Source organism: Xenopus laevis, chromosome 4L, assembly GCF_017654675.1.
Source record: "Xenopus laevis strain J_2021 chromosome 4L, Xenopus_laevis_v10.1, whole genome shotgun sequence".
In the NCBI taxonomy this organism is placed as follows: Eukaryota; Metazoa; Chordata; class Amphibia; order Anura; family Pipidae; genus Xenopus; species Xenopus laevis.
Genome location: NC_054377.1, coordinates 137,696,499 through 137,955,727, shown reverse-complemented (window position 1 = coordinate 137,955,727; position 259,229 = coordinate 137,696,499). Strand labels below are relative to the sequence as shown.

The 259,229-nt window shown below is 41.4% G+C and overlaps 1 protein-coding gene across 3 annotated transcripts; it reads left to right on the top strand.

Annotated features, from left to right (window-relative positions):
- The first annotated feature begins 50,276 nt into the window (after window positions 1-50,276).
- gpr22l.L (G protein-coupled receptor 22 like L homeolog) lies at window positions 50,277-250,918 on the top strand. Of its 3 annotated transcripts, XM_018259104.2 has the most exons (6): window positions 50,277-50,807; window positions 82,533-82,700; window positions 146,317-146,402; window positions 200,817-200,873; window positions 201,828-201,978; window positions 245,999-250,918. In XM_018259104.2, exon 6 carries the CDS (start codon window positions 246,052-246,054, stop codon window positions 247,342-247,344), a length of 1,293 nt encoding a protein of 430 aa, XP_018114593.1. In that variant the 5' UTR covers window positions 50,277-50,807; window positions 82,533-82,700; window positions 146,317-146,402; window positions 200,817-200,873; window positions 201,828-201,978; window positions 245,999-246,051; the 3' UTR covers window positions 247,345-250,918. The 3 variants fall into 3 exon arrangements, with proteins under 3 accessions (XP_018114593.1, XP_041446787.1, XP_041446788.1); XM_041590853.1 differs by lacking the exon at window positions 82,533-82,700; XM_041590854.1 differs by lacking the exon at window positions 201,828-201,978.
- Window positions 250,919-259,229: the final 8,311 nt, after the last annotated feature.

Below are 259,229 nucleotides of genomic sequence, written 5' to 3'. Positions count from 1 at the left end.
ACTGCACCACAAGCCTAATCAAACAAATGATTTATGCTTTCAAAGTTGGCTACAGGGGGTCACCATCTTGTAACTTTGTTAAACATCTTTGCAAGACCAAGACTGTGCACATGCTCAGTGTGGTCTGGGCTGCTAAGGGATCGTGATAAATTATTAAAACAGCACAAGTCCAGAAGCCGATACAGCAAGACTGATTAATAATCAGAATATACAGACTGCACTGGGTCCTGTGTTGTCATGTCATCTAATGTGAATTTTATAGTTTTTATATTGTTTAATACAAACTTTCTCCAACTCTGCAGAACCAGTGGCTGCAGCAAAATAATCCTAAAAAATAGAATCCCAGTTTATCTGTTTAAATCTGGCTCCATAATCTTTGTCCCTGCAGCTGGAGTTGGAAACAGTAAAGGGGATGTAAAGGCGAAAATAAAATCCAATACAAATCTCTACACAGTCGCCGACTGCTCTACAGGGAAACAAACAAAGCTGCTTGAATTCTGCATGGCTGGGAAGTAAGGCGGGGGCTCCCCCTGCTGTTCATAAGTATGATTGTTTCCCTGCAGAGCAGTTAGGGACCGTCTGACAATTCCTATCCACAGCAGTAAATGAAGGGAGAATTGCACTGCATACAGTCAGGTTTCTTATAAAAACTGTACATATTTTTTAATTAAAGTATATTGGAGATAGATTTCTTTTTCATTAAAGAAAGTAAAAATTGGATTGAATTTTTTTTTGCCTTTACATGCCCTTTAAAGGAGTGGTTCACCTTTAAGTTAACTTTTAGTATGTTATAGAATGGCTAATTCAAAGCAACATTTCAGTTGGTCTTCATTTTTTCTTTTTTCTATTATTTGCCTTCTTCTTCGGACTGTTTCCAGCTTTCACTGACCCCATCTAAAAACAAATGCATTGTAAGGCTACAAATGTATTGTTATTGCTGCTTTTTAATTACTAATTTTTCTATTCAGTCCCTCTCCCATCCATATTCCAGTCTCTTATTCAAATCAGTGCATGGTTGCTAGGATATTGTGTACCCTGGCAATCAGATTGCTAAAAATGCAAACTAAAAAGCTGCTGACTCAAAAGCTGCAAATAATAAAAAAACATGAAAGCCAATCTCAAATTGTCTCAAAATAGCACTCTCTACATAATACTTAAAGTTAATTTAAAGGTGAACAATCCATTTAAAGGGGACCTTTCACCCTCAGAACTAATTACAAATTCATAGAAGGGGTATTCTATGTACAACATAAGAGATGGATGTGTAGTTGTGTACTGAAACAGACATGGGAAAATTATGCTCACCGCTAATTTTTAAAAACATTAAGCGGGGGTGCAATGAGGTTGTGACCACAAAATAGACAAATACAAGAGTCCTCTACACTCAACCCATTATGAATATATTAAGGACATTAAAACATTTGTGCCTTATGGGTTGAGTGCAAAGGACTCTTGTATTTGTCTATGTGAATTTTGTGGTCACAACCTCATTGCACAACTTTCCCTTGTTTGTTATAACTGAAACAGAAAGTAACCAAGATAAGCTTCACTTATGAGCAGCCTCCATTTCTCCTTTAGATGTATATGCAAACATACTGACATTACATTTACATTTCACAGACCCCTGATGTGCTGGTCTTTCTGTCAATTGCCTATTAATTATGTGAGCTCTGTGATACATTATGTGTATACGTTACACAGCATCAGTCTGGGATACACCAATAAGCTCTCTGGCTGCCCAGTAGACAGATACTGTGAGGCACTGAATAGACAGATGGTGGCAGCAGAGAGCTACAATTTTTTAATAAGGTCCTGTGTGTTAAGCTGGCCATAGATGTTGAGCTTCTTAAAAGATCAGATCCTCATTGTGAGACCATGATTTTCTCGGTATGATCGTGCGATCGTACGAAAAAAAAGACCAATTTGCCAGGAAAACAAAGGGGAGCTGCCTGCTTGGCCCTGCAAACATAGATACATTGCACTGGGACCGACAAAGATTTTTTAACCTGGCCGATCAATTTCCTGACAGATGTCGGCCGAAAAATCGTAAGATGTACGATCGTTTGAATCCCACTAACCGCACGATAATTTCGAAGGATCGGTCGGACTTCCCTAAAATCGGTCGTTCGGCAAGAAGAATCGTCGCGTCTTTGGGGAGCTTTAGAGGGATGTGACTGTCAGGGGCTGGCTAAGTAAATCATCATCTTCACCCCAGTATTGGTCTTTAGCATAGGGATTCTGCCAGTTTTATTACATTCAGGAAAAGCCAGTAGTTATAGAGTAGACTCAGCAATCAGCACAGGGGGTCGAGGTACACATGCCCCAGACCATCAGCTTAACGGAGGTTATGTGCACTTTTCTTTGGAATCAACAGGCTGCACAATCAAAACATAAATTATGCACAGTTTTATTTAAGAAATAAGCAGCAGGACCAAAAGAGCTAGCACTTACTCACAAGTTAGCAGTCGTTCAGCATTCAGCATCCTTGCTCACAGCCTTAGGGCTAGGGTTTCCACCTGGCCGGTATTTTACCAACCTGGCCAGTAAAAATTATGGTTGATCCCAATGTTATTAATAGGGAAAAAAGATAAATATATAGGAAGGCTGGTATTTTTTTCCCGAAAATGTGGCAACCATATATGTCTGCTTTTCTTAAAACTTTCTATACTGGCACTGCAGACACTGAATAGACACAGTTCAGTACTTGTATCAAAATACAAATCACAGCCAAGATACCAGGGTTTGTCTGTCCTTGGTTTGGGCAAAAAGAGTCTCAATTCAGTGATGGCCAAAGTAAATCTACTTTCATATAAGATATTTCTGTCTAACCTGAAACAGTTAAATTACTATTATCCCACTGTTACTATAGACACCATCTCTCCCTACTATACCTGCTATCCCACAGTCACACTCCCTTCCCAGAGACTATTATCCACTGTTACTATAGGCACCATCTCTCCCTACTATACCTGCTATCCCACAGTCACACTCCCTTCCCAGAGACTATTATCCACTGTTACTATAGGCACCATCTCTCCCTACTATACCTGCTATCCCACAGTCACAGTCCCTTCCCAGAGACTATTATCCCACTGTTACTATAGGCACCATCTCTCCCTACTATACCTGCTATCCCACAGTCACACTCCCTTCCCAGAGACTATTATCCACTGTTACTATAGGCACCATCTCTCCCTACTATACCTGCTATCCCACAGTCACACTCCCTTCCCAGAGACTATTATCCCACTGTTACTATAGGCACCATCTCTCCCTAGTATACCTGCTATCCCACAGTCACAGTCCCTTCCCAGAGACTATTATCCCACTGTTACTATAGACACCATCTCTCCCTACTATACCTGCTATCCCACAGTCACACTCCCTTCCCAGAGACTATTATCCACTGTTACTATAGACACCATCTCTCCCTACTATACCTGCTATCCCACAGTCACACTCCCTTCCCAGAGACTATTATCCCACTGCTACTATAGACATTATCTCTCTCTACTATACCTGCTATCCCACAGTCACACTCCCTTCCCAGAGACTATTATCCCACTGTTACAATAGGCACCATCTCTCCCTACTATACCTGCTATCCCACAGTCACACTCCCTTCCCAGAGACTATTATCCCACTGCTACTATAGACATTATCTCTCTCTACTATACCTGCTATCCCACAGTCACACTCCCTTCCCAGAGACTATTATCCCACTGTTACTATAGGCACCATCTCTCCCTACTATACCTGCTATCCCACAGTCACACTCTCTTCCCAGAGACTATTATCCACTGTTACTATAGGCACCATCTCTCCATACTATACCTGCTATCCCACAGTCACACTCCCTTCCCAGAGACTATTATCCCACTGTTACTATAGGCACCATCTCTACCTACTATACCTGCTATCCCACAGTCACACTCCCTTCCCAGAGACTATTATCCCACTGCTACTATAGACATTATCTCTCTCTACTATACCTGCTATCCCACAGTCACAGTCCCTTCCCAGAGACTATTATCCCACTGTTATTATAGACTCCATCTCTCCCTACTATACCTGCTATCCCACAGTCACACTCCCTTCCCAGAGACTATTATCCCACTGTTACTATAGGCACCATCTCTCCCTACTATACCTGCTATCCCACAGTCACACTCCCTTCCCAGAGACTATTATCCCACTGTTACAATAGGCACCATCTCTCCCTACTATACCTGCTATCCCACAGTCACACTCCCTTCCCAGAGACTATTATCCCACTGCTACTATAGACATTATCTCTCTCTACTATACCTGCTATCCCACAGTCACACTCCCTTCCCAGAGACTATTATCCCACTGTTACAATAGGCACCATCTCTCCCTACTATACCTGCTATCCCACAGTCACACTCCCTTCCCAGAGACTATTATCCCACTGCTACTATAGACATTATCTCTCTCTACTATACCTGCTATCCCACAGTCACAGTCCCTTCCCAGAGACTATTATCCCACTGTTATTATAGACTCCATCTCTCCCTACTATACCTGCTATCCCACAGTCACACTCCCTTCCCAGAGACTATTATCCCACTGTTACTATAGGCACCATCTCTCCCTACTATACCTGCTATCCCACAGTCACACTCCCTTCCCAGAGACTATTATCCCACTGTTACAATAGGCACCATCTCTCCCTACTATACCTGCTATCCCACAGTCACACTCCCTTCCCAGAGACTATTATCCCACTGCTACTATAGACATTATCTCTCTCTACTATACCTGCTATCCCACAGTCACACTCCCTTCCCAGAGACTATTATCCCACTGTTACAATAGGCACCATCTCTCCCTACTATACCTGCTATCCCACAGTCACACTCCCTTCCCAGAGACTATTATCCCACTGCTACTATAGACATTATCTCTCTCTACTATACCTGCTATCCCACAGTCACACTCCCTTCCCAGAGACTATTATCCACTGTTACTATAGACTCCATCTCTCCCTACTATACCTGCTATCCCACAGTCACAGTCCCTTCCCAGAGACTATTATCCCACTGTTACTATAGACTCCATCTCTCCCTACTATACCTGCTATCCCACAGTCACACTCCCTTCCCAGAGACTATTATCCCACTGTTACTATAGACACCATCTCTCCCTACTATACCTGCTATCCCATAGAGACTATTATCCCACTGTTACTATAGGCACCATCTCTCCCTACTATACCTGCTATCCCACAGTCACACTCCCTTCCCAGAGACTATTATCCACTGTTACTATAGGCACCATCTCTCCCTACTATTCTCAGTCCAGGCCTGACTCCATCTCTGGGAAATAAAATCCTTATCCTGGTGCCCAGCGATAGAGGAATCGGCCACCTCACATAAAGGGTAAAATGAATTTCACTGGCACACAGGAATTGTGATAGCAGGGCAGGGCCCTTGCAATTTTATTAAAAATAATATATTTATTGTCAAGCATAGTGTGGACATAGTGCAGACATGAGTGTTCAATTAACAAATTTGCATATTCAACAAGCATTGCAGTGAAAAAAAGTTTTTATCAAAAAAACATTTAAAAAGGACCAATAGAAAATAGACAGATTAAAGTCTATAATTGTCTGTCCCTTGTGGTGACTTCACGTGGTGCAGCAATTGGGGAAATTTAGAAGTGGATATCTAAAGGAAAAACAAAACAATTTGGCAACAAACCATCCAAAATAAAAAGGTTAAAATTGTAACGAATAAATGAGACAAAGGTAAAAAAGTATCAGTTACTTAAGATAAGATAACCCTGCATCATAAAGGGATGGGAAAAGGACACCTTACCTGTCCCTGAAGGGATATCAAACAAACTTTTTATCTGAAAGGAAAAGAAATACCATTAGTAATTATTTTAACTGTTACATAATGTAATAAAAAGCACAACATATTGTACTCCTCATTGAGAGCCTTAGGAGCTCTAGTTTGCATCACCCAGTCGCACTCCCTTGTTTACTCATAACTCTTTCTAACACCTGCCAGCGGAGTTGCGCCGCCCTTTGGCCGTGTGTAATTAAATACTTGGCTAAGAGGGGTTCTCGTTTTGTTTTAACCTCTTTTTCTTTTTCTTTATTTGCTTCCTTTGTTGCCAAAGAGGTTTGGGAGGATGCTGGCGGTTGATAATTCCTGGTTGTGGATTTGTGTTCATATAATCTGGTTTTAATGGTTCTGGATGTCTGTCCCATATAGGCCAAACCGCAAGGACATTTCAAACAATAAATAACATTGCTGGTGTCACAGGTAAAAAAACCTTTAATGAGATGTTTGGAGCCCTGCAATGGATGTGTGACATGCCCACCAGGAATAATACTGCTGCAAGGAAAAGTGCCGTGTGATTTTATAGGGTATTGGCTGTCTGAGTGACATTTAGGTTTGGTTTTAACCAAGTTACCAACGCTTTCCCCCCGCCTATATGAGAAAAGGGGCGAAGTCTGAAACAACTGGCCATACTTCGGATCAGTGCCGAGAAGTAGGGATGTAGCGAACGTCGGAAAAAAAGTTCGCGAACATATTCGCGAACTTGCGCAAAAATGCGAGCGGTTCGCGAACGGTTCGCGAACCCCATAGACTTCAATGGGAAGGCGAACTTTAACATCTAGAAAAGACATTTCTGGCCAGAAAAATGATTTTAAAGTTGTTTAAAGGGTGCAACGACCTGGACAGTGGCATGCCAGAGGGGGATCAAGGGCAAAAATGTATCTGAAAAATCTGCCTGTGTGTGCTTGGAAGAGATAGTGTATAGGGATGTAGCGAACTGTTCGCCGGCGAACTAGTTCGCGCGAACTTCGACTGTTCGCATCCGCCGCAAGTTCGCGAACGTCGCGCGGTGTTCGCCAATAGGCGTTCGCGTCAAAATCGTTCGACCATTCGACCATTCGATCGCTAAAATCGAACGATTTTCGTTCGATTCGAACGAAAATCGTTCGATCGAACGATTAAAATCCTTCGATCGTTCGAATCGAACGATTTTCGGATGTTCGAAGTTCGCGAACTGTTCGCATTTTTTGCCGGTGTTCGCGAACGGCGTTCGCGAACACATACTCGGCGGTTCGCTACATCCCTAATAGTGTAGGGGGAGAGCTGTTAGTGATTTCAGGGACAGATGATAGTAAGCTTGCTGGCTAGTAATCTGCTTGATACTGCTCTGTATTGGAGGGACAGAAGTCTGCAGGGATTTGAGGGACATTTTAGCTTAGGTAGCTTTGCTGGCTAGTAATCTACTGTTCTCTTTAAACAACTGCCATACGTTGACCTTGTAGGCATTGTTTGCCCAGTTTTTTTGGACGCAGCCACTGAAGCACAGTTGCCAGAAAAAATATGCCATATAAATGCTGAAAATAGTAATTTTTCGCCATAACGTTGACCTTGTAGACATTGTTTGCCCAGTTTTTTTGGACGCAGCCACTGAAGCACAGTTGCCAGAAAAATTATGCCATATAAATGCTGAAAATATAAATTTTTTTGGTTGCAGCCACTGAAGCACAGAGGCCAGAAAAAATTATGCCATATAAATGCAGAAAATATGCATTTTTTTGGTCGCAGCCACTGAAGCACAGTTGCCAGAAAAATTATGCCATATAAATGCTGAAAATATAAATTTTTTTGGTTGCAGCCACTGAAGCACAGAGGCCAGAAAAATTATGCCATATAAATGCAGAAAATATGCATTTTTTTGGTCGCAGCCACTGAAGCACAGTTGCCAGAAAAAATATGCCATATAAATGCTGAAAATAGTCATTTTTTGCCATATACGTTGAGTCAACGTATGGCAAAAAATTACTATTTTCAGCATTTATATGGCATATTTTTTCTGGCCTCTGTGCTTCAGTGGCTGCGGCCAAAAAAACTGGGCAAACAATGCCTACAAGGTCAACGTATACACTACTACAGCGGTGGATACGGATTACGTAAAATATATGAATGCTGCTTGAAAAAAGTGACTCCGGTGTTTTTTCTGGAGACGGTAATATTATGGATATTTAGACAGAATGGGAACAAGGTCACACAGCTCGATGGCGGGTTGAAGAAAACAGTGTGCAAATAATGCCTACAAGGCCAACGTATACACTACTACAGCGGTGGATACGGATTACGTAAAATATATGAATGCTGCTTGAAAAAAGTGACTCCGGTGTTTTTTCTGGAGACGGTAATATTATGGATATTTAGACAGAATGGGAACAAGGTCACACAGCTCGATGGCGGGTTGAAGAAAACAGTGTGCAAATAATGCCTACAAGGCCAACGTATACACTACTACAGCGGTGGATACGGATTACGTAAAATATATGAATGCTGCTTGAAAAAAGTGACTCCGGTGTTTTTTCTGGAGACGGTAATATTATGGATATTTAGACAGAATGGGAACAAGGTCACACAGCTCGATGGCGGGTTGAAGAAAACAGTGTGCAAATAATGCCTACAAGGCCAACGTATACACTACTACAGCGGTGGATACGGATTACGTAAAATATATTATGGCTGCTTGAAAAAAGTGACTCCGGTGTTTTTTCTGGAGACGGTAATATTATGGATATTTAGACAGAATGTGAACAAGGTCACACAGCTCGATGGCGGGTTGAAGAAAACAGTGTGCAAATAATGCCTACAGGGCAAATAATGCCTAAAAGGTCAACTTATACACTACTACAGCGGTAGTAAAATAAAAAAAGTAAAATAAAAAAAAAATGAATATTAAAAAAAAAAATTAAAGTTGGTGCTGCTGAACTACTAGGAGCAGCAGATTAGCACACCAGTCCCACTCCCCAACACTGCTAGACTAATAGCACTGGGCTCTTATAGTAGTAGTAGTAGTAGTAGTAGTAAAACAACAAAAAAATAAATAAAAGCAGTCCTTACAAGGACTACTGTTATTGCAGCAGTCAGCAGATGAGATCAGAAGCAGGACAGCTGCCCACTGCAGCTACATACAGAGCACTGCAGTAGAAGGTAGATTACTAGCCAGCAAAGCTACCTAAGCTTAAATGTCCCTCAAACCCCTGCAGACTTCTGTCCCTCCAATAACAGAGCAGTATCAAAACGATTACTAGCCAGCAAACTTTCAACTGTCCCTGAAATCACTAACAGGCAGCAGCTCTCTCCCTACACTATCTCTTCAGCACACACAGGCAGAGTGAAAAAACGCTGCAGGGCTTCGGTTTTTATAGGGAAGGGGAGTGGTCCAGGGGAGAGCTTCCTGATTGGCTGCCATGTACCTGCTGGTCTGGGGTGAGAGGGCAAAAAAAAGCGCCAACAATGGCGAACCCAAAATGGCGAACGTCGCGCGACGTTCGCGAACTTCCGGCGAGCGCGAACACCCGATGTTCGCGCGAACAAGTTCGCCGGCGAACAGTTCGCGACATCTCTACCGAGAAGACCCCAATATTTAAGAACAATTTTCCGGCACAACTTGGAATTTGCATCAAAAGTGGAAATGAAAAGTATTCTTGAGGACGTATACGGCTTAACTACCTTTTTCTCTAGCAGATGTTGCCTAGGAATAACCTGCACCTCCTGCCTATGTTTTTGTAGGATCCTTTTTGCCAAAAATGTATCAATCAGGTCCGGACTGAGAATTAAACTAGGCCCTGGCATTTCAGGTACACAGAGGCCCAAACAGTCCCCACCAGGCCACTAAATACTGACTTTCTATGGCATCTTATAGCAGCCCCTCTGGCATTTGCCAGAACCCACAGATTGCCAGTCCGGGCGTACTATCAATCATCTGTGCTAAAGCATTGTCATATGATTCCTCCGTGGAAGCTATGCGCCTAACGCTTAGCAACTGGCTTCGGGGCAAGCCCTTAAATAACTGACTCCATCTCTCCCTACTATGTCAAATGTATCCCAGTTCTCTCCTTAACTGACCTTCTATTGAATGTATCTAGCAGTGCAAATAATCCTCCCCTCTGGCCTCAAAAATGGACACAACATTGCACCCTTTGGGAATGACAAATGCACACAGTTCAGTCTTGCTCTTATCTGTACATACATCTGTACATCAGTTTGCTGGTTTTGGTGCACGTGGTACCAGGCTCACAAGGAGCCCTGTGCTTTACTTCAGCCTTGACCATGACCCCTGTGATGAGAATTTTCCCAAATTGTCCCATATTATATGCAATGATCATCCCGGCTTGGGCAACACAAATAACAGTGAGGGCGGTATTGATGCCAATAGTTAAAAGCACCAATAGCAATGATTAAAAAGGCTAGAAAGCTTAAAAGATTTGATATCTCAAAGTAATATTCACTTATATTCAGTTACATATTTACTTATGTTGATGGTAACTAATGTGGCCTTCTATATGCTTTGACATATAGAAATATTGTTTTCTGGGGCAAAAATGACTGTAAAATAAAGGCATAGCTTATTATTGTTATATAATACACAAAAGCCATGAATATCTTGTAAATGATATCCTTATAAATGGTGAGTTCTGATGTCATCAGTTATAAACGGTGAGTTCTGATGTCATTTCTGTCACATGACTCATTGAAATTTGTGTATTATAATAAATAAAGTACCCCCAGTTGTAAAATATGAGGATATTAGAAGTTACCTCGGAGTTCCATGACCTGTATAAAAATACTCGGCCTTTGGCCTCGTGTTTTTATATGGTCATGAAACTCCTCGGTAACTTATAATATCCTTATATTTTACAATAGGGGGTACTTTATTCACTATATTATTATGGGTAACTAGTGATGATCGAATTTCGTCTCGTTTTTGAATTTTCACGGCGGTTTCGCAAATTTATTTGCCGGCGGGGAATCGCTGGAATTTGCCGCAAATTCACGCCTGGTGAATAAATTCGCCCATCACTATGGGTAACCCCTTTCTGAATATTTATCACTTGTCTTACTATTAAGGGAATGTTGCTACTAGGGTTGCCACCTGTCCGGTTTTGACCCGGACAGCCCAGTTTTTTAACCACAACACAAGATAACATTTAGAATATTGGAAGCAGTATCTGTGTATACTCTAAACCCTTCTATTGTCTGGTTCTGACTCTTAAAACAATACAGCAGAAGCCATTTCTCTTGCAGGTCCTCCAATCGAATGGCTTCTGCTGCACTGAATAGGAACAGCCAGACACATCACTGCTACCAATAGCAATTACATCTACAATTAGGTTTTGCAAAGCCATTGACAAGTTCTAATAAATATACAGTGTGATGGAGAGCTACTTTTTCACCATGCAGCAAAACAGCTTTTGCGTGAAGTTCCCCTTTAAATCTAAATAAATAAATAAAACGACAAGATATGTTCAACAAAATTAGATTAATATTCTTAAAAGAATCTTACTTTCACCCAGAGCTCTGCAGTTAATACATTCAATTTGTTCATTGAGGCCTATTAATATGACTGAGCTGCAGAATGTTTTATCATGGAGAAAAAAACCCTCTTAAGGCTCATGTATATAACATTAGGCTTGTCTTAGCCTCTCTTATTCAATTAAAAATGTACATGATATTAAAAGTTTCCCAGCATAAGAAATGAAAGGGGACTATAGGAGATAATGAGAACCCGTATTGATAGCCCCCTTCTGCGTTTCACCCAACGTGGGCAAGTGAGAACCTCCCCGCATACTCTTGACCTGATATAGAAAGATGTGAGAAGAAGGGAACGCAGTAGGGTGAATGCTAATCTCACTGAGTGGGGAACACAGGCCCTTAAAGGATTGTTGGAGAATACTAATGTCATCATCAAACAAGCTGGCAGGGGAGAGGGGGAATGTATTATGGACATGGAAGATTAGATCAAGAGAACCAGAAGAAAATTACAAGCCAAATTTATATATATATATATATATATATATATATATATATATATATATATATATATATATATATATATATATATATATATACATATATATATATATATACATATATATATATATATATACTGTATATCAGGTACTATTACAATGATACAACAATACAATAATATTAAAGGGGTTGTTCACCTTTAAATTAACTTTTAGTATGATGTAGAAAGGGATATTCTGAGACAATTTGCAATTGGTGTTCATTTTTTATTATTTGTGATTTTTGAGTTATTTAGCTTTTTATTCAGCAGCTCTAAAGTTTGCAGTTTCAGCAATCGGGTTGCTAGGGTCCAAATTACCCTAGCAACCATGCACTGATTTGAATAAGAGACTGAAATATGAATAGGAGAGACCTGAATAGAAAGATGAGTAATAAATAGCAATAACAATATATGTGTAGCCTTACTGAGCATTTGTTTTTAGATGGGGTCAGTGACTCCCATTTGAAAGCTGGAAAGAGTCAGAAGAAGAAGAATAAATAATAAAAAAGAAAAAATGAAGACCAACTGAAAAGTTGCTTTGAAAAAAAAACTATTAAAAAAAACAAACGCTTACGAGTAATCGAAATGTTGGTTAGAATTGGCCATTCTATAACGTACTAAAAGTTAACGTAAAAGTTAACCACCCCTTAAAAGAATTGTCCTTAGACAAACATAGTATCACAGCACAATAGTATTCATTCCTGGTGCTTCCAATCTACAGTTATGCATTTTTGTGGGTCAATTTGCCAGAGTCTCTATCCAGGCCTCTGTGCTGAACAAACAGCATATATTAATTATATTTATTATATCTACAAGTGTTTTATGTCTGGGGAATATGGAGATGAACTGAAGTCAGAGAGGAATTACTGGGGTTTAAATAGAAGGAGGCAAATAAGGAGTAATATTTGAAAATGAAATGAAGACAGAGAGAAAGCAGGTTAAAACAAACTTTTAAGTAGGAAAATTTGGGGTTAAAGTACTTTTAAGGGCAGAGACACGTGGTCAGATTCGGACGACTTCGGAAAACTAAGTTCTCCGAGTGCCATCACACCAGCGATTTACATTCTAGCCGGAGGGAAGGCAGTTCAATCGTCCTGAAGAAGAGGAGATTTGTCGCAGGGCAACTAATCTCCCGGAACTGCTAGAATGTATATCGCCGGCGTGATGGCACTCAGAGCGATTCGTTTTCCGAACTCGTCTGGTTGCCTCACGAGGAAACTTCGCACAACTTCAGAGAAGAATCGATCTTAGTGCCATCCCGCCAGCGATTAACATTCTAGCCGGCGGGAAGGCAGTTCGGAAGATTAGTCGCCCCGACGAAGAGGTGATTTGTCGCCAGCGGCTAATCTCTCTGAATCTGACCTTGTGTCTCTGCCCTAAGTAGGAAATTTGGGGATAAAGTGAAAAGAAGCCTGTGAGGAATTGCTGGGGTTAAAGGATAAGTAAACCTTTAAAATAAGTGAGGGTGCTATTCTAAGCACTTTTGCAATGTACATTCATTATTGATTTTATTTAAATTCCAAGATATTAAAGGTCACATGTACTAGTGATGTGCGGGGCGGCCCAATACCTGCGGGACCCACAGGTCGGGTGGGTTCGGGCTGACCTCACACTCTTCTTCGCGGGTGGCAGGCAGGTGCGGGTTGAGATCTTTTCCTGATCTCCCCACCGCCACCTTCCAATGCCGGATTCCGGCTTTATAGCCGCGCGCCTGCTCGCCCTGCCCCTTTTGTGATGTCATCAATAGGGCGGGTCAGTGTGGGTCTATTAAACGAACCCGGAAGTCGGATGCGTGCGGGCTGAGGGAGGATGGGTTAGGTTCTGGTGAGGAAAAACCAGACTCAAACATCACTAACCTGTACTGTTAAAATGAATGAATTTAGTTACAACAGCGCCACCTGCTGATCAGTTTCTGACAAGTCTGACCACCAAGTAGTCAAGGAAGTTGTCAGGAAAAAGATCTGATGTTCTTCTGGCTAGAAAAGATTTGAGAAAGTTTTCCAATACCCCTCTCTACTGACTGACAATGGTATAGCACCAGCCTTTTTCTGCTTATTTTCTTCTTCTGGGGGTGTTTCAGCTGTGTGTGGCGCACTACCCTCCTTCTCTAAGAATACAATAGCAGGAGACCCCGATGGGAATGGATTGGAGAGGCACTGATAAGATTCTCTGCAGTATCAATTCATTAGGAAATGCTGGGGCCCATGTAGAATAATTGGCAGCCACATCCCTAATTATACAAAGTGTAATAAGATGACATTTGCAGGTGCCTTTGAATTAAACATTCCCTCGCTGCAGGTAGTTAGAGACGTGAGCGCTTTGAAAAGTCGCCCTCATCGGCACCGCCGCTCCCCGGGAACAGAGCGAAAGCCTCTCCCATCGGCTCCTCGGTGCCTTTCATGCTTGTGTTTTGCAATCAGACGGCCGCACGGCACAGACTTTAAAGGCTGTCATAATAGCAGATGCCTCTTTTGTTGTTGTTGTATAGATATTTCTCACTTCTTGTCTGCGGAGAGCGGAATAATTGCATATTTCTCTATTTATTTCATCCTTACAGGCACCGCCGACCTTGTGACTAGAGGAAGAAGGTAGTAACAGTGGCAACGTGGATTTAAAGGGGCAAGTACTATTGACGGGCGAATAAATTTGCCTGGCGAAAATTCACAATGAATTTCCGTATTTGGCAGCCATCAATTAAATTCACGAAACCCCAGCGAAATTAGGTCGCTGTCACAAAATTTTGGACTCCCATTGACTTTAACACTGGCGTCAAAATTTTACATTTTTTCGCAGAATCAAAACCGGAGAAATTCGCCCATCACTAGCAAGTAGGGGTGCACCGAATCCAGGATTCGGTTCAGGATTGGGCCAGGATTCGGCATTTTTCAGCAGGATTCGGCCGAATCCTTCTGCCCGGCCATGCAAATTAGTGGCGGAGAGGAAAATCGCATGACTTTTTGTCATAAAACAAGGAAGTAAAAATGTTTTCCCCTTCCCACCCCTAATTCGCATATGCAAATTAGGATTCGGTATTCGGCCAAATCTTTCACGAAGGATTCGGGGGTATCCAAAATAGTGGATTCGGTGCATCCCTACTAGCAAGTACCAATTTAGGGCCACTTTACTCAGTTCGCCTTTAAGTTACCTTTTAGTATGTTATAGAATGGCCAATTCTAAACAACTTTTCAATTGGTCTTCATTATTTATTTATTCCTAATTATTTGGCTTTTTCTTCTAAATCTTTCCAGCTTTCAAATGGGGGTCACTAACCCCATCTAAAAACAAGTGCTCTATAAAGCTACAGATTTTTTTTTTTTATTGCTACTTGTTATTACTCATCTTTCTATTCATGTTCTCCCCTATTCATATTCCAGTCTCTTATTCAAATCAATGCATGGTTGCTAGGGTCATTTGGACCCTAGCAACCAGTTTGCTGAAACTGCAAGTTAGAGCGCTGCTGAATAAAAAGCTGAATTACACAAAAATCACAAATATTAAGAATTAAAAGCCAATTGCAAATTGTCTCGGAATATCACTTACTACATCACACTTAAAAGTTATCTCAAAGGTGAACAACCCCTTTAAGTCAACTTTCAGTATGTTATAGAATAGCTAATGCTATGCAACTTTTCAACTGGTCTTCATTTTTTCTTTTTTATTGCTACTGAATTTGCCTTCTTTTTCTGACTCTTTCCAGCTTTCAAATGGAGACCATTTGTGTGCTCTGTAAGGCTACAAATTTATTGTAATTGCTACTTTTTATTACTCCTCGTTCAATTCAGGCCTCTCCTATTCATATTCCAGTCTCATATTCAAATCAGTGCATGGTTGCTAGGATCATTTGGACCCTAGCAACCAGATGGCTGAAATTGCAAACACAAATAAAAAAAAGCCCAACCTTGGATTAGCCTTTACTTGCCCTTTAATATTTAAGGTTTTGAGGGTGCCAAAACTTTTAATGATCTGAGAATGCATGTTCTTAAATGTAGCTAATCCTTCCCTAATGAATTCAGCTCATTCTTCCCTAAAATGCACATTTTTTCCACTTGGAAGAATTTATAAAACCTTGTTAATAAATGGTTGACATGGCCGAGACCAAATTGGCTCCAATAAATAGAACCAAAGGTTTTCTCTTACTTATTAGCTGGTCAGAGTTGGAAACGCTGAGGGCATATTAGTCTCGGATTAGTGGGAAGAAAAGCGTCAATTTAATTTTTATTCTGTGTTTTTCATGGAGGAGAAACGTTACATCATTGACATGAAATAAACATGCAGTGTGTTTGGTAATTTCTTCTATCCAGGCATATTGGAGAGGTGCCGACCTCTTATCCAAACACCGGGCTTAATTCTAGGAGAGGCTGGGGAAAATAGGAATCGTCTCTACCTAATTCAGAAATGTGCCCAGCGCCCCTTCACTGCATCGCCCCAGGCACATGCCTCTTCTGCCTCTCCAGTTTGCAATTTCAGCAGTTATCTAGTTGCTAGGGTTCAAATCACTTTAGCAACCAGGGAGGGGTTTGAATGAGAGACTGATATATGAATAGGAGAGGGTCTGTAATAGATATAGTGAATAAAGTCACTGTTTATAATTGATGACATCATTACTCACAGTTTATAAGGATATAATACACAAAATCCATGAATATCTTGTAAAATATATCCTTATAAACGGTGAGTTCTGATGTCATCAGTTATAAACGGTGAGTTCTGATGTCATTTCTGTCACATGTCTCACTGAAACTTGTGTATTATAATAAATAAAGTACCCCCAGTTGCAAAATATGCGGATATTAGAAGTAACCTCGGAGTTCCATGACCTTCGGTCTCGTGTTTTTATATGGTCATGAAACTCCTTGGTAACTTATAATATCCTTATATTTTACAAGAGGGGGTATTTTATTCACAATATAAACGGTGAGTTCTGATGTCATCAGTTATAAACGGTGAGTTCTGATGTCATTTCTGTCACATGACTCACTGAAACTTGTGTATTATAATAAATAAAGTACCCCCAGTTGCAAAATATGAGGATATTAGAAGTTACCTCGGAGTTCCATGACCTGTATAAAAACGCTCGGCCTTTGGCCTTATGTTTTTATATGGTAATGAAACTCCTCGGTAACTTATAATAAACAAGAGGCGGTACTTTATTCACTATATAATTTACAAGATATTCATGGCTTTTGTATATTATAAATATTTTAAAGTAACAATAACAATAAAACTGTAGTCTTACAGAGCAATCTTTTTTTTGGCTGCTGGGGTCAGTGACCCGCATTTAAAAAGGTGGATTACCTTTAAAGAGATACTGGGGGTCATTTATCAATACTGGCAAATTTACCCATGGCAACCAATCAAATTGCTGCATCCATTGTTCTGCTTGCAGCTGGCTTTAAAAAGCTATTCACTGATTGGTTGCTATGGGTAACTGCCCATGGGCAAATTTGCCCAGTTTTGATAAATGAGCCCCACTGACACCAACAATTAAACCTCTAGTAACATCTATCATAACATTGTCTTTGCATATGATGTATAAATTTGCCTCAAAAGCATTTACCCAATGATTTTACATGACCTATCTGATCCCCATGTTCCTGTATGAGTCGGCTGCCATATTTGTGCAGTCAGGTTGGCAAAACAGTCAGGTTTAGGAACTTTATGAAACAATTACTTCCAAAAGCAGCCATCAACGAAAAACTTTTACTGTACATTAATATTTTGAAAAGTAGTTTTTAGTCAGTATCAATCAGTATCACTTTATGGAATGGCTAATTCTAAGCAACTTTTCATTTGGTCTTGATTTTTTAATTCTTACTGTTTTTTCATTATTTGCCTTCTTCTTCTGACTCTTTCCAGCTTTCAAAAGGGGGTCACTGACCCCATCTAAAAAAACAAAGGCTACAAATGTATTGTTATTTTATTCCTCATCTTTCTATTCAGGCCTCTCCTATTCAAATTCCAGTCTCTTGTTCACATCAGTGCATGGTTGCTAGGGGAATCTGGACCCCAACAATCCCTTAAATTACTCAAAAACCACAAATAATAGGAAAAGGAAACCATTTGCAAATTGTCTCAGAATATCACTCTCAACGTCATACTATAAGCTAAATTAAAGGTGAACAACTGCTTTAAAGCCATCCTGGTATTAAGGTATCTCCTCCCGATCACCCATAAAACACCCCAAAAAACTAAATTACAAATGGAAATTCTATCTGTGCTTAGCTGAAGTATACGTGTAATAATATGGGAAATGACAAATGGGAGTATTGCAGAGAAAGGTCTTTTCATTACTATAAGTACTAACCTCTTTATTCAAGGAGTCTATATACATTTCCATAGACATATAGAGAGGTGAGAACCAGCAGAGATTTGTCTTGTTGGCATGTGTAATATTGCCTTTCAGATCCCATTCTCTCTTGTACCTCTTCTGCTGGAATATGTGGCCTTGTCAGGGATGATTAGCAGATCCATCTCTTTCATGTAAAGTAACAAATTTTGTAATGTGATACACGGCAGCCCTCATTGGTTATTCCTGTGGCTCTCAAGAGGACAAGCTAAACCTTGTGATTATCTGTCAGTTTAACATCTTTATTGCTTGGGACCAGTAAGAGATTGGCAGGCAGTTCTGGGATATCCTCTGGAGCAGGTAATGCAAGGGAAAATGAAATAGTTTATTGCAATAATGTATATATGCTGGAGACCAGTCCTTAGATATATATAGAGGTGAATGAAAGAGAGAAAGAGAGATAGAAAGAGAGAGCAAGGAGAGTGTAAGCTCTTTTCCTATCTCTGTGACTTCCTCTGGGCAAGGTTGGACAGACTTGCCAGAGAACCAGTGGATCTTTTAGGCCAACGATCAAATGAGCTTCAGCCTATGGTGAGTCTTTAATTGTTACTGCTACTTTTTATTACTCATCTTTCTATTCAGGCCTCTCCTTGTCATATTCCAGCCCTACTGGGTCCCGTCGGCCCAGACCCGCTCATTCTGACCTCCCCCTGTCCAGTCGCAGATGTATGAAGAAATAATGAGAATGAAGAAAGTACAAGCTGGCGGGATGACGACGACGACGACCGAATAGGCTTTGCGGCTGTGGCAGGGACCCCCCCCCTGGTCTGACACTGCATAGTATTTGGCATTATCTGTATATAGTTGCTATGTGAGTGGGCCCAGGGTGTCAGGGGATTACTAACACCACACTACTTCTTGGTGGAGCTCAGGACTGCTCATGCTGACTAGCACTAACCGCCTCTCACTCCAAATCCACTGGGTCCCTGTCAGGCCCAGATTTGTGGAAAGGCCATCTAGGCCCGGGCCTAGGGTGGCAGGATTTTAGGGGGTGGCATGCTGCCCAACCACACCCATATTGGTTTAAAAACACTGGGGATGTGCTGGAGATACATTATTTTTTTTAATTTCTCGTGCGTCAATTCGCATTGCTCCTGTCCAATAATGAAAATTTGCACAAATAAAGGGGAGGGGACAGGGGCGACAAACGGCAATAGGCCTCGGGGTGCCTGTTATGTAAATCTGGCCCTGGTCCCTGTACACCAACATCACTAAAGTGAGGGCTCTGAACTACTTTCCAATACTGAGGCCACCCTTTAATTTCAGAAATTCCATCTGCTGTCCCAGGTGGCATCCAAAGAGGACAAATTGTGGGCTCTCACTATAGTCTCTAGGGAACCTGGAAATACCCATAATAAACCTGGGCCAATGAGAATACAACATGGAAACCAGGTCACACCTATGGGAATATTTCTCAGACAGTACCAGGGATGTAATCTAGTTCTTTGTGTTCTGCTGGAGGAATATGAAGGCTCACTAAGGGTGTGAGGGCCATGTGAGATTGTTTCAAATTTTTTGGGGTGGGACCCCCTTAAAGAAGAACTAAAGCTTAACTAAAGAAGTAGCTAGAAATGTTGTACATGATGTTTTGGGCTTCTGTACCAGCCCAAGGCAACCACAGCCCTTTAGCAGTAAAGATCTGTGTCTCCAAAGATGCCCCAGTAGCTCCCCATCTTCTTTTCTGCTGATTCACTGCACATGCTCTGTGCTGCTGTCACTTACTGAGCTTAGGGACCCACTCACAATATACAGTACACATAGAATAGAAATGTTACAATATAAGGCTAATTAGTAATTAATACAGATAATTACTACATGGCAGCACATAAACCAGTGCAATTAGCATCAGAATTTAATAATCAGCCCTGTAGCATCATCTTATATTACAGACCAACCTCATTTTCTGCTGGATAATTAGTGACGAGCCCTAAGCTTAGCTTCTCAACAGCTGCTCAGAGCCCACTGAGCATGTGAGTGTCACAGACACTTTCCAAGATGGTGACCCCCTGTGACAAGTTTGAAGTCCTGGATCATTGCTGCTATTGACAAGCTGAAACTTTAGCCTCGTGCAATAAGGTCATTATATAAAATATGGCATTTTTAGCCATAATAATTTTAAGGGTTTAGTTCTCCTTTAAGAAAACATTTGGTGGTGAGGTTCAGTATATTGTGCGTCAGCCCTTGTTTTTCTCAGCATTAAGGTTTTAGATGCTGAGAGTTTCAATTTAACATTGGCTGGAAAATTGTTACAGTATAACTCATTCCACCTTCAGCCCCCTCCCTTCAGTTCCTGTGTCCCCAAGATATTTGTGTCTCTTTTTGTCGGGTAGCAGTGAAAGTGAAGATTACATTAAAAGCAGAAGCTGCATCTAGAAAGCAATTTCAGAAGTCTGTTCACCTTTTCCTCTGCCTGTGTCTGTGCCGACGCTACGAGAGGGACACACATAGTTAGCGGGGGGCTCAGCAGTGCTTTGTGATGTTGCCTGGGGTTCCATGCTGAGAGCAGCGCTCCATCCTCGGACTTTGCTGAAGCTTCTGTTTTTTTCATTTTTATTCAGTAATTTATAATCCAAGAGACTAGACATGGTGTATTAACTGCAGAGCTGGCTGTGTGCTGTGTGAATGAAATTGGCAGAGGATTGTGGTGTGAATGTCAAGATGTTGGTAATGGGACAGAGATGTGCCAACTGTTCCTGCCCTACTGTAAATGATAAGGATATTAGAAGTCACTGAGGGGTGCTGTGACCATATAAAGGGACAAGGCTGCAGGCTGAGTTATACAGGGAACTCTGAGTATCACTCATGTATTATAAGGGATAATGTACCCCCTACTGTAAATGATAAGGATATTAGAAGTCACTGAGGGGTTGTTCTGTGACCATATAAAGGCACAAGGCTGCAGGCTGAATTATACAGGGAACTCTGAGTGTAACTCATGTATTATAAGGGATAATGTACCCCCTACTGTAAATGATAAGGATATTAGAAGTCACTGAGGGGTTCTGTGATCATATAAAGGTACAAGGCTACAGGCTGAGTTATCAATAAAAGTCTTTGATCCACGGAGCACCAAACCAGGTCGAAGGTTAAAAGATTTCCATTTATTGAAGATTAGATAATATACATGGTAGTAAACCACCAACAGTGCATCAAACGCAGTCCATGCTTAACGCGTTTCGTAGCTTCAACGCCACTTCATCAGAAGCATAAATGAACAACTTCCCATAACACCCTTAAATAGTGCAGGAAACCCTTAGCAAATTAGAATCATCAATTGAATTAACCCTTGATAAAAAACACACAAGTTAAAAACATTCTAGAAAAATGCACTAAATGAAAAATTGAAAAATTTGTTACAACATTCCACAAAAGGGGTTAAACATGACAAATCGTATTACTACCTCCTACGATTAGAAAAAAGGAGGGAGAGGAAGTATAAATATAAGTATTATAATAAAGCTAAATAAATAGCAATATATGGATGAATAAAATACTAATTTATATAATACCATGTATCCTAAAGATATATAAATATGTCATTAATAACATTAATTACAAAAGTACGAGAGCTCACACTCCCTATTCAGGCCCCCATAATCCTCAGTGGTTTTCAAATGATATATCCAGAAGGTCTCCAAACTACTTAATTTGGTCTCATAATTACCCCCTCTGACGTCTCGCACTGGCTTATCTATTATTTGGAAGTTAACCCTAGCATAGCCATCATGTTCCTCAACTATATGTTTGGCCACTGCGGATCTAAAGTCCTTTCTATCCACCGCCGACAGATGTTCCAAGAAACGGGTGCTTGCCATACGGGTAGTCTTACCCACATATTGGGATTTGCACTCACATGTAATTAAATATATGACTCCCTTAGACACACAGTTGAAATATCTGTTTATCATATAAATAGCCCCTGTCACAGAGCTTGAAAATATTTTAGATGGTGTCACACTCAAACAAGTGCTCTTTATTGCACACAACATGTTTCGGGCCCAGAGCCCTTTATCAGGAGGAACAAATACGTCTCAAACGCATAAATTGTCCCACTGGGATCCCTCTCAGGCAAGACGCTGGATGCCCACTATCGGCATGTAAAAGGGTATTACGTGTGATTGGTTTTTGTCTTTGGTGAACACAATCCATTTAAAAGGCATATTGTCCAATTCTATAGATATATTGATGATTGCATAGGGAGATGAGTCATCCCTAGCTTTGTTTGTTGATTATTGCAACCACACCTTGAGGGGTATTCAATTTACCCATGAGACCAATTCTGTTGAATTACCTTTCCTTGATGTAATGTTTTACATACAGGATGGTAAAGTGGAGACTAACCTTTACCGCAAACCAATCACACGTAATACCCTTTTACATGCCGATAGTGGGCATCCAGCATCTTGCCTGAGAGGGATCCCAGTGGGACAATTTATGCGTTTGAGACGTATTTGTTCCTCCTGATAAAGGGCTCTGGGCCCGAAACATGTTGTGTGCAATAAAGAGCACTTGTTTGAGTGTGACACCATCTAAAATATTTTCAAGCTCTGCGACAGGGGCTATTTATACGATAAACAGATATTTCAACTGTGTGTCTAAGGGAGTCATATATTTAATTACATGTGAGTGCAAATCCCAATATGTGGGTAAGACTACCCGTATGGCAAGCACCCGTTTCTTGGAACATCTGTCGGCGGTGGATAGAAAGGACTTTAGATCCGCAGTGGCCAAACATATAGTTGAGGAACATGATGGCTATGCTAGGGTTAACTTCCAAATAATAGATAAGCCAGTGCGAGACGTCAGAGGGGGTAATTATGAGACCAAATTAAGTAGGTTGGAGACCTTCTGGATATATCATTTGAAAACCACTGAGGATTATGGGGGCCTGAATAGGGAGTGTGAGCTCTCGTGCTTTTGTAATTAATGTTATTAATGACATATTTATATATCTTTAGGATACATGGTATTATATAAATTAGTATTTTATTCATCCATATATTGCTATTTATTTAGCTTTATTATAATACTTATATTTATACTTCCTCTCCCTCCTTTTTTCTAATCGTAGGAGGTAGTAATACGATTTGTCATGTTTAACCCCTTTTGTGGAATGTTGTAACAAATTTTTCAATTTTTCATTTAGTGCATTTTTCTAGAATGTTTTTAACTTGTGTGTTTTTTATCAAGGGTTAATTCAATTGATGATTCTAATTTGCTAAGGGTTTCCTGCACTATTTAAGGGTGTTATGGGAAGTTTTTCGTTTATGCTTCTGATGAAGTGGCGTTGAAGCTACGAAACGCGTTAAGCATGGACTGTGTTTGATGCACTGTTGTATGGGGTGCCGTTTGTCCCAAATACATTCTGTATACAAAACTATCCCTAATACACAGAATGAATGTCTCTCATGTTATATAAGCATTTGTGACCATACACAGAGAAAAAAAATATACAAAAGACTTATTTCTATTAAAGAATGAAAACAAAATCTGGTTAGTGCACAAAAGGATGTCATTATATCACAAACTCCATTCTGTACAGTTTAACAAGCAATCTGTCGCACAAACGTATAACCTCCATGTAACGGACGCACTTACGCAAATTTACTTACAGAATGAATTATGTAAAAACAAAGTTGGACATAATATATAATAGTGTAACTAACTAGTGCTTGTCAAACTAGATTTGACTGACAAAATAGATATCTGTGACAGAAAGCAAGATTTTATAGTACAGGATTCATTCTTTCCACAAAATGACAGTTTTGTTTCACAAAACAGATAAAGTAACCATTCTGTGAAGCAACGCTGACAGTCACATTCCTGAACCAATAAGAACAAAGCTTATTGCCATATACAAACAAGATGAGAAGTGGCCAGCTCTGCTCCACATGGCTAAGGCAAAGTATCTGACCTGCTATAGAGGGCGCCCTCTAATGTCCCCTGTGCTGCATAGTAATAAACATGAACAAACCTTTCCTAAAAGAGCTGCTGTTAAACACTACAGGTTCATACATGGAAGTTTTTACAAATGGCTGAGAAATATAATGCTGCACTTATAATGATTGTAGAGAAAGAAAAGTATGCAAAACTTATATAAATATGATCATTTTAGGTGATATGGCTATTCTTATTGTAGTAACCTCCTTGTGTGGCCATTTTGGTTAAGGGCATTCCTGCTGTTTTGCCATTATCTTATGACTCACTCCTGTTCCTCTTCCTGTCTAAGATGAGAGTAATTATGGGACAGGCCACACCCACCTGTGATGTTGTATTAAATGTACCAGAAGTTACTGTGCTTCTCTGGCTGCTTTGCCTGACTCTCAGAGTCAGTTATAAGTTTTGTATATGATAGTTAGACTCCAATGTCTCCTCCTAGCTGTAATCTTGCACCAATTAGCTTGTAGTAGTCTCTTAATAATGTGCTTAGCTATAGTTCAACTACTACATAATAGCTTTAGCCAGAGACTTGGGACTGATCATGTGCACACATACCTCCCAACTGTCCCTTTTTCAGAGGGACAGTCCCTCTTTTGACAGCTCAACCTGAGGTCCCTCATTTGTACTGGAAAGTCCCTCTTTTCTCTGCACTGAACAGCCAGAAAAAGAAACAAAGTTTCTAACTTAATTGGCTTTTGGCAGAGAGGCCAGTACAGCTAACAGGTGCAACTAAGATGCTTTATAACAATTTTGATATAAGAAAATAAGTAATTTTAACAGTTTAGATAAGGAGAAATATTTTCACATTTTTATAACCTGCCAAACTTTGTAAAATGAACATGGTAATTAGGGGGTGCGGCCACAAAATGGGTGTGGTAAAAAAAAATGCTGCACTACATGCAAAAGAATTTTTGTCTCCCTTTATATTTCCAAAATTATGGGAGGTATGGTTCAACTACTACATAATAGCTTTAGCCAGATACTTGGGACTGATCATGTGCACAGTGCATACCTCCCAACTTTGAAGGGACAGTCCCTCTTTTAACAGCTCAGCCTGCAGTCCCTCATTTGTACTGGAAAGTCCCTCTTTTCTCTGCACTGAACAGCCAGAAAAAGAAACAAAATTTCTAACTTACAAGAAGTCATATGTAGTGTGGGTACTTCAATGTGGTAAAAAAATTACTCACCATGTAAGGGAAGTGGCCCAGGTGCACTGCCCTGAGCCCTCAGCATAGGGGGCGGACGAACCGAAATGTAAAAAGGAGCAGGCACTCAAAGAGCGCAGACTTCCAGCAGGCACCAATTCAAAGTGTAAAGCTCTTTATTGTGTCCAAAATTTCTAACTTAATTCGCTTTTGGCAGAGAGGCCAGTACAGCTAACAGGTGCAACTAAGATACTTTGTAACAATTTTGAGATAAGAAAATAAATAATTTTAACAGTTTAGATAAGGAGAAATATTTTCAAACTTTTATAACCTGCCAAACTTTGTAAAATGAACATGGTAATTACGGGGTGTGGCCACAAAAATGGGTGTGGTCAAAAAAAAAGGCAGTGCTACATGACAAAAAATTTTTTGTCCCTCTTTTTACTTCCAAAATGTTGGGAGGTATGACCACGCATTCTCTATAGTATGATGTGTAGGTTATATGAGCAGCCACTCCTGAGTACTGTGTGTAAACAAAAGGGGTCATTTAGGCAGGGGCAATTTTAGGGGATCATAATCTATTTATATAGAAGCAACAAGCTATACAATGCTTTATATTTATTTATAACAAAAGACTCTAATGATGTCGTCCCCTTACCTGCCCAGTGCTTAACCCTTTCACATCAGAGTGGGTCGAGAGGGGCACAACACTTAGAGCAGAGAGCACAACTGCGCCCATGTCACATGCATGTCCAGGGCTGCCAGCAGGGGGGACAAGTGTTCCGGGCCTAAAGGGGGGCTGCATTTTTCAAAGAGCCGTGTCCCCTTTACGAGCGCCCAAGCCATGCGGCCATTTCGCATATTACAGAATGTGGAAGTGCCAAAAAGACGAAGCTGAAGTCCCGAAGCGGCGAAAAGACCCGAATTCACGAAAGGAGGTGAAGTTGAAGTCCTGAAGCCTTTTGTTTACACACAGTACTCAGGAGTGGCTGCTCATATAACCTACACATCATACTAAACACAGTGGGGGTCATTTATCAACACTGGGCAAATTTGCCCATGGGCAGTAACCCATGGCAACCAATCAGATTGCTGCATTCATTGTTCTACTTGCAGGCTTTTAAAAGCTAATCGCTGATTGGTTGCTATAGGTAACTGTCCATGGGTAAATTTGCCCAGTGTTGATAAATGAGCCCCAATTAGGGTTGCCACCTTTATTAAAAAAATTTACCGGCCAGTGGGGGGCGAGTACCAAAAGGGGGCGGTCTGTGATGCTAAAAGGGAGCGGAGCTACGCAACGTGCCGCAAAAGGGGCGGAGCAACATCGCACAGCGCTGGAAAAAAGGTAAGTTCTTTGCGATCTTTGCGAATTGGGGGCAGGCCAGGGGCTTTTTTTAAAGGGTATTACAAATTACCGGCAATTGCATTGCCGGTAAATTTGTAATGCCGGCCCCGGCCTTGGCAGGTGTTTTACCGGCTAGGCCGGTAAAATACCGGCCGGGTGGCAACTCTATCCCCAATGTGTGTGCACATGATCAGTCCCAAGTCTCTGGCTAAAGCTATTATGTAATAGTTTAACTATAGCTAAGCACATTATTAAGAGACTACTACAAGCTAATTGGTGCAAGATTACAGCTAGGAGGACACATTGGAGTCTAACTATCATATACAAAACTTATAACTGACTCTGAGAGTCAGGCAAAGCAGCCAGACAAGCACAGGAACTTCTGGTACATTTAATACAACATCACAGGTGGGTGTGGCCTGTCCCATAATTACTCTCATCTTAGACAGGAAGAGGAACAGGAGTGAGTCATAAGATAATGGCAAAACAGCAGGAATGCCCTTAACCAAAATGGCCACACAAGGAGGTTACTACAATAAGAATAGCCATATCACCTAAAATGATCATATTTATATAAGTTTTGCATACTTTTCTTTCTCTACAATCATTATAAGTGCAGCATTATATTTCTCAGCCATTTGTAAAAACTTCCATTTATGAACCTGTAGTGTTTAACAGCAGCCCTTTTAGGAAAGGTTTGTTCATGTTTATTACTATGCAGCACAGGGGACATTAGAGGGCGCCCTCTATAGCAGGCCGGACACTATGCCTTAGCCATGTGGAGCAGAGCTGGCCACTTCTCATCTTGTTTGTATATGGCAATAAGCTTTGTTCTTATTGGTTCAGGAATGTGACTGTCAGCGTTGCTTCACAGAATGGTTACTTTATCTGTTTTGTGAAACAAAACTGTCATTTTGTGGAAAGAATGAATCCTGTACTATAAAATCTTGCTTTCTGTCACAGATATCTATTTTGTCAGTCAAATCTAGTTTGACAAGCACTAGTTAGTTACACTATTATATATTATGTCCAACTTTGTTTTTACATAATTCATTCTGTAAGTAACTTTGCACATAAGTGCGTCCGTTACATGGAGGTTATACATTTGTGCGACAGATTGCTTGTTAAACTGTACAGAATGGAGTTTGTGATATAATGACATCCTTTTGTGCACTAACCAGATTTTGTTTTCATTCTTTAATAGAAATAAGTCTTTTGTATATTTTTTTTCTCTGTGCATGGTCACAAATACTTATATAACATAAGAGACATTCATTCTGTGTATTAGGGATAGTTTTGTATACAGAATGTATTTGGGACAAACGGCACCCCATACTGTTGGTGGTTTACTACCATGTATATTATCTAATCTTCAATAAATGGAAATCTTTTAACCTTCGACCTGGTTTGGTGCTCCGTGGATCAAAGACTTTTATTGATACAAATTGTTACGCTCTATCCTGAGGCGTGTCGGCGTTGTTAGCACAGCCTAATCTGTTGGTCGGAGCCTGCTTTCTGGAGTTCGGGTGAGTGCTCTCCTATTGTGCTACTACAGGCTGAGTTATACAGGGAACTATGAGTATCACTCATGTATTATAAGGGACAATGTACCACGGACAGTAAATTATAAGGATATTAGAAGTCACTGAGGGATTCTCGGACCATAGGTGCTTTAACCCGCCTTGGTATAAAATGTGAACACAAAATAGGGACATCTTCACAGTTTCAAAGGTGTAACTATTGCAAAAGCTATGAATAACTACTCAGTGAGCAAATACTAAATATAATACAGGTGCATTTAGATGCTGATCCAACGGTTCTCAGGGGAAATGTAATATTAGTTGGCATTAACTATTGGGCCCTACCCACTGTATCATGGCCTGGTTCCATCTGTCAGCACTGAGACACTAACATGGGAGCCCAGAGATGCCTCAATATGGCACTTACTACTCTCATATAATAATGCAGGAATATACTGGGCACATAAGAGTTAATACCTTAGGAACAAATACAAAATGAAGCCACCAAAGGAGAAATGGGCCATGTCACGGTGCCAGAACAGCTTTCCTATGTATGTCACTTCATACACTGCCTGAGAATTTATAGCTCTATATTTCTCTGTCACTTGCTTGTCCCAGAGCCACATTACACAGTCCCAGAGCTGCTGTACTTGAGCCCCCTAGTGCCTGCCACTGTATGAGGGATATGTGGCCTAACACTCATTTATTATAGATGGCCTGTAATCCCCCGCCTGAAACTGTAACATTGCGCTCTATGTGCAACGCATACTGAGCATTTGGATATTCCCCATTAGATATTTGCCAATTTTTTTCGTTTGACATATTCTCCTCCAGCATTTTCTTCCCTTGCGGCGGTGGCCATTAATCTTGATTCCTGCAATGAGTTATTTAATATTTGCCGCTGTATTAAGGCCAGGTTTTACCCTGCTCCATCTATCAGCAAAGTATAAATATCTTTGTTGTTTTCTGGGAGTGAATATATTTATTTATGTTTTGACTAAATCTGCTTTTCCTTATGACTATTATTCAGAGCTGGTTGGGAGGGGGGAGGGGTGGGAGGAAGAGTAAGGTCTGTAGTAAAGTTACATATATGTGAATATAAATTTGCTGCAAGGTTTCATCTCTCTGGACCAGAGGGACAAGAGGGATTAAGCAAGATATCTGATGTTTTTTAAATATCTTGTATGCTAATTTCCAGCCGGCCACTAGAGTGTACTAGCTTCCCTGTTTTCCCCTGCAGTTTAAAGGAACAGTAACAATAAAAAGAAAAGTGTTTTAAAGGAATGATAAAATAATGCTTGGTTGGCCTGCACTGGTAAAACTGGTGTGTTTGCTTCATAAATACTACTATAATTTATATAAACAAGCTGCTGTGTAGCCATGGGGGCAGCCATTCAAGCACAGGATACACAGTAGATAACAGATAAGTACTACTATAGTTTATATAAACAAGCTGCTGTGTAGCCATAGGGGCAGTCATTCAAGCACAGGGTACACAGTAGATAACAGATAAGTACTACTATAGTTTATATAAACAAGCTGCTGTGTAGCCATGGGGGCAGCCATTCAAACACAGGATACACAGTAGATAACAGATAAGTACTACTATAGTTTATATACGTAAACAAGCTGCTGTGTAGCCATGGGGGCAGTCATTCAAGCACAGGGTACACAGTAGATAACAGATAAGTACTACTATAGTTTATATAAACAAGCTGCTGTGTAGCCATGGGGGCAGCCATTCAAACACAGGATACACAGTAGATAACAGATAAGTACTGCTATAGTTTATATAAACAAGCTGCTGTGTAGCCATGGGGGCAGCCATTCAAGCACCAGATACACAGTAGATAACAGATAAGTACTACTATAGTTTATATAAACAAGCTGCTGTGTAGCCATGGGGGCAGCCATTCAAGCACAGGATACACAGTAGATAACAGATAAGTACTACTATAGTTTATATAAACAAGCTGCTGTGTAGCCATGGGGGCAGCCATTCAAGCACAGGATACACAGTAGATAACAGATAAGTACTACTATAGTTTATATAAACAAGCTGCTGTGTAGCCATGGGGGCAGCCATTCAAGCACAGGATACACAGTAGATAACAGATAAGTACTACTATAGTTTATATAAACAAGCTGCTGTGTAGCCATGGGGGCAGCCATTCAAGCACAGGATACACAGTAGATAACAGATAAGTACTACTATAGTTTATATAAACAAGCTGCTGTGTAGCCATGGGGGCAGCCATTCAAGCACCGGATACACAGTAGATAACAGATAAGTACTACTATAGTTTATATAAACAAGCTGCTGTGTAGCCATGGGGGCAGCCATTCAAGCACAGGATACACAGTAGATAACAGATAAGTACTACTATAGTTTATATAAACAAGCTGCTGTGTAGCCATGGGGGCAGCCATTCAAGCACAGGATACACAGTAGATAACAGATAAGTACTACTATAGTTTATATAAACAAGCTGCTGTGTAGCCATGGGGGCAGCCATTCAAGCACAGGATACACAGTAGATAACAGGTAAGCTCTGAAGAATACTGGTATGCTACAGAGCTTATCTGTTAAATGCTGTGTATCCTGTGCCTGTTCTCCCTTTTCAGCTTTGAACCGCTGCCCCCATGGCTAATCAGCAGCTTGTTTATATAAACTATAGTAGTCTTTCTGAAGCAAACACATCAGTTGTACCAGTACAGAAAAACAGTACATTATATTGCCATTCATTTAAGAGACTTTCATTTTTTTTTTTTACTGTTCCTTTAACAAAGCATATTCATTGTGTAGGTGTCTTTTAAAGGGGGTTCACCTTTAAGTCAATGTTTAGTATGTAATAGAATTATGGCTAATTCTAAGCAATTGGTCTTTTTATAGTTTTTAAATGATATGCCTTTTTTCTGACTCTTTCCAGCTTTTAAATGGGGGTCACTGACCCCATTAAAAAAATGCTCTGTAAAGCTACAAATGTATTGTTATTGCCGATTGTATTACTCATCTTTCTATTCAGGCCTCTCCTATTCACATTCCAATCTCTTATTCACATCAGTGCATGGTTGCTAGGGAAATTTGGACCCCAACAACCAGATTGCTGAAATTACTCAAAAACCACAAATAATAGGAAAAGGAGACTAATTGAAAATTGTCTCAGAATATCTCTCTCAACATCATACTATAAGCTAAATTAAAGGTGAACAACTGCTTTAAAGCCATCCTGGTACTAAGGTATCTCCCCCACTCGCCCATAAAACACCCCAAAAGCTAAATTACAAATGGAAATTCTAACTGGACTTAGCTGAAGTATACGTGTAATAATATGGGAAATGACAAATGGGAGTATTGCAGAGAAAGGTCTTTTCATTACTATAAGTACTAACCTCTTTATTAAAGGAGTCTATATACATTTCCATAGACATATAGAGAGGTGAGAACCAGCAGAGATTTGTCTTGTTGGCATGTGTAATATTGCCTTTCAGATCCCATTCTCTCTTGTACCTCTTCTGCTGGAATATGTGGCCTTGTCAGGGATGATTAGCAGATCCATCTCTTTCATGTAAAGTAACAAATTTTGTAATGTGATACACGGCAGCCCTCATTGGTTATTCCTGTGGCTCTCAAGAGGACAAGCTAAACCTTGTGATTATCTGTCAGTTTAACATCTTTCTTGCTTGGGACCAGTAAGAGATTGGCAGGCAGTTCTGGGATATCCTCTGGAGCAGGTAATGCAAGGGAAAATGAAATAGTTTCTTGCAATAATGTGTATATGCTGGAGACCTGTCCTTAGATATACAGTATATAGAGGTGAATGAGAGAGAGAGAGAGAGACAGAGCAAGGAGAGTGTAAGCTCTTTTCCTATCTCTGTGACTTCCTCTGGGCAAGGTTGGACAGACTTGCCAGAGAACCAGTGGATCTTTTAGGCCAACGATCAAATGAGCTTCAGCCTATGGTGAATCTTTTATTGTTATTGCTACTTTTTATTACTCATCTTTCTATTCAGGCCTCTCCTTGTCATAATGTGTATATGCTGGAGACCAGTCCTTAGATATATATAGAGGTGAACGAGAGAGAGAGAGAGAGAGAGAGAGAGAGAGAGAGAGAGAGAGAGAGAGAGAGAGAGAGAGAGAGCGAGGAGAGTGTAAGCTCTTTCCCAGTTTCTGTGACTTCCTCTGTGGCAGGTTGGACAGACCTGCCAGTGGATCTTTTGGGCCAATGATCAAATGAGCTTCAGCCTATGGAGAATCGCATTCCTTCCTTCCTATTTCCACCATAAACTTTTACAACACCATTTTTATTTACACACAACTAGGTAGGTAAATAAAAACTGCAATATTCCTACTTGCGGCTAAAACCATGGCCAACGCATAAGGGCACCCACAGAAATCCCCTGTTGTCACCCACCCCCCTCAGCTCAGGAATTTTCTTGTTACCCTCTCTCGATGCTCAGCAACTCTCTCCCCACCCTCCCCTCAGGGCCAGAATTAGAGGCAGAAGGGGTGTGGGTCCTAGCGCCCAACCCCAGCCACTACAGTGCACCCTAAGTTGGTGCCTCTGCATATCTCTAGCTTTGGGCTTTGGTGGAGCTGAAGGGGGTACCCATACCTCCCAAAATTTTGTAAACAAAAAGAGGGACAATTTTTTTGACCACGCCATTGCCACACCCCTAATTACCATGTTCATTTTACAAAATTTGGCAGGTAATGAAAGTTTGAACATATTTCTGTGGTTTTTTTTCCAGTTATTACAGTTTTGTTAAACTGTGAGCAGGGCCGGAACTAGGGGTAGGCAGAGTAGGCACGTGCCTAGGGCGCAAAGCTGGGGGGGTGCCAGGCACGTACCTGCTCTGTCGCCTACCCCATGTCCGGTCCCATCACTCCCTATCTTCCTGCACAGTTTGGCCTTTCTGCGCATGTGCGCATGCTGATTTGTGATTGTGCGCATGCGCGCTGGCGTCAACACACGTCATGCGCACGCTCAGCCAGTGCCACAACGGGACAGGTTGCCTAGGGCGCCTGCACGATGTGGACCGGCTCTGACTGTGAGTCTAACTTCTCCCAAGGGACCTGTTATCTTATATTGTTACAATTATTTATTTGCTTATCTCAAAATTGTTACAAAAGTATCTTATCTGAACCTTGTGGCTGCTCTGGGCCAATTAAGTTAGAAACATTGTATCTTTTTTTGCTGTTCGGGACTTTCCAGTACAATCCCATGACTGCGGGTTGAGCTGTCAAAAGAGAGACTGTCCTGCTGAAAACGGGACAGTTGGGAGGTATGGACCCAGTGGTGTTACTAGGGCTGCCACCTTTTAGCTCGTTGGAGACCAGGCAGGGGGCGGGGGCTGTGACATGGAGGGGGCAAGCTGTGATGCATAGGGGCGGGGCCTGGACACGGAGGGGGTGGACCGTGACATTGACGTTATTGAGACATCTGCGAATCTTAGAGAATCCTGTTCGGTTTTCCTAATTTGGAAACCTGGGCAGGCAATTTTGACCCGGGCAGCTGTCCGGGTCAAAACTGGACAGATGGCAACCCTAGGTGTAACTATAGATGAAGCACACCAGGGCCCGGACTGCAAGATCTTCTTCCTCTACAGTTACGTGGAACACAGCTGCAACTCCCATCCTACACCCCCCACATACCTGTTGTCTTGCTACGATCTGGGCCGGGGGCAGCACAGGGTCTCAGGCAGGATCTGGTCTGGGTCGGCAGGGCCCACAAAGGCTGGGGCTAGGGTTGCCACCTGGCCGGTATTTTACCAGCCTGGTGGGTAAAAATGATGTTTGATCCCAATGTTATTAAAGATGTTGTTCACCTTTGAGATAAATTTTAGTATGATGTAGAGAGGGATATTCTGAGACAATTTGCAATTGGTTTTAATTTTTTATTATTTGTGGTTTTTGAGTTATTTAGCTTCTTATTCAGCAGCTCTTCAATTAGCATCTTAAGCAATCTGGTAACTAGGGTCCAAATTGCCCTAGCAACCAGGCGCTGAATTGAATAAGAGACTGAAATATGAATAGGAGAGGCCTGAATAGAAAGATGAGTAATAAAAAGTAACAATAACAATACATTTGTAGCCTTACAGAGCATTTGATTTTTAGAGTCAGCGATGCCCATTTGAAAGCTGCAAAGAGTCTGAAGAAAAAGGCAAATAACTATAAAACTATAAAAATTAAATAATTAAAAGTTGCTTAGAATTGGCTGTTCTATAACATAATAAAAGATACCTTAAAGGTAAAACACCCCTTTAATAGGGTTAAAAGATAAATATATAGGAAGGCCGGTATTTTTCCCCCGAAAAGGTGGCAACCCTAGCTGGGGCCCATCTAGTTTTTACCCGTGTCCAGCCGGCCCAGTCCACCCCTGCATGTGTAGTTCTGCAATACCGTCTGTGCACATGTCAAGTTGAAGACAAGTTGAAGTCTGGTGCCTAGGGAAGCACTGGACCTAAATACAACCCTGTTTTAGAGTCCAGGATCTCTGCTTCTCTGCCTCTGGGTTGTCTGGTTTTCTTCCAAAGTCCAAAATCCCACAGGCTTCTAGTTAAATTGACCCTTATGATAAAGGCAAGTAGTGGAAATACATATAATCTCTGCTGGGGTAAATTATTAAATATTCTCTCTGTAAAGGGGCGTTTAATATGTCAGGCCGATATAAATAATGGATATAATATTAATATTCAGCCTTATATATTTAAAAGCCATTCAAGTCTCATTTTCATATTGCTTCTTTGCAATACAGAAGACAGAGCAAACAGTTTCTCCGTAGTAGGAGCTGCTTTGGGGTTGAAACCAGGGTTATGGGTGAATAAAAGGCTGTTAGTTCAATCCAGATTTGGAAGAAATTAACTACAAACAGTGTAATAAAATCTGTAGCATCAAAAACCCTGCCATTGACAGCAACTTTGTATGAATTGGGAAGACAATGCCTGTGGCAGATGGTGTTGGCAGTTGATGGGGATCCCTCGGGAATCTTCATGTCAGGGGTCAGCGTTCCCCAAGTAATACCTGCCTACAGAACCCAGTGATGCCCATAGACAGCACATTTCCAATCCAATAGGAAAGCAGATGCCGGCGAGCATGGGGGGCCCATTTACTTAGCTCGAGTGAAGGAATAGAAGAAAAAAAACGTTGAATTTCGAATGATTTTTTTTGGCTACTTCGACCATCGAATTGGCTACTTCAACCTTCGACTACGACTTCGAATCAAACGATTCGAACTAAAAATCGTTCGAATATTCGACCATTCCATAACCGAAGTACTGTCTCTTTAAAAAAAAACTTCGACCCCCCTTCTTCGCCACCTAAAACCTACCGAGGTGCAATGTTAGCCTATGGGGAAGGTCCCCACAGGCTTCCTAGCAATTTTCTGATCGTAGAAAAATCGTTTGATCGATGGATTAAAAGTTCGATCTAACTAATTGCGGTAAATCCTTCGACTTCAATATTCGAAGTCGAAGGATTTACATTCGGCAGCCGAATGTCAAGGGTTAATTAACCCTTGATATTCGACCCTTTGTAAATCTGCCCCTTAATGAACCCAATAGGCTGGTTCTGCTTCCAATAAGGATTAATTATATTTTAGTTGGGATCAAGTACAAGCTACTGTTTTATTATTACACAGAAAAAGGTAAATCATTGTTAAAAATTTGGATTATTTGAATAAAATGGAGTCTATGGGAGTCCGTACTTCGGAGCTTTCAGGATAACGGGGTTCAGGATAACGGATCCCATACCTGCAGTAGTATTTTATCTCTGTCAGCACCAATAATTTGCATATCTCTTGTCCCTAATTACTAGACTCTAATCCTCAGTAGGGCTGGTGCCTGAAGGTATAAAGAATCTCAGCAGAGCCTTATCGTCGCTGCAGTTTATAAACCATGTAAATGAGTCAAATGATCAAATGAAAAGGGCACAGAAGTAATCGTGAGCCTTTAGTGCAAACACTTAATGCCACACATTGGGAGCAGCTGGTTAATTTTCCCATCCTTTATTCATACGGCCTTTAACCCTCATTATAGGTTTGCTTGTGTGATGAGAGAAGATCCTGTTGGAAAATCCATGGAGTGTTACATCTCTTTCTGGGATAATGGGATAATCAGCCACCATCCCTTTCATTCCTATACAATATTAAAAATGTGCAAAAAATCCCTACATTTCAAGGATATTCCTATCTCTCTATTCAGGCTATGGGCAGATTTAGCAGGCCGTTCCTGCAGAACTGTACTTAGCATAGGGGAATGTCTAAACTGACATAGTTTGATCACTTCTAGATATTTACTTCTGGCGATGTCCCTGTTACATTATAACTGCTAATAAGGGAATATTAAAACTATAAGAGCATAAAAGGGATGTTATATGGCAAATACAAACAGTATCACATTTACTGAAGCAACAAAAAAGCAGGAGATCATTATACAGGTATGGGACCCGTTATGCAGAATGCTCGGGACCTGGGGTTTTCCGGATAACGGCTCATTCTGTAATTTGAATCTTCATACCTTAAGTCTATTAGAAACATTAAAGGGGAACTATCGTGAAAATGAAAATTGAATATGAGCTTCATCATGCTGAAATAAGAAACTTTCTAAATACAATAAATTAAATATTCTGCACCGTTGCTGAAATAACCAAGTTTATGTTCACTACCCCACTCTCAGCATCTGTTTCTCTTCATTCTCTCATCATGCCACAGTTGGGTGTCAGATATTCATTGACAGTTAGATCCAATATATCTTAGGGTAGAACTACATGGGCAACTTAGGAGCGTTTCCGGCGGATTCGACGCGCTGCGACAAAACGCAGGCATCAAATCGGATGTGAAGATGCAAAAATACTCGAGAATAAGTTAAGCAATAGCAATGTCAGATGGTGTCGCAGTGTTCATAGTAAGTAAGGTTGAAAAAAAAAAGACACACGTCCATCAAGATCAACCTTTTAGTGTTTTTTTTTTAATCTGCCTGATAGTTGATCCAGAGGAAGGCAAAAAAAAAAAACCCATCTGAAGCCTCTCCAATTTGTAACAGAGGGGGAAAAATGCCTTCCTGACTCCAAAAAGGCAATCAGACCAGTTCCTGGATCAACTTGTACTATGAGCTATCTCCCATAACCCTGTATTCCCTCACTTGCTAAACACCATCCAACCCCTTCTTAAATCTATCTAATGTATCAGCCTGTACCACTGATTCAGGGAGACAATTCCACATCTTCACAGCTCTCACTGTAACAAACCCCTTCTGAATATTTAGGCGGAACCTCTTTTCTTCTTATTGGAATGGGTGACCTCATGTCAGTTGGAAAGACCTACTGGTAAATAAAGCATTAGAGAGATTATTATATGATCCCCTTATATATTTATACATAGTTATCATATCTCCCCTTAAGCGCCTCTTCTCCAGCGTGAACAACCCCAATTTGGCCAGTCTTTCCTCATAGCTAAGATTTTCCATACCTTTCACCAGCTTAGTTGCCCTTCTCTGTACCCTCTCTAATACAATAGTGTCCTGTTTGAGTGATGGAGACCAAAACTGTATGGCATATTCTAGATGGGGCCTTACCAGTGCTCTATACAGTGGAAGAATGATCCCCTCCTCCCGTGACTCTATGCCCCTTTTAATACAGCTCAAGACTTTATTTGCCCTTGATGCTGCTGACTGGCATTGCTTGCTACAGCCAAGTTTATCATCTACAAAGACTCCAAAGTCCTTTTCCATAATGGATTTGCCTAGTGCAGTCCCATTAAGGGTATAAGTGGATATATTTACATCCCAGGTGCATGACTTTACATTTATCAACATTGAATCTCATTTGCCACTTAGCTGCCCAGATTGCCAGTTTGTCAAGTACCTGCTGCAAGTGCCACATCCTGGATGGAATTAATTGGGCTGGATAGTTTTGTGTCATCTGCAAACACTGATACATTACTTACAACACCCTCCCTTAAGTCATTAATGAACAAGTTAAATAAAAGTGGACCCAATACCGAGCCCTGAGGGACCCCACTAAGAACCTTACTCCAAGTAGAGAATGTCCCATTAACAACCACCCTCTGTACCCGATCCTGTAGCCAGTTTCCTATCCATGTGCAAACGACTTCATTAAGCCCAACAGACCTTAGTTTAGAAATCAGTCGTTTGTGGGGCACAGTATCAAACGCTTTGGCAAAATTCAAATAGTTCACATCTACTGCCCCCCCCCCACTATCCAGCATCTTACTTACCACATCATAAAAAGCAATCAAATTCGTCTGACATGACCTATCCTTCATAAAGCCATGCTGATTGCTGCTCATAATGCCATTCACTAGGACAAAATTTTGAATGTGATCCCTTAACAAGCCTTCAAATAATTTGCCCACCACAGATGTCAAATTTACTGGCCTATAATTGCCAGGCTGAGATCGTAATCCCTTTTTAAATATTGGAATAACATCAGCTTTTCTCCAATCCATAGGCACCATACCAGATGAAAGTGAATCTGACAAAATCAGAAATAGGGGCCGGTCTAAAACTGAACTAAGCTCTCTTAGAACCCAGGGGTGTATGTCATCAGGCCCTGGAGCCTTGTTTACATTAATTTTTATTAAAGCTTTATAAATCATATCCTGAGTCAATCACTGACTAGAGCCATTAGTGCAGCTATACAGTGTATTTCTTAACTTACTTACCGTTGCATCCAATTTGATGCCTGCGTTTCGGAGCAGCATGTCGGATCTGCCGGAAATGCACCAAAGTCGCCCTTGTAGTTCTACCCTTATAGGGGGGTTCCTTTCCTAGCAGATAAATTAGAGCTGGCTCAAAATAACTTATTCCAGTGCAAACAAAATCTAACAAAATAACTGCCTTTTGCACAAAATCTGCACGTAGAGAGACATGATGTCTGGTGATCTCTCTAGAGTGAGCTCTAATCTTCTAGGCAAAAGGAGCCCCCATATAACTAACTGTCAATGACACCCAACTCCTGTATGAAGAGAGAATGAAGAGAAACAGATGCTGAGAGAGGAATAGTGAAGATAATTTAGATTATTTCAGAAATGGTACAGAATCTTTAATTGATTGTATTTAGAAAGTTTCTTATTTCAATATGCTGATGCTTATATTACATTTGCATTTTCGATAGTTCCCCTTTAAGTAAACCCAATAGTCTGGGTTTGCTTCCATCCATTATATCTTAGTTGGATCAAGTACAAGCTACTGTTTTATTATTACAGAGAAGAAGGAAATTTTTAAAAATTTGGATTATTTGTATAAAATGGAGTCTATGGGAGACGGCCTTTCCATAATTCGGAGCTTTTTGGATAATGGGTTTCTGGATAAAGAATCCCATACCTGTATAAATATTTGCATGAGAACAATTTTTCCCCTACATAAAGCCCCTTGCACTGGTCAGGGTTCCTTCTTATAGGGAAAGTAAGTGTTTACCCCAGATGTCACCCAAACTGATTTTCATGTTGAGCATTTAGGATGAATTAGAACAATTAAAAAGCCTATACCCTTACTGTCTTTGAGACTGATTTGCCCCATCGACTGTGGGACACTCTAGTGGAGGACAGGGTGTAGTACTCTACAAGGACAGTCATCTAAGGGGGTATTGGGGTTACAACTGCATCATTCCATGAGCCCCCAAGAAGCAATATAAAGTGCTTTCAGTAGGTCCCTAGCAAAATTACCCCAGCTGTCCAAGTAGCTGCCCTGCTCATACTTCAGGAGGTGAAGCTTGTTTACTTGCTGGAGAGAACGGAAACAATTTAGGGGGTCTGTGGAAAGGCATTAAATGTGGACTAATTTGGAATAACAGAAAATTGGGCAAAGGATAAACCATATAAATGGAGAAGGGCTACGATACAACTGAATAGGTAGGGGGGCGAAACTGGTCAGGGAAATACAGACTATACTATAATATACTTTTATACTACTATGTGGTTTATTATATTGATCAGCTAAATTTGGAAATAGGTTATTGATCATCTGGGCCAGGGAAGGGCAGCGATATTATAGGGACAGAAAATAAGTCCTGCCAATCATTCAGATTACTATGGGCCCATAAAGTTTCTGCCCATATGTACTCCTAATCAGGTTACCCTCTAGCATGGGTTTCCAATCAGACTCAAATATGATCACATATTGAGAGGGGATTGTATTTCTGTATGAGAGTGGGAGCTGCAATACTGATCCTCCTTAATTGGATGATGCTCCATAGACAACTAGAACAACAGCATCATTACTAGAGTTTCACTAGACATGGCAAGGCCATTATAACACAGCAGGATAGCTATGGGTCTTGGACTCTTGGTAGCTAAACTTGCAAGCATATATGCTTCTCCCCTTATATCGGTTTTACAGAAGAAATAAAAAAAATGGAAGTAAAACAAGCTATGGTATAAATGGCAATGCTTCTATTTCCCACCGCTGAACCCCGACAAATCTGGCACTTGACAATGCGCCTCATTAATAGCAGTTAATTAGGATCATGTGAGCCTGGGAGAGTCGCAGCAGGAGAAAGCCGGTGGCATAAATGACACAAACATCTCCCATGTTGCCTGGGCCTCTGATCTATTGCTGAGAAACAAGGTTTCCCCCTGTTGTGAGTCACCGGCGTTCCCTTCGCTCAGGGCTCGAGTGCTCGTCTGAGTCAATGTTTTTTGCACTGCTGAGCTCTGATATTGACAGTCATGGGCCCACAGAGCAGCACTTGCACATAGGGGGATACACACCCTATTCCATACTAACACCCGTCTTATAGTGTCTTAGAGTAACACCCTGATTTGCTGGAGTATGATTATTATTATACTTTATATAGTGCCAGAGGAGCTTGCAATCTATGTCAGCCAGAGAAAGAAGCAAAGAATGTTACCTACATACAAGTATGGGACCTGTCATCCAGGATGCTCGGGACCTGGGGTTTTCCAAATAATGGATCTTTCTGTAAATTGGATCTTCATACCTTACCAGGATTATTTATCAAAGGTCGAGTGTTAAGAGTTTTTTATACCTCGAATGAACTCACAACTCAAATGGTTTCTTATTTAAGAAAAAAATCGAATAGGAAAACCCCAGTTGTACGAGTTTGAGTCCCGAAACCCAAAGACTCAAAATAATCAAGTTTTCAGCTGGATAAAACTGGAATTATTTGAGTTTTCGGGCAAAACCATCCGAAAAAAACTAGAACATCATGCAGGTTGTTAACATCTTCAAATGTTTCTAGGGACCTCTGCCATTGACTTCTACATGACCTGGACAGGTTTTTTATAGTATATTTTCAGATTACTATTTCCAGGGACGGGGTATAATAAATCTCAAAAAAATTTAAGTTTTAAAAAATACAGCTCGAAAACTCATTTTAGTGGAAAACACAACTCTTAATAAATCCGCCCCTTTAAATAAATCCATTAGGTTGGTTTTGGTTTGAATAAGGATTAATTATATCTTAGTTTGGATCAAATACAAGGTACTATTTTATTATTTCAGTGAAAAGGGAAATCATCCTTAAAGGAGAAGAAAAGTCTTCTTCCACTTGGGGGTGCCAAGACTTTCCTTTCCTTTAAAAATCTGAATTATTTAGATATAATGGAGTCTATGGGAGATGACCCTTTTTCAGAATTCTGAGCTTTATGAATAACAGGTTTCTGGCTAATAGATCCCATACCTGTATAATGCAAGTGGATCTTGGAGAGACAGATGGGATCACATTCGCAATAGAATCAATAGTTGGAATCTGTAATTTATGTATAAGGATGTCGAACAACTCTGAACAAGGAGGGAGAAGGTCACCCGTTTCTCTGCATGAACCAGAGCTGCTGCTGGGCTGATTTCTGTTCGTCATTGCTGCTCCTGCTGACTCGGTCTATCACGTTGGGAAGGCTCACTTATTGTCAGTCCATGAGATTGCTGTGTCAGACATTATTCCCTAGGTCACATTCCTTGTAATTTCTTAACCATCTTTGTGATAAACCCCTAAGAGAAAGAAGTCAATAGAGAAACAATTTAACTTCAACCATACTAGACCCATCCTCATGTGCTCACCTCTCTCTTCTTCTTCCAGCACCTGCTAATAGGCCAATGAATGCATCTCCCAGCATGCTCTGGGATTTTGGCAGACAGGAACAATTCAGTTGCATGGATACAGAAAGACTTCCCATTAACCCATTCCTGTTGCATTTAATCCCTTTTCTAATTATTTTCATCTGACACTAAATAACAAGTTTTTATTCCTATGGGTGGCTTAAAGGAACTCTATTAGACGCCCTGCTGATTTAGAGTAAAAGAATACAAGCTTACATCGCATGGGTATTAACACCCCCTTTTCATTATGGGATTTTTCGATTGATTTTAGGCTACATGCCTGTTTAATGCTACTTGCTCATTGGTTGCTCATTCTTATTACACATCATCATTTAGGACCAGCAGAAATTAGGGTCAATTCATTATTGGCAGATAAAGTATGACATAAATGAATATATCAAGTTTAATTAATTATGCTTCTGATCCTTTCAAACAGGGGCGTCAGCAGCCCGCAAGGTTTCAGGGGTGGCAAAAATCAACTTAAAGAGCTGAAATTCTGAATACTGGGGACACTGTGTCATTTAATGCTGGGAACACTGTGCTATTTAATGCTGGGGACACTGTGCCTTTTAGTGCTGGGGACACTGTGCCTTTTAATCCTGGGGAAACTGTGCCATTTAATGCTGGGGACACTGTGCCTTTTAATGCTGGGGACAATGTGCCTTTTAATGCTGGGGACACTGTGCCTTTTAATGCTGGGTTCACTGCTATTTAACAGTGGGGACACTCCACCATTTAATGCTGGTGATGCTGTGCCATTTTATGATGGGTTTACTGTTCCATTTAATGCTGGGGGCACATATTTTGTACTGAATTTACAAATAGATGCTAATTTTATCCGACACTGCCATTCTGGTAAATAAAATGTGTGTGTGTCGTGGGTAAAAATATAGAGATAGTTGCTAGATGTTTACAATACATACAAGAGGTTTGTAGCTTAACAACAGCTGGAGGGCTGCAAGAACCACAATCTTCTGTGGCGTACCTAGTGGGGGTGGACCTCAAGGCCTTAGAGGGACCCCCAGCAAGAAGAAGCCTGTTAAGGACCTGTGACGACCCTTCCCCCTTATTGGGCACAATTCCTATTGCCAACCCCTCCAAACCATTTCAGCATTTAGTGCTGGTGAAGGGTGGGGGACAAAGGGGGACCTGCAGGTACAAAAATACAATACTGACATTTCTCATATATATATATATATATATATATATATATATATATATATATATATATATATATATATATACACACACAAACATTTATACATTCTATAAGACATACTGTATATACGCAATCACTCCCCTTCATATTGCCAGGGGTCCCATGTGCTCTAACTCCAAGCCCTTCCTAATATAAAATTAGAGGGTTTTATATTGATCTCTTCAGTACATACTTTGTCTTGAGCATGTGTTTTGCTGTTATTTTGCTATAAGTTGCTGATAATTCAAATGTCATTGGAACTGTTTTATTCCTGAAATTCCTGGAAAGCTCAAGCTATAACCAGAACGCACCAATAATCAGCCTTAGTTTTGCATAGTGTTTGCCGTTTCTCCTCGGAGCATACTACCAAATGCCGTGCATCCATCTTGATGATTTCAAATAAAAAAATTTGTATGTAAAGTGATGGGAAGAGCAGCACCAAAACGATGCAAGAATATTCAGGCTTTGATTAATATTTGCCTTATTTTTTAGTTTGTTGTATACATTTGCATGGAGAAGGATAGATGATCTTTTGCACATGCTGTTTGATTCAGCCCAAGTCCCTGGTACAGAGATGCCTCTTTTTTCCACCCGTAACTTAGATTTTTATATTTATTTTTCAATTACATGGATATATAATACAAAAAAAAGGAACATTTAAGATAAACAAAGTTAGATAAAAGAAAGAAAACAAGTATCTGTAGACAGTGTCGGTTGGCAAAGAGTTCTGATTGAAGGCAGAAAAAACAAGAAGTTGCAACATTAGGGCAAATTGAAGACTTAAAGGAGAACTAAATCCTAAAAATGAATATGGTTTAAAATGACATATTTTATTTAATGACTTTATTGCATCAGCTTAAAGTTTCAGCTTGTCAATAGCAGCAATGATCCAGGACTTCAAACTTGTCACAGGGGGTCACCATCTTGGAAAGTGTCTGTGACACTCACATGCTCAGTGGGCTCTGAGCAGCTGTTGAGAAGCTAAGCTTAGGGCTCGTCACTAATTATCCAGCAGAAAATGAGGTTGGTCTGTAATATAAGCTGATGCTACAGGGCTGATTGTTAAATTCTGATGCTAATTGCACTGGTTTCTGTGCTGCCATAATAGTAATTATCTATATTAATTACTAATCAGCCTTATATTGTGATATTTCTATTCTATGTGTACTGTATATTGTGAGTGGGTCCCTAAGCTCAGTAAGTGACAGCAGCACAGAGCATGTGCAGTGAATCAGCAGAAAAGAAGATGGGGAGCTACTGGGGCATCTTTGGAGACACAGATCTTTACTGCTAAAGGGCTGTGGTTGCCTTGGGCTGGTACAGTTCTCCAGTTTGCAATTTCAGCAATCTGGTTGCTTGGGTTCAAATTACCTTAGCAACCATATATTAATTTAAATAAGAGACATGAATATGAATAGGAAACCTGAATAGAAATATGAGTAATAAATAGTAGCAATAACAATAAATGTGTAGCCTTACAGAGCATTTGTTTTTAGATGGGGTCAGTGACCCCCATTTGAAAGCTGGAAAGAGTCAGAAGAAGAAGGTAAATAATACAAAATGTTTAAAAAAGAAAAAATGAAGACCAATTGAAAAGTTGCTTATGGTTGGCCATTCTACAACAAACTAAAAGTTAACTTCTAGTTCACCAATATTTGGCTGTATTTGTGTACAACTGGTAGTGGCTTGCCCAACAAAAACGTAGGAATAGTCATCAGGATCTGATCTAATAAATTGTTGGATTATTGGATATTTGGACATTCCCCCAAACAATAGGCAGCAATCTTGCATTCCAAAATGTCTGCTGTATAGAGGGGAATGGTCTGGGAAAAGCCTATGGAGTTGGTTAGGGGTGTAATAATAAATACATACCAGAAAGTCACTATTTTATAAATATGTTTTGCTTCATGCAAGTGACCAATTTCCTAGCATTTTCCCAAATCTCAGTCCAATCAGTAGCAGATAAAGGACATTGGAATAATCTATTCCATTTAGTCATATAAGAATGTTGCCGGGTTGCAGAGCTGCTTTTTGATGGCCCAAGTAAGGGTGGTTGCCCAGGCAATACAAAGGGGCAAATTTACTTACCTTCGAAGTTGCGCCAGTGTTGGCTTCGCCATGCTTCGCCGCACTTTGCCAGGCGAAGTTTCGCTAATTCACTAAAATCCGAAGTTGCATTCAGGGAGGCGAAAGGTAGCGAAGTTGCGCTAGCGTTAATTCCTCAAGCAAAGCGAAATTACACTAGCAATGCCTAATTTGCATACGGCGCCAAGTTATGTACGTATATGTATCAGCGAATACATTACACTACACAAGGCTGGGAAAGCTTCATAAAATAAAATAGAGTTGTTATTTTGCCCTATACATGTGCCCACTGTATAGTTTAGGTGCCATATGTTAGGAAATGTAGGGGGGAAGTAGGGTACCCCAAAAATTTCAACTTTTTTTGAAGCAAGCCCTATCTACTCTATTGTACTGGTCTGAGGTGGCGAAGGCAAGTCTGGCGCAAGATGTAATGTTCCGTAAAATGTGCAAGTTATCGCAGTTACGTCCCTTCACCATAGCGCAACTTCACCTGGCGTAAGAGTGTGAAGTAGCGCTAGAGTAGGTCCACTTCGCTAGTGAATTTTCGCTAGCGTTAGCCACTTCACCCTTTAGTAAATTTGCCCCATAGTGAGTAGGAGGAATGTACAGCCAAGCAAGAGGATGACAGTAACACCTTGACTGATTAATGCTGTCCAGAAGCATTCATCAACATGCCTAATATTTGTTGCCTGGATAGATGTGACCCTAAAGGTGGACCTACGCTCAATTCCCCTGTGCCTAGAGTATGACTTAATGGACTACAAGCAAAAGCATTAAATACTCCCTGGGGAGGAACCTTAACAAGATCAGCCAAAAGAAAAAGCAAACAAGAATGTGGCTATAAAAGTATGAGACCAATCTAATGCTAGGGTGAAATAGAAAGCTTAACAGAGCTGGAAATATAAAAGGAAAAGGGGATCTGCTATTGTATGACAGTATCAGCATACCTACAATCAAATAATAAATACAATCTTCCCTATTGAAAATAATTACAGATCTGTTTGGGCTCCATAACCACATACATACACGATTAGATTGCATGTCCCCTATTCCTAACAAATCAGGGGAGAGACTCCGTCCTCCAGTGACATTCTCTGTAGCAGATCGGGGGGGATCCGGCAGTCAGTAAGTGAAAGAGACTGACAGTTAATGAGGATCACTTGACACAACTTGTTGAGTAATCGAAATTTCAAGCACTGGGCAGATAAGAGAAGCAAAGTATTGATTCCTGTCTATTGTCTAAACACTTTGGTTCCATCTGGGCCTTGTGTCTGGAGCTCAGTGAATGGCATGCTGGTAAATAAGGACATTTTTTGCACTCCCCCCCCCCCCACAAAATGGAACTGAATTGGTCACATGAAAGAGAAGCACCCCTGGTTACTGTACATGAAGGAAATTAATTACTAAAATCCAAATTTATCTCATATTTTGTTAAAAAACCACAACCAAACTCCCAATGCTCGATTTGACCTTATTTAGTAATAAAATAACCCAAATTAATCGGATCGCGCAAAAACTCTAAAATCATGCAAAACCTGAATCGCTCGATTTTTTTTGTTTTTTCCCAAAAATCAGAAAAAAGTCGGATTTTCGGGCTAAACCCCACCATTTACTTATACAGGACCACAACAGTTTTTTTTTCCACCAAAAATTCTAGTTTTTGTCTCAAAAAGCCCAACCAGATAAATTTGCAGTTTAGTACATAACCCCGAAATCTGGAACTGTTCTGGAAGGGGTAGAATATGGTGATGTATCCAGTAAGGTTACACCAAATCAGTGCCAAGAAGGGTAAAAGAGAACACACTTTTTGGCCCTATTTTTTTGGTTTTAAAAAAATCAACATGACAGACTCGGAAAACGTTCTAGAAATGACACAATAGCATGCTATTTTTCAAAAGATCAATAACATTGAAACTACGGTATATAAAAATAACTAAGTAAAAATGAACTAAGCCAGTGGATGTAAAGGGAATCAAAAGAAAGAAAAAAGAAAGAAAAAAATGCCCATTGTTTTCAGGGAGGTCAAAATACCTGCTTGTCATTATTTTACATACAGCGGAACCTCAGTATTTGATCTTTGTTACAGGAGTCGCAAAACTCAAAGTAAGGAGACCGTGTAAATATTCTTTGGGGCCCCCAATTTTTTTTTTTACTTGTAAAGGGGGCCCTGGCGCCAATGTTTTTTTTAACTTATAGGGGGGCCCTGGTCCCCAATAGCTTTTTATAACTTCTGTGGGTGGGGGGGTTACCTTTTTTAGCGCTGATGTCTGTGTGGTCTTTCAACTGTAACATGGAGTGGGCGGAATCTGGGGTGGGGCTTGGGGCAGGGGTGGGCGGGGCCCAGTGTAGTCAACACAGTTGGACCTTTTCTTGGTATGTGGTTCATCTTCTCACCAAGAAAAAGGACACAAGAACTAATACACCTGGCATGTGGATATTTATTATACGTTACTTGGGCCAGGGTCGGACTGGGGGGCTTGGGGCCCACCGAGGCTACTGCCGCTCCGGTACCGGGTATGTGTGTATGCACACCCCGACAAAGAGGGGTCGCTCCACTGAGAAGCGGATCTGCACACAAGAGCCTGGGGCCCACCAGGTTTTTTCCCAATGTCCCGCCGGCCCAGTCCGACACTGACTTGGGCTGAGCCGGAGCGATCTGCTATTGGCGCCACAGAGCATTCCTCATTTACTTAATATGATGCGCTGTGCTCAGTTTTATTGCTTTGTGTATATTCACATCCTCTGAGGCACAGTGTGGGTTTCAGTGCTACATTAACTGGAAAATTGATATGACTGATTTCATATTGTGTTATATGATTGTGGCTTTTATTCTCTGTGAGCTGAATCCTTGGCTACTTCTGTTTTATATAAAGCAAAATACAGGTCACTGGTATGACACTGGGTTTGTATGTATGTATTATTCGTGGCTTTTGAGTTTTTTAGCTTTTTATTTGGCAGCTCTCTGGTTTGCAATTTCAGCATTCTGGTTGCTAGGGTCCAAATTGCCCTAGCAACCATGCATTGATTTGAATAAGGAGAGGGGCCTGAATAGAAAGATGAGTAATATAACGTAGCAATAACTATACATTTGTAGCCGTACAGAGCATTTGCTTTTTAGATGGGGTCCCTGACCCTCGTTTGAAAGCTGGAAAGAGTCAGAAGAAGAAGAAGGCAAATAATTCAAAAACTATAAAAAAGATCAAATGAAAAGTTGCTTAGCAATAGCCATACTATAACATACTAAAATGACTCTTGAAGGTGAACCACCCCACCCCAATTATTTGCATTTTTAGAAATGATTTCCCTTTTCTCTGTAATAATAAAACAGCAGCTTGTACTTGATCCCAACTAAGATATAATTAATTCTTATTGGAAGCAAAACAACCATATTGGGTTTATTTAATATTTAAATAGTTTTTTTCAGCAGACTTAAGGTACGGAGATCCAAATAATGGAAAGACCCTTTATCCTGAATACCCCAGGTTCCAAGCATCTTGGATAACAGGTGCAATACATGTACTGCAATTAAAGTTTATTAAGAGACAAATTTCCCCCTTAAATCACAAACTGAAAAACAGGAAAAGAGCTGTAGAGGCGCATAATAGAAGATAGAGACGAATCAATACGAGGAAAGAGCGAAATTCTATAGAAGTCTTTATACAGACAGTCGCTGCTGCCCTCCTTTACCATTTCAGCCTCCTCCAGCAGCCTACCAGGGATACAGGGAGTTGCAGACAGGCCTGGACTGACTATCTATGGGTTCTGGCAAATGCTAGAGGGGCTGCTGTAAGATGCCAAAGAAAGTCAATATCTAGTGGGCTGGTGGTGGTGGGGGCTGTTTGGGCATCTGTGTTTCTGAAATGCCAGGGCCTATTTTGACTCCCAGTCCAGACCTGATTGCAGCAGGAGGGCTGCGGTTGGAAATCCAATGAGGCGAGTTGATCCACTCGCCTCAGGCGGCAGCGCCCCCCCTGGTTGCCAGGGGCGGCAAAAATGCCGCTCCTGGTAACTAAGAGCAATTGCCCTCTCTGCAACTCCCTTAGGGCTCTTACACACAGCTGTTTTCACCTGCGTTGCGCTTTCTTCTGTTCAACCGCAGGGGAGCGCAGGAGTAGACACAGTCAATTATTTTGAAGGGGGCTGTACTCACACAGACGCATGTATGCGTCAAGGTGAAATGCAACATGTTGCGTCCCAACCTGCGTTTGCCGCTTACATGTGTCTCTGTGAGTATGGCCTCCTTCACAATAATTGACTGCGTCTACTCCTGCTCTCCCCTGCGGCTGAATGGAAGAAAGCGCAACGCAGGGAGCGCAGGTAAAAACAGCTGTGTGTAAGAGCCCTAAGGGAGTGATTTACCAAACTCCGAATGCCAAAGCCCGAAAACTGTGTGTATTTTTAACATAAAATCCAAATTTTTAGTGGAAAATAAAACAACAATTTTTCGGGATTTAGTATACCCCGAGGATGGAAAAAGTCAGAATCTGAAAATCCGGCATCTCAGACCTGCATACCTGCATATAAGTCAATGGGAGAATTCCCAAAGATATATTGATCTGCGCTGGGTTTCATACAATATTCAGAAGATTTCAGGGTTTTTTATAGTTTTCGGGTGGAAAATTAGAAAAATTTTGATAGACGAAGAGGAGCGCAGGTAAAAACGGCCGTGTGTAAGAGCCCTTAGAGTTATAGTTCAGCTTGGAAGCCATAGGTGGAAAACTATTTAGGTCTGGAGTAAGAGGAGCTTTGGGGATGGAAAGTCTGGGTTCAGGGATGGGATGGGGTGGTGCAGGGGGAATGGAGTGCAGCAGGGATAATGAGGAAGAAGGGAATAGAATTGGAAGAGATGTAGTGGGAATGATAGAGAGAGACAGGGAGGGAGGGCTGGAGTAGGGAGAACAGAGGGGAAGGAGACAGAGAGACAGAGGGATTGAGAGTAGTAGCTGCAGCAGCAGAGAACAAACACACGCACACACACCTGCAGCACTGGGGCAGCGACAGCAGCAACAGCAACAAGAGCAACAGCAGCAACAGTAGAAGGAAAAGGAGTAATAAGGGGCCGGCTCCCAGCAGGGGAGGGAAATTGGAAGCACTCAGAGAGCATCACATACACTCACATACATACACAGAGCGATCTGCAGACAGCAAGGACATCCGCAGACCCTGCAGCAGCATCAGCATCATGTTGTCCCCTACCCCCATACAGCTGAGCCTGGGATAGCACTCAACTTCCCTAGCACAGCACCCCCACCGGCACTGGGACAAGTGGGTGCTGCACCCTCAGGGGGTAAGTCTATTAAGGGATTTGTTTTGTTTGTGTTGCTTGTTTTTCCATTGCATCATCATGTGCTCTAGTGGTTTCCTGCCTGGGAATGGGAGGGAAGTGAAGTGGTTACAGTTGTACTGGAAAGCTGCTCTTAACCCCACTGGGAAGGGTCAAGCAGGAACAGCACCACTGCTTTATAAACCTTCAAAGCCCCTTTGGCTGGAATCCTTCTTGGCACTCATGGAGTTAAATGATATTGCTCAGCGGTGATCACTGATACACTTAACCCCTGCCTGACTCATTAGAGAACATCAAGAGTGGGTGCTGTGAGGTTGGCAGTTATTGATGGCTGAATATTACAGGTGGGTCAAATCAGTGATATTGTTGTTTTTTTTTGGGGGGGGGGGTTTTAATAAGATCACCAAAATATTGCCCTGCCTTCACCAATGATTGCTGGTCGATCTGAAGATTTTAACTCTTGCCTTGCTGTCGAGGTGGTGTTGTGTACTGTAAGATGCTGCAGTGTTGACATGGTTGAGGACAGATACTGAGGTCTAGGTGATAATCTCAACCATATTGGGTATTTGATTGAGGACCATCTCGGCTTGTAGGGACAGAGTATTGTCCTACCGCTCCAGTGGGTCACTAATAGATTGTAACCCCTGCCCTGTTGATTGCAAGAATGTAAGTGGGTGCCGTGTCCCCATGAGGGATGGAGAGGTGTTAGTAATTTATGACTGAATGTGACAGGTACCGCTGCTCAAAATATTGGCACTTATATATATAAATATTTTATATCACTTATTGACCCCTAACCCCTGCCCTCCTGAGTGGGCGCTACCTCTGAGTAATATAGTGGTATAATAAGATGATAGCTGAATATGTCTCAATGCTGAATTAACATTTGTTCTGCTGATGAGAAGACAAATGAGTATTGTTGTGCCTTCTTAGGTGATACAGTGGAGTCTTTGATGGTTTAATTTGACTCCGGGCTGGAGGGATCATCCACTAAATTATTATCCTATCAGTGATCCTATATGTATTAACACTACACTAGGTGCTGTGCTGTAGTTCTTTCAGTCATTAATGGCAGGAGACAAAACATGGGGACTAGAGGGGCTCAGCTCCCCAGAAGGGTATTGCGGTGTCCCTCGCTGCAGTTGGTGTATGCAGGGAAATCAGATTGCAGCCTGTCACCAGCAGCTGAGCATTTAAAGGCTTTGCTCCAGTATGTGATTATTCCTGTGAAATAAGTCGGGGAGGCTGTGCGAGCGTGAGGAAATGTTCATTCTTCCAAAGCTGGGAGATTCTCTTTTTTTTATTTTTTTAAATGCATTGAAAATAACCAGGGTTGAGGGGTTACTTCCAGAAGTGATAACATAATGGGAAAGGATGGGGGGCAGCGCAAGCCTTTCCTATAAGGACTGGACTGGCATAACTAAGTGCATGTAATCAGGCTCTATATCTCAGCCAAACCATTACCCAACATGTAGCCTCCCATGAGCAGGCTTTCAGGGGGTGCTGGGAAATGTAACTGTAGTCATCAATTATCAACTGTCATCTTAAATGGGTTCTGACTATTAAAACCAATAACCCTTTATTTTCTCATTTGCTGCAAAGGCAAACACAGACACAAGTTACTTATCATTATTAGAATATGGTGCAAATTAGAGGGGCAGAGAGGCAAGGGAGCCGTGCAATTAACACCCGAGATGTATATACACAGCAGAGGTCTTCTCTCCAGGGGTTCCCTTTGCATATTGCACCTATGCATGCACCTGATTTTCACCTAATATATTGCATGAGACTAGCCCTGCTGACATAGTTTGCCCTCCATTGAGGCCAGCATAGTGAAACCAATTGGTTGTGTGCAATTTACCAACGTGAAAGGTTAAATGATGAATCCTCCTTTATTAAAGGGTTAACCAATTTTAAATGCTTCAAGGAATGAACCTCCCTTAACCCTTATAATTGCATCCTTGCCCAAAGCATGGTCTCCATTAGGGGGCAGAGAGGGCATACGTCTAGAACTCACAGCAATATAGGGGCTCCTTGGGAGAACAATGATGATCAAAACTTAAAGGACAAGTGTATAAATTAGAAATATCCTATGGTTGACCCTTCAGCTCTTACTAAACTGCAGCTCTTAGAATATCGGTATGGAGTTTACCAACAGTTGGAGTGCACCTGTTTCATGATCTGTAACTCTTGCTCTAGGCTAAAGAGCTTACATTTACAATGGGAAATACCTGCTCTCTTTGCATACACTCCACATTCTGATGCAATGCTTTCACTGGAGAAGCTGCATTGTTTGGCCATGCCAGGGCAGCCAATCCATCAGTATGCGTAAGCACTTTATAAAGCTAATGCTTCCCCTATTGTAGAGTTATCTAGTGTACTATATAGAGGTCACCGCCTGGCCATGCACTGCTGCCTCGCATTAACGCTTGTGCTGCCGTTGCAGGGCCAGGGACTGTTTGCTGCCAGAATAGCAAATGCGAGCGGATCAGTTCATTGCGGCTGAAATACAGTTCAGCACATTCTGTGGAGTAATTGCTGCCAATATGTAAAATTGCAATTATTTCCAGCCAGCACTACTTTGTAAAGAAGCCATTCTGAGCCAGGCATAGACATAGGGCAATGGGAAGGGGCAAGGGCACAAAATTGGCGCATTAGCTGAATAATTTAATGAAATAGGCTTTTCTGCTATATAGTAGGATTTTTTTTTATTCTCCCTTATGGCACAAGGCATTTTGCTATTCAAGGGACCTGAGCAAATGGCTTCAGTTCCTGTTCTGCTTCATGCAGGTTCTGCATTAAATGCATTAAAGGCAACATCATATATTATAAAACACTCCAGTGCATATACATTTTCTACACCTATTGTATGTGCAGGCAATGGAGTTATATGCAATGTAATGATTTCCTTGGGATATGGGAGGATTCTGGTTTTATTCAGTCCTGCAAAATATTTATCGCTTTGTCGGTCCATAAATAGACAATATACCCACCGAGCGGGTTGATGACATGTGCTTCCAAGTGCATTTGTGTCTCAATGTAAAGAAATAAACCTCGTGACCTTGAAAGCTTGTCTGCTCATTATTTCATTATAGGAAACCGCCAGTGTAGTTGCTTATTCTTACCTGGCACAGGTATCGGTCAGTCTGGAAGGCAGTATAACTGCCCCTAGATTAATGAGCTGTATGTAAAAAGTCATTTTAAGGCCAATGCCCTGTCTATAAATGATTCCTAAGAGTCATTGACTTGTTAATAAAGCGTCCCAGCCTGTTAGTGCCAAGTCCTGACAGGACATTTGATGTTCATGACCTGCTTTCTCGCTCGCAGTAGCCCAGTTATTTCTTTACGTTACGTAAACACCAAACAATAAACAAGAGAGTATTGTTCCTGTGTGTGTTATTTGGACTGAATACAGGGAGCTGGGAACAGACATGACCTTGGGGTATTCCAGGCAACAGATCAGCCAAATTGATGGTAACTGTACAGATGTCTTCATAGTATTTCTATTAAAGCCACCCTGCAGCCCTCCAGATATTGCTCAACTTCAACTCCCACCATACCACTGACAGCCTTCCAGAGTCTTTATTTTTCAAGAACAATGCTTGCATGCACACAGTCTTTTTTAGGCTGCCATGCAAAAATGTTCAAGGTCACAGAGACATCAACCTTCTTGAAACTTGAATCAGAGTCCATGGCTTGACCCAACCATGTAACATGGAGTGGCAGGGGCATAACAGGCCATGCCCACAGACAAACATACTATCCAAGGCTATTGTGATACTAAACTCTATAATTAGTATAGATATGGGCATATATATATAAATATACTTTATGTTAGGGTATGGAGGGGTGTGTGTATGGATGCTGGGTTTCATTTGGAGGGGTTGAACTTTGTCTTTTTTCAACCCAATTTAACTATGTAACTATGTAACTTTGACTTGTTATGCCCCCTACTTATCTGAAGGGCAATTAGGTCATTTTGAAAAGCTGCTTTTGTGGTCGCGTCGTGTCCTTGGAGGGAGTCAAAATAGGCCCTGGCATTCCATTTACAGAGAAGTCCAAACAGACCCCCCCACCAGCCCAATAAATAATGACTATGGCATCTTACAGCAGCCCCTCTGGCATTTGCCAGAACCCACAGATTGATTGGAGGCACCATAAGTGGCAACTACAAGGCTTTCAGGAAATGTGCAAGTACTGTGTATGCCTTGAGTCTTCTTACTTTTAGGAACAAATGCGTCCTGCAACAAGGGTACAAAATCTTCAAGGAATGGTCCCAGCTTTAGTTTGAAACCCCCTCTCCCCCAGTACCTGACGAATGTATCAAAATATGTGCAGAAAACATACAAGGTTCTGTTGGTGAGGAGCCAAGGCCCCCATTTTATTGCAACTTTATTGCAGTGGTTATTGGTCCAGGTGGTGGGACAATTCAGAGTGATAACATCAGATGACCTTGGAGCCACCTGTGCCAACATGACCGTGAGCTCTTGTCCAATGGGATTTTCCAGCTGATCCTTGAATGATATTGCTCAGGGAGGCTGTTGTTGTATCAATAGCATGACGTCTTGATCAGGAGGCAATATTGACCTGAGTATGACCAGCTTGAGACTAGAGAAGGGGTAAGAGAGAGAGAGAGAAAGAGAGAGAGAGGAGAATGAGTTGTTCAGTATTCATTTGAATGCATGTACAGTCTGCCCCGTGGCTCGGAACACTATCTTGTTTGACCTCTTCAGGGCTGCAATCTGGATCAATATTTCTACTTTGATTATAGCTCACCCAGGTAAGTTAGTGCTTGGGAGCAGAAGGGCATGACTTAAAGCTACTGCAACTCCTGGTGCCTTCTATTGGCCCTGGAAATGCCAGTCCCAGTTACTCTGTATGGCCATGTTAAGAGCTGTATATATGGATAGATAATTTAAAGGGGCAGCTCACCTTCAAGTTATCTTTTAGTATGTTATAGGATGAAATGTTCTTAGCAACCTTTTATTAACTGGCCTTGTTTTTTTTAATTATTTGTCTTGGTCATCTGCAGCTTGTACAATGCTTGTTTTGTTTTAAAGGGGGTCACTGACCCCAGCAGCCATTGCTCTGAGAGGCTATAACTTTATTGTTATTTTTAATTACTTATCTAATCAGGCCCCTCTCCTATTCATCTTCCTGTCTCTCATCCACACCATTACTTGGTTGCTAGGGTAAATTGGACCTCGGTAACCAGATAGCTGCTGAATGCCAGTCTGAACAGCTGCTGAACGAAAAGCTACGGCAGTCAGATTGTGCAAGAGTACATTAATGTGAAATCATTATACATTTATGGATCAATTTACACCAGAAATCCTTTTCCTGGAAAATGCGAGCGCCATGATCCTATGGGGCAATGTCTTTTATTGTGTACAGTGAGGCCTCCGGCAAGGTAATTAACTCATTTTATGGCACAAGTGCAGTATTTTTATTGATGTTTTTACAGGAAGTAACAACAAACCAATCAAAAATGTAATAAAATTCTCCCGTAACATGCCACCCTGTGACAATAAAAATAAAGGCTTAGGTATGGGACCTGTTATCCAGAATGCTGAGGACCTGGGGTTTTAAGGATAACAGATCTTTCCATAATTTGGATCTTCATACCTTAAGTCTACTAGAAAATCATGTAAACATTAAATAAACCCAATAGGCTGGTTTTGCTTCAAATAAGGATTAATTACATCTTAGTTGGGATCAAGTACAAGCTACTGTTTTATTATTACAGAGAAAAAGGAAATCATTTTTTAAAAAATTTGAATTATTTGAAAATGGAGTCTATTACTGGATAAAGGGTTTCCAGATAATGGATCCCATACCTGTAATAGAGACACCATGTTGAGATCTGCTAATCCCCAAAAGCACAGTGGAACCCCTTTTTCCTGCAGGGAAAGTCAGAAAAGCCTTGCTGGGCACTGAATAGTTAATACCCTGGTTCTGAATAACGTCACAGCGTATCTATGAGTTTCCAAACTATAGCCGGTATATGTTCTATTATGCAAAGCCGCTTGCAAAAGCCCAGCACACAAAGACTAGGCACAATAGTGACATTCTCCATTCATACCAATGAATTAATCACAGCCATAATGAGCTAAAAGTATGTGCGGCAATACACCGGGGGTATGCACTAGTACATTATTGTATAAAAATTACACACAAAGAGCCATATTGGAGCAGGACCCCCTTCTGTGCTTTTCTTCCCATCACTATCAATAAGTGTTTTGAGGCCCGAGGTGCTTCAGGTAAAGGGGTTACGCATTCCATTAATGTAACAAATTGCATTACCAATGGGCTTTCCCATAGGGAAGTTGTAATATATCTCTATATTTTTTTTTTAAAGGGACACTCCATTGTAAAATGTCCCTTTAACCATTTGACTGCCAACTCCATTGAGTCTACATCTGTAACACATTTCAGAGTGCCAGAGGATTCTACATTCTTGGTTCCATTATTTTCTTGTATTGGTTATTAAGGAGAACTAAACCCTAAAAATGAATGTGGCTAAAATGATCCAGGAATGATCCAGGACTTCACAGGGGGTCATCATCTTGGAAAGTGTCTGTGACACTCACATGCTCAGTGGGCTCTGATTGGCTGTTGAGAAGCTAAGCTTAGGGCTCGTCACTAATTATCCAGCAGAAAATGAGCTTCCCCTGTAATATAAGCTGATGCTACAGGTTTGCTGATTATTAAATTCTGATGCTAATCGCACTGGTTTCTGTGTTGCCATGTAGTAATTATCTGTATTAATTACGAATCAAATATTAGGTAAAGAGTAAAGAATGACCCAAAAAGTTGCACCACCCCATTCATTACATCATGAATCCCATGAACCAGGGAAGTAAAACTTAACCTTTATTGGTATGTACTAAAAATAGACCAAGGGTGAAAAATCAAAAAGTGATTTAAAATTACAAAAAGGGGGAACTCATATTTTGCTGGGTTAGGTAGTTTGCCCCAAATGCTTGATAATTGATCGTATACCAGCTTAGTAGGATCATATCAGAAGCATAACCATGGGGTTTATCTAGATACAGTTCCTAGAGTTGTAGCGAAATGGCAATAGTGCTGGCACTCAATTCCCCAAAGGGTTAAACTGCTCGTGAGTGCCAAACGATAAAAAATATATATACACAAAGTAGGTCGATTGAGGATAAGCCGTAGGTATCCCCTGCACACCATTTATGTGTTTTTGACCGGTGGAAGGTGCTTCACACTCCTCTTTTTTGATATTATTAATTACTAATCAGCCTTATATTGTGACATTTCTATTCTATGTGTACTGTATATTGTGAGTGGGTCCTTAAGCTCAGTAAGTGACAGCAGCACAGAGCATGTGCAGTGAATCAGCAGAAAAGAAGATGGGGAGCTACTGGGGCATCTTTGGAGACACAGATCTTTACTGCTAAAGGGCTGTGGTTGCCTTGGGCTGGTACAGAAGCACAAAACATAATGTACAACATTTCTAGCTAAGCTACTTCTTTAGTTAAGCTTTAGTTATCCTTTAAAGGGAAACAAAACCGATAAGTTGGGGCAAGAAAAGAAGACATAATGGGGATGGGGGTCAAAATGAGAATAGGAAAAAGTTGTGGGTGAGATAGAAGGGTTCAGTAAAAGGAAAGAGACAAAGGAGGAAAAGAAAAGGAGAGTGGAAAATATTTTGAAGGGAAGGTCACTGGCTTTATGTGGGTTTATCCAGGGTCCGACTGGACCAGCAGAAAACCCAGTGGGCCCCAAACCTCATGGGCCCCACCAACCCAGGCATGCCCCCCACCAGGACTGGCAGCTGCAAATTTTTAGAAGGAGCAGAAGGCTGTACAAGGTACAAGAGGGGCTGGCAGTCCATTTCATTCAGTGCATTGGGTAAGTGGTCAGACATGCACAAGGGAGTTTGCCACTGGTATAGGAGGAATGGGACCCCCCAGTCCAACCCTGAATTTATCTTTAACTCTGCCAAAGTATGTTGCCCCCTGCTCATGTGTCCCCCCACAATCCAAAAACATACAGGCAGGTAGATTGGCTCCTTATAAAAAATAAAACTGACCCTACTGTGTGTGTGAAGGTGATCTTAGATTGTAAGCTCCACTGGAGCACAGACTGGTGGGAATGATGAATCTCTATAATTTGCTGCAGCATATGTCCGTGGTATATAAATATAATAATAAAGGCATTGGATCTCTTATCCAGAGCCCACTGTCCAGAAAAAACTCACCCAACTCGGCTATTTTGAATCTCAATCAACTAAAAATGTTAAATGAAATGTGAACACGGCAAAATCACATTCTACCTTTCCTTTCGATGGGTCTAGCAACTTTGAAAAATTCGGGGGGAAAAAAACGCTTGCATTTTGCCAAGGACTATTCCCATTGAATTCTAGATGAACTGGGCTGAATGTTTACATTCGAGTTTTATTTATTTATTTTTTTTTGCACTTAATGCATTTTGAAAATTCAAGTTCAGGTTAATATAACGTTGACAAATATGCCCCTTAAGGTGTAGTGATCCAAATTATGGAAAGATCCCATATCTGGAAAACCCCATGTCCCGAGCATTCAGAATAATAGAACCCACGGCTGTAATAATGACAATACAGGGGTTTGTCCGCCTAAGGTGCATAAGGGTTGAGCTGAATCTCCCCTGCTGAAATAAGCAACTTTTCAATTTGTTTTCATTATTTGCTGCCATACTTAAATTGATTCTCTTGCTACAAGGTGTAAGGAAAGTTTAAAGGTGTTTTGAGTTAACTGTTAGTATGATGTACAGACTGATATTCTGGGACAATTTGCGGTTGGTTTTCATTTTTTATTATTTGTGTTTTTTGAGTTATTTGGCTTTTTATTCAGCAGCTCTCCAGTTTACAATTTCAGCAATCTGGTTGCTCGGCTCCAAATTACCCTAGCAACCATGCACTGATATGAATACTTATTATTAAGTACTAAAATTAACCAATAACAATACATTTGTTGCCTTACAGAGCATTTGCTTTTTAGATGGGGTCAGTTTGAAAGTGGGTAAGAGTCAGAAGAAGATAAATAATTCAAAACTTTAAAAAAAAATCAACACTGAAGACCAATTGAAACATTTGAAATTTGTAGCCTTACAGAGCATTTTTTTTTTAGATGGGGTCAGTGACCCCGATTTGAAAGCTGGAAAGAGTCTGAAGAAAACTATGAAAGATAAATAATTAAGACTAACTGAAAAGTGGCTTAGAATTAGCCATTCTAAAACATACTTAAAGGGGTTGTTCACCTTCAAACAACTAGTTGTTATCAGATAGATCACCAGAAATAACGACTTTTTCCAATGACTTTCTATTTTCTATGTGTCACGGTTTTTCTAATATTGAAGTATAAAGTGTCATTTCTCTCCTTCTGAAGCAGCTCTGGGAGGGGGGGGTCGCCGATCCTGTAAACTGATCTAAATTGATACATTTAGTTGATACATTTCTTATCTTTGTCCCTGCTGAGCAGAATCTCTGGGTTTCATTACAGGCAGCTGTTAGAATTGATACAATTGTTGCTAATACTCCAGAGATGCTGCTGAGAAATGTATCAACTCAATGTTGCAAAATTGTAACAGGTCAGAGTCTGCACCTGAATTACTGAGCTGCCAGACTCAAACACCAGAGACACGAACATTCAACTTTAAACTTAGATTTTGGAAAAAACGTAAAAAATAAATAATGGAAAGTAATTGGAAAAAGTCATTATTTCTAGGGAACAATCTAAAAACAACTAAATTGAAAAAAGTGTTTGGAAGGTGAACAACCCCTTTAAAAGTCAACGTAAAGATGAACCACCCCTTTAAGAGCCGTTCCTAATGAATTGGGCTGATGCTGGCAAACTTTTTCTCTGTCAGTAGTGATGAGCACAATTGTTCAGCAGGCATGAATTCGCTGTGAAATTCTGCATTTCGCCATCTGTCAGGGGAAACTGCCAGAATAGCAAGTATGACCTTAAGAGGAAATGTTGGGCTACTTATACATTTACTGCTTAATATATACTATATAATATACTAAATAAAAAAGAAAGGACTATTACAATAACATACCATTTTGGAAATAAAATGATAAAGAGGGACAAAAAATTTGCCGCGCGTAGCGGATTCAAATTTGTTTGACCACGCCCATTAGTGTGGCCATACCCCCTAATTACCATGTTCATTTTACAAAATTTGAACATATTTCTGTGTTTTTTTCAGTAAGTGAGTCTAACTTCTCCCAAGGGACCTGTTATCTTATATTGTTACAATTACTTATTTGCTTATCTCAATATTGTTACAAAAGTATCTTATCTTCTGTTGCGGCTGTTCCGGGCTCTCTACCAAAAGCCAATTCAGTTAGAAACTTTGTTTCTTTTTCTGACTGTTTAGTGCAGAGAAAAACTGGACTTTCCAGTAAAAACGAGGCACTGTGGGTTGAGCTGTCAAAAGAGGGACTGTCCCTCTAAAAACGGGACAGTTGGGAGGTATGCAATAAGCTTTTTATGTTACTCTCCTATGCAAACCCCCATTCTTGTATTTCAAGCACTGTGGCAGAGCAGCATGCATCCCCTCCTTTCATTGGTGTATGTGGGAGACCAACACTCCCTATTAGCACCCCCCCCATATACCAGTGGCACAGGGAAGCGTTGGTCAGACCTGTGTCTCCCTCTCCAAAAGGCCGGCTAGTTAATTCTAATTGATGGCTAGCCACTGATCACTGTTTCATCTCCTTGCTTGCTGCTGCATTTTTTATCTGTGAATTTAAAGGGCAAATAAAGACCCAACCTGACACCATAGATTGCTAATGAGTTTGTGCTGATTGACCCTTTGTGTGCCGCGGTGTCAGTTGAGTGTAACTGCCGCTAAATTAGGGGCCAGATAATAGTAACAAATAATAGCAAATGAATCTATATGTGTCCTTGGATTAATCCTGTATACAACAAAATAATCCTTGTCCATTTTACCGTGTATATATTAAAGCAGCAGTTCACTGTAACTATCTATCTGTCTATTTATCTATTTGTGAATTACGTAAAAGCCATCATTATTAGCCATCATATAATAATCCAAATCTTTAAAAATTATTTACTTTTTCTCTGTAATAATAAAACAGTAGTTTTACTTGATCCCAACTAAGATATGATTAATCCTTATTGGAGGCAAAATCAGCCTATTGGGTTTATTTAATGTTTATATGATTTTCTAGTAGACTTAAGGCATGAAGATCTAAATTATGGAAAGATATCTGGAAAACCCAAGGTCCCAAGCATTCTGGATAACAAACCCCACACCTAAGCCCTGGGTTGGTCTAACCTGCCAAAGGATGTCATAATGGGCCCCATTCAACTCTTTCTTATTTCCACCATAAGCTCTATACCAACTGCCACTGCCTCCATATAATTGCTGCGAGAGTGGGTCCTGAATGTCAGCTGGAGGCCCAGCCCCACTGTATAAGCCAATAATACTGAGTAGGACTTTGCTTCTTGTCCCTGCTATATCTGCAACTTTATAATTTTATTTTAGCAAATTGTGATTGGTAAGGGATTTGACATAACCTAAGGCAGTGGTATTTTAAAGGGGTGTTTCACCTTTAAAGGAGAAGGAAAGGCTAAAACTAAGTAAGCTTTATCAGAAACGTCTATATGAATACACCAGTAAACCCTCAAAGTAATGCTGCTCTAAGTCCTCTGTCAAAAGAAACAGCACATTTCTTTCCTTCTATTCTATTGAGTACTCATGGGCTTCTGTATCAGACTTCCTGTTTTCAGCTTAAACCTCCAGGGCTAGAGCTTGAGCATGCTCAGTTTGCACCTCTCTCCCTCTCCCCCTCCTCCCCCCCTGCTGTAATCTGAGCCCAGAGCTATGAGGCAGGCAGGAAGTGATGTCACAGCAAGCTAATATGGCAGCTGCAATCCTAAACAAACAGAGAGATCCTCTAGAGCTGTTTACTCAGGTATGGTAAAGCATTCTTCATAATAAATATAGTGTTATAGCTTGCACTATTGAGGCAAATCTATTGCCAATAAACTGCTTTGGTAGCGTTATTTCTCCTGTAAGTAAACTTTTAATATGTTATAGAATGGCTAATTCGAAGCAATGTTTCAATTGGCCTTCATTTTTTCTTTTTCTTTTTCCTTTTGATTATTTGCATCATTTGCCTTCTTCTTCTTCTGACTCTTACAAGTTTTTAAAAGGGGGTCACTGACCCAATCTAAAAACAAATGCTTGGTAAGGCTACACTTGTTATGGCTACTTTGTATTACTCATTTTTCTATTCAGGCCTCTCCTATTTATATTCCGGTCTCTTTTTCAAATCAGTGCATGGTTGCTAGAGTAATTTGGACCCTAGCAACCAGATTGCTTAAATTGTAAACTGGATAGTTGCCAAATAGAAACCTAAATAACTAAAAAAAACACAAATAATGGAAAATGAAAACCAATTGCAAATGGTCTCAGAATATCACTCTCTTCATCATACTAAAAGCGAATTTAAAGGTCAGCAACCCCTTTAAGCACAACCAAGCAAGCCGAGTCAGTAACATCTTTATAGACGCAAGAGGGAATAAAGCAGTGTAATGGTTGCTAGGCTTTTCTCAGCAACAACAACAGCCGGAGGGTCGCAGCTTGAACCCCCCTTATGGCCAACCAGCCATTAAGAGTAATAGAAGAGCAGCTTCAGTTTTCTATAGGTGACGCCCTTACCTGATCCGGAACCATTGGCAGGTTATCAGGCTTCCGGCACCTTTGTATTTAATTTGCTTTTAATTAGCTCTGAAATAATCATGTATTTGTTTAGCTAAGCAGATGGTGTCTCATCCCTAAGGCTGTAAATCTTACAAATAAGAATATAATTTAAGTGCCTACAAGAGGCATTTGCACACACCTCCCAGTGGTCCCCATTTTCTATTAATCTTGAGGTTTTGGCTATATGGTGTTTACTGGCCTCAATTATGCCAAGTATAATGTTGGGTGTAAGTGTCTGATCAGTATCAACAGTTCTGTGCTATGTACATCAATGCTGTATTTAATGTTTCCTGGTCCTGTTAACTAGCTCCTCCCCCAGCGCATAATGTTCATGGGAGGAGCCTGATTGAATTTTTTTGGGAGGGCATGCTTTTTGGCTGGGTATCTCGGTGCCCAAGTACTTTGTCTGTGGCAGAGGCAGAGGTTAGAGGCATGGGTGGCTATTAAGCGCTATGGAATATTCACTTTAGTCACACTGTGCCCATGTTTCTACGATTATGTTTGGATTTTATTTAGACCAAACTTAGATGTAGTTGCTGCCTCGTCCCTTTAAAACCAGACTCACATGGGCATGCTGACTAAAGTGCTAGCTGCTTGGTGAAAATATGCATTTGGGCTTGGATCTGTGGTCCCCCAGGGCAGTTGCCTCTGCTTCAACTCCCCCCCCACCACACACACACCCTGATAATATTAATAATACAGTAGTAATTTCATATCAACAGTGAAATAAAACCCTACTTACTTATATTCCCCTTATACAATCTCCTTTTAACTTCGCCCAAGCAGCAGCAATGTATTGCAGCCCCGCTCATCAGCAGCACAAAGGGTTAAACAGTGATATTGATCAACCCAAATAGTTCCCACCGGGTCGGCTCATAAGAAGAGAGCGCGGTGCTTTTCCTATCCTTCTCCCAGAAAGGGGATTAGCATTTTGGGTAATGTGTTTAGCATCCGAAGCTTTTGTTTGAGAGCAAACAGATTAACAGTTGGGGAGACGGGAAACGTTGCAGCTAATCAGAGGGAAGGAGATACAGAGCAGTGAGGATTGCAGGGAGCTAATTGGGATTGCGGTACAATTAGGCAGAGACACTATAACATCATTACTTCCTCCGTCTATTCAGTGGATTAACTCTGCCTTTTACTGTTCTATAGAATGTATGTTGTGTCATGCACTATCCTAGTGATATCAGAATCCTATGTAATGAAGATAATTCCCAAAATATGCAGAATCACTTCCACTAACATACAGGCTGGTTAATTGGCCTTAATAAAACTGACCCTAGTCTGCGTGTGATTAGATTGTAAACTCCACTGGGGCAGGGACTGATGTGAATGATGTATAATCTCTGTAAAGTGTTGTGGCATATGTCAGTGCTATAGATATACTGTATGTGTATATATAGATATATATATATATATATATATAATACACAAAAGCTATGAATATCCTGTAAATTATATCCTTATAAACGGTGAGTTCTGATGTCATCAGTTATAAACGGTGAGTTCTGATGTCATTTCTGTCACATGACTAACTGAAATTTGTGTATTATAATAAATAAAGTACCCCCAGTTGTAAAATATGAGGATATTAGAAGTTACCTCGGAGTTCCATGACCTGTATAAAAACACTCGGCCTTCGGCCTCGTGTTTTTATATGGTCATGAAACTCCTCGGTAACTTATAATATCCTTATATTTTACAAGAGGGGGTACTTTATTCACTATATATTCAGTGGTAAGCAGCCGCTCTCAGTTCCGGATCTATTTTTTGTAATTGTGGGTGCAGGGTCAAATAATATAGAAAACTGTTGACATGGACCCGCACTCCAGCTTTGCAGTGCAATTGTTTTTATTTTTCACATGTTATACATCCAGATGTGAAAAAATAAAAACAATTTTATTCACTGGGTCCATGTCAACAATTTTATATATATATATATATATATATATATATATATATATATATATATATATATATATATATATATATAATATATATAGTGTCGGACTGGCCCGGCGGGATACCGGGAAATAACCTGGTGGGCCCCGACCCTTAATGGGCTCCCGCCGGGCCAGTCCCCTGTCCCGATCATATCTGATATTTTTCTATGTGCGCATGCGCGCGGCACCTTTCACTGATTCGCCGAGCTGCACCTAGACACATGCACACCGAGCAGCACGTTTGCGCATGCATGCTCGGCGGGGGGTCGGAGGGGGCCCTGAACAGTAGTCCCGGTGGGCCCCGGGCCCCCCGGTCCGACCCTATATATATATATATATATATATATATATATATATATATATATATATATATATATTATATATATATATATATATATATATATATATATGTCTGCCCATGTATTTTAACATTCTAACATCACTTAGATACAAACAGAGTTGGACTGGGCCGGTGGGCTCAGCTGACCTGCTCCTGTTGAAGCTCTGGGTACTGCTGCCTGACCTCCCCCTGGGCCTGATCATGGCCGCAAAGAGAATCCAATGTACTCACTGGGGGAGAGGGGGTGGAGGGGGGATTGCAGTGTCAAGTGGACCTCACGGCCCCAGTGGGCTCATACCACTGATTACAAGGCTACACCCCTTTTGAGTCTTTTACAAAGGGGATTGTAACACAACAGAAGAGTTATGGGAAGGTATAAGAAGGATGTTACCAGCGGGGAGACAACGGCAGGTTCAGTATAAGGAGTCGGTTAACACTTTCATAACAATTAGGGGCAAACTAGAATATTGTTTCCCTTTCGAAGGTTTTCTGTAAAAAAAAAAAAAAACTTAGCCTCTCTACCCCCCCACAACCTCTGGCAGCTGAATGGTACCAGCTCACTGTGTATCTCCATACTAGAGCCATAACATTCTTAACTAGCAATTACTGTCATTCAGATGCTTGGGGTTTTTTGGGCAAACATAGTCTTGATCCAGGCTCACTCATTTGACCCACTGAGACCTACTCATTGATCTGCATGGGATGTTCCTTAGCAGCTACTGGTGTAACCTGGAAATGACTCTGGGAGCTGGGTCATTGTGTAACCTGGATGTGATGTCACATACCCCCTAAGGAGTTACCTTGCAATATAGAGGCAAGTCCAATGTCTGGTCCTCCAGGTGTTTTCTGACATGGCTGTGAGTTATAGTTTATCCCGGCTCAGATCATGTATTTTAGCACCAGCTTTAGGTTGATCCAAAAATCAGCAGATTGAGGGAGCGAGAAAAGGTATTTTTAAACCTTTCTTCAGGAGTCGTGTGTCTCTATGGTAACCAAATGCTTTGCAAATTATTTTTATTATTCACTTATTTCATTTATTAAACAGACATTACAAATGTGTGTCAGTAAATTGCATTGCCAGTAATACATACCTGGCTAATAAAGGGAAGAGCATCCTTCTGTGTTTTAATTAAATAAAAGTAGATAAGATAATATAAAGGAAAGTATGTGACAAATACATATATATTTTTTTAAAAGAACCTGTATGAAGTTTGGCCCCTGTTATCTAAGCTGTGCTACTGAAGGATCATTCCATTCATCTCTCTGTTTCGTCAGCAGCTGGAATGTCCCACATGGCTTAACCTTTCACACAGCAGCTGTACAGGAATGGGATCTATTATCCAGAATGCTCAGGACCTGGGTTTTTTCCGGATAACATTTCTTTCTGTTATATGGATCTTCATGCCCAAGTCTACTAGACAGTCATGTAAACATTAAATACACTCAATAGGTTGGTTTTGCCTCCAATAAGGATTAAGTATATCTTAGTTTGGGTCTATTCAAGCTTCTGTTTTATTATTACAAAGAAAAAGCAAATCATTTTTACAAAATGTGGATTATTTGGATAAAATGGAGTCTATGGGAGATGGCAGTCCTGTAATTCGGAGCTTTATGGATAGTGGGTTTAGAGATAACGGATCCTATACCTGTAAATCTGAGCACTTCAGGCCACACCCCTGATTCATCAGGCCATCAGTGGCGTAACTCGTATATAGCAAGCACCATATCCAGCGCCGGATTTACATAGTGGGCGCCCCTAGCCCCACTGCTGTTGGTCGCCCCTGTCCCCTCCCCTTGATTCGTGCAAATTTTCATCATCTGGACCGGAGCAATGGGGATTTAAAAAATTATTGTATCTCCAGCGCATCCCCAGTGTTTTTGAACCAATGTTGGTGTGGTTTGACAGCATGTCGTCCCCCTAAAATCCTGCCGCCCTAGGCCCGGGCCTTGGTGGCCTCTTCACAAATCCGGGCCTGTCCATATCCATAGGGGGTGGTTGAGGTTTTGTACATCTGGGGGTGGGAGATACCCCCAACATGTGGTGGGGCCTGGAAAGCTGAAGAAAACAGCCATATGTTTCTGTGTATGGGTAGTTGTATCTATGTAGGATTTGCACTGTGCTGTCAGGGAGCAAATATCCTATAGTAAAGTAGTATTTCCGACAGGTCACTATGTAGAGATTGAGCAGATTGAGATTGAGCAGGAGGCAAACCTAGTCATTAGTGATGGGCGAATTTGTCCAGCAAAACGCAAATTCAGACACCCGCGTCAATTCTGATGCTTTCGTCAATTTTGATGCCGACATTAAAGTCAATGGGCGTGCGAATAATGTTGACGCAAGCCGGCGAATTTCCGTGAATTTATTTGTCAGCACCGGAACGTGGTAATTCACTGCAAATTCGCACCTGCCGAATTTATTTGCCCATCAGTACTAGTAATCTACTCAAACAAGGATAGAGAAGAGGTCAAAGCATTTACACATTGATTATTAGACAAGGTCATGGTGGGTAATATAACAAGAGGTTATGAGTCACGAGTTACTATTTTTAAGTTTCAGTCCTACTTTATCCTCATGAGCAATCCGGAGAACTGAGAGCCAGAGAACGCCTTATTATTCCTTTGGTTATACACTCGGCGGTGCTTTGTCTAAACAGCAACACAAATTTTAATTACTTGCTGTCTGGGAGGTGAAATCATTGCTACTTCTGCATGTATTCACACAAATAAAAAGTATATATTTTAACAGGATAAACTTCCCTATATCCGCTTAACAGCAGCTCAGAATGCACTGAGCATGTGCAGAGTCACTGACACTCAAAAGTTGACCTAATAAGATTAATGACGGAGAAAGCTTGTACATTAAATTTAGTATATAGCTACAACATTCTTTTAATGGTCGGACTAGGGTGTACAAGGCGCCCGCATCCCCATTTGGGGCCCCAGCTGCCCACAAACCACCAGCCCCATACCACCCATCCCCCTTACAACCTTATAATTACTTTGCTGCAGTCAGGGGAGAGAGGACAGCAGAAGGCAGATGGGGATCGGGCCTGGGTTGGTGGGTCCTACAAGGATTTTTCCCGATGTCCCCCCAGCCCAGTCTGACCCTGATTCTTTTTTAAGGCTTTACTTTTCCTTCAATGCCTGATCCTGTCTGAACATATTTGATATTGAACAGTGGGACAGCTGGAGGGCTGCAGGTTGGACACCCCCTGTGTATAAACTGCACCTGTCTATAACAATGATTCTACAATATGTCCTTTGTTCTTTCATTTACATTCACACCCTGAACCCTAGTTCTGACCTTATGTATCTTCTTTTTGGCAATTTCCCAGCCCCTGTAAGTCCCTCTGGCTCTCTTCGTGCATCGCTTATGTAATATATTCCATTAATCCTTATCTCTCTGTCCCAATAGGAATGGAAAATAGAAATATTTCTAGTGCATCATTGCTGCTGCGAAGGCCTCAGAATGGGATAAAAGTGCATTAACCTTTACCATTCCATGTCCAAACTTATTGGAATGAGATTTTCTTTAGAGGGAAGCTAAAGAGCCTGGATCAGTTCATATCTAATATATTTACGGCATATGACTGTTGTGCTATATAAATGCTCTACAGTCTCCCATGATGCCAATACCTTCCTACCAGCCCCTATTCCCTTGTCTCTAGTACTTGATGCCCATGGGCACCGGTGACCTAAAGTCTACATTGGTGCACCAGGAATGTGTTTAGCCCAAATAGAACATGAGATAGAGGGGGCCACACAGGTGGAACCTAGAAGAAGAGATGACCAATTGTGAATTGAACTGTTATACACAATGGCCAAAGCAGTCGCACATTTGCAGAGTTTGCCAACCCCCTATTTTTGCAGGGAGTTACCAGATTTTGGGATCCATCCCCCACTCTTAAGCATTCCACTGATTTCTGGAGTTTTTCCATGACTTTGGACAATTTTTGGGCAAAAATCTGATGTACGCATGTGCAGAGACATCAGCGGAGTGATGTGTGGGTTGTGCGCATGCATGTGACATCACTTCCTCTGATGTCACTTCAAAATTTTTGGCAGGATTCTCCAAAGAAAGATCTTCAAAGAGTGACAGCTCTGCAGAGTTAATGTTGGACTGGAGTACTATAGGGTCCACTGGAGAACCTGAACTCAAGCACCCACCAACCTGGTTGCAGCCAACACCTCCACAGCACCTCACCTCTTGTACAAGAAAACCAAATGAACAGATGACAGAGGAAGAGAGATGGGCCCCCTGGGATTCTAGCCGGTATTGCAGTGGGCCAGAATTGCAAAATTTTACCACTCTGGAAAAATTTCTGAAAATGTTGTTATAATGGCCCTTTTGTTATACAGGGAACAGTGTACCCCAAATGAAAAATGCAAGGGTATTAGAAGTCACCAATGACAAAGAAAGCCTACTGATAGGTACCCCCACCCCAGTAAATAAGATTGCTAACTGGGTGATTTTACAAACATTATTCCTTATAACACACCCGTGTCAGATAGTCATGTGACATAAATGACATCACTAAGCACTGATTATAACTGATGACATCGCTAAACACCATTTTCCAGGATATCCCCAACTCTTGTGTATCATAATACAGTTATGTAACAATGCGAATATTAGGTGTGTGGTTAGTAGCAATTGTGTTGCCCACTATCTTCTCCATCGTCCTTGCTATTTAATAAAGGAAACAATGCACGGCTCCTCATGGCATTGAGAAAACCTGGCAAAATAAAAGCCGCGGCGTTCCAGTGCAATACATACACTGATAGGGAATGACTGCAGATGATATCACATTCCCTCTGACATTGTGTTTGCCTAACAATGTTCTGGATTTTATCAGTCGAAAACCTCTGAGAATCGCTGTTGTCTTCTGCGTGTAGCGATATCATCGTCAAACCTGCAAAACAATGGTTGGAGGAAGGCTGAAGCTCATGCAGAATTATAGGACCTGCATATTTATAGTTTGATGGTGGCGGGGGATAGAGGGAAAGCACCCTGTGCCATAGTGGGAAAAAGTCAATCTTCCATTGCTAATAATATCATTCCCGATGGATGCCTAGGATCAATCCAGCCGCTTTATCCTTTGTACCATCTATATGCTAGGGCAGCAGCAGAGAAAACAGCCTTTTGTCTTCTACTGTAACCCCGTCCTGGTGTGCTTCACTTTTAGTATATAATAAAATGGCTAATTCTAAGCAACTTTTTAATTGGTCTTCATTTTTTCTTATTTTCCTATTGTCCTTTTTTTTTTTCCTCCTCCTACTTTTTATTACTCATCTTTCTATTCAGGCCCCTCTTATTCATATTCCAGTCTCTTAGTCAAATCAATGCATGGTTGCTAGGGTAATTTGGACCCTAACAACCAGATTGCTGAACCTGCATTCTGGAGAGCCGCTGAATAAAAATCTAAATAACTCAAAAACTACAATTAAGAAAAAATGAAAACCAATTGTACATTGTCTCTACATCATACTAAAAGTTAATTTAAAGGTGAACAACTCCTTTAAATATTTTTTTTTTAAATGATGCCGTATGTTTATTAGGCCTGTATTTAATGCTGGTCTGCATCCTATAGACACAATGTTAAATGTTAGTTTGAAGGGGTTGCTAACCTTTAAATGAACTTTTAGTATGATGTAGAGATATTCTGGTTTTGATTTTTTATTATTTGTGGGTTTTGAGTTATTTAGATTTTCATTCAGCAGCTCTCCAATTTCAGCAGATCAGCAGAGACTGGAATATGAATAGGAGAGGCAATGCAAAAAGATGAGTATTAAAAAGTAATAATAACAATACTTTTGTAGCCTTACGGAGCATTTGTTTTTAGATGGGATCAGTGCCCCCCTCCCACCTTTAAAGCTTTGAAATAGTCATAAGGAGAAGGCAAATAATTAAACAATTATAAGAAAGTTCTGAATTATGGAAAGGTTGTCTCCCATAGACTCCATTATAATCAAATAATCCAAATTTTTAAAATGATTTTCTTTTTCTCTCTAATAATAAAACAGTAACTTGTACTTGATCCAAACTAAGCCACAATTAATCCTTAGTGGAAGCTAAAACAGCCTATTGGGTTTATTTAATGTTTACATGATTTTCTAGTAGTCTTAAGGTGTGAGGATCCAAATTACAAAAAGACCCATTATCCGGAAAGTCCCAAGTCCCAAGCATTCTGGATAATAGGTCCCATACCTGGACTTTATAAAACAGGGTAGTGCTTCATTGGAGTAATGGTGCATTATCTTAGCAATGGAAATAGTAAGGGGTTGCATTGGGAAAACCACCACTGGGCAGCATGGAGGCCTCAATCGTGGCTGCTTTGAATTTTGCTCAGCCCTCTCTTAGCTACTGTATATTCCATGTGTGTCCCCTATTATGCTGTTTATTGGTAACCCTACGCCTTTAGCCCCTGGGAAGCAGTTGTAAACCTCAAACGTAGAGTTGAATGGTACCCGGTTTATCCAATTAAAAAGTAGAACTAGTTATAGAGGAGCATGCAGTACAGTGTCGGACTGGCCCACCGGGATATCAGGAAAACTCCCGGTGAGCCAAGGTGTCAGTGGGCCCTCCTGCTTCTAAATATTTGGCTTATTTCATGGCCATTCCCCTTTTCTATGAGAATAAAGAGGCTAAATAGGTGGAATAATATGTTATAGTATGGAAAGAAAAGAGAATAGGAGAATAGAGGTTGACTAAGGAAAGGAAGAAAATAGTCAACTACAAGAGGTCCTCTGCACTCAACCCATTATCAATATATTTAAGACAGAGACATTTTGTGCATACTGCTACTAAAAAATGCCTTGCCCTTTAAACAACACAGGGATTGTTTGTCCATATATTGCAATATATTTAAGCTGGCCAACTACGTCAAAGTCATCCCATATCTGGCCAGTCCTACGCTTAATTTTCATCTGATTCATTAAGAATTCAATAGCTTAATTATACATTTTACAAAGGGACTAAGTTTTACCTGCAACTTACTAGCTGCTTTCAAAGTAAAACGCCCAAACTTGGCTGCCCTTTTATTAGACACCAGTGGGATCACCTGACTATAGTTGGAGGGGTGGGAGCTACAACATGGAGCTGGTCACTGCTCCTGTATAACTATAACAAACAAGGGAAAGTTGTGCTCACCACTATTTTTTATAACCATTAGGCGGGGGTGCAATGAGGGTGTGACCACAAAATACATATAGTCAACTACTATATAGCCAGCTTAAATATATTGCAATATATGGACAAACAATCCCTGTGTTGTTTAAAGGGTAAGGCATTTTTTAGTAGCAGTATGCACAAAATGTCTCTGTCTTAAATATATTGATAATGGTTTGAGTGCAGAGGAATCTTGTAGTTGACTATATGTTTTTTGTGGTCACACCCTCATTGCACCCCCGCCTAATGGTTATAAAAAATAGTGGTGAGCACAACTTTCCCTTGTTTGTTATGGAAGAAAATAATACTTAGAGTGGGCCCCTGGTCTAAAGGTGTTTGGGTGGGCCCCTAGTCTAAGGGTTTTTGGTGGGCCCTTGTTGCTTTTGTTAGTAACAAGGAGAGCTCTCAATAAGACACAAGGGCATCCAGTGATTATAAAATAGAAGGTTCCATCTCAAGGGTTTAATAGAGTGAGAGCTGAGACGTGGTCAGAATTACTTTTTTTTAAAGTGGTTGTACTGGCGGATATGTTCAGTAGCTTCAAGGAAGGGCCGAATGCTTTTTTAGAAAGCAAGAAAACACAAGGTTACTGATATTACTTAGCAGTGCTGATTTAGGTTCTGAGGTTGGAGTGATGAATGTATACAGTGTCAGACCCTGGATGTATGTCTAGTCTTAGCCTCAACTACTAAAAAACCCTTTCTCTTGAGCAGGGGGACAGTACAGTGAGACACATTTGTAGCCCTGAAGTCTGTACTGTACCCAATCCCTGACGTTGGAACTGCTTCTAATAAAGTGCGTGATGTGAGACAGAGGCTGTTATGCTTCTTTTATCACCTTTCTCTGCCTTGGGAACAAAATAATGAACTCATTATGGAGCAGATCAGATGAGACCTGACATAGCTACCTGATTAAGAGCTCACACTTTCTTTTATAATACGTATAGTTATCTCACAAGGCAATTATTGGCTGTCCTTGTTGTTTGTAGCACAAACTGGGGCCCCAAGAGGAAGAATGGTTACACTATATATAAACAGTTTGCTGCTGGTCTTTATTATTCTTTGTATTTTTATATTTTGCTATTTTTGCTTTTTTTCTGCAACCAGCAGTTGCAGAACCTGCTGCCTCTATCGTTATTCCACTGTGCTTCTCAGCCTCTTCTAATAAGTGGGCAACCAGCATAGGGATGGGGGGGGGGGTAGTGGTTGGAGTATAGCTCCACCCACTGGACCCTTATTTTATTATTTTTTTTGCGGGGGGCCTGGCTAATAGCATATGAAAGCAATAAGGAAATTAGAATGCGAGCTCCGCTGGGGCAGTGACTGATACAATGCTAATAAAATAACAGAACAATCATAGTCAATTTGTTTTTTTTTTCTTGCTTGGGGTCAGTGACCCTGACAGCTAGAGAGCCACTTTTTTAGCTGCATCTTTTAAGTAGACCGAATAACATATCTTATTACTTAATGACCTTACAAAATAAATAATGAAGACCAAATGCAAAGTTGCTTAGAACAGGTCCAGCTATAACAAATTCAAAGTGAATTTAAAGCTGAGCTTCCCTTTAAAAACAAAAAAAAACGAAGAGAAAAGAGTGTGCTGTAAATGAATAGTATCGGTGGGAGCGAGAGTTTTATCAATAGGTCACAGTATAGCCAAATCCTCTGATTCCCACTAGGGATTGCAGCTCATTGCCAGGGAATAGCTTGGGCGGCCGGCAATAGATCTGAAATGACATCAGCCCACAGTGACTTGCATGCAAGATAAGCCAATTTGCACAACCTATAATCTATACAGTTAATCATGCCTGTCTGCCTTACCTAATAGGAGAGGTGATGCACACGCTGTGCCTCGTGTTATTTGCACATATTGTTGGGAATGGCAGGATTACTGCTCCATCCATTGTCCTTTCCCTGCTGTGCTGCCACATTGTAGGGTAACACTTGTCCTCACCTGAACTCCACTGTGTGGAATGGCTTCCCATGAAGACAGCAGCTACAGCCGCACTTTGGATATGGGACTTGCCTTGTGATTCTGTCATTAGTGAAGTATGTGTGTAATTAGCACCTGAAAACAGTAATTGTGCTGCCGGAGTATGTGTCTGCTAGGAATATACACTACTATGTACCTGTGCTGTTACATTACATGGCTGGTGATGGATGCTGTGTATTAATCCACTTCTGCTATGTATCCCCAGCATTTCATACTATTGATTTTTATAGTACCCAAGAGCCATAAATAACCCTCTCAATATGTATACAGGATAATACAGCCTACTGCTGTTAAAGAGACTACACATGGCCAATAGAGATATATTGTGGCATAACTAGATGTTACTGGGCCCCACAACAAATTCAATTTAGGGCCCCAACATATTGATAAGTTTGCCTCTTCTACCAAGATATATTAATATTGCTTCCTCTTTAGTTACACCCCTGGACAAGTAGTTCCCAAACTCTGGGGCTGTTCCCTAGAACAGTGACTGGAGGGGTGTAGCTTGACTGCCACTTTGGGTAGGATTTGGGGGCCTAATTGGATTTTTGGAAGCTTGGAATGAAGGTTAAATAGAGGGGATATGGTAGATAGCACTTCTATGTATTGGTGGAACTTAGATTGTAAGCTTCTATGAGCAAAACCCTGTTTACCTCCTGTATTGTTCAGTAGTATTGGTATGTACTTGTATGTTTGTGGTCTGTGGGGACCATTTAGGGCACAAATTATAGGAGTAAATACATTTCTATAATTTACAGCACTACAGAATATGTTGGAGCTTTATAAATAGGTTTTGTTATTATTATTAAGAAGAAGAAGAAGAACAACAACAACAACAATGACTAGAATGTTATCATATACCAGCAACCTTGTAATAAGCTTAGGGGGGGCTTTCATCAAAAGTTTGACTTTTAAGGGGGTCAAGGCAATGATGAGGAAGATGGTCTCAGAGAAAACTTTAGGGAGCACCAGGTCTGGACTTAGATTCAAAATAGACCCTGGCATTACAGGTACACAGAGGGCCAAACAGCCCACATAGAGACCCAAACAACACCCACCAGCCCAAAAATTGTGTTTATTGCAAATTACAGCAGCCTTTTTGGCATTTGCCATAACTCACAAATTGCCAGTCCGGCCTGGGCTACATCAATTACATGCCCTTTCATTCTAGGATTTTTGAACAAGCCAATAGACTTGTATGACAAAACTGGCCAAAAACATAAAGAGCAGCTCATTCTGCAAGGTCAACAAGCAAGTGGATCTTTGCCCAATTTATTAAACTAAACGCAAGGCCAAACTGGGCTAATTTGATCGTTTGGCCCATTCAGGTCCATCAGGAGAGGCACATGGACTGTGGTCCTTGACCAATGGAATTTTCAAACCAAAGAGATATCTGCCTGATTTTCAGCCACTGAGCTCTATAGCTGAGAAACGATCTTACTTTAAAGGACAAGGTAACCGAAATTCCCTAAAATACTGGCACTGCCAGTCTCTGTATTTCAGAGAAGCCGCGTGGCTGTTTATATTGAGCTTAACCCTTTGTGTGCTGAGAAAGAGGTTCACATTTCAGAACAAGATAATTGTCACCAACCCAAACCTATGATAAAATCCCAGCGGCACAAGACACAGCTGCACACAACTTAATTACACATTTTAAAATAGTTACTTTGCTAAATAGGCCTGGGCAGCACCAGTCTTTGAGGTCCATTAAGAGCTTAATGACAGCTGTCGTCAAGGTCGAAGTGCTAAAAAACATGTTTTAAAAAAAAATGCTACATTTTAACAGATGAAGAAAAATGATTGCTTTTCTATGGAAATCAGAAGGAACAGGTTTATTTGATGGAAATGTGACAAGAAAACATTATGACGTTGTTTTGATTACTAATCAACAGTTACAGGCTAACTAGTCGATCTTTTGCCGATAAGCCCTCCTAAAGTGGACACTATTTTGCTTTACTTTAATCTGATTGTTTGGCCCTAGGGCCAATGGTGGCTATGTGCAGGGGGGGAACTAGGGGTAGGCAGAAGAGAAGAAGAGGCACCTGCCTAGGGGGCAATGGTGGAGGGGTGCCAGAACTCTAAGACAGGTGTCCCTTCTGCCTCTAAATTGGGTCCTGTGTATTGATGAGGAAGAAGCGTTAGAAGAAAACAGAAGGTATGCTTGCAGAGGTGTGGCAGGGTAGAGTTGTAGAGCTGGGTGGGGGGATATGGTTGGCAAGTGGGGGGGGTTGGAGGTTTTCCCATGCCCGTTGACCCAGCTCTGGGTATACGAGTGGCTGGATCGCATCAACTAGCCAATGTGGTTGTGAATCCAATTGGAAAATCTAACCTGCCCAATAGACTTCTGGACAACTTTTGGGCAGATATTGGTCAGATGGGTCCATCAGAGGAACCCATGCATAGGCAGATAAACTGCCAAATGGGTCGAAATCTGCAGATTAAATCTGCATACATGGAATATCCTCCACCAGTAACTAGCTGGGTGTTAATGTGGCCTTACATATACAGTATGGCCACCTTAACACCCAGCTAGTTAGCACCCATCTTCCATGTATGTCTTTGGGCAAAATGTGGCTATACACAGGTCAATTTGGGTCCTTTAGACCAATTCAGCAGTTTATCTACCTTTGTAGCCAGAAGTCGATTGTATTTTTGTATTTTCTTGTTAGATCGATGACTGCATTGGCTAGTTGATGTGGTCCTCACTCCAACCACTCGTATACTCACCTCACTGATATCTAGCCAAAAATCTGCCAGAAGGTTGGATTTTCCCATTGGTTCGATGACTGTGTTGGTTAGTTAATGCAGTCTTCTCTCCAATTGTTCCTATGCCCATTGTTGGGATCTGATCTGACCTAGGGCCAACAATCAGATTAAGTTCTATATCTCCCACCTTAGGTGTATGGCCACCTACACACTGACCTTGAACACTCCAGAGTTCAAGATAAAAGCTGAATTCTAAATTCAGCATTAGGAGGCACAGAAGGATTGGAGTCTCACTCCTGGGGGGCTGAAGAAGATAATGGTGGGCAGCACTGCAGGTTTTTGGAGTCTTTATAGCATTTTCCTATAAAAGTCTCCCCAGATTTCAAACATTCTGCTTAACAAAGATCTTTCCCTGGACACAAACCCCTCACACTGCCGCCCAAACGTCAATCTTTTATGTCACAATCAAACCAACTTTTCCAGCTCTTCTGCTGCCTTTGTGTGTTGCGTTAGAAGCGACACAATAGATGTTTTTTAGTTACCGCATGAGTCACAAATGGAGGGTCACTGTAGCGGAAACTGTACGAGGGATACGGGAAATTGCCTGTTGGTGAGGAGCCAGAAAGAATGGCTTTTATTGAATCCAGATCTGAAGGCACTCGCCTGTTGTCTTGTAAAAAATGTTTTTATTGATTCCTGTCACCTCAGATTCAGAGGAACTGAACGCTAAAATCTATTTTTTTTTTTTCAAAATATTTGATGCAGAAAAGTACGTCGTGAAATCCGACTTTTTCTCATGCTCCACATGTTTGCTGGTATTAAATGAATAAGTGGATACCGTTGTATTATAGAAATCCATCCTGGTCCATCAGTAATGGATTGGAGAATATTGTCCCCATGTTATAGGTTTTTCTTGAGTGGTTTCAGTCTGTCCAGGTCTCAACCACTGCTTCTTTTAGCAGTTGCAGATGTCTGGCGACCAACCATTTGTCCCAGCGGCAGCCAAGCTTTCACCACAGCTAAAAGTAGCAGTGGCCGGAACTTAAAACAGCTCTTCTGCTAATGAAACTTTGTTGTCCCCCAAGACATCTGGGTCCTGGAATGACATTGACAGATGCTTTCAAAGTAAAATAGGGAAATAAAATAAACTGGTCAGGCACCTTTAAAACAGGGGCAGCATTTACGTCAGTTTACAGCAATCTGGGACCATGTAGTGTAGACCATGCTCAGTGCCCACGGCCTGGTGGAAGGGGATCTGGACTTTGACGTCAACTCATGTGTAAGAACAATTGTTTTGTACAGATGTATGGGCAATAAGCCACATTAAAACAGGCAGATATGAAATAGCATCAAGGACAAATAAAGTCTTGAGCTGTATTAAAAGGGGCAGAGATTCACAAGAGGAGGGGGTCATTCTTCCACTGTATAGAGCACTGGTAAGGCCCCATCTAGAATATGCCTTACAGTTTTGGTCTCCATCACTCAAACAGGACATTATTGTATTAGAGAGGGTACAGAGAAGGGCAACTAAGCTGGCGAAAGGTATTGAAAATCTTAGCTATGAGGAAAGACTGGCCAAATTGGGGTTGTTCCCGCTAGAGAAAAGGTGATATGATAACTAATCTCTCTAATGCTATGAAGATGTGGAATTCTCTCCCTGAATCATTGGTACAAACTGATACATTAGAAAGGTATAGGTATATAGGTATAGGTATAAGAAGGGGTTGGATGGTGTTTAGCAAGTGAGGGAATACAGGGTTATGGGAGATAGCTCATAGTACAAGTTGATCCAGGGACTGGTCCCATTGCCGTCTTGGAGTCGGGAAGGATTTTTCCCCCCTTTGAGGCAAATTGGAGAGGCTTCAGATGGGATTCTTTGCCTTCCTCTGGATCAACTGGCAGGCAGGATAAAAAAAAGAGTCAAAAGGTTGAAGTTGATGGACGTGTGTCTTTTTTCAACCTAACTTAATATGTATCCTCTTCTTCAGGTGACTAATCTCCCCGAAAAGCCTTCCCATTGGCTACAATGTAAATCCCTGGTGGGATGGCACTCAGAGCTCTTCGTTTTTCCATAGTCGACTGAAGTTTCCTTGTGAGGCAACTTCGGGCGACTTTGGAAAACGAAGAGCTCTGAGTGCCATCCTGCTGTCGATTTACTCTCTAGCCGGCATGAAGGCTTTTCTGGGAGATTGATGTACAAGCTCAGAAAGGTTATCAGTGTATGCTGCAGAGCATGACTAACTTAATTATTGTATCTGATTGGCTCTGGCCATTGAATGTGTTCATTCTGCATAATTTGAACTCAGACAGATTCAGATACAGATTCTATCAGCTAATAATGGTTCAAGCAGGGACATCTGATGGCTTAGAATTGAGCATCTCCTTTTTCCCCGTTTCAGACCATGTCCTGCCTCTATTTATTCAGCCCTCCCCCGAGGATCTTCCATTTCACGTCCCCATGCTTAACTATATCACATTTTAAGAGGTTTAGGAACAGTCTTGCTGATGATCATCATCTTCTATATCTTGTATTGAAATACATATTAGTCTTTTCCTGTACACATTAGTGGATTCTAAAATGGTAAGCATTGATCTCGCTATTGACCACCATTGCTACTTGGGAACTTACTTTGAAACTATAAATGACAACACAGAGCAAAATTAGAATTTGGGGAAGAGCCTGAATTTTGACTTTTGCAAGACACTTTATATATCAATGTCTGTACAGTATCTGTATATCGATGTCTGTACAGTATCTGTATATCGATGTCTGTACAGTATCTGTATATCGATGTCTGTACAGTATCTGTATATCAATGTCTGTACAGTATCTGTATATCGATGTCTGTACAGTATCTGTATATCGATGTCTGTACAGTATCTGTATATCAATGTCTGTACAGTATCTGTATATCGATGTCTGTACAGTATCTGTATATCGATGTCTGTACAGTATCTGTATATCGATGTCTGTACAGTATCTGTATATCAATGTCTGTACAGTATCTGTATATCGATGTCTGTACAGTATCTGTATATCGATGTCTGTACAGTATCTGTATATCGATGTCTGTACAGTATCTGTATATCAATGTCTGTACAGTATCTGTATATCGATGTCTGTACAGTATCTGTATATCAATGTCTGTACAGTATCTGTATATCAATGTCTGTACAGTATCTGTATATCAATGTCTGTACAGTATCTGTATATCAATGTCTGTACAGTATCTGTATATCAATGTCTGTACAGTATCTGTATATCAATGTCTGTACAGTATCTGTATGCTAAGAGGGAGAATGTGGTTTTGAGACATCCTATGAAATGATCCTCCTCTCCTTAGAGACGATGCATAATGCAGAGCTGCACAGATTTTCCAAATTCAGTCATTTTAAGCAGAAAGTGCCACCTGTTTGGGGGGGGGGTGATAACCAATATGTACATACTTATTACATTTAGCTTGCAAATAATTCATACAGCTCTCTTATCTTACTCCACTTCGGTGCTAACAGGGAAAGAAGGTTATAGTTGAAATGAAGGGTGTTCACCTCTCCAAAAGTCTGATACAATATCCCGATCCTCCCACGCTCTCAGCAGATTGTTACTCTGCAAAGGGAAGATTTGTGGCCTGAGACGGCCTAATGTTCTTATCGGCTGATGTCTCCTGGCTCTGTGGCTATTGCTGTAAGCAGGCATAAACTGGCAATCTGTTGGTTCTGGCAAATGCCAGAGGGGCTGTTGTAAGATGCCATACACAGTCACTATATTATAGGGCTGTTGGGGAGCTGATTGAGCCTCTGTGTACCTGAAATGCCAGGGCCAATTTTGAATCCCAGTCCAGACCTGACTGCAAACATAGACTTTAAGTATGGTCAGGGCCAGTTTTAGGGTTGGGCACAGGAAGGTATTTGTTCTGGACCCCCAACATCTGGACACCTTGGATGGAATCCCTGGATTCTGAATTTTACTCATCAGTCCACTGCAATAGGCATATTGGCTGCAGCTCACTGGGCAGCCCATTGGCCAAAATCAATTCTGTCCCTGACCAGCACTGGACCCATGATTACTCGGATACTAATTAGGTTCCAAAAATTCGCAAATCTCCTGAAAATTCACAGGCGTTAATTTCCGATTTTCACTTATTTTTCGTGAAAACTTTCAAATTTCAAGATTTTTGAGTGAAATCCTTCAAATTTCACAATTTTTTTAGTGAAAACCTTCGAATTTCACGATTTTTGAGTGAAAACATTCAAATTTCACGATTTTTTCGAGAACTTCCCTATTTCGCGATTTTTCGCAAATTTTTCGCCGTTTTGCGAATTTTTGGGCAAAGCCGGACAAATTTGCCCATCACTATATATATATATATATATATATATATATATATATATATATATATATATATATATATATATATATATATATATATATATATATATATATAGTATACACATATTATAGTACAGGTATGGGACCTGTTATCCAGAATGCTTGGGACCTAGCGCTTTCCAGATAACGGATCTTCATACCTTAAATCTACTAGAAAATCATGTAAACATTCAATAAACCCAACAGGCTGCTTTTGCCTCCAAAAAGGATTAACTATATCTTAGATGGGATCAAGTACAAGGTACTACTTTATTTTAAAAATTTTATTTTTAAAATTTAGATTATTTCAATATAATGGAGAAGGCCTTTCTGAAATTCAGAGCTTTCTGGATAACGGGTTTCCAGATAACGGATCCCATACCTGTATATAATATTTATATTAGACTCAATAAAAAAAAAGTATTATATTTTTTCTTTTTTTTCCCCTGGTTGTTTGCTTTTTCAGCCTGGTCTGTGGCACATGGTGCGAGAGTAATAGTAAGAGGAACAAGTCTTGCCCACCAGTATCTTCGGAGGTTTCACAGCAGTCTATGCCCATAGAAATCCCTACACCTTTCAGTGGATGTATAAAACCTACTATGACTTGCATGTGATGGTCTTCCTTCCACCCAAGGTAAGGCTTGCCACCTTTCCCTTATGTAGCACCCATAATGGCCAGACGTGATGGTGCAAAGCATAATGGCTGCCATAATAGGGGCGGAGTTTAGCTGCAGCGAGTACAGTTTAAGTGGAAATGGGTTTGGAGTTCTGCAATAAAGAGGTGGGATTTCTGCAAAGAATACTGCAATGAATATGATGCTTGGGTCAGTAAATTCTACATACAAACCGCAGAATCCACGTGAATTTAGGTTTTTATTGCTATATATATATTTCTATTATCTGCAGCTTGCTGTTTAACCCTTTTAGTGCTCATCGTGGCAAGGGCAGCTGGCACCAATGGCTTTTCCAAATGTTAAACTGTAACCTAGAAACGTAGAATTTATGGCGGTGGCACGCTGAAGCTTCCATCTCAAGTTGATTCTAGAATCTTTGTGGCGCTTAATGTTCTAAATGACCAACTGAAAAGCTGCAGTATAGGTTAACTCTTAAAAAAAACACATAGAAAATGATGAATACAGAGTATCAGTATATCCTATTGTCTTGCACTAAAACCTTTATTGCACTTATATATATATATAAAATATATATATATATATATATATATATATATATATATATATATATATATATATATATATATATATATATATATATATATATATAAATGCTCCTCAACTTATTCACTATTAACCACGTCTTCACAGGCTGTTTGATGTTAAACAGAGATGTTTGCAGAGTCCCCAGACTGTTTTGAGGCCACACTAATCCCCTTGGAGAGCCCCTTCTGGCCCTTGGGTATCCAGATGGACGGCCCTGCTGTATACTTTTAATATTGATTGGAAGCAACAATCCATCAGTGTTTCTTCTAGATGTTAGTTTTGGCATGCTCGCTCAATAAAAAATGCATTTAGATAACTGACGTGCTGCCTATCTGACCAAAATAGCTCTGAAGACAGGAGACACATTAAATATTCACCATTGGCAGCCAGTAACTTTGGCTTTTTATATTATATACTGTATAATAGGCACAACCTGCAATTAGCGTAAAAGAGAGAGATTTATTAATCTCTGCAGGGTTGAGGGGTCTAATGAGGGAACAGATGAAAGAATTATTATTCTATATAACAGTTACCGTATATACTCGAGTATAAGCCGTCCCGAGTATAAGCCGAGGTATCTAATTTTACCTCCAAAAACTGGGAAACTTATTGACTCGAGTATAAGCCTAGGGTGAGAAATGCAGCAGATTCTGGTAATTTTCAATCAAAAAATTGAGGGTTTCTGCTCCCATTGGAGGTGCCGGCGTCTCATTTTTGGAAGCCGACGACCATGTTCGCGTTTGACCAGAGTATAAACCGAGGTACAGTTTTTCAGCATATTTTGGGGGCTGAAAAATTAGGCTTATATTCGATTATTTCACTATATACATTACGAACAACTAAAAGGCTCACAAAATAGAGCCAATTTATATTTGATAGAAATAATAGAGGCAAGTGTATGATTATTTGCCTGGTGCATTGCTTTCCTTATCATCTATCATGGCGCTATTGACTTGCAGATTCTGCTTTGTTCTCAGTAGGAATGCACATCAACTTTGTGTTGAATATGTCCAAATCATCTTTAATAAATGAGAGACAAAGTCATCTTTCACTGAATCATGTTAAAGGGGTTGCTCACCTTTGAGTTAACATTTAGTATGATGTAGAGAGTGATATTCTGAGACAATTTGCAATTGGTTTTCATTTTTTATTATTTGTGGTTTTTGAGTTATTTAGCTTTTTATTCAGCAGCTCTCCAGTTTGCAGTTTCAGCAGTCTGGTTGCTAGGGTCCCAATTACATTGATTTGAATAAGGGACTGGAAGATAAATAGGAGAGGGCAGTGACCTAACTAGAAAGCGCCGGGCCCTCCTGCAAAAAAATCTTCACAGGGGCCCTTCCCGTTCAGCCTCTTCCCCGATGCAGGTAAGAGAGCGGCTGGGGATGGTTATTTTCTTGGGTTTTTCCCGCGACTGTGGGGTCTGCTTCCTCTATAGTTACGACACTGGGATAGAGCCCAGATAGAAAGATGAGTAATTAAAAGTAGCAATAACAATACATTTGTAGCCTAAGGACAGAGACAAGCGGTCAGATTCGGGGAGATTAGTCGCCGGCGACAAATCTCCTCTTCTTCAGGGCGACTAATCTCCCCAAACTGCCTTCCCGCCGGCTAGAATGTAAATCGCTGGCGGGATAGCACTCTGAGTGCTTCTTTTCCAAAGGAGATTAGTCGCCCCTAAGAAGAGGAGATTTCTTGACTAATCTCCCTGAATCTGACCGCGTGTCTCTGCCCTTACTACAATGCATTAATTTTTAGAGAGGGTCAGTGACCCCCCATTTGAAAGCTGGAAAGAGTCGGAAGAAAAAGGCAAATCATTCACAAACTATAAAGAAGAAAAAAATGAAGGTCAGTTGAAAAGTTGCTTAGAATTAGCCATTGAATGAAAAGGTGAACCACCCCTTTAACAGAATCAGACTGACCCATTCAGTTACTGGGTAATATCCCAACTTTAATTTGCAGTGTAATCATTTTGATTTTGTTTTTAGGCTCCAGATGTACTGCAAGTTATTTTTCTATTGTAGTATTCTGTAGTGATGGGCGAATAAATTCGGCTGTCACGAATTTGTGGCAAATTTCCACGTTTCGCCGCCGGCAAATAAATTTGTGAATCTCCAGCAAAATTTTTTTGGACACATCTCCGAAAAGTCGCTCACGTCAAAATCGGCGCATGTCAACACTATTCGATTGCCCATTGACTTTAACTCCAGCATCAGCTTGGACGCGGGCGTCAATTTCCGATTTTCACGATTTTTCTTGAAACTTTTAAGTTCACAATTTTTCCTCGAATTTTTGCCATTTCACGAATATTGCGGGAAATTCACAAATTTTTTTGCCAAACGGGAGAAATTCGCCCATCACTAGTATTCTGTATAGAAGGGGGATTTAGAAGGGAGAGAAGAAGGGAGACTTCAGGAGACTAGAAGAGAATGAATGGAAGGGGGAAGAAGAGATGGGTGGGGGAAAGGTAGAGGAGAAGAGAAATACAAGAGGGAGGAAAAGTTCTAAACAAAATAGGGTGCAAAGCAATAAATTGGGATGAAATATATAGAGAATAGAAAAGAGGCTGGTGGGCCTAAGCTACTCTACTCCTGAACATAATAAACCTGATATAGTATGAAACTGATATAGTATACTGATATAGCCCCTTGCTGAAATTCCTAAAGTGCCTGATATTTAAAAAGAAATGACTTAAAACAACCTGGATGGCCGCGTTCTGTCAGGAAATGTATTCAGAGGGAATAAAATGAAAAGTGAGGACTATTTAGTTTTGTTGTAGCTAAGATATCTGTAAATCAAACCCTTGTGCAGAGTGATGCATATTAAATGGCAGCATGCTTGCGAGCTATGTAGCCTTTCAATCTGGCTCTTTCCTTCACTAGATGCTTATACAGGGATAGAATCTGTTATCCGGAAACCTGTTATCCAGAAAGCTCCGAATTACAGGAAGGCCATCTCCCATAGACTTCATTTTAATCAAATAATTCAATTTTTTTTTTAAATTATTTCCTTTTTCTCTGTAATAATAAAACAGTAGCTTGTACTTGATCCCAACTAAGATATAATTAATCCTTATTGGAGGAAAAACAATCCTATTGGATTTTATTAGCATTTAAATGCTATTTTAGTTGGGGATCCAAATTACAGAAATACCCCTTATATAGAAAACCTCAGGTCCTCAGCATTCTGGATAACAGGCCCCATACCTGGACAATGCTATTTTGACTAAAGTATGGAGAATCAGTGGTGCAACAGCGCAGATACAGTCTTATCATTCAGAGTCGAAAATATCCAATCAGTGCAATGTATTCCTTGTGAGTGACAGGGCCAGGAAAGCATTAACAGAATGTATTTAATTCACATTATTTATGTAAACATAGCCTGCCTTACCATAACCTCTGTGATGAGACTGAATAGTGAAACATCCATCAGTAAGTTTGGATCTATGACTTATATCTGTGCTGGTGGGATCTGGTCTTGATCTGGTCGGCTCTCCACGGTTCTATAAATTAGAGCACAACTATCCAACCTGTTGTAGTTTAACATATGACCTTATTATTGCCTTATTAGACACACTTTCATACAATTAATGCCCCTTCTGTTGACACCAACTTGCCTTGCTACTATCATATACAGTCATATGAAAAAGTTTAGAAACTTCTCTTAATTCTTTGTTTATCATTGGCTGAGCTTTCAAAGAAGCAACTTCCTTTTAATATATAACATGCCTTTAACAAGGGCCCCGGGCCCCTGAACTAGCCACACAGCCCCATAGCATGATGGAACCTCCACCAAATTTGACAGTAGGTAGTAGGTGTTTTTCTTGGAATACAGTGTTCTTCTTCCGCCATGCAAAGTGCTTTTTGTTATGACCAAATAACTCATCAGTCCAAAGCACTTTGTTCCAAAATGACTGTGGCTTGTCTAAATGAGCTTTTGCATACAACAAGCGACTGTTTGTGGCGTGAGTGCAGAAAGGGCTTCTTTCTCATCACCCTGCCATACAGATGTTCTTTATGCAAATTGCGCTGAATTGTAGAATGATGTACAGATACACCATCTGCAGCAAGATGCTTTTGCAGGTCTTTGGAGGTGATCTTTGGGTTGTCTGTAACCATTCTCACAATCCTCTGCATATGCCGCTCCTGTATTTTTCTTGGCCTGCCAGACCTGGGTTTTACAGCAACTGTGCCTGTGGCCTTCCATTTCCTGATTACATTCCTTACAGTTAAAACTGACAGTTTAAATCTTTGAGATAGCTTTTTGTAGCCTTCCCCTAAACCATGATACTGAACAATCTTTGTTTTCAGATCTTTTGAGAGTTGCTTTGAGGATCCCATGTTGTCACTCTTCAGAGGAGAGTCAAACAGAAGCACAACTTGCAATTGGCCCCCTTAAATACCTTTTCTCATGATTGGACACACCTGCCTATGAAGTACAAGGCTTAATGAGCCAATCCAACCAATTGGGTGTTGCCAGTCATCAGCATTGAGCAGTTACATGCATTCAAATTAGCAAAGTTACAAGGGTACCCAAATTATTGCACAGGCAGTTTTTCACATTTGATTGAATACTGCTTCACTAAAAATCTTTGTTCAGAAAACACCCCCAGTACTCCCAGTGTTCCTGGGAAATGAAAGACATACCACTGTTATCTTTTTGTTGAAAGTGGAGTAAATTATTATGCAGGCTGAGAGGGGTTCCCAAACTTTTTCATATGACTGTATTTATACTTTTAGAATACAGGAGAAAACAAGAGTCCCCAGATGAAACCCATGCAACTATACTGCTCTGTCTGGGTTTCGCTGGTAAAGGTAGGCACCCCCCTACCAGACCCCTAATTTACAGGTCAATCAGATGCTAGATTAATGGTATGGGCGGGTGCAGGGTGCAAATGTTAATTGATAGTCTTGTCCAATGGTGGGACATGGCTGCCTTGTTAAAGGGGTGGTTCACCTTTAAGTTAACTTTTAGTATGTTATAGAATGGCTAATTCTAAGCAACTTTGTTCATTGTTCATCCTCTTCTTCTGACTCTTTCCAGCTTTCAGATGGTGTTCACTGACCCCATCTAAAAAAACAACAACTTTCCCAACATGCGTCCAAATTTTTTTGACACCCCCGAGTTTCGCGAATTTATTCCCCATCTACGAAACATGGAAATTCGCTGCGCATTTGCACCGGGCAAATTTATTCGCCCATCATAGTGTTAAGTGGTACTAATAGGATTATAAAACCAACATGCTTTTCCTTAATTTTCACTATATCAGAAACCTGATCTTTTCCTCTAAACAGAGAAAGAGAAAATGCATGCTGTTTAACTGCAACTTTAACTGCTGACACCCTCCAAATGTTTTTTTTTTGTCTAATAGTGATGACCTTGTGTTTTCTTGTGTGTGTGTGATGGACATGTCAGTATTACGTGCCCAGCCTATGCTAAGTGCCCTTTACTGTATATAGCGCCATTGCCCAGGCTGCCTATTACACACACACAGTCGTCTTTAATTTCTGCTCCACCAAAATAAAAGAAGAGGAGAGAAAGAAAGCCTTTCCCCTTTGAAGATGAGATGAAGTGTATTTCTTCCTGCCTCGCTCCCTCTGGGCCACGCTGAGCTAAAACAGTGGAATTAATTAGCCTCCAAAGGACAGCGGCGCTTTCGCAGAAAAAACATAATGCTCAGGGAGATATCCGCCTCTGTTTAACACATTGTTACCAACAGTTATATAACCTACATAAGTCATCAACCTCCAAGAGGCAAACAAAGGGTCTGGATAGGATCTCGATGGATCTGGATAGAATGATAGCAAAGGGTCTGGCTAGGATCTGGAAGGATCTGGATAGGATCTGGAAAGATCTGGATAGGATGATTTCCCAGCAGGGTTATGTACAAACATGGGAAAAGTTTGCCCTAGCCTGGTCAGTCATAGCAGCCAATTAGATGTTTGCTTTCACTCGTTTCAGTGCAATAGACTGGTAAAAGCTAACTGATTATTGGTTGTTATGGATAATAAGCTTGAAGCAAACTTTTATAGCATTAAGGGTCCGGGCACACAGGCAGATTCGGGGAGATTAATCGCCCAACGACAAATCTCCTCTTCTTCAGGACTAATTTCCCCGAACTGCCTCCCCGCCGGCTAAAGTGTAAATCGCCGGTAGGATGGCACTCGGAACGATTCGTTTTCCGAAATTGCCTCACGAGGAAACTTAGGACGACTTCGGAAAACAAATTGCTACGAGTGCCATCCCGCAGGCGATTTACATTTTAGCCGGGGAGACAGTTCAGGGAGATTAGTCACCCCAAAGAAGAGGAGATTTGTCTCCGGGCAACTAATCTCCCCGGATCTGCCTGTGTGCCCTTACCCTTAGAGGGATTATCATGCCAGTTCTAATTAGAATAAGACATTCTATGGTATAGTCAGATTCATCACTGGGTTTCTTCTTTACCAAAATCCAAATTTTTTTTTTAAAAAAAAATACAACCAAACTAGAATCCACGATTGGACCTTATTTATTATTAAAAAAAATATAATTTTATCGGACAAACTCAATAAAACCAAGCAAAAATCGTAATCGATTATTTTTGCCTTTTTCCCAAAAAATCAGAATTTTTCAGATTTTTGCCCGAAATAGTCGGATTTTCTGGCTAAATCCAACACAGACCACAGAAACTTCCAAATAGGATAAGGACCTCTCCCATTGTCTTATATACAAACTCGGCAGGTCTGAGATTGTGGATTTCCAGATTTGTACTTTTTCCATCCGTGGGTTATTATAAATCTAGAAAAATTCAATTTTTTTCCACTAAAAATTTGGATTTTATAGAATTTTTGGCGTTTTTTTTTCATTTGGACTTTACTAAATAACCCCCTTGGTGTCTTAAATTTGACCTACCTGGACTGTACCCAGCTTAAACGGGTTGTTCACCTTTGAATTAATTTTTAGTATGATGTAGAGGGAGATATTCTGAGACAATTTGCCATTGGCTTTAATTTTTATTATTTGTGGTTTTTAAGTTATTTAGCTTTTTATTCAGCAGCTCTCCAGTTTGAAATTTCAGCAATCCGGTTGCTAGGGTCCAAATGACCCTAGTAACCATGCACTGATTTGAACAAGAGACTGGAATATGAATAGGCGAGGTGGCAATCCTAATCACTGCACAAGAAATCAGTTCCGGGAACTTAACCACACTAGCCACTAGATATTGGGAATAATTTTGGGAAAACTGCAATAAAAAGAATAAAGATTTGGTATTCTGAATACAGACTTGTTCTCTTCTCTCAAGTGTCTAAAGCCTGATCTCTAAACAGCACTAGAACCAGAACCAGAAGCAGCTGTTTCCTAGAAGTACAAAATTCTTTTTAGGCAGGTGGTGTTGATTGAAGTTTTAATCTTTTCCCCACCTAAGCAATCACCGTCAGACACCGTCGGCAACAAAGAGGCTCAGTAAATTGCTGCAGATGAACATTGGATTGTAGCAGTCTGCGGGGTTTCAATCAGATTCAGCATCAAAGCTGACCGGCCTTGAACTGGTACCTTTTAACATTTAAAGCGCCCAGCACTTGGCTTAGGATAAAAGATTGTCTGAGAGTAGGGGAAATCTTGATGGCAACGTTGTTTTGGGAATCTTGATTATTCCTCCTTCCTTCGGTATTTGGGTGGTGGGATATTATTCAGCATAACACAAACAATAAGGTGGGTGCTGCACACAGTGCTTCCCTATGACAACATTGCTTGCCAGTAATTAGCTCTTTGTTGGAAATAAAGAATGGCAAGAGGCAGAGTGGCAAACATTTGGGCACAATAATCCCACTTTGCACATAGTCCTGCAGGTTTTGGCTGAAGGCACAAGTTCTTTGTGTTCCTGCATGTGAGACCACTTTATTTTTTTAGATAGTGGCAGTGCTGGACTGGGGGCTGCCTTATCAGGGGCCCGCATGGCCCGAAGGTTTTTTCCAGGTGTCTCTCTGGGCCAGTCCACCCCGCGGGTTGGGCAAGTCCGGGCTGACCTCCAGGCCTGGATTTGTGGCGAGGCCACAAAGGCCCAGGCCTAGGGTGGCGCCTATGCCGCCCTGCTGCATCCTAAGGAGCACTGGGTGCTCCGGTGCTGAATCGCGAACTCGCGTGCGCACAGGGGCCGGTGCTAGGACCACACAGCCAGATGGTAGAGCATGCATGAGAAGTGTCCAGCGCTGGCCTCGGGGCGCCACTTGCATAAATCCGGCCCTGCCGACCTCCCACTCTTCTTCGCGGGTGGCAGGCGGGTGCGGGTTGAGCTCTTCTTCTGCTCACTCTGCCCCAAACTGTCAAATGCTGGCTTCCAACTTCTGTGTTATTCTTTGCGATGTCATAGATGGGGTGGCCCGCGTGGGTCTATAAAAGAAACCCGGAAGTCGGATGCGGCGGACATGGGCTAAAGGAGGGCAGGTTAGGGTCAGGGAAGGGCATGTGGGAGGGCCCCTGGAACACCCCCTAGCTTTCTTGTCACTTAGATGTGGGAGTGTAAGGGGCAGAATGGGGTGCCCTGTAATTAACATGTTACATACAGGGCTGCCTTGTGGCCAAATCTGATGCACTCAACACCAAACCCTTGATGCAAGTTTTTGAGCATAAACACTAAGGACCTAGTCAGGGGTGATTGTTCCTACCACAACAATGTGCTTCACCCCGGTGCTTTTGTGCTCCTACAGGGGCAAGAAGGGGCCACATCACTAGTGCAGAGAGTATAATTGTGTGCACTAGAAGAGGCTTTTTGTTGTAACCTGTAGGGCACTGCTGCCTGCTGCAAGTATCTGAATTTGCCTCATGGCAGGAGCCCCCTGGACTAGTGATGTGCGGGCCAGCCCAATACTTGTGGGACCCACGGATCTACCCGATGATTCTGGCCGACCTTCTGGCTGACCTCACACCCTCCTTTCCAGCTCACGGGCAGGTCTGGGTTGAGCTCTTTTGCCTGCTCTCGTCGCCAGCTTCCGACTTCTGGGTTCAACTTTTATAGACACGTGCCTGCTCACCCCTTTTGTGATGTCATCGGCCGATCGACGCGGTTCTATAAAAGGAACCTGGAAGTCAGACGCGGGTGGAGGGAGGCCGGATATCGGGCGGGTGCACATCACTACCCTAGACCTTATTTTTTAACCCTTGCATCAAGGACAATAATAAATTGGCCCCCATGGGTATTTTTTTTTAGAACATAATTTTTCCTGTTATGTGGCCCTATCAGTGCTGAGCATTACTGGCACAGTTTTTTTTTTCTCCCACTACGTAGGAACACAGACAGCATGGCATCTGCGGATTTTGGGGCAAAAATGCATACTTTTCACAATATACACACAACGGAATGCAGAAAAGAGCAAATCAGTATTTTCTCCACTTGTTCTTCTCCGCTGTGCCGTTAACCTAAGCCTAAATTCTTTCTGCTCTTCCCTTCAGACAACCCAAGGGGTTGTATGGATAATAAACCTTGTTTACTAGATCATAATTTGTTCTTTACAATACTCATAGAAGTTCACCTTAGAGAGCATTTTAGGCAAGATTTGTAGCAAATACATATTTGTTCTCTTGCTATTCTTGCCACAATACCTAGCAGGCTTATAGAGGAATATTTTCAAATACAATGGAGCCTCAATTTTACATCCCCTGATTTATTACACAGTTATTTGTGGTCCCAACAATATATATTGTTTAATGCAATTACTGATTTTTCATTTTGTTTCAGATTTTCCACCGTTTTATTTTCTGGTCCCCTGAAAAAACCCATGGGGCGGTTTGTTTGTACCCAGCCCCCAGCAACTGTAGGAGGGATTAAAATATTATAACAGGGACACAAAAAAATGCAATATTGCTGCAGTATGCAGGATTTCAGATTCTAAATTTGGGGCCAATTTCCCCTTTAAATTCCTCCCCCCTACAGAAGAATGTTTTTTTTTCTTTAAATATAAAATAAGAGGGAAACAAATCCATTCCTAGCTCTGTGTATAAAAACATCTCTTTGGAGATGTAGGGATTTCTATCTGTTTCAGCAAGCAATGCACTGACCCTGCTCCCATGGATACAGAATGCCTTTGTGACTCCTGATAATAAGGAGCTGAACCTTGTCCATGCCGTGTCTAAGGGAAAGGGGTGCGTTAGGAGTAAAAACATAGAATCTGTAATTCCCCGGCTCTGAGGGTGATCAACCATAATCTGGGCTGGATGAAGATGCAAAGAGAGCCGGCACTATTCTCACATACACAATGTATAGCAGCTGACAATGTCTGATAATTTCAAGATAATTTGAGAATGGCATGGCCCATTCTTGGTCTCCTTTCTTCTATCTGGAGCTGATTTTAGGGGCCATGGCAGGAAGTGTATTTGTCCTAGACCCCAAGAATTAGAGGGACCCTGGAGGAAGAATGTAGATAGTAGTACAAACGGCTTCTTATATTGTGTAACAGCTGTTAGATATGTTGGTATATAATATATATATAACCTGCAGGCAGGTCCGGACTGAGAATTAAATTAGGCCCTGGCATTTCAGATACACAGAGGCCCACTCAGCCCACATAGAGGCCCAAACAGCCCCACTAAATACTGACTTTCAATGGGACCTTATAGCAGCCCCTCTGGCATTTGCCAGTCCGGGCCTGCCTGCAGGTCTGATTTAGAACAATTCACCCCTCCTTCTCTACATTTAGAAGGGGCCCCTAGCCTTCCTGCTTCCTTCTTTTCTAACTCAGGCCCTGCTTTTATATTGACAAGGAAAGGGTTAAGCACAAGAGGGAAAATGTATTGTGCCGCAAGGCCTGTTAATTCGGATGCTCCTTCTCAGACGTAATTTAATAATGACATTATTTACACCTTGGGTGTCAGATGGGGGAGGATAACAGAGCATTAAGGACAGTAGGACATATGCTGTGCATTAGATATATCTCCCATTCTGCCTGGCTGTCTGTCGTTATTCCAGTGCAGCACTGAGGGGGTTCACATGCAGATGCAGGTTGCTTTTGAGTCATAGACCAAGAGCATTTTGGTGCTCAAGGCAGGGAAGCCTAAATAGGTCTGTAGGAGGCTATGATCCTTGGGGTCCTATCAGTGTCGGACTGGCCCGGCGGGATACCGGGAAAAAACCCGGTGGGCCCCGACCCCTAATGGGCCCCCGCCGGGCCAGTCCCCCGTCCCGATCGTCCTTAAAAGAAAAAAAGGTTTTTTTACGTGCCGCGCAGCGCCATTTGCGCATGCGCGCGGCACCTTTTACTGAGGAACGGCGCCTACACGCAGGCGTGCCGAGCAGCGCCTTCGTGCAATCGTGCTCGGTGCGTCATAGTAGGGAGGCAGGGGGGGTCGGAGGGGGCCCTGGACATTAGTCCCGGTGGGCCCCGGGCCCCCCAGTCCGACCCTGGGTCCTATACTGTGAGCAAGTCACAAAGGGCTCCAGAGGGACAGTGGTCTTCCTATGTGGCTACCAAACTACAATGACTATTCTGCTCTGTTATATATATAAATATATATATATATAATAGTTCAATGAGTATCCGTACTCCAATGCTAAATTAACATTACGGTTATATTCGATATACATCCAAAAGACTGAAAACCGGCACACCCATAAAAATCTTCACACATTTATTTTTGAAATATCACATCTGAGCAGGCCCGGACTGGCAATCTGGGGGTTCTGGCAAATGCCAGAGGGGCTGCTATAAGGTGCCATAGAAAGTCAGTATTTAGTGGGCTGGTGGGGGCTGTTTGGGCCTCTATGTGGGCTGATTGGGCCTCTGTGTACCTGAAATGCCTGGGCCTATTTTAATTCTCAGTCCGGACCTGCATCTGAGTCCAACATTTCGGTCCTTGTTAGGACCTTATTAGGACTCAGATGTGATGTTTCAAAAATAAATGTGTGAAGATGTGTGCCGGTTTTCAATCTTTTGGATATATACACATATATATATTAGGGATGCACCAAATCCACTGTTTTGGTTTCGGCCGAACCCCTGAATCCTTCACGAAAGATTCGGCCGAATACCGAACCGAATCCTAATTTTTATATGCAAATTTTTACTTTCTTGTTTTGTGACAAAAAGTCAAGCAATTTCCCTCCCCATCCCTAATTTGCATATGCAAATTAGGATTCAGATTTGGTTCGGCGGGGACAAGGATTCGGTTGCATCCCCCCATACATGTATATATTACATAACCTCTTTAGCATGTTCAACAATGTCCTATTCCTAGTTCCTTTGCAATTGGTCTTCATTATTTATATTTTAAAACTTTTAAAGTATTTGCTTTTTTTCTAGATTGAGGTCACTGGTCCTGGCATATATTACCTGTCTTGCTATTCAGTCCATCACCTACTCATCTTCCTGTCTGCCATTCAAATCACTGCCTGGTTACTAGGGTAAATAAGACTCAAGTAACCAGACGGCTGGTGAAATACAAACTGTAAAGATGCCTAAAAAACCCCAAATAAATCAAAAACACCCATAAAATAAAAATGAAGACCAATTGCAAATTGTCTCAGAATATCAATATCATACTTAAAGTTAAAAGCAAACCACCCTTTAAACATTTTCAATGCATTTCAGGTATATTGGAAAGCTTGTATTTTCGTTATCCAAGAAAATTTTTAGGGGGAACACCCTCCTATAATGGTGAGATTTAGGGGTGAATGCTATTTGCTAACTTGGTGATTCCTTGAGCAATAGCAGGATGGGTTTTGGGGGCCTAAAATAATCCTCTAGGCCTTGAACCCAAAAAAGCCTATCTAGAAATATAGCAGGGAAGGCTGCCAATGTTTGTCTATAAAGGCCCGAGGGAGCTGCATTCTGTGGATTACAGTTGCTCCAGAATGACGCGGAACGAGATGCATCCAACTGTTATTAAATATTAATTCCCCTCAATCGCTGGAACCTCTAAGGAAAAGGAATTTCCATCCAGTAGCCCAAATCCTCATTATATCTCATCCAAACAGCCTTCATCTCCCATCTCTGCCTCCCCCACAGTTCTGCAGATTTACTGCTCCGCTTCTATTGACTTCCTTATTATCAAATGTTTAATGGAAAATAAGAAACCTCTGTCCTTGACCTTTATGCTCTCCATCATGTTGCTTTTTCACATATTACAGTTGTCATAGCCTAATATTTCCCTGGGGATGACCAAAGTGCGATTAAAGGGCCAGTAGACTCAATACACGGGGATGGCACTGAATATTTCTTCATGTTCCTTTCATATTAAATAGATATTAAACCCTGCCACCGTTCTGACTATGGTAACTCTCTTCTTCCTGGAAAATCAATCAAAACTTCAGTTTAAATTAAAGGGGAAGTAAAGTCTAAAATAGAATAAGGCTAGAAATGCTGTATTTTGTATACTAAACATAAACATGAACTTACTGCACCACAAGCCTAATCAAACAAATGATTTATGCTTTCAAAGTTGGCTATAGGGGGTCACCATCTTGTAACTTTGTTAAATATCTTTGCAAGACCAAGACTGTGCACATGCTCAGTGCATACCTCCCAACATTTTGGAAGTAAAAAGAGGGATGTAGCGCAGCAATTTTTTTGACCACACCACTTTCTGTGGCCACCCCCCCTAATTAACATGTTTGTTTTACAAAATCTGGCAGGTTATGAAAGTTTGAAAATATTTCTCCTTATCTAAACTGTGTTTTTGTGTCTCAAAATTGTTACAAAGTATCTTATTTGCACCTGTTAGCTGTTCTGGGCACTTTGTTTCTTTTTCTGGCTGTTCAGTGCATAGAAAAGAGGGACTTTCCAGTACAAATGAGGGACTGCGGGTTGAGCTGTCAAAAGAGGGACTGTCCCTCCGAAAAAGGGACAGTTGGGAGGTATGTCAGTGTTGTCTAGGCTGCTTAGGGATCGTCATAAATTATCAAAACAGCACAAGTCAAATAATATCTGCCAGAAGCCGATACAGCAAGACTGATTAATAATCAGAATATACAGACTGCACTGGGTCCTGTGTTGTCATGTAATCTAATGTGGATTTTATAGTTTTTGTATTGTTTATTACAAACTTTCTCCAACTCTGCAGAACCAATAATCCTCCAAATAAACTGGGATAAACAGAATCCCAGTTTATCTGTTTAAATCTGGCTCCATGATCTTTGTTGCTGCAGCCGGAGTTGGAAACAAGGGGATGTAAAAGCAAAAATAAAATCCAATACAAATCTCTACACAGTCACCGACTGCTCTACAGGGAAACAAACAAAGCTGCTTGAGTTCTACATGGCTGGGAAGTAAGGCGGGGGCTCCCCCTGCTGTTCATAAGTATGATTGTTTCCCTGCAGAGCAGTTAGGGACCGTCTGACAATTCCTATCCACAGCAGTAAATGAAGGGAGAATTTCACTGCATATAGTCAGGTTTCTTATAAAAATGGTAGATATTTTTTAATTAAAGTATATTGGAGATAGGCTTATTTTTCATTAAAGAAAGTAAAAATGGAATTACATTTTTTTGCCTTTACATGCCCTTTAAATGAGCACATGCATTTGCTGTTGGGCACAGTAACATCTAGTTACGCCACTGCTACCAGAGCAAGGATACGTAATGGGTTCCTCCTTGCTCCTATGCCAGGCATATGGGTACAGGTACAGGTATAACCCCCATTGCCTGGGTTAGAAAAAATGGAGCACTGTCTATGCAGCAAAGCTCAGACCCCCAGCTTGAATGAAGAAATACAGTGTGCGACCTCCGAGCATCCTGAATACTACCTAGTATTTATTATTATTATTATTATTAACATGTATTTATATAGCGCCAACATATTGCGTAGCACTGTAAAGTAAATGTGATTATACAACTACATCACATGAATTACATACATAGAATATATGGAGTAACAAACATCACAATCAATACAGGTACAAAAAGGTGAGGAAGGCCCTATGCATAGGCATACAGTCTAAAGGGAAGGGAGTAATACACAAGGTGTGGGAGTGGGCAAGATTGAATTAAGTGGGTGAGAAATGTGGTATTGTATGTGGTGTTGCGTTTGGTAGCTAAGCAGAGTGAGGGTAGGCTTCTCGAAAGAAGTGCGTTTTCAGAGATTTTTTGAAAGCAGAAAGGTTGGGAGAAAGTCGGACAGACCGTGGGAGAGCGTTCCAGAGGAGGGGTGCAGCCCTTGCAAAGTCTTGAATGCGAGCATGTGAGGAGGTAATGAGAGAAGAGTTGAGTAGCAGGTCAGTAGAGGAGCGTAGTAAGCGAGTGGGTGAGTATATAGAGATGAGTTCAGAGATGTAGAGTGGGCCAGAGTTATGAAGTGCTTTGAAAGTCAGTGTCATTAATTTGAATTTGATTCTGAAAGGTAACGGAAGCCAGTGCAGGGATTGACAGAATGGCGTGGCAGAGGAGGAGCGGTTGCTGAGGTGTATGAGCCTCGCAGCAGTGTTCATTATGGACTGGAGAGGTGACAGTCTCTGGAGGGGGAGGCCAATTAAAAGAGAGTTACAGTAGTCTAGACGTGATATGATGAGAGAGTGAATAAAAAGAAGAATTTTGGCAGCGTCTTGGGTGATAAATGATTGTATTTTGGATATGTTCCTTAGGTGGAAGTGACATGATTTAATAAGTGACTGGATATGAGGAGTGAATGACAGGGCAGAATCTAGGATAACCCCAAGGCACCGGGCCTGGGGAGAGGGGGTGATAGTGGAATTGTTAACTATGATGGATACTTCGGGGATGCTACTGGTGTTAGTTGGAGGAAAGAGAACCATTTCAGTTTTAGAGAGGTTTAATTTAAGGTAGCGTTGCGACATCCAGGTAGAGATAGCGGACAGGCAGGAGGAGACGCGAGTTAGGAGTTCTGGGTTGAGATCAGGAGATGAGAGATAGATCTGAGTATCGTCAGCATAGAGGTGGTAGTGGAAACCATACGAATTTATTAATTTGCCAAGGGAGGAAGTATAGAGGGAGAATAGTAATGGTCCCAGGACAGAGCCTTGGGGAACTCCAACAGAAAGAGGTAGGGGAGAAGATGATACTCCATTATAGGAGACACTGAAGGAACGATTGGTGATGTAAGAAGAGAACCAGGACAGGGCTGTGTCACGAAGGCCAAGTGACTGGAGGGACTGGAGGAGGAGAGGGTGATCTACAGTGTCAAATGCGGCTGAGAGATCAAGCAGTATTAGTAGTAGTAGCGAGAAATGATTGTTGGCTTTAGCGGTTAAAAGGTCATTAGTTAGTCGAGTCAGGGCAGTTTCCGTGGAGTGTTGTGGCTTAAAACCAGATTGTAGGGGGTCCAGCAGGTTTTGTCAGAGAGGAATGAGGTTAGTCGGTTTAGTAGTTCAATAACAGCAGGAGAATTGCAATTTGTACATCCAATGCGGCTGCCACACTGTCTAATAATATGCTGCTTGTATTTTACCCATGAATATTTTCTTCTTATGGGCCTTTGTAATACTAAAGTGGTTATTTACTATCACCCTGGACAGAACTGCAAGAGCACTAAGGGGCAGAGCAAAATCAAGGAGTATTTGCCAATACAATTACCAATGGCAATACTATGTGACCCATTGCCCTTCTGCCCCCCCCCCACACACACACACTTGCTAACCCACGCCAATTCCAGTCCCCAGCTGCACAAACCACCCCCATGCCACTTAATCCATATGGCCCCACCAATCATTGCCTATACCCTCCCACAGTTGTGTGGTGTCATACCGGGCCACCGGGACTGGGAAAAAACCTGGTGGGTGCCACCAACCCAAGTTTAGGTTGAATGCCGGGCATCTGTAAGAGGGACCTTCGGTCGCAGTCCCAGTATGCCCCGGATGGCCCAGTCTGACCGTGCATTTGTGCTTGAGATACTTGCTTCTGCTACCTACCCTTAGTTCCGGTGTCTGGCTGCACTCTGCACTTTGTACCAAATGGAGCATAGGGATGTAGCGAACCGCCGATAATGTGTTCGCGAACGCCGTTCGCGAACACCGGCAAAAAATGCGGACAGTTCGCGAACAGTTCGCGAACTTCGAACATCCGAAAATCGTTCGATTCGAACGATCGAAGGATTTTAATCGATTTCATTCAATCCAATGGCTTCGATCGTTCGATTCGAACGAAAATCCTTCGATTTTAGCGATCGAATGGTCGAATGGTCGAACGATTTTGACGCGAACGCCTATTGGCGAACGTCGCGCGACGTTCGCGAACTTGCGGCGGACGCGAACAGCCGATGTTCGCGTGAACAAGTTCGCCGGCGAACAGTCCGCGACATCCCTAATGGAGCACAGCATTGGCGGAGGCAAAGACATAAGGCAGGCAGTAAGTACATGACCACTGCTACCTGCCCCTGCCAGTCATGACCGAGGACTGGAGTTGGAGCACCTATGTGCATTCCCACTCACCCCTCATGAATACAGCACTGCCAAGCACAGGCAGCCCTGAATTCATATGTAGAACACAGGCCTCTGCTCTCTGGTTGTGGCAAACAATCTCTTATGTGTTTGGTGGAGGTGGGAAATCTGCCCTTCCCAAAACCAATCCTTAATGCGCACAGTTAATTAAAGGAAAACTATACCCCCAAAATGAATGCAGAGTTTATATCATATTAAGTGGCATATTAAAGAATCTTACCAAACTGGAATATATATTTAAGTAAATATTGGCTTTTACATCGCAAGCCTTGAACCACCATTTCATGATGGTCTGTGTGCTGCCTCAGAGATCACCTGACCAGAAATACTGCAACTCTAACTGTAACAAGTGTGGAAGTGTTAATTGGCTCATGTGTAGAAGTAGAGTTTGTTTGGTATGTTTGTTTCCACAGTGAATCGTACGATCCCAATGGCACATACTACTAGAAAAGTATATTATTATGAAAATGGTTTATTTACATGAAGCAGGATTTTACATATGAGCTGTTTTATGCAATATATTTTTATAGAGACCTACATTGTTTGGGAGGTATAGTTTTCCTTTAAGAACGTTATATCAAGTATTAATAGAGAACCTTCTTCAGTACAGGTATGGGATCCGTTATCCGGAAACCCTTTATCCAGAAAGCTCCAAATAGATGAGATAGGCATCTCCTATAGACTCCATTTTATCCAAATAATCCACATTTTTTAAAATAATTTCCTTTCGCTCTGTAATAATAAAACAATGCCTTGTACTTGATCCCAACTAAGATATAATTAATCCTTATTGGAAGCAAAACCAGCCTATTGGGTTTATTTAATGTTTACATGATTTTCTAGTAGACTTAAAGGAAAACTATACCCCCAAAATGAATACTTAAGCAACAGATAGTTTATATCAAATTGAATGACATACTGTATTAAAGAATCTTACCAAACTGGAATATATATTTACATAAATATTGCCCTTTTACATCTCTTGCCTTGAACCACCATTTCGTGACTCTATCTGTGCTGCCTCAGAGATCACCTGACCAGAAATACTACAACTCTAACTGTAACAGGAAGAAGTGAGGAAGCAAAAGACAGAACTCTGTCTGTTAATTGGCTCATGTGACCTTACATGTGGTTTGTATGTGTGCACAGTGAATCGTACGATCTCAGGGGGCGGCCCTTATTTTTTAAAATGGCAATTTTCTATTTATGATTACCCAATGGCACATACTACTAAAAAAGTATATTATTATGATAAAGGTTCATTTACATGAAGCAGGGTTTTACACATGAGCTGTTTTACTCAGTATCTTTTAATAGAGACCTACAGTACATTGTTTGGGGGGTATAGTTTTCCTTTAAGGTATGAAGATCCAAATTACAGAAAGATCTGTTATCCAGAAAACCTCAGGTCCCCAGCATTCTGGATAACAGGTCCCATACCTGTACTACTGATTAACACAACAACAACACACATTTTGTGAAATTTCCACTAAATATGTTCCAGAGAAACCTCAATTTTACATCCCCAGGTTAAAAGTTTTCCCACATTTTAAAAGGTTTTTTGTGGTCTTGCAAATCCATAATTAATTTTCCTGATTTAAAATTTTTCTGAATATTTCTCATCCCTGAAAAACACAAACTGGTGGTCCCACTTAATATTATTATCTAATATATAGGCATAAGGAGTTTTAATAGCCTTATTTATCAAAATGGAGCATATTCACAACTTAATGTTAAATTGCAGGCCTCTCCTATTCATATTCCAGTCCTTTATTCAAATCAATGCATGGTTGCTAGGGTAATTTGGACCCTAGCAATCAGATTGCTGAAACTGCATTCTGGAGAGCTGCTGAATAAAAAGCTAAATAACTCAAAAACCAAAAATAGTAAAAAATAAAAACCAATGGCAAATTATCTTAGAGTATCACTCTCTACATCATACTAAAAATTAATTTAAAAGTGAAAATTGCAAAAGTGCTCAGCTGTATGGGTGGATACCTCTAAACTAATAGCAAGACTACTTTTCCTATTCATAAGAAAGGTTATTGGCGCACAGTGTTTAGGCAGTTTTTGTCCCAAAACATCATGTATCAGTTGTGTCCTCTCTCCACACATTGAAAGGGCTCACTTTATTACCTGGCTAATAGCCAGAAGAAGCTGCAGCCCTGTTTTTACAAGTGTGATATAAAAATAATCCTCTTTTCTCTGCAGAATGATAGTGTATGTGTTCTACCCTGAAAAGCAGAATATCTTTTGATCTCTGAGAAATTAAAGATGACCTACTTTATTGAGCAGTTTGCTGCTTCCCTGCAGTGTCAAGGGAAAGGTTTGGGGTTTGTTATTCCTCTTTTAAGAACATCACTTGTGGCACCCACAGAACTAGTTCCACGAGACACTAAGGTGCTAACTTGTGCCATTGGGGCGGGGAAAATCTCCAGAAACACAGGTAAAGGGTAAAAGGTAATGAATGGCAGCATTTCAGCTCAATGTATGATAGCAGCAGTAATGCATTTACTCATGTAACTATTGCCTCCCAGTGAGATGCAGAAATGAAATGGAGAATGGATGTGGCTGGGAGATGGAAATGCACTGAGATGTCAGTCTATAAATCTGAGATGTCTGGTGCAAATTTGGGGTAGAATTAGAAGCCCTAAGCACTATAAAGGAAATTGGACAGGGGGGTTCATTTTTCATGAAGATAAACCAGGCAGTTAGGTTCTGGTGTAAAATGTGGTGCCGTTAAATATCATCCAGTTGCACAAATGAACAGGGGCAACCCCTGGAATTACTGTCGCCCCAGATATGGTTGTCATTCCAGAGTATCCCCTCTGGTTGTACCCATGAATGCAACTGACTTGCACCCTGTAAATAAGATGCGAGTTGCAATAATAACTGCACACACCAGAAATGACACAATTCCCACTGCTTGAACAGTTGCCTCAACTTGCACCAAATTCAATAAAAGTTGTGTCCAAATTACCGTCAAGTACAACTGCAACCTAGCAATAACCTGCACTATCTATCTATCTATCTATCTATCATCTATCTATCTATCATCTATCTATCTATCTATCTATCTACCGGTATCTATCTATCTATCTATCTATCTATCTATCTATCTATCTATCTATCTATCTATCTATCTACCGGTATCTATCTATCTATCTATCTATCTATCTATCTATCATCTATCTATCTATCTATCTATCTATCTATCTATCTATCTATCTATCTATCTATCTATCTATCTATCTATCTATCTATCTACCGGTCTCTATCTATTATCTATCTATCTAGCTATCATCTATCTATCTATCTATCTATCTATCTATCTATCTATCTATCTATCTACCGGTATCTATCTATCTATCTATCTATCTATCTATCTATCTATCTATCTATCTATCTATCTATCTGTCTATCTATCTATCTATCTATCTATCTATCTATCTATCTATCTATCTATCTATCTATCTATCTATCTATCTATCTCTATCATCTATCTTCTATCTATCTATCATCTCTCTATCTATCTGTCTCTCTCTATCTATCTATCTATCTATCTATCTATCTGTCTATCATCTATCTATCATCTATCTATCTATCTATCTATCTATCTATCTATCTATCCATCTATCTATCTATATCTATCTATCTATCTATCTATCTATCTATCTATCTATCTATCTATCTATCTATCTATCTATCTATCTATCTATCTATCTATCTATCTATCTATTATCTATCTATCTCTATCATCTATCTATCTATCTATCTATCTATCTATCTATCTATCATCTATCTATCTATCTATCTATCTATCTATCTTATCTGTCTATCATCTATCTATCATCTCTCTATCTATCTGTCTGTCTATCTATCTATCTATCTATCTATCTATCTATCTATCATCTATCTATCTATCTATCTATCTATCTATCTATCTGTCTATCATCTATCTATCATCTCTCTATCTATCTGTCTGTCTATCTATCTATCTATCTATCTATCTATCTATCTATCTATCATCTATCTATCTATCTATCTATCTATCTATCTATCTGTCTATCATCTATCTATCATCTCTCTATCTATCTGTCTATCTATCTATCTATCTATCTATCTATCTATCTATCTATCTATCTATCTATCTGTCTATCATCTATCTATCATCTCTCTATCTATCTGTCTGTCTCTCTATCTATCTATCTATCTATCTATCTATCTATCTATCTGTCTATCATCTATCTATCATCTATCTATCTATCTATCTATCTATCTATCCATCCATCTATCTATCTACCGGATCATCTATCTTCTATCTATCTATCTATATCTATCTATCTATCTATCTATCTATCTATCTATCTATCTATCTATCTATCTATCTATCTATCTATCTATCTATCTATCTATCTATCTACCGGTCTCTATCTATTATCTATCTATCTAGCTATCATCTATCTATCTATCTGTCTATCTATCTATCTATCTATCTATCTGTCTGTCTATCATCTATCTATCATCTCTCTATCTATCTGTCTGTCTCTCTATCTATCTATCTATCTATCTATCTATCTATCTATCTGTCTATCATCTATCTATCATCTCTCTATCTATCTGTCTATCTATCTATCTATCTATCTATCTATCTATCTATCTATCTATCTATCTATCTATCTATCTATCTATCTATCTATCTATCTATCTATCTATCTATCATCTATCTATCTCTAACTATTCACTGTATTCTATCATCTATCTATTTATCTATCTATGTCTGTCGCTCCAGAACTAAGCTATATCTATCTGCCTATGCAGAGCCAATTAATGCTGCATCACAAAGTACAAAGATAGATCAGTTGTTTTTAGCAGAACATCTTGTTTCAAAATGCAGAAACTGAAGTCTTAGATTCTGTAGTTTCTCCTCCTCCTGATCCATATTGTGCTTTATAAGGGTTGTGGCACCGCTCCTTAGGGATTGTGACATCTCTACAGGGAATTTGTTTTTATTCCACCAGATGCATTGGGTTTTCTTTATCCTAGTGACTTGCTTTTTAAGTTCAGACCACAAATGTCCAATTAAATAAAGGTCTGGAGATTGCAATGGCCAGTCGGGGGAATTGATTTCTGTAGTCAGCAACCATTTGAGTGTAGATTTAGATGCAGATTTAGGATGCTGGACCTGATCCAGTTTGCTTACTAGAGCTGCCTAGTAGATTTTACTGATACTACAAATTGCCAGTAACAACACCCCCTATATTGTCCTACCAAAGTCCCAACTATATCTTTTTCTTGTAGAGAAAGACACATCATTATTAATAATGATGTCATTTTATATTCCTACTGTATTTTTTAGATATGTTTATATATCTAGCACCTTTGGAATATAGTTTCACTACTGCAGAACATTTGTATCAAAACATGAGATCCAGAACAAATTTCCAGGCCTGTTCTTCATGCCTTTAGTTTAAATGCAGTGGAAATGTTAACAGAGCTTTTCTGTTTAGGTTGTTGTAAAATCCTGTTGGGAATTTCATTTTTTGAGACGTATTCTTTCAGTATCGGCAAAGTGGTATAGAATGATTATCAATCGGCCCAAACTAGGGGCAGGCAGGTGCCTTGGAGAAATTGGCACCATTCCCTACACACTAAGCCTTCTCTATACATCACACTGGGGATGCAAAGACTGGTGGAAAGCAGCAGAAAACTACTAATGGCTAACAGTGGATGTTTGAGAGGGGGGTGTTGGGTGGAGGCTGCATTGACAGTCTTGGGTATCTCTTGGCCTGGCTCTGGGCAAAGATGTATGAGGACTTGTATGTCATTGTGCAAACCTTACACTGCTGTTTTCTAGACTGTAGTAGGGATCATACATTTCATAAGGTCATGTAGACCAAAAAACAGCATGAGAAGAAGAAGATGGAAGAACCCCTTCAAAGGGGAAACGATTGCCATTGGCACTGGGTGTTCTCCTTCTCTCCTCTTGGTTCCTTCTCTTTACCCTCTGGCTTTTGTTCTGCTGGAGGTATGGGGATGCTATGGGAGTGGCCCTAAAAACCATATGAAGTAGAGGTTTTTCAGTTATCCTGGGTTCCATCCCTCTTTGTGCTGCAACATAATACAGAAACATTAACCCATTACATAAGCTAATAGGAGAAAACAAGGTTATCTTGCTATATTTCCATGATGATCCAAATCTCAGCAAGTATGGTCTTTAGGTAGGGAGTACCATCCAATAGGAACTGTGTTCAGGTGTAACATCAAGGGCTTTATTGTGCAACATAACAATACCTGGGCCTCCACCTTACTTTCCCCCTTTACTCCCCTGCTGTAACTCACTGTTTTGCCCTGCTATTAGGTACAGCCCCACCACTTGGGCATCCACATCAGACAAAAACTATATTTATGGAGACTATGGGCCATTTGTAGGTTGCACAGTTCTACGTCCTGTAAGTGAGGGTCCTGTCACAAATTTGCCTAAGGGCCCATAAAAAAGAATAAAGAAAGCCCAGTTGCACAAATAGTTCTTCCTTACCGACCGAAATGTTTTCCCTAAACCCTAACATAATGCATCAAATCTCACTTGATATTTCCTCCTCAAAGTAACCTCGGAATACTAAGCTGATGGCAACACAGATATCTCTCCTATAAAATCCGTCGTTTTGTTTTAGTGTCAGGTTCAAAGGGGATTTTTATATTTGACAAAAAGCAAGAGAGAGAAATTGTGCTGTTCCCTGGTGTGCAGCAATACATTTTGCCGAAGCACTATCATGACAAATAAGCACTCAGCGGCAGAGCTCCTCTACATCCAAATAAATACTCTCCTCTAAATTGAGCAGAATCTCTAAAATAAGTACATCCTATATTCTGAATGAGGCAGCTGTCTAATATTAATATAGAATTCCCTTGTAATTGATGCTTAGTTACCCCACCATTACTAAGCGCCAGAACAGTGGAACATGTGCTTCCTAATCAACCCAGAAATGTCAGCCATTTAAACAGATGTAGACAGAGAGAATGACACATGCAAGACTTAGAGCCAGAGTGTGAGTGACAGGGCTGGTGCAGTAGAGCAAGTAAGCGTGGGCTGGTGGATAGGTGGCAATACACAGCAAACAGAGGGATGTGTCAGCCTGGGAGCTCTCAATCATTCCCCAACTTAACTCCAACTGCAGATCACATTAGCTGCTCAATATCGGCTCTCACTGAGAATCTATATAAGGAGATCCTAGGAGTTGTAACAACATTGACTGTCAAAAACGATCACATATATTGATTTGAACGGGAATTGTACCTTTTTAAGAGATGTAGGGGGCTCTGTAATAAAAGACACTGGTGGTTATTTGTAAACACTGGCCACATTTGCACCTGAGCAGTAATCCATGGCAGATGATTGCTTTCTGTGTTCAACCTGCAGCTGGCTGAAAAATTTGGGAAACTGCGATTTTGATGCCTGCGACAATTCGCTGGCGTCAAAATATTCGCAACAAATTGGCGAATTTATTTGCCGTGGAGAAACGGGTAAATTCGCCCGAATTCACACCTGGCGAATAAATTCGCCCATCCAGTGGCGGAACTACCGGGGGAGCTGGGGGGTGCGAATGGGCCAGGGCCCGCCCGCACCCCCTCAGGGCCCCCCGGCAGCCCGTGCACCACTAAAAATGCGGCCGTATGGAGGGGGGCGGGCCCGGTTTTGCGTCACGCACCAGGGCCCGCCCCCCTCTAGTGACGCTACTGCACCCATCACTAATTGCTATGGGATATTGCCCAGATTCAAATTTGCCCATTGTTTATAAATGAGACCTACTAAGTTTGCCCAGGAGCAGTAAACCACAGCAACCAATCAGCCGGTAGTATTTACTGGATACCTGTTTTAAAAAAAACAACGTATTGGTTGCTATGGTTTACTGCCCCTGGGCAAACTTAGTGCCTTTAATTACATATGGGGTGTAATGTATTTTTATTTTCAGCCTTTGTATCTCTGAGCGCTGCCCATCATATGCCTATCTCTTCCCTTGGGTTTACCGTTGTATTATAAACTTGTTACAAGCCGAAAGTGGGGTGTGAAATAGAGGTCCAGGTATGGTATGATATTGTCATTGGTGTGACCAACTGAAAGTGCCATAAAGAACATTCTGCATAATTGATAATTCCATAGTACATAAGTCAGGGACACCTTAGGTATTAACTGGGAAAGAATGTTGAGAAAATATTATTGGCATGGGTGTATCAACATAGTTTTGACGCACATTGACTTTTTGGCCCAAATTCACCCATCGCTATGTATATGATCAGTACAATGGATAATAAAGATAAGAAAGGATGAATAATGAAGACTTGAGCACTCCGTCTGTCTGTCTTGGATCAGAAGTTCCCAGCTGTGGTGCTGACTCCTATATAGAGGTCTTGAATATGCACTTTTGCCCATAGTTGTATCCTAGTTAATGAAGTTCTCCTCAATCCAACATGCCCTTTGTCACTGCTCCTCTTGGACCATCATCAAGTTCAGCATCTCCATCACTGTAGAGTAGCTTCTGTGCATTCGTCTTCCACCATCACCCCTCTCCCTCATTTTCTAAAGTCTTGTTGTTTAGCCATGCTAATAGCCAAGATATTGGCCAACTGGTCTAGGATTTTCATATATGTCCATAAGTTGTGTTAATTCAGAACCACACCATCATTTTTCCCAAGTATGCCCTTTATTTTCATGATGGGGACGTATTTGTTTTTGGGAAAGATAATTGACTTTGCATGAGAACAATTCTAGAGTTTAATTGTCTTGACATGAAACACAGAAAGTAGCAGAAAAAATGTATGTGTTACAAAAGTTCAAAACTGGTACGTAAAGCTCTAAAGATACATACTGTCTATTCTTGACATTCTCAATGTATTTCACTGTTCAGGTTCCATTGGGAGGAATGAAAGAGATGCTAATGCAAGTATCTCATATCCTAGGGACGTATGGTGTAACTTTATCCTTCTCAGATATGTAAGTGCATGGGTTCATCCAAAGCAGATGTTAAGATACATGCCATAAAATATGCTGTTTTAACAACTTATATGAAGGCATTAGGCATAAGAGATGATGCAAGGACAATATCAGCCTCGATTATACTCCCAACACACTTGAGCACACCGAGTGCATATACAATGTAGCATCAAGAGAAAAAGATGGATAGGTCAAATGGACTGATTTGTGAGTTATCACCATACCATGTGTACTGATTGGCAAAAACAAAGGCACACACTTTAAGAGACATTCCCCTTGCTATTGCCATGCAATGTTAATTGAACATTGTAGGACAAAATAGCTGGATATTGTCTTCAAAGGCTGGTCTCTTCTTAGGGCACATGTCCAAAAATTATATTGCATTGCCTTTATTTACCATTATTCTAGAAAACCTAAATAAACTCTGGTTATTTAAAAAAAAATGTATGTATTCAGATCCTTTGAGAGTGAAGCCAAAGGTAGATAGTGACTTTCCAGTAGATCTTGAACTGGTGACCAACTTAATAACCTTGGGATGTCATTGAAAAATCAAGGTTTTTATTTGATACTGTGAATTTGTACAGGTGCTTCTGGACATGCTGCAGTAGGGTTCCTAATAAATGAGAGGGTGTTGCTGGAAATTGGGATGGATGGGACTGGTATGACAATAAGACAGTAGGGATAGTTTACCCAGCAGATCTCAGATGAAAAGCTTGCCGCATTTCTTGGACAGATTTTTCTGAGATCAGCAGTGCATTAATGTTAATGAATGTGTAATAAATTCGCTGCCTCTTGTCTTGAGATTATTGAACAAACTCAACATTAAATTGAAGCAAGTAGCACAAGCAGAGCATGGAATTACATGGAAGCTGATGTTAACTGTTACGGAGAACTAAAATCACGAGTTAAAATATATGGGACTAATTCACTCTGTGTGTGATGAGTGCCAGAATTTTGCAACAAGAAAAATGTCTGTCATGGAGGGACTGCTCATGAGCGTATACATAGGGGTTCATACAAGAGTATTTCTCTAAATAGCAGAAGCATGAAAAACTCTGTGGGATGCAGGCTTATAGCTATGGGACAGAGCCCCCTAATATAGTAACAGTGGGCATAATAGTTCTGGGTAATGGGAGTGTGACTTGTTAGGGTAGGGAATAGGTGTGATAGGTAGGGAGAGATGGTGTCCCGGTATTTAGTATAACAGGAATAATAGTCCTCTGGGGGAGTGTGATATGGTGAAGACTCGATAAGCAGAATAGTAGGAAGAATGTAGGGTGACCACCCTAGTATTCTAATAGACATATTACCGAGGTAGTGGCACCCAATTAAGTCTTGGGAAAAGGGAGTGGCTGACTGTGGGAGATGGCAAGAAGTCCGTTATAGTAGGGAGGATATCTGGTCGAGCACCTTATTATTGGAATCGAGATTGCAAGTAACTCCATCGTGGGCAAAGGAGATGTGGTATCACGTGAAAGTAGCCACGGAATAATATAAGAAGAAGATGGTTATGGTGACTGGTTGCCCTATAAGAGTAACAGTTGGATAATAGTCCTCTGGGATTAGGGAGCGGAAGTTGACTGGAGTAGTATGTGATGCAGATGTATAAGGCGAAGTTTGGTTATATTGTGCGGTCATTAGGAGGAAGAGCGACTAGCGATTCCCAACTGCCATCAATGGTATCTGCAGAGTGAACTGTGTGCTGGGTATAGTCTTCTCTGGGAAAGGGAGTGTGGACTGTGGGATGCCCATAGTATGAAGGAAAGGTGTAAGAAAGAATATCAGAGGAGTATCGCTATTAAACTAATCTGATCAGATGAGACAGTGGTTTAGGATACTCTCTGGAAAGAGAGAGGTTGACAAGTAGTTGCGATTAGACAAAAGAGTAATAGTTTTTGGAGAGAACTTGTGGCCTAATATGAGTTACATCAAGTGGTAAAATAGACTCTGTGTGTCACAGTAAGGTGTGAGAGTGTATGGCACCGAGCCATGAAGCTGGTAGCAGAGCTATAGTAGGATAATATAGGTGCTCTATAGCTAACAGTGGCATAATATGTCTCTGTGGACAGGGCGAGGTGACTGTTGGGATAGCAACCATTTATAGTAGGGGAGAGATGCGTGTCAGTATAAGTAACAGTGGATCAATAGTCTCTGGGAAGGAGTGTGACTGTGGGATAGCAGTTATAGTAGGGATGAGATGACCTATAGTAACAGTGGGATATTAGTCTCTGGGAAGGGAGTGTTGACTGTGGGATAGCCCAGGTATAGTAGGGAGAGATGGTACCTTAGTAACCAGTGGTGGATATTAGTCCCTCTGGGAAGGAGTGTGACTGTGGATAAGCAGGTTATAGTAGGAGAGATGGTGTCCTATCAGTAACCAGTGGGATAATAGTCCTCCCTGGGAAGGAGTGTGACTGTGGAGATTTAGCCCCAGGTATGAGTAGGGGGGAAAAAAAAGAGATGTGCATAGTAACCAGTGGCGATAAAAATAAGTCTCTGGAAAGGGGAAGTGGTGGCCCTGTGGGATAAATTAAGTTATAGTAGGGAAAGATTGTTTTAATTTTATAATAGGAATTCTGGCTGGCCATCGATAACATAAAGGCACTTGGATAATGATCATTATGATATTTATGGATTTGCTGAGCTAGTTTATGAACAGCGCCATGACAGCTTGCGCACGCGTTAATATACCCCTTGAGTCAGCTAGGAATAATGCGTAAGTATAAGCAGAATTAGGGTGATCAGTTGGTGCGAGCCCTTAATACGTGTAATTGCTCATGCCAATAATGATCTTGCTCATTCAGGCCCCTAGTCTTTGTTAAATCGTGTTTTTTTGTCTGGCTTTGGCCCTCTTAATTACTAGAAGTATATGGCAGCCAAACACTACATTAGGCGTTTTAGGCTAGGCGCTGTTTATCTTCCAATGTTTTTACTAGCAGTCCGGTGGGTGGCCCCAGGCAGCCCTATTTCAGGGCGGGCGACAGCGGGCGGAGTAGTATTTACGGACTAGCCGCTGAGTCGGTAAGGGTGGGCTCGGCGCCATTCGCCACACTTCCCTTGATTAGCCGAGGCCCCCATCTTGCTGAGAGCCTGCTGACTTCGGCGGATATGGATGGATTCGTTTAAGGTGGACCCTGGCCACCAATTTACCTTTGCATAATTTGGTGTGGCGGCGCACCTGGCTACTATTTTGGCCCGACCAATTTTTTTTTTTTCGTCATGTGGGGGCGTCTCTATTCTAACCATATTTTTTTAATAGGGAGTGGTGGCCCTCGGCCACATAATTGTTTTTTTTTATGGGGGCCCTGTATACCACCAATATCGTTTTTGAGCATGGTGCCCTATAGTAACAGTGGGATAATAGTCTCTGGGAAGGGAGTGTGGCTGTGGGATATTAGGTATAGTAGGGAGAGATGGTGCCTATAGTAGCCGTGAGAACATATTCTCTAAGGGACAGTGACCGTGGGATGGCATGTAAAGTAGGGACATACTACTGTTTCTCAAGAAGGGGAAGCCAACCTTCATTTATTTCCTTGGGTCCTTTGTGTCTAATTTCACACCCAAGGAATTCAGGGAAACTTGGTACATATTTCAAAGCCAATACGATCACATGACTACGTCAAGAGACTGACTGCTGGGGCAAAATTGCATGCTAAAGCTGGCACAGACGCAAGGCTTCATTCAATCATACTTGTACTCACTATGCTAAATAGCTTACCCTGCAGAGAGTCTATCATTTGAATAATACAGCCCACTATTTCCTTACAATTACACAGAAGGTAATTTATAACAAGCAAGAAACATTGTCGGATTGTGATCTGAACAGCATACACTTTTCCTTTTGTCCCTAAGCACTTACCACGCAAGGTGGGCTTGTACCCTGTGTTGTTGGGGGAGGGGGGAGGTGGTAAGTAAACGCGTGTTTAAAAATTAAACTTCGTTATGTTGAAATATTAGGGATTTTCAAATTGACATTATTTGCAGCCAGCAATAGCAGTTTATTGAAATGTGATATTTTCAGGTGGGGCAAAGGGTTTTATAGAAAAGGGGAAGTTGCCACTTTTACTGACAATATTTTATTATATGCTGTAACATAGGGAAGGGGAGATTCTTTCTAAATAAACTGCCTTTAATCAGAAAACTAGAAGCTCAACTTCAGATGATGGAAATAAGGATTTAGAAACTTTGGAAACTTTACTTATTTAGATTGTTTGCCACAGATTCATCAATTTGTGATGATAAATTTGAAAGGAACAGTTCAGTGTAAAAATAAAAACTGGGTAAATAGACAGACTGTGCAAAAATAAATGTTTCTAATATAGTTATTTATACAAAAATGTAATGTATAAAGGCTGGAGTGACTGGATGGTTGTAACATTTAATTAGCCAGAACACTTCTTCCTGCTTTTCAGTCTCTCTATCTCAAACTCTGCAAGTGTTGAGACGGCCACTTACTCTACAATAAGGGGGGTCAAACAATAGCATATACGCAAAACTGTACTTCAGTAGAAGTTGCTGCGCGCGAATTTATGACCCATCACGCGGATATCTGTGTTTTTATTTCAAGATATTCTCAAAGCAAACATATATAGTTGTATCAATGTACTCCCAGCACTCGAGTCTCTGATTGTTACTGCTTCGTAACCAGGGTAACCCAATCAGGTGAAAAACCAAGAGAGCTGAACAAAGCCCCAGGCAAGTAGGTGTTACTGCTATTATGTAGACCATCAGTCACTCATGCCCCCTTTCATATTTAGCGTTTCCATACTTTAATGGAGCAAAGAGACATTCAACATATTATGCTAGCACAAACTATATTATATTTTTATTTGCACAGCCCTATCTTAACTACTATCTTCTCCAGTTTTTATTTTTAATATCCTGCGGCAGAACAGACACACAAATTCAGCTATTACTATGCTATCCCCATAAAAATGACATTTGACCTGCACAAGGTTAATTTTGTTGGAAAGGCTATCCCACCAGATTATGCACATCAAAAAATTATTATGTCACTAAACTGTGATTATATATAGCGCCAGTGACCCTCGTGTATAGCCTCGGCTTTTGAATTGAAAAAATACACCTATATAAAAACCTCCTAATATACTGGATTTAGCATAATTCCTGTGGAGTAAATGGGACAGTTTCAGGATTGCTTAGGGATTCTAATGTTTGCAGATTAGAATCCCCTATTGAATATATATCCACCAGTAAATGCTACTATGTTATTCTTCAGAGGCGTCACCTCGTAAACCTCGAAGTAATTACACAGCACTTATATAAGACATAAAAATAATTACTTAATATACAGTATTAATTTGAGTCAAAAAAAACAACATCTGATTTTGAATATTTAAGCGTTTTTAGGAGATATTTTCTAGCCCCAACTTCCTCTTGAATAAATACCTGTATAAATCTGAGCTCTTTTCTTCATTCCGAAGATTTTTCTCCTTTAGCAATAATGCAACACCACTTGTATCCGAGTCTTAAGCAGAGCTAAGTCCTTCCACCCGTTTAAAAACCGACAATACATGCGTACATCTTCATTTAGATAAAATAACCCACCTCTTTGTAATTTTTCACCTGATAAGACATCCTCCGCCTAACCCCTACTGTGCCAACTATTCAAGTCTCCTAGAGATGTAACCTATAGTGATTTGCTTCTGCACCTGCCACATCCAAGAGTCTTGCCTATACGGTAGCATAGTTTAATGAGTGCCAGCCCTAAGGGAGTTACAAGCCTGGAACAGCAGGACCCAGTAGCCTCCCACACCAAAGGAACCATCAGGTATTCAAGCTAGCTACGAGAGGTTGTCCAAACCACCCCCCAACTTCGCACCCAAGAGAACCTTTGCATGAAAGACGCAGGCCGGCAACCTTGAAGGACCATCTTAGTCATAAGATTTATGGAGAATGTTTACTTGCTAAACAAAGAAACCATAAGGGTTGGGTGAAGGCCCAGACTGATGGCAGTTTAAGTTCACCCTGGAGAGAACATTCATGACATAGTAGATATTCCTAGAACTAATGAAGCTTGTCAAGTCAATATAGAACTTCTGATGATGAAGAAGAAGCTGACTGGGTGAGTGGTGAAGTATTTTAAAGATTACTTAGCAAGTTCACAAGCTTAAAACCAGAACGTGAGTTGTAGTGCAGACAACACTAAAAGGGATTTTGCCTTACCTTGTCCCACAGATCTTCATTCCACACCTCTTTAGGTTTGTCATTATTATATTAAGGGAAGGGACTGTCTGACCAATACCTGATAAAATATATATTGAGCAGGTCTGAAAAGTCTGTCTGGTGAGGAATGTATCTGCCTGTTGATATGGTCTTCTCCAGAATAAAGATCCACCTTAAAAACTAATATCAAAGCTTTTGGTATCTGCTAGTATTAAATTCAGATCGTTGACCAAAAGCTTTGATATTAGTTTTTAAGGTGGATCTTTATTTTTTTTTTTTGCAAAACAGAATTTGAGAGACAAAGGTCCTCCAAGCAATGTCCCCTCTAATTCCTTTTCGGTTATGTGTTCCAAAAAAATTATTTTGTGAACACATTTTAAACTTTGGTGTGGAGTTGTTAAAAACTGTGTGCTCAGGTTAGAGTTAATACAAAATGTTGTTTCACACAAAATTCTTTGTACACACCACAATTTGTTGAAAAATTTCCTCCAAGATACCAGAGTCAGAATGCAATGTGTTTTTTATTACTTATGAACATGGCAGATAGATGGGATTACTGTAGTGGGGTTTCCCACTTGTGACAACCCACTCTCTTGTTGCCCCTATGCAGAGGAATAACTGTATTTCAGTGGTACAGGTTTGGATCTCCATACTTTGTCTACTACAAAATAATGTAAAATTTAAATAAACCCAATAGGATTTTTTTGCCTCCAGTGGGGACTAATTATATCTTAGTTTGGATCGAGTACAAGGAACTTTTTTATTATAGAGAAATAGAAAATATTTTTAAAAAAATGTAATTATTTAAATGAAGTGGAGTCTTTGGAAGACGGCCTTCCCGTAATTCAGACCTTTCTGTATAAAAGGTTTTTGGATAATGGATCATTCACAAACATCTTGATGTTCAGAAGACCTATTGGATATTATTATATATTATTATATAAATCCAGCAAAGGTGGTTTATTGGATAATTCACCCACCGTACATAAAGTTGCTGTGTAAGAGGGCAAGGAGTTAAATTGTAAGCTCCATGGGGAAGAGACTTTCTTGCTCTTCTTGTCTCTCAACACTCAGCATTTAATTTTGTTTTGTACACAATAGCGCTATACAACCAAAATATACATACATTTTAGAGGAGAATTATGTTTTTTTTCAGCCCCGTTAGCTTTTCCACAGATTTGGGTTTAAAAAGACTTTTTTCCTTGTGACTTGTGTTTGTGTTTTCCACTTAAGAGCTTCCTGCTGACGTGTGGGCTGTCAGGGAAACTGGGGAGGGATCAGTGATGGGGCATTTTAATGACTGGAGAAGGTTGCCTTGGGCGAGCACAGGCATCAACAATTGGTATTTGACATATTTCCTAAGTTATGAATTCCCTGTACTAAATACAGGGGCCTTTCTGGGTAGAGTTACTGTGTATCCTGGATTCAGAAGCACCTTAAGCACCGCAGAGAGAAAAGTTCTGGAGATATTAACCCTGTGTGCTGTGATGACATTTTAAATCTTTGCATTAAATATTTCAGCAGTAAAGTATATTTAACTTGTGTTTTCCCAGTGGACCCAACTGAGCAGCTAGCCTTTACTGTGCCCTCAGGGCAAGTGTCACTGCTCCAAAAATAATGCTTAAAACTAAATATATCTGCCCCCAACAGAACACAAATATAGAAACTGTACAATGTAGCAACTTAGGATCAGGAGTGTACACTAAGGAAAAGCCATCATCTCCATGAGTAATAGATAATCCGTTTATAATGTCAGATGCCAAGTTTTTCCAGAATCCTGCATTTTTTCCCTATAATTCCAGCATCATTGTCGTCACAAGGGGGTGATGTGCTTCACACAGTTACAATGTGCCTACCGCAAGTGCATCTGATTCACCAAAATGAACACAACTGCTAATGCCTGGTCAGAAGATGACGGTTCCTCCAGGGTTCCCCTATGTCAAGCAGTGCTTGATTCAGAATGGAAGGCAAGAAGGCCTAAGCACTGAGCTCAACCATATGGAAGTACCTTTAATTTAAGTTGTTATATGTGCATCGAACTGTGGAGAAATTGTGGGGTCCGCACATGCAGACATAACTGAGCCCTATCGGCTTTGCCTTGAAGTGAGACTGGCTGTACATGTATAGATTAGTTTTGCCACCCCCATGGTAGTCCATATCAGGCTCATATGATAATTTGGCCCCCGGTCCTCTGCAGAGAAGTCAAGAAAGAACTGGAACAACTGATAGATATCGGCGTCTTGTTTAACATGATGGTTATGCCTACTGGTATCTGGCTGAGCAGAACATCTGTCTAGCCCAGTGATCCCCAACCAGTGGCTCATGAGCAAAATGTTGCTCACCAACCCCTTGGATTTTGCTCCCAGTGGCTTCAAAATCAGGTGGTTTTTTTTTTGGCTTGGAGGCAAGTCTTGGTTGCATAAAAAACACGCAGATTTGTATAATGCAGAACAACTTGGGACACCTTACACCATTGATCCCCAACCAGTGGCTTATGACCAACATGTTGGTCACCAACCGTTTGGATGTTGATCCCAGTGGCCTCAAAGCAGGTGCTTATTTTTGAATTCCTGGCTTGGCAAGTTTTGGCTTCATATAAACCAGGTGTACTGCCAAACACAGCCTCCTTTAGGCTTCCAGTCCACATAGGGGCTACCTAATAGCTAATTACAGCCCTTATCCCCCCACCAGGAACTTTTTTATTGCTTGTGTTGCTCCTCAACTCCTTTTACAATTGAAGATTGATCATGGGTAAAAAAGGTTGTGGGCCCTGGTCTAGCCTCATACATGGACAAGTGATCTACTGAGTTGCTCTGGAGGGACCAGCTTGGCAGCTAATACCCACTTTCCTATTGCCAATTTTAGTTGGCTATAGATGTTAAGAGGGATCATCTAAGAAGACCCTTGACAGAAGTACAAGAGCACTTGTGTTAGATAAAAAAAAATTGATGTAAGGTATAGCGGTTGCAGGTGCAGGCCCCAGACAACCTTCTCCAGTCCCAGTTGTATTTACCATCTGCCATTATGGCAGGTGAAAAGTACATGGCCTCATTGCACCACTGCTTACTAGCTTGTGCAACTGGATAAAGTTAGGAAGGGAGAGGAGGGACAACTTCAAGCCACCTTCTGCCCACCCCTTAGGAATGCAGTGCTGCCAAACATGGAGTATCCAAAACAAAGCACAGAGACCTGCCTTCCGTGCCGTTTATGAACCCTAAACTATTTTAACTTATGTTTTAACAGTTGATTATTTGAAACTCTGAAGTGAGGGAAATGCTCAGTTGAGTAAAAAAATTTTTAGTAAAAAGAAATATTAAATATATGAAAGGCTTGAGGCAGATGATTTATTGCTAAAAAAATGTCCTTATTATGTTTTGCAGCTGTTACTGGCTTCATTACATTATAGGTTGCTTATATTACAAGCTCAGATAAAGACTGCCTTCTCCAATTAGATAACCTGTCCATTCCCTAATGGTCTTTGTTGGCTGTTCCTAGTAGGACAAAGCTCTGCCCATGGGTAACACTATTGTAAATGATAAAGAATAGCATTCTATATCTCCATTACAGGATCCCAGATGACCTCGTGCCTATGGGTAACAAACTGGAACATCAGAACCTGCATTGCTTGATATGTTCATTAATGGCAGCCCTTCTCTAGCTGAAGGTAGAGTTGTATCTGAGAATTTGATGAAGTGCCGGTAGTTATGGCCACGAAACGCCTAGGCTGATTTTCAGAGGAAAAGATAAGGGTTTTGGAGGTTCACTCCACTTGCCGTTTCGTAACTGTTCTCCAACCGGCAAAAATATACAAAAACCTGTGAAACAGCGCTTCTCAAGGAAGCTCAGGGATAGACAAGAGAAAATGAAATGGTGGGGAAAATAACATTTTCCAATATAGTGTAGTAGGTTAATTTGTTTTTCAACACCCTTTTGTGTGAGGTTGCTTTTATCTACACATTCGCGTGAATAGCCAGCTCTTTCATTCAGCAGGACCCAGTGACATTCGTTTTTTATCCTTCTGTGATCCGCCACCAAAAATGGTTGGGTACTTACAGAACTTGTTATATAGATTGGAGCATATCAGCCATTGATATCATCCAGATTCCCTTTCGGATTAACTAGGAGAGATGCGCTTCTAATAGTGTAAAATCGCTTTAATTTACATAAAAAATGTTTAAAAAGTTACACTCACATAAAACCAGTTATAAGGCGCTTATCAGTATTTCCAGACGCTAGTGCGGTTTTCCAGTTTGCTGTGTTCCGGAATGGAGTCGCTTGGGCCGGTATCTCGTGTTTCACACAGCGTATCTCTTCCTGGACGCACTCTGGATGACGTCACTCCGCCCTGCCTGACGCGTTTCGTCACTTCCAACTTCTTTAAGAAGCCTTTGAAGAATACATGTCTTTTTACGTTTATCCGGCTGAGCGCCCATAGCGATGAACTCATCCTTTGTTGAAAAGTATAGAAACAGTCCACTGCCCCAAGCCATCACATAATCAGCCTGGCATAGCAGCAATTACTGGCCAGAGGGCAGTGGCGGAACTACCAGGGGAGCAGGGGGTGCAATTGGGCCAGGGGCCGCACCCGCTCAGGGCCCCCCGGCAGCTTGCGCACTGCCGATTTCCAGCCGCATCGGCCGATTTCGGGGGAGATAATTTGGTACGGAGGGGGGCGGGGCCTGGCGGCACATCCCGCACCAGGACCCGCCCCCTCCAGTTACGTTACTGCCAGAGGGTATAAGAAAGTCTTTGACATTTTTAATATAACCGTACAAGATGGCTTCAAATGTTTTGACTGACCTGTGGTCCTTCAGATGTGGTCCTTCAGATGTGGTCCTTCAGAGCTTTTTGGAGCTAAGGGGTATAAGGAAACATCACTTTGACTATAGAACCTTTTGTTCTTAACAGATCTTGCCTTTAAATAACACAGGAAAGCATTTAGAAGACATGTGGCATTACTGAATGCTATTATATGCTCGTTACTTTCTTACTTTCCCGCTTGTCCCAAAGGACAGACTTGTCATCGACGCCCCACCTATAAAGGACAGAGTGTATGAACCCAAAGATGGCATTTAAGATGGAACAAAACACTCTCATTTAACGTTTCCAGCTTTTCCGTGAATGTAAAGCGGTTGACAGGAACGCAGCTTATAAAGAATCTTTTAACAGTCCTTTAAAGGTCAGGGCGTTGTTTTCATTTGCAGAATCCAAATTACGAGGGAGGCACATAAGCTATTCTGATCTAGATCAAACGTCTAGATGGTCTCCTTGATTAACTCCTTCAGTTATTGGATCGGGACAAAGATAAAGCTCATTACACAATCCACCTTTGTCTCCTGAGGCTTTATATAAGGTCATTGTGGCTGAAAGTGTCATTGTTTGCGAGCAGACCACCTGGATATCAAATATTTAAAGGTGAACTAAATCCTTCTTGGAAGAAATGATGTATTATATATACTAAATGAAACGTATCAGCCCAGAGGTTCAGCAGCATTTTAGCTGTAAATCTTCATGCCTTCAAAGCAGCTTCTCATCTCAATAGGCCATCTTTTGGAGCCAGTGGCACTGCACATGCTCAGTGTGCTCTGGGCTGCTGTATTTTATATTGCATATATACTCTATATTGTGAGTGGGTCCCTAAGCTTAGGTAAGTTACAGCAACCAATTGCATGTGCTGGGAATCAAGAGAAGATGAGGAACATCTAGGAAGGCATATCATATCATATATGCTGTATGAACTTGAACTTTAGTTCTCCTTTAAAGATGATGTCCACTAGGAAACTGTTTTTTTTTTTGTCAAGTTAACAGTGCTAGAGATAGTTCCATAAATAAAGGGTTGCCCAGCTTTCAGCCCTGAAGCCACTAAGGAACAGTCAGAATTCACAGGCCAGACTCCCATGTTCTACCTCGTTATGTGCTTCCAATATACTGCTGACATATATATAGAGATATTATACACAAATGCCATGAATATCTTGTCAATTATATCCTTATAAATGGTGAGTAGTGATGTCATCAGTTATAAACGGGGAATTCTGATGTCATTTCTGTCACATGACTCACTAAAACTTGTGTATTATAATAAATATAGGAGAATATTAGAAGTAACCTCAGAGTTCCATGACCTTTGGCCTCGTGCTTTTATATGGTCATGGAACTCCTCGGTGACTTATAATATTCTTATATTTTACAATAGGGGCTACTTTATTCACTATATAATACACAAGAATATCCTGTAAATTATATCCTTATAAACAGAGCTTAGTGATGTCATTTCCGTCACATGAAACGTGTGTATTATAATGAATAAAGTGCAAAGTATAAGTACTAAATATACTTAATATATAAACTTATAATGTCCTTATATTCTACAAGAGAAATTACTTATTCACTATATTATATCTGCCACAGCCTCTGACAATTAGGATGCAAATTGATTTTACACACTTGTGGCCCGGGGAACCTTTTACCCACATTGTTATATGCCCGTTAACAAATTAATTCTTGTCGCTGCTTTTTCTAACTGTCATAAATCACTGCTGTTTATTTTCATCAGTAAAATAGCATAATAAGTCACTGACGGTGAATTGGAAACATTCTCATTAAAAATTCCCCAATTTTTTCCCCAATTCTTTCTCTATCCCTCCTAGAATGTTTCTATCATTGCATATGTCCTCTTATTAGATATAAATGTCAGTAATAAAGATTTGCCCCATTAGGGTGGTGCCACGTTGGAATCATTCCTGGCAATGCAGAGAATCACTGCAGTGGCAGCTTGAGATGTTGTCCTTGATGTGTCCTTCAGGTAAATGAAAGATGAGAAGAAGCAGCAGGGGAGAACGGAAATATAAGAAGGCCTTTCCCCATGCAAATTGTAAATATTGAATCCTGATATCCTTTGCTGTCATTAGGGAGTCCAAATAAGATTGATAGCTCAGTGGGGCCCTGCTTAACAGTAGTTATAGGTTAGAAGGGTGGAGCAGGCAGAGTATGGAAAGATGGTAATAATACCTTGGCAAACCTGTTGTTAAAATAGAACTCCCAGAACCCACCATTATCTGCAGGCCCCCTGCAACAGCCCTACAAACTTCTATGACTCTGTGCCGTTTTTGGATGGGAGTCTGGATGCTGCAGGTGTATTTGCTGTTGCAGTTATTAGATCCTCCACGCACTCCGGCAGGGGGAGAAATGAATTATCTACATAGAACTGATGACTGAGCATGTGGGAAGGTCACTTTTATGGTTTGCTTCAGATGTAACAAGCTGCCAGGTTATTATTGTTATAGCTATGGGATTAACGCTTTGCTGCTCCATGCTGAATTCAATTGGGATTCAGGTTATAGTGGGTGGGGGGGTGCATCACAAGGGAATTTAGATGCAATGAACATAGAGTCTACACAAATATAGAAGTAGCCAGTTATGTCCATAGATGCTCTAGGCCAGTGGGTTCCCTGATAGCCCAACTTGAAGGTCAGTTAGGGTCAGATTTGGGATGAAAATAATTGCTTTCCTAGATATTCTAGTAACTATGGCTGAAATACTTAAATAATGTATTATCCTATCTGTTAGATTGTTATGAGCTAAAAGGGGGCCCTAATCCAAGGTTGGACCTCCAAGGTCAACCAATCAAAAAGCCACTGTCCTAGACTAGTTCTGTCCAAACCTGTTTATCCACTATGCTGCATGGACTCTAATAACAATTATACAAGTGAAGCCTTCCATTATATTCTCATGAGGAGACACATATGGGTCACACGCCTTTGGTTGGACTTCACTGCTCTGGATTGCAGAGCAAAAAGAGGGGAAGGGTTCCCTACCTACCTCTCCTGGTGGGCCTAGGACCAGGAGAAGTCCAATCCGCCCATCCATATATCCATCATAGGCATATCTGAACAATTCCATTTGGAACTACCTATATCCAATTGTGAAAGTGGGCTCAGAGTATCAGGTTTTCTAGTGGGCGCTAGGAGACCCTGTCCAACACTGGTCTTAGGTCAAAGCAGTGAAACCTTTGAGAAGACCAAGGATTATACAGGTCTTTTGGAGAGACAAATAGGCTTATTGGTCTGTGTTGCTCTGGGGAGTAAATTCCAATGCTGTGGGGCTGGCCCATCCTATTGGTGCCCTAAGCTGGGTCTGGTGGTCCAGCTTGAAGACCAGTTAGTATGACATTTGATGTCCTAGATACTGGAGGCCCATGATTTTGGGGATGAAAGCATATTCTTGGTCATTCTAGGAACTGTATCAGAATGATCAGTATGACGGTTTAATAATATATATGTAAATAAAAGTATTGGGAATCTGAAAGTCACATCTTTATATTTAAGGGATACTGTCATGTAAAAATTCTTTTTTCAAAACACATTAGTTAATAGTGCTGAAATCTGACATTGGGCTAAACATATTGTCAGTTTCCCAGTTGCCCCCAGTCATGTGACTTATGCTCTAATTAGTTGGAGTGATGTCATCCCCCTCCCCAGCAGCCTAACAACAGAACAATAGGAAGGTAACCAGATAACAGCTCCCTAACACAAGATAACAGCAGCCTGGTAGATCTAAGAACAGCACTCAATAGTAAAATCCAGGTCCCACTGAGACACATTCAGTTACATTGAGTTGTAGAAACAAAAGCCTGCCATAAAGCAGTTCCATCCTAAAGTGCTGGCTCTTTCTGAAAGCACATGACCAGGCAAAATGAGATCTGAGACCTGAGATGGCGCCTATAGACCAAGATTACAACTAAAAAAATACACTTGTTGGTTCAGGAATGAAATTTTACATGGAAGAGTGAATTATTTGTAGTGTAAATAGTGTAATTTAGAAATAAAAACGACATCATAAAAATCATGACAGCATCCCTTCAAGATATATTGATGGCAGCCATTGCTTCTTCTGAACTGTGGCCTCCAGATTCCAGGAGCCATAATACCCCACAGTTATGAACTTCAGCATCTTGGACCAGGAGCATAACCATAGGGACAGCAGACCCATCAACTGCTGTGCATGCCAGAAGTATTCAAGTGCCAAGGGGATCCTAAGTAATGCACAATTTTAGTATTTTTATTAAAAAAGGTCATCACCAAAGCTTTGGAAGGTGGCGAGTCCATGCAAGGACTTTGCTGTGGATCCATGGAGCCCACTGTTCAGACTCTTTATTAATGTATCCCCTTTTCAGGTGGCCCTATCTTGGAGTCACTCTTGGTTCCATATTCACTATGATCCCCTACAGTAGAGCTTTTTATAACAATGAGCTTGAAAGACTGAAATTATGATACAAATTTATCCCATTCTCCAGTTAACCCACAGTGTGCCAGGGCAGGCTTCTCCTTATTTCTGTATGATTCATGGCAGACACCTCAGGCTGTAAGCCACCATGATAAGTAGAGCAGAGCTTAATTACCCTAAATAATGTTCAGTGATTAGCAGTGACGTTTTGGATGATATAGAATAATGGCTATGGGATCGCAGATTCTAGTGCACGATAAGGAGCCACACATAGAATTCTGCTAGCTAGGCACAAGTTATTCTAAGGGGGTGAGTTTGTATTTGAATGTTTATTTAAGGCAAAATCAGCAGATGCTTCATGAATCATACAGAGAAGCGCCTGGGATCATTAGCTCTGCTCTGTTGTGGGAAGCCAACTGCATGTAGGGAGCTTTAGAGATGGGGCTGGTTTTAGGGTGGGACACTAAACCCTCAGCCTCATAGGGCCAGAAAACAACCTTGAGAAAAAGACTACATATATATATATATATATATATATATATATATATATATATATATATATATATATATATATATATATATATATATATATATATATATATATATATATATATATATATATATAATATCTAAATTAACAGCTGCCATATACATTAGTATTTAAGTCCATCCTTCTACAGCCCTCCAGCTGTTGTTAAATTACAGCTCCCATGCCACTGCTTGCTTTTGGCTGGTGGGGACCACGAGAGAATTAAAATATTTTTCTCTTTATTAGCTGCTCTTAAATTTTGGACCTGCTCAGAAGACCCAACCATAAGGCCTCTTGCATAGCTGGCATATTGTAATTTCCAAGTGATAGGTGTCACCTTGTTGGCATCAGATAGTAGCAGAGGTGCCAGGTTTTACTTGGAGTATACTCAACACCTGTGACTAATGCCAGCATGGGACCAGGCCAGCTGTGTTTCATTAGTGCCTTGTGAATAAGGTAGAAACTTTTCTTTGGCCCATCCATATCTTCTATGTGGCCTATATAAAAACCTATACTATTTAGCAGTAGTACCTATAACTAATGCTATGACAGTGAGCTTGGTGTATCAAGTTCTCTGTTGGGTTCTATGGGACCCAGTCCAACACTGGTTTTGGATCCAAAGCAGTGAGTCTGGGGACCTATAAGTGGAGAGACAGATTTAAACAATGGGCATTGTGATGGAATGTCCTGCTGTAGGGAATACCTTCCCAAATTATGGAGCTGGACATCCTATATCAGCATTATCATAAATGGTCTAGATTATAATTGTAATGCAATTGTAGTCCTAAAGCAGGGGAAGACCCTTGAGTTACACAGTTGAGTTGAGTTAAACAGAACCTTTATACACCGCATATTATGGAGTATGGAGTATGGATATGAGCTTCCCTATCAGCTTAATGGGGTCGTTCACTTTTAGTTTTACTTTTAGTATGGTATAGAGTGATATTCTGAGACAATTTATATTTGGGTTTTTCTTTTTTTATTATTTTTAGTTTTAGAGTTATTTAGCTTTTTATTCGGCAGCTTTCCAGTTTGCAACTTAAGCAATTTGGTTGCAAAGATCCAACTGACCCTAGCAACCATGCACTGATTTGAAAACTGACTGGAATATGAATAGGAGAGGCCTGAATAGAAAGACGAGTAATACAAAGAAACAATAACAATACATTTGTAGCCTTACGGAGCATTTGCTTTTTAGATGAGGTCAGTGACCTTCATTTGTAAGCTGAAAAGAGTCAGAAGAAGAAGGCAAATAATTCAAAAGCAATAAAAAAAAAAATAATGACTTATTGAAAAGTTGCTTAGATTTGGCCATTCTATAACATACTAACTGTTAACTTAAAGGTGAACCACCCCTTAAATCATTGCCCTTGACTGTAGTAGAGTGTATTTTTTTATGACCTCTAGAGGTGCTACTCTATTAAAGCCAACAAAAGAACACTTACTGTAGATTCCATATATTTATGGGCACAGAAGTAGGCAAACAGTGGGGATTTTATTCTCAAAAGACTGAAAAACCTCAACTTTAAAGGCAGCATTGCTACCAGGGGACACCATGATTCAAAACAGAATATATAATGATGGGGTACAGGAGTGATCATTAAAGTTGCACCCAGATTGCATGTCCAGCTTTCAAATTGACTTCTTACTGTTGTGTTCTAGTAAAGAAACTGCTGTACACCTGCGCTCACAGTAAAATATTCATCAGCCGAACCCAGCAAGTACTGTAGTAAAGCCTCAAGCCAATTTTTCAGCTGCCAAAAGAACATTTTAAAGCATCCCCCCCCCATATCCCTTCCTCCAGCGCCAATTGCTAATGTGACTGCAAAGCCCAGCTGACTGCTCGGATCATCAATGAGCCACAGAAGCAGAAGGCAGTCGACATTTAAAGAAGATGTGGGAGGAGGTATTGGCAGGCGATACGGGAGAGCTGGGCATGGGGAGAGCATGTAGTTATGGAACAAAAAGGAAATATTTATTTCTTGTTATATGAAGCATGTGTGCCTTGTGTTATATGAATGCTCTGTGCCCAATCAACACAAATATACACGTATACAATGTTCATCCTATTACATATTATAATACTGCAGTGGAGTTTCCTGGGCATTGCTCAGATGTCTTGTCTCACTGTGCTCATTAGTTATACTTGGGGCTCTAAACATTGCAGTACTACAAACAGTGGTTTTTGGATCTTCAGATAGATAAAAGTTCAGCCATAAAGACCTTTGTTATAGCTTTAAAGGGTTGTCGTGTTTACACAGCACTTTTGTATCCAGGGCAAACACATTTGGACACTGAACATTCAAACTCATTGTAGATATTGTCCAGGACCTCCGCATGCTAACCACTGAGCCGCCATTTAATTATACTTCCCTACAAGGAGGACCTGGGGCTGATTCTTCTGTAGAGGGGCCTACCGATGGCCTCTGTGCCATTGGTGACCACAGTTGATAAAGTCATTATTCACTTTAGCACAATATACAATATAGTTAGCCAAAAATTTAATGTATAAAGGCTGGAGTGACTGGATGTCTAACATAACTGAACAGAACCCAAATTCATGCTTTTCAGCTCTCTAATTCATAACTGGAGGAGGGTGTGGGTCCCCAGATACCTCCTCATGGTGGATGAGGGTGTGAGACTCCCTGGAGACCTCCTTGTGCTGGAGGAAGGTGTGAGACTCCCTGGAGACCTCCTTGTGCTGGAGGAGGGCGTGAGACTCCCTGGAGACCTCCTTGTGCTGTAGGAAGTTGTGAGACTCCCTGGAGACCTCCTTGTGCTGGAGGAAGGTGTGAGACTCCATGGAGACCTCCTTGTGCTGGAGGAGGGTGTGAGACTCCCTGGAGACCTCCTTGTGCTGTAGGAAGTTGTGAGACTCCCTGGAGACCTCCTTGTGCTGGAGGAAGGTGTGAGACTCCATGGAGACCTCCTTGTGCTGGAGGAGGGTGTGAGACCCCCTGGAGACCTCCTTGTGCTGGAGGAGGGTGTGAGGCCTTGTGGACACCTCCTTGTGTTTGAGGGGGTGATGCCAGGAAGTGAGCCAGGCCAGAAGCTGGTGAATTTGTGTCCCTGAAGGGAAAGTCCAAAGGGCTTAGGGAGAAGCCTGAACGTCCAGAGTGTGGCAGCTGCTTTGAATGGTGAGAACCCCAGCACGTGGGAAACATTTAAATGAGTGATACTGAAATGCTAATGAACTGTATTCCTGTGTAATTATGTTTGGAAAGGCTTGGTGAAACAAACCTGGTTTGTCTGAAGATGTGGTGTAAACTTGCCTACCATTGCTAACTTACCCCAAAAACTACATGTACATCTCACCTTGGTTACATAAATTAATTGCTTCTCTAGATAAACTTGAAAGCCCAGCTGGAAGGGTAGTGTAGGAAAGCCTATTTTCTTTCCTACATATATTGACAGCCCTCTTGAAGTTCAACTAGGGTGAGATATGGGGAAAATACGTGTTTGCTGTCCTAGTTATACATGGAATTATGTCTGAATGGCTGATACTCTAGTTGTTCCTATATCTGTCACCTTGTTATGAGCGAAAGTTGGGTCAAGGCCAAAGTTTGGACCCCAAAGGAGGGCTTGAAATTGTAGCAACCATTGACATACGGAGAACCGCAAGATAAACCTTTTGGTTCCAGTAGATATTTCTAGAGGACACAAAGTTAAAGAACAATGGAGGTGTCATTATAAGTGATCATCATCATTCATTCTCTATGCATAGCAGCCATATACTAAATGAAAGAAGCTATAAATCAGGGGTGCCCAAACTTTTTGCAACAAGGGCCAGATTTGGTGAGGTGAAAATGTGAGGGGGGCCGACCATTCAGCCTGACATTCTTTGAACCATTAACATCATTTAACTCTTTTAAACAAGGAATCACGTAGCCGTAATATTTGGGCACATTAGTGAAATGATCTGCCACTTGGTCTATACTGCTGCCTGTGTGCTGAAGGTGTTAGTAATAGACATGTACTGGAACGTAGTGACGCCATACTTCTTTAGTTTACTGTACTGGCACGTCAGTACGTCTATTGACACCTTCAGCCCAAAAGAAGTATGCGAAAACAGCGCGTCACTACGTGCCTCTACATGTCTATTGCTAACACCTTCAGCAAACAGGCAGCAGTATAGACCAAGTGGCAGATCATTTTACTAACGTGCCTTAATATTACTGCTATGGGATTCCTGTTCCCACTGTGCTGGGGGGCCTCATTATTATTCCTTTTTATGATGGAGGCTGAGGGCCACTGTAAATTTAAAAAAGGGCCGCAATTGGCCCCCGGGCCGCACTTTAGACATGCCTGCTATAAACAATATATTAATTATTACTTGGAAACCTTACATGCCTATTATCAATGGCAAAGGCTCCTCGATTCCCAGTAACTGGCAGCCATTCCTAGTGCCCAAGCTCCATATCAAGAGTTCTTAAAAGAAGTTGATTTTTCTCAGAACCGGGACATTTAACATAATGACATCAGTTATGTCGGAGGAAGGGGGATTACGTATGAGCAAAGGAAGGGGGTTCTGTAGGATAATTACATTACAATCCTGAGAGTGCATTTTGCAGCGGCTGATTCAATAAACACTTGTGAGCTTATTAGACAAGGTTTTAGCGGCTGAAGGTCATTCGAGATTTTCTGGTAACCCAACTGGCAATTGGTCATTGGATAAATCTGGTTGAATTGAGGTGAGAAAAGGATTTTCTTTTCCTCCTTGAGGCGAAATTGACTTCTGTTTACAGTATGTTACCTGCCTTACTGCCTTGGAGCTGTGCAAGGTTGAACTTGATGTATGTTTAGTATCAATAACACTTATATATGTGTGTATAAAAATATATATATATAGAAAGAAATATATATTCATTATGAATCTATTCCTTTACCTTTTTGTTGTTCAGGTTCATTTGTTTCAAATGCATTTTCCCACCCAAAGTCCAAAGTGGAATAAAAAAAAAAGTAATGAATACCAATTGAAATGTTGCTTAGAATTGACCATTTTATAACATACTAAAAGTTAACCTAAAGGTGCCCCCCTAGAGTCAGGCTGAGGAAGTGACATGTGTACTCTTGGGTCATTGTTTTGTGTTCTAGAGCTGCGAGGAAACCAGAAGCTGATATTTAATATACATGGAGTACTATGCTTTGATCAAATCAATACAACTTTGCTGACTACTTGGAAATCAGATATTTCTATATTCTTATAACCTATTGGATGACGAAATTACCGGACTCCAGAGGAGCGCCAATATTGGTGGCCCTAATGATAAATAAATGTATTGTCTACAGAGCATAGTGCACACCTCCCAGGCTACATATGAAATAGAAATAGAGTAAGTGAGTCTGCTAGGGGACCCAGGATTTGTGGGGGGCTCAAGGAACCACTGACTGATATTTATCGTAAACATATAATAATTAGTAATGTGCGGGCCGACCCGATACTCGCAGGTCGTCGGGTTGGGGACTATCTTGTTATGCTGCGGGCTTCTGGTTTTATAGGCTCGCGACTGCTCTGACCCTTTTGTGAAGTCATTGGCCGGCCGGCGGGTCTATAAATGGAGGGTGGAGTCGGGCGGGTGTGGATTCAGGTTGAGTTTTTCTCAACTGGCATATCACTAATACTAATGTATGTTTCCAGCAGGTCGTCTTCAATGTTTTGGGAATAGGGATCCCCATGAAAAATCTTTTTATGTCAATGCAATATTTAAACACCCCTGGGATTGGATATTCCATACTTGAATATATATGAATATCCAGTATGCATATGACCAAGGTTCCCTCTCAGGGAAGATTCATTTTGACTTTTTGCCTCAGACTTTTTTCAATTAACAAATCACAGTCATTCAGCCATATTCTCAAAAATATCTACAGCAGTTCTCTCCTAAACTCACCTTCAAATCATGTTTTCAGTTGGATATCTAGGAGAGCAAATAGGAATTCTCTCCAATCTCACCCTAATTGGTCATTAGGATGAACTCCCTCATGCCATGGCTCCAGGTCCTCTCCAGAGAGTAACATCACAGTTTTAGAACCACAAGCTCTAATTGGCTACTGGCTGAAGTTAAAGTGGAACCTCAAGTATTGTTGGCAGAATGTGGTGGGGCTCTATTTATGGGTAGAACTGTACTTATTATTCTCCAGGTTTTCTTAAACTAAAACTATGGCTACCAAAAGGTGCCAGGCATTGAAGCCTCCATGTTGAACCTCCCTGATGTATATACTATGTATTATTGTATTATATACTAATATGTTTTGTACTTCTACCTCCCCCATCAGTAACCTCTAGTCATTTTGGGTTCCTATGACAAATGACATGTCAGCCGTACCCTAAAACCACCAGACAAAGCAGACACAAAGCCGGCACCATGGGGAGGTGTCGTTATTTAAGGACATGTAGCTCACTGCAAATACATTTACCTAATGAAGGACACGCACACAAGATCACATTACCCGGCGAGCAAATGCATCAGTCATAAAATCAATTTCTCTTCCTGTTCTCTTAGCATTGATCAGCCGGGAGACAGTTGCAGCGCACCCTCTCCAATTTAACAAGTGCTGCTTCCTTAACCCTTCTGCTTTAGCCCAGAGGAAGGGCAGCTTAGTCTCAGTTAGAACATTCATTTCTTGCCTGCCTGCCCCTCTACTTGTTTTCCTGCCTCTACTTGACCCTTCCCTGTTCCCCTTTACTTGCCCCTTCCCTGTCCCCCTTTACTTGCCACTATCCTGTTCCCCTTTACTTGCCACTTTCCTGTCCTCCTATACTTACCGATTTCCTTTCCCTTTACTCACTACTTTCCTGCCCCCCCTTTACTCACTTCTTTCCCCTGCTCCATTTATTTTCCACGTTCCTGTTCCCCTCTACTTGCCACTTCCTGTCCCCTCTACTTACCACTTCCTGTCCCCCTTTGCTTTCCACTTTTCTGCCCCACTTTAAATTTCCTGCCCCTCACTATTTGCCACTTTCCTGCCCTTCTTTATTAGCAACCATCTTTTTCATTAGTTAAAAGAAAGGAATTCATGGGAAACATGTTTTTTTTCAAAATGCATCAGTTAATATCGCTGCTCCAGCAGACCTCTGCTCTTTTCAAAAGAGCAAGCAGATTTAATTTAGAAATCTGGGGCTAAACATGTTAGTTCCCCAAGTTCCCTCAATCATGTGACCTGTGCTCAGATAAACTTTAGTCACTCTTTACTGTTGCACTGCAAGTTGGAATGATATCACCCCTTCTTCTTCCCCCCCTTAACATCCCATCGGAACAATGGGAAGGTAAGCAGATAACAGCTCCTTGACACAAGATAACAGCTCCCTGGTAGATAATAACAGCACTCAATAGTAAAAATCCAAGTCCTACTGCGTATCCAGTTACATTGAGTGGGAGAAACAACAACTTGTCTGAAAACAGTTCCATTGGGAAATGATGGCTCTTTCTGAAAGTACAGGATCAGGCACAATGACCTGAGATGGCTGCCTACACTTATTGGTTCAAGACTAAAATTTTATATGGTAGCGTGAATTATTTGCAGTTTTAACAGTGTCAGTTAGAAATAAAAACAACACCATAAAAATCACATCAGAATCCCTTTAACACTTTCTTTGCCACAGAACCAACATTCTACAGGGCTAATACACAGAAGTTATTGTACCAACGCCAGAGATTCCGCATTTCTGGTTTAGCGTAAATGTGTGAGAAACTGCGAGCCAGCTTGCAAACATCCCAAACTTGGCAACACACACAGGGTTAAAATGTGCTATAAAAAGAACATCTGGGACTTCACTACAATTCTGATGATCCCTATAATTTCTTTAGGAAGGAAACAGTGGGAAAGCAGCTCCTGATAATCAGGAAGAGAGAGATTCACATACTGCCTAACATTTTACAAATGAAAAAAAAAATCTCCATATTCAGCAAAAAAACAGCAGCGCATAGCAAATTCCTTCCCTTCCTGTCAGCGATCACTTGCAATGGGCAAGGCTCCCAACGTTTCTGCTTGGCAATATACTGTACATATGGCATTTACAGACAAGGACAGGTTTTATTTTGCACTGCCTTTAAAGGGAAACGGATGGACACAGCCAACCTTTGCTGTTCTCTGATGCCGAGTATGTGATATATTTAAATAAGAAAGTGTAACCCAGATACTTAAACCAATGCATTTTCTCTCCTCTCCTTGCCACAATGACTATAGACGAGTAGAAGAATCCTCTTTTAATTAAAAGTCATTATTAACTCCCCCCATGGCTGTGCTTTCATGGCTACTCTCCTGTAACATTTTGCCCTATTGTCCCTGTTGCTCGGACCTCTATCCCAGCATTTACAAATTACTATATGCTGCTGTAATTAGGCTTATTGGTTTGCAGACACATTCCGGGGGGGGGGGATTATTCCCTTTAGAATGTATTTTAGCGCTTACATTAGACTTGCATTAGATTCCCTATGTCACCTTGTAAGTGTTTGCTGGGTTTGTTGTACTGCGGTTGGCGTTCCTTTAGGTTTAATGATAAAGTGGGGGACCAACCCAAAAGGGCTAGAAAGCTAAGGAAAGGGGTCAGATTTATGGTTTGTCACTTGGACCATGTGAAAGATGAGAAGCAGAAGGGCTGCACATTTAGTTGATATAAGCAGTTCCCAACTTGTTCTTCTTTTATCATCATGCCCCATCTTGCTTTATACTATCCCCCACTTTTTACACTTGTACCCCTAAAGATAGCTTTTAAATCTAAAAGGAGATCTTATTATCAGTGGTGTAACTAGATGTTACTGGGACCCCAGCAATTTCAATCTAGGCCCCCAAAACATTGCAAAGTTGACCTATTCTAGTGAGATATGTTGCAACCGCTCATTATTTAGGGCCATACTGGGTCATCGACACTCCTGGCACCCCCGGCAATCAGCAGGGTCTTCTTCCTATGTAGTTACACCAATGCTTATGTGATGGCAAAATACTGCAGTCCTGAGCTGTGACCTTCACCATAATGACACAATGACTTACCAGTTCATAATATATCCTCATCTTACTTCTAATGCAGAGAGACTATGAAAGAACAGCATTGAACCAGGAGGTGGCTTTGGTTGCTCTTAGGTTGCTCCAGGCACCTTCATGCTATACATGTTGCTTTACATTGACCACTTATCTCCATCAGTTTTCTGTACATGTGAGAAAAAACATTTTTTTGCAATTGCAATCACATATCTATTTCTATGGGATGTTGTCCCTTTAGACAAAAGCATGACATGCAGAAGATTTGGCCTTAATTGGAACCTTTCTAATAGAATGAGGAGAACTCAGGCCTCTGATACTGACTGATATTTTGAGGAACAAAAATCAGCCAAATCCATTTGGACAATTGATGCTTCCATCCCTTACCCAATGGGTCTCCCTAGACCCAATTATGGATCACCTCTATTTTGCCTGTGTGTTGTCATATTTTGTTTGGCAACCTCTCCAGATGAGCAGATATTTTAGCGTATGCCTAGGTTAACTCTCTATCCACTGCATTATAGTAGTCTTGGATTGATGTGCATTATTAGAGTGTCCCCAACATACCACCTAGAGATCATTGTTGGTCTCATCAGACCATAGCATTTACCACTACCGAGTCTCCTATACTGTAGTTGAGATATCATGTTCATTGTCTTCAGTAATGAATATCTTTTGCTACCCTACTACAGTTTATGAGTTAATTCTCCAGCGTATGTTGTCTTACTGCATCCTACTCCTGATTATTGGTTTTCACTTTGCTTTGAGTTTGCTTTGATCTTCATGATGAAGCATTTGAAACTGGGACAGAGGGTTTTTACTCTATAGTTATATGACCTCTAAGCACAATTAATTGCATCACAGTTATATTTAGTTAGACGTGACTCTTACAATTCTTACATCATTACATTATTAGAACATTGGTAAGACATTATTGAAGCTGCCATGTCAAGGAAACTGAATCAATAGGAGACCCAAGGGCCCACCAGATTTTGAAGGCTCCACCACCAATGACCACCCTTCCTCCCCCTGTTACCGACCATCTTTTGCACCCTGTGCATCACACACATAACTGCCACATAAACCTGGACTGGTGAGGACCACCGGAATTTCCCCCGGTGGCCTGGTAGGCCAGTCTGATGTTGGAACCTTTCCTTTGGCCCAGTGTGTGGTAGGTAACCAGGGGCAGCCAAAAGGCCTTCCTAGTAAGTCAATCATTCCATTCTGGAAATGTATCTTTTATAGCAATGTGGCCCCCCTATCAGAGTGCAGACAAAGTAAGTAAGGGGAGGGTAAATCTTGATCATGTTTTGTCATGGAGAAAACACTTTTGGTTGTCTGTGTAATCTGAACATACCCGTGGTGCCATTATGTTATCATACAGCATGTTGGCCTCCCATAATGAGGATGAAATTCTTGACATTAACCATGTATCTCTTTTCTGATTGTAGCAGTTTGCCTTTCAAGTGAGTTTATTGTATGCCATATGGAGAGAGCAGATAATTGCCCCTTAGCCAGTATACGTGTGCTGTTAAGGGCAGGTGTTAATACCGACAGACAAAGATAATCTAATAAGCATTAAAACCCCCTGTGGAAAGAATAAATAGAAGCAAGGGTTTTCCAGCAAATCACATTTATTTAATGTTATTGTGTAATGCACAAAGCAGTGGCCTGCTGATATCACAATGCGGAAATCTGCTTTTAGTTAACATGGAAAAGCGCACCTCTCTCAGCTGGCCTCGACTTTGGTCCTTTCATTGTGTGCAGCCACGAGCCGGGGGTTGAATATGGCTCGAAGCAGAATATATCTGCCAGTTATCTGTTCTTATTCAAATCAGATGTTTTTCATCTCTTGTCCTCAAGGAAATAGGGAAACAAACGACACTTCAAAAATTCATCAACGTGTAGCCTTTGTACATGGCTGCTATTGGGGACTTGCAGTGACGTTGAATACATGATATGGCATGATCTCCTCTGTATGATAAGTACCAATGATTGTACTCAATAGTCCAACATGAAAAAGCGACATGGGATTTTGTGCTCCACAATCCTGGAATATTAGTATTCTAATCTTTAATCCATTTAGCCATAAGCCATCTATCTAAAGAAGGTTTCGGCTTTTCATCACTTCACCTCCAACATAAAGGATCCCTACAAATCTTTAACAGCTAGAATATTCACCCACTGGTTTTGGGAGACCCCATAGCTTATAATAAAACTGTTATTGCTAATATATACCAGCACAGCATTTCTACCAGCTTTACAAAGCATTGAGATCCCTTCCTTACTTATTTGTAGACAATGTGTCCTCTCATTACAGCCATAGAGATCATCTCATCTAAGCAATGCCTTGTTGTCATTCATGTCAACAATAATCCGGTATCCTGATAAACCCTACAGCAAATGTAAGATGTGGAGTCCAGCTATGCAAGGCAGCAACTGTATCATAGCATGAGGTCTGCTAATGGAACATCTGGTGGCTGTAATGAGGCCTCCTGGTGGGCATCATGGCTTCCTGCCACAGGCTGAACCAATCATATAAGCACAAATAATTAATGGAACTTACATTGGCATGGGATGCAAGCATTACAAATCACTTGCATGGGGTAAAAGTTCATGTATATAACCTAAGGGTTGCCTACTACAGCAACTGAGCCTGCACCTTAAGGTGACCTGATTCTTATCCTAGGAGCTGTTGCATTGGAGGAAAGGCAACAATTGGCCTTCTGTCTTACATAGAGCCTAGTAAGATATTTGCACCAACCTAAATATGGAAGCCCAACATTACCTCGGGTTCAGTGCTTGGTGTTTTTAGAAATATCAAAGAAAAAAAGAAACCCCTCTAATTTAGCACTGGGTGTCATGCTCCTATATATTATTATAGAGAAGATAAGATGAACTGCAGCTAGCTGCTAAAGGGAGAAGATTTTTTTTTATAAAGTTATTATTTTTTTAATATTATTGAACATTTGGCCCGGAGTTGTTCTGAAGCTAAGCCTCTCCCTCTTACTCCATCTTGCCTACAAAGTCCAACTACTGTCGCTGGGCCAGATATTAATATCTACAGGACTGTAACACCGTACAAAGGATGGTGTTTTCAGTAGCTTTGATTGGAAGCAGAAGAGAGGCCTTTCCGTGGCCACTGAAGAGGAGACTGAGCAAACTGCTTGACCAGTGAAGTTAGTTTTTTTTACTGTGTGGCCAAGGCCCTTGTAGAGCTGTGAGCCCAGATGGCAAGAAACCTTATAGCTTTTATTATTATCCCCCACTGCCTTTTAATAACCAAACAAATCTCCTACCCCACCAAAAGAGTCAGGGTTGCTCCCAAATTACACAGATTTTATAGTGGGGCTGTAAGTGGGTACTGGAATTTCCGGTTCAAATGCAGTGGAAGGGTTCCTGGATTTGCATTCCATGATAATGTCTCAAGTATCCCGAAATACTGTCCTCATACCTACCTCATCTTGTCACCCTTGCTCTCTCTAGCCTACAACTGTCCTTTATATTCCATACATGGTTCTACCTCTGTAAACTTCAACCACCATCAGGGGAAAGTGCTAGACACGGTAATTAATATATTTTCTTTACCTTGCATTCAATGAAAAAACACGAACAGAGAGTTGGTTTGTCAGACAGATGCTCTGAGCAAGGTAAATTATACCCAGTGAGCAGGAACATGACAGCAGCCATGTACTGAGCCATGTTAGCGATTCCAAACAATGGTGCACAGCGTTCTGTATTATTGCTTATCGGGTTATAATTTCCCTTTGTTGGTAGAACAGCCAAGCAGAACAATAAAGAATAAGAATGATCTCAGCTAAAGGTAACGGCACACAGGGCGCTTTGATGCAACGCATTTATAACTAACCGAGCCAGACACTGCCCCAATTAGACTTTCATTGCAATTTGTCTGATCGCGGATTGTGGTGGGACTTGTCAGACAAAAGTTGCCCTGAAAATTGTATTGAAACACCAGCACCTGTTATGTGACTTTAATGCATGTCTATGGGATTTATTGGCCAAAGCACCCCAAAAACATCAAAGAGAACAACAGCTATTGTGTCTTTGTCTGGTATTGTGTTTTCACCTACCATAAACCCTTTTCAGGGCCCCTTTATCCTCAAAAATACCAAGATGTTCTGTTGCATCAGAACACCCCACCGTCTGGTCTCCTGTCTGTATTGCTTTGCCCCAATCATAAAGGAGCCAATTGATACCACATTCAGATAATATCAAACTAATAAGCACAAACTCTTTCCCCTAATATAAGACTCACAGTCTAAAGGAGCCGCCTTTCATGTAGAAAATCAAACTTGCTTGACAATATTGAACATTAAAACAACCGGACTCTTGTTATTTGAGTGTTCACTGCTAATTGCCAAGGAGAAACAAGAGGTTTCAAAGGCCATAATGAAAAGAAATTGGGGAGGATACCTTTCCTAAACTGACACGAGGCCACAAACCATTCTGAAGATATGTCACCTGGCTTCAGAAAGAATTTTTAAGACTTGTAGCTGATTTTATTCCCCTGTGGGATTCCAATATCTGATGAGTCACTTGTCCAAAAATGGATCTTCTACCCAAAGGCTAATGTCACATTGCTTGATGAAATTCCACCAATGCTCTGTAGTGTTGATAAATATATCTTTAAAGCTGGCCATACACTGAAAGACCCTCTCATTTGGTGAGGTTGCCAAACAAGTGGATCTTTCATGATATGCCCACCTTGATCTGATTGCTGGGATCACTTTAATGGGATACAGGCTGTTGGGATGAGGACTGCACCAACAAGCCAATTTGCTCCTCATCCCAATGAGATTTTTAAACCTGCCTGATCAACATCTGCCTGATTTTCGGCTAGACAGTCGCGGACAGTGTCAGACTTGGGTGTCCAGGGCCCACCTGGGGTGCACAGCGTACCTCTTCTTGCATGGGGCCCACCAGCCTAGTCCAACCATGGTCAGGGAGGCCCGTCAGAGGGCCTCAGACACTGTTGGCAGCTTTTATCTACCCGTGTATGACACCTTAATATTCTAAGATAAGAGTTTTGAAAGTAACTGTTTAATTTAAAAATCTGTATAATTAAATATAAGCATGTTTATTATCCATGGGTGCCATCAGGATACGTGGAGGCACCTAAACAGCTCCAAATCCATGCAAGACTGTATGAGTCAACTCATAGCAACATGCCTTTAGCAGATCAGCTGATTTAACCTTGTAGGTTCTGATTGCCAGGAGCCAATCCCCTTTCCTATCCCCCTGTAGGCTAACTGCCACTTACTCAGTAAGGACAGTTGTTGTGCAGAAGGGAAGTTGAAATCCGTGAGAGCTGCCGCTTAACCGACGCGGGCGTAACGCTGAGAATTCGTGTGTGGGAATCCTGCCAATATTGTAAAATGCCAGTCATGGAGTCACCCGTATTTAATAATAGGTAACAGCTTGAGAATGTGTTTCTATTAAAATGAATTTGTTGCATTAATTAGAAATAAACATCAATATTTACGCTCACAATCCGTAGGTGATAAATCCCCATTAGCAAACACCTGTCGTAGTGCGGCAAAGGTCCTATTATCAATTGAAAAAAAGCTGTTTCTGTGTTTAGAAACTCACATGGTGTACGAGAAGATTTGTTAGTTATAGAGAATAATATAGTATAGCTAAATCTGAAGAAGTCATTTTACACTTTGAGCCCTGCCTTGCTTGTAGATGAATTGCTACAGGTCTCTGCTGCCCAAAATGGATACTTACTTTTCCCTGAGGAAGACTGTTCTGCCTCCATTTTCCAGCGATATATTCATGTGGGGCAGGTTGGGGGTGCATGCAGGCATTAGTGATGGGCAAATCCATCCAGTTTTGCTTTGCCGAAAAATTTGCGAAATGCATTGAAATCAATGGGCGTCAAAATAATTTTATACGCGCAGCTATTTTGTCCAAATCCATTAAGGTCAATGGGTGTCCGAATTATTTTGACGCGCAAAATTTTTATGTGTGCTCCAGTTTTGACGCACAGCTATTTTTGACGCAGCTAATTTTTTACCGGCAAATTTTCTAAGCTGTTTCGCGAAAACATTAGTGGGCGTCGATATGCAGAAATTCACTGCAAATCCATGCCTGTCAAATTTATTCGCCAATCACCAGCAGCCATCATATAGACCAGTATCGTAACTAAAGAGGAGGCTGACCCTGCAGGCGCGGGGGGTCCCGGGAAACATGGTCCACTTTCGCTTTATTTCTAAAGAGTCACACTCTTCCCAGCCTCTCATCTACCTTTGAGTAGGGACAGTGGCATAACTAGATATTTTGGGGCCCCAAAGCAAACTATTTTTCATGCCCCCAAAATGTCTAGAGGTTGACCTGTGTTATAGGGTTGCCACCTTTTCCGGAAAAAAATACCGGCCTTCCTATATATTTATCTTTTTTCCCTATCAATAACATTGGGATCAACCATAATTTTTACTGGCCAGGCCGGTAAAATACCGGGCAGGTGGCAACCCTAATTACCAATTATTATTGACATTGCTTGTGAATTAGGGCCTCATGGGGCCCCTATACCTCCTGGGCCCCCTGCATCAGCAGGGTCGGCTTCCTCTGTAGTTACACCCCTGAGCAGAGACTCCAAGGAGGGAGGATGGAGGCATCAGAATGGGCTGGCGGGGGATGGGGGAGTAGGCAGACAGGGGGCTGGAAGTAGGTGGGTATGGGCGGGTAGGGACCGTCATGCACTGGGCACCTCCAAAGACTTTTTTTTTGCATGGATAACTGAAGGGAAGGTGAGCGCAGGCCACCTCTGGGCCTTGTACTTGCCATATACTCTTGGGCTTCCATCCATGGTCTAGTAGTTAAATGATTTTAGGAGATTGTGGGCCATGATAGCTTGGTACCAACAGGACTTTGCCCAGTGCTGGGTTTTTTTAATTTAGAAAATTCAAAGTTACTTTCTTCTTTGATAAATTTACTTTCTGCTGTTCCAAACGATCAACTGGAAAGTAGCAAAAACAGGCTAGAAACGGACATTATCAATTTTCTTATTTATTAGGCTATGGAAACACATACGTTTAACCGTGGCGGTTCACATTGCAGTTTTTAAATAAGTCGACCGCTAGCGGAAGTTCCATAGCTTTAACTTGAAACCACTACGGATTGGTCGGCTTTTTAACAAAACTGTGGCGAAAACGCTGCAGTTAAACGTATGTGTGTCCATAGCCTTAGTGTTCATTTAAATATCTTTATTAAAGGGGGTTGTTCACCTTTGAGTTACCTTTTAGTATTATGTAGAGAGTAATATTCTGAGACAATTTTCAACTGGTTTTCATTTTTTATTATTTGTGGTTTATGAGTTATTTAGCTTTCCAGTTTGCACATTCAGCAATCTGGCTGGTCTTATTTCCCCTAGCAACAATGCATTGATTTGAATAAGAGACTGGAATATGAATAGGAGAGGCCTGAATAGAAAGATGAGTAATAAAAAGTAGCAATAACAATACATTTGTAGCCTTACAGAGCATTTGTTTTCAGATGGGGTCAGTGACCCCCATTTGAAAGCTGGAAAGAGTCAGAAAAAGAAGGCAAATAATTAAAAAAAAGACTGGAATATGAATAAGAGAGGTCTGAATGGAAGGTTTGCATTAAAAAGTATCAATAACAATAAATGTGTAGCCTTACAGAGCATTTGTTTTTAGGTGTGGTCAATGACCCCAGTGGCTGGAAAGAATCATGCGAAGAAGGCAAATAATTAAGAAAACTATAAAAAATAAATAATGAAGACCAATTGAAAAGTTGCTTAGAATGGGCCATTCTATTGAAAACAGCCCATTACAGATAATTGTTCATATGTATTGATAATATTGATATTGATTGAAAAACAAAACTTTGGATAATGGCATTGCTATGAATATTCTAGATGCCGCCTGCATATTCTCATCATTACCTAAACTTAATTGTGCAATAAACTGTAACCTGGCCCCCATGTATTCCAGGCGTCCTACATGGAAACAACTGGACAACGGAAGCTTACTGATTGCATCCAAGCTTTATGGCACAGTGAGCAATGCAATTGTCTATAAGGGAATGGGGGTATATTTGCCTTTAAGAATGTCCAATGTAATGAGTTCAATTATTTTTAATTGGCATTAGATGAATGTGCAGAGCAAATTATTAGTAAATATATTATGGCTTCGGCCGTGCATGAGAAGAAAAAAGGCCATTCAGCAGGGAGATGTTGGCAGTCATGTATAGAACAGTTTTAGCGATTCACATTCTCATGAAAAAAAAAACCCAAATAGCGCGGCACAATGTTCTGTGTAATTGGCTGCATTTACAGTGGCCTTACAATGGGAATAGAGAGCCCAGGCTGAGCCATAAACACAAATGCAAGTATAAAAATAGAGGCATACCAGAGGCAGTTATTGTCCCCTTTTTATCATTGCTCTTTCACATACAATTAAATCTGTTTATACCGGTTCTTTTGTGAAATTGTTATCTGTCTGCCCATTAAACTCCCTTTGCTTTTAGTGTTTCCAGGCTACGGATACGGAATCATTTGTTAACATCCTTATGTGCAGAGAAAATGTTGTAGGCATCCCCAAAGCTCTAATCTAATTTTTAAACGCCATACATGTATGTGATCCATTATCCAGAAACCCATTATCCAGAAAGCTTCCGAATTACAGGAAGGCCATCTCCCATAGGCTCCGTTATAATCAAATAATTCTTTTTTTTTTTTTATTTTTTTTTTAAATAATTTTCCTTTTTCTCTGTAATAATAAAACAGTATCTTGTACTTGATCTAATATATAATTAATCCTTATTGGAGTAAAAACCATCCTATTTAAATAAACATAAATACATTTTTCAAGTTAGAGATTCAAATTATGGAAAAATCCCTTATCATAAAACCTCAGGTCCCAAGCATTCTAGATAACATGTCCCATACATGTACTATAAATTGGGTTGACTACTGTACAATTGTATATAATTTGGTATTGGGATATTAGAAGCCACTGAGGGGTTCTATGACCATATAAAGGCACAAGGCTGCAGGCTGAGTAATACATGGAACTCTGAGTATCACTCATGTATTATAAGGGATAATGTACCCCCTACTGTAAATGATAAGGATATTAGAAGTCACTGAGGGGTTGTTCTGTGACCATATAAAGGCACAAGGCTGCAGGCTGAGTTATACAGGGAACTCTGAGTATCACTCACGTATTATAAGGGATAATGTACCCCTACTGTAAATGATAAGGATATTAGAAGTCACTGAGGGGTTCTGTGACCATATAAAGGCACAAGGCTGCAGGCTGAGTTATACAGGGAACTCTGAGTATCACTCATGTATTATAAGGGATAATGTACCCCCTACTGTAAATGATAAGGATATTAGAAGTCACTGAGGGGTTGTTCTGTGACCATATAAAGGCACAAGACTGCAGGCTGAGTTATACAGGGAACTCTGAGTATCAAGAAGCATTGTGATAAAAATCCTCAAAAATGTACTCACATGTACAAAACGTAGCAAAATGCGTTGAAAACCAGTTTGTGTTATTGTTATTTTAACCTCAGTAGTGCTAGTGGGGCAGTAAACGTGCGCTTGTCGAGCTTCTGATCTCTTTGTTTCTCCGCACAGTAAATACAGTCGTGGTGCTTGAGTGCATTGATTAAGGCAGAACAGCCCAATGTTTGCCGCATGGAGTGAAAGCAGCGAATAAAAATGTAAATGAAAGTGGAGCTGAGTGATTCTATAAAATGATATCTGCTTGGGATAATATCTCAGAACAAAGTCATAAATCTGCAATTAATTAAGATCATTATCTCCCAGAAGATCTGTTTACCAAACATTCATTTCAGACTTCCCAATGCTAATTTGATACATTGTTTTAATCAGCAATTTTATTTCCAGGGATCAGTAGGAAAATGGCGGAGTTATTCAACCTCTATTTCACCTTCTAATGACCTTGCCCAATTTAGTTTATCATCATTTTTGCAACAACAACAACCTTTTATGGGACAGGATAACAGTAAAGGTTATTTCCATATCATTTTGAGTTTCTAGAGGTTTGGAGGTAGCCCCTGGCATAAGACTGATATGATTCAGTCTGTTACTGATACTGGTATTGAGAGGAGCAGCAGTGGGTCAGTACCAAGACTTACCCTCTGCTGTAAAGATATACATAGTAACATATAGTGGTAACATAGTAAGTTAGGTTGAAAAAAGACACACGTCTATAAAGTTCAACCTTTTAACTCTTTTTTTAACCTGCTTAACTGCTATTTGATCCAGAGGAAGGCAAAAAAAAAACATTTGCCTCTCCAATTTGCCTCAAAGGGGGCAAAAATCCTTCCCAACTCTAAGACGGCAATCGGACTAGTCCCTGGATCAACTTGTACTATGAGCTATCTCCCATAACCCTGTATTCCCTCACTTGCTAAACACCATCCATCCCCTTCTTAAAGCTATCTAATGTATCAGCCTGTACCACTGATTCAGGGAGACAATTCCACATCTTCACAGCTCTCACTGTAACAAACCCCTTCCCAATATTTAGCTGGAACCTCTTTTCTTCTAATTGGAATGGGTGACCTCATATTCAGCTGGAAAGACCTACTGGTAAATAAAGCTTTAGAGAGATTATTATATGATCCCCTTATATATTTATACATAGTTATCATATCACCCCTTAAGTGCCTCTTCTCCAGCGTGAACAACCCCAATTTGGCCAGTCTTTCCTCATAGCTAAGATTTTCCATACATTTTACCAGCTTAGTTGCCCTTCTCTGTACCCTCTCTAATACAATAATGTCCTGTTTGAGAGATGGAGACCAAAACTGTACGGCATATTCTAGATGGGGCCTTACAAGTGCTCTATACAGTGGAAGAATGACCCCCTCCTCCCGTGACTCTATGCCCCTTTTAATACAGCTCAAGACCTTATTTGCCCTTGATGCTGCTGACTGGCATTGCTTGCTACAGCCAAGTTTATTGTGGGGTGTATGAGTGTTCTATCCCTTTCCAAAATCTACCCAAACCCCCAGAAGAAGGGCCTACTTAGGGCCTTGCCAGTAAATCACCAGCTAAAGTACAGGACTGGTATTACTACATTACCGATAAATTTGTAATCTCTCCCCCCCCCCCTTACCCAAAGTTTTCTGCCATGACACCTTTTTAAAGCTCTTGGATCCCTCTCTTCATAGCTAACAGTTCTTTACCTGGCCCCAGTCAGCCCACTTCTTGACCCCATGCTGCCCATTCCCCAAACCCAGGATGTCCTTGCACCCCCCTGTGACATCACCACAACCCTATTCCTACACTTCTTCTCTTCTCTGTATGACGTTAACATTTTCCATATACAGGTATGGGATCCGTTATCCGGAAACCCATTATCCAGAAAGCTCAGAATAAGGAAAGGATGTCTCTGTTTGATCCAAAAAATTATTTCATTAGACTCCATTTTATCCAGATAATCCACATTTTTTAAAATGATTTCCTTTTTCTTTGTAATATTAAAACAGTACCTTGTACTTGATCCCAACAAAGATATAATTAATCCTTATTGGAAGCAAAACCAGCCTGTTGGGTTTATTTAATGTTTACATGATTTTCTAGTAGACTTAAGGTATGAAGATCCAAAATATGGAAAGTTCTGTTATCCAGAAAACCCCATGCATTCTGGATAACTGATCTCATTTCTGTAATACATGTAAACTGGCGAATATCACTCCATTGTAAGTATAACTGATAAAAGGGTGTTTGTTTTCTAACACAGGTAATATAAATCCTTGCCCTTCCCCAGCTCGTGTCTAAAAAGTTGGTAGGATTTAGCACACAAGAAGAGAAGAGAGCTGGATATTGGTAAGTAATACTTTTTTGATTGAAGCTCCCTACAGACTAGAAACCACCTATATGCCTCTATATATATATATATATATATATATATATATATATATATATATATATATATATATATATATATATATATACTTTTCTTAGAATATCTGTTTAAATAATGCTGTTGACAGCTTCAGATTTCCCAGTGTTGTACTCTAATTGATCTGTCTTACCGCAATTTAATTATTGATGGCCAATAAGTGAATAGGCATTGGGGGCTAGGCTTTGAGATTACCTACATTCATTTAGCAAATAGGCTGTGCTGCCTACATTGTTTTAAATTGCCGTCTGCTGTACATTTATATCATGGTACAACAAAGCCTATTTTGTCTGTTGTGTTTATAACCACATACCCAATTGTGTGTAAATGTATTTGGAAAGACAGTGGTGATCAATAGCAAGCTGTAGCAATGAAGTGTGTTTATTAGAGGAGCTGTCTGCACATGATGGATAAGGTTGGTTGCCTGGGCCCTGGATAAGACAGGAAAGAAACCCTCTGGGAAGAACCAATAAATCGTTCTCCTTTCTCCCAATGTGCAGTGCAGTTTTGCATGACTGGTTGGGCTGTGGCAGGGTCTAGGACAAAACGGCTTTGTTGGGTCTAATTATAATATATCAGACAGGACTATGCAACCAACATCCCCCCATCAGACTGCTCCTGTTCTTACCTAGAGACTATTATCCCACTGTTACTATAGACACCATCTCTCCCTACTATACCTGCTATCCCACAGTCACACTCCCTTCCCAGAGACTATTATCCCACTGTTACTATAGGCACCATCTCTCCCTACTATACCTGCTATCCCACAGTCACACTCCCTTCCCAGAGACTATTATCCACTGTTACTATAGGCACCATCTCTCCCTACTATACCTGCTATCCACAGTCACACTCCCTTCCCAGAGACTATTATCCCACTGTTACTATAGGCACCATCTCTCCCTACTATACCTGCTATCCCACAGTCACACTCCCTTCCCAGAGACTATTATCCCACTGTTACTATAGGCACCATCTCTCCCTACTATACCTGCTATCCCACAGTCACACTCCCTTCCCAGAGACTATTATCCCACTGTTACTATAGGCACCATCTCTCCCTACTATACCTGCTATCCCACAGTCACACTCCCTTCCCAGAGACTATTATCACACTGTTACTATAGGCACCATCTCTCCCTACTATACCTGCTATCCCACAGTCACACTCCCTTCCCAGAGACTATTATCACACTGTTACTATAGACACCATCTCTCCCTACTATACCTGCTATCCCACAGTCACACTCCCTTCCCAGAGACTATTATCACACTGTTACTATAGACACCATCTCTCCCTACTATACCTGCTATCCCACAGTCACACTCCCTTCCCAGAGACTATTATCACACTGTTACTATAGGCACCATCTCTCCCTACTATACCTGCTATCCCACAGCCACACTCCCTTCCCAGAGACTATTATCCACTGTTACTATAGGCACCATCTCTCCCTACTATACCTGCTATCCCACAGTTACACTCCCTTCCCAGAGACTATTATCCCACTGTTACTATAGGCACCATCTCTCCCTACTATACCTGCTATCCCACAGTCACACTCCCTTCCCAGAGACTATTATCCCACTGTTACTATAGGCACCATCTCTCCCTACTATACCTGCTATCCCACAGTCACACTCCCTTCCCAGAGACTATTATCCCACTGTTACTATAGGCACCATCTCTCCCTACTATACCTGCTATCCCACAGTCACACTCCCTTCCCAGAGACTATTATCCACTGTTACTATAGACACCATCTCTCCCTACTATACCTGTTATCCCACAGTCACACTCCCTTCCCAGAGACTATTATCCCACTGTTACTATAGACACCATCTCTCCCTACTATACCTGCTATCCCACAGTCACACTCCCTTCCCAGAGACTATTATCCCACTGTTACTATAGGCACCATCTCTCCCTACTATACCTGCTATCCCACAGTCACACTCACTTCCCAGAGACTATTATCCACTGTTACTATAGGCACCATCTCTCCCTACTATACCTGCTATCCCACAGTCACACTCCCTTCCCAGAGACTATTATCCACTGTTACTATAGGCACCATCTCTCCCTACTATACCTGCTATCCCACAGTCACACTCCCTTCCCAGAGACTATTATCCCACTGTTACTATAGACACCATCTCTCCCTACTATACCTGCTATCCCACAGTCACACTCCCTTCCCAGAGACTATTATACCACTGTTACTATAGGCACCATCTCTCCCTACTATACCTGCTATCCCACAGTCACACTCACTTCCCAGAGACTATTATCCACTGTTACTATAGGCACCATCTCTCCCTACTATACCTGCTATCCCACAGTCACACTCCCTTCCCAGAGACTATAGTCTGCAAAGCTACAATAGCCACTGCTGAAATATTTCCTCTGCTACTTCAGGCTCTGCAGAGCTTATTGCACACACAAGAAGTATATTTGCATTATATTACTTAGCTTTCCCACTTTTTACCTAAAAAAAACACTGTTCTGTAGGTGCCCATATTGTGCAGGGCCCTAGGCAATTGCACCTGCTTGAACTCTCCTGAAGAGACAGCTCCATACAGATAACTAGAAGCAACCTTGGTAAATCCATCACTTTCCAAACCCTGAATCCGGCCATGAAAATAAATCATGATGGAGGACCTTTTGCCAAGATGTTTTATTTCATACAGAGCTGTCAGATAGCACAATCTCATCTCTTACGAGGCGCTTATCTGACCAAAAAGCTGCAGGAATGGAGACGGGAAATGAGATAAATAAAGCATCTCATTCAAGAAGTATCTGTCTCTTTACTGCTATAGGAGTCATTAATATTGGTGTCAGGCTTGCCCTCACATTAGCCTGGTGCTTTGCTACTTTATTTATTAGTTATAGAAGATGCCGGAGTGTGTTGGGGGAGGGGGAGGATACTTGGTGTGGGATTTACTTTAAAGTCATAGCTGCACAATGAAAAATGCCCTTTGTATCTCCAGGTTCTGTTGGATTGGGGAGCTACTACTTTAAAAGTTATTTAGCTTTTTATTTAACAGGTCTCCCGTTTGCATTTTCAGCAATCTGGTTGCTGGGGTCCAAATTATCCTAGCAACCATGCACTAATTTGAAAAAGAGACTGGAATATTAATAAGAGAGGGTCTGAATAGAAGGACGAGTAATAAAAACAATACATTTGTAGCCTTACAGAGCATTTGATTTTTAGACGTGGGTCAGTGACCCCCATTTGAAAGCTGGAAAGAGTAAGAAGAAGAAGGCAAATAATTAAAAAACTTTATTTATTTGCAAAAAAATAAACAATGAAGACCAATTGAAAAGTTGTTTGGGACTGACCACCCTCCAACTAGGGTTGCCAGTTGCCATCTGTCCTGTAATCATTATAAAACCCTGATATCACCCAGACAACCCGGTTTACAGGAAGGCTGTCCGAGTAAAAACTGTCTGTCCAGATTTCCAAATTAGGAAATCCGGACAGGGCTTTAAAGTGAATGGTGCAGTGATCAACCAATTGGCGATCGCCACGTCATCGGACGAGCCCTCAAAGTCATCAGGCCCGCCCCCAACGTTGCTGGGCCTGCCCCTTGAACTACCCCCCTGCCTGGTCTGCCACTCAGCAAAAAAAAGTCCCGAACAACTTTTCAATTGGTCTTCATTGTTTATTTTTTTTTTAATAAATAAAGTTTTTTAATTATTTGCCTTCTTCTTCTTACTCTTTCCAGCTTTCAAATGGGGGTCACTGACACCGTCTAAAAATCAAATGCTACCTCTGACTGTTGACTAAAACCTTTTTTAGGGATGCTGAAAGATGGAGCTGAAGAATTATTTCAATAGGTTTGTTCAGTGCTATTAAATTATTAATATCACCCCCTGTCCTTTAAGTCCTAAGCTTAAAGGACAAGGCAAGGTTAAAGGAACAGTAACATTGAAAAAATTAAAGTGTTTTAAAGTAATGAAAATATCATGTAGTGTTGCCCTGCACTGGTAAAACTGATGTGTTTGTTTCAGAAACACTAATAAAGTTCATATAAACAAGCTGCTGTGTAGCAATGGGGGAAATGGCTATATGGCACAGGATAAATAGTGGATAACAGATAACTCCATTATGTTCTACAGAGTTTATCTGCTGTGTAACCTGAGCCTTTTCTCCTTTGAATGGCTGCCCCCATTGCTACACAGCAGCTTATTTATATAAACTATAGTAGTGTTTCTGAAGCAAACACACCAGTTTTACCAGTGCAGGGCAACCCTGTATTATATTTTTATAACTTTAAAACAATTTCCTTTTTTTATGTTACTGGTCCTTTCAGACACTTTCTTTAAACTTCAGTTCCCATTCTGGTTCTATTCTCATGGAATGTAGCAATTTGTGCTACTCCCCCAGTGAATGTAATTGCTGCCTTGGACTCACATGCACAATAGAGCAAAATCAGAACATTTACTGCTGCAAGGAGTCCCTGGGACACTTATGGAATAGTACCCAGGACTGATTACATCATACTTCCCAAATGTCCAGTTTTCGCAGGACAGTCCCGGCTCAGCTCTGCTCACCGTCCCAGGTTTCTTACTGAAATGTCCCCATTTCTCTTTGATCTCCTGCACTGATGCCATAAAAATAACAAAGTTTCTAAAACTTAATGAAATAAGAGGCTTTTTGGCATAGAACCCAGAATACTCAGCGGCAGCCACACTTACATACAATTGTAACTAATAAGATAAGCAGGTCTCTTGGGAGAACTGAGACTTGAAGCTTAAAGGACAATTTCACATTCATTATCAAAACTGTAATAACACATAAAACATGACCCTAAAACGCCCAGAAATGTGTTAAATGGTTCGTTAACCTGCCAAGTGTGTGGCCAGGGCTGCCATCAAGGGGGTTTAGGGGCTACATCTGAACCGGGCCCAGACCTAAAGGGGGGCCCAGCTGTGATGCACTTTTTGAATAAGCCAGGCCCCACATGACAGCGCCGAACTGCTGAAGTGCCCAAGATCCAAAGCCCCGAAGACCCAAAACTGGGAATGGATGCCAAAACTGGGAAATGACCCAAAACCACAAAAAGCCCCAAAGTTGTAGTCCTGAAGCTGTCAAAAGACCCGAAGCCACAAAAGGAGCCAAAGCTGAAGTCCCAAAGCTGCAAAAAGACCCAAAGCCATGAAAGTAACCTAAGGTAAGTTCCACTGAACACCAATGTGTTCTTTTTAAAAATGTATTGAACTCCCTGGCCACCAATGTATTATTTTCATACTATACAGGCCCTTGACCAACAATATGCAAATTAGGGGTGGGAATGGAAATCATGTGACTTTTTGTCACAAAACAAGGAAGTAAAAAATATTTACCCCTTCCCATCACTAATTTGCATATGCAAATTAGGGTTCGGATTCAGTTCGGTATTCGCCGAATCTTTCACTAAGGATTCCGGGGTTCGCCAAAAATAGTGGATTCGGTGCATCCCTAGCGGGGACCAGGGGGCTCAGAAAAGTTTGTTATTTTGGGCCCTGTGATTTCTGATGATAGCCCTGGGTGTGGCCAAACATGAGCATGGTCAATAACATTTTTCAATGAGTGGCAGATCTTTTTGTACCTCTTTTTCAAATGTTGGCACATTTATTATATTCACTGGGGGCAGGGCCATATTTATATATAGGCACCCAAGGACCTGTACCAAGGGCAGCAGCTTTTGGGGGGCAGCCATCGGGTTCCTATATGATTGAAAAAAAAAATGTAATCAACCCCAATGCTGCAAGAGCCTTCCGGTGAGTTTGGGGAGTGAGGGTTTAAGGGCTCATCTTCCCAAATCTTGAAGTCATGTTTTTGTATTTTTCCATATGTTGGTGAAAGCTGTAATGTTCGGTACTTAGGGTGGCACCTAAATATATTCCTTGTCCATTAACTGCAGACAGCAAGTAATGTTGTGACATAACAGAACCATCAAGCCGGCAGTGACAATTGATGGCACAACAACTGGCACATGAGTCTGACTGAGCCACTCATTATTGCAGCAATAACTCGGCGCATCATCGTTTAAGGAAAAACTCATTAATCACGTCTCACCGGTGGCTTCAATGGATTTCTCCATGGCTGAGCATCACAGGGTCCTGGCTCCAACTTATGATTTTTTGACACACGTAAAAAAAAAAATACAGGAACAGAGAACAATGGTAGCCAGGAAGGTCTTATAATAGGTACAGCAATTACTCTCTAAATGAGTTTCTTAGGAACAATTCATGGGCCAAAAGTTGATTTATTGTGCATCTTGTGATAAGCTTTTTTTTTTTTGTTGAAAGTGGCTCTGGGCTTCGCCCGCCTGGGAGTCATTTAAAAAGAACTATTTAGCGTTAAATTATAGAAATGGGGATGGGGGGAGTTGGCGACTTTTTAAGAAATTTGCAAAGTAACTTCTTATCTGCAGCTTTCATTTCAGAAATACCCAGTGCTCTGAGGCTAACTAAATAAATAAATAACCATCCTCAAGACCCTCCTTATTCAGAATCATTAAAGGAGATGTGTGTGTATAATATATATATGGCATATCTATAGCAAGATAGTATGATGTAGAGTGATATTCTGAAACAATTTGCAATTGGCTTTGATTTTTTATTATTTGCGGCTTTTGAGTTATTTAGCTTTTTATTCAGCAGCTCTCCAGTTTGCAATTTCAGCAATCTGGTTGCTAGGGTCCAAAATAACATAGCAACCATGCATGGATTAGAATAAGAGACTGGAATATGAATAGGAGAGGCCTGAATAGAAAGATGAGTAATAAAAAGTAACAATGTCAATACATTTGTAGCCTTACAGAGCATTTGTTTTTTAGATGAAAAGTTGAAAGTTTTAGAGTCATAAGAAAAAGGCTAAAAGTAACAAACAAAACTGTAAAAAATAAATAATGGTTTGGTCAAACATTGTTGTGGGCTTTGACAACTGAACAGGGCTATAAGGAGAATTTTGCATAGCAGGAGAAACATTGCTCCAGTATTTCAAAACACAATCGTCCCAGCTTTTCAAGACCCAATGGCCCCAGCATTTCAAGAAACAGTGACCCCATCATTTCAAGACACAGTGACCCCAGTATTTTAAGATATAGTAGCCCCAGCATTTCAAAACACAGTGGCCCTAGCTTTTCAAGAACCAAGTGCCCCAGCAGTTCAGGAAACAGTGGCTCCAGTAGTTCAAGAAACAGTGGCCCCAGCAGTTCAAAAAACAGTGCCCCCAGAAGTTCAAGAAACAGTGGCCCCAGCAGTTCAAGAAACAGTGGCTCCACCAGTTCAAGAAACAGTGGTTCGAGCATTTCAAGAAACAGTGGCCCCAGCAGTTCAAGAAACAGTGGCTCCAGCATTTCAAGAAACAGTGGCTCCAGAAGTTCAAGAAACCGTGGCTCCAGCATTTCAAAACCCAGTGGCTCCAGAATTGTAAGAGTCTGGAGGCATTGGTTAGGTTTATACAATACTGTGTTTGGAATAAGTTAAAATCTGTTTCCTAAGCTGTTTGTGTTGCTTTTATATAGGCCAGGCTCAAACATCAACAGCCTCTTCTGTAGAGGCAAGGGCAGGCTTAGTCTAAAAGCAGCAAAAGAAATTTATGATTGCAATACCTCTAAATCAAAGTTTTTTTTCAAAGCTTTTTTCCTGGGGGAAATAAATCCAGGGGGAAACCCCAAATCCCCAAGCAACATTGGGACCCATTTTGGGTCCCAATCGTAAGTTAAGAATTCATGCTCTTAACACTTCTAGCAATGAACACCTATTGTTCTATACACCACAGCTGAAAGCACTTGGATTGTGTGTTTATTGTATACAATACTGTACAAATAAAGCTTTACTTGTTACTGTCCCTCAGTATATTTATTCTATATTTTAGTAGTTTGTATTGGTAATTGCAGCTTCTGGTCTCAAGATCCCACTGGCTTACGATATTCCGCTAAACTGCAGTGGACCATTGTCCTTGAGGGAGTCCTTCAGAACATCTGCAGTAGATTAGTGGACAAAGGTTGTGTCAGCCCCACCTGTGAACCAATTAGCCTTATTAATCACTGGTTAATGGATTTCCTCCCCTGGTGTTTACAGCTGAGCGGTACTGGAACAAATAATATATTGCAATTAGTTTGTTCTATGAGGAGATAGGGCTGCAATGAGTGGGTGGGTGTTGGCAGCCAGACTGCTGTGGATACTTGGTAAATATTAGGCACTAGCTGTCGTGTACCATGAACCATATCTGGACCCCAGCCCAAATTCCCTCAGACTCTGTTGGTTCCAGGAAGGCAAGGCAGTAGTTGGGCTCCACAAAGACTCCAGTGTGTTGGCCGTGGAGGATCCAATAATTTACTTGTCTGGGACACCAAGATTTCTGATCCCTGGGAAGAGAATCCCCATCTTAAAAGAGATAAATGTCGAGTTTAGTGACTTGGGCTACACATTTTTATCATTATTAAACCGCACCCACCGACATACAGTACCCACCAATCAATCTTTAAAAGGCAGGAAAAAAATTCTTATGGAGAGTTGGATTGTTTCAGCAGTGTTTTCCCTTCATTAAAACGTCTAATGCCACAACATTCTTTCTTTCTCTCAAGCTGAAATATCGATAGTTGGAAACCAAGAAGCGGATTACACACTCAGTTTACAAAAATAAAAATGTTTATTAAGTAAAAATAAATAAATAAATAATTGGTGAGCCCAACACGTTTCGACCAAAGTGGCCTTTTTCTTTTTGATTATTTATTATTTGTTCCCCTGAGGAAGACCACTTTGGGCTCACCAATTATTTTTGTAATTTTTGTAACCCCCTTTTTTTGTTTTTATTTTTGTAAACTGAGTGTGCAATCCTCTTCTTGTTTTTTTCATGTTAGTCTTGGAGACCCACATGGGGAGCCTCCCATGGATTAGCACCTTGTAATTTATTTTAAAGGGGACCCGTCACCCAAAAAAAATATTCAAAATCCTATTTTATCACATTAGTCAAGCAAAATGAACTTTAATTACACTATATAAATTATTTGAATCTTGTTTCCTTCAGTCTGGGAATTCATAATTATAACAAGCAGGCAGGAGCCATTTTGTGGACACTGTTATTAAGACAAGCCTTGTATCATCTCAGAATCTTGTTTGTGCACCAGAATGGGGGACTCGATGTCCATCCCCATGCCCTGGCTACACAATTAAATGGAAAAAAGAACGGGGGAATGTGGGGAGAGCAGTGACATCTAGGAAGTGCTGAATGGAAAGTGAAAGTAATTGTCTGACCCGCCTCTATGCCCAGGGCTTAGAGGAGTGGCAGACAATATTTGACAGCTGAGATTTTTAAATGAGCTTACAACAGCTATGAATGCTTTAATAAAAAATAGAAATTGGATTTCATGTTCAATTTGAAAAGGACTTTTATTATACAGATTTTGTGTCTGGGTGACAGGTCCACTTTAAGGGTGTGTGCTTTCTTACTTTACTTTTTAGAAATATCGATAGTTGACTTATGAATAAATCAGCTTTAAAGAGAATAAAAGTCACAAAGTGTCCCTAGAAGACACAATGGCCATGGGGACACCAGCATTTCATGACACAGTGGCCCCAGCAATATGTGACCCTGGGACCTCAACAGTTTATGATATTTTGGTTCAGTGGCCTCAGCAATTTATGACGTAGTGGCCCCAATAGTTTTACACATTTTCAGCATTTCATGACAGTGGTCGCAAACTTTCAGGCTCAGTGTCTCCAAACATATTTTTTAATTCCCTCTCATCATGGGCCTTATTATGATGTCATACACAAAGGTCCCTGAAGGTCAATTTAATGAAGTGGGGCATAAAACCCCCAAAACTACTAAGGCACTTCTTGACTGTGGACATTCCTGTCTCATACAGTATTATGGCTGCTGGTGTGTGGCCTAAGAGCTCAGGGGAATGGTCTGACATGAATAAGAACATCGCACTGTCAAATCTAGGTCACACCTTGTCTCACTCTCATTATTACTGTTACTTGCAGCTGGGGACGTCTCCCCAAACCCTGGTCCAACTCACTCATTTGTACCCTCACTTATTCCTACTCTCAGGCATTCAACAAGGTCTTTTCCAGTCTCTCAGACTTTACGTACTTCTAATATTGCAAACCTAATTCACATAAAGCCAACACCCTCCCTGCCTTTCTCATGTGCCCTCTGGAATGCACGGTCAATCTGCAATAAACTAACAGCAGTCCATGACCTCTTTATAGCTAAATCCCTTCACCTTCTTGCAATCACTGAAACATGGCTCTCACCCTCAGACACTGCTTCACCTGCTGCCCTCTGCTATGGAGGCTTCTCACTTACTCACACTCCTAGACCGGATGGCCGTCATGGCGGTGGGGTGGGATTTCTTCTCTCTCCCAAATGCAGGTTTCAAAATCTAACTACACCGTCTTCTCTCTCCTTCACTTCTTTTGAAGTCCACAGCATACGTTTGTTTTCTCCAATCTCTCTGCGTGTTGCTGTCATATATCGCCCCCCAGGTCCCTACTCCACCTTCTTGGATCACTTTGCTGCCTGGCTTCCATACTTTCTCTCCAGTGAGACACCTGCTCTCATTTTAGGGGACTTCAACATCCCCATCGACAACTCTGCTTCTGCTGCCACCTCTAAACTTCTCTCTCTAACAGCTTCATTTGGTCTCTCTCAGTGGACCGACTCACCTACCCACATCGAGGGTCATGCTCTTGACCTTATATTCTGCCACTCATGCTGCCCATCCAACTTAATAAACTCTCCCTACCCTCTGTCTGACCATCATCTACTCTCCTTTCAGATACTGCTTTCACCCGCACCTTCACAACCATCTCTCTCTACCCATACGTACAGAAACCTTAATGCCTTTGAACCACAACAATTATCAACAGTATCAGCACAATCCATATCTCATATTAATACTCTCTCCTGTCCCAATATGGCAGCTTCTCTCTACAACGATGCCCTTTCAACAGCACTTGACTCCCTTGCACCTTCTACCACCCGTCACAGCCGGCCAGCTAAACCCCAACCCTGGCACACTAGTGTAACACGGTACCTCAGAAGATGTAAAGTCACGAACTGATCCTGATTTCATCCACTTCAAATTCATGCTCTCCTGCTATAACCGAGCTCTATCATTAGCCAAAGAACAATACTTCTCTTATCTAATATCTACTATGTCCTCCAAACCACAGCAGCTGTTTGCCACATTTAACTCACTCCTATGCCCCCCTCCACCTCCTCCACCTATTAATGTTACTGCCCAAGACCTTGCTCATTTCTTTAATGAAAAAATCGATCTCATTAGGCTGAGCATACCGTCCGACAACAATCTCAGACCAACGTGCAGTCCACTCACATCTACTTTGCACTCCTTCACCCCTGCAACTCTAGATGAAGTCAGCAAACTTCTAGCCAGCTCAAAACCCACCACCCAATCTCTGATACACTCTCTCCTGCACTTACCCACCTATTCAATCTTTCACTCTCTACTGGTACCTTTCCATCATTATACAAACAAGCACTAATCACTCCTATCCTCAAAAAACCTTCCCTTGATCCCAGCTCTCCCACTAACTATCGACCGGTCTCCCTTCTTCCATTCGCCTCCAAATTACTAGAAAGGCTTGTTTATAAACGCCTGATCCAGCATCTCACTCACAACTCCCTCCTCGACCCCTTGCAATCTGGCTTCCGCCCATCACACTCGACTGAAACTGCCCTCACCAAAGTAACCAATGATCTTCTATTGGCAAAGTCTAAAGGTCATTATTCCATTCTAATCCTACTAGATCTCTCTGCAGCTTTTGACACAGTTGACCACACACTCCTCCTTGACATTCTACACTCATCTGGCATTCGGGACACTGCTCTTTCATGGTTTACATCTTATCTGTCTGACCGTTCCTTTAAAGTTTCCTTCTCCAACTCTACTTCTACTACTTTCCCACTCTCTGTTGGAGTTCCTCAAGGCTCTGTTCTTGGCCCCCTGCTGTTCTCGCTCTATACAACTTCACTAGGAAAACTCATTCAGTCATTTGGACTTCAGTATCACCTTTATGCTGATGACACCCAACTCTACTTGTCTACTCCTGATCTTTCTAATTCTGTCCTTTCCCAAGTCACAGACTGTCTCTCTGCTGTCTCCTCCTGGATGTCACAGCGCCACCTGAAACTGAACCTTTCTAAAACAGAACTCATGATATTTCCTCCAAGATCTTCCCCTGTCCCTCAGATATCACTCACCGTAAACAACACCACCTTTCATTCCACCACACAGGCACGCTGCCTAGGAGTTATCTTAGACTCTCATCTGTCTTTTTCACCACACATTCAAACACTTGCAAAATCTTGCCGTATTCAACTGCGCAACATTGCTCGAATACGACCCTATCTCAGTTCAGAATCAACTAAAACACTGATTCAGTCTCTCATCATCTCCCGCTTGATTACTGCAACTTACTCCTCACAGGTATTCCAACAAGTCACCTTTCACAACTCCAATCTGTTCTAAATGCGGCCGCTAGACTCATTCATCTAGCTCGCCGCTCAACATTAGCTGCTCCCATATGTATGTCCCTTCACTGGCTCCCAATCTCTTCTAGAATCAAATTCAAATTACTTACACTCACATTCAAGGCCCTTAATAATGAAACCCTTCCCTATATTTCATCTCTAATCTCCAAATACACTCCTTCACGAAACCTACGCTCTGCTTCTGATCTTCGCCTCACTTCTCCTCTGGTCACTTCTGCCCATTCTCGTCTACAAGACTTCTCTCAGGCTTCTGCTTTTCTCTGGAACTCTCTGCCACAAGCTGTCAGACTTTCTCCTTCCTTCCAAACTTTCAAGCGCTCCTTAAAGACCCATCTGTTTAAAGAGGCCTATTCGTTGTACCTTAATTAATCATTGCTGTATCAAAAATGACAAAGTGTTTATATGATCCTTTTGTCTCAATTGTACCCTAACCTCTTAGTTTGTAAACCCTATTGTACTCTGTAATCCTTGTCTGTTATCCACCATTTATTCCCTGTTTGCTATAACTGCAGTAAAGCACTGCGTATCTTGACAGCGCTATATAAATAAATGATGATGATGATGATGATGATGGTTAATCCAAAGAACTGAGCTAACCATAACTACCTAGGGTTTTTCAGTCTGTACATTGAGAGATACAATTAAACTATGGCAATGTAGGTATTCCCCTGTACTAAGCACAATTCATCAGGAACAGCCCCTAGGTTTGCTCATAGTGTAAACATAGATAAACCATAAAAATCTGCCAATTTCAGAATTTGTATTAGGCACAATTCATCAGGAACAGCCCTGTTTTGCTCATAGCGTTAACAGAGAGAGACACTAAAACATAGGTAGTATGGGTAGTGCTCTGTACTTAGCGCCATTCAGCAGGTAAATTTAATGGAACCATCCCTTTAAGTAGCACTCGTAGATACATTTACTTTTAGAAGAGTCCAGAGTCAAAGTGACCAATGTGAGGCATTTCTATTGAGCTAGAAATGTTGTACATGATGTTTTGTTCTTCTGTACCAGTCCAAGGCAACCACAGCCCTTTAGCAGTAAAGATCTGTGTCTCCAAAGATGCCCCAGTAGCTCCCCACCTTCTTTTCTGCTGATTCACTGCACATGCTCTGTCCTGCTGTCACTTACTGAGCTTAGGGAGCCACTCACAATATACAGTACACATAGAATAGAAATGTCACAATATAAGGCTGAATTGTAATTAATACAGATAATTACTACATGGCAGCACAGAAACCAGTGCAATTTAATAATCAGCCCTGTAGCATCAGCTTATATTACAGGGGAAGCTCATTTTCTGCTGGATAATTAGTGACGACCCCTAAGCTTAGCTTCTCAACAGCTGCTCAGAGCCCACTGAGCATGTGAGTGTCACAGACACTTTCCAAGATGGTGACCCCCTGTGACAAGTATGAAGTCCTGGATCATTGCTGCTATTGACAAGCTGAAACTTTAGGCTGGTCCAATAAGTTCAGTATATAAAATATGGTATTTTTAGCTATATTAATTTTTAGGGTTTAGTTCTCCTTTAAAGCCTTGGAAATCGCACCCTTCCATGTGACTGCATGACGTAGCCGGGAGAATGATTTTATAAGGCTGAGCTTTTGAGCATGGAAAAGATCTTGTAATTCCCTCCATCACAAAGTACATCCCTGAGCCCACTTGCCTGTGCTGTTGTCTCTCACTGGGACATCCGCACATCCCCAAAATATACATTTGATTCCTTATGATCCCCATTGATGCCTAAAATTGATTTTGCAAAGCGTGTGCCTTGTGCGGATTGATGGGTGCCGATGAGTGCAGCGGGTAGAAAGGGGAAACCTGCAGATGGGAATTAGATGCTCTGGTGCTGCTGTGTCACTGGGAGACTTTCCATTAACGATTGACTTTCTTTGCCCAGCAGACAAACACAATACAGACCCCAACCCCAGATATAGATTTCAAGATTTGCCCAACCTGCGGCCTTCCGGCTGTTGTTCAACTACAATTTCCAAAATCCCGTGGCAACTAATTTATATATAACAAGAGCCCCTTTAGAATAGATCAGAATGGCCATTGGAGTGAGAAGGATCCCCTTGGGGTATAAGCGGGGCAGGATTTACATAGAGGACACCCCTAGGCCCGCTGCCCTTTGTTGCTACCATCTCCTCCCCTTTATTCGCATACATTTTCATCATTGGGACTGGAGCAATGGGGATTGGTGTAGGGGAAATTTTAAAAACGATTGCATCCCCAATGTGGGTGTGATTGGGCAGCATGTCGCCCCTATAAATCTGCTGCCCTAGGCCCGGACCTTGGTGGCTGTTATGTTTTGGTAGCCGTGGATGAGTAGAGTATAACAGTAGGGATGAGCGGATTTGACCCGTTTCATTTAGCCAAAAATTCGCCGCCGGCATTAAAGTCTATGTTGTGCGTCTTTTTTGTCAATACAAGTCTATGGGCGTCAAAAGAAAGAAGTCGAAAAAAAATAAATAAATTTGCGAAACTGCACCGCAAATTCGCCGGCGTCAAAAAATTTTTGGACGTGTGTCGGAACACGAGTTGCTAGCATTAAAACTGTCATGCATCAACATTATTCGGACACCCATTGACTTTAATGCCGCTGTCAAAATTGACGCAAGTGTCAGAATTGGCACGGGCATCAAAATTTGCGCTTTGCTAATTTTTCGGGACGAATTCGCCCATCACTAGTTAAATAGTAGATTGGGATGAAAAAAAGACACGCTTCCATGAAGTTTACCAGAAATCATACACGGGCATCAAAATTTGCGCTTTGCTAATTTTTCGGGACAAATTCGCCCATCACTAGTTACATAGTAGATTGGGATGAAAAAAAGACACGCTTCCATGAAGTCTACCAGAAATCATACATCATTGATTTCTACAATCAATATTGTAGAAATAATCTAGTTTGGGGGCAGTAACGTAACTAGAGGGGGGCGGGCCCTGGCGCGGGATGTGCAGCCGGGCCCCCCGGACGCCCGGAATTCCGCCAGAGTCAGAGACGCACGAGCTGCCGGGGGGCCCTGAGGGGGTGCGGGCCCTGGCCCAATCGCACCCCCTGCTCCCCCGGTAGTTACGCCACTGGTTGAGGGGATAACAATTTACTGAAAGGGGTGTTTGCCTTTAAATTAGCTTTTAATATAATGCATACCGTGATCTACTGAGACAATTTACAGTTAGTCTTGATTTTTTACTATATGTGGTTTTTTAATTATTATATTTTTGTTCTGCGGCTCTCCAGTTTGGGATGTCAGCAGCTATTTGGTTGCTAGGGTCAGGTCCGGACTGAGAATTAGAATAGGCCCTGGCATTTCAGGTACACAGAGGCCCAATCAGCCCACATATAGGCCCAAACAGCCCCACCAGCCCACTAAATACTGACTTTCTATGGCATCTTATAGCAGCCCCTCTGGCATTTGCCAGAACCCACAGATTGCCAGTCCGGGCCTGGCTAGGGTCCATTTACCTCAGCAACCAGGCGGTGGTTTGAATGAGAGACTGGGATATGGATTGGAGTGGTCAACATAAAAAAACAAGGATTAAAAAAGCAACTATAATGATAACATTTTGTAGCCTCACAGAGCAATCATGTTTGGCCCTTGGGGGGTCAGTGACCCCCATTTAAAAGCTGGAAAGAGGCAGAAGAAGAAGGCAAATAATTAAAAAATAACAAATAAAAAATGGAAGGCCAATTGAAAGGTTGCTTGTCCGTTCTATAGCATACTAAAAATAAACTTAAAGGGGAACGTTCGCTTTACATAAGACACTTGTTTGCCTGGAAGGCTTTTATATTAAGTAATAAAAGTGAGACCTCTGAAAGCAGAACCCCAAAGGGATTTGTCAGTCCATTAATTTTGGCAGATAAAAGGTTTCCGGATAATTCCCCTTGCCCGCTGGGGCCCTAGCACCTTCCTAATGTAATCCTTGCTTGTTTTATGCTCCGTTGCTTTGTAAGCGAGACGCAGCTTCATTCACGCCGGGCTGTGAGTTCCGAATTGACGGCAGCAGAGTTTAATTGCTGCATTTGGCCCCCCACTGTTTCTCATTACAAGTTCATCTCTAGCCCCCTACCGGCTCACTCACAGGCTGCTACACATCCAACGGGGGGGAAATCCTTGCAGGACCATCATTTGTTAATGAGGAAAATATTGGTTTATATTTTGCCTTTAACCCTTTGGATACAGATTTTTTTACATTTAGTTTTTAAATCTCACATCGGGCTAGATATATTGTCAATTTCCCAGATGCCCCCAGTCATGTGACTTGTGCTCTGAAAAACTTTAGTCACTCTTTACTGCTGTACTGCAAGTTGGAGTCATATCATTCCCTCCCTTCCCCTCCAGCAGCCCATCAGCAGAAAAATTTGAAGGTAACCAGATAGCAGCTCTCTAACACAAGATAACAGCTCCCTGATCAATCTAAGAACATTACTCAATGGTAAAATCCAGGTCCCACTGCGACACATTCAGTTACATTGAGTAGGAGAAACAACAGCCTGCCAGAAAGCAGTTCCATCCTAAAGTGTTGGCTCTTTTTCGAAGCACATGACCAGGCAAAATGACCTGAGATGCACCTACACACCAATACTACGACTAAAAAAAACACTTGCTGGTTCAGGAATGAAATTTTATATGGTAAAGTGAATTATTTGCTGAATAAACAGTGTCATTTAGAAATTAAAACTGCACCATAAATATCAAGACCAAATTCCTTTTAATGTTCTTTCCTAGCACTGTGCTGACTGAAGTGACCTCTTTAAACTGTAAATCAAAAGTTTATTTTATATGGCATTATTCATTCTTATTTAATTATTAACAATCCACCGTTTTGGATATTGATGTTACAATGGGCAACTTGCTAGCTGTCTTAAGCCGGCTATTCTCAAATTGTTAAAAGCTGCACCTCCAGACTTGTGCAATCCTGTCCAATCAATACAAGTATGGGACCTGTTATCCAGAATGCTTGGTGTTATATCCCAGTAATGCAGACAGGCTATCAGTTCACCATCTTTATTTCACACACACACAGAGACCAGCTTCCCAGTCTCCTCCCACTATTCCCAAGGCTGCAACATTCTAACATCCTTCAAAAGTAATTAACTTTATCAAACTGAACTAGGGATGCACCGAATACACTATTTTAGATTTGGCCGAACCCCCGAATCCTTTGCGAAAGATTTGGCCAAATACCGAACCAAATCTAAATCCTAATTTGCAAGTGCAAATTAGGGTGGGAAGGGGAAAACATTTTCTACTTCCTTGTTTTGTGACAAAAAGTCACGCAATTTCCTTCCCCGCCAGTAATTTTCATATTTTCATATGCAAATAAGGGTTCGGGTTTGGCCAGGCAGAAGGATTTGCCCAAATCCGATTCCTGCTGAAAAAGGCTGGATACTGGCCGAATCCCGAACCAAATCCTGGACTCAACACAGCTTATGTAAATACACAAAATACACAACACCTGAGATCTGGGGTTTTCTGGATAAAGGATATATTGGTTATATTTGGATCTCCATACTTTAAAGGGGTGAAGTTCACCTTGAAGTTAACTTTTAGTATGTTAAAGAATAGCCAACTTTGAGCAAATTTTCAATTGGTCTTAAATTGCCTTCCTCTTCTGACTCTTTCCAGCGTCTAAATGGGGCGTCACCATCTAAAAAACTAAATGTTCCTGTAAGGCTACACATTCATTGTTATTGCTACTTTCTCTTACTCCTCTTTCTTTTCAGGCCTCTCCTATTCATATTCCAGTCTCTTATTCAAATCAATGCATGGTTGCTAGGGTAATTTGGACCCTAGCAACCAGTCTGCTGAAATTGCAAACAGGAGAGCTGCTGAATAAAAAGCTAAATATCTCAAAACAACACAAATAATAAAAAATGAAAACCAATTGCAAATTGTCTCAGATCATCACTCTCTATGTCACGCTGAAAGTTAATTTAAAGGGGAACCACCGCTTTAAGGCTACTAAAGAATAATTTAAACATGAATTAAATCCAACAGGCTGGTTTTGCCTCCAATAAGGATTAATCATATCTTAGTTGGGATCAAGTACAAGCTACTGTTTTATTATTACAGAGCAAAAGGATTAAACATTAGAAAAATAATTATTTAGTTAAAATGGAGTCTATGGAAGATGGCCTTGGCATCATTTGGAGGTTTCTACATAGCAAGTTTCCCAATAAGGAATCCCATACCTGTATCTGGCTGAAAATCAGCCTAATTTCTATTGGTCGGGGAATTCCCATTAGAGAAGGACTGCATTCCTTCATGGTTTTCAGGTCTCTGTTGGCTTCTCTTATGATATGATCATTGTCCAGTGGCAAGTTAGATTATCCAGATTTTACCCATCATGTTGGGTCCACTCATTCGGTATGTGCCAAGTTGTATTGATGCACAATGCAAGTGCCCACCAGCCCACTGCCTCACTGTACCTCTGCCATGCCAGGCCTTCCAGCCACTGCCACTTGGGTGCAATTTAACAAAAACAGACATTACTTTGGGTAAAAAAATGTGGCAATTTGCATTCAACTTTTGCACATTGCATTGAGTTTATAAAATGATGAGCCTTCTGCTGTGCACCTTATTATAGTACTTTTTGACATACAAAGTGTAATACAAAAGTACAGATTATTGTTCTGATTGATTCATGGCTAGTGGTGGGCGAATCTGTCCCGTTTCGCTTTGCAGAAAAAGTTGCGAAACCCTGAATCCAGAGATATAGTCAGGTCCGGATTTGTGGAAAGGCCACCAAGGCTCGGGCCTAGGGCGGCAGGATTTTAAGGGGGCGGCATGTTGTCCAACCACACCCACATTGGTTCAGAAACAGTAGGCAAAAATTTGCGCAAATAAAGTGGAGGATACGGGGGCAACAAATGACAGCAGGCCTAGGCACGCCCACTATGTAAATCCACCCCTGGATATTGTATCAGTGCATGGACATGCTAATTGCAAGGCTGCTTAATATGATGAAACTGGTTAATTAGATTAATCAGTTCTAGAAAATCAAAGGGTTAATAAGTTAATCTTTTTTTTTTAAAGGTCTCTGGGCTTGTTTTTTTTTACCCCGAGACCCTTCCAACCGACCCCTGATGTCTCTATCTTCACTTTGAAGGCTTCACGCCGAAGGGAATAATTAGCGGGCTGCCATTAAGCCCCTTTAATTAATTCCCTTTGAAATGGCTCAAAAATCGCTGCTGAATTCACTCATCCAACTAAATTGCATATTAGACATTTATTTAAATGTCGTTACTATTGTGTGTGACACCAGCTAATAAGTACCTGCACTTTCATTATGTAGAGATAAGCCTGCGTCACTGCTGCTATAAAAGCCCCCGGATTAAAGTGCGCCCACCCCGCAGAACAGATTCCCCACATACTTCCCCAAATAGACTCCATGTTTGAGTCACAGGTACACAGTGTTGGACTGGCCCACGGGATACCAGGAAAACTCCCAGTGGGCCCAGGTGTAAGTGGCACTCCTGCTGCTAAATATTTGGCCTATTTCATGGCCATTCCCTATTTCTATGAGAACAAAGAGGCTAAATAGATGGAATAATAGTTTACAGTATATAAAGAAAAGAGACTAGAAGAATAGATGTTGAGTGAGGAGAGGAAGAATAATAGTACTGAGAATGGGCCCCTGGTCTAAGGCTTTTGTGTGGGCCCCTGGTGTCCCAGTCCGACGGGTACATGAGCTGTTGTTGCCAGCGTTGGACTGGGGGAGTCCAGTCCCACTAGAGCCACCGCAACAGGGGCCCAAGCACCTCCGTGGGCCCCCTGCAGCAGCCTCAATCCTCCCCTTCTTTAGAATGTACCTGGGCGGTCAGAGAGTGCAAAGGTTCAGGAAGCTGTGGGGGGAAGGTCTGCACCCGTAGGGCCCGTCGGATTTTTTCCTTGTGTCCCACCAGCACAGTCTGATCCTGGCTGCTGCTGTACATTACTATATGTATATAGTAAGGCAAGATGGTATCAGTGAAAAGAGCATTAACTGCAGAATATTGTGTACCAGTAAACCCCCGATTCTCTAAAGAATCGTTAATGAAAGAATGCTAACAACAGTGAGGCAGCAAAATGCGATGGGTGCTGATTCACTCTGCATTCCCAGGCAGCAACTGGCGACGCTAATTTGTGGGGATGTAGAGTGAATCTGTGCCTCTTGCTTGTTATTACCTATCTGCTATTAGAATTTTTAAATTTTGAGTTTATTGGTAGTAAAGTGTTACTGAAAAATTTCTTTATAAACAACATTTTTTGTGAAAATGTTCTCCTGTCCTTGAATGAGTTCTCCCTGGTGAGCTGTACTTAAAATTTTGACTTTAACATCAGATGAACGCTGCACTCATAAAAGATGAAAATGCAACATAAAGTTGACCATGACCAAACACAGGCTCAGATAGGTAAATGCCGACTTTATCCAATGTTTGTCCTTGTGATTTGTTGATTGTCATGGCAAATGCAGCCTTAACAGGGAATTGTCGTCGTTTAAGTTTAAAAGGTAATTCGTGGTCAGAACTGGTGACAGAGGCAGTGGAGTGGCTGCCGGTACTGGTGACAGAGGCAGACAGTTTATTAACTGGTGTGACAGAGGCAGTGGAGTAGCTGCCGGCACTGGTGACAGAGGCAGTGGAGTAGCTGCCGGTACTGGTGACAGAGGCAGACAGTATATTAACTGGTGTGACAGAGGCAGTGGAGTAGCTGCTGGCACTGGTGACAGAGGCAGTGGAGTAGCTGCCGGCACTGGTGACAGAGGCAGTGGAGTAGCTGCCGGTACTGGTGACAGAGGCAGACAGTTTATTAACTGGTGTGACAGAGGCAGTGGAGTAGCTGCTGGCAGTCGGCACTGGTGACAGAGGCAGTGGAGTAGCTGCCGGCACTGGTGACAGAGGCAGTGGAGTAGCTGCTGGCAGTCGGCACTGGTGACAGAGGCAGTGGAGTAGCTGCCGGCACTGGTGACAGAGGCAGTGGAGTAGCTGCCGGTACTGGTGACAGAGGCAGACAGTTTATTAACTGGTGTGACAGAGGCAGTGGAGTAGCTGCTGGCAGTCGGCACTGGTGACAGAGGCAGTGGAGTAGCTGCCGGCACTGGTGACAGAGGCAGTGGAGTAGCTGCCGGTACTGGTGACAGAGGCAGACAGTTTATTAACTGGTGTGACAGAGGCAGTGGAGTAGCTGCTGGCAGTCGGCACTGGTGACAGAGGCAGTGGAGTAGCTGCCGGCACTGGTGACAGAGGCAGTGGAGTAGCTGCTGGCAGTCGGCACTGGTGACAGAGGCAGTGGAGTAGCTGCCGGTACTGGTGACAGAGGCAGACAGTTTATTAACTGGTGTGACAGAGGCAGTGGAGTAGCTGCTGGCAGTGGTTGTGCTAGTTTAGTAGCTGTATCTCCAAATGGTGCCCCTGATGGCTTCAGCAGAGAGATGTAGTGAGGAACAACACACTGTATGAACAGTCTTGAGGAGATTTAACTGAGGAGAAAGGGCGCAATGGAATATACAAACGTTCAGTGGGCGGATTAGTTTGCTTTGACCCTTGTGACCTGAATGGTGCATGTTGATTGGGCAGCGTGGTGCCACCCACGCAGGTACGCAAGATCCTAACCTTTCGGCTGAAGTTGCGCGCGCATCTGCGCATCTGCCTCCCTAGATCCTAACCTTTCGGCTGAAGTTGCACGCGCATCTACTAATCGAAGGCCGCATCTATCTGCCTCCCTAGATCCTAACCTTTCGGCAGAAGTTGCGCGCGCATCTGCTAATCGAAGGCTTCGGCTGAAGTTGCGCGCGCATCTGCTAATCGAAGGCCGCATCTATCTGCCTCCCTAGATCCTAACCTTTCGGCTGAAGTTGCGCGCGCATCTGCTAATCGAAGGCTTCGGCTGAAGTTGCGCGCGCATCTGCTAATCGAAGGCCGCATCTATGTCTTTCGGCTGAAGTTGCGCGCGCATTCCTTAACCGAAGTTGCGTGCGCATCTGCCTCCCCGCCACTCGGGACATAGATAGGCCTTCGATTAATATATAGGATCTCTGCTCTGTCCCCTACACTCAAAGGCAACTTCAGGTATTGTTTCCATGAAAAGCAATAGCAGCATTGATAATCACTGTTACATCACAGAGAGACAGAAAACTACACAGGTGAAAATTCCATTGGCCCTTTAACTGCCTCTCCCTTCAGGGACCGTGACTCCGGAGGGGGCGGGCGCATGTCAGCGTGACGCAAGGTGAGCACTTACCCAATAAGCGAGCAGCGTTCTACAGCTGCAAGTCAGTCAGCGCTGCGATTGGTCAATCTGTCAGGGAAAGTCTTTTCTAGGTGGCGCCTTAGACCACTAATTGCGAAGCTGCGGTTTTGCTGGAGTTGGTGGAAGTTGCAGTTGAGCATCAAAACCAAAGGCAAAAGTCCCGGGTATTAACCCGTCCTGGGTTTTGCGCTTATTATGGAATAGGTGGGCGGATACCATAAGGGGCTATGGTGTCATTGTGGGCGTGTCCGGAGAATGTGAGCTGGGGGGTGACCGGATCTGTATATGAAGCCGCGCTGCTGGGAGCCGGGTGTATCGGGAACAGCTGCCGGGAAACAGCGACAGGAGAGCGGGCGCTCGCTCATTGAACTCTCCCTGTGAAGAGAGCGCCTAGGCCTGACATGACGTCCCGCAGGTAAGCGCAGCAGTGTCCAACTCTTGCGCGTGCATCTGCTAATCGAAGGCTTCGGCTGAAGTTGCGCGTGCATCTGCTAATCGAAGGCCGCATCTATGTCTTTCGTCTGAAGTTGCGCGCGCATTCCTTAACCGAAGTTGCGTGCGCATCTGCCTCCCCTCCACTCGGGACATAGATAGGCCTTTGATTAGTATATAGGATAGTAAGGCAAGATGATGTCAGTAATGATTGATATCAGACTGACCAATGTGTAGGTTGGAGAGTCCTGCTTGATAAAGGGACCCCATATAGGCTATATCAGTGATCCCCAACCAGTGGCTCAGGAGCAACATGTTACTCACCAACCCCTTGGATGTTGCTCCCAGTGGCCTCAAAGCAGGTGCTTATTTTTGAATTCCAGGCTTGGAGGCGAGTTTTGGTTGTATAAAAACCAGATGTACTGCCAAACTGAGCCTCCTGTAGGCTGCCAGTCCACATGGGGGCTACCAATAGCCAATTAAAGCCCAAATCTGACACCCCCGGAAACTTTTTGTATGTTTATGTTGCTCTCCAACTTTTTATACATTTGAATGTGGCTCACAGGTAAAAAAAAGGTTGGGGACCTCTGGGCTGTAGTATCCCACACCCCACTGCCTTTCACTAGGCCATACATTCAATTTTATGCTGCTTATTGCCCCTTACTCATCTATTTACCTATGTAGACTGGCAGAACTGGCATCATCCTTCATGTCCTGATAATTACTCTGTGTTAACATAATCCTATAATTAGAGCTAATTACCCTATAAAAAGATGTGTGAGCACTGCCATGTCTGTGCCAGTCTGACAGATAACATGCCACTGCTTGCCTTGTGTTGGATCAACAATGTCCCTGCTTTTTCCTCCTCTGTTCTTCCTCTCTTGAGTTTGCTGTGCCAACCCGGAGGATTTCCTTGGATCAGTAGTTTGAGTTCAGATAACTAATACTGAAAGTCAAAGGGGTGGGTTCACCTTTACGTTAACTTTTAGAAAGTTATAGAATCTTTTCTATTGGCCTTCATTTTTTAATTTTTTTATAGGTTTTTTTTCATTATTTGCCTTCTTGACTTTTTCCAGGTTTCAAATGGGGGTCACTGACCCCATGTAAAAAACGAATGTTCTGTAAGGATACAAACGTACTGCTATTGCAATTTTTTCTTACTCATCTTTCTATCCAGGCCCTTTCCTATTCATAGTCCTGTCTCATATTCAAATCAGCGCATGGTTGCTAGAGTAGTTTGGACCTTAGCAACCAGATTGCTGAAATTGCAAACTGGAGAACTGCTGATTAAAAAGTTACAGTAAATCCCTCAAAAAACACAAATATAAAAAAATGAAAATCAGCTGGAAATTGTCTCAGACTATCACTCTCTACTTCATACTAAACATTAATTTAAAGGCGCACAATCCCTTTAAGAAGATTAAATCTTTAGAGACGAGCTCTTGGTAAGCTCTAAAGGCCATGAGAATTCCAAGTGAATATGTGGGTGCAGAAGCTTGGAGCATCCATGAGAAATTAAATGAGCCCTGTACAAACAAAATATTAGGGTCCCCCTCTGCCATAGTGGCATTTGTTCAGCCATTCATCCTATACTCACTATGAACATTCAAGGTATAAATTACTATAAATAAGAAGGGGGTTCATTTTAGCCTCCAGGAGAACAATCAGATTAGTGAGCGGAACCATCATACTGTGCATTGAATAACACTGGGCCTTGGGTGTCTTGTTGTGCAGTTGATCCCGTAGCTTTTACATGGAGAACAGAATCCTGCAGAGATGGATAAGAAAGTCCATTATGGCCGTGCATGTTTATTGTGTTTATTCTTTATCTTCCTTCCAGGGATAGCAGCACCTCCACTACTTGACTATATTCCAACCAGTAGGGAATTCCTTTGTAACTACATGTTAGTGGCTGTCACAGTCGCATAATTACCGACAGAAAATAGTCCCGCTGAGACCATGTGCGCTGGCAACTGGAACTCACTGTCACTGTGACATGGAAGCAGCTGGCCCAGTTGGCATGTGACAGTTGCTAGTCTCTATGATGCCATAGGGCAGGTAGTCACCCAAGGGTCTCGCTTGCTGGGATTTCATTTCCAGAAATCCTGTCCCGCCGATGCCATTAATAAGAATGTGAATGGCACTTCTTGGGTTGCTTGATAACACAACTGTTGATGTTGCACGGCTGGGTGCCGGATTGCACCTGGCAGGAAGCAAAGGAGCTGTATATATATATATATATATATATATATATATATATATATACATCTCAGGATGAAGGACATGAAGCACTCATGGGAATTCATTTATGCCCAAAAAAAATTTATGATGTTGACGTTCGGTCCTACACAGAGGACCATTGTCTTGAGAAAGGTCCTCTATGTACATCCTTGCTGTTATTACTTTTTTGCCTTTTTTGCCTTTTCTTATTAGTTATGGTTAAGTTATGGTAAAATGTCACTGCAACTATTGGTTGGTTCACTAGGAGGGTTGAGGGCCATCCTGTTGGAGGTTGGCCAATGGTCACCGGCCAACTAACTAGCTGATAGTTATAGCCAACTCTATCAGAAATACAGATCTCTTTAAAAGATAAGTAAACCTTTAAAAAAATTGAATGTAAAATTGATGAGAGTGCTATTCTAAGAACTTTTGCAATGTACATTCATTATTTGTTTTCTTTTTCATTTTAAAATGTTATGGGATACATGTACAGTTAATATGAATGAAATATTTTTACAACAGCACCATCTGTTGGTCATTTTCCCACCAGTCTGACCACCAAGTAGTCAAGGAAGTTGTCTGGTTATGAAAAAAATTTGAAACCTTTCTCAAATCTTTCCTAACCAGAGGAACATCAGACCAGTAGTGATGGGCGAATTTAATCAGCAGGCGCGAATTTGCGGCAAATTTGCGTGATTCGGTGCCAGCGTAGAAAAAAACGAGACACCGGTGCCGTTTCGCAAATTCGCAAATTCGCCCATCACTACAGACCAGGCCTCTTTCTCCTGACAACTTCCTTGGTGGCGCTGTTATAACAAACGTCATTCATATTAACAGTACATGTATCCTTTATCTTGGAATTAAATATAAATAAATAATGAATGTAAATTACAACAGTGCTTAGAACAGCACTCTCATCAATTTTACACTCACTTATTTTAAAGTTTTACTCATCCTTTAATTGCCTAGCAAGATTTCCTATAATAACCATAATGGATGATACAGTACATGAGCCAACCACATTGTTGGATTCAGCCATTGGCACAGGGCATGCATTCAGCTCATGATATAAACGAGTGGCTCTAAAGAGGATGGGAGCTGTGATGTCTTTCAGTTCTCATACACCTGCTGAGAGTCTTCATATGCAAAATGATTATCAAACTCCCTCCCCTAGGGATCCTAAAAACGTGAATGCCAAAAAGACATATATTGTACCATTTGTTGGATGTTTTCGGTGAATAGATTATGTATATTCAAGCTACTACCCTTTATCTGTTGAATTGTAACTCTTAACTTGGGATGCTGGGACTGGCAAGAGCTGGAGGTTCACAGGTTAGAGCAGGGGTCCCCAACCTCTTTTACCCATGAGCCACATTCACATGTAAAAAGCATTGGGGAACAACACACACATTAAAATAGTTCAATGGGGTGCCAAAAAAGGGCTGTGATTGGCTATTTGTTAGCCTCTATGTGGACTGGCAGCCTACGGGAGACTCTGTTTGGCAGTACATCTGGTCTTTATACAACCAAAACTTGCCTCCAAGCCTGGAATTCCAAAATAAGCACCTGCTTTGAGGCCACTGGGAGCAACATCCAAGGGGTTGGAAAGCAACATGTTACTCGTGAGTCACTGGTTGAGGATCACTGGGTTAGAGATTCTTGCATTATAGGGGGCCCCAGCCATAGACCCTAATTCTGTCATTAGAGAAGAGTTGTATTCGATTTAATGCACAAGATGGCAACATACAGCCTCCTACTCACCTCACACTACCGTCAGACTCGTAAAAGGAAAGTCACCAGTCCCTTTGGGACTAATGGCAAGACAGAAAGGAAAATGAGCTCTCAGGGCCACCCCACAACCACTATTTATTCCTCACCTGCTCAAGGTCCACTTCTTTATCTATAATTGAAGAGCTTAACTATGGAGAAATTTGGGGGCGGGGTTTCTGCTCCCTCCTCCTTGTACTCCCCCAAGTTAAGCCTGAGGCACTCTTCTGCCTACCTTAAGTCTGGACTGGTCCTGATCATTTTATATATGGCACCTTTTCTCATATAGAAGCTAATTGTATAAAGGTAGAGAATAACTAAGCTGGGATGGCTTAACCTTGGGCAGATTTGAAAATCTAAGGGAGACTTAGGAGAACCAGTGCGTTCTGCTGATTTTTTATCTTTCTGCTACACTAAATGGATATATTTAGTGATGGGCGAATTTGCGCCGTTTCGCTTCCCCGAAAAATTCGCGAATTTTGCGCGAAATTCTCAAAACGGCGAAAAATTCGCGAAACACCCGCGAAAATTTGCGGCAAAAATTCGCCGGCGGCAAAAAATTTTTTTCGAAAAAATGGGCGCCGGCGTCAAAAACGGTCACCGGCGTCAAAAACGAGACGCCAGCGACCGTTTTTGACGCCGGCGCCCATTTTTCTGAAAAAATTTTTTTGACGCCGGCGAATTTTTGCCACGAATTCGCGCCTGGCGAATAAATTCGCCCATCACTAGATATATTCATATAGATAGATATAGATAGATAGATAGATAGATGATAGATAGATAGATAGATAGATAGATAGATAGATAGATAGATAGATGGCAAGAACCTCCTTCTTCTCCTAACATGTGGCACTAAGTAATATAATGAAAGGTGGCAAATTTGTCAGTGCCTAGTAATAAAGACATTATGACAGCTCCCACTTTTTTTTAAATAAGTACAAAAGGAATGTTCCAGGCTTGCTATTAGTTATGTGGCTGGATATTTAAAGGAAAATTAATGGAACTATGTTGTGTTTAAGGATCAGATAAATTTCCCTTTGCAGAACAGTTGGGAGAGGTTACTTCATGCTGATTCCAGGGGGAGCTACATTATGAGCTACACTATGAAGGCATTTATTGTATTTTTCTAAATAAGCCTCTCTCTCTAACAGCAGAGACGCCGAATGACATAAGTGCTGCAATTTGGATAGGGGAATAAACACTGCAATGATCATTTCCCCACTTTACGAGTGAAATGCCTTTGCCTGTAGAATGCTGTTGCCTTAAGATTAGCCAGGTTGCACTTACAGGCGCACTCTAGAGCTGGACACCTGCAGTGATTACACATTGGGCTCCTGTAATTCATGTTGTAATTACTTGTATTCATTTCCTCCCAAAATACACAGCAGGTCTCTGCAGCCGAACAGGAGCTAATGGGATTTAACAGCAGCAAACTACGCAAGCGGCAAACTACAGCAACGTCACAAACGTCACACTTATGTGTCCTTGTATCTTAGGCTGATGTATAAAAAGGGAGTGTGATACATTGCCAGTGTCGGCCCACCGGGATACCAGGAAAACTTCCGGTGAGCCCAGGTGTCAGTGGCCCTCGTGCTGCTAAACATTTGGCCTATTTCATGGCCATTCCCTACTTCTATGAGAAGGAAATGACTAAATAAATGGAATAATAGATTATAGTATGTAAATAAAAGAGACTACAAGAATAGCGGTTGAGTGAGGAGAGTAAGAATAATAGTACTAAGAGTGGGCCCCTGGTCAAAGGTTTTACGGTGGGCCCCTGGTGTCCCAGTCCGACACTGTACAATTCTGCTCCTTTCTGCCGGGGGGTGACATTGCTTTGGATACACCTGGACACATGTAATTACCCTGCAGTTCTTGGGTGGTTGTGCCCCTAGGTATGACCCTTGGAACTGCTATAAAGAAATACAGGCATGTAGCTAGTAGGGTAGGACCCTTTCACAATAAGGACTGCAATGACTTCGGTTTATTTTCAATGTTATTAATTTCTCCTCTGTTAAGGCATTAATGTCTCAGCTTGCAGTATGAGCCTTGATATGGTGTCAGGCTGGAGAAGGTAGAAGGGCACGTAGCTAGGCTTGGGCGAATTTGACCCGTTTCGACAAAAATTTGCTGCCGGCGAAATATCGCAGACAGCCATTAAAGTCTATGGGTGTCAAAATGTTTGTCCTGTGGCGCCATACAAGTCTATGTGCGTCATTTCCGTGGCGAAACAAGGCAAAACAATTCACCCATCCCTACCAGTAGTCTAGTCCTCAAGGGGGAGCATGCTATGAGGACATGGGGGATGTATTTAGGCAGCAATGGATTAATATAGACCAAACCAAGTTTATTATATCATTATTATTATTATTATATGTGGAGCCATAACAATAGCCTCTAGATATAATGAGTCAATAATGCAAATGTATGGTAAGTTTTCTCTCTATAAACTTCTGGTCTTCATTTGTCTCATATGGAAATGATTGCCTTGAGCATGTGCAGATTAGCCAAGGCCCCTCTCCAGCACAAGTACTGGTTAGACAAGGGCCCTGTGGGTTCTGGCAAATGCCAGAGGGGCTGCTATAAGGTCCCATAGAAAGTAAATATTTAGTGGGCTGTTTGGGCCTATGTGTGGGCTGATTGGGCCTCCGTGCACCTGAAATTCCAGGGCCTATTTTTTTTTTTTAACTAAATATTTGTATTGAATTACATATATCAATCAACATTTGTTGGTTTGACATTCGTGCAATAAGGTTACAAAGTAAAATGTCGACACATAACGACAGTATCCACTATAAACATTGAATTTGTTATACAATGCAGTAGAAAATACATATATCAATATTTCCAGGGCCTATTTTAATTCTCAGTCCGGACCTGTGCGGAGATATATATATATATATATATATATATATATATATATATATATATATATATATATATATATATATATATATATATATATATATATATATATATATACAGTACAAACCACAGATATACATGCATGAGAGAGAATGGACAGTGCCTAAAGGAGAACTTAACCTCTATACTGCCAATAAATACATTTAGGGGCAGATTTATTAAGGATCAAGATGTGTTTTCCACAAAAATTCGAGTTTTCAAGGTTATTTTTTGGTCAAAAATCTAATTTTCGGGTTAAACAAAAAACTCAAATTTTCCATATTTATTATACCCTGACCCTGAAAATAACTCAAATCCGAAAATACACCATCAAAAACCTGTCATGGTCAAATAGGAGTCAATGGTAGAGATTACTTGAACCATTTGAAGATTTCTGTAGCCTTCATAATTTTGAATTTGTTTTGGTGGGTTTCGCTTGAAAACTCGATAAATTCGAGTGATTCGAGTTTTTTTTTCGCTGAAAACTCGATTAATTCAAGTTTTTGGATCATTAAGCCCGAACTCGCTGATTAGAGTTTTTAACATTCGAGTTTTTTCTTAAATTATGTGTTGTGAGTTTTCTTAAAATGTGTTGTGAGTTCATTTGATGTCTAAAAAAAACTCTAAGGGTTATTTATTAAAGTCCACATTTATCTCAATATTTTCTGCTATAAACTCCGATCAAATCCGTTCAGGTTTTTTACACTTATTATTACATTTTCCCAAAAATTTGCTACTATATTTGCTAATATATCTACTTACTATACTTTATTCTTCCATTATTAAGCCTCTTTTTTACCATAAAGAAATAGAGAATGATCATGAAATAGGCCAAATGGTCAGAAGCAAGAGGGCCCACTAACACCTGGTCTCACCGGGAGTTTTCCTGGTATCCCGGTGGGCCAGTCCAACATTGGGGAGATTAGTCTCCCAGCAACAAATCTCCTCTTCTTTGGAGCGACTAATCTCCCCGAATTGCCTCACGAGAAAGCTTCGGGCGACTTCGGGAAACAGAACGCTCCGAGGCAGTTCTGAGAGATTAGTCGCCCTGAAGAAGAGGAGATTTGTTGCTGGGCGACTAAATCTTTCCAAATCTGAGCGTGTGTCTCTGCCCTAAACAAAGAAATGAACATGTCAAAGCCAGGACTGGACAATTACTTTGTGACCTTGGATCCAATGTTTCCCTTGTCTCTATCTGAGTCAATAGGGCGTCTGTAAGGCAATGCACCACTGTGACTTCTAAATTGTTACTGTCCTTGGTTAACGCATTGGAGAAAGCCTCAAGGTTTTCACAGGTGACCGCATTAATAAGTGAATCAATAAAAATGTTTCCCGGCGCTACGCGGCTGAATGGCAGGTGTGTGCGTGTTGCGGAACCAATCAGGCTTGTAATTAGAACCTATTTCTGAAGTGCAGGTTTAATGATTGAGGAAACCCGGCCATTGTCTCCAGGCACGAGAAAACTCAATATTCTATATCTGTGTGATTAACACATAGACGCACTCTAAGGTTCTCACATATGGTCGATATAAAGGGCATCATTTACTACCCTGGCGCCGGTATTTGGCCAAATATTAGTAGACTCGTGTTGCACTATTCCTAGTAACTGTTGCCATGAGTCATTATTTTTTATTTATACATTGTAAATACATTGTACACTGAGCAAAGACCTGGTCACTGCCCTTCTGAGTTCACATGTGAGTTCTATGTGCCCTCTGACTCAGTTATACACATGGCAACACATTGGTTAGCCTTTCAGAGCCAGGGTCCTTGGTTCAGTTCCCGACAGGACACTATCTGCTTCAGGGGTGTAACTACAGCGGAAGCAGACCCTGCTGCTGCAGTAGGGTCCAGGAGGTATAGGAGGCCCCATAGGGCCCTAATTAATGACCAATTTCAACATATATCAATAAAAAAAGGACAAGCTCTGGATTTGATGGGGGCCCTGAAATGAATTTTGCTGTGGGGCCCAGTAACATCTAGTTACGCCACTGATCTTCTTGGATTTTTCATGTCCACGAGGCTTTAGAAGAACTTGGTCAAGTATTATCAGCATGACAGCGGCGCTCCACTTCTTACACCCATTCTGCTGCTTTCTATTATCTCCCACCCTCATCATTGTGCCTCCGCCCCTCCTGCATGCAAGACTTAGCTTCTACTGATCATGCTCCCTGAGCTGTACTACTCACCTGGCAGTTTCCATAAGAGGAGAGGGAACACCCTCCTAATAAACAATTTATCCCCCAAACCATTCAAGGATTCATATGACCATGCCTGCTTCTCCATAACTAGCCATTGAAAGGGTGGTTCAACTTTTATTATGATATAGATTGCTAATTCTAAGCAACTTTTCAGTTGGCCTTCATTTTATCATTTTTTATAGTAAATTCTTTTTTGTCTTCTTTTTATAACTCTTTCCAGCTTCAAAATGGGGGTCACTGACCCCACGTTAAAAACAAATGCTCTGTAAGGCTACACATTTATTGTTATTGCTACTTTGTATTACTCTTTCTATTCAGGCCTCTCCTATCATAATCCAGTCTTTTTTTCAAATCAGGTGCAAATGAAATTGCAAACTGGAGAGCAGCTGAATAAAAAGCTAAATAACTCAAAAACCACAAATAATAGAAAATGAAAACCAATTGCAAATTGTCTCAGAATATCACTCTCTACATCATACTAACAGCTAATTTAAAGTTGAACCATCATGTGACATTATTATAGGGGAAGCAGATTCCATAGCCAAGAGGGGGGCTGCAGCAAGTACCTACATCCCCTTCCCCCACCCCTATATCTCCCCCAACATATACATGGTGGTGCAGGGGACACAGAGATGTGGGTTCCACGGGTGTGTTTGTTGGGAAGACCAGGGGATTCCAAATTATACAACTGCAACCACCTGAACATTTGCTATTTTTAAAAGAGTAGTTCAGTTAACTTTTAATATGTTATAGAACGGTCAGTTCTAAGCTTATTTTCAATTGGTTGTCATTATTTTTTTTTATAGTTTTTAAATTATTTGCCTTCTACTTATAACTCTTTCCAGCTTTCAAATGGGAGTCAATGCCCCCATCTAAAACAAATTACTCATCTTTCTATTCAGGCCTCTCCTATTCATATTTCATTCTCTTATTCAAATCAATGCATGGTTGCTAGGGTAATTTGGACCCTTGCAACCAGATTGCAGAAAATCCAAACTGGAAAGCTGCTAAATAAAAGCTAAATAATTCAAAACCGCAAATAATACAAAAGTTAAAACCAACTGCAAATTGTCTCAGAACATCACACTCTCTACATCATACTAAAAGTTATCTCAAAGATGAACAACCCCTTTAAATATTCGTGATTTCTGACTTGCACGAGACCAGCTCCTGTTATCTTGTTTCCATTTCAAATCTGCCATAAAGTTATTTCCTTTGCCTTACGACGTTTTCTAATCTCAGTTAAATGAATTAACCATGTAAGGTGCTTAGAACTGAAATTAATGGCATAATCTACAACATAAGACCCCTGACCACTGTGGTCTGAATGCTGTGCAATAAAGATAGCCATCTCAGCCATAAAGCACAACTGGACTGCTGCTGTGTAAGGGAAGGATGCAACCATTTTATTAAATTTCCCTTTACAAGTACAAAACTGACTATAAAACTAAATTTCCTTATAATAATTAACTTTTTTTGATGAAAGGACTTTTAGTCCTACTGTTCTTCCATTCCCTCCAAAATAACCCACCTGGGAGCAGTTCTGAGAACCAAGTCAAAATGGCACCGGTCCCTTCCCAAAAAGCAGGAATTAAAGTTGTCCGTTTAATAAACTAACTGGCAATGAAAGCCAAGAGCACATTTCATGTATCATTTCTCACTCTGCTCCAGATACATTTATCCCCGGCACGATTGCAGGGCTACTCTAGAGAAGCGGCAGCGGCTGAAGGCGAGGGGGAAATAATAGGACAGTTGTGCTAAATAAAGCCATTTAAAACCTGCTGATATTAAGCCCATCATTCACTCACTCCGGTGCTTTGGCCACAAGGAAGAAAATGAGCTGCCTCCATATAGATCTATATATTTTCCCTGAGTTCTAATGGCCAGTAACACAGATGGAGAGGCAAATGAAGAAGCAGCAGCAGCATTAACCCATTAACCTGTTATGGCCTATGGTGGGGAGATGTATAAAAAGCTCTGCCTGGCCTTTCCCTTCCACTTTAAATATGCTGATAAATCTCTTTTTTTTTCTTCTTATATAAAAAAAAACTGTAAATGGGACTGTTGCTCACATGGTGATAGGAGGCCCATGTAATATCTGCCTTTAATTTAGGGAATGGAGGTCATTAAATGTTCCCGGCTTCACTGTGCAAAAATGGGAGAATTTGGCAAGATTTTTGATCAATTCAATTGCCATTTTAAAGGGACACTGAACCTTATTTAGGAAGGGGCACTTCACACCCTACCCCATGGCCCCAGTCATATGCCCATGACCTACCTGCAGCACACCCATTATCCATTCACATTTATTCATAATACAACTGGACACAATTTATCTTCTAGCAAAAAATGCTCTATCCAAATTTTACTGCATAATGCCAGTGGAATTCTGGGGGAAAACCTGCATTTTGAGGGGCTTAAATTGTAAATTAGGTCCCCATCTCTTCTTTTTGTAAAATATTTTTAGATGAATTACAGACAGGGGGTGTAACAAGGGAGAAGCAGACCCTCTGACCTTGGGGGGCCCACAATGATAAGTGTATGGGCTCTAACCACCTGTGCTCCTGCATTATGAGCTTGAATGTTACTCTTAAAGGGAATGTCAACCCCAAAAATAAATGTTTTGCCTAATAAAAGAAAACATAATTCTAAGCAACTTTGCATTATACATTCATTTAGAAATGTTCTATGATTTTTAAGTTATTTGTATTTCACCATGCGCAAATTCGCGGCAAATTTCCGTGTTTTGCAGCTGGCAAATACATTCGAGAAACTGTCGAGAAAATTCACCAGCCAAAAATCGGTAAGATTTTGGCATAATGGTGGTAACTGGGCAGAATAAGGGGCATTACCATGCCTGGGTGGATTATTTTTTTTTTTAAATTTCACTCTACTTTACAGTCCCCACTGCACAGGTGACTGATAAGCTAATAATTGGGGGATCCTGGGAGGAGGACCTTGCTAGAGTCCTGAAACGGGTCGTGTACCCACAAAAAAGCGGGTAACCCGCAAAAACAGCAGGTAACCTGAGGACATGGGTGGGGTTTCGTTGGATTATGGGTGGGATTTTGGCATAATGGGGGTAACTGGGTAGAATAAGAGGCATGACCATCACGAAAATGAAAATTTAGTATAAGCTTTGGCATACTGAAATAAGAAACTTTCTAAATACAAAATTATTTTTTTTTTACCTTTTCTTAAATAATTCCTCACTCAGCATCTGTTTCTCTTCATTCTGTCTTCATGCAGGAGTTGGGTGTCAGATAATCATTGACAGTTAGATCCAATATATCTTATAATGGAGCTCCTTTTACCTAGAAGATGTATTACAGCTCACTCTATTAAAATCACCAGACATGTCTCTCTACATGCAGAATTTGTGCAAAAGGCAGTTATTTTGTTAGATTTTGTTTGTACTTGAATCCGTTGAGTGAGTTCTAATATATCTGCTAGGAAAAGGAGCCCCCCTATAAGATATATTTGATTTAACTGTCACCCAGCTGCTGTATGAAGACAGAATAAAGAGAAACAAATGCTGAGTGAACATAAACTTGATAATTTCAGAAACTATGCAGAATTTTTAATTACCTGTATTTAGAATGTTTCTTATTTCAGCATGATGAAGCTTATATGATTTTTTTTTGTTTTTGCGACAGTTCCCCTTTAAATTTCACTCTATTTTGCAGTCCCCATCACAAAGATGAATTAGTGAATGATAAGCTAATAATTGGGGGATCCAGGGAGGAGGACCCTGCTAGAGTCCTGCAAACAGGTCAGGTACCCACAAAAAAGTGGGTGGAACTTTCAAAAATGGGTATACTGTAGATGCAGGCTGGCCGGTCTGCAGGTTGTGGGTCCAAGTGGGTAAAACTGTGGGTTGCGGGTTGGGTCTGGGTTTCAAAAATTGGTTTTGGTGCAGGACTCTAGACCCTGCTAACCTACCCCATAATTACTGATGGTACCACTGGGATTGGAGGAATAAATCAGTTGTTTGAGGTCTAGACGTATGAGATTTGAGTCCCCCTATTAATTTGAAAGGGGTCTTCTGCCTTTATAGTTCAAAAAGGTCATAAATGTAACCCTTTAACCCAATGTTTCCTGTACATTGTATCCGTGGGAAGAAAATTAGCCCTGTCTTTGTGTAAGAGATTTGCAGATGTTCTGCTGGATTTGACTTTCTGCAATGCAGGATTCCTCTGTTCCGCTTGAACCTCGCATCTCTTTATAGAGCGGCATGATAGCGGTGTATCCATTTGTGTATAATTAATGGGGGTGGGAGACCCGCCAGGTTGGTCTGACAGACCTGATTTATATTTCTGCAGTCAGAAGATAAACATGCTCTGCATCTGATGGCTTCGTTGGATCAAGCGCTGAAGGTTATTGGCTAATTACACCAGCAGCCAGTATAATTCATAAACCTGCATGAAACAAATGTCCATCTGTAAGAAAATCAATAGCATTTGCCTCATACTGACCTCCTATCTGCTGCCTGTGCTCTCGACATTCGGGAACCCCTCCGGTGATACAGCGGTTAAAGGCGCAGTCCCTGGGAATTATTATTTATTATTTGCTTGGATAGGGAACTGAGTTTATAAGGCACAGTTCAATTATGGAGGAACAAGGCTGGACAGGGAAAAGTAATTGAGTTGGACTGAGACATCTCATGAGAACTTTAATGTACCAGTTCTTTAAAGGAGAAGAAAAGGCTAAAATTAAGCTTTATCAGAAAGGTCTCTATAAATACACCAGTAAACCCTCACAATAATGTTGCTCTGAGTCAAAAGAGACGTTGCATTTCTTTCCTTCTATTTTGTACACATGGGCTTCTGTATCAGACTTCCTGTTTTCAGTTTAAACCTCCAGGGCTTGGGCTTGAGCATGCTCAGTTTGCTTCTTTCTCCCCCCCCCCCCCCTCCACTGCCTGCTTTAATCTGAGCCCAGATCTATGAGTGAGCAGGGAGAAACTCAGGCAGGAAGTATTGTCACACCAAGCTAATATGGCAGCTGCTATCCTAAGCAATAAGAGAATGCATCTAGAGCTGTTTACTCAAGAATGGTAAAGCATTCTGCAGATTAAATATAGTGTTCTAGCTTGCACTATTGTGGCTAATTTATTGGAAATAAACTGCTTCTGTAGCTTTCCTTGTCCTTTAAAGGAGAACTAAACCCTAACGTTGAAAAACCCTACCCCCCTACCCCTGCATAAACCTCCCTCCTCCCTCCCAGCCTAGCTGCTACCCCGGGCAAATGCCCTAAGTCTTTACTTACCCCTCTGTGCAGATTCTGTCCAGTGGAATTCACGGCAGTCATTTTCTTCTCTTCGGTAATCTTCAGAATGAGACTGATGTAGCGGTGCATGCGCAGTTGGAGCAATTTTCTGTCTTGCGCCAACTGCCGAAGCGCCGGTCTCATTCCAAAGATTACTGAATCGGCTGAAGATGGTGCCCGTTAACTCTGCTGGACAGAATCTGCTAAGAGTGGTAAGAAATCTGCACAGAGTGGTAAGTAAAGACTTAGGGGTATTTGCCCAGGGTAGCAGCTAGTCGGGGGGGGGAGGGAGGGGGTTTATGTAGGGTAGGGGTTTTTTAACTTTGGGTTTAGTTCTCCTTTAAGGTCCTGCATGTACTGGGTGCCAGAGTGATTGCCTGTCACGTCAATGCAGTATAGGCCCAATCCAGTCGTTAGAGGTCCAGTTGGACCAAATACTTCTCTTGGTTGAACCCTATGATGTAAATCTTCTATGTATGACCACTAGAGGTGCTATTTATTGTGTTTGTGGAGATGACGCCAACCAGGGCAAGGAATGTGCTAAACTGCTAACTGACAGTTGCATGCATAAAACCAAATTATAGGAGGATGAATCTGCTGTGGATACAATAGGCTGTGAGCTCATAATTTACTCTCTACAGCAAAGATAAATGTAATCTGTATCCAGAGTCTCAGTGATTCAGTACAAGGCAACGGCAGTGATATGTTAATGGCTATATTTCTATTCATTTGGATTCTCCTGAGCCGAAATCCTGTTGCAGCTGAAGCCCGGAGAGCAGATGTGTGGGTATTACATTAGGCAAGAGTCACGAGCTAATTCAATTAACCGCACTCTCATTCGGAATTCCCTCCGATATCACAGGACGATCCTTTCTGCTCGGCACCTACCTGCTCTGCTGGCTCTCTGGAGCCTGGCACATATTTCATGGAGGCTGGTTTATAGTCTTATGTGCCTAGTTTTAAGCATTCTGCAGTGTTCTTCTAGCAGCAGGGCTGTCCAATTGGAGGCCTGTAGATGCCATTGATTTTTATGGCCTCTAATTTCATCAGCCGTATGAGAAATAATTGGCCTACTTCATGTATAAAGCAGTCAGTGCTGGGGGCAAGTAGCATTTGTGCCCAAGGCAAAACTACTTGGCCCAGATCATACATATCCTCCCAATACCTGCTGGGTCTGCATCCTCACTCCTGTGAATTGTAAGCAACTTTTCTATTGGTCTTCATTATTTATTTTGTAAAGTTTTTGAATGCTTTGACCTCTTCTTCTAACTCTTTTCCAGCTTTCAAATGGGGGTCACTGACCCCATCTGAAAACAAATGTTGTGTAAGGCTACACATTTATAGTTATTGCTACTTTTTATTACTCATCTTTCTATTCAGGCCTCTCCTATTCATATTCCAGTCTCTTAATCAAATCAATGCATGGCCAGTGGCGGAACTACCAGGGGAGCAGGGGGCCCGCACCCCCTCAGGGCCCCCCGGCAGCTCGCTCACCGATTGAAGCCGCAGAGTAAAGTCGTGTATGGAGGGGGTGGGGGGACCCGGCTGCACATCCCGCACCAGGGCCCGCCCCCTTCAAGTTACATTACTGTACATGGCTGCTAGACGAACCTAGCAAGCAGATTGCTGAAATTGCAAATTGTCTCAGAATATCACTTTCTAAATAATTAAAAGTTACCTAAAAGGGAGGGCATGTAAAGGCAAAAAAATAAAGTCCCATTTATACTTTCTTTAATGAAAAAGAAACCTATCTCCAATATTCTTCAAATAAAAAATATGTACCGTTTTTATAAGAAACCTGACTGTATGCAGTGAAATTCTCCCTTCATTTACTGCTGTGGATAGGAATTGTCAGATGGTCCCTAACTGCTGAGCAGGGAAAACAATCATACTTATGAACAGCAGGGGGAGCCCCCGCCTTACTTCCCAGCCATGCAGAACTCAAGCAGCTTTGTTTATGACGATCCCTAAGCAGCCCAGACCACACTGAGCATGTGTACAGTCTTAGTCTTGCAAAGATGTTTAATATAGTTACAAGATGGTGACCCCCTGTAGCCAACTTTAAAAGCATAAATTATTTGTTTGATCCCTGAAAGGCAAGTGGTTGCATAAAATCACATCTAAATCCAAATTGTATTTGCCAGGATTCCATATAATCAAAACATATAATGGGTTAATGTTACTGTAGGGGGGGCATTGATAAACACTGGGCAAATGTGCACCTGGGCAGTAACCCATGGCAACCAATCAGATTTTTGCTTTCATTGTTTTCCCTGCAGTTGGCTGAAAAAAACAAAAAAAAAATTATCATTGACTGGTTGTTATGGGTTACTGCCCAGGTGCAAATGTGCTCATTGTTTATAAATGAGTCCCACTGTGTCTTCATCCCTCAGCTCATTGGAAGTGTTGCAGGTTAATTGCTTGATAAAGGGGTTGTCCCCGAAACGTTGCATGCCACATTGAATAAATTTAAAGCAAGGGTTTCACCCTGCAAGTATTACTAGAGTGCCAGTGAATTTTTCTTCGTCTTTTTCTTCGGCAGGTTAATAGAATACAAGGGTCAGGCTATTTCATTGCAAGTGCAAGCAACAAGTCTGTTACCGGTGAACACATAACCAGATGTACTTTTGGGAGATCCTTTATTCATTCTGTACATGTGTGTGATGCCCCTGGTGAGTACATTATATTTAAACAAGAAGAAAGAATTCAGCATTAAACAGATCATAGCATAGTGTAGACGTTTTTGGACATTTATGGTCTTATAGTTACATTAATATATGAGAATGTACATGAGTGTTTATCGCCCAGTTTCACCATCTTTGGGCTTCAGAATGACCAGCCCCACAGTCTGGAAAGTCTTGCTCAACATACATGGACACCTCTCTAGTCTATAGATTTGTTTAATGCTGAATTGTTTCTTCTGGTTTATATATAATGTACTTATAATGAAACCTCCAGGTGTTGCTGAATTACAACTCTCGAAAATCTATGGCAGCATTGCTGGACATTGTAGTTTATTGTAGTTCGCCTACAGATTTCTGGAGCCTAGTCATACAGCTGAGATAGAAATCAAGGTGTATATTGTCTCTTCGTTCAGCCAGTACTTCCCAAGCACCAACCCAAACAGGGCTGGGGCTTCTTCTTAATTCAAATTAGCAAAATTGATGTAAGGATGCCAATAGCAGCACCACTGTGAGTCAAATACAAATATCTGGAACAATAATAATGAGAGGAGAAAAAATATACTCACAGTTCACCCCAGTCCACGGGTGCATAACATATGAAAAAGACCAAAATGTTTTTCTCCCAAAGTAAAGACCAAAATATGATAAAAAAAATCAAGTCATTGATTAGGACATACAGGTGAATGCCTGACGCGTTTCGTGCCTACTGGGGCACTTACTCATAGGCTCCTATGAGTAAGTGCCCCATGCTTCATAATTCTGCTGCCACCATAACAGCATATAATCCATTCTGATCTTCAGGACCATGGATAGCAACACTGTAGTCTATAGTACAGAGGAGCCCAAAAGGTAGATCAGGATCTACCAGTAGACCTTTAGCTGGTGATCAGTAGATCTCAAGACACTGTCAACAAACAGCTTGTCTATATCACTCTTGTGTTCCATGCTTTTTATTCCGTTATTTATTATGTTAAGGTACATAAGAAATAGTTGTTTGTTGAATATAGCAATACAATAAACCTCGATTTTAAGCCCCCTGATTTTAAGTTTCCCTGCATTTTACATTTTTTATTTGTGGTCCCAACAATTTATAATGCATTTCAATTGGTGCATTTCCCTGAAATCCCCGGATTTTCCCAAAAACTGCTTTTTTCCTCTATGAATGTTATTATTTGTGAAATAAAGAGGATTAAAATACTAAGCAGATGTATATTTGCCCTGGTTCTGCCTGTAAATGGTCAATTGCAATGAGTCTGCCCCTTATACAGTCCTGCACCAATCACTTATTGCTTTAGGTTGTGTATGTGACAGAGAGTCTTGCCCCCCATAGTCTAACATTAACACTGCAATGTTTAACCCTTGTTATTAACACACTAAATATTGTATCTCAAAGGAAAACAGACTCCTGTGCTTATATCCTTTCTGTACTTGAAGAAAAAGTTATTATAACACATTTCCCTGATTTTACATTCTCCCGGATTTAACATAATTTTTTCCTGGTCCCCTGAAAAAAATAAAAAAGGGGTTCTATTGTATATATTGCTAACAAATATTTTATGGATGTAGATCATAATGGGACAACATCACTAAAAGCAGAAAAAACGAGCACTGCTGCTATAGTGGAATAGAGCTACAGTATATTGACTCTATAGGCCTAGGCTTCAGAATCCTGCAGCTGAACTACAATGATCTCCAATGTCCAGCATGCTGCCATAGACTGTGAGAGTTGTAATTCAGCAAAATCTGGAGGGCTGTAAGTTCTCTGTCACTGACATTGATTATACAGTAAAAGCTACCATTGGAACTGGGAGGAAACCTATATCTGTAGAATGGCATCATACTAGCAAAGCTCCATAGGATTCTAATAAGAACCATGCCTTTTCCTCTGGTCCCAGCAGGTGCCACTTAGAGTGCATTAAGGCCGGGGCTGGGTGCAGCTGTTGCCAAGGAGACCCTATGCCTGTCACTTTAATGGCTTGGATAAACAGCTTGTTAGAAGTTTCCCTCTGGGGAGAATCCATAATGTGGGATGTTTGTTACTGGAGTACCCGAGCCATGAATTAAGCTGATCGCATTATACAGGGAAAGCCAACCTATGGCGCTAGAGCTTTTGTTCAACTGGGTCTGGGACTCCTAAAACCCTTCATTAAAATGTACCAGTGGGTGCGGGGAACTGTCATGTGGGAGCAGCTGTCATTTCAAAGATTGGTATACTGTAGCTTTGCGTACAGATTTAAAGGGGCAGTTTACCTTCATTTGTAAATAGTACTCGGTTGCTTTGTAGTGCTGCATGGGTCGACAAATGGTTAACCTAACTCCCCCTCTGCCAACCCGGACATGCCCCGCGGTACCACCATGACTTGTGGGTGACATTGTTTCTTATGAGTAGGTGGAATTTTGGCAGGTTTTACAACCCTAACACCAGCCAGGAGGCTTTGAACTGGGCATCACCTTCAAAACCAAGCTGTCCTATTCAAAGCTGGACAGGTGGCAACCCTATGCAGACTGGAACCAAACTTGGGTGAAAAATGCTGCCCCCTCCATAGTCTTCTTAAATCAGAGGTGTCCAAACTGTTTGCAACGAGGGCCAGATTTGGTGAATTGAAAATGTGTGGGGGCCGAACATACAGCCTGACATTCAGTCTATTCAGTCTATTCAGACACCGATATCCCTTCCAAGGTTGCTGGCTTGCGACACGTACTGCCACATAGTGAGGTGCCGCTGAAGTAAAAGTGCCAACTTGATGTGAAATGCTCCAAAATATATCAAGTGGTGTATAAGCAGTGCCAACGGAATTGTTAAAAGTATAATACTATTCTGCTTTCCTTCTTGCCTCACTTGACACAGCCCTTTACAATTAGTAGTTTGCAGACTTCCTCTCCTTTAAGAATCGGTGGAATTTGAACTCACCGGCAGTAGCAGATCTAGAGCCGGCCTATTATCCAGTCCTTTGAACAGCAGCTCAGTCAGGGGCTCCATAAAAAAAATAAAACAAAAACTGTGGTACCGTGTTAGCCAGTAGCAAAAATAATGAATAAAAAAACAAACAAAAACAAAAAGCATTGTAGAAATGATACAAAATACATATATAAAAATACATTGCAAGCTTTCGGAGCACCAAGGCCCCTTCATCAGGCAAAAAATATTAATATATTAAATATAAAAGTATTTTGCCTGACGAAGGGGTCTTGGTGTTCTGAAAGCTTGCAATGTATTTTTATATATGTATTTTGTATAATTTCTACAATACTTTTTGTATTTGTTTTTTTTTTTTTTTATTTGTTATTTTTTTAAAAACTAAACAATCCTTTCCGGCAGTTTACAGCCTTGCAGTCCTCCCAGCTCCTCCCAGGGGCTTTTTTGACGAGGACGGAGACTCAGAAATGGGTGGATCCCCATGGGACAGATGGTAACCTTACCGCAACTCCTCTGCGCGTACCTTGTTTTTGCCAGGTCCGGAGTGGGAGGTTGGGGCAAAGGCAGGGAGCAGGTCTGGGCCGGTGTAAATTCGTGGGCCGGACTTTGGACATGTCTATTTTAAATGACGCCTTATGTATTAATTGCATACATTTAGAATTTCCTTCACCCGGCAACACTGTGTTGGTTACATAGTTACATAGTCAAATCGGGTTGGAAAAAGTCCATCAAGTTCAACCCCTCCAAATGAAAACCCAGCATCCATACACATACCCCTCCATACTTTCACATAAATTCTATATACCCATATCTATACTAACTATAGAGTTTAGTATCACAATTAGTGATGGGCGAATTTATTTGCCAGGCGTGAATTCACAGCGAATTCCCGTGATTCGCGAAACCACTGCGAAAATTCGACAGAGAAAAGTTGCGGCGAATGTGTGAAGGCATCCAAAAACCGGACGTCTCGTTTTTGACTCCAGCGCCATTTGGAAATTTTTCGCTGTTTTGCGAATTTCATGGGAAATTTTCGAATTTTCCGGCGAAACACCGCAAATTCGCCTATCACTAATCACAATAGCCTTTGATATTATGTCTGTCCAAGAAATCATCCAAGTCATTCTTATAGTCATTAACTGAATCACAACATCACCCGGCAGTGCATTCCACAACCTCACTGTCCTGACTGTGAAGAACCAACTACGTTGCTTCAAATGAAAGTTCTTTTCTTCTAGTCTGAAGCGGTGGCCTCTGGTACGGTGATCCAGTAAACTGTAATCATGTACCTTTTTTCCAGAGAAAACCACCACAACCTTGACAGTCTACCCTCATAATTTAAAGTGATACTGACACTAAAAAACTACTTTTTAAAATATGAATGTACATTAAAAGTTACCTATAGGTCATGCTGAGTCAGATGGGTAATGTAAAAGCTTTGACCAAATACTTTATGGCAATATTCTAAGTAGCAAACAAAGCCAATATTATCATATATGTTAAAATGGTTTAATTTCTGATGTCGGTATCTCTTTAAGTCTTCCCTCCCTCTAACCAATTTAGTTGCACTTAGTCTCTGCACTCTCTCCAGCTCATTTATATCCCTCTTAAGGACTGAAGTCCAAAACTGCACTGCATACTCCAGATGAGGCCTCACCAGGGACCTATAAAGAGGCAGAATTATGTTTTCATCCCTTGAGTTAATGCCCTTTTTTATGCAAGACATAACTTTATTTGCTTTAGTAGCCACAGAATGACACTGCCCAGAATTAGACAACTTGTTATCTACAAAGACCCCTAGATCCTTCTCAGTTAAGGAAACTCCCAACACACTGCCATTTAGTGTATAACTTGCATTTATATTATTTCTGTCAAAGTGCATAACCTGCATTTATCAACATTGAACCTCATTTTCCAGTTGTTAAACTACAACTCCTAGAATTCCATAAAGCAGCAACAGCAGCTGGAAGACAGAAGGGAGATAACCCATGATTTATAGATTTTTTATTTTTAAAGGTGGTTCTTAGGCCTCTTATTCTCTAACTCTATCCCCTGCACAAAGCATCCGCTATTAGATTTTCCTGTGCAGAAATTAGGTTTATTTCCTTTGCATTGTGGGGTGGAAGAGATGTGGGGGTGTCTGTGCCATGCCATCCATACTAATCAGATCAAGTTAAAAAGTGGAGCAGAGAAATTGAGTTTTTGATGTTGACAAGTCCAACCCAGAATTTCTTTATAAATCATTTACAACCACATACTCCCCCTATAACCACTGGTTCCTGAAAGCTACGAGCTCCTCTAATGGGATTCCATCAAATGTTTTTAAAGAGGTTGTTCACTTTTAAAGTGATATTCTGAGACAATTCGCAGCTCTAAAACAGAAAACATGAACAATTTATTTTTAGAATTAGCCATTCTATAATATACTTAAAGCTAAGTTAAAGGCTAACCATCCCTTTAAAAAGGACAAAAGCATTTTGGATCCTTTCCTCCTGCAGTAGATATAACCCCTTAGTGATCGGTGAATCTGTGGCATTTTGCTTCGCCGAATAATTTACGAATTTCCCGCAAAATTTGCGAAACAGGGAAAAATTCGCGAAAAGGTGTCTGGTTTTTTTGGACACTGGCGAATTTTTGCCGGCAAATTTTTGCTCCGGTTTCGCAAATCGTGGGAATGCGCCGCAAATTTGCGCCTGCCGAATAAATTCGCCCATCACTAATGCCCCTTAGGCTGGAGTCTGTGTAGTCAGTTTCAGGCTTTATTCATGGGATATAATTGCCAGCACTTGCAAAATCTTTTGGGATTGCCTGAAATAAAGGGCAACCAAACCAGTTCCCTGCATATTATAAAATGCAGATAACCTCTGCAATAATTCTGTATATAAATCCCATTTTATATTTAGTGCAACAGCACAAGGGGTGGATGGTTAACCCCCAGGCACTTATATCTTGTAACCGATTCCTTAGGGAAATGTTTAAAGGGGGTGTTCACCTTTAAGTTCATTTTAAGTCTGATGTAGAGAGTGATATTCTGAGATAGTTTGCAATGGGTTTTAATTTTTTATTAAATTTTTTTTTAGCTTTTTTATTCAGCAGGTCTCCAGTTTGCAATTTCAGCAATCTGGTTGCTAGGGTCCAAATAACCGTAGCAACCATGCATTGATTTGGAGAAGAGACTGGAATATGAACAGGAGAGGCCTGATTAGAAAGATGAGTAATAAAAAGTGGCAGTAACAATACATTTGTAGCCTAACAGAGCATTTGTTTTTTAGATGGGGTCAGTGACCCCCATTTGAAAGCTGAAGAGTCAGAAGAAGAAGGCAATTCATTATAAAAACTATGAAAAATAAGTCATGAAGGCCAATTGAAAAGTTGCTTATAATTGACCATTCTATAACATACTAAAAGTTAACTGAAAGGTGAATCAACCCTTTAAGACCTAAAGAAATGAAAGATCCATTCAGATAACACCTTATTCCACCTGGTCCGGCTCCTATACACCGTGTAACTGGATTTCAGAAGGGAAAGGGAAAGCAGAGCAGACAGAATAACCCTTTCAGTGCTGGTGGTTAGAAAGGTAGAGCTCTGGTTAGAAAGGTAGAGTCTTCTGCAGCTGCAACATATTTGATCAGAGTTAATTATGGATATTTATCATAGAGGAAATCATGTACTTGCAGGGGCGTCACTATGCAGCTCTTTCATACTTCCACTCTGTAATCAGCAACAGACCCCCAGGTGTGTTCTAATGTAAAAAAAATGCTTTTATTTGAATCCAATAAGACTAAGAAGTTCCATTGTGCACAAGATGCTATTTTCATTCGTTGGTGACAGAAATGCCACCGGCTGCATAAATTATTTATGGTGATCTGAATGTGGCTACGTATATTATTCAATTGTATCCGCTGAGAACATCTCTTTTGTATATTGGGACTTATAAACTGCTTTGCTAGACCATGGGCATCCTTTGTTCTGCATGTTTATCCATATATGCGCTTTTAACCCTTCACGTGGCTTCAAAAGTAGGATCTATAGTCCTGATATGAAAGAACCATTGTGCCGTAGAATAGACCGTAACAGATTGCCTATTGAACCACTGTGTATGGGTATATAATAAACAAAAGCCATGAATATCTTGTAAATTATATCCTTATAAACGGTGAGTAGTGATGTCATTTTTGTCACACGACTCACTAAAACGTGTGTATTATAATAAATAAAGTATCCCTTGTTGGAAAATATGAGGATATAAGAAGTGACCTGGTGGTTCAATGACCTTTATAAAAACACTCAGCCTTCTGCCTCGTGCTTTTAAATGGTCATGGAACTCCTCCTTATATTTTACAATAGGGGGTACTTTATTCACTATATATAGTAACATAGTAAGTTAGGTTAAAAAAAGACACACATCCATCAAGTTCAAACTTTTAAGTCTATATATAACCTGCCTAACTGCTAGCTGATCCAGAGGAAGGCAAAAAAACATTTGAAGCCTCTCCAATTTGCTTTAGGGTGGGAACAATTCATTCATGTCCAGTCCCTGGATCAACTTGTACTATGAGCTCTCTCCCATAACCCTGTATTCCCTCACTTGCTAAACACCATCCAACCCCTTCTTAAATCTATCTAATGTATCAGCCTGTACCACTGATTCAGGGAGACAATTCCACATCTTCACAGCTCTCACTGTAAAAAAACCCTTCCGAATATTTAGGCGGAACCTCCTTTTTTCTAATCGGAATAGGTGACCTTGTGCCAGCCAATAAACATACAGTATGTCACAGCAAGAGTGTGTGCAGAGCATGGTGGGTGCATCTTTCCTGTGCTCCCAAGCATCCATTGGTGGCACCCTTGGAGTTTTATGGCCGAAATCCTGTCTGCATTTACCCCGACGGGGTGAATTCCAGTCCTATCAATGCACACAGATATGGGGTGCAGGTAGGGTTGCCACCTGTTGGGTTTTCAGCCAGTCATCTTGGTTTTCGGAAGGGCTGTCCAAGTAAAAACTGCCTGTCCAGATTTCCAAGAGCACCGTAAAGATGGGTCACCATCTTTTGATTTAAAGTAAGCTTTTTTTTACAGGTATAAGATCATATTAACTGCTGTGTCACATCAAATGAATATTCTTTTATTGTTATAGGTCCTTTAACCATTGGGGGGGGGGGTTGTGTTGGATTAATGCAAAGCTTTTGTACCAAGGTGGGAGCACAAAGATGTCTCAATGTGTGATTAAGGGATACACATAGAAATAGCTGTGAATGGACAATATAATAAAATAAGAAATATGCAGAAATATCTGAGCCTTTGTTAAAGCTAATTCGGTTGATTAAAAACCAGTCATGTGTTGGTGCTTCCCATTATATGAACTATCGGCTCTGTGTAAGTGTAGAAAGTCAGACTATTGTATGGAGCTCACATTCTCCCTCTATTGTGAAATGCTGCCATTGTTCCAGCTCTGGACTCTGGGGGGTTTCACAGGGGCCCCATTAACAAGTGGTCAGCAGAGGCTATTTAGCCATCAAAGAATCCGCTTGCGCCGCTCATCCGCAAGGTTCTATTCAGGCCATTTCTCCTGGGTCTGTTAGCCAGAAATTGAATTTTCTGAACACAAAGCCTTGGTTTATAGGGAACTGATTAGTGTTGATGCTCCCTGGGGAAGCGCTGCATTGTTTTGGGTTTGTATAGAAGTTGTACAGCAATCGGCTCTACCCGCTCCCCAAACTTGTCACACATGCCTGCGCATCTCTTATTATCTTACAGGCTCTGTGCCTACATGTAGAGCAAAAGGAAAGCTACTGATCATTTTCTGGAATATTCTTTATATTATTTTTTGATTTCCTGATTGAAGATCAGAGGGATTCAGCCTAACTCTAAGGGCTCTTACTCACGAGCGGTTGTAGCTGCGCTCCCCTGGGTTCCGTTTTTCTGCGTTCAGCCGCAGGGGAGCGCAGTAATAGACGCATTACATTTTTTCCAATGGGGGTGTACTAACACAGGCGCGTGTAGGCGCTGAACGCAGCATGTTGAGACGCAACATGCTGCATTTTTCCTGTGTTCGGCACCTACACGCGCCTGTGTGAGTACAGCCCCATTGGAAAAAACATAATGCGTCTATTCCTGCGCTCCCCTGCGGCTGAACGCAGAAAAACAGAACACAGGGGAGCGCAGCTACAACCACTCGTGAGTAAGAGCCCTAAGGTGCACAACATGCACATTGGGCATCAGACTACCCTCTACCTGGGGTCCCAGTTAGTGAATTCGGGCAAAACCTTAACCAGAGAAAAATAAAGTAGGCAGAGCCCTACAGGCCTCCTTGTCCTTCTTCCACTGCACTGAGGGCCTCCCAGAGAGCCCCATCAAGAGAAAGGCACTGGTGCAGTATCAACCCTGCCCCTAGTATTTCCACCACTTCCATATAAATCTAACTAACAGAAGGCAGAGATTCACCTCCATAGTGCAGTAGAATAATCCTTTTTCCATGCCAGTTTGATGCCCTAAATGGAGAATGGTGCCACTTCAACTTTATTCCCTGGGGACTACCCTATCTTGCTTGTTGGCTGCTCAATACAGACCAAACTATCTTGTCACTGTCTGTCTAGAGCCCATTTAAATCTCTCATCTTACCGCAAACATCCCTTTTCCTGCATCGGGAGCCTGAAAAAAGTGTTTCCCCAAGGAAGTGTAATCACGTCCCGTCGCAAACAACTTTTTTCCAGAGAAAACAACCCCAACCCTGACAGTCTCCCCTCATAATTTAAGTCTTCCCTCCCTCTAACCAGTTTAGTTGCACTTAGTCTCTGCACTCTCTCCAGCTCATTTATATCCCTCTTAAGGACTGGAGTCCAAAACTGCACTGCATACTCCAGATGAGGCCTCACCAGGGACCTATAAAGAGACTTAATTATGTTTTCATCCCTTGAGTTAATGCCATTTTTTATGCAAGACAGAACTTTATTTGCTTTAGTAGCCACAGAATGACACTGCCTGGAATTAGACAACTTGTTATCTACAAAAACCCCAAGATCCTTCTTAGTTAAGGAAACTCCCAACACACTGCCATTTAGTGTATAACTTGCATTTATATTATTTTTGATTTTTGCCAAAGTGCATAACCTGCATTTATCAACATTGAACCTCATTTTCCAGTTTGCTGCCCAGTTTTCCAATTTAGACAAATCACTCTGCAAAGTGGCAGCATTCTGCATGGAACCTATAGTTCTGCACAATTTAGTATCATCTGCAAAATTAGAAACAGTACTTTCAATGCCCACCTCCAGGTCATTAATAAACAAGTTGAAAAGCAAGGGACCTAGTACAGAGCCCTGCGGTACTCCACTAACAACACTGGTCCAATTAGAAAATGTTCCATTTACCACCACTCTTTGTAGTCTATCTTTTACCCAGTTCTCTATACAGGTGCAAATATTATGTTCCAGGCCAACATTCCTTAATTGACCAGTAACCTTCTGTGTGGCACTGTATCAAATGCTTTAGCAAAGTCTAAGTAAATCACATCCACTGACATCCCAGAATCGAGGTCCCTGCTCACCGTCTCATAAAAAGAAATGAAGTTAGTCTTGCAAGATCTATTACGCATAAAACCATGTAGGCACACACTTATAGCATTATGATTTGCTTTGAAGTCCAATATCTTATCCTTTATTAAACCTTCGAAAAGCTTTTCTACCACTGACGTCAGACTAACTGGCCTATAGTTTTGAGGCTAGAACGGGATCCTTTTTTGAATAGCGGCACTACAATAGCAATTCGCCAGTCTCCTGGCACCATGCTAGATCTCAATGGATCCTGAAAAATTAAGTATTCAGCCTTGCCCATGAGTGGCTCATACACTGTAGTCAGGTGGTAAGGTAGTCTTGACCAAAGACTGGACCTCAAAGGGGCCTTAAACTGAAAAGTACTGACCACTGCTATCTGGTGATTCTCTGTTGGCTAGTACCACTGGTATCATAGACTGAAAGTAGTAAAGAGGCAGCTTGCATAGATATAGAAGCAGTTGGAGGGTGCTGGTTAGAGGAACAGGGCTACTAAATCTGCTGGCGCAAAGGTAAACAAAAATAGAATCTTTTATTGATATTCTTTATTTTTAAGGCACTCTGTTCAATCCACTTTTTAATAGAGGAATGCACTCCCCCAGCTTCCTCTCAACTGGTCCATCTTCAAGGAAAATTATATGCACGGACAACACAAATAACGTTAAAATGCCTTTATTGCAGTACTTGGCATAGAACAGTGTTTCAGTCTTGATAAAGAGCCTGTTGGCTTGAAATGTTGCTCTGTACCAAATACTGTGCCAAGAAAAAGCATTTTAGCTTTATGGGAGTGCTGTCCTTCTACGTGACTTTCCTAAGAGTCTGCTCATGCTCAGGGACATGGGAATGGAGGTTGTCATCCTACAGGGCACTGGGATAGAGGTTGTCATTGCTGCTTCCAAGTCTAAGGGTTAATTAATTTTCAGGACTCAGGGATCCCAACTACTCGCTCCATTACATCTGAGGAGGGATGCGCAGTTGTCCCCAGATTCTACTGAGGAAGGTCTAATCAATAGCTATGAAGTATTTCTGTTCCTTCTGGAACGTATGCTTGGGCACGTAAGGCCTACATATCATCTTTAATGAAAAAAGGGCCTATAATTCTTTCATAGATTATGAAAATAAATTTGTTTACACTTGGTGTCTCTTCTGACCCTGTGGCGCCAACAGCAATTTAAGTGATTGCTCAACCAGTCATATTAATAAAAACTGATGAAACCATGCTGGGGATATTTGAGCCACAATAAAAGAAAGTATAATTATGTGTTATGCGATTGGACATCAATCAGGATCCTACTGGGCCCCTAATAGCCATGCCTCTGAATAGTATAGTGAACTCTCATATGTATAGTATATCGCTCCCTGGTTAAAGGCTCATATAACAGTTATAATAATATTTCTTTCACTTTTTAACAACACATGAACTAGTATCAGCCAATACATTTGCTTGTGAATCTGGATCCTTGTATCTCCTTTGCTCTATTAGCCATTCTCAGGGATGACAGATGGAACTCAAAATGTCATTCTGGCCTTAGCACAGAGAGACAGGTATCTACATATGTACGTGGCTCCATTCACATAACCAGTGCAATTAAATAGTCCTGCATTGACATCATTGCATCCCAGGGTTGCTGGATCGCAAGCTATAGCCTCCACCTCTCCAGCTGACCAATATGTTAGCTTTTGATTGGCATCTGCACCAATGGGTAAGCATGGTCTCCATCCTAGAAGAGGTGTCAATGGCATTTGACTCAACATAAGGTTTATATCACGCACCAGATTACTGTGTCACTTTAAAACATGAGTGAGGGTTGAGCAGACTGGGTAACCGGTGAGGACAGATCTCTGGATCAAGTTGTGTTGCCGTGGGCTCCAATTTTACTTAGCATGACTCTGATAGTTGGGGCCCATGACACTGGCTGTGCTCAACTCAATACGATAATCCAATGACAATTCAATTGATCCCATGACAGTGAAGGAATGCAGGGGGCCTTTGCCTGTGGGATTCTGGGAATTCAACGAGAGCTGTAAAGCCACAGGTTGTGCATTTAGCGGTTGTTATGCATTGTAATAATATGCCATTTGTGCCATGATCACAATATCAGTTTCTAGATTGGGTCCAAGGACAAATATATAGCAGAGAGGGAATTTGTCCCTGGATCCCAATCTGAAAGGGGCTCACATGCCTATAACCTGAATAATATTGTGATCATGGCACAGATTACACCACCAGCTCTTTGTATGCACCATGGGGTCGGCGTAGCTGCTATGGATCATGCTGGAGAGAAAGAAAACCCTTCTCCTTCATACACTTGCCAAGGATTCTCTTGCTTTACTGTACAGACAAGGAATTAAAGTGGAATCTTCTTGGAAGTGCTTATTAAACCCTAAATCTAGAGTAGGGCAATGATCTCCTGTGGCTCAGGCAGCTACAATTTCCCCTCATTCAGTAGACTTTTTTTTTTTAGAGCTCAACAACATTACATTACAAAAAACCTGGGAAGTCAATGTGAAGCAGCAGATGATAAGAATCCAACATATCCCTGCTGGCAACAACCTTCCTGGCGCGTTTCCTTAATCAGCCAAAATCAGAAATGATGTCACGCTGATCCCGGCTTGATTGCGTGTTGTACTCCTGGGGTAAATGTACCCAGTACACACGGGAAACTGTCAGCATCTCCTTGGATACTGCAGGAGTCTATAGGAAAACTCAAGTGCATTGCAGTTACTAACTGTAGTTTGCAAATGTTTTTCGAGATCTTGAGAATGTCAAACAAAAGCTAAAACATGCAGCTAAGCCTTAGGATGGAGAGAAACACAAGGTTGTGTTGCAGTTGGTGACGTCATTTGCATATTTTAACAGTCATGTCCCCATCATGGCAGTCTGCTTTTGGTTCAGTGTCATGCATCGCTTTAAATACTGTTGACTTGGAAGGCTTTACTTGGTTAGAACAGTGGCTGCATGATGTTCGTTAAGCCTACATAGTCCAACTCAAAGTCTCAAAGCAAGGTCTAAGCTCCAGAAAATCAGACAGAAGCTCTTAGTGATGCGTTATAAAACACAGATGAGCTTCAGTAAGCAAGAATTATTCAGGCAACATGCATTTCAGCTTTGCCAGGATAGTCCATAAAAAATGGCAAAGGATGTTGCAGAGATTCAAGAAGCATCTCTGCAACCATCTCAGACTAAGCTGCCAAGAGTACCAAACAGGGGTTCATATGGGGCTCCTTACTTTAACTAATTGTTACTAATGACTGTGAGCTTCATAGTTGGACACTCAAGATGAACAAAGATTTTCAGCAGTTGTACCAGATCCAGTCCTAAGAATAGCCATGTAGAAAGGTGTATGAGGGTAAAGCATATAGACCCCCAATAATATTTAAAGCCCAGTTAACCCATACACCTGTTGGTCAACATTTATTTGAGCCTATTTTGAGCCAAGCCTTAGTTGGCTAGCCTTGGAGGAAGTCATAATGCCTATATGAGGAGCTGATAGGAGAAGTCTGATGCTACAAAGTGATACAAATGGAAAGATAAACTGAATACCTAATAAACCGTTGAAGGCAAATGAGTGTATTTGTTTGTTTTTCTGTACGTTTTTTAACATCAATTTTATATTTCTTTTACAGGTTGGAAATATTGAAGGCATGAAAGAATTGTGACTCACTAAAGACATCGGACATGAGGTAACTCACTTATGACCTCTTCTTCCAAGCAATAATTGTTTTTATGCAATACATGTTGTGTTTGTTTGTAGGTGTAGGTCATTCTTTTGCTTGTTATCCTAAACTAAGAGAGGCCTAGGATTCTTGACCTAGAATATTGTAGAATCTCCAATAAAAACGACTTGAGTAATCGGATTGCATTCCATTAAGAGGCTCTACTATAGGGTCTCTATGACTGTATGTGTGGCAGAAGGTCTTGATGGTCAGAAGGTCAGGGTCAGGGTCAGGCCAACATGTTTAACAAAGTTACAAGATGACAGCCCCCGGTGGCCAACTTTGAAAGCATAAATCATTTGTTTGATTAGACTTTGTGGTGCAGTAAGTCCATGTTTATGTTTAGTATACAAAATACAGCATTTCTAGCCTTATTCTATTTTAGACTTTCCTTGTCCTTTAATCACTACAACCAAAAACATGAAGATAAATTATCATGCCCAGCACAATTGTTTCTTGATGTTTTAAGGCCTCATCTGAGAGGGAATTAGGCCCAATTTGCCCAAACAACCAGTGGAATGAGAAGAAAACACAAAATTGTCTGATTTGTATTGAATAATGTTGTGACACGGGATCAGCCCTTTCTGTGCTTGACATTAACACATACCTGTGCCCTGATTATCCTTAAAATATATCCACAAAAATGGGTTGGTGAATACAGTATATCCTGGTATAGGTTAGGGTATTGTACATAAACTATTCTAAGCATGTCTGTACAATAATAACTTAATATAGGGCATACCTGGGCCAAGGTCAACTTTAAGGTGCAGTATTGGTTGTGCAGCTTGTTATGTTCATGTTAGAAATGTTAAAATCCATGTTTAATATTATTTGGGTATGTTTTCTGAATTTTTTTCAGAAATATTTTTTCACGGATACAGATGTTGGTTTTAGTAATCTCTATGTTTTTTCTTTACACAGTGGCAGTGAGTAGCCATGAGAGCCTTCCAAAATCAGTCCTGTCTTTTTAAATAATGGAGCCCATGGCACACGCTTGGGACAGACAAGTATATCCACTGAAAAAAACCTGCACGGATATTCCAGAAGCCCAGGAGAACCTGCAATACGCACAGTGAGTGTCTATGATAGAGATTTATATGGTGCACATCCAGGACATCCTGTAGCAGTGACATCACAATACATCCGATTGTTCGAATCCTCAAAAGTTATGTCTGACCAAAGCTAGTGACAGTCTCCCGCTGAAAATCGTGCGATCGGAAATACATGCAGAGAAATTATCGGCCGCCGACAGAAATCTTTTAACCTGTCCGATCATCAAAACGACGATCTCTGTGGGACGAAAAATGTCGGGACTCTATACACATGGTCCAAAAATCGCACGAATCAAGGATTCATGCGATCAGATCTTTGCGTCTATGGCCAGCTTAAGGGAAGAGACACACTCAGATTTAGGGAGATTAGTTGCCCAGCGACAAATCTCCTCTTCTTCGGGGAAACTAATCTCCCCGAACTGCCTCCCGCCGGCTAGAATCGAAATAGCCAGCAGGATGGCAATCGGTGCACTTCGTTTTCAAAGTCGCCCCAAGTTGCCTCACATGGAAACTTCAGACACAGGCGACAATTCGCTAGCGAAAGAGATAGACGCTAGTGGTCATTCGCACTCTATTGATAGGCAACTTTTCACTTGGAAAAAACGTTAGAAAACGTTACTCCGCAAATTCACTAAAATGCCGGTTTTACTGAACATTATCTCTTTCGCCGGACTTGCCTCCGCCAGCTCAGACCAGGCAAAGTGCAATGGAGTGCCTAGATCGTCCTCAAGCTTCTGTTACTTACATCAAATTCTGTGAGTAGAAAAAGCATCAAAGTTCAAAAAACGCTGGCGACTTTTCCTGCAAAAGTCCTAAAGAACAATAACTATACAGTGGGCTCATGTGTGGGGCATTATAACAACCTAAAGTCTTTATTAAGGTTCCCTGGACTTGTGAAAATGTAATGTATTTGCTGCAACTTATAACATAAAGACGTCCATTCAACTTTATGGAGCAAATTCACTAATGTTCGTAGTTGCGCCAGGCGCAACTTCGTCGTGCTTCGCCGCACTTTGCCACACTTCGCCAGGCGTAGTTTCGCCAGCGCTCCGTAAATTCACTAAAATCCGAAGTTGCGCACAGGGGTAGCGTAAGATTGCGAAGTTGCGCTAGTGTTGATTCGCTAAGTGAAGCGAAGTTACGCTAGCGAAGGCTAATTTGCATACAGCGCCAAATTCAAATTTCAATGGAGGAATACGTATCAGCACTACAAATGGCTAGAAAACTTTCAAAACATCAAATAAAAATTTTATTTTGCCCTACACATGTGCCCACTGTATAGGTAAGTTGCCATGAGTCAGGAAATGTAGGGGGGAAGGAGGGGAGCCCCAAAAAAAAATTCGATCTTTTTCAGCCTATCACCCATCCCATAATGTAGAAAACACGCCAGCGTTTTTTGGGACTTAGAAAAAATTTTGACATTTTTTGAAGCAATCCCTATCTACTCTATTGCGCTTCGCCTGGTCTGAGGTGGAGAAGGAAGTCTAGCGTAAAAGGTAGCGTTCAGTACACTGCGCGCGTTAGTGAATTTGCGTAGTTACGTCCGTAGAGAAAATTCGCCAAGTGTAAGGGTGCGAAGTAACACTAGCGAATCTACGCCAGCGTTCGTTAGTGAATTTGCGAAGTAACGAAAATGCCCAACGCTAGCGAATTAACGCTAGCGTTCGGCGCTTCTGCGTTTAGTGAATTTGCCCCTAAGTTTCCCGCCGTATGTAAATTAACCTGAGCGCAAGACCTCAAGTGAATTTGCACTAGGCAGAAATGAACCCTAGCACATCTTCGCTTTGAATTGCTCGCATTGCCGATGTAATGCTAGCGAAAATTCGCCAGTGTCCCGTGCCCAGGACGAAACTCCACATTTTAGTAAATTAGCGTTGACTGAGCAAATTTTTGCCTGGCGAAGTGTTGCGATGGGTGCGAAGTGGACGCTGGTGACTTTTCACCAGTTAGTTAATCTGCCCCTCTGTCTATATTACAGTCAGAGCTAAGGACTAGGAGTGCGCTAGTGGTGGCAATGTAACTTCATTGATGGACTGTGCTATCTTTGCACCCATGCTGCTTTGCAAATAGTCAGGTGCAGGGCCACAGTTAGACTTTGGATTCAGTAGCATCATAGATTTGAAACCAAATGTTAAAGTGTTTCATGTGTTGCCTCATTTGCTGTATCCCCTTGTGAAACCTCTGTCTTGCTCATGAAGCATGCTGGGTTCCTGAACACTTTCGGATATTGCTTTGACAGGGAAGGCGCTCTGAACAAATCTGAGATGCTTTAAATATAAAAGTTCTTTTATTTGGTCCACCTTTGCCTTGGCCTCAGATGCGCTGAAATAAATCTGGAATGAACGGCTGAAGAGATGTGACAGCCCTTTACCTGCAGCAAAAAATTTCACTTGATGTGCAATGTCGAGAAACACGGCCAAATGCACTAAAGTCCAACCTATCATCTCCTTCGAATGTCTTGGGAAATTTAGGTCAGCCATAATCCATGCTCAGAAGCATGAAATGCTCCTTTTTGCAAGAATAAAGTTCCCAGTGGCAGTCCCCAGCCATTCCGCCTGCGCTCATCGGTGTAGAGTGTCAGAGAGAAGAACTCATGACATACTTTTCTTGCTTTCATGTATTATACATGCTTGTTTGTGTAGTGGATATTTATGTGTTTGTGACACCAGAAGGCTTGTGATATAGGTCACACTGATCTCGTTTCCCAAGCGAAGTTCGCATCTCAAGTGTACAAATAGCTACATATAAAAGACTGTGGTCCCATGATGGTTTGGTTCTAAAACTAGTAAGCATCATATATGAAAATATATATACTGTGGCCTTTATTATAACTGGACACATTTCTCTTCTGCATAATACAAGGTATTGTTGGCAGCGATTCCCCGTTAGCAGTTAGTCTGGCTTCATGATCTTAAAGGACCTGTGTCCTCAAAAAGTTCAATTCCGTGGGCTTAGTACAGGAGAGCACTTTCTAGAGACATTGTTTTATGTCTATTATCTTTCCTGTGCCACTACCTTCTCCTTTTGGCTTCCTGGGACTTTCCTCATCTGTGCAAGAGCTAAATCTAACTCTCCTGTCATTCTCCTTGTGTCTAGTGACAAGCTAATATTCTCCAGCAGTTGAGAGCCACCAACATGATGCATTGCTCCCCAGCTGGAGAATACTTTCCATGTCTTATACCTGTCAACTGTCCTACCAACACATTCAATAGGAGCCAGTGTGTAAATTTGCTGCATGACAATTTCATGTCACAGATTGTTGAGGACCCAAATAGAAATTATCCTCTATGGGATTTAGTGATTTCTTACAGCCCAAGACAGTACAAGTCAAATAATAATACACAAGTAACAGTGATCATAATATTATATTATTTAATGTACATAAAATAAACCAAACATACACTGGGTTAGCAAATTAACTTAGTAAAAATAAACTTTAGAACTTAAAGGTCATCTCTCAATCAAACAACAATGATGGTTGTCCTGTTCTCAGTATATTCTACGAAAAATATAAATAGTTTTACTGTACATTAGGCTGTGAAAAGATTTGGATCCTTGGAAAATTGAGGTATTTACTGATTTAAAGGGATCCTGTCATCGGAAAACATGTTTTTTTCAAAACGCATCAGTTAATAGTGCTACTCCAGCAGAATTCTGCACTGAAATCCATTTCTCAAAAGAGCAAACAGATTTTTTTATATTCAATTTTGAAATCTGACATGGGGCTAGACATTTTGTCAATTTCCCAGCTGCCCCTGGTCATGTGACTTGTGCCTGCACTTTAGGAGAGAAATGCTTTCTGGCAGGCTGCTGTTTTTCCTTCTCAATGTAACTGAATGTGTCTCAGTGGGACATGGGTTTTTACTATTGAGTGTTGTTCTTAGATCTACCAGGCAGCTGTTATCTTGTGTTAGGGAGCTGATATCTGGTTACCCTCCCATTGTTCTTTTGTTTGGTGGTGGGGGGGGGAGGGAGGGGGTGATATTACTCTAATTTGCAGTACAGCAGTAAAGAGTGATTGAAGTTTATCAGAGCACAAGTCACATGACTTCGGGCAGCTGGGAAATTGACAATATGTCTAGCCCCATGTCAGATTTCAAAATTGAATATAAAAAAATAAGCTTGCTCTTTTGAGAAATGGATTTCAGTGCAACATTCTGCTGGAGCAGCGCTATTAACTGATTCATTTTGAAAAAAATTTTTTTTCCCATGACAGTATCCCTTTAACTACAGAATATGTAAAAATAGAAAACAAGGAGCTGAATTTTTCACTTCCTATGGGATTTAGTGATCTCTTACAGCCTAAGACATAGTACAAACCAAATAATAAAACACAAGTAACAGTGATCATTGTATTGTCTTGTCTTATTTAATTTACATTAAAATAAATCAGACATATACTGGGTTAGCAAAAGCACTTACCTTCAGGAAAGCAAACTTTAGAACTTTACGGTTATTATTGCATTGTATAGATACGGGTGATCATCTCTCAATCAAACAATAATGATGGTTGTCCTGTTCTCAGTATATTCTAGGAAAAATATAAATAGTTTTACTGTACAGCTCTGCAGAGTACGTAAAAAATCCAAAACAAGGAGCTGAAATCTTCACTTCCTATGGGATTTAGTGATCTCTTACAGCCTAAGACATAAGTACAGGTCAAATAATAAAACATGAGTAACAGTGATCATAGTATTGTCATATTTAAAGGGGTGGTTCACTGTTAGATAAACTTTTAGTATGTTATAGAATGGCAAATTTGAAGCAACTTTTCAATTGGTCTTCATTTTTTTTTTTTTTTAGTTATTTGCCTTTTTCTTTGGATTCTTCTCAGCTTTCAAATGGGGGTCACTGACCCCATCTAAAAACATATGCTCTGTACAGCTATAAATTTATTGTTATGGCTACTTTTTATCACTCATCTTTCTATTCGGGTCCTCTCCTATTCATATTCCAGTCTCTTATTCACAGGGTCGAACTGGGGGGCTAGGGGCCCACCAGGACTACTGTCAAGTGCTCCCCTGGCCCCACTACTGCTACGTGGTGTGTATACGCGAACGGAGCCACACGGCTCACATGCAAATTGTTTTGTTTTTTTGTAGGGCCAAGAAATCGGGAGAGTGGGTCTGTCCAACCCTGCTTATTCAAATCAGTGTATGGTTGCTAGGGTAATTTGGACCCTAACAACTAAAAGTTAATTTAAAGGTGAACAACCTCTTTAATGTACACTAAAAGAAATCAAACATGCACTGAGTTAGCAAAAGCACTTAACTTCAGGAAAGCAAACAATAGAACTTTAAGCTCATTACCTCATTGTATAGATAATTTCTCAATAATGATGGTTGTACTGTTCTCAGTATATTCTAGGTAAAATATAAATAGTTTTATTGTATAACTCTGCAGAATATGTAAAAATCAAAAACAAGGAACTAATTTCTTCACTTGCAAAGATCAATCTCAAAAATGCTTTTACATTTAGCCTGTAAAAAGAATTGGAACCTTTAAGAATTTCAATATTTTGGTTACAGAAGACAATTAAATTAAAATGAAATGTGTTAAATGATTTATTTAAATCAGCATTTCATCCAGGAACCAGTGTTACAGCACCCACTCTGTAGTAGTACAGAAGGCTTAGCTCAAACGTCAGTTATCAGTGGCTGTCACAGGATATGTTGCTAATTAAACATTTTAGCAGAGATCATGTAAACAAGGCTGCAAAGCCCGATAACTGGTCATGCCACTGCTTGTGATTGATTTACATCTGCATGAAAAATGATAGCAAATTGCAATTGTGTTGATGTGAGTCTGGGTTTGCATGGGTCATTTAGTTGCCTCAAGTGGAATTTCCTGATTACTGAAAACTGCTCAAAGCAGGAGTTAATACCAGGACTCACTAATCAGAACTTGCACTGAGAACCATGTGTATTCAAGCAGTTACAGTGCATCTGGTAATGACATTTGTGAATGTTATATTGTACCCATTGCAGTGCCTAGTGACCAGCCCAGTGTAGATTCAACTATTTTTATCAGTTCAAGATACATACAATGAGCATCTTCCATAAGCAAGAGTGCAAACATTGCATTGATGCAGTAACCCTTTGCATCTAATCAGATCCTGGGTATGGTAGAGATTTGGGGTCCCATCATTCCATTGATGATGTAGTGTCTCTCCCAGATGATGTAGATGTAGTGTCTCTCACAGAAATACAGACCTTTTGTTAGAAGGGGCGCCAGTTATTGATAGAAAGATTAGCAAATAGCAAGTATAGTTGAGCAGGATGAATACATTGAGAAAAGATGGTGGGAAATTCTAAAACATTGTTATTATGCTGCTGGGGCTGAATCTCCTAATCCTAGTGGGGCTCCCTAGAGCTGATGGGGTCCCAGTCAGGAGTCCTTAAGGTGGCCATAGACACAGAGATCCTATTGTACGAATCGAGGATTCGTACGATTTTCGGATCGTGTGTGGCGTGTGCCGACATCTTTCGTCCGGAGGAGATCGATCGTTTGGTCGATCGGTCAGGGTTGATTTTGACCCGACCGATCCCGCCGGAGCCCATTGCGCATCGTAATCGGATCGTTCGGCCGAACAATCAGATTACCCCCGATATAGCCATGCTCGTTAATGGCATATTGGGGAAAGATCTGCTCATTTGGCGATGTTGCTAAACGAGCGGATCTTTGCGTCTATGGCCACCTTTAAGAGGCTTTGTGTATGATCTGGTTCTGCACTCCACTTATTTTTAATACAGCAGACTTACAACTATCTGCTAGTTGGTTGCTTTGGGCTACGTAATAGAAATCTGTATTCGGAGGATAAATACAGCAGTTTAAAGGTTATGTGAGTTTGCTGTGCAGCCCTTCTCTGTATCTTCACTCCTGAACTAGACTTACATTATATAATAATAACCCCTTTCTTTGCCATGTGCAGAAAGGACATCCCTTGGTGAAGGACACTCCAGTCTCCCATCTGCACTGCTGACAGTCCTGTCAATGTAATTGATAGAGGAGGTCAGAATTCATCCAAATGGAAGCTTTGCGCACTCGCTGTACTTTTTATTTGACACGGCAGGACGACTCCTACTCATCAGCTTGATGGATCTGACATTTTATTAATCCTTAGGATTAACTTTATTCTATAGGAGTACTTTTGTCTAACACTATCAAAGCATTAAAGGAGAAGGAAAGTCTGTTTGCACTTGGGGTTGCCAAATGTTAGGCACCGCCAAGTGATTGTATTGACTTACTTGAACCCTGGGCTGGTGCTCCTATCAGCAGAAAACTGCACCGGCCCGGGGTTATTCCAGTGAGCACCATGGAAAGAGCTTCTTCCCGATTCCTCTTTTTTTGCTTGGTTGCGTAGAATGAAAAGCAGAACTTTAACAAAAAAGTCAGCTATTTTGTTCTGCTGCGCATGCGTTTGTTGCAGTTTTTTGCCAATAGAAGCACCAGCGCGAGGTTTCAGGTAAGTCAATATAATGACTTGAGGGTGCCTAACAAGTGCAAACAGACTTTCCTTCTCCTTAAAAGGAATAGTATATTTTACAAAACTTTCAGGGATTGTATTACACCAAGGCTGTTTTCTACTGTTCTCTTGCAGGGAAAACTACTTAATTGTTGCAATTTTCCCTGTCATCCACAAGGTGGGAGCAGAGATTTTATTGCAATCACTAGGGTTTATTAACTAATAGCAGAGCATGGTGCAAAGTGGAAAAACTGGGCACATGTTTTGGACCATGTCTAGGGCACTGAACCCCTTCCCATGGATACAGTGCTACCTGCCTTCAGTAGCACTGTACTCAGGTCAGACAGACATGGGCATCCCCCAAAAGTCCCCTAGCTTGCTCATCATCATACCCTACATTTTGGAAACAAAAAAAGGGACAAAAAAGTTGGTGCGCGTAGCACGGTGGCATTTTGACCACGCCCATTTTTGTGGCCCACCCCCTTATTACCATGTTCATTTTATAAAATTTGGCAGGTTATGAAAGTTTCAAACATATTTCTGTGTTTTTTTTAACTTAGTACAGTTTTGCTAATGAAGGTGAATTGGCCTTTAAGCTGCGAGTCTAACTTTTCCCAAGGGATCTGTTATATTTATATTGTTACAATGTTCTGGGCTCTCTGCCAAAAGCCAATTAAGTTAGAAACATTGCTTTTTATTCTGGCTGTTCAGTGTAGAGAAAAACTGGACTTTTCAGTACACAAGAGGGACTGCAAGTTGAGCTGTCAAAAGAGGGACTGTCCCTCTAAAAACAGGACAGTTGGGAGGTATGCATCATTCAGGCACACAATTTAGGGACTGCAAATGTGCATCAAGTTTCTAGGAAAGCTTGTACTCACCACCTAACTCTGGCATGTGTATATACAGGGCTCTTTTGTGTCCAGTAGTGCTGTGCTTTGCACTTTCATCTGGATTTTGTGCAGACCCAGATTCAGGTGAAGGCCACCAGGGTTTGTCTGGACTAAATTTCCACTGGAGTTGGCAGAAGATTTAAATAGCTGTCAAAATCTCCTTCCAACCGAGTCCCCAGTGCTGTCAGTTAGGTGTAAGAGGTGAGCAGTCAGGAGTAGAGATGTCGCGAACTGTTCGCCGGCGAACTTGTTCGCGCGAACATCGGGTGTTCGCGCTCGCCGGAAGTTCGCGAACGTCGCGCGACGTTCGCCATTTTGGGTTCGCCATTGTTGGCGCTTTTTTTTGCCCTCTCACCCCAGACCAGCAGGTACATGGCAGCCAATCAGGAAGCTCTCCCCTGGACCACTCCCCTTCCCTATAAAAACCGAAGCCCTGCAGCGTTTTTCACTCTGCCTGTGTGTGCTGAAGAGATAGTGTAGGGAGAGAGCTGCTGCCTGTTAGTGATTTCAGGGACAGTTGAAAGTTTGCTGGCTAGTAATCGTTTTGATACTGCTCTGTTATTGGAGGGACAGAAGTCTGCAGGGGTTTGAGGGACATTTAAGCTTAGGTAGCTTTGCTGGCTAGTAATCTACCTTCTACTGCAGTGCTCTGTATGTAGCTGCAGTGGGCAGCTGTCCTGCTTCTGATCTCATCTGCTGACTGCTGCAATAACAGTAGTCCTTGTAAGGACTGCTTTTATTTATTTTTTTGTTGTTTTACTACTACTACTACTACTACTACTATAAGAGCCCAGTGCTATTAGTCTAGCAGTGTTGGGGAGTGGGACTGGTGTGCTAATCTGCTGCTCCTAGTAGTTCAGCAGCACCAACTTTAATTTTTTTTTTTTAATATTCATTTTTTTTTATTTTACTTTTTTTTATTTTACTACCGCTGTAGTAGTGTATAAGTTGACCTTTTAGGCATTATTTGCCCTGTAGGCATTATTTGCACACTGTTTTCTTCAACCCGCCATCGAGCTGTGTGACCTTGTTCACATTCTGTCTAAATATCCATAATATTACCGTCTCCAGAAAAAACACCGGAGTCACTTTTTTCAAGCAGCCATAATATATTTTACGTAATCCGTATCCACCGCTGTAGTAGTGTATACGTTGGCCTTGTAGGCATTATTTGCACACTGTTTTCTTCAACCCGCCATCGAGCTGTGTGACCTTGTTCCCATTCTGTCTAAATATCCATAATATTACCGTCTCCAGAAAAAACACCGGAGTCACTTTTTTCAAGCAGCATTCATATATTTTACGTAATCCGTATCCACCGCTGTAGTAGTGTATACGTTGGCCTTGTAGGCATTATTTGCACACTGTTTTCTTCAACCCGCCATCGAGCTGTGTGACCTTGTTCCCATTCTGTCTAAATATCCATAATATTACCGTCTCCAGAAAAAACACCGGAGTCACTTTTTTCAAGCAGCATTCATATATTTTACGTAATCCGTATCCACCGCTGTAGTAGTGTATACGTTGGCCTTGTAGGCATTATTTGCACACTGTTTTCTTCAACCCGCCATCGAGCTGTGTGACCTTGTTCCCATTCTGTCTAAATATCCATAATATTACCGTCTCCAGAAAAAACACCGGAGTCACTTTTTTCAAGCAGCATTCATATATTTTACGTAATCCGTATCCACCGCTGTAGTAGTGTATACGTTGGCCTTGTAGGCATTATTTGCACAGTGTTTTCTTCAACCCGCCATCGAGCTGTGTGAGCTTGTTCACATTTTGTCTAAATATTGATAATATTATCGTCTCTAGAAAAACCACTTGAGTTACTTTTTTTCAAGCAGCATTCATATATTTTACGTAATCCGTATCCACCGCTGTAGTAGTGTATACGTTGACCTTGTAGGCATTATTTGCACACTGTTTTCTTCAACCCGCCATCGAGCTGTGTGAGCTTGTTCACATTTTGTCTAAATATTGATAATATTATCGTCTCTAGAAAAACCACTTGAGTTACTTTTTTTCAAGCAGCATTCATATATTTTACGTAATCCGTATCCACCGCTGTAGTAGTGTATACGTTGACCTTGTAGGCATTATTTGCACACTGTTTTCTTCAACCCGCCATCGAGCTGTGTGAGCTTGTTCACATTTTGTCTAAATATTGATAATATTATCGTCTCTAGAAAAACCACTTGAGTTACTTTTTTTCAAGCAGCATTCATATATTTTACGTAATCCGTATCCACCGCTGTAGTAGTGTATACGTTGACCTTGTAGGCATTATTTGCACACTGTTTTCTTCAACCCGCCATCGAGCTGTGTGAGCTTGTTCACATTTTGTCTAAATATTGATAATATTATCGTCTCTAGAAAAAACCACTTGAGTTACTTTTTTTCAAGCAGCATTCATATATTTTACGTAATCCGTATCCACCGCTGTAGTAGTGTATACGTTGACCTTGTAGGCATTATTTGCACACTGTTTTCTTCAACCCGCCATCGAGCTGTGTGAGCTTGTTCACATTTTGTCTAAATATTGATAATATTATCGTCTCTAGAAAAACCACTTGAGTTACTTTTTTTCAAGCAGCATTCATATATTTTACGTAATCCGTATCCACCGCTGTAGTAGTGTATACGTTGACCTTGTAGGCATTATTTGCACAGTGTTTTCTTCAACCCGCCATCGAGCTGTGTGAGCTTGTTCACATTTTGTCTAAATATTGATAATATTATCGTCTCTAGAAAAACCACTTGAGTTACTTTTTTTCAAGCAGCATTCATATATTTTACGTAATCCGTATCCACCGCTGTAGTAGTGTATACGTTGACCTTGTAGGCATTATTTACACACTGTTTTCTTCAACCCGCCATCGAGCTGTGTGAGCTTGTTCACATTTTGTCTAAATATTGATAATATTATCGTCTCTAGAAAAACCACTTGAGTTACTTTTTTTCAAGCAGCATTCATATATTTTACGTAATCCGTATCCACCGCTGTAGTAGTGTATACGTTGACCTTGTAGGCATTATTTGCACACTGTTTTCTTCAACCCGCCATCGAGCTGTGTGACCTTGTTCACATTTTGTCTAAATATTGATAATATTATCGTCTCTAGAAAAACCACTTGAGTTACTTTTTTTCAAGCAGCATTCATATATTTTACGTAATCCGTATCCACCGCTGTAGTAGTGTATACGTTGACTTTGTAGGCATTATTTGCACAGTGTTTTCTTCAACCCGCCATCTAGCTGTGTGTATTATCGTTTCCAGAAAAACCAACTGAGTTTTTGTTGTTGTTGTTGTTTTTTAAAAATAATGCCAGGCAAAGGCAGGCCGCCACGCAGAGGCCGTGCTAGGGGCCGTGCTGCTATGCAATCCTGTGGCCCTAGCAAATTTCCCAGTTTTAAAAAGCCAATGACCCTGAACTCCCAAAATGCTGAAGAGGTAGTTGACTGGCTTACACAGCACACCCCATCCTCTACCGTTTCTAACTTTACCACAACATCCTCCTCATCCTCCACTGCTATGGCCACCCCACGTAACACTTCCTCCACCACCGGTGCCCCTTCTTCACTGGGGTCAGAGGAGTTATTTTCCAATGAGTTTCTTGAACTGAGTAATGCGCAACCATTATTGCCAGAAGAAGATGAAGGAGATGAGGACCTTACACCAGATTTAATTCTGGCAGAGAACACGATAGAGATGGACATAATGAGTGATGAGGAGGAGGTCCCCGCTGCTGCTTCCTTCTGTGATGTGTCAGAAGAAATTGATGCATCTGAGGAGAATGATGATGAGGAGATTGATGTTTTGTGGGTGCCTAGTAGAAGAGAGCAAGAGGAGGGTAGTTCAGATGGAGAGACGGAGAGTCAGAGAGGCAGTAGGAGAATAAGACTTAGAAGAAGCAGGGAGGACAGCCCGCAGGGATCAGCAGGGCAACAACATGTATCGGCACCTGTGTTCAGCCGGCCAACGCACCCGCCATTGCCGCCAATACCGCCAACTCCGCCAACTTCTACTGTTACCGCCAGATCGCACACTTCCAAAAAGTCAGCAGTGTGGGATTTTTTTAATGTGTGTGCCTCTGACAAAAGCATTGTAATTTGCAATGAGTGCAGTCAGAAACTGAGCCTTGGTAAGCCCAACAGCCACATAGGTACAACTTCTATGCGAAGGCACATGAGCGGCAAGCACAAAGCACTTTGGGAGCAACACCTCAAAGGCAACAGGCAAACTAAAAGCCACACTCCTTCTGGTCCAGCATCTTACTGCTCTACCTCTGCTCTCCTTGACCCGTCTGAACCACCCTCCACTCCGCCTTCCACCTTGACCACCTGTTCCCATTCCCAGTCATCTGCCACCAGCCAAGTTTCTGTGAAGGCCATGTTTGAGCGTAAGAAGCCAATGTCTGACTGTCACCCCCTTGCCCGGCGTCTGACAGCTGGCTTGTCTGCACTCTTAGCCCGCCAGCTTTTACCATACCAGCTGGTGGACTCTGAGGCCTTCCGCAAATTTGTAGCAATTGGGACACCGCAGTGGAAGGTACCCAGCCGCAATTTTTTTTCTAAAAAGGGAATACCACACCTGTACCAACATGTGCAGAGCCAAGTTACCGCATCTCTGTCACTTAGTGTTGGGCCAAAGGTCCATATGACTACTGACGCATGGTCCTCCAAGCATGGTCAGGGCAGGTATGTCACCTACACTGCCCACTGGGTGAACTTGGTAATGGCTGGGAAGCAGGGAATGGGTAGCTCAACAACAACAGTGGAGTTGGTGTCACCGCCACGGATTGCACGCGGTTCTGCCACCACCTCTACTCCTCCATCGCTCTCTACCTCGTCTTCTTCTTCTTCTTACTCTGCTGCTGGGTCCTCCTTCTCCTCCTCCACACCTGTGCACCCCCAGCTCCCCCTAGGCTATTCGACGTGCCAGGTACGCCGTTGTCACGCTGTCTTGGGGATGACGTGCCTGGAAAGCAAAAACCATACCGGATCTGTACTCCTGTCATCTCTGCAGTCACAGGCCGATCGGTGGCTGACCCCACACCAACTGCAGATCGGAAAAGTGGTGTGTGACAATGGAAGCAATCTGTTGGCAGCGTTGAGACTAGGCAATTTAACACATGTGCCCTGCATGGCACATGTGTTAAATTTAATAGTCCAACGTTTTGTCTCCAAGTACCCAGGATTCCAGGACGTTCTCACCCAGTCCAGAAAGGTGTCGGCCCATTTCAGACGTTCCTACACAGCCATGGCACGCCTTGCTGACATTCAGCAGCGCTACAACATGCCAGTCAGGCGTTTGATTTCTGACAGCCAGACTCGCTGGAATTCAACGCTCCTTATGTTGGAACGTCTGCTGCAACAACAAAGGGCCGTCAACGAGTACCTTTTTGAACTGGGTGGTAGGACTGGATCTGCACAGCTGGGGATTTTTTTCCCCCGTTACTGGGTGCTTATGCGCGATGCCTGCAGGCTCATGCGACCTTTTGAAGAGGTGACAAATATGGTCAGTCGCACCGAAGGCACCATCAGCGACCTAATACCCTTCGCTTTCTTCCTGGAGCGTGCCGTGCGACGAGTGACAGATGAGGCTGTAGACCAGCGTGACGAGGAGCTGGAAGCGCACGATTTCTGGTCGGAATCACCAGAACGAACCCAGGCACCTGCTGCAACGCAGGGAGAGGTGCCAGAAGTGGAGTCAGAGGAGGAAGGTGGCTTTGTGGAGGAGGAGGAGGAGGACCAACAGGAGCAGGCTTCCCAGGGGGCTAGTGGTGACCTTTTGGGGACCCCTGGTCTTGTACGTGGCTGGGGGGAGGAGACCGTGGATGATGCAGTCCTTGATAATGAGGAAGCGGAGATGGATAGCTCTGCATCCAACCTTGTGAGAATGGGGTCTTTCATGCTGTCATGCCTGTTGAAGGACCCCCGTATCAAGAGGCTTAAGGAGAAGGACCTGTACTGGGTCGCAACGCTACTAGACCCTCGGTACAAGCATAAAGTGTCAGAAATGTTACCAACATACCACAAGTCCGAAAAGATGCGGCATTTACAAACCAGCCTGCAAAACATGTTGTACAATGCTTTTAAGGGTGATGTCACTTCAGGAACTCATCAACATTCCAGGGGCAGAGGTGCCAGTAATCCTGCCACGAGCACACCTGCAAGGACAAAGCCCTTTGGCCAGTCTGTAACGTCAGACATGCAAATGTTTTTCTGTCCAAGGCAGCGCCACAACCCTTCTGGATCCACCCTCAAAGAACGCCTCGACCGGCAGGTAGCGGACTACCTGGCATTAACTGCAGATATCGACACTCTGAGGAGCGATGAACCCCTGGACTACTGGGTGCGCAGGCTTGATCTGTGGCCAGAGCTGTCACAATTTGCCATGAACCTCTTGTCTTGCCCAGCCTCAAGTGTGCTCTCAGAAAGGACCTTCAGTGCAGCAGGAGGGATTGTAACTGAGAAGAGAACTCGCCTAGGTCACAAAAGTGTCGATTACCTGACCTTTATTAAAATGAATGAGGGGTGGATCTCGGAGGGTTACTGCACGCCGGAAGACTTGTTCTGACTTCTATGCAGCTGTCCTTCTCTTCAAGCCTCATGACTCCACACACAGCTGTCCTTTAGCGTCCTCCTCCTCCCTCCGCCACCGTTACAAACTAGGGTGCAAACCCTACTGGTTTAATTTTTTCTGGCCTCTGTGCTTCAGTGGCTGCAACCAAAAAAACTGGGCAAACAATGTCTACAAGGTCAACGTATGGCAAAAAATGACTATTTTCAGCATTTATATGGCATATTTTTTCTGGCAACTGTGCTTCAGTGGCTGCGTCCAAAAAAATGCATATTTTCTGCATTTATATGGCATAATTTTTCTGGCAACTGTGCTTCAGTGGCTGCGACCAAAAAATGCATATTTTCTGCCATTTATATGGCATAATTTTTCTGGCCTCTGTGCTTCAGTGGCTGCAACCAAAAAAATTTATATTTTCAGCATTTATATGGCATAATTTTTCTGGCCTCTGTGCTTCAGTGGCTGCAACCAAAAAAATTTATATTTTCAGCATTTATATGGCATAATTTTTCTGGCAACTGTGCTTCAGTGGCTGCGACCAAAAAAAATTACTATTTTCAGCATTTATATGGCATATTTTTTCTGGCCTCTGTGCTTCAGTGGCTGCGGCCAAAAAAACTGGGCAAACAATGCCTACAAGGTCAACGACGTTGACCTTGTAGGCATTGTTTGCCCAGTTTTTTTGGCCGCAGCCACTGAAGCACAGAGGCCAGAAAAAATATGCCATATAAATGCTGAAAATAGTAATTTTTTGCCATACGTTGACTCAACGTATATGTCAAAAAATGACTATTTTCAGCATTTATATGGCATATTTTTTCTGGCAACTGTGCTTCAGTGGCTGCGACCAAAAAAATGCATATTTTCTGCATTTATATGGCATAATTTTTCTGGCCTCTGTGCTTCAGTGGCTGCAACCAAAAAAATTTATATTTTCAGCATTTATATGGCATAATTATTCTGGCAACTGTGCTTCAGTGGCTGCGACCAAAAAAATGCATATTTTCTGCATTTATATGGCATAATTTTTCTGGCCTCTGTGCTTCAGTGGCTGCAACCAAAAAAATTTATATTTTCAGCATTTATATGGCATAATTTTTCTGGCAACTGTGCTTCAGTGGCTGCGTCCAAAAAAACTGGGCAAACAATGTCTACAAGGTCAACGTATGGCGAAAAATTACTATTTTCAGCATTTATATGGCATATTTTTTCTGGCAACTGTGCTTCAGTGGCTGCGTCCAAAAAAACTGGGCAAACAATGCCTACAAGGTCAACGTATGGCAGTTGTTTAAAGAGAACAGTAGATTACTAGCCAGCAAAGCTACCTAAGCTAAAATGTCCCTCAAATCCCTGCAGACTTCTGTCCCTCCAATACAGAGCAGTATCAAGCAGATTACTAGCCAGCAAGCTTACTATCATCTGTCCCTGAAATCACTAACAGCTCTCCCCCTACACTATCTCTTCCAAGCACACACAGGCAGATTTTTCAGATACATTTTTGCCCTTGATCCCCCTCTGGCATGCCACTGTCCAGGTCGTTGCACCCTTTAAACAACTTTAAAATCATTTTTCTGGCCAGAAATGTCTTTTCTAGATGTTAAAGTTCGCCTTCCCATTGAAGTCTATGGGGTTCGCGAACCGTTCGCGAACCGCTCGCATTTTTGCGCAAGTTCGCGAATATGTTCGCGAACTTTTTTTCCGACGTTCGCTACATCCCTAGTCAGGAGATGTGTTACAAGCAGGGGCCCCAACATCAAGTATGGTCCATGCACCCCTTTTGCACTTGCATGCATTTGAAAATGAGTCAAGAAATAAAAAGAACAAATTTATAAGAGGAGAGTAATCCGCAGCCCACTTTTACATTTTCCAAGGGACCGCTAAAAATGAATGTAAATCCGGGAAAATGTAAAATCATGAACAAAATACAAGGTGCGAACACCGGACAATGAAAAATCAGATAATAATCTGGGAAAACCTTAAAAGGTGGGATGTAAAATTGGGGTTTCACTGTATTATATTAGTGAACAATAGAGATGTCGCGAACTGTTTGCCGGCGAACTTGTTCGCGCGAACATCGGGTGTTCGCGCTCGCCGGAAGTTCGCGAACGTCGCGCGACGTTCGCCATTTTGGGTTCGCCATTGTTGGCGCTTTTTTTTGCCCTCTCACCCCAGACCAGCAGGTACATGGCAGCCAATCAGGAAGCTCTCCCCTGGACCACTCCCCTTCCCTATAAAAACCGAAGCCCTGCAGCGTTTTTTCACTCTGCCTGTGTGTGCTGAAGAGATAGTGTAGGGAGAGAGCTGCTGCCTGTTAGTGATTTCAGGGACAGTTGAAAGTTTGCTGGCTAGTAATCGTTTTGATACTGCTCTGTTATTGGAGGGACAGAAGTCTGCAGGGGTTTGAGGGACATTTAAGCTTAGGTAGCTTTGCTGGCTAGTAATCTACCTTCTACTGCAGTGCTCTGTATGTAGCTGCAGTGGGCAGCTGTCCTGCTTCTGATCTCATCTGCTGACTGCTGCAATAACAGTAGTCCTTGTAAGGACTGCTTTTATTTATTTTTTTGTTGTTTTACTACTACTACTACTACTACTACTATAAGAGCCCAGTGCTATTAGTCTAGCAGTGTTGGGGAGTGGGACTGGTGTGCTAATCTGCTGCTCCTAGTAGTTCAGCAGCACCAACTTTAATTTTTTTTTTTAATATTCATTTTTTTTATTTTACTTTTTTTTATTTTACTACCGCTGTAGTAGTGTATAAGTTGACCTTTTAGGCATTATTTGCCCTGTAGGCATTATTTGCACAGTGTTTTCTTCAACCCGCCATCGAGCTGTGTGACCTTGTTCACATTCTGTCTAAATATCCATAATATTACCGTCTCCAGAAAAAACACCGGAGTCACTTTTTTCAAGCAGCCATAATATATTTTACGTAATCCGTATCCACCGCTGTAGTAGTGTATACGTTGGCCTTGTAGGCATTATTTGCACACTGTTTTCTTCAACCCGCCATCGAGCTGTGTGACCTTGTTCCCATTCTGTCTAAATATCCATAATATTACCGTCTCCAGAAAAAACACCGGAGTCACTTTTTTCAAGCAGCATTCATATATTTTACGTAATCCGTATCCACCGCTGTAGTAGTGTATACGTTGGCCTTGTAGGCATTATTTGCACAGTGTTTTCTTCAACCCGCCATCGAGCTGTGTGAGCTTGTTCACATTTTGTCTAAATATTGATAATATTATCGTCTCTAGAAAAACCACTTGAGTTACTTTTTTTCAAGCAGCATTCATATATTTTACGTAATCCGTATCCACCGCTGTAGTAGTGTATACGTTGACCTTGTAGGCATTATTTGCACACTGTTTTCTTCAACCCGCCATCGAGCTGTGTGACCTTGTTCCCATTCTGTCTAAATATCCATAATATTACCGTCTCCAGAAAAACACCGGAGTCACTTTTTTCAAGCAGCATTCATATATTTTACGTAATCCGTATCCACCGCTGTAGTAGTGTATACGTTGGCCTTGTAGGCATTATTTGCACACTGTTTTCTTCAACCCGCCATCGAGCTGTGTGACCTTGTTCCCATTCTGTCTAAATATCCATAATATTACCGTCTCCAGAAAAAACACCGGAGTCACTTTTTTCAAGCAGCATTCATATATTTTACGTAATCCGTATCCACCGCTGTAGTAGTGTATACGTTGGCCTTGTAGGCATTATTTGCACAGTTTTCTTCAACCCGCCATCGAGCTGTGTGAGCTTGTTCACATTTGTCTAAATATTGATAATATTATCGTCTCTAGAAAAACCACTTGAGTTACTTTTTTTCAAGCAGCATTCATATATTTACGTAATCCGTATCCACCGCTGTAGTAGTGTATACGTTGACCTTGTAGGCATTATTTGCACACTGTTTTCTTCAACCCGCCATCGAGCTGTGTGACCTTGTTCCCATTCTGTCTAAATATCCATAATATTACCGTCTCCAGAAAAAACACCGGAGTCACTTTTTTCAAGCAGCATTCATATATTTTACGTAATCCGTATCCACCGCTGTAGTAGTGTATACGTTGACCTTGTAGGCATTATTTGCACACTGTTTTCTTCAACCCGCCATCGAGCTGTGTGACCTTGTTCCCATTCTGTCTAAATATCCATAATATTACCGTCTCCAGAAAAAACACCGGAGTCACTTTTTTCAAGCAGCATTCATATATTTTACGTAATCCGTATCCACCGCTGTAGTAGTGTATACGTTGGCCTTGTAGGCATTATTTGCACACTGTTTTCTTCAACCCGCCATCGAGCTGTGTGACCTTGTTCACATTTTGTCTAAATATTGATAATATTATCGTCTCTAGAAAAACCACTTGAGTTACTTTTTTTCAAGCAGCATTCATATTATTTTACGTAATCCGTATCCACCGCTGTAGTAGTGTATACGTTGACCTTGTAGGCATTATTTGCACACTGTTTTCTTCAACCCGCCATCGAGCTGTGTGACCTTGTTCACATTTTGTCTAAATATTGATAATATTATCGTCTCTAGAAAAACCACTTGAGTTACTTTTTTCAAGCAGCATTCATTATATTTTACGTAATCCGTATCCACCGCTGTAGTAGTGTATACGTTGACTTTGTAGCATTATTTGCACAGTGTTTTCTTCAACCCGCCATCTAGCTGTGTGTATTATCGTTTCCAGAAAAACCAACTGAGTTTTTGTTGTTGTTGTTGTTTTTTTTAAAAATAATGCCAGGCAAAGGCAGGCCGCCACGCAGAGGCCGTGCTAGGGGCCGTGCTGCTATGCAATCCTGTGGCCCTAGCAAATTGCCCAGTTTTAAAAAGCCAATGACCCTGAACTCCCAAAATGCTGAAGAGGTAGTTTGACTGGCTTACACAGCACACCCCATCCTCTACCGTTTCTAACTTTACCACAACATCCTCCTCATCCTCCACTGCTATGGCCACCCCACGTAACACTTCCTCCACCACCGGTGCCCCTTCTTCACTGGGGTCAGAGGAGTTATTTTCCAATGAGTTTCTTGAACTGAGTAATGCGCAACCATTATTGCCAGAAGAAGATGAAGGAGATGAGGACCTTACACCAGATTTAATTCTGGCAGAGAACACGATAGAGATGGACATAATGAGTGATGAGGAGGAGGTCCCCGCTGCTGCTTCCTTCTGTGATGTGTCAGAAGAAATTGATGCATCTGAGGAGAATGATGATGAGGAGATTGATGTTTTGTGGGTGCCTAGTAGAAGAGAGCAAGAGGAGGGTAGTTCAGATGGAGAGACGGATAGTCAGAGAGGCAGTAGGAGAATAAGACTTAGAAGAAGCAGGAGGACAGCCCGCAGGGATCAGCAGGGCAACAACATGTATCGGCACCTGTGTTCAGCGGCCAACGCACCCGCCATTGCCGCCAATACCGCCAACTCCGCCAACTTCTACTGTTACCGCCAGATCGCACACTTCCAAAAAGTCAGCAGTGTGGGATTTTTTTAATGTGTGTGCCTCTGACAAAAGCATTGTAATTTGCAATGAGTGCAGTCAGAAACTGAGCCTTGGTAAGCCCAACAGCCACATAGGTACAACTTCTATGCGAAGGCACATGAGCGGCAAGCACAAAGCACTTTGGGAGCAACACCTCAAAGGCAACAGGCAAACTAAAAGCCACACTCCTTCTGGTCCAGCATCTTACTGCTCTACCTCTGCTCTCCTTGACCCGTCTGAACCACCCTCCACTCCGCCTTCCACCTTGACCACCTGTTCCCATTCCCAGTCATCTGCCACCAGCCAAGTTTCTGTGAAGGCCATGTGTTGAGCGTAAGAAGCCAATGTCTGACTGTCACCCCCTTGCCCGGCGTCTGACAGCTGGCTTGTCTGCACTCTTAGCCCGCCAGCTTTTACCATACCAGCTGGTGGACTCTGAGGCTTCCGCAAATTTGTAGCAATTGGACACCGCAGTGGAAGGTACCCAGCCGCAATTTTTTTTCTAAAAAGGGAATACCACACCTGTACCAACATGTGCAGAGCCAAGTTACCGCATCTCTGTCACTTAGTGTTGGGCCAAAGGTCCATATGACTACTGACGCATGGTCCTCCAAGCATGGTCAGGGCAGGTATGTCACCTACACTGCCCACTGGGTGAACTTGGTAATGGCTGGGAAGCAGGGAATGGGTAGCTCAACAACAACAGTGGAGTTGGTGTCACCGCCACGGATTGCACGCGGTTCTTTCCACCACCTCTACTCCTCCATCGCTCTCTACCTCGTCTTCTTCTTCTTCTTACTCTGCTGCTGGGTCCTCCTTCTCCTCCTCCACACCTGTGCACCCCCAGCTCCCCTAGGCTATTCGACGTGCCAGGTACGCCGTTGTCACGCTGTCTTGGGGATGACGTGCCTGGAAAGCAAAAACCATACCGGATCTGTACTCCTGTCATCTCTGCAGTCACAGGCCGATCGGTGGCTGACCCCACACCAACTGCAGATCGGAAAAGTGGTGTGTGACAATGGAAGCAATCTGTTGCAGCGTTGAGACTAGGCAATTTAACACATGTGCCCTGCATGGCACATGTGTTAAATTTAATAGTCCAACGTTTTGTCTCCAAGTACCCAGGATTCCAGGACGTTCTCACCCAGTCCAGAAAGGTGTCGGCCCATTTCAGACGTTCCTACACAGCCATGGCACGCCTTGCTGACATTCAGCAGCGCTACAACATGCCAGTCAGGCGTTTGATTTCTGACAGCCAGACTCGCTGGAATTCAACGCTCCTTATGTTGGAACGTCTGCTGCAACAAACAAGGGCCGTCAACGAGTACCTTTTTGAACTGGGTGGTAGGACTGGATCTGCACAGCTGGGGATTTTTTTCCCCGTTACTGGGTGCTTATGCGCGATGCCTGCAGGCTCATGCGACCTTTTGAAGAGGTGACAAATATGGTCAGTCGCACCGAAGGCACCATCAGCGACCTAATACCCTTCCGCTTTCTTCCTGGAGCGTGCCGTGCGACGAGTGACAGATGAGGCTGTAGACCAGCGTGACGAGGAGCTGGAAGCGCACGATTTCTGGTCGGAATCACCAGAACGAACCCAGGCACCTGCTGCAACGCAGGGAGAGGTGCCAGAAGTGGAGTCAGAGGAGGAAGGTGGCTTTGTGGAGGAGAGGAGGAGGACCAACAGGAGCAGGCTTCCCAGGGGCTAGTGGTGACCTTTTGGGGACCCCTGGTCTTGTACGTGGCTGGGGGAGGAGACCGTGGATGATGCAGTCCTTGATAATGAGGAAGCGGAGATGGATAGCTCTGCATCCAACCTTGTGAGAATGGGGTCTTTCATGCTGTCATGCCTGTTGAAGGACCCCCGTATCAAGAGGCTTAAGGAGAAGGACCTGTACTGGGTCGCAACGCTACTAGACCCTCGGTACAAGCATAAAGTGTCAGAAATGTTACCAACATACCACAAGTCCGAAAAGATGCGGCATTTACAAACCAGCCTGCAAAACATGTTGTACAATGCTTTTAAGGGTGATGTCACTTCAGGAACTCATCAACATTCCAGGGGCAGAAGGTGCCAGTAATCCTGCCACGAGCACACCTGCAAGGACAAAGCCCTTTGGCCAGTCTGTAACGTCAGACATGCAAATGTTTTTCTGTCCAAGGCAGCGCCACAACCCTTCTGGATCCACCCTCAAAGAACGCCTCGACCGGCAGGTAGCGGACTACCTGGCATTAACTGCAGATATCGACACTCTGAGGAGCGATGAACCCTGGACTACTGGGTGCGCAGGCTTGATCTGTGGCCAGAGCTGTCACAATTTGCCATGAACCTCTTGTCTTGCCCAGCCTCAAGTGTGCTCTCAGAAAGGACCTTCAGTGCAGCAGGAGGGATTGTAACTGAGAAGAGAACTCGCCTAGGTCACAAAAAGTGTCGATTACCTGACCTTTATTAAAATGAATGAGGGGTGGATCTCGGAGGGTTACTGCACGCCGGAAGACTTGTTCTGACTTCTATGCAGCTGTCCTTCTCTTCAAGCCTCATGACTCCACACACAGCTGTCCTTTAGCGTCCTCCTCCTCCCTCCGCCACCGTTACAAACTAGGGTGCAAACCCTACTGGTTTAATTTTTTCTGGCCTCTGTGCTTCAGTGGCTGCAACCAAAAAAACTGGGCAAACAATGTCTACAAGGTCAACGTATGGCAAAAAATGACTATTTTCAGCATTTATATGGCATATTTTTTCTGGCAACTGTGCTTCAGTGGCTGCATCCAAAAAAATGCATATTTTCTGCATTTATATGGCATAATTTTTCTGGCCTCTGTGCTTCAGTGGCTGCAACCAAAAAAATGCATATTTCTGCATTTATATGGCATAATTTTCTGGCCTCTGTGCTTCAGTGGCTGCAACCAAAAAAATTTATATTTTCAGCATTTATATGGCATAATTTTTCTGGCAACTGTGCTTCAGTGGCTGCGACCAAAAAAATGACTATTTTCAGCATTTATATGGCATATTTTTTCTGGCCTCTGTGCTTCAGTGGCTGCGGCCAAAAAAACTGGGCAAAACAATGCCTACAAGGTCAACGACGTTGACCTTGTAGGCATTGTTTGCCCAGTTTTTTTGGCCGCAGCCACTGAAGCACAGAGGCCAGAAAAAATATGCCATATAAATGCTGAAAATAGTCATTTTTTGCCATACGTTGACTCAACGTATATGGCAAAAAATGACTATTTTCAGCATTTATATGGCATATTTTTTCTGGCAACTGTGCTTCAGTGGCTGCGACCAAAAAAATGCATATTTTCTGCATTTATATGGCATAATTTTTCTGGCCTCTGTGCTTCAGTGGCTGCAACCAAAAAAATTTATATTTTCAGCATTTATATGGCATAATTTTTCTGTCAACTGTGCTTCAGTGGCTGCGACCAAAAAAATGCATGTTTTCTGCATTTATATGGCATAATTTTTCTGGCCTCTGTGCTTCAGTGGCTGCAACCAAAAAAGTTTATATTTTCAGCATTTATATGGCATAATTTTTCTGTCAACTGTGCTTCAGTGGCTGCGACCAAAAAAATGCATATTTTCTGCATTTATATGGCATAATTTTTCTGGCCTCTGTGCTTCAGTGGCTGCAACCAAAAAAATTTATATTTTCAGCATTTATATGGCATAATTTTTCTGGCAACTGTGCTTCAGTGGCTGCGTCCAAAAAAACTGGGCAAACAATGTCTACAAGGTCAACGTATGGCGAAAAATGACTATTTTCAGCATTTATATGGCATATTTTTTCTGGCAACTGTGCTTCAGTGGCTGCGTCCAAAAAAACTGGGCAAACAATGCCTACAAGGTCAACGTATGGCAGTTGTTTAAAGAGAACAGCAGATTACTAGCCAGCAAAGCTACCTAAGCTAAAATGTCCCTCAAATCCCTGCAGACTTCTGTCCCTCCAATACAGAGCAGTATCAAGCAGATTACTAGCCAGCAAACTTACTATCATCTGTCCCTGAAATCACTAACAGCTCTCCCCCTACACTATCTCTTCCAAGCACACACAGGCAGATTTTTCAGATACATTTTTGCCCTTGATCCCCTCTGGCATGCCACTGTCCAGGTCGTTGCACCCTTTAAACAACTTTAAAATCATTTTTCTGGCCAGAAATGTCTTTTCTAGATGTTAAAGTTCGCCTTCCCATTGAAGTCTATGGGGTTCGCGAACCGTTCGCGAACCGCTCGCGTTTTTGCGCAAGTTCGCGAATATGTTCGCGAACTTTTTTTCCGACGTTCGCTACATCCCTAGTGAACAACTGCTCTGGACCTTTGGGGCCATGGGCACTTTCTCCAGAAGCTCCCAATGGCTCTACTGATGAAGTACCCAATGGCGTGACGCGTGTTAGGACCGAGGGCCACTAAGACTCCTGTTCCATTTGGCATGGTATCAAATTTAGTTTTTGCTTTTTAAAGGGGTTGTTCGCCTTTGAGTTAACTTTTATTGTGATATAGAGAGTGATATTCTGCGACAAATGGATTTCATTTTCTATTATTTGTGGTTTTTGAGTTATTTAGCTGTTTATTCTGCAGCTCTCCCATTTGCAATCTGGTTGCTAGGGTCCAAATTATCCTAAATAGTTGAAAGAGAACAAGGTGCTCCAGAATGAGATATAAAGTGATTCACCGAACGAGCGGTACAGCAACGAATATGAAAGCAGAGCTGACCGGCACTCAAAACGGATCCACAGGACCAAAGGAATTCAGTTAAAAAATTGTTTTATTTGTAGAAAGGTTAAAAGTATATCATCATCTCCATATACCCTACGCATTTCGCAACGCTAAGGGCACTTCGTCATGGGCTCCATTTTTAGTAATTTAAGAGGCCTGAATAGACAGATAAGTAATAAAAAAAAGTATCAAAAACAATAGATGTGTAGCCTTACAGAGTATTTGTTTTTTTTATATGGGGTCAGTGACCCACATTTGAAAGTTGGAAAGAGTCAGAAGAAGAAAAAATAAATAATGAAGACGAATTAGAAGTTGCCTAGAAACTGACATTCTATAACATACAAAAATTTAACTTAAAGGCACCCCTTTAAGCACCTAATAAATGTTTTTAAGTGTGACACTGCCAATTTTTGCATTGTGATTTTTTCATTTTCCAGTTATTAGTACAGTAACAGGGATGCTTAGCTATGACGGTTATTTTGTATAACTTCACTGTCATTTTGGATCATCTTCTATTAATCTTCCATGCTCACATGCAAACCACTGCTGACTAAGGTCAGTTACCCTAGCAACCGTACAGCCATTTAAATGCCAGGAGAGAGATGCGGAGCAAAAAAGTTAATTAACGTGAGGACCAGCTGCAAGTTGTTTCTATAACCCCAATTGTGTACATGGTGCCAAAAGTTAATTCTAAGATGGAGTGCTGTAAATATCGAACATGCATTACTCACCCCTCTAATGTCATTTAACAGCAGTTGCACATGGAGTGCAGAGACCCCTGGGTAAGAGGTGGAGAGGGGCTCAGGAGGATGCCTCTAAGGGATCTGCAGAAGAAATAGGAATAGCCGGCCAAGCAGAATACATTTGTTAGATGTCCTAACTTGCTCCTGGCTGAACAGTGAGGAGAACTCCATAATCCAATTCAAATGACCTATTTTTAATGGTGCCCTGCGTTTGATTTAAACATCATTGAACTTCAAGTTTACCCTTTGGGCTGAGTATTATCAGAGCAATCTTCCACACCCTGCTTACTCATGAAAGGCAAATCACTCCAGGTTTGCACTAATAATTCTAGTTTAATTATGTTTACTGCATCCATTTCTCCTTGTTGGCCTTTGAGTATGATGATGATGATGATGATGATGAATCATTGCTTGCTACTTCAGGTAGTAAAATGCTCCCTAGAGCTCAGGTGTTACTCTTTAGGGACAGATTCCATTGTCAGCCATATCACATACCTTAATGTTTTTTCATTGCCACTCTCTGTACTTTTTTTTTAATAGAAAAGATTCTGGCATGGTGCCGAGAGATACTGATTTACTAATAATCCCAAAAGCATCCTGTTCCCAATCTGATAATTATAGGTATGTTAATTTGCCAGTGATAAGATATTGGAAAATATTGCAAATCACAATGCTAAGCATGTAGGCCAGCATGGTTTTATACACAATAAATTTTCTTGCAGAAGCTAGACGTTGGGGTATAAGTGGATGTGATATACTTAGATGTTGCTGAAGCATTTGATATTTGAGTGACAGAAGGTGACTGATTAAATTGAGGGATATTGGCCTGAAACAAAATATTTGTACTTGGGTAAGATTTTTGTTAGAGTGCCTCAAGGGTTTGTCCTTGGTCCATTGGTTTTTAATTTGTTCATAAATAACATTGAGGTTGATATTGTGTTTGTGTCTCTATTTTTGCTGATGATACTAAATTTGCCAAAACTGTAACTTCCTTGCTGGATGTTTCCACTGTGTAGAGAAATTGGCAAATGAAGTTCAGCGTTTAAGTTTATATATTGAGTTAAAATAGCATGCTATTTTATAAAGGAAATTCAGAGATCTCCTTAGTTGAGAAACATTGTGGGATATTGGGCTAACAGACTGTGCAACTCTAGACCATTTGAGTCAGCAACCAATAAATATAATAAGATAGTTGATTATAAAAAGGGGCATTGACATCAGGGATTAAATAATTTTTTGCCTCTTTATAGATCTCTTTTAGAGGGGTTGTTTATGTTTAAATTAACATTTAGTATGATGTAGAGAGTTATATTCTGAGACAATTTGCAAATGATTTTCATTTTTTTTTTTATTATTTGTGGTTTTGGAGTTATTTAGCTTAGGGTCCAAATGAACCTAGCAACTATTCATTGATTTGAATTAGAGACTGGAATATGAACAGGAGGAGGCCTGAATAAAAAGATGAGTAATAGAAAGTAGTAATAACAGTAAATTTGTAGCCTTTAACAAAACACAAATTAACAGAATTTTTCCGCTGAAGCAATGCAAATGGTTCTTTACTATGAAGGTGCTGGTAGATTCTCTTCATGCCTTTAAGAGGGCTTGGATGTCTTTTTGGTTTCCTAATGTGGGTAAGTGACGCTGGGGGGATTTACATGGAAGGGTTGAACAATCAACCTGAATTCATGAGGGTTGGGCTGTGGGTAGCACGTTGGCATTGTTTATTCTATCCCCTAACTTACACATCTCCTGCCTTAAGGCTATGATGTGCCCCTAGAACTGTGCCTTGCACCCAGATTCAGGACCAGCTGAAGGCTACACTCAAATCGTGCGCAATCTTTTAGTGGTCCTGGGTGACGAGCACTAAAGGAGAAGGGTGGTGTGGGAGGGAGCAGGCAGCTTGCTCTATACCGGAAGGTCTATTCCTCCTTACTGGAACCCAGTTATTTCTCTGTGAATAGCATATAGTGTCGAGCGCTAAAGTAGAAGAGTGGTGTGGGAGGAAGCGGGTAGCTTGCACTATACCGGAAGGTCTATTTCTCCTCACTGAGACCCAGCTAACTCTCCGTGAATAGCAGAAAATGTCATTCGCATATGAATGGAACCCGGCGTATGCGATATAGGACACTGTACGTGATTATAATACAAGAATAGCATGGGCTGAGCCCGCGGTGTATAACTCTCAATTTATTTGGGGCACTGGGCGGACTGAACCCACGGGGCTCCATTACGAGTACCTCAAGTGAGGTGTGTGGGGTGTATCAGCGGTGCTGGACAGCAAGCACATTAACATAACTGTGACGGTGGTATCCATGGTCCTGTATTTATATATCTCAAGTGATGAATGTAGGTAGAACTAGCAGTGCAACAATCCAAGCATATACACCACTAACTTCGCTCTAACGCACTATACAACTGACAATGGCTTTAGTTCAGATTGTATTTGCTGTGATTAGTAATCAAGCTACAATCTAACTTTCTATATACCGTCTACAAGCTGATGACCTTGAGTCTGAACAGCTTCCTCTCCTAACCTTTCTTTTAATTAACATTTTCAGGTATTTTTTTTTTTTAAATGGTCAGAAGTAAAAGTTAAGTTTTATTATCATTCTAGTGGGATCTCAGACTGAGACAGTGGGAAGGTGCAAGCTATGGGACATGCTTTCTCTTTTCTTGATCTATATACCATGTGACCCTGCACACCAAGAATTTGTGCTTATATCTCAATCAATGGCAGGTGCTACCTATTACTCCTCTTACACTCAAATCCCCTGCTGAAAGCAATTTGCTAATTAGCTGTAAGGGGTACATATATAGCAGAAGTTTTGGTAAATCACCCCTGTAGTGTTTTAACCCACACCTAACCCTAACTCACACTCAAAACACTTTTCTATATTATGACCCATAAACCATTTCTTAATCGTGACCTGTACGTTACCATATCGTTACCATATACTCATATATGGGTGGGATCAGCCACCATAGGAGAGGATCACAAAAAGGCAGAAGCCCTGATCCAAACCCCCACTTGAGGACTGAGGCTCACATATTTAGCCTAAACCCACAGGTTTCAGATTAACCTGCTCATCACTACCAGGAGTTGCTGCCAGATTCCTGTGATTAGATAAATAATAATTTCTTCCGCTATTATTGTGCCATTTCCACATTTGTGCATGTGTAGTAAGTAAGTGCAAATCCACTAAAACCATCATAGCAGCTTTAGAGGGCTGCCCAATTGCACTTATTTGCACCACCTAATAAAAAAAAAAACTCTGTTAATGTATTTTACTAGTTATAACTGTATTGCAGTCAATTAAGTGCATTGAGACTTATTACCAATCTGTACAGGGCTGTCTGTGGCTTGTAGGCATCTGCTTAGCTTCCTTGTATGAGCAACGGGGCTCCATATGATTAGTGTATTGGGGCAGCTCTGTGACCCCCGGACTATTAACTAGCATTTGTCTTCCTCAGAGATGTTAAGCTTGTTCATTAATTCATCCTTACCGTTTAAACAAAAATTATATGTAAATGGAAGCAAATCCAAATTTAGGGTATTTCAGAAAGGTCCTTTGCTTTGGGGCCCCAGCAACAAAGGATCTGCATGGGAGCAGATATATTTCCTAGGACATTTCACAATTTACATCAATCATGCCCAACCTGCAGCTTTGTTTGAATTGTAACTTTCAGTATCCACCTGAAAAGCCAATGGTGGGAATAGATCAGTTCAGCAACAGCTGTAAGGCTGTAGGTTGGGCATCCCTGATTTGTGTTATTCCTCTCTACTACCAACCCAAATAGAGCCTGATCCTTCCTATATTGCCATTGGCCTTCTCTAGAGACAATAAGGGCTGGCAGGACCACTAACTACCTGTAAGCCTTGTACTAACTAACTATAACAGACTTACCATGGCATCTAAATTAGTTCAGAGGTGTAGAGCTCATTACCCCAGTAACTCAGGCATCAGTATACCTCCCACTATTTAAAAATCAAAAATTAGGATAAGTTATGCCAGAACCCCAATCTACCCTAGATAAGCCCACGTACACACAAACATAAACCCAGTCTTCCCAGTTCAATCCTTATTCAGGTTTGGACTACAGGAATGTCCTGGACCATTGAGAGGTACAGTATGTGCTGATATGCTCATACAAGTCTAGGAAAGTATAGTTAGCAAATATTTTTGGTGCTAAAGACATTGGACATTACAGAATGGCATGGCGTTGGAACATAACACAGTGATGTCAGCATTCCAGCCTGGAAAGCACTGTTACTATTAGTATTAATCCTATAATAAGCATTCTTTTTAGAGCTTCCCAAATGCCCCATCCTGCACTACTTATGTGGCTTAGGCTTGTGTTTTTAGGACTCACAAAAAGCAGAGGTTTTTCAGTATGCACAAGACAGGCAAGGTTAAACTGCTGCATTAATTCCAGAGCCTAGAGTTTAGATGGCTAGCACCATCTAGGGATCAGCACTGGGTGTTCTTGCTCTAGAGTCTAGATAAATTTCAAGAGGATGCCCAAATTGTAATTATCTCAATGCTAGAACCTTTTTAACCTAATTGTCATTACCTTGTTAAGTCATTTGTAACTGCCTCATTTCCGTCATGGTTCATTGCTGCATCAGATAGAGGACGACACTAATTATAATGAAAAAATTCATATTTCTATTTCAGAGTTGGCTTTATTTGCAGATATATTGCCTTATATAGCTGCCTTCTGATTGAGACAGAATGTAACTCTCTCAGATATACGAGGACATTTATGGCAGATTCCTTACTATTCCATGCCTTTAGTTCCCCTTGCTCCCACAATTTGTGTTGCCCTCAGCCACACACTGCGTAGAGCCTTCTTTCTTCTAAGTTCTTTGCCTTCAAAGTCATTAAATGACTCATATCATGGCTTTAGCTGTTTTCTTTAGCAGAGTCTAATTATCTTCTTGAACTTTTACACCAAATGCCTTGCTCTACTGACTGTACTGAATTCTGCTTTATAAAAGTGAGCAATGACCTTCACACCATTGCAAGCCAAGGTCATAGCTTCTTGCTTCTCCTTCTAGATCTTGACTTTGGTGGCCTCTAATACTACAGACTGTGCATGGGTAATTCAGATGGCATTCTGCAGGTTTCCTAATAACTTTCTCTTGATGATCTTGCTTTCTTTTCAATTGCAAATATACATTTTACCTTCTGTTTGAAGAAAACGTTTTTAGAATCATCATAACGAGAACATCGATACTCATCTATAATTAACCTTTATTACCAGAATCATGTCTCTTAACAAGACTGTAGAAAACATTGCATTACTTAAATGTTTTCAACTGGTCAGGAATTCACACCAAAATACTCAAATAGTTTTCAGTGTTGTAACTAGAATTTACTAGACTCTCTAACAAATGATATTTAGAGTCCCCTTATCATAGGTTTATTGGGGGGAAACTAATTTATTTTGCAAACACATTAAAAAATACTCATCATTCAGGGGTACTAGGGTTGCCACCTGTCCGGCTTTCACCCGGACAGCCAAGTTTTTGGAAGGGCTGTCAGGGTGAAAGATGCCTGTCCGGATTTCCAAATAAGGAAATCCGGACAAGCCATTGACGTTAATGGCATGGTGATCAGCCAGTCGTTGATCTCTGAATCATAACCCCACCCTCGGTATCACTAATCCTGCCCCTGATGTCACCCACCCCTCCTCCGATGTCACCCTTTCCGCCCCTGACATCACCTGCCCCTGTTCCTGGAGTTGAGCTGAGGAAAAGGTGGCAACTCTATTCTTTACTGGATCTGCAATCTCCATTAGTGATGGGCGAATCTGTTCGCGAAACGCATTGAAGTCAATGGCCATCAAAATTATTTTGACTATTTTGTCCAAATGCATTAAAGTCAATGGGTATTCGAATAATTTTGCGCTTGAAAAATTTTTCTCTGCACATTTTTCGGCAGCAAATTAATTCCCTCATCGCTAATCTCCATTGCTATGCCCTGCTCATGAGAACCAATTACCTTTGCACTAGCTGTGGTACTCCCAGTTAGGACAGATTAGTGCTCATGAGTTTGTTCACACATACAGGGGGATTGTGAGAGTACCTGGTAGACCAGTGGGCCGGCGGGATCACCCACAGCCATTGCTTGCTCGGCACGCCGATGCTCTCCACTTCCGGGTCTCAGGTGTGTGTCCGTCCTTTCGTTTTTGGTGCAACCACAGGTCATTGGAGTGGAATTAAAATATTAAAGAGCCTGCAGGCAATTACTGATTGCCCAACGTAGGCCTATTTCTAATAGTTTGTGGGTGAGTTTCAAGTCTGTTCTGTCTGTTTCTGACCTAGCCTGTCCCTGACCTTCCGTAATTTGCTGCCTGTCTTGACCTTTGCCTATTTTTGACCATTCTCTCGGATCACGACTCTGTATTGTGATACTGATGGTTTGACCCCAGCCTGTGATCTCAACTACGTTCCTGACTCCTGATATTGTACTGCTCTGCCTATTTGGTATCGACCCGACCTGTCCCTAGACCACGCACCTGGTTCTCCATTCTTTCTTCACACATTTGATTCCCATGTCTGTCCAGAACTCTCCCATGGGTCCCCTCACTATAAGACCTGGCAGCATCTCAAAATGAACAGCAGCGGTTATAGGCACATGTGTGAGCCACGGCCAGGACCTTTGGGTTTGTTCTGGGTTTGGGATTCCTTACGTTACAGGGATGAGGTCTGTTTTGGCCCTGCTGCTATACATAGCCAATTGGTTTACAAACCCAAACTATCCCCTACATTGGTATCACCTGGACAGCAGAAAAATGGAGACAAGGCTACATGAGCTAGATTTAAAAACCCAGTAAACCCATAAAACTGACCAACTTTTCCAAATGGTCCATCGACAAAGAATCTGATTCTAAAGCAATCCTACAAATGCAATTTTCCAGACATATTTAGACCAACTAACCATCATTCCTGTCATCTAGAGCACAGAGTAAAGAACTCCTCCTGGATTCATAGATGACAAAGAGCCATAAAGACAGGTTAACTGTCAAATTCTCCATCGAAGGTAATCATCGTCATTATATTTCCTGTATTGTTAGACTTTCATATTGTTTCTCCATTTCATTGAATCACTCCAAACCATTTATTTATAGAAGCCAGCCCTTAGGCTAGTGCATCACCGGTGGCAATTCTTGCCCGACGTGTCATTAGAAGCTATTGCTTGGTCTGCCCTCGAACTGTATCTAATGATTAAGTGTCAGGGTCGAGGCTGATATAGTGTTTCATTTATTTATTGTGTGGGAAATGGGTTTGGCAATTTAAAATTTGTGTGACAATATATTTTTGGCCTTTAATCTGCACAGTATTTCTTAGAATGTAAGGAGTATAGAAATGATTTTTGTAATACGTAACGGTTTCATTTTATCAGTAAATCAGTTGATATTTCATGCAGTTGTTCATAAATCTTTGCTTTTACATGTAAAATTTAATGATACCGATTATATAACAAGCCACAATATGTATAAGTTGTGCATGAAGTGTCACCCCTTAATATAACAATATAATACATGGACCTTTATTGTCACAGTGTAGTTGGAAAGTCACACCGTACTAAACTTCATTGTTTTTCCCATAGCAGCATGCTCAAATGTTTTAGAACTTTAAACAGTGTGTCAAACCAGATCCAGTAACATCCTCAAGACAAAGGCATTCTTTTAATACCTTAGGTCTTTCCATTGGATGTATAAGTTCTGTGTGTGGGGATTCCCAACCACAACGTTCATACCCATGTCCTACAGAAAGTGCGGGTGCAAAATACCATCTCACTTCTGCAGTTCCATACCTTCAAAGAGTTTATAGCTCAAGTGAAAGAACATTGATTCCTCAACTCACAAACAGTTGAACAGTGTCTGCTCTTACTCTGCACCAAGATCCACCTTGGGATTCAAACTAGGGACAACATGGTGTTTCAGAACTAACTGATCTCATGTAACTTGAGGAAAAGTCTCTTTGGTCCATATTTTTATATACCCTGTCCATTATGGTCAAAGTGTCTGTATAACAAGTGAAAAAAACATTTATGCAACTCAACGACATCTGAGGAAACACCAAATGTCTGGTACAATAACTACTACTATTCCTTTTGTATCACTTGAACAGTGTTGGCCTGGAGGGTCCTGGGCAAACCAGGGCTGCCCAACACCCCTACTTCTGTTGTGAACTCCCTCTGTCCCACCTTATACCTTCTGCAGCAGTCGCAAAGTGATCACAGGAGGGACCCTTAGATCCAAGGCACACAACAGTCCTGGGTCAATGGGGTCCATGATGGTTGGGGTCGGCCAGGTTTTCTCCTTGTACCCCGCCGGACCAGGCTGAGCCTGCATTTGAACGAATGTTAATTATGCTATGGATATGGCCATGTTTCACACCTACAACAACTGTGCCTTGCTCTTATGACTTGAGTAAAGGTCAGTTCGGTGAAAAATTTGAAAAATCAAACATTTGATAGAATGTTGCATTATTATCATTAAAGGAGAATTAAATCCTAAAAATGAATATGGTTTAAAATACCAAATTTTATATACTGCACTTTTTGCCCCAGCCTAAAATTTACACTTCAAAGTAGCAGCAATGATCCAGGACTTCAAACTTGTCACAGGGGGTCACCATCTTGGAAAGTGTCTGTGACACTCACATGCTCAGTGGGCTCTGATTGGCTGTTGAGAAGCTAAGCTTAGGGCTTGTCACTAATTATCCAGCAGAAAATGAGCTTCCCCTGTAATATAAGCTGATGCTACAGGGCTGATTATTAAATTCTGATGCTAATTGCACTGGTTTCTGTGCTGCCATGTAGTAATTATCTGTAGTAATTACTAATCAGCCTTATATTGTGACATTTCTATTATACGTGTACTGTATATTGTGAGTGGGTCCCTAAGCTCAGTAAGTGACAGCAGCACAGAGCATGTGCAGTGAATCAGCAGAAAAGAAGACAGGGAGCTACTGGGGCATATTTGGAGACACATATCTTTACTGCTAAAGGGCTGTGGATGCCTTGGGCGGGTACAGAAGCCTAATACATAATGTACAATATTTCTAGCTACTTCTTTAGTTAAGCTTTAGTTCTCCTTAGTGCTCTAAGTGCTGTCAAGTATGTCCAGAATGCCCTGCTTTCTGTTTGGATCTTCAGGCTTCTCAATGGCATGCTCATGATTGCTGTGATCGAGTCTGCCTTGTTGTTGCTCTTCTTCTCCTATTCCTCCTCCTCTGTCGATGTATGTAGTATGAACTGTTTCAGTTTTTATCCCATTCAGTAAGTGCTGGTTATATTTATTTTTCTTATAATTTGTCTGTTTCACCTCTGTGGATTTAGGACAAAAATACAGGAACACAAAAGAAAAAATAAACCAATGTTGTAATTTCTATTCTTCTTTTATGCTTACTGTGCTCCTTTTGAGCTTTGCTAAAATGTGATTTCTTTTGGAATGCTTTTAGACTTATGTAACTATAGTAAGATGCAAAAACACTAGGGCAGACAGTTCAAGACTTGGGTCTTTCGATTAAGGCTGGGAATACTTTGGGAGAGGCGACTTAGATCCCAGCTGGAGTCCCAAATGGAAGTAAAATCATTATGTAGTGAAGGAAGAAATGCACCATTTTTAGCGAATTAGAATCTGGACATTAACGAAACATTGAATGTAACTTTATAATAATTGTAACCATAGTTTTGATGTGTGTTTGTATTATGGTTTGTATGCCTTGTGTCTGAACAGATGGGTTGTATAAGATGAATTAATTTGCTTCTACTCCATAGTAGTCAATCACACAATGGGAATAAGGTTTGGTTACATGTGGGGTTAACCACAGGACCACCTCTAAAAAGTCTGTATCTCTTTTGAAACTCTGAGCTGAGCCACGGTTGATGACCCCATCTATCGACCTCCTCAGCGTCGCACTGGGCCAACAGAAACCCGGGAAAAAACCAGATGGGCCACGCTGGCCCAGACCCGCTACACAGAACCGGCGCTCCTGAATTCCCCTCCCCACACCCGATCACATTAATAAGACGGGAAGCAGGTACGGGGGGGAAGGAACATAGAGGGCCATGCGATTGGGGAGGGGGCAGCCCCAGTGGGCTCTGACCCCTCCCCCAGTCCGACCCTTTACATCCTGTCCTCTGAATTTTGGTGGTGATCACTGAACAGGATCTTGTGCCTTTAGAAAGAAACGTATTGGCTTCCAGTGCACGTTCCTTGTCTCCACTGTTGGGCAGGGGGTAAGAAGTTCCTGTGCAGCTCTGGGTTTTCAACACATCTATGGGGTGCAGGGATGTTTCTGGGGGTTTCTGAGGTGAACTGCATTTAGGGGCCCTATTGTCAATGTTCTTTTCTCCTTTCAATTTTTTTCAAGGGTGGTTCACCTTTAAGTTAAATTTTAGTATTTTATAGAATGGCCAATTCTAAGCAACGGTTCAATTGGTCGTCATTGTTTATTTGTTATAGTTTTTTTTTTTATTTGCCTTCTTCTTCTGACTCTGACTCTTTCCGGCTTTCAAATGGGGGTCACTGACCCCACCTAAAAAATGCTCTCTAAACTTTATTGTTTTTGCTACTTTTTAGGATAATATTAATTAAGTAACTCAAAAACTACAAATAATAAAACATGAAAACCAACTTCAAATTGTCTCGAAATATCACTCTCTATATCATACTAAAAGTTTACTTAAGGCTGAACAACCCCTTAATTTGGAAGCCACTTCCATTCAATAAATGATCAAACCATTCTGCCCCTATAGTAGAAACAATAGGTACACTTTGATTTTACTTTAAGCCACCAATCTTAAACTGGTTAGTAGCTTTATGTAGGGCCCACACATGCTAGGGGTAAGAAGCCCTTAAAACTATAAGCACATAAGCAGTGGAATAAGCGGACATTATCCCATTTATTACCCTGACAATTCCACCTATTCCCCATTAAAAGACAGATATTTGCTTTACCTTTGCAGGTAGTTCTGAACTATCCCGGAAGCAAAGAAACCTACTTCCTTCATAGTAAAATAACCCAATTCAAAGGAGTTATGTTTGATAAATGTGGTGCAGGTGTTTGCTCTAAAATACCTTGATATATACTATATATATACTGTATAAATATAGCAGATCTAGAAAACTGTGAATTTATTTATACATTCCAGGAGTTTCTCGGCCACCATCCATCATTTTATTTCCATTTCTCTTTCTTTGCTTGCAGATGGCCAAGGTTGCCTATAATTATTCAAGCCTCTGAAGTCAGGCCATTAAGCACTGCTATCCAATGTATCCTTCCTGTCGCTAAAGATAAACTTTATGCTTTATACTCAATATAACAATTCCAGTTTATTTTACTGCACAAAAAGGGGGTGTTTGCTCTGCCAGTGGAGATAAAGCCAATACTGCCCTTAATGATGTTAATGTCAATGGCGTTGGCCTGTCTTTGCACAAACTGGGCATAATTTACAAAATCCACTCGATGTGCAGTGACCAAAGTTAAAGGGGAACTTTTCCACATGTCTGTTTATCTGCAGGTACACTTAACGGAGTCAAGGTCAGCCAAAAAAATGCCAGCTCTTACATTTTCAGCTGATCTCCACTTTTCACTATGGATCCACTTGTCTCCGCCTGCAGAAAAAACGCAGACTCAGAGCAGTGAAGACAATGCTGATTGTGTTCTCAGCCTAAGAACCAGAGAACTTATTGCAAGGCAGATATATTGCTGATTTCTTTATATAATACCTTCCAAAACAGATGGTATGATAAATGCAGTTGTCTACTAAACTGTATAATTTTAATTATATTTAGTTTATGCTGGAAGTACAGATTCTTCCATATTCCCTGCACCCAAAGAGCTCAGTGATGTGAGTTTGAGAGTTGACACTCCTGTGTGTGCCATACTCTGCCTGCCCTATGCTCCCTGTGTGTGTCATACTCTGCCTGCCCTATGCTCCCTGTGTGTCTCATACTCTGCCTGCCCTATGCTCCCTGTGTGTGTCATACTCTGCCGGCCCTATGCTCCCTGTGTGTGCCATACTCTGCCTGCCCTATGCTCCCTGTGTGTGCCATACTCTGCCTGCCCTATGCTCCCTGTGTGTGCCATACTCTTCCTGCCCTATGCTACCTGTGTGTGTGCCATACTCTGCCTGCCCTATGCTCCCTGTGTGTACCATACTCTGTCTGTGGGTGGTGAACCTGGTGGGGGATCATAAGCATTTGGAAATACTTGTTAGGGGACCCCAATGTGTTTAATCATGTGCTGGGGGTACTGTTTTATCCACAGGGGAGAAGGAAGCATATGGATTTAAGGGTATGTCTTAATATGACAACTTGATGAGTGATATCCCTGCAGTGAGCACCAACCATTTGGTTTTTTGGTGTGCTACCATCATTAATGTGGATATGGTCCTGTGGTAACATGGGTGTGGTTTAAAGTGGTCAACATTGGCTGCCATTATCGGCCCTCCACAACATAGGCCAGAAAAATTCTCTCCCTCTGTACCACATAAATTGGACAGCACTAGATGAAATGATTTTTTTTAGTAGACGTAAGGTATGAAGACCATATGGAACAGTGTGATTAAGTGTCACTGTGCTTGTAATGACAAGGGTGAGTATGCGGCCAGCTATGAGCAAGCCTGTACATGCACTGGCGGAATATGTGTGCACTGATTATGAGCACCTTGAATATTAAAAAGTTTCCATTTATTTTTCCGGTGTGTGACGGAAAAGACAAAAGCGACTTGCAATTGCCTGAAATCAAGAATCTCCTTCAAGTGGCAGAGCCTATCAGTACTCCATTAGCAGCTATGACAGATTGCAGCCACAAGCAATGATGGCTTTCTAATAGAGCGACAGGCTTTTCATTTGACTTCATTGTGCCGAGCTGGAAGAGACAGGAGCTTATCAGCCTCTCTTTTGCCTGCCGCTGTCTCCATTAATCCTAAAATGCTCTGAACAGAGATAAAGTGAGAGGGCAGCGTTCTCTGCTTGGAGAGGGCCATGGAGTGAGCTAATCTCAGATAATAAAACTGGTCTGAAACTCTACAAATACATCACCTAATGAGCTGGAGGGGTAACATAAGATGCTGGGTTTCAGGTGCTATAACGTTTTAAGGGTTCGGCCCCAGTGTCAAATTGCACCACCTAGGGCCTAAAAGAAAACCTGACACACTCTAGGGTCGGCACCTTTCATGTTCAGAAAATTTGAGCAGGAGGGCGGGAGATGACATCACGGGATGTAGCTGTGATGTCACAGGGTGGGGTGGATGATGTCAGGGCCAGTCGAGTAACTATAGAGAAAGCAGACCCTGCAGTCGCAGGGGGGCCCGGACCGCAGGGTCTGTTTTCTCTATAGCATTCAAATACCTCTCCCTGAAACTTCTTCCTTTTTTTAATTGACGAAGGGGGATGCTCTTCTTCCTGGTCAGGGCCAGCATGTGATGTCAGAGGTATGGTCCATGACATGGCGATCAGCGATTGATCGATCTCCAAGCCAATCTAGGTGAATCCTGCCTGGTTTTCCTAGCTAGAAAAAGCACGCAAGTAGTTTTGACCTGGTCCACTCATCCGAGAACCGGGCTGTCCGGGTCAAAAGTGGACAGGTGACAACCCTAGCCCACTCTCACTGCAAAATAACTCAAGAGCCAGGATTTCTTTTCTTGAAAGCTCATATACCAGCTCTCCCACGTGACTTGTACAAAAATTTAATATTTCATTAAAGGTTATGTAAACCCTTGAAACAAATAGAGGTAGAATTGCTCAGATTTCTCTTCTGAGCACTTTTGCAGTTTTGCATTTGCTATTACTTTTTTCTAGTTTTCAAGATCATTGCAGTTTTTACACTGCTTATATAATACATTTGAGACAATAGCACCACTGTTCATTGTGGTTGGACAGAGCTGGTAGAAAATTAAGTTCTTGTAAAGTTGCTCTGCTTAGAAGTGATCGGAGAAATGTCAGCTGACCATTCTCTGCTCACTAACTTCACAAGATTTTTCTCTTCTCACCAGCTTAATTTCATACTGACTGTGCCCTGTTGCCCAAAATGAACCTCAGGTGGCGACCGTTGTTTCAAAATTCCTTATATGAGCACTGTAAAAACTGCTTATATCTTGATAACTAGAGCATTAAAGTAAAAATAATTAATGAAAATTGCAGGAGTATTTGTTACAGAGGTTTACACTTCCTTGAGCATGCTATCTGTGCCTGTTTAGTATATGTAACAATGTTCATTTTAAGGGATACTGTCATGGGAAAACATGTTTTTTTTCAAAACGCATCAGATAATAGTGCTGGTCCAGCAGACTTCTGCACTGAAATGCTTTATTCAAAAGAACAAACTGATTTTTTTATACTTAATTTTGAAATCTGACATGGGGCTAGACATATTGTCAGTTTCCCAGGTGCCCTCAGTCATGTGACTTGTGACCCTCCCTCCCATCCCCCCCCCAGAACAATGGGAAGGTAACCAGATAACAGCTCCCTAACACAAGATAACAGCTCCCTGGTAGATATAACAGCTCTCAGTAGTTAAAAATCCAGGTCCCACTGTGACTCAGTTACAGAAACAACAGCCTGCCAGAAAGCAGTTCCATAGTGCAGCACTGGCTCTTTCTGAAAGCACATGTCCAGGCAAAATTGCCTGAGATGGCGCCTACACACCAATATTACAACTAAAAAAATACACCTGTTGGTAAAGGAATGAAATTTTATATTGGAGCGTGAATTATTTGCAGTGTAATTTAGAGATAAAAACTACACCATAAAAATCATGACAGAATCCCTTTTAAGTGGAAATTCTGCTGTGCACACAGATATTGGCAGAGAAAAATCTCTTTCTAAATATCGGCCCATTCATTCTAAAGCTGGCCATAGACGAATCCTCGATTCGTATGATTTTCGGATCGTGTGTGGAGTGTCCCGACATTTCTCTTGCCACACCGATCGGTCGTTCATTCGAGGTTAGAAAATTTCTATCGGCTGCCGATCATATCTCTGCATGCATTGCCGATCAGACGATTTTCAGTGGGAGACTGTCACCAGCTTGGTCGGACATAAACTTTCGTACGATTGCTTTAGGGTGAGAACATCGGCTGATCTGTTCTTTTACTGCTTTATTTGATCTGAATGGTTAGTAGCAGGTCGGGAGATGGGGACGTACGATCGTTTGTCCGATATTGAGGTAAAATCTTTGTGTCTATGGCCAGCTTAAGGTGCATTGTTTAACTGGTGCTTTTGGCTAAAGAGTCCTACAAGGTGTAGCTTTTGAGTGCTTTTTTGAAGGTTAACTTTTGAGTCCTATTGCATATTATTGCTAAATATATATTCTACTATATACCATGGGGCAGTGATCCCCAACAAGTGGCTCGCGAGCAAGATGATGCTCACCAAGCGTTTGGTGTTACTCCCAGCGGCCTTAAAGCAGGTGCTCATTGTTGGATTTCTGACTTGGAGGCAAGTTTTGGAGCCATAGGACCATGTGAACTGGCAAACAAACCCGCTATGTTCTGCTAGTCCACATAGGGGCAACCAAATAAACAATTACAGCTCTTACTGGGCACCCCTAGGAACTTTTTCACAACTTTTTTTATAGTTAAATAGGTAAAAACGTTTGGGGACCCCTGCCCTAAGGATATCTAGTCTGTATTCCAGACTTCAGCTGTAGGAGTGATGAAGGAATCTGTAGATCAGTAACATCTTGTAGGGTTGTAGGGTGCACTTCAATGATTTTGTGGTGATTTTGAGTGGGCCTCAGCCTTCCAGCCAAATTACTCTCAGCCCTCTCCATTCCTTACAACAATGAATATTAATTTAAAGCCTGTTAATTAATGCCGTCTCCATGTCCTACATGCAAATCATGATCTCCCTCCCCTGTGCCAGTTGTGTGAGTTGCTCTTCAAGTTACATTTTGTGCTCTTTCCACTTCAGACCAGCTGGAATTTCATTTCGTTCGCAGCACTTAATCACCAGTGGGCACTGCCATGTGTGGAATACTGATCACTCGTACAGACACAGAGAGATGATTCAGTCAGTGGGGAGTATTCCCTCGTGGAGGCATTGCGCTGTTATTCATGCAGGTCATGCTCTGAATTCAATTCACTTGCTGCTAATGAGGAATCCATATGATGGTGCACACAGCTTGCCCCCGTGCATGATACACTCCTGTTTCAGCTATGCCAGTGCTCACCAACACCAAAGCAATATGTGTTGTGTTTCTTAAAATTGAGATATGATACAGTTGGCCTGGCAAGCAGAAGCATTTGGGCTGGCTGTCTAGATTTTTTTGTTCTGTTATCTTCCAATGACCAACATTTGCTTCACTTCTAGTAACTCATACCAACCAGTCAACAGACATCACTTACAGGTACTTTTGATTATATAGCCCCTAAAAGTTCCTATATAGCCCCAAAAATTATGCATCCCATAACTTTGTAAGCCCCATAGAGCCTTCAGATGTGGGAGGGAACGCTGAGAGTAATGAACAACAGCTAGAGGGTTCCAAGTTGAACATTACCAGGTTACATTAAGTTTTTCCCCTCCCTCTGCAATTTTGGCTACCCTAAATGCTTGGTGCCCCCAGTCTCTACCTACAGTATTATGAATAGATAACAGACCTATCAAGAAGTAACCCCATCCATGGCCTGATGTGACCTTCACCTAATGCAAAGAGCCTTCTCAATCAATATCCCAAGTATTCCTAGTCAGATATTGATCATGATATCATTAACTTGAATCTATATGGTCCAATAAGCAGCTGTCTCAGTTAAGAGTGGTCACCTTAAGGCAGTAATCCCCAACTAGTCATTTGTGAGCAACATGTTGCTCACTGGCCCCTTGGATGTTGCTCCCAGTGGCCTCAAAGCAGGTGCTTATTTTTTAATTCCTGGCTTGGAGGTGAGTTTTGGTTCTGATTCATTTCAGGCTCCCTTGTTCCTTCCTTCACTTTCCATTCCCCCCCCCCTTTTTTTTCTCATACTCTTTTTTTCCCCTTTTTTATATCATACTCTTTTTCATGCTAAAGTATCTAAGGTATAGATACCATAAGAGATGTTTATTTTTCATCTCACTACCTTGTAAGAAATTGGTAGTATGTACAAGACTTGAATGAAGAAGATAACATAAACTCACAGTTGATAAGCAATGTCAATATGCTTGTTTGATATATTTCAAATAATAAAAAAAATGTAAGTTTAAAAAAAATAAAGAAATGGGTCTAGATTGCAAGTCCACATAGGGACTACCAAATAGCCAATTACAGCCCATATTTGTCACCCCAAGAACTTTTTTCATGCTTCTGTTGCTCCCCAACTCTTTTTTTACATTTGAATGTTACTCGAGATTAAAAATTGTTGGGGATGATTGCTATAAGGAATGTATATGTTTGAGGCATCTTCCCTTCACCAGTCAGGATCATTATCTGTTACCACTGCATAAGATGAGACATGTGTTACGTATTGGGCCAATGGACACTGCATGTGAAGGGGATGAGCACAAATGCAACAAACAGGGAATAAATAAACAGCAAGTGACTTGAAAGAAAGGAATTTACTGAAGAGGGAACATATGAACAGAACGGAATTAGAAAGTCATGTGGGAAAAATCATAGGAAAATAATAGAAATGAGTGCATGTCCCCGGGTGGGGAATTGCAAATGCCATGATTGCGTATACTTACCATGAAGCATGTCCATGACGCCCAATAAAAAATGAATTACTGCAACGTGGCATGGCTTTATTTTTATGTGCCTTAGGTCTAGAATGCTGATGTAGAATTGATGTCATAGTCCAGCCTATGTATTATTACAACTTAAAGCTCAGTCAGCATAGATATATATATGAAACAATGATGGCATTAGAGTCATCACTGAGTAGGTTGTACCAATTAATAGTTACCAGGAAAGCCACTGAATATTTCTTCCCTCTCTTGTAGGCAATGGAAGATGCATTCACTTTTTAAGCCTCCATGTTAGCATTACTCACACCCTTCAGAGACAAAGATCAACAATAGAGTGTTAGAAATCATTGGCAAATCCAGTGGTACATTTTTTAAGGAGCAAATTGAATACGTAGTTGTGAGAAAAGGTGTAAGTATTCCTTAATGATCTTTTTTTCTTGTATGTTTGTGTCCTAGGGAGGAGCACTGAATAAATTCCTCACTACTAGGACTATGCAGACAACCTCAGGATGGTGTCAGCCAAGGAGACAGATATGTACGACGCCATCTTGGAAACCAATGATGGATCTAGCTCCGATGCTGGCTGGTACTTCCCATACCCATTGGGCTTCCAGGTTTCCCTCACAAGCTTCCTCATGCTGGAGATTGTACTGGGCTTTAGCAGCAACCTGACAGTACTCGTACTCTACTGCATGCAATCAAACCTGGTGGACTCTGTGAGCAACATGGTCACGATGAACCTACATATTCTGGACATCATCATCTGTGTCATCTGTGTTCCACTGACCATCGTCATCATCCTTATCCCACTTGAGCAAAATATAGCTCTGGTGTGCTGCTTCCATGAGGCTTGTGTGACCTTCAGCAGCATTGCAACAGCCATAAATGTCTTGGTAATTAGTCTAGACAGATATGATATTTCTGTAAGACCAGCCAACCGGGTCCTTACCCCCAGGAGGATGGTGCAGCTTTTGTCCTGTGTATGGTTTGTTTCCCTTATGGTTTTTTTCATTCCATTTTTTGAGGTTGAGTTTTTTGGAGACCCAGATCACATGGCCACATGGCAAAACCGGACTTTGTTATGTGTAAGTGTTAATGAGTATCACACCGAGCTGGGAATGTACTACCACTTAGTTATACAGATTCCAATCTTCTTTGCAGCTGTGGCTGTCATGCTGGTCACTTATTCTAAAATACTCCAGGCCCTCAACATAAAGATTGGAAATCACTTTAAGAGAAGTCAACGTCGGAAAACCAAGAAGAGAAAGAAGAGGAAGTCTTCAGACCAAAGCACAGTGGGGGAAACCAAGAGACTTGCCCCTCCGAAAGTTGCTCAAAACCCACCCATGAGGGTTCAGGCTTCAGTTTCTGTCATCATTGCACTAAGAAGGGCTGTGAAAAGACACCGGGACCGCAGAGAACGTCAAAAGCGAGTCTTTCGGATGTCTCTCATCATCATCACTACCTTCTTGCTGTGTTGGGCACCTATTTCCATTGTCAACCTTCTCATTCTTTGTCTGGGCCCCAGTGACCTCCTCGTGAAACTCCGTATATGTTTTATCACCATGGCCTACGGTACGACTATTTTCCACCCTCTGGTGTATGCGTTCACCCGGCAAAAGTTCCGTAATGTTCTGAAAAATAAAATGAAGAAAAGAGTGGTCTCGGTTCTGCAGGTAGACCCTGCTCCTGGTGGTACTGTTATACACAATTCCTGGATTGAACCCAAGAAAGGAAGGAAGTCAAAGTTAGAATGCAGCGATGGGACAGACAGATGCCTTACAGATGCAGTAAAGGAATAATGATCAGGGCTGACCAGTTATAGCCACACAGTAGAGCTGAGCCATAGCTCTAGATAATAGTGCACAATTTTTTTTCAAATTTTAACTATTTTATCTCAACAATGGTTATGGTGCACTGCCATATTACCTCTGTGGCCTCGCTTGGGCCTATCCTGTTTAGGATGATAAAATCCAGGTGATAAAGCTTGCCCGCTCTACAGACTCGAACCCAATGAGTTCCATTGTTCTTTGTATGGCTTTCCTTGGTTTGAAGGGTCACTTGTTAACAAGAAGAATGCCATGACGTCTCAAGGATGTATACAAGAAAACAAACCTTTTCAAAACCTTTTCAAAAAGCAAAGGAAATGCAAGGGGAGTAGAAAATTCAACAGACAGATTACAAAACTTGTATTTTTTATATAAATTCTATGTAATCATTTTTTTTTTCTTTCCTTACTGCAGCTATTGTTATATAGTCGGACTGTGAAAAATAGAATTTTTATTTGTTAAAATATATATATTAGGGTGTGATTTCAGATTTCCAGCTTGGCTTCTATTTTGGTGCCAAAGAGTATTAATCTCTTGGCTCCAAATCATTAGGTCTACGTGGTATAGATGGGTGCGCAGCCTGCTACTTTAAAGCTGTTGCTGAACTACAGCCATAACTAATGGTAGTTCAACAAAAGCCAAAGGGCTGTTAGGTGGGTCACTTCGGAAACTGTAAATTTGTTTTTTGCAGATTATTTAATGTATTCTTCCGCTTTATGAAAAGAGAAAACAGAAAAAAAAATCATATATCTCTTATTCAGACACTGGAAAGCAGTTGAATGCTGCTGCTGCCTCCATATGCCCATTCATCATGCAGGGTTTTCCTGACTGTGTACCATGAATAAAACTAACAACTGACCATTTATGTATGATTCATGCATCTAGGCTTAGGCGTCAACAGTTGTCGTTTCACTCAAGCACAAGGGGACATAAAGTATGGCAATATTGAGTCACAATGACAAACCCAGGGCAAAGTCAATGCAAACCATCTTCATGATTGTTTAGCAAACAAGCTCCTTAGTCCAGCCTACCTTGCCATCCTGTCGAAGCCAGATCAAAACACCCAAAGTAGATATTTTAGCTGGTGTAAATAGGGGTTTCTGGGTGTGGTGACGACAGCCAATGTAACTTTCCATGCTGTACAAATTAGATTGTGAAATAGAAACGTGTCCAGCCATTTTTGTTTCAGTGGTGATGGCCTTGCCGACTAGCTAGAACATAGGACATTTTTCAAAAAAGACTTTGCAGTTTAACATATTTTCTATTTTTTAGCTAATATATTTGTATATCCCCTCTGTTGTGTGCCAGGGAATACATCAGCTCCATGCAGATGCAGGAGAAGGTAACCTTCATTTACATTTATTAGAATAATGGTCCAAATTCATGGACAACGTTGTGAAAGCCTTTCATTTATAGAGGCAGGAGATGTTTAGCAGGAAAATCAGAAGACAAGCTCTTCAGTGAGATGTTTCGCTAAAGAAATCATGGAGCCAAACCAATTTAAAACGAGTTCAAAGCACATGGAAACTCAATAACGTGTCCCTTCTTGAAGGCATCCACAAAGAACAGTTTGGTCTGCTACGTGTATGTTTTTGTCACTTGAGTTCCATACTAACTTTATATTACCCAGGTCCACAGGAATGCTCAGGGCTATTCATTAAATCCCAAAATAATTGGGTGTGGAGCTCATAAGGAGGGTAGATATTGACCATGGGGAAATCGTAGTAGATGAATTCAGCAAGAACATTAAAATAGCACTTGACAGAGGGAATCTGACTATATTTTAAAACAGATATAAAATTGTAAAATATTGTAAGGCCCCAAGGTTAATGGGTACACTGGGAAAATATTATAGGACAACGGACTCCATTTACAGGTATGGGACCTGTTATCCAGTCTTCTGGAAAATCATGTAAAGATGAAATAAACCCATTAGGCTGGTTTTGCTTCCAATAAGGATTAATTACATCTTTCACTGTAAATCAAAATGTTGCGGCACACTTCCAGGGCCCAATAATCGTTTCCGTTTTCCACTTAAAAAATCGCCTTTATTCGTTACATCAATAAAAGAATGGACAACATCAGCTCAAGGTCTAATTACATCTTTGTCTCAATCAAGTACAAGGACCTGTTTTATTAGTACAGAGAAAAAAGGCAAATCATTTTTAAAAATTTGGATTATTTGGATAAAATGGAGTCGGCCTTTCCATAATTCAGAGCTTTCTAGATAATGGGTCTCTGGATAATGGATCCCATACCTGTACAATGAATAAGGGAAAACATATCAAACAGACAAGAGAATAACCCCTTATAAACCAGTTGTTAAAGGTCCAGCCCACTTACTGCCCCCAATTTATTAGTGAATTAATTGTTTCCACACGTTAAGTCTAGATGCTGATGTACAGTATCTTGGGGGTGGGGGAAGTATTTGGGACTGTATTAAAATTACCTTTTTTCCCTTTTTAATTGCTGTATTTTCCTATCCCATTTAAATATTCATGCATAATAATGGGGAACTTTTATTGTTACCAAATTATAAAAAAAGATATATATATATAATATATATTAAAAAAAGTCTCAGCTCTTCCATCAAGTTTACCTGTTTTTAAAGGGAATTTAAACCCTCGAAACAAATTAATATAACATGGCTCTTCTGAGCACTTTTGCAAAATACATTATTCTACTTTTAGCTTTCAAGATATTAGCAGTTTTTAGACATTCAGTATAATTAATTTGAAACAGTACCACCTGCTGTTCGGCACAGCCATCTGTTTGGCAGAAAATGAAGCTAGTGAGCAGGGAAAAGTCTGATGTTTCTCTGATTAGTTCTAAAGAGCGCAAAATCACAAGACTTTCCTTTCTCATAAAAGTAATTTTCCGCCGACTTCCGAAATGAACAGCAGGTGTCACTGTTGTTCCAAATACATTATATTAGCAGTGTATAGCTTAAAAACTATAAATAGTAGTAAATAGTAAATAGTTTGAAAAAGTGCACTGAGCAATTTTACATTCATTTGTTTCAAGGGTTCACATTTCTTTTAAAATACTCGGACTCACACAAGTGAAATACCTGCGAGTTGGAAACCACTGCAGAACCTACATACAATGCCATATATTCTAGGTTCTACAAAGTTCTGTAGTTGTTTAAAGAGATAGCTGTGCTATTATTATTATTATAACATGTCCTTTTATGAAAGAGAATTTCTTAATGTGATGGTTCACCCCTCCCAAACCAAAAATAAAGATCAGCCCTTAAGTTGCTCTTTTCTGTACATAAAATAGTAAATATTAATTATGAAAAAAGGAGGCAGAGTGGGGGGGGGCTTTTAAAAGAAATACATTTTGCCTCCAAAAATTTAGGGTACAGTGATCCCGGCTCTTACAGGTTGGCTATTGTACCCCCTACCCACTAATGCCAGCTCCTCAACAGACTGTATTTTAGTGCTGAAATAGTCACAGTACCTTTATTTTTTATATAAGAGATTAAATCTGACATTCTGATGAATACTTTTCTTTTGTTGAATCATAAATAAAGAGATAAATACCATCAATGTGCCCCTGGCTGTTTGTATGAGCAGAAATGGAAAGATGTTGGGCATACAACCAGTCAAAGGTCTTGCTTAAAGGGGAAATGCCATTAACTGAAGCTACATCTCATGAACAAAAGGTAAATAAAATGGATCAAACTGGGTATTTCATAATGATACTGGCAAACGAGCATCACAGCCAGTGTTGGACTTTTGCCTTTTAGGGCCCAACAGAGATCCTGATATCCAGGACATAATCTAAGAAAATAAAATGTTCAAAATAATTGTGAAAATAAGAGCAGTGATAATGATTTGCCTTAATAGGGGAGCCTACTAGAAGGTTCACTGGTGTCCAGACAGACATTCAATATAATTATAGAGCATACATTATCCCTTATAACACATGAGTGATACTCAGAGTTCCCTGTATAACTTAGCCTGCAGCCTTGTGCCTTTATATGGTCACAGAACCCCTCAGTGATTTCTTATATCCTGATCATTTACAGTAGGGGGTACATTATCCCTTATAATACATCAGTTATTCTCAGAGTTCCCTGTATAACTCAGCCTGCAGCCTTGTGCCTTTATATGGTCACAGAACCCCTCAGTGACTTCTAATATCCTGATCATTTACAGTAGGGGGTACATTATCCCTTATAATACATGAGTGATACTCAGAGTTCCCTGTATAACTTAGCCTGCAGCCTTGTGGCTTTATATGGTCACAGAACCCCTCAGTGATTTCTTATATCCTGATCATTTACAGTAGGGGGTACATTATCCCTTATAATACATCAGTTATTCTCAGAGTTCCCTGTATAACTCAGCCTGCAGCCTTGTGCCTTTATATGGTCACAGAACCCCTCAGTGACTTCTAATATCCTGATCATTTACAGTAGGGGGTACATTATCCCTTATAATACATCAGTTATTCTCAGAGTTTCCTGTATAACTCAGCCTGCAGCCTTGTGCCTTTATATGGTCACAGAACCCCTCAGTGACTTCTAATATCCTTATCATTTACAGTAGGGGGTACATTATCCCTTATAATACATGAGTGATACTCAGAGTTCCCTGTATAACTCAGCCTGCAGCCTTCTGTCTTTATATGGTCACAGAACCCCTCAGTGACTTCTAATATCCTTATCATTTACAGTAGGGGGTACATTACCCCTTATAATACATGAGTGATACTCAGAGTTCCCTGTATAACTCAGCCTGCAGCCTTGTGCCTTTATATGGTCACAGAACCCCTCAGTGACTTCTAATATCCTTATCATTTACAGTAGGGGGTACATTACCCCTTATAATACATGAGTGATACTCAGAGTTCCCTGTATAACTCAGCCTGCAGCCTTGTGCCTTTATATGGTCACAGAACCCCTCAGTGACTTCTAATATCCTTATCATTTACAGTAGGGGGTACATTACCCCTTATAATACATGAGTGATACTCAGAGTTCCCTGCATAACTCAGCCTGTAGCCTTGTGCCTTTATATGGTCACAGAACCCCTCAGTGACTTCTAATATCCTTATCATTTACAGTAGGGGTGCATAATCCCTTATAATACACTAATGATACTGTATAAGTCAGCCAGCAGCTTTGTGCCTTTATACAGTGAATTTTAATATCCTTATAATTGAACATAGGAGATACATTATTCTCCATATTCTCATACTGCCACATAATTTCCACACTTTAGATATTTGCTTCAGCTTTATGCCAGCAGAGTAAATGGGGTTAACCACTGACAAAAGCTGTCTGGGTTCTTTCAAATTACATTCTTCTTCTCTTTTTCCAGCTGAAGCCCATGCTAATAAGCAATATCTCTTGCAGATTTATTAAAAGCAAGAAGGAATCCTCGTTCTTTTCGGAGACGCACTGAACAAAAAAAAAATCAGAAAACAGAGATGGTCGAGGGTGGAAAGATAAGAATGAAATTGTATGTAAATTGCGATGCTTTGTGTCATTAAAATCCCCTGAGCATTTTGTGACAAAAGGGCACAATAAGAGGCAGGCGGCTGTGCCGAGATAAACTATATCCAAATAAAGCCTGTATATTTTAACTTCTGTAAGATATCATGTAAACCCAGTTATGCTAAATCATCCCGGGATTAATTCTTCCCTATAACATTATAAAACCACTAGCATCAGGCCAAGGTTCAGGATTCATGCAATGATACAGTTATAGCCCTATTATAGTCTACTACACAGAGGGAAGATAATCTGACACAACATTCATTGTGGCTCCCATTGTGTGTCCTAACAGGCCATACAAAGTGCAACCACCTCAAATGCCAATACCATTTTACAGTCTGTGGGTTCATGCCAAGTCCAACCCTGTGACATCCTGTGGGTTCATGCCAAGTCCAACCCCGGGTCATTCTGTGGGTCCATGCCAAGTCCAACCCCGTGATATCCAGTGGGTCCATGCCAAGTTCATACCAAATCCAACCCTGTAACATCCTGTGGGTTCATGCCAAGTCCAACCCTATGACATTATGTGTTTCCATGCCAAATTCAACCTCGTGACATTCTGTAGGACCTCAACCTACAAATCCTGTGCCATGTGACATTCTGTGGGGTCACGCAAGTTCCAACCCCCCTAAGCTAGTGCCATTTGATAGGCCTATAACTTCCTTTTCAGTTTGTGCCTAATTATACTGGTTTGTGGACGGTCTGTTAAAAAGGAAATACTGTATATAAGAGAGGAAGATAACTGGCACCCTCATCATCATGGCTTCTTTTGAGCCAGCAACACCCTTTAGTCTAGCTCCATTTTGAGTCCTAAAGCTGGCCACATGCTGAAAGATCTGATCATTTGTCGAGGTCACCCTTGTCTGCTCTTGAGGAGAAGTAAGGCGAAGTAGTTGATGTCCCAACTTTACCTTATCAGGGCTGCTTGTGAACTTTATCATTATTTGGGGCATTTTTCTAAAACGACTTTGGATTGTCCCTCCATCGAAAAGCATGTCCCTCCTGGAAATTTTCGAGAAAATAAATGGCAGCAGGGAGCAGTGGCAGATGATTTCCTATTATATATCTAGCAATGTCATCTCAAGTGTGGGATTATAGTTTAAAAACACGAGGGGTAATAATGGCTTCTGTCTATTATTTATAGAATGCAATTTGCTATAATGGGAAGCAATTTGTGGTCATTTGCTACAATTTCCCAGTGGGGAGAAATCACACAATAAAAATGTATGCATCTAGCAACCAGACATGACTCCACTCAAGGATGGAGAGGGAGAAGGAAGAGGAGAAAGAGCTGATGTTGTATTTATCCATTGCAGTCAAGATCTCCAGAACTAGATCTCCTGCCCTCCTATTGGTTAGCTAAGGATATCTCAAGCTGAGGGGTTCCCTTTCTGTGTTCCAAAAATGGGAACATTTTCCAGCCAATTATTGTTTAGCCCAGAGCATGACAGTGAAAATATAAAGGTGGATCTGCAAGTTAAATGAGTGAGGACATTTCTCCAGGATCCATAACCTTTGAAAGTGGCCCTTGTCTCAAAAAAGTCTAAATTATTTGTTTCTTTGTCCCTCCCCATTTCCTCCAGCTCATGGAATGACTTAATAATTCCAAGGAAAAGTAAAAGCTCAAAAAATAATTAGGCTACAAATTTTAATGTTTTGGGTTTCTGTATCAGCACAGGTCACCAGAGTCCACCGCCCCCACGATACTACTTGTCTCTGGGAGGGTACAATAAGTTCAATATATAAAATACAGCATATTCTTTTTTAGGCTTTATTTTTCCTTTAAATGTGAATTCAATTACATCCTACTGAGAAGAAGAAATGTATGCGGCTATAAGATAACAATCCACTTCTCCCAGCAGGGCTGTGTTAACTGCAGAAAGAAAAGCCACAAATGTCCATCTGATGCTCCCTTTTTCCCTTGCACTCCCAATTATTTCTTTGTGCTTGGCCGATCTCCCGCATTTTGCTATTAAATTATTCTTCAGAAGTGCCGACAGCCTGCTGTATACGGATCCTTTCCCCTTGATTTATACAGTATTGGTTGTACCCCACTTATTCCTGTCCTGTGTTTCCTACAATGCATTTGATGCGCTGCAGCAAGTCCTGTAGCATCACTTCTCTGCCGTGACCCAAAGCTCTCACCATTACCTGTTAGAATAACAAAGAACTTCTCCCATCAAGTGTCAGAAAAATATACAGAGCAAGAAGTCAAGTTCACTGTCAGAGCAGCAAAGAGTAATATGAAGCTTTCGACCAACAAAGCAAGTGAGAGCAGAGTGGGAGAATAACAGAGACCACTCGGGTTCAATTAAAGCCCAACTCCATCCTTTATTATAGTAACACAGAGCAAATCAAGTGCAGGGAAAGCTCTGTTTTCTTTTATCCTCTAGTAACAAAGAAAAGGACTTGACTATTACCAAGAGAAAGATACATTTTTGCTGCCATGTTGTCAGCTATGGGAATGGCAGGGTCCTAACATGCAGCTGTCTGAACTGAAGAAAGACATCTTGCTGTCAAGTGCCCCCATAACAACACAGTAACATAGTGAGTTAGGTTGTAAATTAACACACATCCATCAAGTTCAACCTTAAAGGGCATGTAAAGTCTAAAAGAGAATAAGGATAGAAATGCTGTATTTTGTATACTAAATATAAACATGAACTTACTGCTCCACAAGCCTAATCAAACAAATGATTTATGCTTTCAAAGTTGGCCACAGGGGGTCACCATCTTGTAACTTTGTTAAACATCTTTGCAAGACTAAGACTGTGCACATGCTCAGTGTGGTCTGGGCTGCTTAGGGATCGTCATAAACAAAGCTGCTTGAGTTCTGCATGGCTGGGAAGTAAGGCGGGGGCCCCCCCTGCTGTTCATAAGTATGATTGTTTCCCTGCTCAGCAGTTAGGGACCATCTGACAATTCCTATCCACAGCAGTAAATGAAGGGAGAATTTCACTGCATACAGTCAGGTTTCTTATAAAAATGATACACATTTTTTAATTAAAGTATATTGGAGATAGGTTTCTTTTTCACTAAAGAAAGTAAAAATGGGATTTTTTTCTTTACATGCCCTTTAAAGCAGAAACAAAGAGGTAAATAAGGACAGGAATGAGGGTTGAGGTTCAAATATATAGATATATTAATATTATAAATCTAATAAATATTATAGCTATCTAGCTGGCAATCTGTGGATTCTGGAAAATTCCAAAGGGGCAGCTGTAAGATGCTATAGACAGTCACTATTTATTGGGCTGTTTGGGCTTTTGTGTACTTGAAATGCCAGGGCCTATTTTGACTCCCAGTCTAGACTTAGGCTCTTCACACCAATATTACACAAGGGGACCAGATACTGGGTTCTGTTGTTTCAGCTATGGTTACACCTCTGAAAGTAGCAGTCACTTGCTCATTAAAAAACTCACTGATAAATTATCAGCAATCAAAATGGATGGTTTCAAAGCCTAAAAGGGGCTGAAGCAGGGCGGCTCCCTGCAGTTTACCAGGGGCAAAAAGCCGCTCCTGGTAATTTTAAAAGCCGGAATCTCAAACCAGAAATTCGTCTCTTCTAGTGCAGAGAGAGCAATTGAACCCCCTCCGGCACCGCAAAAGGGGGAGTGGCAGCAAATCCACCTCAGACGCCGAAGGGGTCAGGATCGGCCCGGGCTCAAGTAAAAACTCTGCCCCAGAGGGCCTCCAGTTTGACAACTCTCCTCTGGTAACTAATGAAAGGAATATGTTGGAATAGGATGTGCAGCCATGAAAGGGCACCTGCCAAGCAATGGAAGACCTCTAGCAAGCTGGGCACTTCTGATTGCATTACCCCAATGGGATTCAATTTGGTTAAATACAAATAATGCAACAAGTGTTACTGGTCCAATAATCAGAGCCCTTAATGGGATTTAGCTCTAAATAAAAAGTAAATGTGTAGAAAGCACTGCCTTTGGAGGTACCAGTGACGGCCCCATATCTGGAGTATTGCCTGGGGCCCCTGATACTCTTCATTTCCCTTCACCATTATTTACCTTTCAGTTAATATTATTTTCAAAAGAGAAAGAAAAATGAACAAGCATACTTTAGTCTCTATATAACTGGGGGTGAACATATAAATATGTGGCCATAAGGCAACGTGGGGGGGAATGTAACATTGCTGCATATGTATTAAGACAGATGTAGATTTAGTTAATGAAATACACCCCATAACGTGACATCTACATGTATGAGCTCCCAGCACACGCCAGTGTAACACATGATTTAAATGTGCTGCTTTCTTCCTATCTCTGAAGATTTTATTTCATATTTTTGGTTTCCATAGTTACCACTGTTTCCTTGTCAGTGGGAATCTCAGGCAGCTCCTGTAGGCTGGTTAAAAATGCAGAATCCCTGAAAACTTAAGGGGGGATATGAAAGATGGGGAACATGTCAGGACTTAGGGCATTTATTCATGTGTTGTGAACTACAGCTGCTCCCAGCATCCTTAGCTACTCTGATATCTCTGGATTTGAATGTTCCCTGATAACAAATGACCCTGCCTAAGGCCCATTTCTCCAGCTCGGTGGGCTAAAGACAAAACTCTTTACATCTATATACTGAATATATGATATATCTGATTTATACATCTAATCCCTGCAGCAGGGCCAGATTAGGGTATGGCAGCGGGGACATTTGCCTGGGCTGATTATTTGTATTATTTAGCTGATTATTTGTATTATTTAGCATAGATACCACAATAATAATGACCATGTTCTTAATACAGCACAGAGCAATTATAAGTCAATAAACCCAGCGCTATAGCTGTAGGAAGCTTCATGTGCAAGACAATAGATATTTTCTGCCATCAAGTGGAAAAGATGGGGTAATACAAGTCCTTCATATCCTTCCTCTGTGCCTAGAACAGTAAGAGGTGGGCACAGAGCAGCTGATACATGAGTGAGGAGAGACAAGAAGCCGGTCCAATAATGAGCTGGAAGAGATGTAGCCAGTAGAGAAGGTCCTCAGATAATATTGTTATTGCTTTCATCCTGTGCAGGTTCAATGAGATAGATTGCAAACCCACAGATCAGTGACGGACTGGCCCACAGGGATACCAGGAAAACTCCCAGTGGTCCCAGGTGTCAGTGGGCCCTCATGCTGTTAAACATTTGGCCTATTTCATGGCCATTCCCTATTTCTAAGAAGCTAAATACATGGAATAATAGTTTATAGTATGTAAAGAATAGAGACTACAAGAATAGAGGTTGAGTGAGGAGAGGAAAAATAATAGTACTGAGAGTGGGCCCCTGGTTTTAGGTTTTTGGGTGGGCCCCTGGTGTCCCAGTCCGACACTGCCACACTCTCACAGACACTGCTATTGGGCAAAAGAATCTGTCCTTGGAGGCATTCTCTAATCTGTGGCCCTTAGATTGCCAGGAAGACTGAAAGTAGATAAAGTAAATGGCTCCAGGTTTGGACCTAATATTAAAGATGCAACCTTGTCCTATGACTCCCTTTTATTAGCTATGGTACCTATGGTTTGGAGGAAAAGTGATGTCATTCCAGTGGTTAAAAAGTGATCACAGATTCGGCCCGGCATTATAAGCCAGTAAGTCTGACATCTGTGGAGGGCAAGCTATTTGAAGGTTTGTTAGGGGATCACATACAAAATTATGTTCTCGAGAATGGCATTGTGAGAGTGATGAAGGATAGATGGGGGTGGATTAATGCACAGGCTCCCCTAGACTATAGCCTACGGGCCCCGTGTGATCAGGGGCCCGTATAGCTTTTTTCAAGCAGGCAAGGCAAGTTAGTTTAATGAGTTTAATGAGCTCGGGTGCACACATGAGTGGATCTGCACTGCAAACCAGCAGTAGCCTAGAAGGGGGACCTGTAAATGTAGCCTAGGGGCCCCATATCTCATAAATTCTCCACTGTGGATAGGTCAAGAAGTTGGACAGTGGGGGTTCAGTAGATGTGATTTATTTGGGTTTTGCCAAAGCATTTGATACAGTGCCCCAAAAATGACTGCTTTATAAATTAAAATGTTTATACCCTCAATGGGATTATGGTAGGCAAGATCTTCTGGGAGTAGAAATGCCAGTCAGAAGCTGCAAGAGCCAGCAAGGAAATGTCTGTATTAGAAGAGGAATGGATTCAAAAGTGGGGGCGAGGCTTCTTCCACTTTACAGAGCACTGGGAAAACCCCATCTAGAAAAGCCTGTGCAGTTTTGGGCCCTATTGCTTAAACTGGATATTAATGAAATAGAGAAAAGTCATGTACCTGTCAACTCCCCTGGATTTCCCAAGAGTTACCCATTTTGGGCCCCCTTTCCCTGAAATCTGGGGATTCAAAGGCAATCCCTTGTTTTCTATACATTTT

What these genes read in the sequence shown, in the direction of transcription:
- gpr22l.L (XM_041590853.1), top strand. Translation starts at nt 246,052, where the DNA reads ATGGTGTCAGCCAAGGAGACAGATATGTACGACGCCATCTTGGAAACC.